This window comes from Strix aluco, chromosome 4, assembly GCF_031877795.1.
Source record: "Strix aluco isolate bStrAlu1 chromosome 4, bStrAlu1.hap1, whole genome shotgun sequence".
In the NCBI taxonomy this organism is placed as follows: domain Eukaryota; kingdom Metazoa; phylum Chordata; class Aves; order Strigiformes; family Strigidae; genus Strix; species Strix aluco.
In genome coordinates this window covers 16,840,836-17,109,449 of record NC_133934.1, presented here as the reverse complement: position 1 = coordinate 17,109,449, position 268,614 = coordinate 16,840,836, and the positions used below count along the sequence as shown (strand labels likewise).

The 268,614-nt window shown below is 39.8% G+C and overlaps 6 protein-coding genes and 2 long non-coding RNA genes across 27 annotated transcripts; 4 read left to right on the top strand and 4 right to left on the bottom strand.

Annotated features, from left to right (window-relative positions):
- Positions 1 to 16,493: 16,493 nt before the first annotated feature.
- FGFBP1 (fibroblast growth factor binding protein 1) lies at positions 16,494 to 18,642 on the top strand. The gene is made up of 2 exons (XM_074821370.1): positions 16,494 to 16,625; positions 17,896 to 18,642. The coding sequence occupies exon 2, from the start codon at positions 17,917 to 17,919 to the stop codon at positions 18,640 to 18,642; it is 726 nt and encodes a 241-aa protein (XP_074677471.1). The 5' UTR covers positions 16,494 to 16,625; positions 17,896 to 17,916.
- Positions 18,643 to 32,543: 13,901 nt separating this feature from the next.
- CD38 (CD38 molecule) lies at positions 32,544 to 65,258 on the bottom strand. Of its 4 annotated transcripts, none has more exons than XM_074822169.1 (9): positions 64,974 to 65,258; positions 49,613 to 49,742; positions 48,828 to 48,963; positions 47,961 to 48,043; positions 46,310 to 46,386; positions 45,490 to 45,582; positions 43,177 to 43,263; positions 41,139 to 41,258; positions 32,544 to 32,784 (listed from the first exon to the last, which is right to left on the bottom strand). In XM_074822169.1, exons 1-8 carry the CDS (start codon positions 65,210 to 65,212, stop codon positions 41,177 to 41,179), a joined length of 927 nt encoding a protein of 308 aa, XP_074678270.1. In that variant the 5' UTR covers positions 65,213 to 65,258; the 3' UTR covers positions 32,544 to 32,784; positions 41,139 to 41,176. The 4 variants fall into 4 exon arrangements, with proteins under 4 accessions (XP_074678270.1, XP_074678271.1, XP_074678272.1 ...); XM_074822170.1 differs by lacking the exon at positions 32,544 to 32,784 and adding an exon at positions 33,426 to 33,540; XM_074822171.1 differs by lacking the exon at positions 32,544 to 32,784 and adding an exon at positions 61,338 to 61,460 and having other exon boundaries at positions 39,063 to 41,258; positions 64,974 to 65,091.
- Positions 43,220 to 52,117, top strand: LOC141922648 (uncharacterized). The gene is made up of 4 exons (XR_012623039.1): positions 43,220 to 43,353; positions 45,782 to 45,961; positions 48,818 to 48,895; positions 52,098 to 52,117. It is a non-coding gene; the product is annotated as an uncharacterized LOC141922648 (long non-coding RNA).
- A 152-nt stretch (positions 65,259 to 65,410) lies between the features above and the next one.
- LOC141922646 (uncharacterized) lies at positions 65,411 to 98,030 on the top strand. Its single transcript, XR_012623038.1, has 5 exons — positions 65,411 to 65,788; positions 66,253 to 66,350; positions 91,086 to 91,381; positions 91,470 to 91,557; positions 97,851 to 98,030. It is a non-coding gene; the product is annotated as an uncharacterized LOC141922646 (long non-coding RNA).
- BST1 (bone marrow stromal cell antigen 1) lies at positions 82,765 to 99,950 on the bottom strand. 6 transcript variants are annotated; one of them, XM_074822162.1, is made up of 10 exons: positions 99,760 to 99,950; positions 98,628 to 98,741; positions 94,714 to 94,843; positions 93,493 to 93,628; positions 92,925 to 93,007; positions 92,240 to 92,316; positions 88,998 to 89,090; positions 87,730 to 87,816; positions 87,156 to 87,215; positions 82,765 to 84,037 (listed from the first exon to the last, which is right to left on the bottom strand). In XM_074822162.1, the coding sequence occupies exons 1-10, from the start codon at positions 99,801 to 99,803 to the stop codon at positions 83,923 to 83,925; spliced, it is 939 nt and encodes a 312-aa protein (XP_074678263.1). In that variant the 5' UTR covers positions 99,804 to 99,950; the 3' UTR covers positions 82,765 to 83,922. The 6 variants fall into 6 exon arrangements, with proteins under 6 accessions (XP_074678263.1, XP_074678266.1, XP_074678262.1 ...); XM_074822165.1 differs by lacking the exon at positions 99,760 to 99,950 and adding an exon at positions 84,968 to 85,033 and having other exon boundaries at positions 98,628 to 99,715; XM_074822161.1 differs by lacking the exon at positions 99,760 to 99,950 and having other exon boundaries at positions 98,628 to 99,716.
- Positions 99,951 to 102,855: 2,905 nt separating this feature from the next.
- FBXL5 (F-box and leucine rich repeat protein 5) lies at positions 102,856 to 138,826 on the top strand. Of its 3 annotated transcripts, XM_074822159.1 has the most exons (12): positions 102,856 to 103,008; positions 116,136 to 116,351; positions 118,112 to 118,207; positions 119,015 to 119,198; positions 121,498 to 121,680; positions 124,122 to 124,247; positions 125,173 to 125,321; positions 125,499 to 125,581; positions 127,284 to 128,006; positions 130,780 to 130,928; positions 136,778 to 136,914; positions 138,176 to 138,826. In XM_074822159.1, exons 1-11 carry the CDS (start codon positions 102,883 to 102,885, stop codon positions 136,879 to 136,881), a joined length of 2,139 nt encoding a protein of 712 aa, XP_074678260.1. In that variant the 5' UTR covers positions 102,856 to 102,882; the 3' UTR covers positions 136,882 to 136,914; positions 138,176 to 138,826. The 3 variants fall into 3 exon arrangements, with proteins under 3 accessions (XP_074678260.1, XP_074678261.1, XP_074678259.1); XM_074822160.1 differs by lacking the exon at positions 136,778 to 136,914; XM_074822158.1 differs by lacking the exons at positions 136,778 to 136,914; positions 138,176 to 138,826 and adding an exon at positions 133,031 to 133,179.
- A 1,718-nt stretch (positions 138,827 to 140,544) lies between these two features.
- On the bottom strand, positions 140,545 to 206,489 carry CC2D2A (coiled-coil and C2 domain containing 2A). 8 transcript variants are annotated; one of them, XM_074822149.1, is made up of 38 exons: positions 206,452 to 206,489; positions 204,750 to 204,810; positions 203,965 to 204,045; positions 203,611 to 203,710; positions 195,364 to 195,452; positions 194,749 to 194,850; positions 192,798 to 192,899; positions 191,802 to 191,978; positions 191,479 to 191,632; positions 189,967 to 190,103; positions 188,389 to 188,520; positions 186,280 to 186,489; positions 183,544 to 183,650; positions 180,481 to 180,621; positions 179,896 to 180,052; positions 177,646 to 177,881; positions 176,564 to 176,741; positions 175,264 to 175,420; positions 174,004 to 174,151; positions 171,620 to 171,758; positions 170,668 to 170,871; positions 164,408 to 164,500; positions 162,389 to 162,480; positions 160,489 to 160,656; positions 158,890 to 158,995; positions 156,378 to 156,487; positions 156,156 to 156,252; positions 154,777 to 154,875; positions 152,023 to 152,199; positions 149,397 to 149,417; positions 148,101 to 148,304; positions 147,777 to 147,866; positions 146,864 to 146,977; positions 144,859 to 144,993; positions 143,773 to 143,895; positions 143,103 to 143,161; positions 142,441 to 142,618; positions 140,545 to 141,389 (listed from the first exon to the last, which is right to left on the bottom strand). In XM_074822149.1, exons 1-38 carry the CDS (start codon positions 206,463 to 206,465, stop codon positions 141,201 to 141,203), a joined length of 4,881 nt encoding a protein of 1,626 aa, XP_074678250.1. In that variant the 5' UTR covers positions 206,466 to 206,489; the 3' UTR covers positions 140,545 to 141,200. The 8 variants fall into 8 exon arrangements, with proteins under 8 accessions (XP_074678250.1, XP_074678251.1, XP_074678253.1 ...); XM_074822153.1 differs by having other exon boundaries at positions 141,255 to 141,389; positions 142,364 to 142,618; XM_074822150.1 differs by lacking the exon at positions 149,397 to 149,417.
- An 8,048-nt stretch (positions 206,490 to 214,537) lies between these two features.
- On the bottom strand, positions 214,538 to 253,267 carry C1QTNF7 (C1q and TNF related 7). Of its 3 annotated transcripts, XM_074821368.1 has the most exons (5): positions 253,088 to 253,267; positions 249,278 to 249,337; positions 217,422 to 217,618; positions 216,272 to 216,517; positions 214,538 to 215,542 (listed from the first exon to the last, which is right to left on the bottom strand). In XM_074821368.1, exons 4-5 carry the CDS (start codon positions 216,507 to 216,509, stop codon positions 214,911 to 214,913), a joined length of 870 nt encoding a protein of 289 aa, XP_074677469.1. In that variant the 5' UTR covers positions 216,510 to 216,517; positions 217,422 to 217,618; positions 249,278 to 249,337; positions 253,088 to 253,267; the 3' UTR covers positions 214,538 to 214,910. The 3 variants fall into 3 exon arrangements, with proteins under 3 accessions (XP_074677469.1, XP_074677468.1, XP_074677470.1); XM_074821367.1 differs by lacking the exon at positions 249,278 to 249,337; XM_074821369.1 differs by lacking the exons at positions 249,278 to 249,337; positions 253,088 to 253,267 and adding an exon at positions 221,455 to 221,512.
- Positions 253,268 to 268,614: the final 15,347 nt, after the last annotated feature.

The following is a 268,614-nucleotide window of genomic DNA, read 5'->3' as shown; positions in this document are numbered from 1 at the left end:
AGGCAAAAATGTTTGTCTGGATTCCTGCAACCAGGGAGACCCCTGATATCCAGGCCTGCTGCTGCTAATTCAGTGCAATGTGAGGTGGTCCACCTGCCTCAAGATCCTCACATTTAGGTTCCCACAGAAGCATCATGAGTATTTGCTACTTTTACAGGGTAAGCCTCCAAGAAATGCAAAATGATGTGTTTGGAGTACCTGTGTATAAAAGGGTGTGTATTTAACACACACAGTTAAGATCCAAGAAAGACTGGAGCAAGACCAATGGAGAGCCACTGAAATGGTTGGGACTGGAGCACACTCCTGTGAGGAAGGGCCAAGGGAGCAGGTCTTGTTCAGCCTGGAAGAGGCTTTAGGAGGGACCTAATAGCGGCCCCCCCAGATAGGCATGAGGAGGCTATAGAGAATATGGAGCTAGGCTCTTCACTGACTTGTATGAGAGGAGAAAGAGAGATCATGGTCACAAATTGATACAAGTGAGGTTCTGACTTGGTGTAAGGAAAAACATTCACTGTAAGGAGCATAAACACAGGAGCAGGTTCCCCAAAGCAGCTCTGGAATCTCCATCTCTGGAGCTTTTCAAGACCAACTGGGCAAAGTTTAAGCAACATAGTCTGAATTCAGTGTCACCCTGCTCTGAGTACGAGGTTGGACTACAAACCTCCCAGGATGCCTTCTGGCCTGATGAATGATTCTATGATTTACAATGGAAACACATAAGAAAGCTTACAAGTTCTGGTTATTTAATACTGAGCGCCTCTGTTAACATTCGTGTCTCCTTTAAAGTGCAAAAAATGCTCTTGAATCAGTCATTCTAACTATATCAAATCAAAGGAGAGAAATTATTTTCTTAAGTATGTTCTGACGGTAGATCCCATCATTAAGTCGAATGCATCGTCTTGGATAACGTCATGTTCAGTGCCTCTGTCTGTTGGTGCATATTTTTGTTTAGCCTGATTTTCACAGCATAGAAAATCAACAAGAAATTCAGGTGTTAAGGAACACCAAATATCAGGTCTGTTTTCCTTAAAATCAAGTATCCAAAAATAAGAAAATTACCATTTGCAGTGTGCAGGTTATTTGTGTTAGACCAAACATGCCTCAATAATAATGTTGCTTAGTGTGCCTGTAAATCATGTCAACTATGCAGGAGTGCACTCTGCTGTTTTCTGAGAGAATTGTTTAGGTATGTTGTATGGTCATTCTTGCAAGGTTTGCAGTCTTACATTTTGCATTCTTGATTTTTCAATAGGTGTGGTAGTTGCTATGACATGGATTTTAGGGACAGAGATCTTCCACAAAAATAAGATGAAAAAGGAAAAACTAAAATTTCCCAAAGTTGCCCATTGCCATTCCTGCTTCTTTAGGAGCTTTGTGGTTGTCTGTTTCTTTTTTCTGTTTCTCTTGCTGTTGCTTTTCCCAATCTGCTTCTCTGAAGAGGAGTCAGATGCAGCAGGAGATTGCTTTTGGTTCTTTCTGCTTTTCCGCTTAGAAACAAGAGAATTGCTCTCATCAGACTTCACAGATCATTTTACAATGACAAAAGGTATGTGATATATATACAAAAACAGGAGTAAGAAAAAAAAAGTGGAAGAGATGCAGCCAGTATGATAACAAGACATTGGTGTTATCTCATGGACGTGTCATATCAGACATCCTGAGAATCTGTTTATTTCACTTTCATGTCATGTATACAAAGTTAACTGCATAATCGTTAGGCAGGAGGCCAGGTGCTGAATTTTCAGAGTAGCTATATTACAGTATGTACAGAGCAAGAAAAACATGAAGCCGAGGTCTGATGTGGAGCGGGAGTTCATGTTCCCCTCCCCGCCTCCCACTCCTCAGCAGGTTATAAAACTGTTTGCATAACCAGCTGCTTGCCATAGGCATCCATCCCGTGGTATGCTCCTGCTGCCTCCAGGCTTACAATGATTGTAGTCAGGCGGGGAAAACAAAAGTGTCCTTCTAGGTCTGCTGGCTGCAGATATAAAAACTGCTGTACCTCTGTTGCTACCACTGCCACCCATAAAAATTAATATGCAAATAGTGAAATTGCTTGCCCCTTTATTTGTTTTACCAGCATAACATGGTGTGTGAGGAGGCCCTCCCCACAAACGCAGCTGTAATAAAATTAAGACTTTGCCTAGAAACTAAAGAGGGCTAGAAAATTCCTGCTGAAGGAAACGGTGAGCAAAATTCAGGCTCTGAACTCTGACAGAGGGGCCTTGCCATTTCCTCTGCCAAAATGGCCTGGCAGGCAGGCAGGAGTGCTGCCCACTGTCCTGTCCTCCCCTCTTGCCCCCCCTTCAAGGCAGGCACAGGCCACATGGGTGGGTTCAGCAAGGTAATGAGGTGATCCCCCATCTTCTACACTCCAGAACTTTAACGTGGGAATCCACAAATTTGTGTTTGTAACTGGGAAAGATTACTTGATGCCTTCACAATAATGTGGGAGACCTGGTCAGTGTGGGAAGGTGACAGGAGGGAAGCGTGGAATAGGGTTTCCACATCTGTATGCACAACACATTACCTGCGACCATCATGGCTCTTTGGTGCAATGAAGCTGAAGCCCAAGTGTTTGAGCAGCACCTGGTTTTGCATGGGGAAAAAGTCGCATGGCCTCCATGAGGGTTGTCATCCGAGTGAGCTGCCTGTGGCCCAGGTGTGAGCAGGCTGTGCAGGCCCTGGGGGACTGCATGCTGTTGTGTTGTGGGGCCATGTTGCAGTGTTGGGGTTGGGTTATGGTTCTGGGGCCCTGAGCAGTGCTGAGGAAGGTGATTTGCTGGCAGATGTAGGCATTTTGGCTGTTCTGCAGGGTCTGGCTGGGAGCAGCAGTGCTCAGGGGAAGTGTGACTGGCAGGACCCTGCTGCAGGTCAGAGGCCAGAGCAGCAGAGACTCCAATGCCTTTGAAGTCATGTTGGTGAAGATGTTCCAAGACCCGTCATTAAAACCTGTCCATAGAAATCCACATTGCGTCTGCCAGAAAGGCAGGCTACACCAGGATGACAGGAGATATTTTTCACAATATGCCAGAGAAGAAGAGGCAAGAGCCATTGAGTAGCACCAACAAGGAACACCATCTGTATCCATCAGCTTCCCCTCCCTTCTTGGGTCTGTAATCTTTTACATAGTTGGAATCAATTCAATAGCCTTTGGTTTTGCTTCATACTGATCGCATGGCATCTGGACATCTTGGCTCAGGGTGAGTCAACAACTGAAAGAAATCAGAAACACTGTTTTCCTTCAGCTTAGGGAACTATAAAACTTTTTATAGAACACTACATATTTCACCTCAGCAGCAGCAGTGTCCTTTGGCAGGAACATACTTCATTTGAAGTACAGTAGATGAACCACAGTGATATGGTGGAACTTTTTTTTTCTTCCTCACTATTAATCATTTTTTTTGTGGAGGACTGCGTCATAAGTGTTTCTGACTTGGAAAGAACCCAGGATCCAAAATTAAATATTACTTTAAATTCTTACCACCAGACAAATTATTCTTCTGCGTATATCATGGTCCTTTTTAAACATCTACATATTAGTTGAACTCAAATAGCAAAGAGCAGTATATGACTACTTTTCAGCTCCAGCATAATTTACATGAGCAAAGAAAATATAGTGTCAAGGACTAGAAAGTAGTGTAGAAAACTGACTGCCTTCAGCATCTGTGAGAAGACAGGCATGTTGTAAATATCTGAGAAAAAGGAAGAAATCCATCTGAAAAGGAAATCCTCAGGTAATTAATTTTCTGTGTCTTCATCATGTCTGTTTTCTCCTGCCTTATCTAAAAGTTATTCAAAACAAAAATAATTGTTGCTATTTAAAGAGACATATAACAATGTAAGTGCTGGTGTGCTTTCTACAGTAGCTTTAAGTGCATCACTTGTCTGCCCGTAGACCTGGAAAGGAAAACTGAATACAACAGAATGCTGAACTCAGCTAGAAGTTGCTCAGTTGTAGAAATTGTTTAAAGTTGTAATACACTTTATTTCCACATTGCCTTCTATTTGTACATTTCAGGATGTTTACAAAAAAAGAAATATAAAGGTAACTTTCTTGCATTTCTGACACAGACAAGTATCAGCCACTTTTAAAAGGTTAGGAAACAGAGACATGTAAGGGAGCCTCTGACATCAAATGTTTCAACAGAAGCTAGTATGTATTTAGATACAGAAGCTAGGCATGTATTTAAGCAGAAACAAAAATTTAACACGTTTATAATTCTACTAGATGAGCACACACATGGGAATGAAGTCTATCCCTCACATGGCCCAGCTTTGGACCTTGAACACGCAGTGAGTGCTCTCACACAGAGCCAGCCTGGTACACAGTTTTACTGTGGCTGTAATCAGTAGGTTGTGTGTATAGATACAATAATGAAATTCTACACTGTAAACTCCATCTCTTTCTCAGGTCTTGCTGCTTACAATTTTATCTGCAGGCATATCTGTTTGTCCACATCTCATCAGTTCTTGCAACCATAAATCTGCCATGCTGCAAAGTGCAGATTAAATATATAGTGTCCCCAGTGAATAGAGACCTGCCTATGTGTGGCAGTAGGTAGTCAAATCTAAATCTCCCATCTGAATGCAACAGTGTTTCTCTGGTCTAGTCTGGTCTGGTCTACTCTTTGGCTCTTTCTGTTCTTTACTTCAAATACAATGAATCAGAGAAGGGAGAAAGAGCTGGTAAGGAGAGGAACAAAAATAGTGTTTAAAACCTAGCCTGTCTTTTTATATTAAAAAAAGCTCCGTTCAGATAGTAAGCAACTGGTGTGGGGTAGCTGCAGTAAGAGAGTACATACTGATGTGTTAATGGGAAAGGGCCCTTGAGGATGCCAAGATTTCACTGATTATTGCAAAACTACAAGGTGAGAAGACAGCAATGAAAAACGTTGCTCTTGCCCTTTGTAGTCCTTCTATTTTATGCCATCCTTAAAATAAATTATAGTTTTGAAATTATTTTGTGAGATCATTTCATAAATTTTGCTCATCTTGCAAAATCTCTGTTCTTTCAGAGCAGAAGCTGTCCAAATGTTATTATTTTTCTTCTTGATTTCAGCCTAATGCTGAAGTGAAAGAAGTCTGTCTGGTATGCCCCATCTCACTCCCTACCATAGTGGTGGGGCAGCTGTGGAGTCCTTTTGTGCTGTAGACAACACTTCAGTCAGCAGCTTATCCTAGTTCAGAGCAGCTTTGGGCTTTTAGTGGTGTTGAAACGAGGAAGGACTAAGGTTTATTTGCTGAGCTCAACTATACTTCAAAAAGCTATAAAATGCTGTTCTCAGAAGGAATTGGCTAGCTCCATTTATTTTAAGATCTGAGGTCAAAACCTGACCAAAGCTAACAGAAAGAATCCCACAACTGTCCCTACCTATTCTGAGGCCTGGCTTAAGGAAACACTTTACAAAAGCATCAGGACAGAATGCTTTACCATGTGTGAGATGTACTCTTGTGCTAATCAATACTGGGTGTGAGTTCAGACGATTGGACATTTATTAAAAGGATGGTTTGCACACCAAATCTAGCAGCACCTAAGTCTCTTCTTTCCGTATTTTCTTCCATTTCTTATTCAACCTCAAACCTTCAATCAAAACTGTTAAAATAAATTTTTTTTGGAAGTTACAGGCATACATCAGGTATCTTTGTGATGACTGAAAGCTATCTGAACAACCTTTGAGAACATGGGCCGTTTCCAGTTCAGCTGTGAGAACAGGCAGGGGAGACACTGTCTCTCTTCATACCACCTTTGTTCCTCCTGGAGGGGTGCAAGGGGATGGTGAGTGCCACCGCCTACTCTCCAAAATTCCTGCAGAGTATAAGGTGGTTCTCTTTTCTTATCTTTTCCATTTTCCCCAAGCCTAATGCTTATTAGTGTTTAATGAAGCAATTTGCACAGTGTCATTGTCAACACGCAGGTAATATGTATGAAAGAATTGTTTTAAATATTGCATTAAATAATCTAGGATTCCATTCCTGAAGGCTGTGGACAGGAGGTGTGGGAAGTGGTTATGGGAAGGCTGTTCTTTGCTAAATACAGCCTTCAGCCCTGTTCCCAACCAGCAGGTTAGTTAGCCAGGATTTAGGTCCTCTTTACCAACATAAAGGAGAAAATCCCCAAATTCTCTGATAGCATGAAGTAGGACATAGATCTGAGATTCCTATACAGGTACACAGGGACAAGTAGAATTAAACATGAGTAAAAAGTTAGTTTGTGTAATTCATGTGATAACAGAGGAAAAAGGGTAATTTAGACTAGAATTGGAATTGTAAGGCTGCAGCATTAGCAGTGGCATTTTGATGTATGGAATTACTGCACTGCTTTTCAACTGTTTTCAGAAAATGTGTTTCTGTCTGGGCTGAATAATTCTTAAAAATGTCCTGAATATTTAGAATACTGCTAGTCCTCTGCAAACCCATTAAACAAAGGTATTAGTACCTAGTGTTTAGGATTATAAATTTGTGTGTTAATGATCTCCACATGGAGGAGCTGTAGAGTTAGAAATGATCCAAGAAAAAACACCAAGTTTTGAAAGAATATAGTCAGAGACATCGTATCTTCTCTAGGTTAACTGAGCAAAACCCAAATCTATCATAAATGCTGAGGGATGCATGTCCTTTCAGCTTTTGCTAACCAATTTGCACTAGAACTTGGAAAGATGGGTCAAGAAACCTTTTTCTTTGTTAATGGCTTCTATTCACTATATACCCAAATATGCTGATCTCAGTAAAATGAAAATGGCAGATAAGATTTGTTCATTCCCTTTGTCCTTTCTCTGTGCCTTCAGAGACTTATGCCAGATGAAAATGCTGAGAGCTACCACCTCACATAGTAGGTGTGAAACACAGACCTTTATAGTCATTCTTCTGACTTGCTGAGCTTTCAGCAGGACTTCAAAGAGGCCCTTTGGATGTGAGCTCTTGAGCCTTACAGCCCAAGTGCATTTAAAGGATGCTTATACTATGTTTCAAGGATAACCCAAAGATTATGGAGGATAAACTTTATGGCTAATCCTGTCAGTGCATAGGTCAGGCTATGGTGGCTGACATGGCTTGTGGAGGCATAGCTTGTGAGATCACGTTTTCCATGTAGCTGAAATAGTTTCTTCAAATGTAGTAATCTAAATCAGCAAAGGAGTTGTCACAACTGTGAGTGTACCTTGTTGTGTTTGCTGTGATAACTGTTGTGGTTTAGAGGCATGGAGCTGAGGTGGTATCAGTATAGCTTTAGCCATCAGTATTTTTAGCAAAGGGGAAGTTGTGCACATGGACTGAACTCTCTGTTGGTTTCTTTCCAACTGGAATCTGCTGAAATAAAAATTTCTGTTAGCTATTTGTAGAATTGAAGTCTCTGTGGTGGGTTGACCCCAGACAGCAATGCAGTACCCACCAGACACTCGATCCCACTCCCCAGTGGGATGGAGGAGAGAATCAGAAGAGCAAAAGAGAAAAAAATGTGGGTTGAGATAAAGACAGCTTAATAAGTGAAGGGAAGAGGGGAAAAAAATGCCAAGTGATGCAAAGACATTCACTCTACACCTCTCACAAGCAGGCTGATGCCCAGCCAGTCTCCAAGCAACAGCTACTCCAGAAAGACTATCCCCAGTTTTATTGCTGCGTGCAATGTCATATGGTGTGGAATATCTCTTAGGTCCCTCTGGTCAGCTGGGGTCAGCTGTCCTGGCTGCGTCCCTTCCCAGTCTCTTGCCCAGCCCCAGCCTACTTGCTGGAGAGGGAGCAGAGTGAGAAACAGAGAAGGCCTTGATGCTGTTTAGCAATAGCTAAAACATCGGTGTGTTATTACCACTGTTCTAGTCACAAATTTAAAACACAGCACCATATGGGCTGCTATAAAAACATTAATTCCATCCCAGCCAGACTCAGCACAGTCTCCTACGCCATAAAGTCCCTGGTTTTCCATTCCTGGTTTCCTTTTTCTGGAACAATATCTTGGTTCCTGTTTCAATTTTCCTGCTATATTTAAAAAGTGTACTTGAAATGAATTTTTATTCCATAGCAAGTGCTAGAAACATCTTACTGCGCTTGGAACCAGTGCTAAAAACCACAAAATTACCAGGCACTGATAAACTCTTAAGAGGTTACGCAATATACTTTCTTAGTCAAGGTAGATCCATCTATTCTCTCTCCGCACACATATATGCACCCCATATTTCAACAAATATACAAATAAACCCACTAATATTAATGAACTATAATGGGAGAAAAACTTTCAATGCTTATTATATTATATATACATTTGTGTATATGTACACATCTATACTTTGTTGGTACAGCTTCATCTATTTACAGAACAGCTTTTAAGCTTTATGGAAACGATCCTGAGAACGGACAAAGACCAGAATTATCACTGATATCAAAAATGGACTTTTGGAAGTTCGTCTATTCTTACCAGGATTGCATTAGAGAAAAACGAGAAAGGAAATCTAAGTTGCTTTGATTGCTTAAAGTAAAAAGTAGAAAAGATAATTGCTGCATCTTCCTTGAAAAAAAATACTGTTGATTATATCAGTTCAGATCAGATGTGGTTTACAGAAGCCTCAAAAATGTGGTCAGCAGCTAGGAAGGAATGTCTTTCTAATATACCACTTCCTGGACCATACACACTCTGTCTTCAACTCCATTCATGTTCATCCTGTATCACTCTGCAACCACAACAAGGTGTGGAAGAATTTCACCACTGATCTAGTCAGTATTTGAAATGTTCATAACCCTCAGCTGATCTTGGCTCCCTTCACCTATGTAGGATCAATTAAAATTTTTGCTACCTGTAAAGGAAGTAATTAAATGGAGACCACTGTGTATACCTCAGAAAAAAAAACTAGAACAAATGCTGAAGTAATTTAAAATTCCCACTAAGAAAAAAATCTTACCTTTATGAAAAGGTGGATTACACCTAGAAGAGGGCTGAATGTCATCTTACTCTTGTCTGCCTGTAGTAACTCTACCAGTATTGCCTTAATGCAAAGAATTTTCAGCTATTCATCTGAACAAGCATATGGGGAATATTTTACTGCAATGCTTTAATGAGAGATCAGGCATTCATGACAGCTGAATGAATTTTTTGGTTGAAGCTTTAGGCTCAGTGCTTATGGTAAACAGCACTACCCATAAGACAGTCCCTTGTGTTCTAGTGATACGTGTCTGATGATTTCATGTAATGTGTCAAATTCTTCCTTCTCACAGATATGCATGACTTGCCATTACCCTGGGTAGACTCCAGTCTAATGGCAGGCAGTAATTTACAATGGCACCTTTTTATTATTTTACTCATATTATTCTTCTGTAAGAGAGCAATCCTTTGTCTGATTGTATTTCTGAAGCTTTTCTGGTCAGACAGACAGGCTCTTGCATTGCTCTAAGCTATGAAAGTCTTAGCAGACTAAGATGGCAATTAGTCAATAGTTGTTTCCCCTGACTGCCAAAAGAACTTGAGCATACCCTGAATATAGTGAATCTATGTTAATAAATCAAGCAGCCAGCCTGCTCAAATAAAACCACAGGACAATGAAATGATTGTGCTTGGAGAATCTTTAGCTGTGATTGAGATAGAGAAGTGATAACTTCCATTAGAGCCAAAATTAAATGATAATATGTAAAATTCAGATTTTGAGGTTAATTTCTTCCTGATATAGGAAAAATCAGTATGAAATACACATTACAGTATGGTATTCTTCTATTTTACCTGATTTTTCTTCCAAGATTGTGTTGGGTTTTTTTAATAAAATATAGCCTTTGTATTCTGTGGAAGCTAAATCCTAAAGAAGAAAAAAAACCCGACTTTTTTGTATCTATCAAATCCCATCTCTTCTTTGGTGACCCTGTAGCATTATCAGATGCAAACATGCAGGGACCAAAATCTTAGGATCTGCTTAGACTGGGATATGTTTTCCACCAACTGTTGTATAGTAACAATCATCTTTATTATGGTATCAGCATTTAACATCCTGTATAGAAGAGGATAATCATGTTTAGTTAGCAATGGCAATTATTTATACTTGTCTTTGAATTGTTTCAAAATCAAGGCAAACTTTCTTTAAGGTTGGTTCAACATACTTTCACAATAAAATTAAGGGAGAGGAGGCATCTCAAATTTTCCTATCCTCATTTGAATTCAGACGGTCTCCTCTTGCCAAGGCAAAACACTCTGTAAACTCCATTTGGCACGGAAGTTTTCTGTCTGCTGTTATACATGTGGTCCACAGTATTATCTAATGAAAGAAGAGGGATTTCCTCGTCATTTCAGAAACATTCCTAATGGTCATGCTCCATCACTGGCTTGGATCTCCTTGGGTTAATTAAAACCACTTATATTTTTCCGAAAACACTGCTGTCCTTGCCTGCCAAGATAAAGCACTGCTCTGCAGGTCTGAAAACACATCCTCCTTTTCTGACTGCATGTGAGAGTGTGTTCAATAAGCAGCTAGCTAATAGGTGAACAACTGCTGACTGCCAGGTATGAGCTGGGAGCCAACAGGGTTAGACCTCTGCTAAAGAGAAACTACACCTTGGCAGTAATGAATTTCAGGATATTTTAACCAAAATATTGCCAACATAATGAAACAAGTAAATGAAGAATAACACTGCAAGTAAAAACTATGGAATTCATAGATGAGGAAGGTAATCAGTAGTATTAGGGCTATAAATGATGGATAAAATGAGTAAGCTGTTAGATTCACTCATAGATAACCACTGTATGAAGGAGAAATGTTCACTTAATTTACTAGTGTTTTAGGAATTTAGTTCTTAAAGGAAATGTCTGAGCATCTGCAAATGGGAACCTCAGCATGAACTGAAGTTTGCTATAAAACAACCTTACCGTTTAGTCTTGTAAGGTGCTCTTCTTTTTTTAGCTTATTACAGTAGTCGTACAGTTTCTGTTATTCTGTGATTAACTTGAAGTTATCACTTGTTTGTTTCTTGCTTATTTGGGTTTCATGATACCGATTTTCACTTGGGTACTGTTCTGCCAAATCCAGTTGTCAGTTTTGGCCAGTTTGTGAAACAACTGAACGCTGGTAAAGACTCAATGAAGAGATAATCTGGTGCCTTTTATTCATATTTATTTAACTAACATCAATTTAACTCCAGGTCAGAAATAACTGAAAATTTTTGTTAACTGATGACTTTTCTTCAACCTCCTTTCAAATAATTATGCCTCCACCTCTCGGTGCACCAAAACCATCACCACATTTTAAATTAACTAGCCTCTTCCAGAGAAATTCCAGAAGGCTATGGAATATTCTTCTGAAGTGTTGGGCATGGGCAGAGATACAGAAAAGCTGGTATTGGTGCCACTGCCCATGTGACAACTTTTTTGTTGCTATGTAAAAGGGCTTCAGCATTAGGGCTGTTGGCTTACTGTCTTTTGTAAATACTAGATTCACAGAATTAAAAAGGAAATAAAGTTACGAGTTACTTGCCGGAAGCTTATTTATCCAGGGGTGGAAGTGAGGTGCCAGAGAACAACCCACTGGCACAGTAAAAATGGTATTGCACTTGGAGGTAGGGGTATGACTGCCATATTTGTTAATGCACTTAGTCTTTTTTTAATGCACTTAGTCTTTCAGCAGGTATTTTCAGCAACATGGTGTACATCTACAGCCTGTACATGATTATATTTCATTAGTAAACAGTACATGAGCAGGCTAGTCTGTTTTAATTATAGTAAGAATTGCATATAAATAATGTGTGTACCTATACACTGAAAATGTCTGATTTACATACATTCATGGTATTTATTTACTTGTAGGGAACACCTGGAATGCTAGTCACATTAAAAACAAACAAAAGAAACTCCACAACCTCCTGCCTCTGAAAGTAAATGCATCTTAACATCATCCATTTATTTGGGCTGGTAATTTTTAAAGGAACTCTAGATGTAGAGTGCTTAATGTCATTCTTTCTTCAGGTCTTGCAGAAATATATGTTCACCTCTCATATATATGTAAAAGTAAAAAGTGACTTTATAATACACATGCCTGATCCTGTTCTTTTAACAAAGTGCAAGCTCACTCTAGAGAGCTGCTGTGAGGTACAGTGTGCCAGTGACACAGTTTCCAAGGAAGCCTGTGTACAGACTGTTTAAGCTAAAAGGAGTATTGTGACAGAAGGATTGATTCTACACATGTCCCTAGAGTTCTGTTAAAATCAAGTCCACCTTTTATATCTTTGGAATCTTACCTGATGCAGTGAGTCACTCTTCATCGGCAGGCTTGCTTGACTGCTGCAGACCAGTACTCACAGAGATTAATTTGAAATGTAAGCAGCTGTTCACTGCTGCAGGATCTGTTTCAATTCACTCTGCCTAAGCATTTGCACGGAGAACAACATCCTGATGTCTACACGTATGACTGACAGATAGCTGGTATTCTTATATGGAGCCATACTTGTAGGTGGTCAAGGGAATTCATTGATCATTTACTATTTGAAATTTAAATTAACTTTTCACTGTTTATATATAAAATTAACTTCTTATTCTGTGGGGAAAAAAAACTATAAATGAACAGGAGCCTCACAATGTCACATAGATGACACCACAAGCAAACTCCAGTTTGCAAATAATGCACCAATGCAACTAATAGCTCAATTGATAATAATTTCCTATATAAATATATATATATTTGAGGATAATGTATAAGCAGCAATAAGGACTAACTTAGAAAATACTTCACTTCTTCCACATCAATGAATCATAGTTAGGAATAGGGATGAAACCTCTTCCTCTCTTTGCTTGAACAGCAGAAAGACACCAGCTAGATTTAATTATAACTAATGAAAATTTTAAATGCTGATTAACTGTCTCAAGTTTCAGTCAAAAGGCACCAGGAATATGTCTGTATTAAGACTTTCAATACAAAACTCACATTGGGATTTGGGCATCCATGTTTGTAATTCTCAGTGATTGCTTTTATTTGCTAGTGTTGCCAATGTTTTCTGTGCCTTTCTATTTTAATAACTAAACAGCTCCCCATAAATTTGGGTCTTGCCATAGGTTGCATGGATTGAATTGTATTTCAATTACTAGTCTGCATTTTTTGCTCTGCGGCAAAATGGTCTGCAGTTTACAAGCAAACAGAGTTTAAGCTCAGCAGAGGGCAAGACCAAGGTCTCTTTTCAAATGTACATGACAGAAGAAAAATCCAACTTTCTTCAAAATCATATTACAAACAAGTTTTTGCAGCAATTTTTTGTTGGCAATGAAGTGCTAATCAAGCACTTAAGAAATGAAGGTTCTACTTTAATTTTGTGTACTTTCTTTTCAAGATGAAAGTTGAAGAAAACAAATGTTCTGATCATCTGATAAAGCAGCTCCCAGCAGGATTATTGGGGTACAGTATGAATATGCACTATATGCCCCGGTAGGTAAAAGGCATCCATAAAACATCAGTTCATGTCTAATTAAAACAAACCAAAAATATATTCTGGGGGCATATCAATAAAACTGCAAGGTATTCAGGCCAGCCTCCATAGACTAAGAATATATTTTATGCACCTAAGTAGGTAAATCTTGGTTTACTGGAATTTTGAAATCATCTAAGCAGGTTAGGCAAGAGGTTCAGCTGAGTCAAGACAGATCATCTCAAAGATGTAATTGCCTGTATCAGCAAGCACTCAACTGCAGAATTCTCTACAGAAGTTTCTGCATACTAAAGATGGGAAGAGCTAATATGTGTCCAGTCTGCCACGACCTCAGGGAGGGAATATTGAAGCAGCAGAAGGGCAAATCTTCCCTTGTGCAGCCTTTTCTCTCCCTGTCTCCCCTGTTTTTATGAAGCAGGAAGACTACACTGAAATGGTCCATCGACAATGGGACAGCTGAACCGAGACTGATATTGAAACCTATTTTGCAAAGCAAAGCTGTCAAAATAGGCAATTTTGGAAGTGATGAATGGCTGAGGGCTTAATTATTTTCAATCCGTTGTGATTAGTTTCACCAGTAAATGGTATCTTTTAGACACCAACAAGAAAATCATTGCAACATCATTACAAGAATAGTCCCTTTCCAGGTGAAGAACATCTGGCATCTCCTAGTGAATATCTCTGCAAAAGTCTGTGGGACAGGAACATTTAGTTCCTTACTGCAAACCTTGTTCTTGGTGCTGTTACCTGTGGTTCCTTACATATTTTGTAACCTTCCTCTCTTCCCTATTTGTCGACCTTTGTCAGCCACAGTAGGGATGTGTGTGTTAGTGGCTTGGTGGGGGGGGGTTTTGGTGATATGCCTGAACCAACCCCCTGATCTGTCACAAAAAAAATCCATCTATATGGAATCATAGAATCACTGAATGATTTGAGTTGGAAGAGACCTTAAATATCATCTAGTTCCAACACCCCTGCCATGGGCAGGGACACCTTCCACTAGACCAGGTTGCTCAAAGCCCCATCCAGCCTGGCCTTGAACACTGCCAGGGAGGGGGCAGACACAGCTTCTCTGGGCAACCTGTTCCAGTGCCTCACCACCCTCACAGTGAAGAATTTCTTCCTTATATCTAAATCTACCCTCTTTCAGTTTAAAACCATTACCCCTCATCCTATCCCTACACTCCCTGATCAAGAGTCCCTCCCCATCTTTCCTGTAGCCCCCTTTAAGTACTGGAAGGCTGCTATAAGGTCTCCCCAGAGCCTTCTCTTCTCCAGGCTGAACAACCCCAACTGTCTCAGACTGTCCTCATAAGGGAGGTGCTTCAACCCCATGATCATCTTCATGGCCCTCCTCTGGACTCACTTGAGCAGGTCCATGTTCTTCTTATGTTGGGGGCCCCCAGAGGTGAACACAGCACTCCAGGTGGGGTCTCATGAGAACAGAGTAGAGGGGGAGAATCACCTCCCTCGACCTGCTGGCCACATTATAGTATGCTTACACAATGTAATGGGGCATGATAAAAACCATATCTGAATTCATGCCAGAACCTGAGGTAATATAGCCACTTTGGCTCGAAGCTGTCCTCAAAGTAATTAGCCCTGATGAGAGGCTCATTAGCTAGGGCACATAGCCACACGAATGCAGCTGCACAGTTTTGAGGATCCCTGCTACATAGTAATACTCCAGATGATACTGTGCCTGCTATGTGGTGTTAGTTTAGGATTCCTGAGCAAGAGAGTCCCTTCCTTACTTAACTCTTACATTATCCTTGTCCTCTGATTCCCATACACCCTGACACACTGTTAAACATTTTCTGATCCCTGAGCCAGTGCTAACCACAAATCTTTCACACTTAGTGGACTGTTGCAAATGGTTTCATACTAATTCATGCCAATCAAAGGCGCACAAGGCAGATCTAATGGCTCAACTTGATCAGAAAGCATTAAAGGTAGCTGGAACATACATAGATTAGGAGACAGTCCTGACACGCAGATCAGACCCTTAGTATTTCAAGTAAATGAATCCCATTCCCTGCATGTCTGTCATGTACTCATTGCAGAATTACAGTTTTTCTTCCTTTTTTGGCTTCTGATTTTACAGAAAGTTAACAGTCTCCTCATTGGCAAACCAGTTCAGACAATGCCTTGCCAATAGCTTTGTCCCTTTGTCTCATTCCATTTATATCTGATGGGAAAGAGACAAAGAGGAAGACCTGCCTATATCTTACACCAGTTTTTACTTTCATCTCTTCTTGCATCCCACCTTTTATTCTTGTATTTCCCAAGCATATAACAAATGTCCCACTTATATTTCTCCAGTAAAAACACCTGAAGCAACTGAGCTACAAAGGTACTAACTGCTCTATCCATTCTTTAAGGGGTACCTATTCCCAGCTCTGAATGCATTTTTATATGTCTAATGCTTGTTCTTTCACTGTCATTATCTTTTTCAGGTTAATATGCATTAGACATGGTCCCATAATGAAAACTCATGATGTAACCCACTTCTTTACGTACACAGAAGCTGGCAGAGAGGGAGGAGCATAGATCAGTGCTGTGCAATTGATCTCAGCTCTTACAGAGTCCATAGAGTCACTAATTCTGAGGGTGTTTGAATTTGTTTCTGAACTTTGTGCTTATGACCATCTCACCATAATGAACACTGTCCTTAATGCAGAATAATGATTTATTTTGATTTTTAAATGTTCTCCAATACATTTTTGTGACAGGAGGTAACAAAATGCTCAAAAGGTAACTTTGAAATGCTTTGTGGAATGCTTTTCATTTCACAAGGAATCACTGAACACTACTACCCAAATTCTGCTGAACACAATGGTAGTGCAACTTGTTGAGGGTATTTCAGGATACATCCCTCAATGGATGGGAAAAGCTCTTTTAGAGAAGCTCATGATCTAATCAAGTTCTTATCGTTGTTCGTGAAGAGGGAAGGACTTGGCTAAAGTAACATCTAATTTACACAAACACACCTTGTCACCCCACCATAGCTGTGGGGTTTTTTGTGCCAAGAATGAGAACTGGCACTTTTCCAAGGAGGTGTGTCAGAGGTAAACGAACAGGGCACTGAAGTATCCTATTGTCTTTTAAGTCTTGCTGGAGACCTGAAGGTGTGTCTCTGCCTTTATAAATACCACGCTGCTTTTACAACTAGCTCTAATTCTTTTGAAAGAGAGGAGTTGCATCAGGAGGTGCCTTTGGATATCTCCAAGCCCTGTGCAAGGTATGTCTTTTAGTTGTCTTACTTTTGCACTGTTACACTTGCAACAGGTTACTGTCACACCATTATTCATTCTAATGTTATTAGTTGATGTATTTGCAACAGAACTGTAAATACTATATGATGTTCTGTAAAGAGGGTTTTATGGAATGAAAATCTCTGTGTATAGTATAAGGCACGAAGCAAGTCAAGTAAGAACTATGTAGAAGTAGGACCTGCTCACATCTGCTGCTACCTATGTATTCTAGATTCTAAATTTAGGTAACTAGAGATATTTGCAGATAGTTGAGTGTTGAAATAGGTTCCTTATTAACGTGCCTACACATGAATTTCTGCTTTCTAACACAGAAATTTGGCTACAGAAATGGCTATAATGGAAACATCAGAAAAATACATTTAAGGATTTAACCAATTAAATGGCAGATTTAAACCCTCTACTATTACAGTATGCTCTGATCCTGAAGGTTACTTCATAAAGAGAAGCACCTACAGAAATAAATGTGCTCTGTGCTGATGCAGGGATCAGCTTGATAATTTGTCCCTTGAATTTGGCAGCTTTAGACACAGCCCAGTACACTGCAGGTGTCTTCAAAAGCAAAAAGATAGTTCTGTTTGTTTAGCAGTCAAGGCAGCAAAGAATGCATCAATAGTTACTTTTTGGTATCTGGAAAGACTATTATCATTATTTTTTTCAATAGAAAACTGAAATACTGGCATAACCAGTGAATTAAGACAATTTCAGGATGCCTAAGAAATAATTTTGCTCAGCTTGAACCAAATGGTTTCCTTTCTGTCTGGCATATTTTTGAAGAATAGCCAGAGGTTGGAGTCAAAATCACTTATGTGCCATTTACAAAATGGGAGATCGTGGGAGCAACAGCTGCTTTATATATTATAACTTAAGATTGATAAATCCCAGGTTCAAATTCCTTCTCTGACTGCAGAAGAGATTTTTAATTAAAGTAACTCACTCACTGGGCAGCACCACGACTTGGGAGTGACTCTTGTGTTCCACATTGCACAGATAATTAAGTCATTGGATCAGAAGGACTTACTCCATAGCCATCTACAGTTCTCAAGGATAATACATAATGGTTCTAGATTAGTAGATTCTATTATTCACACAAAGGACAGAAGATTTTGCTGTTAACATCATTTTAATAGGTACCAAAGAGCGGTGCAATACCATGTCTAAAATACTGCAATTGTCAAATGGAGTCCAGCATTGAGTGAAAATGTTTTTATGTTTTTGGTTTTTCTCTTTGTTTTGAAAGCAGATAACAAGCAAAACAGAGACCATGAGAATCAAAAGCTTTGGACTTCTCTGTATGTTGATTCTGGTCTCCCAGATGCTACTAGCCAACTGTGAAAGACAAGGAAAGGAAAGAAAAAAGGGAAGACAAGGCATAGAAGACAAGGGGAAAAAAAATGACCAAACTGAATCTAACCAAGAAAATCAAAACCGGCAGAAGTCAAAAGGAGGCAAAGCATCTCCAAAAGGCAAGTTTAAAACCAAAGAAAATGCTGAGTGTACCTGGGCAGTGACTGAAATGAATGCTGCTACTGTGCACGTAGAGTGCAAGCATGGTGACAGAGAGTTCTGGTGTGAGTTCTCTGGAGACCCTTCCACCTGTCCACAGTATGCAGAAAACCAGAAATCCTACTGGAAACAAGTCTCCCGATCCCTAAAGAAGCAGAAGCAGATCTGTCAAGACCCCAAAAGTGTCCTAAAATCTAAAGTATGTAGGAAAGGCCCACGAAGTGCTCATCTCAAGTTGACTGGCTCAAGCCTACTAACATCAGTGGGTCCTGCAAAAGGTAACACAACTCATCATGCAAAAGAAGTTGTTCAGACTCCAGCAGCTGCCTCTGTGACCAAAAAAAAGCTAGAACACAGTCCTCAAGACTGTGTTGAAGACATAGATTATATTGATCAGAAAAAGGTGGCTGAGGAATACTGTCCAGAAAGCTTGCTTTCTTTCTGCAATTTTTTTATCACAATGGTGCAAGACAAAAAATGCTGAGGAAGTGTTTCTAAAGCTCTGTATCATGAAAGTCCAGTCTCATCTAAGTTACTGCAAACTATTCCAGGTTTTATTCTCATGTTATATAGTGTATATAAGAAAAAAAGGCATTTATTTTTCTGATTTTGTATATACACAGAGAGTACACTTGACATAGTTGAAGATGGTACAGATTTTATTTGCACTTAGATTGCTACACAGGTGTTACCAAAGGATGTTATGTACTCTACACAGAAGTATGTAAGTAGTCTCCTTGCCCCTCTTTGAGCTGTGCTAGCCAAAGTGATGAATTCAGTGCTGTGCACTTCTTGGTTATGTACAATACTTTTGACCTAAAAATTATTAAGAAAAATAAACTTCAAAATACACGCAAAATATTCTCTCTCTCTCTGTGTTTAACTAGATTTCTCTGTAAGTGCTAAGTCTTTGTCAAAGATTGCTATTTCACAGGATCTAAGTAAAGTGTTGCTTATTAGCAGTTCTAAAAATCTGCAGCTTTGCAGACTTCACCTTTCTCAGCCAGTGCAAGCAACATTTTGATAGGGAACTACATTATCATTAGTTTTTCATCATCATGATAATAAAGGGCAACAAGATTTTCAGATTTTTCCATAATTTTGCAAAGCTTCAGCTTTCCAATCTCATCAAATGATGTCAGAAAACTTTGCAAACTTCAATTTTTTCTTTTCTCCTGTAGTATGAAGCATGTTATACTCATCTTCTGGCAGGTAAACAGAGACACAGAGATAAAATGACTTATGCAAGTTCATACATAGGCCCAGGTCTGGGGCCCTTACTCAAGCAGCTAAAGCACTTGTGCTCAACACTGCCTGTATGTTCTTTTGAGGTTCCATTTTCTGTTATCGTTATGTATGGATAACACTAATAAATACTTTCCTATGCATTAGACTTCATCTGTATTTTAAAAAAAAGGAAATCCAAACCCTACAAGAATAGAGATTTTAGAAAATGTAAAGCTAAATAATGACAACTGAGCTTTGTTACTATTTGAAACTCCCGCTGGAAGAAATGTAATATACAAGTTACACTTTCTGGTGGCACATGGTTGGGAAGGATGGTCTCCTACTACAGTAGTCCACTTGGGGAAACTTGAACTTTCATGAAATACAATTTTCCTGAACGTTTCTAGAAAATTAAGATAATATTTCTGGGTTTTGGGAGAATATAGGCAGTTCCCTTCTAAAATTATCTCACTACTAGAGTATTTGAGAAAATATTTGTAATATGTTATGAGTAACTCGCCTCCTGCAACTTTCCTCTTTTCCTTCATTGTCATATATACTCACGTTTTCATTAAATGAGCATGTCTGGGGAGGGCATGTTAATGCTGCTGTGTCTTGTTGCTACAGCAATAAAGGCCATTGCCATTATTTAGTATCTACTACTTTCTTTGCAATGAAGAATTAACTTAGCAAAAATACTTAAATTTAGGTGGAAGTCCTCAATAAGGGAGGAAAGTGCTACTAACCACACAAATTTTTTTTTTGCATGTTAGTAGGAATCAAGACTTCTTACACGGGGTTGAAAAATTATTTTGGCAGAGTTGGGAAGAAGGCACAGTATCAGCTCCAGCATTAGCCACAGTATTTCAAAGAGGACAGTATTCTGGAGACTCTCATAAGCACTTCATATGATAGTCAGTTACATTTTTTTGCTACTTACAACATTGCAATCTCTATGTGACTAATACATTGAATGTAGGATGCTGCTATTAGTCAGGTAAACTGTTTTTGAGAAGGATTTATCTGTATTTTACCAAGTCTAAATAGCAAAAAAAGAAGCATGTTCTTCTTACTGAAGTTCCAGCCTCTGCATGCTCTGTGGAAATACTAGGTATTACCAGACTGTGCAGGATAAATTCTGTTAGACTGATGCCCACGGCAAAGCAAGCTTCCAGTAAAAAGGGGCATCAGTACTAACTCTTATGGAGGCTGGAAGATCCCATCATTCTGGTGCCCAGCAGGGTGGAAAACTAGCTACCAGATCCTTATTATTAAGGTAGATATGTAAGTATTGAAAGTGCAGGTGAGTTCCAGCTGCTAGACACTTTGTGTGTTGGCCTACACCACTTCACATTAGCAGATAGTTGAGATAAGAAAGTCAAAAGATGCAGAGGAAGGATTAGGAGTACACATTTGGCTCAAGCAATCATACACTCTAGCAATTAATTATGAATATCTAATCCAGTATACCTGTATAATAGTCCCAAATTACAACCAGAGCACTGGGCAGGCTTGGGTTAAGAGGCTCAATTGCTCCAGATGTTTTGGAAAATGTCCAATCCTAACTACCCTTAGCTGCTGTTACCTGCACAAGTACTACAGTACGTACTTTGTTGCCTGAAGCGTGACCCACCTGGCTCTGAGTTGCCAGGAGGCACTGCTCTCCGGGTGGCAGCAGGCCAGCCAGGCACACCGAGTTTGCAGTGACATATCCCAGAGCAAATTCCAGCTCGGGATTCCAGAGCTGTGAGTTACATCTCCATGTGCAGGACTGTCAGCACCTGGACCCACGTGTGGGAGCAGCACGCTCCTCTCCAGGGATGCATTACATTTCTGATGCTTCATCTTCTTGTTTTTTTTCAGGACTGACTTTTATCTTCACATGTGGCTCTTTGCAGGAGGAAAGCAATGCTCAATCTCAGTTCCTGGGTGCATTTCACCTATGATGCATGCAGTTGTGCCAGTATTCTACAAGGACAGTTTGGAGCATCGGGAGAAAAAGGATATCTCCATGCAGCCTTTTTCCTTGGAAGGTGCGCTAATGTGGGAGTGCAGATCTCAAAATTGTCCCAAAGGATGAGATTTTTAACGTCCATAGATACATAGCTCTGGCTGCTCTTCAGAAGGGCACATTTCAGAATAGCAGGGTCTGAGGAAAATATATCTGGAGTTTAACTTCATGAACAGCCTTTTCCATAATTGCACAGACCACAGGTCTACGGCTAAGTGCATCTAAGTTCTCATTGCACTTACCAAGCCTTGTGTTTCAGTCCTACATCTACAAAGCAATCACCTGACAGCAATTACATAAAAGTTGCTTTCTGCTGGGCATTTACAGAGCCAGTTAGGTCAGTATAACTTTGATGCTTCTGTAGTCAAGCTGGTTAGGATAACTAACACATTTCCTGGCATTCTTCATCTTAGGATCTGTGGTCATTATGAAAAAGTGCACAGCTGAGCTCTATTCTGTGCCTCTCTTCCCCAGGTGTGCCGGTTGTCATTGTGTCAGAATTTCATGTTTGAATAACTTGGAATAATGGTGGTAGTGACTTTTCTAACACCTTCTATAGTAGGTCATGTAGGAACACAGTGAAGGAAAACAATGAACGGATTTGTCTGTGCAGTCCAAGTCCTCTGTCCTACCATTCTGAAAACATAAGGATCTCTGCTTTAACATCAACCTGAGTTATGGAAAATCAGCTCCATTTTACACTTGGGGAAATGAGATATAGGAAAACTGGATGATGTTGACAGTCATGGGGAGAAAATCAGTGGCTGAATCAGGAACAAAACACAGGTCTTCAGAGTTCCAGTGCTCCCCTTCACATGCCTCATGATTAGATCATTCTGCACAAGGACTACATGTATTTGTTCTTGAAAACATCCAGCTAACTTTTAGGTATTTTAAAATTATTAGGACTATCTTTGGGAAAAAGTAGCTTACTTTCTAGGCAATATAGTTTGTTTCTCCAGACAACCCTGGATATTACAATTTGAGTATTTACTTGGAAAGAAGGATAGGGCTTTTGAAGATAGGAAACTCATTCTAGCTTCAGAGATAAAGAAGTTTCAGGGAGTTTCCCTGCTCTCACAATATGGAATACTTATACATTTGGTAACTGCTTCAGACTATGGATGATCTTTTTAGATGGATCCAACCCCCACATACTCCCACAAATTCTCAAACTCTCACCAAGCTTTGGAGAGTCAAAAAATTAATTTTTTTTTAAAAAGGGGAGAGAAAAATTTGAAAGTAAAAGTTTTTCCAAAGTTATCTCCTAATATATGACAGTCTTATCTAGAAAATTTTAGATGTATCCTTACAATCACTAGGAAACGGGGAGTCATTGTTAATGCCCAGCAAATAGCTCTGGCAATGCAGTACTACTTAAGAATCTGTAAAATTTCAGCTCCTTTAACTTTAAAGTTTTTATTCTTTTATTATTTTCTGCAGTGTATTTCCTACTCACTTTCACACACAATTTCATTTGAATGACTTTCCGTTCCTTTACAACCTTCTTTATTCATTTACCACTTCGGCGACAGTACACATTACATATCTAATCTCCTATGTTGCATGACTACTTGTAGGAGAATAGAACGGAGTGACTCAACCTTCCTGCTTCCAGGAGAGCCCTACCCTCCTCTTCCCCTGAGGGGGCCAATGAGTACCTAGCGCCTGATATCACCTCACCTCAATTTGACCAACCATAGCAGAGACTGAGTGTTCAGACAAGACACATTTTACACAGCCGTGCTCAATCCATGTAGACATAGCTGAACCTAGATAATAAATTCCACTCCCTTTTCCACCTTTACCTTATTTTTCCTTTCTGATACCGCCCTGAGCAAGGCAGCTCAATACTTGTTGGTAGCTGCTGCACCTCACCCATGCCTCTGCCTGGTTTTCATTCCATTTCAATACATTATATTGTTTGTTCCTCTAGGCTATTTCCAAGAGTGATACCACTTTGATTAGCATGCTTGGGAATTGATCAAATGGAAAAATCCAGCTTCAAGGATGGGAAGTTCAGCAGGTTCCAGCCTGCAGAGGTTACTCGCAATCTTGTCACTAGGGTGGTACCATCCCATCCCTGGCTGGAGCTTGCATGGCTCCTGTCTTTTAGCACCATAAATAGTATAACAAATCTCAAGACCGCTGTAGGTATTCCTGTGTTCTAACATCTTTGAGCTTCTTTCTGCTCCCTCCCTTGAAAGAGCAGGGGAACTTTAAAACCCAGCTGCAGTCATCACCTCTCTTCAAAGAGCGAGAGAGGAGAAAGAAGGAGAGTGCAAGAATCCTAGTAGGATCCTAGAGTTATCAGACACTGAACACCTAGAGTTTTCGAAAGGATATCCAGGTGCCTCACTTGCTGCTTCCATTGGCATTACTACCGTGAGATAACATAGGGTCACACATAAAGAGAGGGGACTGGACGTGTCACAAAGCTTTTTACCTGTTTGTAAAGCTACTACTAGCAGAAAAGGATGTGCTAGGGCCCAGCTTATCTCTTTAACAAGGATTCATGTAACAGGTTTCTCCAGAAACCTACTCCTATCCATGTAAAGTGCGTGTTTTATTCAACTACTAGAACTTCTTCCAAAGTTGCTTATTGATCCCACTAGAAATAGGTGTTTTAATACAAAGAAGTGATAATGAGTAGGTGGAAGAACTGTGAAGACTTCCCATTAAGTTGTTGCTCTATGGCTGCCTCAGTCACTGATTGTTCCAGGCCCCATGTAGAAATGATAGACTCTAATTAACCTGAAGCTCCCAGTGGACCATGGAAGTCTCACACTGATTTCCAGGCAACAAACAGACACATCAAAGAGACTTTATTATATAATGAGAGCCTGCAACATGTTGAAAACTGTCTGTGAGTGTGCGCATATAAGCACTCTGTGGTGCTTTGTGCATGCCAAGGAAAAGGAGAATTGTTCCAGTCAGCCAGAATGCTTGATGTTAAGATGAATCTGAAAATTCAGAAATTACAATATTATCTGTAACAGGAATGTATTCTATGCTTCTGTAATATGTGCACTAATTATATGTAATGAGTATGCTTAGATAATGGAATGCTACTTAAATAATATGAGTCACCTTTACATCTGTTGCCTGAAGGTGATGTGGTTTCTAGAATCACTTTAGGGGTGGTGTGATTCCCTGGAAAATCTTGGACTGCTTTTGGGCTATTCCACAGCAGCTGAATCTCTACAGATGTACGTGCCATGGCAGCTCTGTTCCTACTCCTTGTTCCACAGGGCTCTCCAAAGGATGGCTGCAGTTCTTCCCTGCAGTGCAAGCTTCCAGGGAATTTTGTGTCTTGTCTCTTATGAATGCAGGTATGAACATGGTCTTTGGTCTGTATGTGTGGCAGCCTATAGACCTTGGTCTCCTATAGGAAGGACTCCAGTTAAATGTTGATTTCAGAGACTCTATATTCCTCACTTACATGTGCAAATGACACAGAAGTGAGCTAAAGAGGTCAGTTTGTGGAGAGAGAAAAGTTGGAACAAAAGGGATGCTGGTTTGTGTGAGATTTCAGATGACTTGTCTTTGAAAAATCCTCACGCAAAGCATTAGGGGCTGCATGCGCTGCTGCGGATGGAATGTTTAGGTTAACAACACTCCACTTGGGTTAACAATCAGGTTGCTGGTAGTACAGGGTCGTTAAAGCTCCCAGGTTATTATCACTGTAAGAGTGAAGATGTTAGCTGATGGTGTCCTGGCCAATGTCCAGCCAGATAATGACACTCTGCTGCCTGAACTCTTCTTAAAATTTCAATCAAACACAGCTTTCTTCACCACCTTAAACTGCTTTGTGCTCTGAACACTAACACTTAGATGTGTCTGATTTTACTTAGGCAGGGGACTGGGAGGATATTTACTGAAGTCCCCCCACGCCTGAAGGAGGACCAGTTGTTAAGGTAATTTCCAACTGTTACTTACACATAAAGCAAAAGGAAAATCAAAAGTGAGGGTGTAAAAACAAAAGCAGGAAAACTGCTGTTTTCAGAGAGGTAATGTTCACAGTTGGAATCAAAGTCTTCTTATCCAGTGTTTTCATCTTGAATGTCCTTGTGCTTGATATTTCTTTTATACTACAACCCACAGAATCCTATGAAAATGTGAGTATCTTTCAAATAAAGGAATAGTCCAGCCCTGCCAATATGAGTAAGGCTTAAAAATACAGAGAAGTCCACATCAGCAGTTCAAAAGCCAAATGCCAAATATGAAGACCCCCTTACTTATTACTCCCTTAAAAATTGCATTCTAACTTAATCTCATAAGGGTGACCCATGACTTTTAAGTGCTTTGAATTGGTAAAATGGAGGAAGAGGTTCCTGGCAATGGAATGGGAGCAGTACTAATAGAAATTACATTTGTAAAGTTGACTTATTTTTTCAAACAATAGAAAATGTATGTGTAAAAAGAAATGCTAAGAAATGATCACACAAGATTCTGTAGGTGTGATGCTTAGTGATGAATAAAAATATAATTTACAGAAAACAGAGACTGGTGATGTATGTCTACTTCAGTGTATTTTATTCAGAGTATAGGGGAGGCTCGTAAAAAAATAATTCTATCCCCATAAGTAAAAGACTTTGAAGAAGAGTGTGTGTTGCTATATTATGCAGAGGAAAAAAAAAAAGAGGAAAGACCTTGTTTTAACGTACAATGATTTTACAGCCAAAAGTAAAACAAAGCTGTCATGGTATTAAAAAGACTTCTCAGAATCTGAGTATGTAGTTTTTCCTCATCCAGCTGGAGTATGTTTCCAAACGAAGTTCCAGTGGAGTTTCCCTTTTCAAAAGCTAGCAATGTTTAGCTAGATGCCACTGCTATCATATGCAATATTTCTTGCTTGACATTATGAACCTACCCCTTATCTTCAGGTGGATATTCAAGTACTAAGTTGTTTTATAGTCCTTTGTGGCAATTAAAGAACAGAAGAAGACACATAAACCAGGATCACTCCAGAAGAACATCACACAAATCTATGTCGCCTTAGTCTCTAAGAAGAACAGAAGAAGTATCAGTCAGGGGCATATGGGAAAAAAAACCCAAACCAGAATTATATTAGAGCAGGTTTAGTGAGGCTTGGTGAGTCATTACAAGCTCCTGGACTGACAGGTGTTTGTTGGCTTTTTGAGCCCTTTCCCTTAAAAGCTGTAGGCATTGCTCTTTTTCCTTTTTTTTTTTTTTTTTTTTTTGTACCTAGTACTGCAGATCTGAGGTCACCTTAATGCCTGAATTTAGGATTTTATTAGGACCTGATGATACTGGATCATGCCTGCACAGCTCATTTGAATTTTCCCCATGCTTGCTCCTGTAGACAGTTCTGGCAAGAGTATAGCTAACATTTCTATTAGTATATTGGCTTCAGTTTTTAGAAGCAGTGCAAGATTTACTTAGAGATGAAAATTAGCTCATCTTCCTACAGACCACCAATCTTCATACCACCTTTCCTATCTCTTAAAACTAAAACTTGAATTTGGCTTCTCGTTTGCATCTGAAAACTTTGTATTTTCCTTGAGAGGCCCAGTGTTCTCCTCTGGGAGGGCCACCCATTTACAAAGAACACCATGGTTTTCAGGGACATATGTTTATTCAATACTAATGAAGTTCCTCTGGACTTACATAAGTACTACTCAGAAGTAAATCTGTCTAATAGCCTATCATTAGGATTAATTTTATTCTTTGAAATAGCTACTGTAAATTACTATTGACCAGTAAGCCAGAGGTGGTCAAATAATTAACTGCTTTCAAATAGGATTAATTGAATAACTGAAAACAGGACTAAAGAAGAAAGTAGCAAAGGCACAAAAAATCACTGTCAACAGCTCTGCCTTTCCACACTCTTTTTTAATGCAAAGAAGCGTTATATCTTTTAGGCTTCTTCATGAATAAAAGACACAACCGATGCATGAGTTCAGCAAACACTCCAGTCAATATGACCCCTAAGTCAATATGACCACAATATGACTACACTAAGTCCGGTAGATGAGAACTCATCCTCTGTGTAGACACAAAAATTCTTAGAATCCTAGAATGGTTTGGGTTCAAGGGACCTTAAAGATCATCTAGTTCCAACCCCCCCTGCCATGGGCAGGGACACCTTCCACTAGACCAGGTTGCTCAAAGCCCCGTCCAGCCTGGCCTTGAACACTGCCAGGGAGGGGGAATCCACAACTTCTCTGGGCAACCTGTTACCATGTCTCATCACCCTCACAGTGAAGAATTTCTTCCTTTTATCTACCCTCTTTCAGTTTAAAACCATTACCCCTCATCCTATTCCTACACTCCCTGATCAAGAGTCCCTCCCCATCTTTCCTGTAGCCCTCTTTAAGTACTGGAAGGCCACTATAAGGTCTCCCCAGAGCCTTCTCTTCCTCAGGCTGAACAACCCCAACTATCTCAGACTGTCCTCATAAGGGAGGTGCTTCAGCCCCATGATCATCTTCACGGCCTCTTCTGGATCTCCTCGAGCAGGTCCATGTACTTCTTATCCTGAGGGCCCCAGAGATGGACACAGTACTGCAGGTGGTGTCACATGAGAGCAGAGATTAGCAACATCCAGTAATCAGTGTAGAAGTTAGTGTACTGAGGTATACAGGGAGAGAAAATAACAGGTTAATTTATTTCTTGCTAGCAACCTTTGACTCTTACAAGTGCAACAGTTTAGATGCATTTATGTGTGTATGCAAGGCTGCATGTACTTGAAGATAGATTCAGAGAGAAAAAAAATCACACAATTTAAAGATTTACAGTCACACTTCTCATTAAAGTTATATGCCAGAAGTCTTTTATTGAGTAGATAGCTCTTTCTTGTTTTCATAGTTGCAGAGTTCAGAAAGTAGAATTCATGTTCTTGGGCAGAGCTGGTCAATGAATGGTTACATGCATGTTACTGAAATTATTTCAGTTTTACAAACAGGGGAACGGAGGTAGAAGACTAAAACAGCTAAGACTATATCACAGAATCACAGAATCATCTAGGTTGGAAAAGACCTTGTAGATCATCCAGTCCAACCATTAACCTAACACTGACAGTACCCAACTACACCATATCCCTAAGCGCTATGTCAACATAGTGGTAGAATCTGTAGGCTAAATCTGTTCCTAGTTTAAGCGCATGCAAGTTCTGGACTTACATTAAATATTAATTTTGTTTCAGAATTTGCAGATTGACTGTTCATTTCTTTGAGTCACCATAGTATCGCACTTGGGAACATCATGATGCCAAGTGATCTGGATCTAGCAATTTCACTGCAACTTCTGATTAGTCTGTCTGAATGTAACAGCACCCTCCTTGTAAATCCTTAATGACTCCCACCAGCACCTACACTGTCCAAGAGCTCAAAATGTTAACACTTGTATCAGCTCAGTTCCTCCAGAAACTGGAACTGTTTATCTGGGTGTATGGCTGAACATAAGCAATACAGACAATTATGAAGTGGGAATCCAACCAGTTCCTAGTTTCTGGAAGAACTGGTATGTAGTGCGGAGCCAGACTATAAACTTAATCAAACTTCCCTGTAAAAATTATCAGTCTAGTGGAAAATCTATTCACTAAATCAACCAAATAGCTTTAATGTACAAGCAAAAGAAATCAATTTAGAATTTTGGGCATCTTAAAAACATTTTTATTAGATTATATAACCAGTCATGTGAACAGAAATGTATGGAAAAAAACAACTTAAAATTATATGCTCACATAAACTATATAAATTATGTAAAATAGTTGCATGCCTAAAAAGATCCAGGCATATTTATTCTGGCTGGTATTATGGCTATGACATCCAGTTATCATGGAGTGTTATTCCCACTCCTGGGCTGGTTGCTCCTGATTTTGGTTGATGATGGGAAGTTCTTAAGTGTGCCACTCCCTTGTAGCCCAGAGCTCACACTGATTGTTGATAGTGAGCAATAGTCTCATCCAGTGGCTGCTATCATGTCACAATATCCTTCCTAATTTAAGTACAGAAACAGACTTCACTGTTTGTAGTAACACTTGAAATGTTTGTTTTCTTTAGGCATGTTCCCACTAGTTTAAATGTTCTCATTACTGCAACCAACTATGATGAGTTACTGCTCATCACAGTCACCTCAGATTTCATCTACCAATTGCAGGCATGCAAGAGACTACAACATATCTGCTGTTTGCTAGGAACGCCTTGTCACGGATGCAGTGATGCACTTCACTCATAAAAGTAGCAATATGTTTATTGATATGCAACAGCAATTTAACAAAGTTTGATAGTAAATGTGAGAGCGGTTTAACGAGATTCGATGGCAAGGTTCACTTGATATTTACTACATAGAGGACAGGGTCAGCTAAAACTGTCAAGAAGACCCTCCTGTTGAGTCACGAGGTTCAGAAAGGGCCTCCTTACATCCTAAACTCCTTCTCAGAGAGGAGTCTAGGTGTGGCTGGATCCACTCCTAGTCCCAGACTTGATCACCAGTTTATGTCTAAACAATTATATATGTGCACAATCAATCCTTTGTATCAGGATTTCAAAGTTCAGCACGCTATTAATCATTTACCAAGAATTTGTAGCAGCAAGGAATCTCTCAACCTTGAGGAGTAACCTCAAGAAGCGTCCCTATTCAAGGGGAGATCGTGGCATGCAGCCTGCTGCCATGCAGCAGAGCTCAGTGGGCCCCAGGGTGTCCACTGCTTATGCAGTAAGAGAATTGACTTAGAGTCATATTTGCATACCAGAAAGACATCTGGCTCACTGCTCCAGACAGCCCTTGGCTACCATGTTGCCATCTGTTCCCCAAAGTCCAGAGTGAGCTGGATGCAGCCGTCACAACCCCCAGTAGTGGTTATGGCTTAAGTGGGGGTGGGGGGCAGGGGGAGCACACCACCACACCCCTTTGAGAGTAGACAATCTTATGGTCCTATTTTCTCTCCTGTATTTGGGGTGATAAGTGTTTCCAAATGCTTCTGGTCCTCAGAAGTCAATCAATAGGGTCTAAAACTTCACCTCTGAACTCTGAATAAGAAAATATTTTTTCATGGAATCAGCAATCTTTGGATTTGATCCATCAGCTGATGAGTTAGAAGTAGCTGAATTATGCTTCAGAGCTCTGATGGAAAATACGTAGTGCTCCTTCTACTGTGTGCCATTTCTTCATATGGTACTAAATCACCAAACCCACATACTGCTGGTGCATAGGAAACAACATATAATGGGCTCAATCTGAGCGGTGCACTGGAGTGCGGACCATTCAGGGGCTGCAGGGGCTCTAGGCTGGCGGTGTAAAAGAAACTCCTTTGAAAATCATCTTAGAAAACCAATTATCAGTGCTCTTCTTTTACCAAGTTGATTTATTGCACGTTGGATATACATCTGTCTGGCAATGAGCAGCACATATGAACAAAGCTTTCTTTGCTCTTTCCAGAAACCAGCTTGCTTCACTGAGATTTGTAGAGACCTCCCACTGAGGTGCTAGTATGCAGTGAAGTCTGTCTGATGAGGGCATTATTACTGGTGAGCCGCCAGGTAAGCTCCAGCTTGGAAAAAGTGTTTGAAAAATACCGTTTTTCACCCACAAGGAAATTCATGTGCCTCTTTTGTGGTCAGCATCTTAAAATCTATGAGTAATGGATGCAGCAAATGAAGCAAGCTGGCAATCCTGGCCATCACTGTGTGCAGACTTTTAAAATGCACATGCAGTGACTTCAATTTTCTGCACATTTCAAAAAGTTTCATGTCTTCTACATCCACATTTAAATCACTCAAACCTCTATGTTGCACTAAAGAAATATCTTCCCTGGCCCTACCATTGAGTTAAACTTCAGACTATGCTGACAGCTGAGCAGGTCTGCAATATCCATCCTACCTTAGAGACAAAACACCATGCTCCAAGGAAGCTCCCAGAGATGGAGGTGAATCCCTTTTATATGGCTTGTAGTTGAACTTGGCTTATGCTTGCCACTGTAAGGAATAGAATCATAGAACCATAGAATCACAGAATCATAGAATGATTTGGGCTGGAAGGGACCTTAAACATCATCTGGTTCCAACCCCCCTGCCATGGGCAGGGACACCTTCCACTAGACCAGGTTGCTCAAAGCCCCGTCCAGCCTGGCCTTGAACACTGACAGGGAGGGGGCAGACACAGCTTCTCTGGGCAACCTGTTTCAGTGCCTCACCACCCTCACAGTAAAGAATTTCTTCCTTATATCTAATCTAAAGATGCCAAATCCAAAGGATTAATGTCTGTAAATTGAATTTTTTGTGAGATGCAGGCATTTCAGAGCCATAGAAGTGTGCTATTGTCCAAGTTGCTATAGGTCGTAGATTGAGTTTCTGTTATTCCTGTGCTATTTCCACAAAAGACTTACCCAAAACACATGAAATAACCCCATGACTTAAAAGCAGCATTTTGTCCACAGAACCTGCTGATGTTGATCCTGTCTGCAGAAAATTAAAAAGTTACACCTGAAGCTGACAAGTCAAAATCCAACATTACTCACCCTTTACTTGCTTAGTACTACTGCCAGAAAATTGCCAGTAGTATTTTCAGGAAAAGAACCTTTACCTGGGGCTATCTTGTGAATTTTACAGGCAGGAACATCCCAAGAAACACCATTTTCTATAGGGAAGAGTTTGTACTGTTTCAGTTGGTAACAAAAGCTGTAGTTTTGTTGAGACCTGTGTTGAGATACTATATCCATGTCAGGGAAAACTGTAATTACACTCATACAAGTTCTTTACATCTTGATTATGCTTTTCTGTTATCATAATTACTAATACATGCATATTACCCATAAATCTGTAATATTTCATTCAAGCACTGAATTTGGATTTAAAGTCCCTGCATCTGCCAGTATGCTGAGCATCACAAAAATGTGGGTGTTTGCTGGGTGCTAAATAGGAAAGCAGTCAGAGAAGCTAGCTAATCCACTCTCTTCTGACTGCAGTTAACGGCTGCAGCATGCTCAGTGACACCTTCCAGAGATTGCATACTTTTTTCCAAGCATTAACCTTTTTTAAGGCTTATGTATTCTTAGGGGTAACCAAAAATCCCAACAATCACACCAGGAATTAAAATTCACCACTACCAGTGATACATCATATTTCTTCACGCCTCTTCCAGCTTTTTATTTCTGGGAAATGTTGAGTCTCTGGTGACAGAGTTCCTATCCAGCCCCTGGGGGATTTTTTCTGCAGCAGTTCCTGTTTGCCCTTCCTCAGGTCTGAGATGCTCGAACAGGCTCAGGTAATCGCTGATACTCTCCTTCTCTGGGTAGTCTTCCACTGCCAGCACTGCTCTTCGAAATGGTGTCCATCTCAAGTTGTGGTGCACCATGGACCAGGCTGTAGCATAGTCACTACATCAAGGGTGCTGTGGCCGGACTGTTTCTAGTTGGACTCAGAACTGGGGATGAAGAAGCATAAAGGGCTGGTTCCATCTTCAGTAACGATTAACTGGAATATCCCTGTCAATACTAAACAGACTTTTTAACTGAATTCAGGTAATAATAATAATGATGACATTCTTATCTCTGACTAGGGATGTTTTGCAACAGACTTTACTGTGGGTTTATGGACTAGTACGTTCCTATCAGCTCACAGGACAGCCCAGACACTTTCTACTTTTGCTGCCATTAATATTTAGTGCAACTCACCTGCTGCTGAAAACAGTACAGAAGGAGATATATAAATAATTTCCTACCCATTTTTAATTTACTACATCAAGCTTTATCATGCCAAGACTTGGCCAAAGTAACCTTTCCTGAACATATTGAACATAATGTCAATGAAAAGAGTGGCAGTTTTAGAAATACAGAATGGTGTATTTCTGCTGTGGGAGTGTATAATTTTTGACATCATAATTAAAAAGCAATTACTTTTGCACTGACACAATTTGTCATGCTGTAAATCCCCAGCTCAAAATCAGTCATCTCCCAATAAATTATCTATGTGCCACTTACTTTAAGGTAATATTGTGAGACTGAACACAAACAATCCACACCAAAAGGACACAGAATATTAAGTGATTTTGCTCCTCTTTCAAATGTCAATCATCTCTTTTTGACTTCAATGTTCAGTTTTATCCCACAGCCCACATACTTGTGCTTTCCATCTAGTTTACTTATGGGCATCTCTGTTTTCCTGGAGGACTGAGTAGCAACTAGGCATAAACAGGAAAAATGAATAGAATTATGGTCAGATGAAACATATGTGGCATTTGAGCAGGGTTAGGGAGTTAAAGAGGACTATACAGCATAAGCAGGTCTACAGCTATGTTTCCATGATTTTCTGTGCATTAATTTAGTGTTTAGATTAGGAAAGAACTCAGACATTGGTAAAGAGGTGTTTAACATGCAGGATTGTTGTTTTTCTCTCGGTAAATTGAGATAGTGATATGTTGATGCTGGTGAGATCTTTTTGGTTTTCAGGAAAGCTGGTAAGTAAAGCTTGAAACACATCATTTGTATTTACTGCTATGTAGAAATTCCTTTTCTCAAGAAAGTTGGAGTGGCAAAATGTTTGAATTAGAAAAGAAAAATCAACTTGTTATAGTTCTGTTAAGCTAGAATGTTTGGGCTAATAATTAATGTGAAAGGTCATTTTGTAATCAATTAGCCATGGTAGAATAATAAGAAATTATTCTGGTGTAAGTTTGAAAAAAAAATCTTGCCTACTCTAATGTGTTAATTGATGTCATGATGTTATGTTATGAAAAAAAAATGTGTGAAATAGATTAAATGAAAGCTATACTTGAAAGAGAGGTTCCCTGAAATTTCCCTGCAGCTGAGTATTTTGACCACAACCACTTCTGCTGGTTAGACTAACAAACGAGTTGGTTTTCAGCAGTAGAGAATCTGCCTCTCGACTTTACTCCAACAAACCTGTGAGTACTTTCTGTAATCATTTTACTATGACTTATCAGTGATAAACACAATACAAGCAGGGACTGAAATTCAGTGTAGCTCTGTCAGTCTCATCCAATAGTCAACATGCCATGGCGGATATAAGATGTCTCTTTGCACTACAGGAATAATAAAGAATGGGAGAGGGTGAAGTAAAAAGTCACAGATTCTAGCAAGTGTATCACCCTGAAATGTTTACAAAACTTGATCTCTTTAATTCACCAAAAAAAGAGAGTGAGAAGTGCCTGGATTAAGAATTCCTTTCAGGAAAAGCTGCCCTTCCCCACATCAGAAAAGATCTGTAGCACAGGATACAAGAAGAAGTTGCTAGAACCTGAATATAGGCAAAGTACAATGGTGCTGAGTAATTACTGGAACAACCTACAACGGGAAGAGTGGATGCTTCATCACCTCATTTTACCAGAGAGTGTGAGGCTAGTGCCTCTCTGCAAAGGGTGCATTAGCTTAAAGCACAATTTGAAGACTAGAGGCATGATATAGGATGAAACTGAACAGCTGTAGTATCCATACCATCAGCTTAGATGTTATGATAACCCTCGTGATCTTACAATTTTAAAATATCAGTTTATCATTCCTCCCATTCAGGCAGGAAATCTCAAATCTGAAGAGTAAATTGTTTGCCCTAGAAATGAATCCCTATCTACATAATGCATTCAATACAGTTACAGCTCAAAGAAAAATGTAGTTGATTAATGAAAAAAAAATTCAAGCATCCCAGGACTTGCTTAAACTTATCAAGCCGTATGTTATTATTTCACTTCTTCATGTGAAACAGCCCCACATATCATATATCAGAAGTGTCTGATATTACTCATGAAATTTATGAGCCTCTGATAAAAATTTGTGGGAACTGCCACCGTCTTCCTGCTTCCTATTTTTAGTAATATTTTTAGTGTAAGGAATGAGCTATTATCTGTATTAATATTTTGTTTATTTATATAATTTATTTCTGTCTAGACCCCTTCTTAGTCTTTTCTTAATGTTTTCCTGCTGTAAACCAAACACATGGCCACATACTGATGTTGAAAATCTGACTTCAGGGGAAGTTAAGCTGGCTCCTTCTGGTCACCTAATGTATGTAGCATATTATAGCACAAAAATATGGCTCTGCATAGGGCTCATCCTCAAGAAGTTTGTTGTCTATCCCAATGCAGCTCTAACAGACTGTTCAATGAATTATACATCCCCTCTGTGTCCGACCCAGACAGAATGTAATTTTGCTAATGTTCTCAGACAGGAGACCTTTTGCTCAAGCTCCTAAGGTTCAGACCTCGGCTGCAGAAGTCCCAGGTCTAATTGCAATGCAGTGCTATTGATTTGATTAGTATTTCGAGTAGCAATGGAAAAAAGGTTTTCCCTGGAGTTTGTCCCAGTCCTGTGCAAGCCATTTAGCATAACTCCTATATTAACTAATTTCTGGATTTTCAATTTCAGTAAGAGAAAAAAAGATTTAAGCTACACTTTAAGCTATTTAAAGTGTAACTATAATTTACACCTCTTGCATTTTTACTCCATTAGACAATAGGAAAGAAATGGTAAGATTTTTGCCATGGTGGCATCAGGCAATTTTGGCTATGCTTCTGTAACTAAATTGGCAAAAAAAAATTGTAAGTACAGCATGTGCACAAAAAGAAAACCTTAAAGCAAGCAAACGTGGTTTCAGTCTGGAAAATGGAAGCAGTCAACAGAAAACAACATATGAAATAGAGGCAGCAGATTAATAACAGCTTTTTTTTTTTTTCTTTAGTACAATGCTAGATTTTCTAACTGACTGCATTGGATATGTTTGAAAGACGGCATTATTACCCAGTCAGTTCCTGAAACAGCTAGCAAGTTTTAGAACTGTGGCTTTACATACTCAGAAAATGGATTGTGAAATTTCGATTCTTAAATGTTTTGCAAAAACCTTTCATCTCTTCTACGTAAGAGGATGTTTAGATGTCATTTTCTGTTTAGGAATATTTCTCACAAGGAAACATTTTATGGTTGGCATTTATTTTATGCAACTTTAGCCACCTGGAAGCTGATTTTATAAATTTGAGCTAATAATCTAGGCAACTTTCATAGTCAGTGGAGAGAGATAAGAAGCTTCTGCTGGAGTGCACATCACCCCTACTGTCTTACCCCCACCAGTGCAGAGTGGGATAACCACTTCCAGGAGGTGCCTGATTTGTCCCTTTGACTATAGAGAAAGTCTGTAAAATCAGGTGACTACTCTTAAATGATCTAAAATCTAAAGTATTTAGTATGGATTTTAACCCTCTCCACTCCACTCTCCCTCAATGCACACCCAAATGCCAGCAGTGAAATGAATCAGGGTTAAAGTAGCTGTATTGCTGTGAAATGTGCTGGTGTGAAGCAGATGCTGCTGTATGTCCTTCTTGGGCATTTCTGATTTGGGGAAGCAGTGCCCCAGGAGAAAGGAAGATCTGCGAGCAGGCAGCTGCCCCCTCCCACTGCACAAAGCAGTGATGAAAATAAACATGTGGTTTGAAGCAAAATACTCCCATTGATTGGCTTTTTTTTTTTTTTTTTCCCAGCTAGATATAATCTCTTTTTACTCCAAGCAGGGGAAAAAATATTATCCCAGACCATTTGCCTGTCCTGGTTCATCAGGAGTTTCATGAAACATTTCTTGTTGGCAGAACAGAGGGATGATGCTGCTACAAGATAAAGGAGCAAACTGAAAAGGCTGCATGGGGACTGCTTAAGCCTGCACAGCTCTCTGTGGCTTAGTCAAATGCTGAATCCAGCCCTTTGATTTTAAGGACGGGCAGATGGAGTGTACTCCATGGTCATAGGTATGTAGGCAGTATGGTTGTCATAGCTAAATCTTTTATATATCTTTTTCTTCTGCTACTGCAGCTCCTGTTGTATTTACTGCAGTTTTGCTTCTGTCATTCAGCTACACTATTTTTTATCTTTTCACCAGCCTTCATGTTTTACATGCAAAGTGTTTTCTTTCAAACTATTTAATAGGAAGGATCAGCCTCTTGATGAGGACATGAATTGTTGTCTTAAGCCTGTAAATGATGTTGTTATTAAGAGAGAGGTTCTGAGATGCAGCCTATTCACGGGGTTTCCTACCTCAAGGTTTGATCTCATTTTTCTACTCTTTCTACTGAGCTCTTTTATGTAAGATGGTGTCTGAGGGTCACTGTTTTGAGTATCAGAGAGTCTTCCCAGGTACACGGAGGAAGAGTAGCCCAAATCAAACGCAAATCAAGCAAGGGGAAACTTCTGCCTCTGACTGACTGCAGTGCTGCAGCTACGTCGGGTCCCATCCAAAACCACTCCCCTATTGCCAATGTCCAGGGGAATGCAGATCCATTGCGCTATATGCTGCCAATACGCATATAAAAAAAATCAACACCACCCCCACCCCCCACCCCCGACTTTCTCCATAAATTGTTACAGGCACTGCACTAAGAATTTTGGACTCCAAAAAAAATCAGCATAATAACTTAAAAAAGAAGCTTTAAAAGAAAAAAAAAATGCTGAGGGTAAGGTTTATTGCCATTGACACGTTTAAACCTTTATTTCCAGTTTTCAGTTTCTTCTCTAGACTCATGAGACTTGTTATTTTAAATGGAGGCCTGTAGTCACAGTTACTAATTTCACCTATGTCCATACACATAAGCAATGGAGAGAGCTAGTGGTCCCTGATGGGTGACTGCAGGGAGATTCCAGAGGCGTACGGCCCTAAGTGGAGTTCAGGCCATTTGCACCCCATCCTAGTGAGCCTTCTGACCTTAGGAGAGGCTGACACAAGGCCAAACAATGGCTAGCAAGGAGAACAAATCAATCTGTATTTCATTTCCTAATCTCAAAAGGAAGTTTAATAAGTATAGGTTCTTGTCAGGTTAAGTACATCAAAGACAGCAGGAGAAGCAATGCTGTGGTAATAGGGTCATAGAAGTAGCCTTCAAAGTGCTGTGTGGTTCTGGGAGTGCATAACATTGATATCACCTTATCACACAATAATTCAGATTCCTCTCAGGTTTCTGGGCAGTGCTCCTTGGCAGTGCTTGCCTGGGGCACAAGCTAGCCATTTATCTTGGAACAAGTTGTGACAGAGGTTAGCTTCATCAGATTTAAAGCGTATTTTCAAAACCCAATATGTTTCAAACTATATAAAGAAACATTTCTTTCATGTAGTGGAAAAAACACAGATTATTTTTCCTTTTATTTAGTTTTCTAAATTCAGGGCACTTTGTATTGTTTTGGGAGGTTTTCTGGTTTATAAATTTTCAGCAGAGCAATAGGATTTGGAATTATACTTGTGTGGTAGAGCATGTCTGCATGGCATTTCAAATGTGCATATCATGGATAAAATGCTTGCTGGAAATGAGCTCACTCATGTTCTGCTATGTATGTCATCTGAGCAGCACAGACTTGAGTGTGTGTTAGTGGGCCAGATGTACACCTATAGTGCATCTGTACTAATAAATAAAGTGGGCCAACGTTAATGCTCCCTCCTTAAGGGCAAGCAGCAGGACACAGTAGATGACACCAAGCTCTGTGGGCCTTGGGAGTGGTACTGGGGAAAGGGGCTGAGTTTTATCCAGAGAGTGGGATAGCTACACTGCTTAGGCTGACTCTTCTCCCTTTGCAAATGCTAATAAGAGGAAAAGCAAATGAGCCATTAGTGTCCTGCACCCTCTTCCCAATACATCCACCTGCAAATCCACAAAATTTGTAGCCCCCCTTGGCAGTGGAATAAACAGTCAGAAAGAAACCAGGCAATCACAAGTTCAAATTATTTCCCTAACATTAATTGTGTTTATTGCCAAGTTTCCCTGTAAAGATGTGTCATTTTACATACCTTTAAAAGACTTTTTGCTAGGACAACATTCATGCCAACCACCTGTGTTACAAAGCTGTCATTTACACCAGCACAGTTGCCTGTATTAAGTGTGCACCTCAGCTTTCAAAAACACAGATTTGCTTCTTAACATTTTACTATATAACCACCAATAAGAACAGTCATCTTTCTTAACTAATATGGCTGAGAACAACATATATATATGGATGTCTGTGTTCAAGGTGAAGACACAGGACGTTTCACTTCTAGCGACCTACAAACACAATGACTTCTCTGTATAAGATGAAGAGCAAGGTAGCGAGAATACAGTCTGGGGAGGATGTGCACTGTGGCCTTTGTCTGTTTTCCTGGGTGGGTATATGGAGAGTTTCATATGTTGAATGAATTTCTGAGTTATTTTTAGCAAGTGTCTTATTTTCATGTTCAGTGTGAAGTTAAGTAGAATGTCAATCTGAATTAACAGTATTTGCTATCAGCAATTTTATTATGGATCTCGATTTTACAGACAACTTTTATATTAAAACAGAAGAGGTACAAAAGTGAGCATGAAGACAAAGTCTTGACCTATAGTCAGAAATAACCTATTTGAAAGTATTCGTATGTGCCTGCATTGATGCATCTAAGTAGTTACATAACAGAGTGCAAATAAAAATACATTTCACTTAATGTAAATATTATGGGCAAGGTCTTGGATGTGATCCAGCTATGCTCAGTGCAGACCTGTGTATTACAGAGAAAAGGTTTATCTAGAGGTGCTTGAAATTACACCAGCTTGTGTAGTTCCTTAAAGATCATTTGCACTCTGGGTAGTCACTAAAACATACACCATTTTAACCTTCTGCCTGTGGGATCATGGAAACCTTGGTCTGCCTAATAAATTGGCAATTGCTGGTTACACTGGCAACGCCTAGGAGTATATCTGTAGCAAAGCCTGCTCTGTTCTCTTAGTGTCAGTGGCACTGCACAAAGGCATTACAGCCGCAGCCACAAGTTGGCCTCAGATCTTTGTTTTGTTGTAAACACTGCACTTGACTACACATATGAGACCGGCAAAATAGAAATCAAAGGAAATCATGAAATGTGCTGTTATGGTGTACTATGGCATGTCCATGCTTGTGAATTATACACCCACTGCAAGACATCACCTTTCACCTCAGAAACTGAGGTTAAGAGAGACTCCTTATTGTGGCAACCTTTTGATGTTTGTCCCTGTTCCAGTGAATGGCCAAGCTGTGGCCTGAGGGACCTTTTATGGAAGTTGGAAGGCTTATGCTTACTGCTATATTAAGAATAAAATGTAATTTGAACTGCAGCGGTGTTTCCAGTAGGATTTTAACGGGGTTGTCTGAGTCAGTCTTGCTATGTTCTCTCCCCAGCTACACACTCAACACATTCTGACAGATGCTGGCAACCCTCTGATCTGTTTCTGGTCTTTTCTTGGCTCAGCTCAGCCATTTCCCCACCAGTCACTCACTGTGATGCCCATTAAAAGGTGCCTCTTCCATCGCTTGCTTTACCTGCTCAGAGGTGCCACAGTCCCTGGGGGAAACATCATTTATATCACGTGTCACTGGGCAATGTTCCCCTCTGGGGGACATTGCACTGGGATGCAGGGAGAGCGTAGGATGCTCCAGTCACTTCCCATCTGGCCTTCCAGTGGGGAGCAAGCCAAGCACTGATCCCGGCAAGTTCCACCTCTGCTGGAAAGTCTCTTTCTTCTCTGCGCATGCCCCAGGGAATCCCTGCTCTGGGGCTCAGGGCACAAGGGGAGCTCTACAGGAGGGAGAAAACCAGGGCAAAGCATTTGCCCTCAATCACTGAACACGCCCCCGGCCCCTCTGAAATAGCATGTCTGTGTGTGTGTGTACAGTAATCACACCTAAAAGTATCATCTCCTGCTATTTGGCTGTTAGTATTACAGCAAGGATTTCTGGTTATGGACTCTGTACACACCACGCTACTATTTATCACTCTAAGCTATGTAGCCACATCTTTTCCAGCTTTACACACAAATAATGAAAGTCTTCTGCAGTGTGGAGGACTCCGTTTCATGGAGCTGCTGTGGTGTTGGTGCAAAGTCTGCAGTCTGTGTGGTCAGGGTTATGCACACACTGAAGGAGCTGAACTGGCCTGTGATAAGACACAAAACCAAGCAAATATTTAGTAACCATTTTTCAAGTACAACAGAATAACTCCACATTATTAAATGCAACATGAAAGTCAAAGTACATGTTACGTCTGTGCTTATCAAATGGATGTCTTTTCTTGGGATAATTTTTTTTAGATGTTGCCACAGAAAGATAACTTTGGTGTTTGTTTATAGGGGTTAGGGACAAGAGCAACTGAGTAAAAAATAAAGTAGGGTGTGAACTCACAGCATGTCAGTTGCACAATTATTAACAGAAATAATTATGAAAAAGAAGTAAGATCTCTTTCACAGACTATGGAGTTGCTGCTGTGCTGTGAGTTCACCATCTTGCTTACTCAGTGGTAACGCCTACTGCTACAATGTAAAGCTGTTGCTAACAATGTCAGATATGATTAGATTTTTTGCTAGAAGTATATCCAGTTAATCTTTTTTTTTAGTTACTTCTGGAAGACACTGCTGACATGGACAAAAGCAAGAGAGAATTATCAGCATCAATTGCTACGCAGCATGAAAAGCTCAGCTGGCATGGACCCACACGGTTCTGTGTGCAATGACTTCAGGGGAATAAAGCTAACTTATATGGTCTGTTCTGAAGAGTTTTACTGCATGTGTAAATTGCTTGGTTTATTATTGCTCTTTATATAAAATAGTAAAATTAATTGTCTGTGTTGCTCTACACAGTTGCTTATGTATGTGTTAGTTGAGCTCTGACAAAAAGCCCTGGTTATTCTATCTTAAGAAGTGAGTTGTGAGCCACAGCAAGTACTGTGTCTACAACTCTTCATCTGTTACAGGTTTCTCCTTGTGCTGAGCCACAAGGGATCTAAGCTACTACATATTTCCCCTTCCTCCCTGGCCCCTTAGCTTATTTCATCATATCTGAAATAAACTCTACCTACTTACAAGTCCTGGAAGTATTGATTAGAGGCCATGTTTACCCAAAGAGAGAGGATCACAATTTGGTAGATTTATGCACCACACCAGCATTAATTTTTTCACAATGTGCAGAGCACCCACTAATTAGGTTCAGCAATACCTAAACAGGAATACTTTGCTCTGCCTTCTTCAAAATTAAAGTCCTATCACCAGATAAAGCACTTGTCTCCTTTGCAGACCAACTTTTCCTTATTTAAAACTAATGTCACAAACTCAGTAGTTTATAGAAATGTTTACTTTGGAAATGTTCTTATCCAAGTATGAGTTTTTCACTCTGAAAAGCTGTTCCAGACAGAGAAGATGTGAGTAATATTGAACCTTTGCTGCTTTTCTAATGTCACTAAAAGAACACTTTTGCTCTCTGTGAAGGTCTCCCACACAGAGGGATAAAGGGTCTCAGGCTTCTGTATCTCCACAGCAGGCAGATAAGAGATTTCAGGCAAGTCAGAACTTGGGGTGCTGTTTCCCAGACTCCTGTTTTCTCTCTTGACACTGATGAATTATAGTAATTAATAATGCTTATCATGTCTCATGTCTCACTCTCTGACAAAGTAGCTGGACAGAAAGTAAGCTTAAACTATAGCAAAGGAAGTAAAGATCATCCTTGATATACTGCGTTATCTGCATGCAGCAGGGAGGAAAGCTGCCTATTTGATTCTGATGAGTAGGTGAAAGCCCAGTCAGATTAAAATCTATTGAAGGAGGCTGGATTGCTCCTTCCCTGAAGACAACCGAACATGCCCAAAGGCAAGTGCAGGGCAGAGAGCAAGCCCAACACTCAGCCAACATGAGGTCTGCAGTGCGAGTGGAAGCCCCTGAGAATCACACAGCCATGTTGGAGGGATGTGACGGCAATAAGTGGGGAGTCTGCTCTAGCTTGCTGTAAATGTACATTAAGTCACAAGGGAGATGCAGTATTAGTTTTATGTTAGCAAGTTGTCACCAATAAGAGCAGGTAATTACCTGTAATTGTCTTCACAGGCGATCTTAAAGTTTCTCTGTTCTAGGATGCTTGTTAACCTCCTTATGGAATGGCCTGAGCAGGATTCACTGGAGAGAAAAGTCTTTTGTTACTTGTGTTCCTTGTGTGTACAAGAAGCTCAGCTAAATTCCACACTATGTCACTTTGCTTCATTTCAGGTAAGATTCTTTAAAAACTTGTTTGATAATGTGCTGTAAAGTTCATTGAGTTTGGGGAGTTTTGGCTACCATTGGGCCTTTACTGGTAGAAACTATGTGATATTTGGCTGTGCATCTTACACAAGAACTTTGTGCAGAAAGCTATCTCCATTTCATTCACAGTTCAATGTGCTCTAGAACTGCTCCAAAGCTGCTGGTGGCCTCCATCCACAGGAGCATGATACAAGGCTCATTCAAATCTGTGGAAGGATGAAGGGATCAAATCCTCTGTGTGATGAGAAAGGGCCAGTCAGGAAAATCAGCAGCTAAGTCCCAGGTAGGACATAAGACAGGAGGAAGCACATAGAAAACATGGGAGGAATCAGGCTATGAGCACCTCCTATCTATTTGACTCAGTCCATGGCTGCTGCTAGTGTGTTTTGACAAGGGGCTGATTCAACCACTTTTCCACTTGTAGGAGTCCTAACCTGTATATTTCTTTTCCATCCAGCTAATGGTTTCATGAAGCATGTATCAATGTCATACCTTTGAGATCTTTATCTCTGTGTTTAATTTGCTTTAAATAGCCCAAGGGGCCCCAAAGCTGTAGTGGAAGATTGACAAATGTCAGACACAGACAGAGTCACTGCAAAAGACTTGTTACCTCAGGATAAAAATCATCCCCTAGTCCTGAGCATAGGACACACATCAGGGCAATAATACAATACTAGGGCAAATCCAGTTCCTAACATGTGGCATTAGTTGAAAGCAGAGCCAGGTCTTCTTTGTTCACTAGACTTGCCAGATGTTATCAGTGATTCGACATGGAATACAAATCAGAAGATAAGAGGAATACATATTATTGGAGCTACCCTCCCTCTTTCTCCTTGGAAGTAATTAGAAAATAAAAAGGAAAGTGCTGTGAACTTGGCACAGGAGGAGGAGGTGTCAGGAAGGCTGGCAGGGCACTGGGTTGTTGAAGCTGTTGAGGAGGAACATGATGGCTTTTCTAATGTTGGGAAATCATGGGAGAAAGGCTCAAGTGCCATGTCTGGGGCGTCATCTTCTTCAGCAAACCTCTATGCAACGGGCCACAAGAGTATGTCTGGCATGCTGACCACAGGATAGATGCATGTCTGTGAGCTGCTGTGATAGATACGCCAGCTTGTGTGGCAAAGAGAAACTTCTGGGTGCTGGGGCTAGGGGAGGGGTTGCAACACTGGAGCTGGTACTGTGTCAGACAGTGAGGCTGTCTGAGCAAGGGTCTCTGCTGGGTCCACACTCATTCCTGAGTTGCACTGCATCATCACTGCCTGCTTCCTGACCCACAGCATCAAAGCTGCTGCCTCTCTCAGGAATGGGAGAAACCGTGGCAGTGCATTATAACCATGTGAACCACAGAACTGGCTCTGAATATAGGGGTCAAAGGCACTGAGCCTCATGCTCAGTGCTTGAAATGTGATAGACCTGCAAATTAATCTGATCAGGACAAAAAAGGTCACTCAGAAAGGCTCAGATGTGATTTGAGGTCACTGTTCTGGTATCAGTAATTCCATGGTAAGTGTTTAAACTACAGATTTGTTATTAAGCATCACAGAATCATTTAGGGTGGAAGGGACTGCTTGAGATCATCTAGTCCAACCGATATCAGCTAGAGCCGGCTGCCCAGGTCCCAGCTGGGTTTTGAGTATGTTCACAGATGGCAACTTCACAACCTTCCTGGGTAACCTGTTTCAGCATTTAAATTATTTTATCAAAAATGGTTCTGCTCAGCATAATTATACTGTTCCTGTGGACAAACATATTTTCCAGCTGTTCACGCTTGCAAACATAGCTGGCTTGGTGACTTCAGTGCTGCACCTGTAATAAAGGTCTGTAGAGCTCAGTGAGGTTGGAAGGACTTTAAAGGTCATGGGACCTCTTGAAAGCAAGGAAAATGTCATTGTGACTTAGCTATAACTGTTCAGCGGTTCCTACGAAAAATACTAAAGAAAGCAACAGTAAAAATGTTATTCTTTCCAGTAAAGTAAGCAGCTAGGAAGAGTGAATGTAGAGCAGGTTTAAGACAGTGTCACTGTTAGACAGTCACTCGTCAGAACTGAGCTGCGCCGTCTGCCTTCTACACACTGCTCGTCATTTTGTACCAGCGTGACTTACGTTTGAGGTCCACCGATGTCATGCATAAGCCAAATGTGTACTGCAGAGACTTTATTTGGATTTAGGTTAAAGATCTCGATACTTCCAAAGATGCTGTAAGAATGGGACATGAAAAAGCAAAACATTCTTAGTTATCTGAGAAAGACATACAGAGTATGTTCCCCAAATACTAGTGTGTATTACTGCTGCTGTTATTCTCTGTGAAAGAACATTATTTTGCCAATGGATTTTCATAGAATATTTAATTGCCTTATGGTAAAATATTTTCTCCCAATTCTTATTTCACTTTCAGGAGAATTTCTGAAACTGTCTGCAGACTGAAACAAACAGAAACTTTTCCATCTTTAGTGCCTTTTCTCCTGTTTGGTTTATTGGCTATTGATTTGGTTTGGTGCAAGGGAAATTAACATGGCTGTTCCCCTGACCAGCACCTTCATCTTTCAATATTGTTCAAGACTGCACTTCCAATCAGGTAACCCAAGAAAGCCAAAGTCTGGAGGGGTAAAATCCGGTCAGCTCCATGAACAGTTAGAAATGTGTCATTCATATGTAATGAATAAATAAACTGTAATAATAAAGTTACTTTGTGCAATAAGAGCATACTGGACACCCCACTCACGTGCCCTTTGAAGGATTTCAATTACAGTCACTGTATAGAAGGAGTTAAGTGAATCAGTTCTACAACAGCCAGTGGTTTAGATCCCTGTATGAGTTTACCAAAATCCATTCTGGATTGAGTCCCCCATTCAGGGACTCACTGGCAAAGACACCAGCATGCAGGCCCCACAGAAACATGGCTAGTAGCATGCTGAGTAAATACCTGCTGCTTCTGAAAGCTCCAGCTTCTACTGATCCATTGAGCATCACTTGAACCACACCACATGCTGCTTCCGCAAACTGAACAAAACAAATGGACATTATACTCTGACACTACCTGCAGTGCCGTGTCAGACTCTAGGCTAGTAGAAATCACTGCAACTTCTTTGATGTCATCAGAATTGCTTTATACAAGTAGAGGATCTGGCCAGTATTTTTGCAGAACAAAAAAAAGCCTCTAAAAGCTATGGCAAAACTGTGATAAAGCTGTATGAATAGGCAGTCTGAGGTTGCATGGGACTGGTATAAACTTTGCTGTCACTGCTGTTTTCAGTTTTTATAGGGCTTTCCAGGGCCCCAGCAGCTGCACCTGTCTGATGGGGCTGTAGTAACTTGGAATAATCCTCAGCCTGCCTTAACTCAGGCAGTGAGGACGAGCCAGAACAGAGGTACCACTAGTTTAAGGACACGCAAACCATCATATATTCATTACCTTGTGACTCATGCTCCATGTTATTTTGTGGCTTGGGATTTTTTTCCCCAGTGCTTTTGGTAAAACTCATCACCGAGTTTTGTTTGATTTGATTTTTAAATTACTGGATCATGTAATCACTGCTCTTTTATTCTTTAAAACTCATGTCCAAATATTTAAAGACTACTAGGGTTACAACATAAAGTACCCACTCTAAATATATAATCCACTAGTAAGACAAAGAATTCTTAAAAAGCTTAACACAGGTGACTACTTATCAAATCTTCCAAGTCCTCTTACATCTAAACAATGTGGCTCAAACTCAGATCTCAAAGAGCTGTGAAGTTGCAGGAAAGTTTCATTATGTGTAATGTAATAAGCATGAGTTTTAGTAGATCTTAAATTTATTTGGACTAAAAACCCTGCAGTCAAGCAGGCCTGACTCTGTATGGTGGTTTATCCCTCCCAGACTCTGGATCTGAGGGGATTAATGAGAACATAGAAACTGTTTTGAGCTTGGAAAATTTATGTAGTCTAATTTACCTACAAAACAATTTTTTCTACAGTGAGTAGACTTTTTCTTACATACATGAGAGCTGAATCATAAGGAATGCTTGTTTTCCACCTGGGCAGCCATCTACTAATAGTCCTACCAAGGGTGAAGTCTTGAGAAACATGTAAAATTAAACTGATACAGGAGAGCAGATTTTTTGCTGGCAGTTTTTTTCTTCAGGTTTATGCTGGGAAGGTGCAAGGGGATTCTCATCTGCTTGGAAAATTTCTGTGCCAATTTGGGCACTGCTTTCAACGTTAACATGCTAAAATGCATTTTATTTCAGCAATTTCGGTCCTGTGATTTAATTTAGGTGGCAATTCTTGTTATTGTAAACATTAATTGCAAACCTCCAGCTGTTTGCCAAGTGTTGTTCTAGACACTGGCACACAGGGTCTACAAAGAAGAACGCCCAAACTAGAGTGACATTAAATTTTGTACATAAAATATGGGACCTTGGAAACAAATTTCCAATGCTGTGATTTTTAGCACCCAAAGCTAAAAAAGTTCATGTGAACTTTTACTATTCCATGTTTTAAATCCAATCTGCAAACTCACGTTTTTGGAAGTGTCAGGAACCTAGTGCCTTTCAACATGCTTGGATTTGGGGAGATTTATTCTAGATCTTACCATCTTGGATGCCATTTTCCAGAATACAGAGCTAGGGTTGCTCTCACATTCACTTCGTTTTGGACAAGATTCATAGTTGATTCCTGAGAAGAAATACATTTATAGAATAGCTAAGATTAGAGTGAATGTTGTTGCAATGTTTATACAGCTTTGAGAGCTGATTAACAATGGCAAAAAGATTTGCCCCCTACCAAAGCAAAGAGGGCTACATGAGAAAAGGGCTCTAAGAGGAAAAGGAATTTGCATGTGTTCAAAGGTCTTCCTGTTTGCTCACACATGCTTCAGGGAGGTCGCTGCAGGCCCTGTATGCAAATAATTCTCAGCAAACTGAGAAGGGAAAACATGTAGTCCTAAATGTGAGAAACAGGTTGGCTCTTGACAAATACTGTCTGATTGCATTGAAAGATTAAACTTTGCCTAACATTTTCAGTGATTCCTGTCCAGTTTAGAGCCTTAAGCACCCAGGAGCCATGCGGGCAGGGTAACCCCAGGGTACCTACATGCTGCCCCTGCAACTTTGACTGGCCTATGGCCAGGATCTTTTTGAATGGCATTCTTGTTTTGCAGTTTGTCCCACAGGACGGGAAGAAAGCGAGTAATCTAGATAAAGAGGGCTAGGTGTGACCATTAGTCCAAGCAGCATTTTCGTGTTTTAGTAACAGCCAAAGTTGTGTTTTTTAAATTAACCTGAGAACTATTATTTTCAGTCTTCCATAACATGGGAGAGAAATACAGTTAAGGTTTTAAACAAAATTACAAGAAAAGAATATCTGAAAAGGATTGTGTTTAGGTCTAGATATACAAGAGAAAAGAATAATCTGGAATTCCAGTATTCATACTTGTTTTGCAAAAAATAGGATTTATTACCTGGGGCAGAGGGGTCTCCACACCATGAAACCCTATCAGCCATATAACCCAACAAGGTGTCCTCCAAGGTAAGGAAATTTTGATTGGATTTTGTATATCGATGAGCGAGGTCACTTGTCTTGCTCCAAAACAGTGACTGTGAAATAAGGTACAATGTCTAATAAGTGATACTTATACTAGAGCTGGTCAGGAAATTTTCCTGGAGAAAAACCAAAAGCTTTCATGATAATGAAGGAGTTTTAGTTTTTATTGAAATGTTGCAAGTTCACATTAATGGGTCTGCCCACCTTATTTCTGCAGCCCACACTCCCATTTCCAAAATCTTTTAGGGTGATTATTTTTTGTGGAAATGGACATGTTTAGCCTGAAAATAATTTTGGAAGAAAGGTTTTGACTAGTTCTCATAGAATATATACCTAATTTGTTGTATGCTTTTGAACTGCACGTGGAAGAGCAGCTTTTTGGAAGCAGTGTCCCTCTAACAGCATGACAGCATACTCCTTACAAAGACCCGTATGCTCAGGGAACAGGGACATCTCTGTCACTTCACCAGGATGGCCCTGCTACTGAGGTTTGAGGCAAACCTTACGCAGGGATGATTTCCAGTGATAGAGAATGAACAGGGTTACTGGGGTCCAAAGGTGATAACTGCAGGACTATACTCCTCATCAACCTACACATCCTCATAATCGTTACGGACAAGATCCCATCACTCAGAGCACTGCACAGACATGCCATCCCACAACAGTCCTACTTAAGCAGCCCACCATACATTGTGCTGTTACCTTGTTACAGGGTATAGGATGACTCGCTAACTCCATTAAAGGCTGATAATCTTCTGATGTAATATTGCAGGGATTCTTGTAAATGAACGCATGTTTTAATGATTCCCATATTTTTAGGCAATCCTTATCTCTGCCAAAAGATTAAAACATAGTTAATTAGTGTTTATGAGTATTTATGACTGTGAAAGGATCTCCTTCTGTTATGGTCAAACACTATGGATCAGATTTTAAAGGAGTTCTAACTATGCACAGGCACCAAAATATATTATCCATTACAAAAGCAGAGTATCTTCAGCAAATTAAGTATAAACTGAGGAACGAGCGGTTCTAAAACGTCTTTCTCTCTCTCCTGCATTTTAAATTATGGATTATTGCAATATTTAAATGTCCTTTGGTTTTGTCCCTTAAAAAGAGCAGTACTAATATCACATAACCAGAAGATCAGATTTCTTGATTATTCATATCAAATCATGAGAAGCAAATGTGCCAGGCTATAGCTTGTACATTTTAAAAGTATGGCTGAAGGATACTGCCTCCTCGGGTACAGTGAGACAAAAATATTCCCATGTGTCTCCCTGCAGAGTGTTTGACCCTACAGAAATAATATCTGTAATTTTATCTAAAACAGAAGCAGGGGTCTGGCTGGTTTGGGCCTGATATTATTTTCATTTATACACTAATTTGCAACCACTGACTTTCCTGGAGCCACAGCTGATTTGCACATGTACAACCAAGATCCAGATCAGGTGCTTCATCTCCAGTTTTTCAGTCTCCTTCTGATCCTCCATCCGTTACAAGTTCTGGCCCTTTTGTTCTCACTGACATGAGTCAGAGGAATTCCACTAAATTTACATGGGGAGAACTGCTACATGCCGTGACACAACCCTATCTATCACCTCAGCCTACACTTGTTTCTTAAGATGCTGCTTTGACAGCCTATGAAGTAAAGCACCTCTCTGCTGACAGAAGCAGGGCTCCTTCCCTACTACCAAGAGGAAATCTGTTGCACAGTGCGGGCAAGCAATTGTATCTCTGTACTGGAGTAGTGCCACACTCCCTTCCTGAGACTGCAGCATACAGTAACATTTGGGATGGCTCAGGACAATTGCTTTCTTGTACTTGAGGTAATGAATGAAAACTTTGCAGTAAGATAATTTGTTAATTATTGTCTGTCTATCATGTGTTGTCAAGGCTGTCTCCCATGAGTGCACTTCCCTTCCTCTTCATGCTCCCATAGTTTCAGGCCCACATGGAAAGCCTGCCTCTCTCATTACAGCAGTGACAGTAACTCAGCGATTCTGCATCCTTCTCTTCCCTGTTTTTATGTAAATTTAAAACCCTGACTGCATTATCCTGCTGTCTGCATGTCTGAATGGAGCTATTCTGACTGTCTTTGACTCATCCACTCTTTCTTCACTGTTTGCAATCATCTCCCAGTGTATTCCCACTAAAAGCTGTTTGAACAATGGACTTTATCTTGTGTGAAGAAACTAATACCTTCAGAGCACTATAAAAATAGCACTGATCAATTAGTATGTGACACAGCTGCAGCCTTTGTTACCAGTTGGTAGTCAGGTAACATGTAGGATGTGGAATTTGATTAGTCTTAAAAATAGTCCTAGAGGGATTAAGAAAACCAGTAGTAATTCATTGAAGATATCCAAACATTTTCAAGTTAATCTTCCCTACAGTTGTGTGATCTCATTCCTACTACTGAACTTGATCATGATTTCTACTGAGTGCCCATTTGAGCATCAGGGGGGCAAATTGGAACACAGAGAGTTGAGCTGTTTGTATTATGTGGGCCATGTCTAAACTGCGGGACCCAGAACCACTCGTCAGCTCCTGGCTGTTTCCTCACTGTCTGGACATGGACTCTCTTCCTTCCCTTCCTAAGCCTTACGGAAAATAAACATCACACAAAGAGCAGGCCAGACTCTGTCTGTGTTCAGAAGGAAGCGACAGCTCTGACAGCACTACGTACCAGAAGGAATGCCTCTATCAGACACACTGCAGGGGCTTGGGCCAGTATCATACTGGGAAGGACCAGGCAATCCACAGCAAGATGTCCCTGGCCTTCCTTTCCTTGTGCCTTTATTTATGCAGTGACAAATCTAACTTAGCATTACATATGATATTGATTACTGGGAGGTCACACCACCAAGGTGGTTACCACAGCAGGTTTCCATGCCTCAGCTTCTTCCAGTCCTCCTCTGTGAAGGGTCTATGGTGGGTATGTCCTCATCTCCCACTCTTGGGGCAGCCAAGTGCATTGCACTGCAGAGCTCTATCTGGGCTGCCGATATCCCACAGCCTGACCTTGATGATTTAAAATGAGCTGGGTATTGCCACTGTACAGTGTTGTCTGAAATGCAGATGGAGCCTGGGGGCAGGGACAAGGCCGGTCAGCCTGGCAGGTCTCTGGCCATATGGCCAACTGGGGCAGTTCTGGTCGCATGCTGAATCTCATTTCTTACCATGCCAGTCTGTTACAGGGGCAGCCCCAGCTGTGTTAGAGACTGCACCTCTTGTTTACGTAAAACAAATTTACCTCCAGGTAAGTAAAGACTTATAACAATGGCAATTTTTTACTGGGCTATTGTCTTTTACCCAGGAGCCTAAATGTACTTTCAGTTACAGTCACTGTGGAAATAAGAAGCCAAACTGCAGATGCTCTAGGGAGCACAGTCATCGTTTTGCTGTTGCACTGTCACGTCAGGGAGTATTCATGTTTTACTTAGCAGAATTTAACTTGGGTGTATTAAATTTTCTCCTGGAGGAGCCTGACTCTGGCTGCAAACCGTGTAAGTAACACACAGAGACCATCCTCCCAGCTTTGGTACTTCATTTAGGGGTTGCGAAGTTGTAAATACCTCTCCCTGCCACACAGGATTACATGGCCACACTGAATGAGCCAAGAGAGAGGGCTCCTGCTGATTAAGGGGTGACATTACAGAACAGGCAGCTGTCCCTTTTGCTTTGCACAGTCAACAGTATCATAAAGAGAATTTGTAGGGCTTGGCTCCAAGCACTGGTACATCTCACAGACATTCATATGGCTCACACTTCCTAATCTGTCAAATGATTTGTCCTCCTGGCAGGACTTTTTTTTTTTTTAAGTTACTTTTGAAATCTGTTATATGTACAGTGTTAACAGCCACAGGTGACAGCTGGTTACCTGGTCATTTATCCTTTCATATTGCAAAGTTTTTAAGCTTGGTCTCAGAAGACAAAATATTTTTCAAGGAATCATAAGAAAAACCTGGGGTTTTATTTCCAAAGCAGAAGGGGAAGTGGTAGACACAGTACAAAGCATTTCTGCTGCTGCACTCAAGTCATAGCCATGAGAAGCACAAACCAACAACTACCCATGTGATTCATGATCCTGCCAAGACAGCTTGCTGAGTCACAAATTCAAAGCATCAGTTTTCTAGTATTTCAACACATCAAGCACAGTACTTGATGATGTGCGTGGATGTGTCATATCTGAGGGAAGAGTCTTCATCCATAGTTCCGACAGAGCTCAGCAAAACTATATGTTTAATGTCATAGAAGTGGTAGGGCTTAGCCTTCAAATGGGGGAAGCTCTTCTACAGCTGGTAACTGGTGTGATACTTTTAGCTGTACCACACAGAAGAATGATAAGGCACAAAGATGGGCTTTTATAGAAACTAAGTAATTTCAGCATTGTTTTCAAAATCAAAATACAGATCTTCAGTGTAAAAAAAGTACATACAAAAGATAAACAATATTTCATTTTTGCTATCCTCACCTATCAACATGTATATTTTTACAACTGAATAAAAATAATTCACTGATTTGACATTGGAAAGCTGTTTCTCTGATATGAAATATAGGTTTTGCCTCATATCTCAAAGAAATTACCAGTCACATAGAACTGTGATTTTGGTTGATATATGAAAAAATAAGCAGTGAGAAGACTTCAGGATTTGTTAATCCCAGCTCCAGGAAGATATGCCACTCTTTCCAGCCTCACTGTGAGGTAGACGCTATCAGTAAAGTTTCATCTGTCCCTTTTTCTAGCACAGTAAGAAAATATTTGTCTAGTATGCATCATTTAACTCCCACTGAGCGGATGTAAGGACAGAGACCTGCTGTAGTTATGGACCTCCTGAAAACAATATGAGAAGTTTGTTGGCATTTGGTATACTAAAAATTCCAGCAAGAACAGTTACAGGTTGAAACAAGCACATCTGCCTTGCCAAAAAATGCCTGAGAAACAAACTGTCCTCTTAAGGCTACTCCCAAGTTCTCATTGGGAAGTTCTCAGTCACAAAATGGGCTCATTTCATTTTCTTTCTTGGTTTACAAAAGAAAGGAAGAGTGTGAAAGAGATCACCAGTCTACCAGTTAATTAAATTTGTCTAATTCAGATACAGAAGTCCATGGTGAATATGCTTATGTACCACACTGCTGCAGGGCTTGTGTGCTCTCTTTCTCTTGTTTTTGTTTATATGTTTTGGGTTGCATATTAATTCTGCATTGTATCTGCAAATATAATATCTTTATGCATAATGGATTTCTTCCTTTGAGGCTAACTTTGCTTATGCTGAAATATTTTATTCTACTACAGAATCTGAAATATTTAATCCAAATCCAGTGACGTGTAAAAGAAATATACCCTAATTTTACGTTTAATTTTTTTTTTTTTTTTTAATGACTAGAGTTTGGGAAATGCTGGTAAATGTGAAATAATACCTAACAGACTTGGAAGGAACACTGTGAAACCTGCTGTAAACTCAAGAACTGAACCTGCAACTCTTTCTCTGGAAAATAAGGATTGCAGAACTTGCCTTATGCACTTTTGGAGACAGAGACTGTATCCTGCACTCAGTATAGCATCGAATAAGGACTGGGATACATTAAAATTACATTTCTTTATTAAATCCGAATGTTATATATACTGCAAAGCATATCCTGCATTTGTCCTTACATTTGGGTAGAAGTTGCATTTTCCAATGAATTTGAGTATTTCTATCCATTTACCTTTTATATGAATATCACATTAATCTATCAAACAGAAGTTGGGGCCAAGAATATTTCCATTAGCAGCTATCCTAGCAGCCAAACTTTAATGTGCATATTAGAAAAATGGATAGCTTCTGCATTATTATCTCTTGCATGTCAGTACACTGGTCTGGCTAACCTTGAAAGAGTATCCTTTCACTTAAAGGAATGGGATGGCATTGAGTTACATGGGAAATCACTATTAATATAGATATTTTTTTTTCTTTACTTAGTAATTTTATTTTTTTTCTTTAACTGGACATGACAGAGCAAATTTATCCCCAATTGAAATCAATTTAATTGGTATAATATCAAGGATATTATTATGGTCCCTGCTAATTTCAGTTACATCATGAACAATATCTTGCTTTCAGTTCAGCACTGGACTGACATTGGATACTAAAAACACCTTAAGAAGGGCAGTGTTTCCTTGGGCTGTGTTGCCTCTGTTTTTTTATTAAAAACTTTGAGAGACATGCTTCAAGTATGGGACCCATTTAAAATTTACAAGTGAAAAATTACTTCTAGGTTTTAATCTGGTAAACTCAATCAACTCTGTCCATATTGTTCAAATCACTCTACCAGGCAGAGACACTTGTCTGGTGAGACATGGTCTCCCCTGCAATCAACAGCAGCTTTTCCAAGGTCCTGAGATTTCTTTTTAAAACATGACAGTGTGTTCAGGCCACACTGAGATTTTAATTGTGGCTCTGTGGTAAGGGTCTGAAGTTAGAGCTGGAAACAGTCCCCCGAGCCCCCTATGTAACTGGCCTTTGCAGGGATCAAATCTCACCAGCAGTTGCAACTTAAATGAAAATCCTTCTCATTTGCTACCAAATTGCTAGCCAAAACACTAATGCAGATATGCACATAAGCACTCAGAAATCTGGCTCTTTAAAAAGTCAGTGAGAAGTTTGTGGTTATAACAAAGTTCCTTAAAGGCATAAGACCAGTTCACACTGCTGGGAGTCTAAGGCATCATCTTCACGTTTCAGAAGGAGGATGCATATCAAAGGATCTAAATGGTGTAGCAATATTTCTGTATCCAACAGACCCATCTTTGCCTGTGTGTCAGTTCATCTGCCTCTTTTAGGTAAATTGTGATGGCTGTAGACAGTGGTGCAATTTATACATCCAGATTCAATTTGTTTTTTCATGTGAGCTATGTCTTTATGTTGTCAAAAATTGTGCAATGAACCATAACCTTTATGCCTATGTAATCCAGAAACATTTTGCTACCTTTTTTGCCCTAAATATTTTTGTTTTTTCTTCTGCTGTCCCTTCCCTTCTTCCAGCCTTGCTGTATCTCACTGCTGCTTTGGAGCAACTTTTCTGGAGCCGCTGCCAAGCCCAGCCCAGGCAGCTGTGGTTGCACTTCTCTGAAGTCAACTTGAGCAGCAGGTGCGAGGAGCTAAATGCAAGGAGCACACTGCCATCACGCGGGAGAAGGGATTTCTCAGGAGCAGCAGCCGAGGTCACCCCCAAAGGCGCACGGTTCTTCACGCTGGGTGATGGCCCGACCCATCTCCAGGCCACTGAGTCAGAAAATGGGTATGTTCATACAACGGATCAGCTTCATTCCTATTATTCTCGGACCTAAAATCTCCCATCAGTTATCTTTGTGCTAAAATCAGTCAAATGTGAATTAAGAGAGGTCAGCCAATATGCTGTCATCACTGAGGATTTGAGGACACTATTGTCTGCTGCTTTTAGCATTAGGATAATAGAGGGGAAAAATTACCAAGGGAAAGGATGAAGGAAAAAAATAATGGAAGAGCTGTCAATCTCAGTGTCTTCAGTGCACTAATCTCTCACTACCCACTTAGTTTAATGATTATAAAGTATCTGACAGTGTAACATTTATGGTAACTTTTTTCCAACGTGAGAATGACATACTTCTTTTTTTTTTTTTTTTTTTTTTTTTTCAGCTTGATTTTGTAAGTATTGCTCTCTGTTAATTAAATAGTTCAAAAGCCAGTAAAGAAAGCATCAGTGGAACTGACTGAGGATAGACACAGAGATTCAAAACTCTGCCTCAGAAAAAAATTGCTTCTGGAAAGGTTGCCTGTAGGCAGAGCAATTAAATTCCTCACAGCACAGGTGGGGACTCTGGAGGTCTGGAAAAAGAAGTACAAGCTAAGATTTCTGCTGGGTGCACCTCAGGGCTGTATGTTCGTGTACAAGGAGTGACCTGGAACAAATGATAGCTTCACATCACGCCGATCCTTCACCTCGGCAGGAATGAGAAGGTTTTAAGGGCAGGCATACTTGTGGCTTTGGTTTATAGCTTCTAGAGTATTTTATGTGAGTTGGGAATTGGGCTCCAGGACAACATTATGCGTTATCACCCCTCTGGGAAGGGTTGAGCCAAGAGGTGGCAGCTGCAAACCAGTGAAGAGTTCATCTACATAAGCAGACTTTCTTTGCTGGCTGGATTTCAGATTTCTTGGGTGAAAAAACAAGCTGCTTAAGCAGATGGTGTTTTCAGCGATGCTCTATAAGTGGGACACAGCCTCTAGAAGGTCAGAAGTCTCACCTGGCTTGCATTTTGACAGAGGGTCATAGTTGCTCTACAGTTTAAGCTTCCAAGTAAGGATCATGTCTTGAACAGATATAGAGGGAACAAATTTAAGCTGGCATCTTACCCCTTGATTAGAAAGTATATTTTCAGTATTGTTTTATTTTTAATATTAAACTTGGAAAAACACTTCTGTAAGAATGATCTAAATAGAAGTATGTTATAGCAGGGAGACACTCAATGGCTTAATACAGCTGCAGATGTTTTTTTTCTCATAACGTGAATTTGCAGTACACTGGGTTTTTTAATAGAGTTAAAACTGTTGGGATGTGGCATAAATGCAGTAAGTCAGGAGAAGTCCCTGCTTCAAGGGTAGCATGTGTCAGGAGGACAAGGACAAGGGAACAGATCGGAGATTTAGTATGACTGTGAGTGAGCCTCTTGCTAACACCTTATTTTGATGTCATCTCCTGGGAAGATAGACTACATCTTTAGCATCTGTTTTTACCCTTGGACACTTGAGGGAGATTTTCATTTGACCCTAGAGGGAAAAAGGATCTATTCCTCCTATCATTATGGATAAGCAAAGTTACATTTCCCCGTGGTGCTCTGAAGCGTTAAACAGTTCTCAAGTTTTAACTGTACCTTAGCAATGATAGTTGAACAATATCACCTCTGAGCATGGCTGTTTTCACTGGCATCTCTACAGACGTTACAGGAAAACTGAAGCAAGAAGAGGTGGGAAGAAACAGGATTCCCCCTTTCAGCAACAACAAGCTCTTAGATTGGCTCATACAAACATTTAATAACTTCAGTCCTAGGATGGTGCTATAATTTAGACAGCCACCAGCCATTGCTCTGTATAGTCAATTCTATAAAACCAATAAACAAGAGAAAAGGCAAAGAACAGACAGCTAACTGACTGTGCATGACTAAATAGCAGCACAAAGTTGCAGTAGAAAATTGAGTTGAACAGTGTTTCATCAACAAATACTTTCAATTAATGTGTAGAAGGCCAGTACAGACAGAATGATATTCTCTCTGGTATCTGGGATTAAAACCAAAGGAGACTTTAACTGCAACATTAATGTTAGCCATGGATAAAAGACAATACGTCTTTTGACATCTCCCCCTTAAATTCACAGGACAGTCTCAGACTTTGGGTTGCTGTTGACAGCCTGGGAGGGTAAATTTTCTGCGAAGAACTAAGTATAAGCTTTGCACAGAATTGGATAGCCTTTCACAGTCTAGCATTGACTTTTATACTCCAGAAGAGCAGAAATGAATATGTTAGCAATTAATTATCTCAAGAACAAATAAATTATAACTACCCACTGCCATATGAACTTGTCTCTTGCTAAAGAGCAAATTATTTCTTTCTAATGAGCTGTCTCTAGAAAGCGATGACTATAAAACCCCAATGGAGCCCAGAATAGTTATGGAAACTAGCCTTAAACAGCACAAGGACCTATTTGAAGGACCAGCTATTAGAACCGGTAGTCCTACCTCTACATCCTAAAGTTCTAATAACTATCTGTTGGTGCCTCCTAAATGTTATATTCCAGTCCCCTGTTAAAGATCAGTAGAGCATATGTCATTGGACGTGTACCTTTGAGAAAGACTCCAACAATAGTTAATGCTTATAATGATTATAGCATAGTTACCAAGAAATTACAGGAACAGACAGTAACTTATATACAAGTTAGGGAAAAACAATTGTAAGAAAAGATCTTGATTAAAGGTCAGAAGAAATGAAAACCAGAACTATGCATGTTTCCTATATCAAAGGCTAACACAGAAAAGGTATTAAAGTCAGCACACTGACACATGAAATAGGGAGGGAAGTACTAAGAGTGTACATTGAAGCATTGTAACAAATGTTCTGACCAGCATTTTAATAAGCAGTGTATTATTATGATGATACAATGCCCTTGTTAATACCAAGAGACAACCCAAAAGTAGGAACAGATATCAACACCATTGCCACTACATAGAAGCCAAAAAGTTTCTGCATCACCATTTGTCCCAGTTACCCAGTTATCTAGCTACCCAATGGACCTCTTAGAATTTTAAAAGCATTTTCTAAGATATGGAAGAATAGAAAGACACCTCTGGATATTGTTTAGTCCAACCTCCAGCTCAGAGGATGTTGCTGAGGGCCACATCCAGACAGATTCTGAGTATCTCCAAAGATAGGGCCACCACAATCTCTATGGGCAACCTGTTCCACTCTTTGATCACCCTCACAGTAACAAAAGGTGTTTTTTTCTTATGTTTAAATGGAATTTCCTGTATTTTAATCAGTGCCCATTGCCTTTTGTCCTGCAACGGAATAGCACTGAGAAAAGCTGGCTCCCCCTTCTTTTCTCCCCCCTAAGATCCCCCTGAGCCTTCTTTTCTCCAGGCTGAACAGTACCAGCTCTCTCAGCTTCTCCCTGCATGTCAGAAACTTCAGTCACCTTTGTGACCCCTCACCAGATGTGCTCCAAGTATGTCCATGACTCCCTTGTACCGGGAGCCCAGAACTGGACCCAGGATTTCAGACATGTCTCACCAGTGCTGAGTAGAGGGGAAGGATCACCTCTAGGTGAAGGAGGTAGAAGGAGCCAACACTCCTCCTTGTGCAGCCCAAGTTACTGTTGGCCTTTGCTGCAAGGGCACATTGGTGGCTCATGTTCAGTTTGTTCACCAGCACCCGATGACTTTTTCCACAGATAGATTGCGAAGATAAAGCAGTTTGTTTGCTCTGGAATCACAAGAGATGGTGTAACAATTCCATTTTTAGAATCCAATTTTAGAAAGTGTATTTTAAAAAAAAAAAAAAAAAAGCTAAATCCTTTGCAGTTTGATGTATATTCGATCAAGAAGCTTTAGCATTGTGCAGTGCACTCTAATAGGGGTGCTAATGCATTATGACTTGGTAGTAACACCACACGCTTCAGAAGACTGTGATTCAGTAAAAGTTTCTCTTATGTAAGGATTTTTTCCTCATGAAAACACAAATCTCAGATAGGTTTGCATATAACATCATGGTTATATAAAATAAAGCTAAGTTTTTTGTGACACCAATTCAAATCATGACTGTTGTTTAGTGCTATGCTTGATGTGAAAGTGTTAACAATCAGTGAACAAACACAGGGAAATTAAATTAAAAATGCCTAGCAAAGCATGAAGGCAAAATGCAAAAGTAAGCATACAACAACAAACCCCAGATTTCTTTCTGGAAGAAATTACGCTGCAAGTGCAATAGCATCTCACACAAAATCATGGTTCCATATGTTCTTTTTGACAATACATATCTCCATCTCCACAGGCTGTAAAGGAATTGAAAGACAAAATGCATTCATGATCATGAAGTCAGGAGACAAAGCCCTCCTGAACATGCACCAACTTTTCCTAAATTTAATGGAACTACAGACTGTTAAAATTTGTTATAAGAGGAATTTGCCACTAACTACAGAAACATTAGTTGCTCCAATTGTATTTAAGGGGGAAATCTATGTTTCATGTCCACACAACACTGCATGAAAAATATATTGAAGTTCTATGCTTTGCATCTTCATTACTGGGTTTTTGTACTACTTAGACACATTAGGATTGCTGGGCCTGGGAGTCACATATGTTACTGAAGTGGCTCCCTGTCTGCATCCTTGGTGCTCTCTGCCTGGCAGAGGTTAGACAAAAAATAGTCTGGTTTGGCTTCAGCCATTTTTAAATAGTAGGTCCTTGCAAGCTTGGCTTAGCTTGGGTGAATCAGAGACCAAGAAGTGACTGCATATCTGAGGAGGGAGTAGCCATTATCTGGGAATGAAAAATCTCTTGAGCTGCAAGTGTAAGACAAGTTTATCTCTAGATTGAAAAAAAAAGCATTGTTTGTGTTTTGGGGATCAGTGACTACAACCTTTTAGACAATGTGTCTTCCCCCCTCCTTCCCTAGGTCACAAAGTGCTGCTCATATCTGACCTCAGCCTGCCAATTCAAACGCGGTGAAGAGGAAAACTAAACCAGCTAACTTTGTATCAACAAGTTTCATGCTACATCTGCTACTACCTGTTCTCTCCCAGTGGGCATCAAGGTGCAAAACCATCATAAACACCATCCTCTGAGCAATGGGTAAGTTATTGGGTCACCACAACTGGTCTTGACCAGCATTGCTCTTCTGAATGATCTGGCACTGACCTGGCCCTGCACAAGCCTGGTTGGTGCTGCTGAGCGTGCAGGTCTGTGCACCCCATCGCGCTGCCCTCCTCGGATTATACCAGCGAGAAATTCTTGTAAACGTAAATTTGCATTGTGTGAGACCTGGAGAATGAGAATTGCAAGTGTTTTGTTAGCCACAAGAGGGAGTCCGTATTACTGGGAAAGGAGACGAAGTAATTTGAGGTCGAATCCTTCCTTCAGACCAAACTGCCTTTGGCCTTTATTCAGACAAAACTACAATACATACCAATGGCCATGGTTGATGAGGAAGGGATTTTCTGCAAGACTAGTGAAAACAGAACTTTCAGCTTTTGTTAATCTTGGAAAAAAAAAAAAAAAAAGAAGACTGTTGAGCTGTGACAAACTATTGCTTTAGCTCTGTCTTCTGGCAGCAGCCAGTATTTCCCAGGGAAGCCAAAAAGAAACACTGCTCTTTAATGTGTGTATCTAGATGTGCAGCTGTGTGTGCAGGAAACGAAACCACTAAAGTCTGCTGCTATGCCATCTGCATCTTTCCCTAAAAATGAGGCTAATATTGCAAATGTATTATTTGAAGCATTTGGTATTCCCTGTTTGTTTCTCCTGAACTTTTTCACAACAGTTCTACGCAGGAAGACTAACTGAAGAAACTGTATGGGTACAAATGATAAAAGTCATCCAGCCAGCAGCAAAAATAAAACCAAAGATTGTATTGTATGCATGCAGTTAAACGAAATTTTACAAAATTAAACAAAAGTTAATTGTAAGAGTGTAAACCAAAAAGTTTTGTTTACAAAGTTAAACAAAAAGCAGGTGCTTTATACAGTACCTGAGAATTGTTCTTTAGTGAGCAAGTTCAATACAGCACCTGAATGTTTTGATCATTTTGGATAATAAGCGAATCAACAAGAGAAAATCTGATTGCATGAAGTGCTTACAAAACTCTAATGCAGACAGCAGCAGTCTTTCCAGTGGCCTCATTGGGTTTGGTTTCAGCCCACAGTTCGTATCAGAAAAGAGTGTGACCAGAGCGTGCTGGCTGTGCTCGGTGTCCAAGGCAGTGGTAAGATGAGGGAGAGTACAAGGAGGTATCCTCTAGAACTAAAGCAGTCGTGATGGTCAAGGTGTACATTAGCATGTCTGTGGCCTTCTCACATGATTTATAAATGCAGTTGCAAAAACAGACCTACATGGGGGCTGTAGATTTCTGGCTCCTGTTAAATCCATCTGTGATATCTAGAAACATTGTAAAGTCCATATTCATATGTCAACAATCCTCCTTTTTTCCCGAAACTGCCAGCTATTCCTTTTGAAATATGGCAGTCCAAAATGTAGTAAATAGCCACACTCACTAACTACTGCAGTGGATAGATTGCCATTTTCAAAAAAAAAAAAAAAAAAAAAAAAAAGAAAATATTGTCAAAGATGGAACTCAGTGGCTCTGATAGAAAAAAGTAAAAATATAAGGAAATGTCCATGAGTTTACTACAAGCAGAGTTTTTTAAACAAATGCACATGTCAGTGTAAAATTCAAAGGGCAAGAACAGACTATGCACAAATCTATGAGGCAATTAGAAGATTTCTAACACAGGCAGCAAGGTTCTCATGATGGGAGTACTGGCAACAAAAGTCCTAACTGAATACAGGACACAGCTTGCTCAACTCATAAACCTGCCCGAGTTTCTGCAGTTCCCTGTTCCTACTCCTTTTCTTTGATTAAGTGCACCAAAGATCTCACTCAACTGAAGATCCAAGGCCTACATTAATGATGAGAGAGCGCGGGATGAAAGATACGGGTCTCTGATGTGTCCTAAAGGTACCCGCTTCATTACCAGAAAGTGCCAGGGACAGAAGCGGTTGGTTACACAAACTGCACTGAGCTCAGCAGGATCAGAAAAGAGGAATCTCAGATTGAGATTCCCAGAAAAACACCTACATTTAATTCTCTGTTCAGGAACCTCCTGAACATTTCAAGTGTACATAAATGAGCATATTTTTCCTTTTTCAGTGATCTCTCTGTCTCGGATAAATTTGTCTCTTAAATAAAATAAAACAAAAAAGGGTCCTACTATACAGAAGTCATTTCACCTGAAAGAGAGCTCACAGCCATGAAACTATTAAACACTGTTGGGTTAAGAATAGCACAAAACGTTATGCCTTGTAAAAACAACATTTTTAGAAAGCTTATGATCATGGGTTCGTGATTTTTTAAAAAGTGTCTTTGAAAGAATTGCTGAAACAAACTATTCCAGGGTCTGATTCAGACTGTGTTGTGAATGCAAACATACGTGACATGGGCTGGAAACTTATTCACACAAGTATTTTTCACGTTTTCAGCACCTCAATTTGAATGAAACAAGCAAAACTAATAAAGGCTATTTGGCTTCAGAATTGTTTCAGATTCAAATATGCAATGTATACTTCTTTAATAAACTAATGTATGCTTTTAGAAACGTTCATGATTTTGCAAAAGCTTCAGGAGCTTTTTCATTTTATTTGCAAGAGAAACTCCCTTCCCTTCACTAAACCCACTTAGGTATTTAATGCAAAGCATGCACTTAAATCTCTGCACGCCCAGGCCATGATTTTCCACGTGCCCATTTCCCTTCAAATGCTGCAAATCAGTGTTTTCATACAGCACCGAACATCCGAGGCCACGAAAAGTCCAAATGCAAGCAAACCATGTACAGCTTTGTTCTCATCAGCTCCAGGTCATGAAAACAAGGTGGCAATTCCCTTTTTTAAGACGAAGACCGGGATGGTTCTGTCACCTGGCCGAGGTGCGGGGCAGCCCCACGGCGCTCAGCCCAGGGTGGCGGCGATCTCTGCCGGAGGGTGACTGAGGACACAAGGCAGGGTGGCTGGGTCACCCTGGCTGCTCTGGGTCCCGTCCTGAGGGGCTGGGTGGCCCAGATATTTGTAGGGGGGCCCGGGGCACTCCTTATTTCATACTCCATCTTTCCCTGCGGCAAAGGGGATCAGAGAATCCGTTCTCAGCCCTAAGACGCTAATGCAGGCCCAGGCCCAGGGAAGCCTGGTCTGAGTGGGCTGAGCTGGGCCGGCCGCTGGGGGAAGGTCTGGCCTGGGACTGCACTGCGGGCCACCTGTGCCCTCCGTGCCACTCACCACAAAGTCTTCCCACACGCTAAAAACATCTGGTTTGGATAACCCCAAGATACTTCTCAACGCTTTTCTAACATTTTTGTCCGCCCTATAAATATGTGCTGAACCTTTTTCCTCCCTCCTGTGTAGTTCTGGTTACGTGAATGCAGCGTCACACGTTACAGGATTTTTGGCAGATTGGCTTTATAGCGAATTACCTTCACCTCCACGTACTCAAACCTGTTAGAACCCAGCTTTTATTTTAGCCTGCTTTAAGGAAGTTGCAAAAATGCATTTATGATTGAGTTTTGAGCTAGGATTAGTATTACACCGGCTCTGCAGGTAGTTTCCTTACAAAGCCACCACCCGGGCACTGACAGTTGTCTGAGTTTGTACCTTTTGCTACACGACAGGGGTTTTACTCCCCTGATATCTCTCTGCCACTGCAAACCCAGTGGACACGGCCGGTGGAGGTGGGAGGCAGCTCCTCCGCCCCCTTTACACCCCTGGTGCACGACTGGGACGGCTACTCACCCCAGCTCAGGGTACCGCGCCATGACGTAGTTGTAGCATCTCCCCAGGATAACTTCTTGCAGATTCTTAGTGGTCCCTCTGTCCTTCCACTGCAGCATTTTCGGACTGACCTCCTGTTTGCCGTGCGTCAGGACAGAGGCCAGCACGACAGCGAGGAGGAGGGCGGCCAGCAGGACCACGACCCCCACCAGAAGGACGGTGCGCTGCCGCGTCCGGGCAGAGCCCTGCCGGAAAGGCATCCCGCGGGGGCCTGCGGGGGGCGGCGGCTGCTCTCCCCGCGCAGAGACAACCAGCTGCTAGCGTGTCACTGCGCGCCGCCCCCCCGCCCCCTGGGGCTCGTCCCGGCGGCGGGCCGGGAGGCCGGGCTGACACCCCCCCCCCTCCCCAGTTCATCCCGGCGGCGGGCCGGGAGGCCGGGCTGACACACCCCCCACACCCCCCGGTTGATGCCGGCGGCGGGCCGGGCTGATTTCCCCCGCCCCGGGGTCGCCGGCCGCCCGCCGCGGTGCCCCCGCGGGGCGGGGCAGGGCCGGGGGCCGGTGCCGCCAGTCCACGGCGGGCGGCCGCTTCCCCCCGGCCCCTGCCCAGCCGGCGAGGGCCAAGTCAGTCGTTTTTAAAGCCAAAGAGCGGCTTTCCGGGGCTCGACGCGGGAAGACGACAGCATGGCTACTGTTTGCCTTCTGTTCCTCGCTTTGCCATGACCTCCTCGAGTTGAACTTTGCGAAGTTATCAGCAGTAACTCACAATACTGGTAGAACTCCCGAAGCCTTTGTTCAAATAAAGGTCCCGTTGCAGTGACATGCTCCGCCTAATGTGTGAGTAAAAGCTGAATTAAAATGACCCTGGTCTGTTTTCTCTAAATTAATTTGTTTTTAAATGATTGGTGTTGAATCCAACTTTACCGAAGGCAATGATGAACTTTGCAGTAGTAATAAAAATACAGTTCATCAACACACAATGGGGTATTTTATTTTTCTCCCTTGCAAATAGGCTTGGATTAGTTGCCACATGAATTTCTAAGACTAGTGTGTAAACTGTGGGTGTTTGAGGTTGTGTGAAATCATCTAATGAGACACTAAGTGTTCTCTGCAAGAGGGAAGTTAGTTCCTTATTGTCCTCTCCAGATAGGGCAATTCTACTTCCTTAGTCAAAAGCCAACATAAAATAAGACTCAAATCTCAAAATCTAACAAAAGAAGCTATGCAATGTCAGAATAACGTTAACTATAAATTATTAATAATTTGTTAATAATTGCTTACCAAGCATCTGTCTTTAACAGATTGACTGCGAGAAGGTGCATTTGCGACACGTCTCAGTTAGGACTTGGCAGTTCTGAAAGACCTGAGAAATGCTGTGCTCTGACCAAAGCCTTCACTGGTAAGCAACACGTTATGCCCATAATCTGATTTTTTTGCGAGAAATGATGCAAACTTTGCGAGGGTTTTACTCAGAATTGAAGCCTCAGTTTTAGAGTGGCATAATCAGGCTGTCAGCCCTGAAGTGGTCGGGCAGTTGGACTAGATGATTGTTTCAGGTCATTTCCAATGGAAATATTCTGTATCTCTTCCTAACAGTGTCATCTCTACAGTGATAAGACATGAAGAGAGATAACAGTGTTCTCTGTTATCATCAGAAATAGCGTGGCCAGCAGGGACAGGGAAGTGATCTTGCCCCTGTACTCGGCACTGGTGAGGCCGCACCTTGATTCCTGTGTTCAGTTTTGGGCCCCTCACTACAAAAAGGACATTGAATTACTCGAGCGTGTCCAGAGAAGGGCAACGAAGCTGGTGAAAGGTCTGGAGCACATGTCGTACGAGGAGCGGCTGAGGGAACTGGGGTTGTTTAGTCTGGAGAAGAGGAGGCTGAGGGGAGACCTCATCGCCCTCTACAACTACCTGAAAGGAGGGTGCAGAGAGCTGGGGATGAGTCTCTTTAACCAAGTAATAAGTGATAGGACAAGAGGGAATGGCCTCAAGCTGCGCCAGGGGAGGTTTAGACTAGATATTAGGAAGTATTTCTTTACAGAACGGATTGTTAGGTGTTGGAATGGGCTGCCCGGGGAGGTGGTGGAGTCCCCATCCCTGGAGGTGTTTAACAGTCGGGTTGACATAGCGTTGAGGGATATGGTGTAGTTGGGAACTGTTAATGTTAGGCTAATGGTTGGACTAGATGATCTTCAAGGTCTTTTCCAACCTACATGATTCTGTGATTCTGTTCATGACACTGCTTGTGTTCCCCAGCGGTCCCCACTGCAGGTCCTGCAAAAAGCGCAGGAAGCTCTGTAGAAGACAATTCAGTAAGAATTAGCTGATAAAGGAAGTTTTCCCCCATAAAGCTTTCATAAGCATGCAGGTTTTGGCTTGCCAGGCTGAGATGATTGTTCTTTATTTGTTCCTTGTTTTCATCATCCTGTAAATATGAAGGCAAGGTATTTACTGCTGAACTTTGTGATCTTTTATTATACACAAGAGATATTATTGAATTTGGTTTATTTTTCTCTTAATGTTTGTTTGCATATGTTTTCAACTTGCTGTTCTTCAGTTTCATTAACTAAGCACATACCATGTTGGAAAAAAACCCAACAAGTTATCCTAAGCAGTTTATGCAGCAAAAAAGTTTATGCTTGCTCTGGGTATTGAAGATACCTTGAAGACAGGTCTAGGAGCCACTTTTAGAGTTGAACAATTGAATAGTTAATTGAAAAGTTTAATTAACTTTTTAAAACTTTTTTTTTTTTTTTTTAAATAACTTCTTAAAGACACTCTTCAGTAACCTGATGTGAGAAGAATTTTTTCTTCGGTTCACATGTGACATTGTCTCATTAAGAATAAATAAACAATGTGAGTGCAGACTCAGTGGCTCTGGAAAGGTGTCCTTGCTGCTGATTTTGTAACACCTCAGACTACATAAGGAATGTCCAAGAACAAGTAATTGTCAAGCCTCCTTTCAGCAAGCCTTGGCAGCCTAATCAATGAATAAATGGGACAAGCAGAGTTGAGGGGGCAGCAGCAAAGCCAGTAAAAGCACATACTCCCAGTGGTTCAGAAGACGGTAGGGAGTCTTTCCCAGTATGAATGTGAGCATGAACTCACTCCTTGCAAATGTTCTGGCCCAAGAGTGTTTCCACAAGGGTGTAAGTAAGATGATAATGGTGCCTTAGCCAAGGAGGGATGAAACAGTATTCCCTGAACGGGACAGTGGGAGGGGAGCACAGAAGAGATGAAATGAGGAAGGACAGAGGGAGGTGAAAAGCAGCGTGTTTTACAAGGGTCTTGTAGGGTCTTGTATCCCCTTCGGTCTGTGGAGTGAGCTGGATTTCACATCTTTCCTAAGCAGTTTTCCCAAGCAGACTACCTTAAACTGACTGACTTTATTCCACAGGAACCCTCAACAGGACCCTAAGGAAATCCAAATTTAGGATTTCCCCTGAGATTGCAGGGAAGCCTCATGGATCTGTATGCTTCTTGAACTGGTTTGCTAGTGGTTATTTTTACCCTCTATCAGGAAAATTATGGTTTTTAAAAGCACAGTGTCTCATAAACTGATAGCCAACCTTTGGAGCCCTCTGAGCTACATGAATTTCCAAGATGGCAATTCTAAACTAATCCTCCTCTTATCAGGTGTGTCAGCTCTTCTGCCAGCATTTACACTAAAACTTTGGGCAGGGTGATTAGAAAGTGGGTGTAAAAGTTGAGAAGATAGAAATAACTTCAGGCATATAATTGCCAGCCTCTGCTATGATACCATGTATTGCAGCAGGGGACTTCTATAAGAACGGACCTGTATTATGCATAATTTATCAGCTTGTGTGCATAATGCTAGGAGTATCATAAGAGAAAAGCCGACAGCTCCCACTGCTACCTGCAAGTTCTGCAGATGGTATTTTTGAGGCAGCAAGGTATAAAAGACCACCTCCCCAGCCATTCCCAAGATCTGATTGCCTAGAAGTTTGATTTATCCTTTTCTTTTTTACTATCTATCAAATGTAGATAGTTCTGGGACCCAAAACATGACTGAGGACACAAAAAATCCTTCACAGCAGAAATTTCTGGTAAAAGGTGGTGTGCAGCAGGTGGGACTGCACCTGTCCAAAACAAAAGTGACTGGCAAACATAGGTAAGAAAATATATTTAGTGCATCTTTTCAGTGCTTCTAGGAAACTCTGGAAATGTTTCTTGCTCAGTGAGTAAAAAGTTTGTTATTTTATGACTGTGTGGTTTGCTTGTGTCCTGGTCATTCTTCACTGGCCTCTGTTTCTCACCCAGGTGTGCTGTGTGCCCAGCAGTCTGGCAGAAACGGAAACAACGCCTCTGCCTTTAATGGAAGTGAGCTCAGTTATACTAGCAATTAATTTGTCCATATGATAGGAAAAAAGGCGGCTTCAAATGCTACACAGTTTGGGAGCCATAAAGACTCATTTTAAAGTAATGTCCAGATTACAACGATACCACAGTATTCACAGTGCCACTGATCACTCCCAGTCTTGTGGACACCTGTAATTACTGGCTGTCACTTCTCAGCAGAACTTATGAATGAGAGAATTTGGACTGAAAAAAGCAGAAGCTGTTATAATAATTAAAGAAATTATGTATTTCCTGGCTTTTGTTGGAATAGCAGTGACTCCCGTCTTCTCATTGCTTCCCAACTTCATAGGGTAAATGCTGTCATAACATTTAGAGAAGGTTTGAGATGAACACTGAAAACAAAATGATAAATGGGCTGGGATAAGACAACCAGCTAGTACAAAGTGACAGCTGTGAAGAGCTGTATGCCATCCAACCACACACAACAGCTACTGCGAAAAATGCATTTGTAACTCGGTGTCTGGGCATCCCATTCGGCTCTTCTTTCTTTCAACTCCTCTGCCTGCAACAACATGAGCTTTCCTGGAGAGCTGGGCTCTGGGCCAAGGGCATGAGCTCTTGCAGGATATGGGACAGTTATTTAACCTGTAAGTTGCTCTGTTTTCCTGGTGACAGCCCCCACTGCACCTACCCTAGAGCCATAGGCAGACAAAGAGTCCGACTGACAGACAACAGTGCTTTAACTGAGCCTGCACTGGTGGCCATCTAAAGGACATGAAAACATCCCATTTGTGTCTTCTGCAAAGCCATATCCAGTGCTGGGAACATGGACTGCCTTATGTTCCTCTTTATCAGATGAGCTGTCTGGAGACAGTCTGAGCACCAGCATTTCCATTTCCTTCCTGACCCCAAATCTTTTTTTCTCAGCTGGTCGCCGTTACCCAGTTGTCATCTAGTCTGCTTCATTGTTATTTGACACAAATTTCTACTCTGATTGCATTTTCTTCTCTTGTACATCTTTTAAGATTACTTCTAATGACAAAACACTTCATTATATGTTAAAATCTGAGTATTAGATAAGTAAGGAGGGTCAATCTCCTCAGAACAGGACAGTGTGGCTTCCATTCACAGAGATACGTATCCTATCTAGGCAGGACCCTCGTACCAATGAGGTGTAAATGTATGAGTAAAATAACAAGAACAGCAGTTCTGCAGCCCAGTCCACTAGAGTTTGGTTGAAATCGGCCAATAAATTCACAATTTTTTGGGAGGGCAAGGGCTGACAGATGTATGAATGGACAAGCAAACCAAGCGATTGATTGCATAGGTTTCCTTGCATCTGTAAACCAGGCTCAAGATAAATTATCATCCCACTTACAAGGGTGCAAATGACTCTGCAACATCAATGATGCAGAGTGCTGTGTTGTAAATAACAGTATACTGACATTGCTAACTGCAGGTGCAGTATAAAGTCTAGCTGGTTAACTCGGTAATTGACTTTCAGACCTTTGTCAGCTAATCTGATACTGCAATGCTTCATCATCTTTATTTTTTTAATATCTTCAGCATTTTCTCCATTCTTTGAAAGGATATCACATGCTTTTCTCTCTCTGCCTCGTTGCACACAGAAGTTGTTTGAAAGTTGATAAGCCTTTTTAGTTCTTCCTGTGCGGTTTGTATACAGAGAGCAGGGCTCTGCTGACATACAGCAACAATGCTGCCCTGCATCAAATCGCATGGCAAGTGTAGAGATGGACTTTGCTCAGGGTTTGGTTCATCTGTCTACAACTTTGGTCTGTTCCATTAAGTCACTGTCTTCTTCGAACCATGATTTAGTTTGTACCTGACCTATGTCTAGGTAGTTCATTGAAGCAATCACTAATGTAGATGTAAAACTGACTGCTGAGTTTAAAGATACATGGATCTGCATTTTCACCATTTTGTTTTAGACACTTGCAGCATTTCAAATGTATAAGATTTCAGTCCTGAACTCTTCTTCTAATTATCCTGAAAAATTGCAGAGAAATTAGTTGTGCACCAGTCCTCAAAAGCAGAAATGTGTATGTGTGTGTATGTGTGTGCGTGTGCATTTATTCACTGCTACCAAATTTTGTGTGAGGAGGTGCCCTGAACTAATTTGTTGGAAAAATTGGTAATGTCTTAATTGCTATCTGCCTCTGAGTCCCTAATGGACACTTCTGAACTTGTTGATACACCCATGTTTAAGCACCCAGGACTTTTCAGTCCAAATGGAAACATCATTAGATCTTAGGCATCCTTACATTTAAGAATTATAGGATAGAAAGTGGCATGAAATTGCTTTCTCAAGCCCAGATACCTATATTCCTCATAAAGTGACTTTGAGCTCTGTGGATGTTCTGAATATGGCCACCTTAATCTTATTTTTGCTGTAGGTAAGGATATCCTGATCAGTATTACCCTTCCCTAGGAAGGAGGAGAGGTGTGCAGAGAGACTGCCATTACCTGCTGCTGTACTGCAGAGGGACCATTGCCATTACCTGCTGCTGTACATGCTATCACTTAGGTAGGAGACATACCATGTCCCATCACTGTTATCGCTGCGTCTAGCTGTGGATGCGTGCACATCACTCCATGCTGATGGCATGTTTTCGGGTTAACCTCCCCTTGCAGCACGTAGGTTTGAAACTGCAAAGTCATCTGGGCTTCTTCAAACACAGGTCCTCCTCTGAGTGTTGCAGGCGAGAGCAGGCCCACCTGACTGCAGGGCAACAGGCGCAAACTGCTGGACCTGGAGTGAAGGAAATTATCCTGTAAAACGGCACCCACAAGTCATTATTTGCAGTTTTCCCACTACAGGCTGCTGGGGCTTTCCGTCTCTTTCATCTGTATCACGTGTAAGCAGCCTGTTTTTCCATGTGGAAGTTATTCATTTTGTTCCATGCGTTGCTGAGGGGTTTAGGTGGGGAAACGAGAGTGCTAGATCAGCCCGTGCTGACAAGCGCGATGCCTGTCGCCTCTCAATAACGCATTCTGCTCTCTCGACCGGAATGTACTATTTTTTTTCTATGCATTCTCACACATGAGGAGAGTGTGGGAGGACCAAATGTCACCACTATGCCTTGTGGTTGTTGGTGACCTTTTTATTACCCTACATGCACTCCTGGCTACATGTGGTGTGGCTGCTTCTCATCTCGAGACTTGTGTGGGAAGTGTATACGGAAAGAAAGAAAAAACAATACAGATAAAATCTAACAAATATGATAGCATTTCTGTTTTTTGTGTAAATAATGTGAAGAAGCACACGTACGAAGGGCTTAAAGCTGGACAGCATCCCGAGGCCAATGCACCAGTTTTGAACTGTAGAGCCAGAAAGACCCAGCACAGCAGCACATGAAAAGCCACATCTAAAACGAGAAGTTTTCATTTAAGACAAAGCTTTCCTGTACTTGCACAGGCTCATGCCAGTAATTTCTTCCCCCCCCCTCCCTCCCCCCGCCCTTTTGCCTCCCGTTTCTCAAATACAATACTTGTGTACTGTTGAAGGGCAGGGTGGAGTATGTCTTAAGGCGACCAGCACAAAGCTATTTCATTCCTGTGTGAGTCACTGGATGGTGTGGTCCATCTGTCTATCACCTGTCAGATCTGTAATTGTCAATAAGCTTAGACAGGTATGGGGCAGTGCCCAGTAGACCTGATTGGGTTGCTCAAGGGGATCCCCCCTCCACACTCCCAGCTGCTCTTGCCATCTTCCGCAGCTCTTTGCCTCAGCCCCACTTCTGTGGTTTGTCTTTGTCCAGGCAAAATCAACCTCCCAGGACAAATCAGTTCAATGCTCTGGTGCTGGGCACCAGCACTGACTGGGTTGTCTTTCAGTGACCTGGTGTAGTAGAGGAGTGGTGCTTCGCTGCGTCTTATTGGGCATGAATTGACCTAGTTGTCTCAAAGTCAGTGACCCATTTCTAGATGTTAATCAGCAGGATGGGGAATTTTAGGAATTTTATGATCAGAACAGGCAATTAGTCAGAAACTACTGCTTAGGAAATGTTGAAAAATGGCCTTATGAAGGAAAACAGATACAGAACTGTAGATGCACTCAGTTCTGTGCAATGGAAACATTTGTGACTGAATGACTGTGGCTTTTCTGGAGACCTGGTAGGTGTTACACCAGGGGACACTGAACATCAAAGGAGCCCAAGAGAGCAAGTTGATTCAAGGACAATTTCCTTAAAGCACAAGAGTGGTCTATCCTGATGGGCAGGCAGTTGAAGCTGTGGCAGGAGGCCCGCTTGGCCCCATCAGGAATTCCTGACCCAGCTTAAATGTTGGAAGAAAGTGTAGGGGGAAGGCAGAAGCAGGGATGGACTATCTGGGAGGAATGTAGCAGCATTGCTGAGACTGTTAAAATATGTGATAAAGCTCATCTGCACAGCTATAAAGGAGCTCAGGGAGACAATGGCAGGATGGGGAAACCAAATAATACCCTGCTTGGCTCCTCCCAGGCCCATCACAGGGGCCATCTTCCCATCAAAGGCCCATCTGCACATGCCCAGAGGAGCACTGGGGCACAAAGGCAGGCAAGAACCCGGATTAAGGACTCCTGAGGAGCAACCACCTTGTCTGGGTTACTCCAGGGCTGTCCCAGCAGAGCCTTAGCCCCACCACCCCGATGTGACACCCATCAACATGAGCACTGGGAGAAGCTCTCTGGATCACCTTTTGGACTAACTGGCTTGCTGCGTAGGGGTGGGATATACTGTGGGATGCAGGGGAAAAGAAGTCCATGATCACACAGGACTTATTATAGGATGTTTAGGAGCAGAAGCATGGGTGTGACAAAAGAGGGATTTAGGTAATTTGGGAAGAACAAGAGTGGTAAAATAGGGTAAGGGCATAAAAAGGTCAACTGTAGGTAAATAGCTGGCTGGTCAGTTCGCTTGACTGGCCATGCCCTGTGCCTGACCAGGGGAGTCTGTCCTGTCTTCTTCTTTGACTTCTTTCCAGCTCTTCCCTGGGTGATGGCTCTCCATTCTGTGTGTGTACAGCAATGGGTGTGAGTGCAGCAGTGGGTCAGACCATGGGTTGGAGGGCCTGTGTGTCCCTGGTGCCAGTGGCTGGAGTGAGTGTACATGTGTGAGTGACTGTGTGAGTGCTAGTGAAGATCAAGACGGATGAGCTGGTGAGCAGATGACATGACTTGGGAGCAAGGGTGTGAGTGGGTCTCTAAGGGCCAGCTCTGGCTGTGAGAGCACCTGGGTGTCTCTAAAGTCAAGAGCACAAGGTTGGGGTTAGCTATGGGATCAGGGAAGTCCTGGCTGGCTCTCTGCCTGTGACAGACATGCAGGGAAGAAATTAAGAAAGCCAAACCAGAACTGAAGTTAAAACTGGTGATGTGTGGAAGGGCACCAAGAGCAGCTTCCACAGGCACATCCACAGCAGGATGGACACCAAGGAAAAGATGGAGCTGCTACTCAATAGGGTATGTGACCTAGTCTCAAAGGACACTGGAAAAGCAGAAGTGACTCAAAGCCTTGACTTAGTCTTCACTGACTGTTACCGTAAATTTGGTCTCAAAAGAACCCTCTAAGACTTAGTTTGAAGTTTTTAGAAGGCAGGCATTCTTTATTGCAGTGCTGGATGCACGGGGGATCACTCCACCTATGTGCATGCCGAAAGACAAAAGTACACTTACTATATACAATAAAGGAAACGAATATTCATGTAATTTCTGAGAAGTACACACCTATTTCCAGAGGATCTAATGCATATGTTAATACATTGCACAAGTGTACTAAAATTTGGGGAAGGGTCTCTGAGGGGCTTCCATGGGGTTTTCAGTGGTCTGTGGTGGTCCCTAGTGGTTGTTGAAGAGGTGTCTCTTAGTGTCCTTTCCATGAACTCTGAGGTTTTTTTCATATATGGCATTGTCTTGGCTCATTGCTCTGTCTGTAAAGTTTCTCAGCTTTCTTATCTTTGACTACCACAGGTGTCCGCTGCTTTCTCTGCCCTCCCCAGGATGTATCCATCACAGTTGCAAAAATGATGTCCTTGGGTGCATTCTTGTCTGAGGCCCCTTACAGCAGTCAGCACCAACTGCTTGCAGACATCAGCTAGCAGGCATCATGGCAAGGTCTGTTCTCAGGCCTCCTAGGGTCTTTGCCCAGGTAGTAGTTTTGGGGAGAAAATTACTATCCATAGTAGAGACAAATTGAGTTATGGACCATTTAAGCACAACTTGTTGAATACAAGCCCATGTGTCCAGATGAGATGCATCTGAGGGTAGTAAGGAGAAGCTCTCTTACACCACTGCAAAGCTACTCTTGTCTTTGAGAGGTCCCTTCCAATGTATATGATTTTCTGAAGCTACTATTTTGTGATAACAATTTGCAGAATGCAGACAGCTCTCCATGCTTTCTAATGAATAACTAGTGGAACTAAAGAACTTTATCAGACAGGTCTCCAAAGATACTGGGATTTAGGGAATTGAAGACAGATGGAAATCTAGCTAATCTTTCCTTGAAGACAGTAGCTGAAATCGATTATGTATAAGAACAAATCTCCAGGTAGCTTAAGGTTGACTGTGAATGCAACATGCTGTGGAATATTATTTGTGCTGCCTAAATTAGAATTTTAAATATGCTTGGTAAAACATGTTAGCCATCAGGTTTTAAAATAAATGCACCCAGTATGATTGACTGCTAAAATTCCATGGTCAGCTAAAGATGTTATAAAAATAAAGCTGTCTTTCCAGTTATGCATTAGCATTATGAAATAAAAAAGGGGACAGTACTATACATGGCAGGCCCTTCCAGAAGGAAAACATTTAGTAATTGTCATTCTTGGAAAACTCACAGTATCATTGAACAGTGTAGATTGGAAGGGAGCTCTGCAGGTTATCTGGTTACCGCTTGCTCCAATCATGGCTAACTTCAAGGTTATATTAGGTTACTCCAGTGGAGTTTTGAAAACCTCCATGGATGGAGAATCCAGAACCTCTTTGGGCAGCCACTCTCACAGTGATTTTTTTTTTTAAAGTTTAATCAGAATTTCACTTGCTGACATTTTGACCATTGCCCCTAGTCTTTTCATTGTGCATCCCTGAAAAAGAATATGGCTCCATTTTTTCTACAATGCCCTCTAGTTAGGAGAAGAAAGTACCCTTTCTGGATCTTCTTTTGGAATATTTGTTGCTATAGCATACAGAAGTGTCTCATGGAGAGTCATGATGTTCAGGCTTTTACAACATCGTTTCCGACACTCATTCACCAGTAATTTCAAAAAGATTTTAAGAAATGCTTCCTCTTAGATTAATAATTTTGGAAGAAATACATGAGATTAAGGGAATCTGTGGTGAAGAGTTACAGTATGGCTGTGTTCAGGATCCATTCCTGTTCTTTTCTTCAAATGACTTCCATTAGGGATTTGGTAAAGCAGAAACAGTTGTGGACTCTTCAGCTCCTGTGAGTCCTTGAGTCCTAGAATACAATCTCTGTCTCACCCTCTTCTGTCCTTCCAAATGTCCTTACATTCAAATAAGAGATCACAATTGGAGAAATAAAGGAAGCAAAGTGTCTTTTCCTCTCATCAAACATTGTGCTTTAGTGTGGAGGAGAAATCTTTTATCAGTAAGTGCTGAACTTTCCTCATCAGGAAATTAGTTTTCCAAACCTTTCTGATTGTCTGGATAGGTAAGGTTTGTTTGTCTTTGTATGGTAATTATTCCTGTTTGCCTATTTTCCTGTCAAGTTCTTTCAGTAATGATTATTGGATGTTCTGAAAAGCTTTTTTAGTTGTTTATACGTTAATTTTTCTAAAAACCTTTCTGATCAGGAAACTCCTACCAAACACCGCATAGAAAACTAGCTCCAATCTTTTACATGTTATTGTTTCACAGCAGACTATGGAGATAGCGTAAGGGATGAGAGCTTTTCAGGACCCACCACAGAGTTTAAGATCCCTAAATTAGTGGCCTGCTTTTTCCATTAGCGTTGTGCTCTGCTGAAATGGCACTGGAATGACTAGATTTTAAGCTGCTTGTTTCTAGGACATGATTTATGGACAGTCAGAGTATTTCAGTAGGATCAAGTGTCTGGTGAGATACACTGACAAGAATATAGACATATCCTGAGCTTTCTCAGAAGTCATGGCATCTGTCCTTTAGCTCAGATGTTTCAAACTGTTCTGCAGTTTTGTCTGCCTTACAAATTAATATCATTATGGTGTTTGGGAACAGCTATTCCTTAATCATTCTCCGCACAGACACGCACAGTCTAGTTCCTTCCCTCTTGTCTGTCTGAATAGCACTTGCTTCTCTGCTTGTTGCTGTGCGAGCTCGCTTGTAGCCAGCTGGAGCCATGACAGCGCTGACTATGCTGTTCAGTGTGAGACAGGATAACAGACACTAATGACTGATTTTTTCTTTGTTTATCACAAACAAAGATCCCAAAGAGTCCAAAATGTTCTCCCTCTTTGGACCAAGCTTCTTCCTCCCATTTCTGTGCTTGTTTTCCTTGCTGGCTCTCTTGAGTGTCAGGCCATCTGCTCCTTCCCCTTCGCTTGGAGCTTGTACAGGTGCTTTCTAAGCTTTGCTGGTGCCTGAAGAATGTCCTGCTGCCACCAGTGCTGCTTTTTGCATTTTGCAGTTCCCAATTTCTTTCTCAGCCAAAGTGGCTGGTTTGTAATAAAATGAACTCATAGCTGGGGTTTGTACATTAGTTTTCTCACTGAGCATGGCAATGTGCCAAGAGATCCCTGACATACAAACACACTGCTGGTGTGGAAGGAGGTGGAGTGGAGACACAAGCTGTGGAGTGACTGCAGAACAGTTTCAGGAAGGAGGTTGCTTCATTCTTCTGTATCACAGAATCACAGAATCATTCAGGTTGGAAAAGACCCTTGGGATCATCAAGTCCAACCATCAGCCCTACTCTACAAAGTTCTCCCCTACACCGTATCCCCTAACATCACATCCAAACGACCCTTAAACACATCCAGGGATGGTGACTCCACCACCTCCCTGGGCAGCCTATTCCACTGCCTGACCACTCTTTCTGTGAAAAATTTTTACGTAATGTCCAGTCTAAACCTCCCCTGTTGCAGTTTAAAAATCACTTTCACCTTTTTTTGATATGCCTGCGTAGATGTTTCAGAAAATGATGTCCTAGACAAATTAAAACCCACACACATTCAAGGGTATAATGTTTAAAGCACTGATCTGCAGAGTGGAGGACCCACATTTCATGAATCATACATTAACATGAATCAGACTATGAATAAAATACTTTTTTTTTTTTTACTCAATGTGTTTAATTTATACAAAATGGAGCAGCTGCAATAAAAGAGTTTGCAAGAAAGTGAGAGCTATACCAAAGCTATAACCTAGCAGTGAGGGATCTTACCACGATTTCTGATGAGGTTGCTGTACTTTTTTTGTGCAAAACATTTTTCAAGGTTTAGTTTCAGTGCAGAGGTAAAGCACATGCAGTAACCTCATGGACTTTCATGAAACTGAGTGCTTGTTTTCTGGCTGGTACCAATTATTATGCTTCTCACACAGTCTGAAGGGAAATACCAAGCAGGCTCCCATCCCACTGAAGCAGCCAAGAAAACACAGTATGCTATGCAACCACAGGAGTGTGTGAATTGCAAAATTCTCCCAAAAGAACTATAGAGGGTAGATCTGTCACTTGGAAAGGATCCATGTGATGGTTCAAAGGTCAAATAACAAGAGACTCGAAAAACAAGATCTTTCCTGCTTGTCAGCTATGTAAAATATGCTTTTGTATAAAAGCATATAAATATTTGTCCAGGATTTGGTGCTGTGGCCTCCACATTTATTGGTTATTCTTGCTGTCCTTAACTTCTTTTTGCATGATACATGACACACACTTTTCTTGTCATCACTCCTTTTTCATATTATTCCAGCAGCTCTTTTTTTATTTAACCCCATGTTAATTGGCAGTGGTGACAGAAAATTCAGAATGAAAGCCCAGAGCGTTCATTCTGCTTAGTGGAAATACCAACTCTAGATTTTCTGGCATCTTACATTAAAAGAAAAGGAAAAGTAAGAATGAAACATATCACAGGCCAGCATGTCCTACAGTTGGGATCTGGGATTGCAAGATTTTGGTTGAATATTTATTTATGCTCATTTGCTTCTTCACTTGCTGCTCTTCAGAATGGCACAGTGTGACCTAGGAGCTTTTCCATGCCTGTACCCTGACTTAGCATATCAAATAGAATACCTGTCATTTTCTTAGCACTGTTCTCTTGACTTTACCCATTGCAAATGGGAAAAAAAGTCCTGCAGTTTGGTAATCCAGTGTTTGCCAAATTCTTGATGTATCATTCTAGTTTATGCCTGCAATACTTGCCATTCCTTGTTAATTATTTATCCAAGCACTCCTTAGCACCTGATATCAGACTGTATCAGGTGTAATCCCTAAGAGATGCCCAGGCAAACACAGTTATTGGATTAAAAAATGTTATTTATTTCTTAATTTTTGTAACTAATGGTATAACTCGAGTTACCCCAGATACACAGTTCTGGAGCATCCCCTCTGCCCGCACTTTGGGAACTTACCACACTGACTGCTTATATAGTGCAGAGGTATTCCTAGTCAAATGCTCACAAGTCAAGGACTAGTCACTTCAGTGCCTATTACTTAAAGGCAATGCGTATTATTAAATATAATTTCCTCCTTCATTTTCCTTCTATAAAACTTCCAACCTCATAATTTTCCACTCACACACTCTGCTAAAAATATGAGAGCTCAGGTTCACCTTTGCTGTGAGTGGCAGGAAAGAGAGGAGAAGGTAAGCAAAGAGAGTGTGGATACCCTGGCACAGTGTGAGGGTATGTATGTGCTGTGCTCCCAGGCTCAGTTTCCTGCACCCCTCTCCCTGCCAGCCTCCACTTGAACTGTGCTGCTGTAGTAAGGGAACATGGGTCTCCTCTGAGTTTGCCTTTGTAATTCACAGGGAACTATAGGAAATGAAATGCCTACAAATTATAAATAAAATCTGGCAGATTATGTTCTTCACTTCTTAAGTAAAATGGCGAGTAAATTTAGACTGGGCAGAAGCTGGAATTAGGAACAACCTGAAAATCAGAAAAACACGTGTGAAGTGCTTGACACACCCTAACATTTGCCTAAATTAAGATGCCATGCCTCCCCATACTAAGCCATTTTAAACCAAACATCTTGGCTCTGCTGAAAGCACTTTAACACTCTCTATTGTTGAAGTAGAATACATCAATCATTTCTAGCTAATCCAATTGAAAACTATTGAAAATTTAGCTTTCTTTGAACAAGAAGTATTACACAACTTCTTGAGGTTTCAGTTCAAGTTACACTACATTTGAGATTGCTGATTCAAAACACAGTCATGTCAGCTGAATATCACATCAAGGCCAATATGACAAAAATAAACACCAGCAGTATAAAAAGGACAGGGAGGTAAACAAGTCGTGCTTGCTTTATTCTCATAACTCCTTACTCCAGAGCACTTGAGAATTTGCATTTAAAAACAGACAGAACAGGTATGAGCAGATGTATATGTGTGCATGCACATACATGCTGAAAAAATGAATTATTCTGAATTAGAGTTCGTTTTTTTTCAGATGCAATGACTGGAACACAGGTAGCAGGAAAAAAAAAAGCTAGGTTAGCAGAAGGGGAGATTATTTCTATATATGAACGAAGAGGGTGACATAACTGAGTTCTTAAGTGGTCCACAAAATGGGCAAAGACAGGAAATACTACCTTAGTATCAGTGGCTTCCACAGGTCTGTCTGCAGAAATGCAGAGCATCTTGTACATGGTGCTTTCATTTGCCACGAGTAGTTGGATAGTAACAGATCTACACAGGACTATGGCATCCAACTGGATTCAAAATGAAGTGATATACATAATGTTTACATATGAAACATTTTGCCCCTTGAATTCAGGTCCAGAGACAGCTGTTTTTGCAGTACTGCTAGTATGAGTGATTGAAACATTCTGAATCCACATTTGAAGCACCCTGCTGAACATTGCCAGGCTTGCATGAGTAGAAGGGCAGATGCCTTTTAGACATGATGATTTCTCCAAATTTGACACAGCTGCTATACAGTCCATTGCTAATCAAAATTTACTGTGAGTTCAAGACAGGGCACAGGCATACCTAGCTGATTCTCACTGCATAAATTTAAAACATATGTGTAAATAGCACTAGTATATGTAGAAATAAAAGAGAGATATAAAGGATTCTCTTGCTCACAACTTTTTGTTCACTTCTCTCATTCCTTCCAGGAGTAACAAATTACCTTATTGTTTTTCACTTTGCTGACACTTTTTCTGCCCCTCTGCTTCCGAGATGCCAGTCACATTGTCCTTTCACACAGATTAAAACCATTATATTAAACTCAGAACAACTGATCCACACTCATCTTGAAATTTGCTGCCTTTAAGATCTCAGGAAGCCTATGTATCTAAAACTTTGCCTTTTTTTTTTTTTTTTTTTTCTCCGCAGCTATATTAGTTTGTTAGCTGAAAATCTTTACAGATCTTCCCAAGCTTTTCCAGCAAGTTTGAGACACTTTATTCAAAAGATATTGGAAAAACAATTGCTGTCTTTGCTACCAAGTTGAAGTAATGGGAAAAGAGGCAAGAACATTAGAAATAAGAAAACACTGCAAGAGGTTTCTGAATGTGTTGTTCTTGATATAAGGTTATGCAGTAAATAACCTCAAATTATTTGAATCGGATCTATCCTACTTTGCATTTTACTTTTTTTAAAACAGAATTATTTAGCGCTTCCTACAGTGTGTTTGGTATTATATGTAACTGACTGCGCTGCTGGAGTGGATTGCATCCAGAGGCTGGAAAGCTTTCATAGGCTGCAAAGCAGAACTTGGCCAGCTGGGATGCTTGGCTTGTGGATAGAAGTTGCTCAAGAGGCACATGGCTTGTTAATAGTATGAGGCTATTCTCTGAATCCCCCACACACTCTAATCTACAAGTCAGTGGGTAGGACAACACTAGACCAAATGATGGCTTGGACACCTCTTTGTGAGCCTCCTATGCACTATTGCTACAGCCTGCAGTCCACAATGTGTCATGGTGTGATCTGCTGCAGACAAATAGAAGACTGATCAAAATTGCTTGGGTTTAGTTATCTGAGATGTGCCTGTGTCGCAAACAGATACCTCTTATTATTCTGGCAGCTGCTGTTAAGGACAGCATCAAACAAGCAACAGAAATGAGGAGGATGTTGCAGGAACTAATCAAAGGACAAATGTTTCAGCATAGGTAGGGAACAATTTTGAGGTGTAATATAACAAAGGTCTGTAACTTCTGATTTCAGTACTTTTGCAAGTGTCTAAGACACAAAACCCCTTCAAGCTGGAGCCTAAATCCAGCTGTGACAGCGGCAAATGCAACTATGTGCGTAATATACAGGGATTTTCATTAACACCAAATTAAAGATTACAGGAAAGGAAGCTAGACAAATAAGCAACAACAACATATTTTAGATATTTTATCTTTCAAACATACAACATGGTATAGTTGTACCAGGGACTGAATGGATGTAAATCTACTATAGAGTCCTAAATCAGTTACACTGAGGTAACAGGAACATCCTATCCCAGTTTCCTGACAACCAGCTAATACAAACACAAATAATACAGAAGCTAACCGAGAATGTGCAACAGAATTCTACTTAAAGTTGTTTTCTAGAACAACTATTTTTTTCCAAAGATTTATATGTCATCTTGGTAGCTGGATGTCATGGTGGTTTAGAGGAGCATCTAGCTGGAACACTTAGATAATTCACAGAAGTAACTCAAGAGACCTTCAAGATGGCATCTGCTCTCAATATATTCTGAAGAATGCTAGCTGAGTTCACTGCAAGCAGACAGATGTCTGACTTGGCACGTTCTCATCTGAATTTGATATGCCATAAATCATATTATGGTGGTAAACCATCACATCATGGTGGAAAACCTGTGGAACTTTCCAGACCTGGTATTCCTGACCAGTGGCCAGGAAACAGCCAGCTGAGAAACAGCTCTGTGGATGATGAAGCAATAAAAAACTGTATGCAAGTATGCAAGCCAGAATCTTGCTGTACAATAGTTTCAATTAAGTTTGGCCTAAGTACTGGACCACTTATGAAAATGAGTTTAATTTTTCCATTTTATACTGTCTCACCTATTGTATCTTGTACCAGGTGAGCAATCTAAGCTCTCTCCCATTCAAATTCATATTTCCCTTCCCAAAAACGTGATAATCAGACACTTAGTTTCCAAGGCCAAGTGCTAGGACTGTTTTTACGAACAAGTAAGCTGTGTGGGAGATGTATGACAGGCAGAGTTTCACTTTTCTTTCTGAAATATGTGAACAGGAAGTATTATTCTCAGTTTAATTCTGGAGAATAAGGATAAGTGGAAATAGCAATGGATTTCTTGTATTCAAGAAGAGGAAATGAAAGGTGAGGCTTTCTAGCAGCAGTAGAATAATTTTTGAGACTAAGAGCAGCTGGTATCTTGACAGAAGTATGCAGGGTTTTAATATGCCAGTTTGCCAGTCCCAGAAGAAGGGTGAAATTGCAGTTAGAAATTCGTTGAAGCCAAAGTTATAGCCAGTTAAGGCAAACAGAGGATATAAATTCAGCTGATTAACTTAGTACACTAAAGCAAATCTGAACAAAAAGCCTACAAAAGAAACAAACATGAGCTTGTTCCAGCTGCCTCCTCTGTCTGAAGATACAGGTCCTCTTTGTGCTGCTGGTGCAGATCTGAAGAAAAGAAAACAAACAGGATGTTCACAGCAGAGAGCTGAGTTAGGATTCTTTTAAATATCAGGGGTTTGTTGCCAAGGGTGAAGTTTGCAGCTCAAGTGCTAAGCTAGAAGTTTCTTTATAAGAGCTTGCCACCACATTCCCTTTGGCTGTCATGATTTTATAAACAGGATATCTGTGCAAAGCCTGGGAATGCTCCTTTCTATCTTAATACCTGAACCTCCTTGTCTCTCCATATCCATTTACTGTCTCTGGCCTTATGCTTGAGATTGTATAGAGCTCTTCTAGTCAGCAGTGGTCCTAGAGATCTGTATTTTACACAGCACTTCATACAACAGTATCCAGATCCATTTCCAAATCTCCCCGACACTGCAATAATGCAAGTAATAAATACCGTTACTGATATGTTGCACCTGGCTTCCTTTCTGCTCATGTTTGTAAGCCATCTATGCCATCTAGTGGGTATTTTTTTACTTACAAGTTTTCTTTAAACGGGGTGTCAATTCAACAAGCCAAAGTTCAAATTTTGACTCAGCAGGAACATAGTTCAAGTCTGGAGAGGAGTTAAGGGGCACTATCACTATGCAAGAAGTCCCAAGGACATTACAGCACCTTCTAGGTCACAGCCTGACACAGCCCTCTCCTTTGGTATGTCAGTGTAACAGGAGTTTCAGTGACAAAACATGTCACTTCCAGAACTCTGATGTTTTTGGGCTCAGGACGTCATTCTCTGGAGGCTGAGAAGGCATCTATCAGTCTTATAACAGCAAATAGCCATTGCGAAAGGGGATGTAACAGAGCCTGCATGTGTAGTCTCACTATTTATTATGGAAGTATGAACACTGAATGTACACTGAGCACACGTGCTCTGCAAAGGAAACCTTTTCCTAACAGATATACGCTCTTAAGAGTGATACCACTACTGACCAAACTGTTCCCATGTCAGTTAATGGACCATCAGAGAGTGGGGATCCATCCACAGAGAAAACAGATCTAGAAGATAATCATCAAATAATTTATGTACATCTGCTTATGGCTCTTTCTGAAAGGGCAGCTAATTTCAATGGAGATGTTCTTTATTGCAGACAAGTAAGTGATTTGGGGAAGAGTGTAAGTATTCATTGGCTTGAAGTATTTTAGCTACTTAAATTTCAGGGAGAGGCAATGATAGTTAGCATTCGGATTGGGAAGCTCTGTCTTGATTAGGGATAGCGTAGATATGAAGTGAATCAAGGCTATTATATTGCCATGCATACAGGAGGGAATAGAAGGCTCAGGAAGGAAAGAAGCAAGGAAACTTTTCTTAAGGAGGATGATAACAGCTGAGTTGCTTAGTAGTTACCCCAGGAGAGTATGGGACTGGTGCTTAGAATATACTAGTGATTATGTTAAGCACCAACATGGATGGAAAGGAAGGGGTGGCTTCTCCCCTGCTTACATACTGCAAGCACTATGTGGTAATACTGGAGAACTGGTATGGTCATCCCTTAGGTGATCAAAAAAGACATTAATGGTTTCCAAAAGCCTTTTAATCCACATTCCCTCAGCTGAGGAATGCACCCACATCACAAAACTTTGAGGGAAATGGTTTAAAACCTGGGAGAAGAAAAAAAATCTGTTAAGAGTTCACAATTTTATATTTTTTGAAGTCCTGTAAAGTGCTTTTTTCTCCAGTTTGTTAATATTGTCACCACATTCACAGTTGTGATTTTGCATGGGACAACTGTATTTTTCTTTGACACATGAACAAAAGCCTTACCATTCACTGGCAGAACAAGGAAACCCTGTTTTAATCCACCACGCAAGTGGTACCGAGTAACAAACAAATGCCTTAACAGGCCGTGAAGCCTGTTCTATGATCTATGACCTAGAAGGAGTCTGGAGGTATCAGTGATATCTAAAATGCCAGTTTTCATCACGCATTTATAGGTTGGTGCTGGGATATAATTTGGCTATAAGAACAAATGGTGTTGCATGACGAGTAAAAGTTTTCGGTGACTAGCAGGAACAGAGAATACTCACTTTCTAAGGGTGTATTAAAAACTGAACATACGCTACAGAAAGTCATATACACCTCCTTTTCTGCACTGCATGAAGCACTACTGCCACACAACCAGAGACAGGCAAGCAGGAGTTGCATCTCTCTGCTGCCATAATCAGGGACAGCAAGTTAGGTTATTCATAGCAGAGGTTATTACTGCAGTACTAAACGGGTATTAACATACAAAAGATTTGCAGGTGCTTGAATAGGGCAGAAATGACAGTAGGAGGTAGGATGTGGCCAAATGTATGGATTATGCATAAAAATAATATAACTAGAGAACAACTTTTATGCATCTATGTATCCTGCAGCTTTCCAAACTGTGAGGAAGTTTTGATATTCATATGTTCAAGTACGTTATGTGTACCTATACTCGCAACAGCATATAGATTAAGAAACAGCCACAAGTGAAAACAGTTATCTTTACTGTAAATTCATTGAAATACATAATAAATTAAATTAAACCTCTTTATATAAGGAAGAAAAATACGGATAGGAAGGGAAACTATTAAAACCTAGTTTGGGACTGTTGCTTGCTAATTAAGAAAGTTGCATCTTGGATGTAATCTGCGTTCTCCACAGACAACCTACTGGCCCAAGGTAAATACATTAAAATATAGAAATTGGGTTTGCACACAAAATGGAAGATTAAAAAAAACTTCCTCAAAATTTGGAATTGAAAGTTCCAGTAGCTGCAGAAATGTCCTTTAGATCTGTTGCCATTTGGCCTACAATTACATTATTCAAGGAAGAATATTAATTAAAGCAGTTTCAAACTTGTAACAGATTTTGCATCAGAACACTGATATTTACAAACTTCATTCATACCATCAGTGGTACACAGTGTGATTATGTGATTGATGAGAACTAACAGGTACTGACAGACAATTGTGCACAATTTGTAGATAGAAACTGTTTACTCAATACACAGTAAGTAATAAATTCAAGAATACTGCATATTGCGTATGGGTGGTATATAACAGATGACAGAGGCGGAATCTCTTGAACTGTTGACTTCTGCATATTTATTTGGTTGTAATGACACCGAGGATGGATTGAACTTCTTTTACTTACGATGAAAGGGTACACTTAGAGTCATCAGGATAATCCAGGCAGAGTAAGAACATTACAGATCTGTAAAGATATAATTTTATTTAGCATTTTTCATCAGAAAACTAAGAAAAACAAATGAAAAAAACCCCAACTCAACAGTATTACCATGTCTAAAGCTTCTCTTCAATTATATTTATCTTACAATCTACTGTGAATAACTAGAACTGTGAATACTACTGTGAATAACTAGTAATTTTGCAGACATACAATAGCATTTTTAATTGTTGTTTAGATTTTCAATCCAAAGAAAGATTTTAAAGTGAAGTGGAATACCTGAGGCCATTTTCTGTTTCTGACATTGGGTAAATATGATGTTCCACTTAATTATACAATTCTACAATACAGTGTAGACTTCTGCTCAATTCACAGCTGAAAAATGCTAAGTCTGAAAAATGTGACATCACCTTTCCAACATATCAGTCTCTTACTGAAGGCACAACATTAATGGCACTTAAGTATTGGAAGTTAAGAAACCATTTAAAATAGATGAGGTGCTTCTGCAAATACACCATATTAATGAAGGATTTTCACTTACTTGTAATTATCAGTGCAGGTGACATCATAACCAAGGGTGTTCAGCCTGTTTTCTAATACCTTTACAGTATGAGTTCCACAGGAATCTCTGTGAGAAGGGATTTTAATATTACTGCAAGTCTTTTATTATCTCATTTCCTTTCACTGAACTTGATGGAATTAGTATAGTAAATCCTCATTACTTTGCTTCTTCTATATTCCTTAACACCTACAGAAAACTGGTGTACGTTGCTATTTATAATGCTTCAGTTGCTTACAGTTGTTTAACATTTTGTACTCAGTTTGCAGAGACTGGAAGATTGGCTTCAGCCAGTGTAGCACTTGCAGATTCTATTAACCAATAATCCCACCTTTAATATTTCACTAGATAAACAGAAAAAGAGCTAAATAATTTTGTAAAATAGTGTTTCCTTTGTAATATTCTTTGGAAGCTATTTAGGTGCTGCTAAAGTTGATGCTAGCTGTCTTTACAGAATAAGTTGGTTATAATAAATTAGAATTTTTCCTGTTGTTAGAAGCTTGTCCTCTCTCTTGAATATAGAACAACAGAAAAACACAAGGAGAGAGAAAAAACCAGAAACAATCTTAAATACAGCTTCTGTGTCTAGCACCGATTTTTTTAATTTGTGGTCCAATTAGCAAAAGAAAGTTTAGCATAGTACAGAACCTACTGAGACCTCTAAAACTTGCACCAACATCAAGTATGAAGGCCAGTGTTACTTACCCACTGGTCAGTAAATACTCGTGACTCTAAAGAAATCATATGGGGACCAAAAAAATCATTGTAAAAGGCAATTAATAAAAATACACAAATATTCCCATGCATCCATTAACTGAAAGATAAATTAACATTCAGTGTTTGTCTTAATTTTTCTTTGTAATAAGGGCAACTTGTGCAAAGGTGAGCTGTATGTTTTTTTCCAAAAGGGTAAGATTCTTTGATTTAAAGAGAAAGGCTGAGAAACACTAATCTGAACTATGCTTTGTAGACTCCACAGCACTATGGTCAAGTCATAGAATCACAGAATGGTTTGGGTTGGAAGGGACCTTTGAAGATTAGGACTCCAGACCTAATATTAGAAGTTATTTATATTTTGTCTAATTCTGGTGTTTCTATACTCTTTGGGAATGGCAGGGTGTGTTAGTGAGAGCATCTAAAATATTTTTAGTTTAATTGCTATGCAAATATAATCAAACAGAAAGCTAAGGTGAAATTCTAAAGACAGGTCCAAAAAGGAAAAATTTTTTTTTTTGGAAGATGTAACTTACATATCTGGTCCTTCAATATCATCCACAACCCAGATGACAATTTGTGAGATTTTGTCTTTCTGGAGATTAGGTATTTCATAATCTGCAAAAAAACTGATTCAAGAAACAAATTTTTAGAACTATAAAGGACATGAACAATAAACAATCTTTTTTCCCTTTGCATTAATGAAGGCTGTGATCCTTCTGGACGATATGGGCTTGCTCGATTTTACATTTGTATCTTCTGATTACAATCAGACTCAACACAGAGTAGCAAAAATCAAGATTCACATTCTGAATGTCCTCAAAGGTCAAAGGCATTTAATCAGGAGTTTTGTTTTCATATGCTTCATCTTAGAGGGGCTCAGCTGAAAAAAAGTTACAACTTAGAGGTGAACCAGAATGAACTGAACTTTAAAAAATGCAAAACCAAAACAAAAACCATTTTATACTTAGTAAAAAAAGAAAAAGTTCATTCTTGTAGTTATTGCTTTTAGACACAATACAATTTTGCTTTAAATAAAAAAATAACAACACATTTTTAGGTACAAAATCACAGCAACAGTAACATGAAGTATTTGTCTAGGATATATAAGACCATAAAAGAGAAACTTCTAGACATGTCCATCCCTAGCCTAGGGAATCTTCCACTTTATTGCTTTGTGTAAATTGACTTTGATCAGGATTTAAATAACAATTAAAACAAGATAATAAAATGCAACTAAATCATAGAATCATAGAATGATTTGGGTTGGAAGGGACCTTAAAGATCATCTAGTTCCAACCCCCCTGCCATGGGCAGGGACACCTTCCACTAGACCAGGTTGCCCAAAGCCCCGTCCAACCTGGCCTTGAACACTGCCAGGGAGGGGGCAGACACAGATTCTCTGGGCAACCTGTTCCAGTGTCTCACCACCCTCACAGTAAAGAATTTCTTCCTAATAGCTAATCTAAAGATGCCAAATACAAACGACTATTTTAATGTCTGTAAATTGAAATTTTTTGTGCGATGCAAGCATTTCAAAGCCACGGATTTCTAACCCTTCCAGCAAGAATTACTGTAATGATTTCCAAGCATTGCTGTTTTTTTCTTTTTTCCCCCTCAGAAAGCTTATAAGGGCTGTGTCCGCACCGAAAGCTTGGTCCAAGCCTAAGCCTATCATGGCTCTTCTTAAATGTCTACATCTGGGCTGCCATGTCTCTTAGCCACTTTAAATGGTCTGAGACCTCCCAGGCTAGAAGGGACAGTTGTCACCTCGTGGATGAGACCAGCAGTGGCAAAGTGACCTTTGCTCTGTCCTCCTGGTGCCTGCAGGCAAACTACTGGTGCTCTGGCATGGAAGCACAAGATGTGTGGTGGTTGTCAGTGTCTGTTGGCAGCCAGTCAAGACCTGTTCACGAAGTTAGAAAGTTAACTTAAACTTCTGGAGAAGTAGAACCTGAGGGGGTGGATACCAACAGTTGCCCTCTCTGGTCAACCCTGGTATGGCAGTGGCTAACCAGAGACCAGTAGCAGCAACAGCAGGTTTGCCTGCCTGTCCAAGGTATCCAAGCCTGTCTTAAACACATAGTGAAAATATAACCAAAAATAAAGATTCCAACTATTTTTAACTCATTTGCTCATTCATGCATATGTTATTGCCAGCAAAAATGCAGCTTCCTCCAAAATACAAAGGATCTTTAACTAGGGGAGTCATAAACTGTGAAGAAACAATGTACAAATGACTTCAGTAAACCAAGTTTTGAACCAACTAATATTATTAAAGAAGTCTGCCAACTACATTCATACTGTGTGAATGAGCAAAGTTATTTTGCAGTGAAGTGAGAAATACATCTTAACTGAAATGGTAACAGGTGACTTAATGATGATTTAAGTGTACGAACTGTAATGCATGATAAACTTTGGAAATGGTTTTGAAATGCTTGAAAACAGACCAGAGAGATGTTTAGGAAGACAGGTAGACCTCTCAGATTACCTTCTGCTACCAATTATCCAACTCTAAGTCTCTTTCAAACAACATCTCTTAAACAAATTCAGTCATAAATGGACCAGAAGATACACAGCAAAGAAAACAAATGGAGTAACTGGCTTTGTTTTTTTCTTGGCAGGCTGTGTTTCAGTGGTGGAGATTTCACCGGTCATGATACCTCCAGACCGGCAACCCAGGGAACTGATGGAATTAATTTATGTGTAAGAGGTTTCTGAAATAAGGAATCTCTAAATTAGCAGAAATAAGGAATCTGTTTGTAAAATAAGGAATCTATACTGGATTCCGGGCATTGACCTGCTGCCAGGTATTATCATCTGCAGAAGACTTGATCCCAGGTGACTACCTGGCCAACCCAAGGAGTCTTCCTGATTAGCTGAAAGCTGTGTACAGAGATGGACGTTTTGGGGGATGGAGGTAAGTAGGTAGTAGGTGTTTTGGAACAGATGATTCTTGTTTCTCTCCTATCTGGAGATAAAATTAACTTTTCAATTATCATTTTTAGTCCTCAGTGAGCACACAGGAGGAGGATCTGTTGTATGGGTTTTTAAAAGGTGTTTTTTTGATCTGCCTTGGACAGGACAGTTGCTGAGGTAAGGAAAGATGTATTTTTCATCAAAGGTAGGCAGTCACTACAGCCACATATTTAGTAAAAGATCTTAAGGGTGTACTTTTACAATAAATTTAAAATATATTCCTAGATGAACTTCTGCATAGTTGTACACTTGTAAATCAAGGAAGATACATCTGTCCTTAACATACAAGGGAATAAGGAGAAGAGGAAGCTAGTCCTTGCTATTATCATTCTCAACGAGCTTTTTAGTTTCTTAAAGCATAACGGATCTCAAACTAGCAGGACAAAGCACCTTCCCTATAGAACTTACCAAGTTTGCTCCTAGGCCTAACAGAGGCTACACTTGTAACCATGTCCTCTCCTTGAAGATGGCCCTGAACAAAAATTTTGTAATGCTCCTGTTTTTGAAGACATACACATTTTGCCACAGTATGTTGGCTGACTTGAAGGCTGCTTTCAAAGAGCATTTATCCTGCTTGCCACAGTGGTTTGTAAAATGCAGGATTGTTTCCATCCATTTCATGTTAATTCCTACAGCTGGGGACAATTACCAGTCATCCCCACAACTCAGCAGACTTTGATGCAACAGGCTCTTTCAGATATACTTCTCATGCTTTGTGTAGCAGAAGACCCAAACAACTGGTTGGCCCTTTTTTTGCAAACATCAGACCTGGTACACATAAGTAAGTCAGTTTTCTTACCCTGGCTGTGGATAAGCTCCTCCGACTGCAGAACCATTCAACAAGACATGTATTACTCCAGAACTGTGTTGCGCATACTGCAATACATAACAATTTTTTCTCAGAAATCTTACAGATTTGTCACATAACCTGGTATTGTATTGCAAGCAACAATGACCAAGGAAAGACTTTTACCAAGAAGAATATCAGAATTGTGAAAATAATACCAAACTAGCACCCTAGCAGGTCACTGCAGTAGAGAGGACAACTAAACAGCCAGTGTATTAATTCAATGGATTTTCTCACACTATTTTCTCACACCTATAAATAGTTTCTTCAGCATAGGAAGAAAGCATTTTGGCACTCTGTGTTGGGTTTGATATGTTTTATGCCTTGTTTCCACCAAGGCTGTCAAACATCACTTGGGACCTGTATTCAGGAGACAACTAGTGTGCTTATTGTGCTTAGTATATGCTTAATATACATTAACAAAGCTAACACAGAATTTGAACACATTATCTAGCTAAGGTGAAAGTTAGGTTCCTCTTGCTAAAACACTGTACCCAGTCTAAACCAGTGTATTTGTATCAGAGGAAATAATCTAGCACAGTTACAGACTTAAATCTGTTTTGATCTGGCGATGTTTTCCTGAACCACCCAGGACACACTCACTAATGTACGAAATCAGCACTAATGCACTATTTACAGTGATTGAAGCCATCCTCCAGAAAGATTCCACTGCGTTGTTTTCACACTCCTCTGTGGTAGGGCAGGATTCATAGTCCAGTCCTGTAGGAAAGCATGTGATTTTTGCTATTATGCTATTACATAATGACAGTAGGAAGTGACCTTAGAAAGCAATTAAATATATTTGCGCATTACTCACCGAACATACAAGATGGTCTGACATAACACTGAAAGCTGACAATTGTTATTTTCTTCTATCATTATCTATCCTTGCAGTTTACACAGTGACATTCTGTGGATTCAATAATTTGGCTGAAATGGCTCTAACTCTATACCTGGGATGCAGAAAGCTCCATGTTCAGAGGACTGAGAAGGAGGTTTATCTCTTGTGCAGTGCTGTTTAGATTTCACTGTGTGCTCCCCTGACTGGAACATTAAATATTCACACAAAACAGGAGAGAATGAGACAGTGAAGCTATCCCTGCTTTTTCATGTGGCAAGATCAAAATAAGCTCCTCCAAAACACAGCAGTGAGTCTCCATTATGGTTTTACAGACAGATGTTTAATATAGCACTCATCGTCTTACCAGTGCTGTTTGCCTGCCCACACCAGTTTAGAAAATCTCCAAGGAAGCCAAACAGAGTATCAGCCAGAGACATGTAGCGACGGCCTCTATCAGCAAAGCTGTTGACTAGCAGCTGATTATTTTCCCAGAAGAGAGACTATATAAAAAAAGGAAAAAAAAAAAAATAGAGAAGAAATGAACCATCACTTAGGTGTGGACACAATGAGATTATGGGGTGTTGAAAACAGTTTAAAACATGTTTTGGTATTTCTTTCAAAATCAAGCTAATAACCAGAAATGTTAGCTATCTCTTTAGAGGAACAAAGTTTTAGTTTTTTACAGTGGTGTAAATTCTGATCACTAGAGGCCTGAAGGGCATTCATACCATGATGGGAATGGACATAGATCTGTATTAAATATAGTTAGGCCTAGCTTTGCCTTCCTCAGCAGACAGGTTTAGGAAAAGGGAGAAAAAAAGGAAGATGGATATTTATAAGCCAGATATATCTTACCAGAATTCTCTCACACTGCTATTTGATTTATGGTGTGAAAAAAATCATACGTCTAGCTGTTATTTCTGTGGTTGCAAAACTCTTTCATGAATTAAGATATGTTGACAGGAGTATTTGTTGGTTTAGCTTGTATCATTTAGGGATAAGGAATAATTATGCTAGAGGAAAAACTGCTTTAAATCACAACCTTTTAGAGAAGGTCAAAGCACACATTCTAATGGAATACGAGGGTGCAAAGAGACATGTTTTTTGCACTTTCACTGTTCTCTGCAATTACCAGCACATCAAACCCTTACTGTTTTCTAGCATATAATGGTGTCCTATCTTACTTCTGCTTATGCTTAACATGTCATTGTGCTGAGACTTGGCTGTGAAGAGTGGAAGCAAAAGATGATAGCAGGTACAATTTTTGCAGGCAGAGCACCTAACTTGAGGAAAAGTAGAAGTGGAAATTCAGGGACTATGACAGAGCTCCTGGCACAGCAGGAAAAATGCGAGATCTTTGTACTATGAGAGTAGAGAAGTTGCTGAGAAGTTACCCCATAAAATAAATGCAGCCAAACACATTGCAAAATGCCAGCAAGCCTAAGCTTAGTTTGTAAACTACAGACAGGCCAAAAATAATGAATCATGAGTCAGCCACAGAATGACTCTTGGTCATTTTTGAACTGTATGATGGAAAATCTGCCGGATGTCACAGGACTGTTAATATAACATTAATAATCATTACCTTGTTAGGTGGAATTGGGTGCAATGACAGGCTGATGAATAATTCATAGTCCTTAGGTAGAATGCTGCAAGGATCCTTGTTAATAAATGCATTTTTAAAAGCTTCCCATATCTCGGAACAATTCTTTTCACTGTAATCATTGAAACAAACAAATAGCAGAATTGTTTTTTCAAAGCAGAGCAAGAAAGTAATTTGCTCCCAACTTCTTCAGATTCCCAAATTAAAACCCCTACAAGGGTAAGATAGAACACTGAAGTCAGGGTGGTACAAAACTTTCAACCCAGGAAAAGCATATAGATCTTGTCTTTTCCTGACTCCTAACAGCAGCCGAGTAGGAAGAAGTAGCAATGAAAATATTAGGATTTACAGTGTGGAATTAAAAATACATAGTAATTCAACAAAAATCTGAGAAGGTACAGTATACACAGTGAGTTTGCTATCCAGCACTGTAGAAATACTAAAGAAAACAGTTATTTTTGAAATTTTCCAGATTCAAAAAGCCTTTTCAGTTAAAGCATAGCTAAATGTGCAAGGCTACTGGAATGTAAAATTACTCCTAAAATGTTAAAATTCAAATGCAGGAGGAGTTACTAAAAAGTTTCGATGGTAGAATAACAGTTTTGACAGAGATGCCTTCTGTCTATATAGGCCCTAGGATTACGCAGCTTTACCTTGCTGGAATGAGTACAGTGACTGTGTGGGACATGTACTGTCATTGTGCAGTAGCTACAAGAACACTGTTAGGATTCAACATTTAAACTGCTTGTGAAGGGAGGCCTGAAATAAGATGCTAGGCTGTGCACTTCAACAGTTCCCTTCTGCCTGCTCTGCCTTGGGGACACTAATCTCCCATGGAAGGCCAGGCCAGGCCATCTAGGGACAGAAGTGTTTTATCTCTATATATTTGCAGGATCTCATCTGTCACAGCTCTGAGCCTGCCTGGAGTAATTAAAAAGGGAATTGCTACTTTCACCACTTTCCCATAGTACCTTCCCCACATACACTATGACAATGTCTATGGTGGAAACACTCTGCAGAACAGAATAATGTATTTTACGTGCATACAGCATTCCTAACGCAAACACCCGTAATTGCAAAGCTGTAGCTTGAACAACAGTAGTCCCAAGAAATAACCCAAAAATTACTATCAGAGTGTTTCACTCATTTAATGTCATCCACAGACAGTACGGTTTCTGCTGGTGCTTCTCCTTGTGAGACTCGTTAAGGAGCTGCTTTTCGATGCTGAATGTCACAGATACTTTAAAGTTAAAGGACCTTAGCTTAGTGATGAGCTAAGCAGCTCCCATGCAGGAAACAGACCACAGATTCTCTTACAGTAATCTCTGGTCATGCTTCCAACAACTATATAAAAAACCCCAATATATTTTAAACAAATATGGGATCCTGATATGAAAATCTTCAGTGATGCAGTATGACCCTTGATCAGCAGTTCTAATGTTTAAATAGCCTTACTTGATAAAAGGATTTGCACCCTATTCCTGATTCCAAGCTGTTAAACTTCAGCTTCTGACAACTGTATATACCTATGTCTCATTCTGCTAAAGAGCTGTCTACTGTAAGCACTCACTTATTCATGCTAGTGCTTGTAAATTACGATCAACTGAACTCTTAACATCTTCCTTGACAGTTGAATCCAGCAGTAATTTTCTGGTTAATTCACTTACTGCATTTTTTTTCTTCATGTCTTCTCATCCAGGTTTGAACAGCTTGTAAATCAAAAGGATTATTCCGCTCTTCCTCAAAATTTCTTAGCTGGCAAAAATACTTTTTGAAACTTCAGGGTGGGGAAGGACTGTTCCTTCTAATCTTAATAGACACTAATAAGTCATTTAGATGATTTAGTTCATACTAGTCAGTTAAAAAAAAATGTTTTCAAAACTTCCATTATATACTACCAATAAAGAAATATGGGGGAAATGCCCTACAGTAACACTTGTGTTACATAGCATACTCCTCCTAGAAAATTTCAAATATGATTTTCATTCAAATCTCTCACTTCTACATGATCATAACATTTTGTAACATGTTTCTTTTAACTGACATTTTGAATGTTCTGTTTTAATGTAAAGGAAAGTTTTTCTTGTGTTTCTATAAACACCTTTATGTTTTAACTATGTTGCACTGTAAAGACATGGTTTGCTAGCTTCTTTTCTGTTAGCAAAGTATTTTTAAAAAATTATTCTATTTGCATATAAATCCATAAGCAAAACCTATCCAGGTGGCTATGCCTCTGTAAAAGCTAGCCTGGGGGCAATTAAGAAACAGACAATGAACAGAAAGGGTTATAAATAATTAGAGTATCTGTTTTGCACCTGTGCAGTATGAAATTTCCATTTTGTTTAGATTACACGATTTGCTTATAGACCTAAGGGAAAGAGAAAAAACCACATAATACGAAATTAATGGTGCAGCTCTTCTTTCTATAATGCCATTTTGGCCCTTAATTCAGGAAAGCAGTCCTAATGTCCAGCCTGGCTTTATGCTCCTCTGAGTAAGAACAGTTCGATAAATGGGTTCAGACTTCCCAATTTTAAAATTATATTGTGAAAATGTCACAGGAATTAATTAGACTACAAAACTGTCATAAACATGAGACATATAAAAATACTTTCAAGAACACTGCATTTACATTTCTAAAAGCCCAAATCCGTTAACATTTCCACACTAACAATCCTTTATGTTGCTCCTTTTAGTGTATTCTTTATTGTTAGTCACGTCCTGCTTCAGATACGAATGAGGTGACATCTGTTAACTCCAACAGGAACTCAGCCTATACAGAGCCTACTGCAAGACCAGACTTCACATACCTACACAACAGTTAACTGACTTAAGTTTTTGTAGTCTGTATTACGTATAATATTGTAGGTGCATAGAAATCTACAGTTAAAGCTTATTGGCACCTTCCAGTGTGATGTGTTTATAAATCTGCCAAACTTGAAATGTTCAGCTGAAGTTTTAGTACTGTGTTAATGGCATTAAGATGATTTTTACTTTCATGGGGAACTTGAACCAAAACACTTCTGATAAAATAAGAACGTTATTAGGAAGAAACATGTTGGTTTGCCTTTGTTAAAAGCCATGAACCTGTTTTCAGTCCTGTATCTCCTGTTTTGCAGAAGGAACTGAACATGGGAGGTTGCGAGAAGGAGGTGATATTTACTGATATTATGCAACATAATCTAACCCTGTCTAAGACTATGATTCAGTGCTACAGGAACCCAGCCAGACCCCCTCTGCAGACACCTCTTCAAACTATCAGTAAAAATTTTAGTGGCAGAATAAAGGACTGAACTCCAGGAGACTATCCTTTAAGTTTTTTCCTTTTTACCAAAGACCAAACAATGTAAGGAAGACAGAAAAAGTGGTCATTTTAGTGTGTCATACCTCCAGTTCTGTGTAATTAACACAGACAATGAAAGATCATGGGTAATCATACTTCAGCAGTTGATTATCACTTGATTTTTCAGGTGGATGAGCTAAAGAGCGTCTTTCAGTACCACAGGACACCTATAAAGTGTGGTGCTCTCCTTCTTACATGACCTGACATACAAGGCACACAAAGTAATGCTGGTCTTCCCAGGAGCACTGTCAGATTTGGTACTTTAGAAACACCATCCCCACCATTTCTGTCTGGTGTTCTCCTTACAGAACACTGTGGCACAAGGAGGGGAGAAATGTGAAATAAAAAGTTGAAGGATTAAAAATCTTGCCTTAATTACACTACTTTTATTAGTATGACATCCATCAAAGCTCAATTTCTGTTGCCACATGGCTACAAGCATGTTGCCTTCAACAAGATCACTTTCACGGCTAGGAGCAAAACATCAGGCTTCTGATTAATAACCATTTTGTACAGAACATAAAAAAACAATCCAGAAACAAGCAAAACTTACCCAACAGCAGGATTCACAAGTCTAATATAGTCATAGCATCTTCCAATGACAATGCTTTCCAGGTTTAGTGTTGTACCTTCACCTTTCCATTTCCTCCCCTGCGCTTCTAATAAGCTGTTCATAAACAGAACAGAGACAAGTAACAAACAAAGGCTCTTCATCATGAATTCCTGACAACCCAAGTTCTTAAAAAAAAGAAAAAAAAAAAAAAGAGAGTTAAATGATACAATTTGGATGGAAACCTGGAGGCTTAACTAATATTTTCAATACTGGCTATAGCTCTGTACACAAAAGACGAAGTTAGACGGAAATCTGAACCTTTCTGGGGACTGTAAACTAACTGTTTCCTGGAACGATTGCAGCACAGGGATACATCACTTCCTCATGTCTTCACCACTTCAGAAAAAGGAGACTTTTAAGGTCATGATATTGCCACCTGGTGATATCTGGGAAGAATTACAGTATATTTCAGTAAAGGGATTTAAAAAACCCTTACCACTTCAGTATTTACAATGCCTTAGGTTCACTTAATACTCATTGCCTTGCTATACCTTCTTAAAACATCACAAGTGCTTACAAGCAACATGTTTTAAACCATTTTCTTTTCGTTTTAAAAGGGCTATACTTTTTGCACATATTTCTCGGCTGAAAAAAATGCTGAAATACACATCAAAGCCAAAAACATTTGAAATATGCAGGTAAAACAATGATTGCATAAATACCCAAATTCTCAGGTGATCTTGTAGCACATGCAGGGGTAACATTAGTCAGCTTTTTTCCATCTCTCCCCCGGATACTGACAGCAACATTTTGGTGCAATGATATGTGTTTTAAACTCTTCTTCATGAACAAAACCGCCTTGCAGGCAGGAATCAATCATAACGAGAACCAAAAGGATTAAGATGTACTTCCTGTGCACTAAAGAAATCTCTTCAACTTCTGTTTACTCTTATTCTCCCTCCAGCTTCTTTTCCCAAAGTACTTTTTTAGACTATTAAATGGCATCAATTAATCTAATCTTCAGTGTAAATATTCTGTGGTATATGCTGCTGCAAATACAATCACACTATTTTTTTCCCTTTTTAAAAAAAAATATTTTTTCAACCTTAGAGTAATTTGTTTATGGACTCACATTTCTGAGGAACATGATGGTTCTTTTTCTATTAAAGTCTCCATGCCTCAGTGAATACATACATCTTCATTATTTATGTACTTATTTGTATAGTGTCATGCTTACATTGATGCACTGGTACTCAGATGATGGATTTTGCTGAAGGCAAAATCTTGCTAATCATCAAGTAAATTGCTGATGATGGATTTCTCCTGTAAATGTGATAGAAAGATAACCAGTTGGTTTGTTACCTGCAGCAGAGTCTTCAGGAAAGCCAGATTTACCCAGAAAGGGATGTGCAATGTTGTGCTTGATATGGTGGAGATGCAGCAAATGCTGTACTTCAGTTACTTCTCTGATGCTTTTTCTTCCTATTTGTCTAATTAACCTGTCTGAAACATGGACATCCTGATAGGGCACCAGCACGTTAATCAAATGGTTTCAAGTCACTGCTTTGGGTTCAGGATTAGAGAGTGCAATAATCCATGGAAGTCAATGATTTTTTTTTTTTTTTATTATCAACTTTTCTGCAACCAGATTTTGCTCAGTAATTTCAGGGCTAGCAGAAACCAGAGGTATCACTGATGTGATCTTCTATATAGAACAGGGCAGAAATTATCACCAATTTTTGCATCAAGACTAAAACTTCTGCTTAAAATACACAGTACAAGTTGAGGACTCATCAACTTTGAGAAGAAAATGTGGGTGCTGCTCAGTTGTGTTCTCCGAACAAGAGACGACTTCTCCTAACATCCCAGAGGGAGTGGAAATGAGTCAAACAACTGGTGGGATCCCCATCTCACCCCCTACTGAGCTCCCTTTACTCACTAGCCACTTCTAGAAACAAAACATCAGGCCAGAAGGGCCTCTGATCTGACTCAGCACAGCCATTTTTAATTTATGTTCTTAGTTTTGATTTAAACACTTCACATGATGGCTAAACTAACACACCTCCAGGGAAATCGTGCCAATGGTTTGATAGCCTTGAGAGCCAAACCTTAGCTCTGGCCTGAACTTGTCTACTTTTAGCTTCCAGTCATTGGATCTCATGAAGTTTTTTCCTGTTACATGAATGAAGAGTCTACCCTTAAACTTGTCCATAAAAAATTCAATATTTTAGTCCCATTATCAGGCACTTTCTTTTGTAGTATTGTACTTCACTGTCAAGAAGTGGCTGCCCCTCTTGCCTCCCAAGCTCCGGGAATTCATGCTGGATGCACATCACTGTCCCTCGCTCTCTGCCCCTCTCTCCTAGAAGAGGTTATAGCCCATGAAGCAGACTCAGCAAAATTGGCAGGATATCTGCTCTGGAGATACTCTAGGTCACAAACTGAATATTAACTCTAACAACCATGAAATTTAGCATAGGTTTATATTACGAAGCCCTGGAAGATGAGGAACAGACATGTTCTCTCTTGTTATTTCCACCACATGGGAGTGGCAACTTCCAGCAGAAGAAAGGTGTAACAGGTGGGAACATTAATCTTCTATTATTATTCAGGCATGAATTGCTGGCAGAATAACCCCAATTCTGTACGACTTCATGCTTTAGGCGGGGAAATGTGACCTTGCAACTGCTCACATTAACAAGCTTCTCTGTAAGCAACGAACTTCACCAAACATTGTTTCTTGATGGTTTGTGTCTTCGGTGCACAATTTTACCTACAGCAGTAACCCAATGTCTCACCTGTTCCCCTGTATGCTATGATAGACCCTCCGTGCAAGAAATGCACAAGCCAAAAGCCAGAGTTGTGCTTATTAGCCAAGTAGTAAATGCAACCAGGTGCTTGGTGGCCAGCTGCGTAACACCTGTGCTTTGCCTTCCTCTTCTTCTCGCATGTGTAACTGCTTTTTTTCCCCAAAGTTGTATGAATTTAACCTTCCAAGATGCATACATATTTGCAAATATGATTAAGTAGGCCAGCATTTTCAAAAGTCCTTGAAGGTGGAAAGGATGAATGGAAGGGGAAACACCCAATACTGCAATTGCTTAAGCCTCATTTCCTTAAAGAGATAAAAAGATTATTGTGCACAGTGTGATCTAGATAACCCTCATAACGTGATCTCTCCTTCTCAATTCACTACTACTTTTACCAGCAATAATTTCTCATTTTATTTGCAAGCATTAGTACGTTGAGGAATACTGGACTAAAAACATGTGCTGGAAATACTTCTATTTAGAATTAATTGCTTACATCTATAAACTCGCTAGCTTTTAATCTATTTAATATCTGCAAGACAGATTTTGTACAGGAATAGTTTTCAGTCAGAAAGGCCTGCTGCATTTATTTCAAGTTTGACAATGCATTTCTGGGACATTTACTATTACTACACGTTGCCATGCTGGTTGGGAATTTTACTACACACTGCTATGTTGACTGACAGTTACACCTTTTGTCAAACTCATGTGTACTCTCAATTCTGTGAAGTGTTCCTACTTTTTTCAAAATGTTGCATGGACAGTTGAGTATCAAGCGCTGGCATTCCTGCTCTTTTTGTCTTGGATGTTGAACAAACGCAGCATTTAACTCTGCTTCTTTGGCACAGGTGCTGCAAAAAGTTGGGGGCAGATTCCCCGCAGCAGGCCAGTTTGGGACGCATCACACATCTTCTATCACCAACACCAGTTCATCAGCAGACACCCTCTTTATTCCTCACACGTTGTCATCTCCTCAGTTTATTTGGGTGAAGCGAGTTTTCCTGACTTTATGTAAATGCACGACGCGATTTTTAACTTCTTGCAATTTAATTAAAGGCATAAAACCTGCCGTGCCCCCGGCGTGCCAGGTTACCTGGTGGGCCTGCAGACCCGCTACCACGGGACAGCGGCCGTGCCCCGCGCACAGCCCGGGAGCCCGCCTGCGTCGGGAGCCGCTCCCGCAGCCCCGGTCAGCCCCGCGCTTTGCAGGCCTGGCCTCTGCGGGCTGCCCGCCGCGCACACCGGCGGAGCAGCCGCGCTGCGCCGGGGCCAGGCCGGGGCCAGGCGGGCGTCAGCCGGTCCCCGCCGCCACCGCCCGCTCCCCGCGAGAAGGGGGGTGGGGGGGCTGCGCATGCGCGCGGCGGGCCGGGCCGGGCAGCGGCGTTCGCGGGGCGGCCATGGTCACGTGGCGGCGGGGCGCTCTCCGCGGCGCATGCGCGCGGCGGATGTTGCCGCCGCCGTTAGCGCCGGGGCTCTATGGGGAGAACATGGCTCCTTTCCCCGAGGAGGTGGACGTCTTCTCGGCTCCGCACTGGCGGATGAAGCAGCTCGTGGGGCTCTACTGCGACAAGGTAGTGGAGGGGGGCGGCTTCTGCCCCGCTCCCCTGAGGCGGGAGGGAGGATTTCGGGAGTGCGCAGCTGTCAGCGCCTCGCCGCCCCGGCCCCGGCGGCAACTTCTCACCGCTGCTGCGGGGCTGCTGGGCGCTCCGGCCCTACCCGCCGCGGGCAGTGGGGCTGGTGGTGCCGCCTTCCCTGCCGCGCCCTACGCCCCGCTCGGCCCCTTCAGAGCTGGGCTGGGGCTCCCCTCGCTCCTGTTGCCCCGGCGGCTCTGCCGGCGGGGTGTCCCGCTCTCTTCAGCTCGGGGGAGCGGCGCTTCCCTGCGGGGACCACGCCTTCCTGCCGCCTTCCCTATTGCCGGGCCGCCGGGCAGGGGGGCGCCGGCGCTCACCCCCCCGGGCTTGCTGCCCCGGAGCTAGGGAGTGGGCGCCGGGGCGGGCTGCGGCGGAGCGGCCCCTCCCGTTACGGTGCGGGGCGGCGAGTGAGGCCCCGGGGGGCCCGTAGTACTGAGGGGGAAGGCAGGCGGCGAGGCCTGTCCATTTTTGTTAATTAAACGGTGCCGGGCGAGGCACCGGTGCTGTGCATAGTGCTCGCTAACAGTCTGCAAGCGGCTGTGTTTGCGTTTTTATGCGCAGCGTTTAATTGGCGAGTCGCTTAAAGATACCCTAGGTAGATTTTTTATTTTAAATATATATAATTTTACTCGTGGACAAAAGTAATTTTTATTCCTGCACCAGGGTAGTTAATAATCAAGGCTGATGTGTCACCTGAAAGGCAAACTTTGCTGCAGCAGCTCTGAGCGTGAGGGAAGGGTTTCAGGCAAATACTTCAAAGCCAGCACTCCTACTGAAAGAAGTAGTGCCTCCCATCTGTGGGCATAAATGGCTGTTTGGAGAACCAGACTGGCTCAAAGACATTTAAAGGGAGGGTGAAGTTACATGAGAGACAGTATAATAGCTTACTACTGCCAGCAGGATGGGGGAGTTCTAGCTTCCTTTGCCTGTTTTCCACATGCCACCTTGTAGCGTTCTGGGGCTCACCAGATCCCTTCGCATGAGCCTGTTCAATTTGCAAATTGGGTGAGGAAATGTGAGTTGTTTTTTGCTAGGTTAGCTAAGTGAACAGAGGGTCTGAGGGGAGGAGAAGGTGAGACCTGCCATAATTTCACTTTGCCTTTTATCTGTGAGTATGTTTGCAGTTAACTTTAATCTGTGACAGCATAAAAACTTGTGGTATCTTAGCAGAGTGGATTTTACATGAAGAGGAGCAAACACCTGGGACTCTTCTCCCCCCTGGCCCCCAGCAACAATGTTAGCGTATTGTTGACAGGTTTTGTTTGAACCTCCAGATACTGTAGTCATTTGGGTTTTGTTCCTAGAGAGGCATTTCTGTCACTTTTATTGAGCCTCCCACAAAGTTTTGAGCAAATTTACCATGACTTGATAAAAGTAAAACTGGCTGTGCCGGAGTGATTGGTTTTCCTAAATACTGGCAAATTTGATCAAAACTACCCGGTTTGCAATGAACGTAATTTCTCATTTTCTAAAAATTTTTATGCGGGATGCTTGCATCCTTTAACCCTGTTTCAGAACTTGGAGACTGTGCCTGGCCTATGACCTTTGTATTAGAGTAACGCTAGCTTTGCATCAGAAAAACCTCTGAACTGTGTTTGACTTTCCTTCTTGTGTGATTGAGATGCTGTAATTAGATAAGACTGTAGTTCTGCTTACATGGCAATTATAATCTGTAAAGCCATGCTCTTTATAAATTTATTTAGTCCTTAAGGGGTCTTTAATTTTGTGAATTACATATTACCTGCTGTTCCTCATGTTCCCTGTACACTGTAGTATAGTTGCTGTCTGTTAGTGGCTGAATTTAGTCAATTCCAGCAAATGGTGCAATGGGTGCATCTATGATTTGCTTTTCAGGGGAACAACGGTAATGTTACTGGTAGGTAAAGTGTGTAGGTACTTAAATAATCCTTTAGGCCAGAGAGACGCAGTTTATTTTGTTCTTTTGTGACTTGATATGAGACAGAACAGTGAATCAGACGTTTAAGAAGTTTGGTGCATTAGGAAAGTTCTACTTTTTAAACTGCTGCTAGCAGAGATCTCACTATATATTTGCTCCATTCTTAAGTGGCATTTTTACATGTGTTGTACGCAGTGGCCTGGACTTGGATAATAAGAATAAAATTTTGTTTTGTAACGAAACCCACGAAGTTATCAAATACGTTGCCTACTTTGATAAGTAGATTCTTTAAGTCCTCAGAGGATGTATCCCCCTGTAGGTAGTGGAGTGCTACCACAGGCAGTCTGTATAGTTAAAATGCTTTTTCTAATGCCTGACGTCATCTTTGCTGCAAATAGAGCAGATTCTGTTTTCCTATCTCTAGTGAACTGTTGTTTTCAGAAAGATCTTGTGCTGATTTGCAAATTGTAGCTGTGTCCTCCATCTTAGTTATCTGTTTTCTGGCCTAAGCAAACAGATTCCTCCTACTTCACCACATGGGTCACACTTTCTGTACCTCAGCGTACTTGTTGATTTTGTCAGGACTAAGCTGCCGTTCTGTAACAGTTTAAGCTGACTGCCGCTGTTAAGACTGCATGCCTTTCTTGCTCCCATCAGTGCTTGAAGTGACTCACAAAGGCTCTAAGCTGGCAGAAAACATTTTTTTTCTGAAGTGGGGTAGTTTTTCTGATGATGTAGTGCTTCCAGCGCTGATCAGATGAGTACTGGAGCCAATGCGAGGCAGAGGGTGGGACAGTGACAGCCAGCAACTAAATTGGCTTAAGCTACTGTGAAACCTCAACCTAATTACATCTATATGTTTTCCTGAAATCTGTTGTGCAAGACAGGACACTGCTTGTGTTGAGTAGAGTAGATGTGTTTTGGATGTGTTATTCTTCAATCTTTTTTTTTTTTTAAACAGCAGCATACTTGCTTTGTGCTTCTCTGTAATCCCATGCTTCTCTGAGGACTGATACTCAAATTTCCTTTCATATTTGTCATTAGACTTCTGTCCAGTATGTAGAAGTATGCATTTGTCCAAGTCAGCATGTCGATGTCTGGTAGAGACTATTTCTGTTGTTGCATTACAGTCTCGTGTTTCCCACACTCGAGAACGTGCCAGTCGTGTATTACCAGCTTTCCTGCTTTCCCAGCTGTGCCTGAAAGTACCATATCTGTCATGAGGCAGCAGAGATTTCAACTGGTCATGTATTGAAAATCCACAAAATTATGGTTTGGCTGGAAACGTTGGTAGCAATGGCTTGAGAGCACTATAGCAAGTGCTTGAGCTATGCTGTGATTTCCTGTAGACTCTATTAGTTTGCTGTAAGGCAAAACAGTATCAAAAACCTTAGAGAAATCATGATCTGTAGCTTCTATCGTCTTCCTCTTAAGTAATTTGGTTATCTTATCAAAAGGAAATCAGATTCTTTTTTCTAAACAAATCTGTGCTGGCCGGTTGTTACCTCATTAGCTTCAAGATCAGGGCTACTCAAGTAGCAGACTGGTCTAGATACACACTGGGATTAAATTTTGGCTGGGCCTTGCCCAGAGACAAGATACCTGGTGTTACTCTATGGGATTTCAAACTTCCTGCTGTCTTATGGAGCTACTGCAGCCAAAGAATGTTTTCAGAGCTACGAGTTATAGAATTACCCAGCAAATTTAGGCTGCTTTAGGAAAAGAAATAGGAAAAATAGTCATGCTCTAAATGCTGTAATGCAGTTATTGGTGATTGATGACTTGTTCTCATGTTTTTCTGCCTGCCTCTCAAAACTAGCATAAGACTTCATACTGTGACCAGATCTGACAACTAGCTGCTGCTGGAAGGGTTAATTGTTGATATCCTCTGTGCTTGTCTGGCCCCTTGATGAACAGCTAGTTCATCTAGTGCACTGAAGCGAAAGGTTATTCAGTAAAACTGGCTCACTAAGAGGTCAAACAAGCTCCAGAACCAGGTTGACAGTATGGGAGGAAGGAACAGGACTAACTATTGCAGAAGTAAACACCTGCTTTAATAGCTCAGCTTTATTGTGAAACCTTTGGGTGTTTGATCAAAAACATCTAAGGTCTTTCTTCTGTTTGCCTGACTTCAGTCTTCTGTGATCTCACCTTTCTACAAAAGATCTCTGCAGTTATTTCTCATGATTCAGTAATTACTTTGGCTAGTTCTTCCAGGAAATTCAAATCAATGTTGTCATGTTCTGCTGACTTGAATGCATTGAACTTGTATAAATATTTAACTAGTATTTTTCTTTTCTAGCCTACACTTCGGACTCCTTGTTAAAAATTAATTGCCATAAATATTTCTCCTAATTAATTTCCTTATGAAGATTTGAGCAAAGACATTTAATTGTGCTGTTGTCATCTCTGCCTTTCCTGTTAAATAGCTGACTTAAAGTATCTCTTTTCTTCTTTTATCTAAGTGTATATATAGATTTTTTTTGCTGGTTTTCTGTGTCCTCTGTCCTCCTTATTTGAAGTCTAAATGCTGTTCTGTTCTTCTTACCTGCAGTGATAAGTTCTTGGTTATTTTCATAGGTTTCTTTTCAAAACTTCCGTATAGCTAAAAAGTTCCTCTCTTTATTTCCTAATAATGGTTTCTTCTGATAACTTGCATTTCTCTCTAACCTTTCTATTTCAGTAGCCTTCTATTGCGCTTCAGTTGTTTCTCTTCCTTGCAAGCTTTAGCCTCTGCTGAAGGGAATTGTTTTCATGTGTTAAATTTGTGATGTGCTTACAATAAAGGATATTGCAGATAAACCATTTTAGGAGTGAAAAATACTCTTGAATTAAGTTGAATTGATGTTGTAAACCATTGGGCAGGGAGTTATATGACCACATTATTACACTCCAGGGTCCAGTCCAGTCCAGGGGGACTGAAATCTGAAAAACTAGACAAATTACCAACGTTCTGACTTTCTATTTCAAAGTTGAGTATTTTTTGCTTGACGTCCTTGAGAACAGAAAATGACTATTCCATGAAGATAAGTCTCCATTTTTAATCAACAAATGCGGATAAAGCTTTTGTTCTACTTTTGAAATGCCTTTTAAGAATTCTAGTATGCTGCCATTCATTTTCCACTGCTGCTTCAAATATGTGTGTGTTGATTTAGAAATTCATAGTATTTGGTTATTACCAATTAACATTCTGTAGCATTGAGCACTTGCCTTCACCTATGTTTAGAATTAATAAACAGCTACTTAGGATGCTTAGTGTTAATAAGTCTGCAAATGATGGGCTACACTATCATTGCAGGCAGAAGATGGAAGGAAATTTAACCTCCTCATTAGCATCCAGAGATAGGTGAGCAATTTGCTGTCCATGCCTCTGACTCATCAGAGACTCTACCAGTCATCTTTCCATCTTAGCTTCTGGATGCTGAATAGTTGAGTAACTTCTTGCTATACCTATTGGGAAATGACAGCATTGAATTAATTTTTCCTGCAGAAGAATATTTTGAAGATGAATCTTGAAGTGACAGTGTGTTTTAAATATCTTCATTTTAAATAAAGTGTCAAACAAGGTCTGAAATGGGGGACAATAGTGATAAAACATGTTTGGAATTTAAGTGAGGCTCTTCAGACCTGCATAGCAGTTTCGCTCCTTTTTTCAGGACACTTTTAGCTCTTGTTGCCTCTTCAAACCTTCTTGCCATTTCTTTATTTTTTTGTCTAGCAAAACACCTGTTTTTTCTTACCTATAAGATGCTTTGCCCTTTTATCTCTTTTGCCTTCATAAGAAAAACCTGAGGGTATTTTCGTACATCAGACACAGTAGCAGGGTTTTTTCCCAAGTGATTGCTTAGCATCTGTTTTTGCCCTCAAATTGTAGGAAAAAAGTTTTTGTTCACCCTTCGCATGTTGCTCTGATATTTTGTCCTCTCTTCCGGCCTGCTCTGTTTAACCCACCTCTGTCCTTCTCTGCTTTAAGCAACAACAGTTTATTCTCCTACTCTCTGGCACAAAAAAGCTAGACTGTAATTAGTATGTTCATCCAGGTTTTATGCAGCTATCCTAGGATATGCTTTAACTGATTAAATAGAGTATAAGTTGTAATTCTTGAGAGACTTGGCTTTTTGTTTGTTTTTGCAGTTAGTGCCCAAGACCGATTAAGCTGGAGGGGTGAATTTTTCTAGTGCCCACCTTACATTGTGTTAGGAAATTCCAGTGTGACTGGTGAAGAGGGGCAAAGGCATTTTTGCTGTTTGCAGTTCGAGTGTTACTGCTGTGGGAGAGTGGAGAGGAGCCTTGAGGCTGCTGTTGTTTTACTCTTGGGACTTTAGATATGTCCTGACAGAAGGCCAGATGGACAGGTCTTAGCAGGAGCCTATCTCTATGAGGATATAAGACAGGAAAGAAGTAGTCTGTGGCACCTAGAACGCATATGAGAAATGCTGTGACACAGGTACCTTAACAGCAGCATTGCAAGTGTTCATCATGCTGTCATTTGATGCCCCTGCACTTCATATCCTTATTAGATTTTTCTTTATTTTTTTTTTTTTTGGTTCATCTCTGCGGACCTGGTGACAGCCTGTGTCCCTTCATCCCTGGTAGACTTCTGGAAACCCCATGGTGGAGGAGGCTTAGCTGATTTTATCACTGCTTCCCAATCTGTGCTTTCTGCTACAGTCTCCAAGGGGTTCTGACACTTGTAGCAATTGCATCACTGAAAATCTTGGTGCAGTCAGTCCTGTATTGTTATTTGTCTCTTTGTGAAAAGGCGTTTGTGATTCAAAAAGTGATCTATAGGTGTTCATTAGACAAAATTGACTGTGTATATAGTGCAAGAGAGTGATATGAAAGACCCCAATAAAAATACAGCCATTTGCTTCTACCTCCACTGTGCTCTTGGCATTTATCAGCTTGACTTTAGCCTTTCAAAATATAGAGAGTACAAGGTTTTACCTGCCCTGTTCCCTGTGCTCTTTGAAACAGACTTATTTTGTCTGCCCTAATATTTGAGTTAATATAGTGTTTGTTGTTTGGGTTTTGTTTTTTTATTTTTGAAAGGCTAATTTCAAGGTTTTAGTTAAGCTGCAAAACAATTGATGAGATTACATAGAGGACAGGATTATATAGAGAAGACCACAGACAGATGGGTGTTTGAAACTTTTGGCTTCCTTGAGTTCTGTCAGATCCTGTCCTGCTTGCTTGTGTTACTAATTATTATTATTTTGGGTTGACCCATAGCCAAGAAAAGCACCCAGGTTAGAAAAACTGTATTACAGCTCGATCTTGAAGTAGTTTAATTCTCTTACTGATCACCTTATATGCCTCTACATAAAGATAAACCAAGGAGCAGGTGACACTGAGAGGACAGTCATCCTTTTTGCTGGGCTGTCTTGGCACTGTAGTTCTTTCTTGGGGACTGTGTAAACTGAACTTGTGGATTCCTGCGCAAGACATTGAATGTAATTGGGTGTCACTGCAGGCTGTCTGTCAGACTAGCATGCTGACTAGGTGAAAGATGAACCCACTAAAAAGGCACAACTTCTTATTGGATCAGTACACTGAATGGGTTCATCTTGCAGCTGCGTAATTGCTAGAGCATCTTCCAGGGAAGCAGGAGGAATGTACAGCTGGAAGCAGGGGCAAGGCTGCCGCTTCTGCGTGCTTCCTCCTCCATCCCCACCCCCTAATTTATGGCAGATTCAGTATAACATGAAACCACATGCTCTTGGTGTTGACACAGGCACACCTTGTTATGGTCTTTGCCCCTCCATTTTCTTGCTCATAAAATTGAGATAGTATCTCTGCAGAGTCAAAGTTCCTGTCCTCTGAATTTCGGTGCTGTTGCATATGCGAAGCGATAATACCTAAAAATGTAAGAGTGAAAAGTTGTAACTAGTAATGCCATGCTGTTTTTTCTTTTTTCCTGGTGCTATTCTATTCTAAAAATGTAGGTCTTTTTAATCAAAGTGATCGACAGCTCCATAGTGAAAAAGATTTTACTTTTTTTTTTTCTAAAATGAGTTTTAAATCTGAGTTAACTAGTGGTAGAAATCTAGACTGCATTGATCATCAGGAATACTATATCTTTATTTCGCCTCCAGTGACAATCAGCTGCTTGTATATTCTTAACAAGCATAGTGGTTGCACATGGAAAGCAGAATATATAGGAATGACCTATCAAATGTTACTTGTGATGATACATGAAAAGGAAGAAACATTGCCTTCAATTTTTTTTTTAGATTCCAGACTGAATTTTTAGGGTTGTTCAGAAGTTACAAGTGCTGATGGGGGAACCCTCATTTGAAATAAAGCAGTTTGTGAAGTTGTAGCCACTTTTAACTTCTTTAACCTTGAACAATTATTCCATTTTGAATTTGTGAAATATTTGGGCAGCGTGGAAAAAACATTTTTCTTCCTTTTCCTGTGCCCTTCCCTCATATTTTTGTTGTTTTCCAGCTTGTAGTTGGGAGTAGAGAGATATTTGTAGCTGGGAAAGTTAGCACACAGCATAGACTTTTCTTACTGCGGTGCTTGTCTGATAAGAGCAGCGTACTTCTTTATTCCTACTTGCTACTTTCTACTTGCCAGTTAATAGTATGCTTGGATATTTTTAAGGAAGAAGAAAACCTTTGCACTCATTAAATGTATTTTTGGCATAAATATTATTTCATTACTGTTTTCTGGAAAATTAATTTTCTTCTTATTCTAGGCAGACATTTTTCCATATTGGCACATATGTGAAACCCTTCCAGAAACCAAGTAGTACTGTGTTTTATTTGGTGATTTAATTAGCAGGTTTGAGCTTTCTTATTTATTTGTAACATTTTGGGTAGAAATAATCTTTTTGTCTGACAAAGTTTAGGTTTTTTTCTTGAAAGAACTAAGAGGAGATACAAGAGTTGCATGTAGATTTACCTTCGGTTGAGCAGTGTAAATGTGAAGCACTGTATAAATAGCAATTACTGTTTATCTTGCTGGTATTATCATCTTGTTCTTGAAGCACAGAAATGAAATAATAGCTTACAGTAAGGAAGGATGTTTGTTTGCTACATCTCTGTACCATCTTGACCATATTAATGGCTGTGTTGTAGTCCAGAGGAGTTGGGCACTCACCTGATTGAGTATATGATTGAGCTACAAAGATTTTGCAAGCATAGCTATTCTTTAATTGTGTAATTTGAGGTTTAAAAAATATGTCGATCAAGTGATTTCTTAACTCAGAGTTACTGTTTTTTTCCTGCAAAGGAAGGATGGAATCTTACTGATCCTGAATCAACTGCAGAAAACTTCTAAGATGCTTCTTAATAATCCTAATCCTAGTTTACACATTGCTTCAACTGTGATGAAAAATCAATATTTCTGATTTTTATTTCAGTCTTGATTTTAAGTATTGTATACTGCAGCCCTCCTAAATCGACCAGCTAAGTACAAAGAACTTTAGAGGAAAACAGCAGTCTTAGGTTAGCATGACTATCTCCTTGTCATGCTGTTACTTGGAATAGATTTGGTACATTTTGTGACCTCATGCTTTGCTTCACTGCTGGCACCACAGTGGCCCTTGGATATCTGATGTGCCTTCGCTCGTTTACATGAAATTAAGTTGATGTGTTGTGGGGTTTTTTGGTGTCTTTTTAATAAGGGTTTAATAAATAAAGTTAATACTGAATTAACAGCTCCTGGCTACTTTTAGAGTATGCCTGCATCAGCCCAAGGTCTATGACTTGTTTCAGGCAGAATTTGCAATGTGATTGACTGTCCATTTGGCTTGTTGCTTAGGCTGCTTGGATTATGCATAATTCTTAAATTTCATGAGACTTCAGGAAGGCACCAGGACCATTTCTCTAGTGGTACCACTCCTCAATTAGAGTTTGCATTCCAAACACAAAACCGGTAGTGTTACTTAAAATTGTTTAAGTGTAATGTCTTCAAAAGTCCGGAAGGCTCCCAGGTATCTATAACACATGTGGCTGTGATAATCGGTTTAGTATGGTGTGTTGTAAGGCTGCTCAGGGATCACACATGCACTGTGCTTTATATTTTTGACAAGTCAGCAAATATCCTTAATACGATCCATTTCCTCCCCCTTGCCATTCTCCTGAGATTCTCTGAGTTTAGGGTCTGGTGTTTTTCTTTTTGTACTACTAAACTCCTGCACTGGTTTTCCTTGTGCAGAGCTGGTGAAAAGTGGACCTTGGAGTGGAGCAGCTGCTGTCTGTTAATAGTCTTGGTCCCCTGTCATAAGACTTCATCAGTCCTGGTAATGAAATTACAGATCTGACCAAGTGACTTTGTTGCTAGGCTACCTGTCCTCTGAAAAGCCAGTTTTCCTCAGCTTCGTCTGACCTTTTTAATGTACCGATTGCTGATTCAAGTACAATCATTAAACTTCAATATCCTCTCCATAGTTCCTAATCTCTTGGATATCTGCTGGAAGCCTCAGTAACAGAGGTGAATATGCAAGTGTTTCATGTTGCCGTGGCTTCTATAACAATACGTTTATAACAGGAATTCTTAAATTGCATGCACAAAGGGATTCTTTATTTTCCAGATTTGTGGATGATAATAGATAGATTCAACAGAAGTTTTGAGTTAGGAGGATGAGAAGATGCTATTTTATATCAGAAGCAATTTTGTGATTTTTTTTTTTTTTTAACCCGACAGCAAAATACAATAGTTTTGTCTAACCTTCCTGTTACACACTTCAGCAACCTTGTTTATGTTTTTACGTCAGTCAAAATGCCAAGCATTTGGGAGCAAATGGGATTCTTGGGGGAAAAGGGTCTTTGGGGACTGACTTCGGGTATTGTGGATCTTTATTGGTAGAATGGGCAATTTTGAGACAGTCCTTGATGAAGAAAAATGAAGCCAAACTTCACTGTTGTAGAGGTCTGGATCTTAAATGGTCAGAGGCGAGGAGGCTGTCCTGAAGAGGTATTTCTGCATCCATCTCCTGTGTGTGTTCAGACTTCGGTTTTGCAATGTGGAAAGTCTGGCCTTTAGTCTCATCTAGTACTACTGCTCTGTATATTGCATTCTCTGAGCTTAGCATAGGATAGAAATGGTTTTTGGAGCCAAGATCTTTCCCCATTTGTTGTAAGTACGTACCGATGCATGCCTCATCCTAACGCAGTGCATCACAAACAGGAATTTTTTCTGACCTGTCAGTAGTTGGTCTAATACTGGAAAAAACCCCAAAACCTTTAACTTTTCCCGATTTTTCTGTCTCTGTTGAGGCTAAGTAAATTTGTTTTTTCCATAAAACGGTCGTTTTGCTCATATGTACAGCATGTAACGTACTGTATGCACAGCTGAGTTGGAGTTGCATAAGTACTTGGCAGATGTCCAGTGTGTTTCGGTTGCATTGCTAGTGCATTGCCAGGAAGTGGCAATGCAATGTCAGAATGAATAAGTACATTTGGGTTTTTTTAAATGATAGAAGTTTTAGATATCTCTATTTATGGTTGGTTTTGATGTATGTAAGTATTACATATGAACATATGTCTCAGATTCCCATTTCTAGTAAAACCTTTAGATTCCAGAATCTTTGTAAACTAAACCACTTCTGAATATTACAGTGGCTTGTTTTCTGAATTAGATTAAAATGTTTTTATTTTTAGAATGCTTGCTGTTGTATACTGCTGTAGGCTATAACTGTTGAAGCTGCGTGTGGAATAAAACATAAGAATGGAAAAAAATACTGGGTTTCGACATTTACCAAAGAAAAATCCAGTTTTATAACGTGTTGTTGCTAACTGCGACTGGATTCATGTAAAAATGACACTACCGTGTTACCTCAAACTTTGTGCTGTCTTGATTTGTTGGTTCTTGGTCCACTGTAAACCTTTTGAAACAGCTAGTATAGTTTGTATCCACTTGGTAGGACTCAGGGTACCTTATGGATAATATGTCCCTAAAGGTAGGCTCAAGGGCCTATGGAAGTGGCTTCCCAGTATGGATTAAAATGTAGATCTGGGAAAGTGGGTAAGCCTTTCACTTACCTGCGAGCTGGGGAGATTGCATTGATTTCTACCAGGAAATCTTTCTACATTTGTTTATTTCAGTGTTTCACAAGATTGGTTAATGTTGCTTAAACACAACTTTGATTTTACTGGCTTCTTAAAGCTAATGGTATAACTCCATTGTTCTCTCAAGGATGATCTTCCTTTAAAAAGTGATCATACTACTTTCCTGTTTTCTTAAACTCTGTTCATTCCTGTGGAATGAGACAGTTGCCTTTAGAATTCGTCTGATTAAACATAATGCACTTTTCTTTACAATATGCATTATTGCATATATTATGATTTGTTAAACTTCCGTAGTTATCATTAGTTCTTTGCAATATTTCTAAAACTTACAGCTGCTTTTTTCCTTCAGAGCCTGGGATGGGAAATGCAGTTACATAGTTGTCACTAGAAATAAGGGAATTGTGCAGTTAAATCTCTTAGTTTACTTAAACCTCATTCACAAGGCACAACACTGTAGTAAAACTGCTTGGTTAACTTATTTTGGGGAGTTAACAGAATTTGAGTGTGAATGGCTTAATGTTTTGATGATCCGTAAGAGGAAACATATACGTGAAGTGACCATGAGTAATGAGTTTTTGGAAGTTTTAAAACAAGCTTGAGGTTTTTGTGTAGAATTTGTGTCAGTTGTTGTTAACAAAAATCAAATGGCAAGTTCAATCATGAAGGTGAAAATAGTTACAAATTCTGTGAAAAATTTCAAAAGTCATATTAATAGGGCTGTTATGTGTTTGTTAATCTGTAGTATTCAAATGCCAATATTAATCGTGCCCACTTCTGGAAGAAATTGTATTAAATTATATTTTAATGCACTAATTAGATAAATTACTGGAAAGCTGCTGTTCAAATAGAAGACTAGTTTGTGTATTCCTAGGTATGCACTTGAATTCTGATATTTTTTTAATCTATTGCGCTTGAAGATTGAAATTAAAAGCATTCATTACTCTAGTTTTTGATGTCTTTGAAGTGAGTCACTCAAATTGCAATTTCAAATTTTATTTTTGCCAGTTTTCTGTATAAAACTGAAGGTTTTCAGCTTTTACATTATAAGTAATGTGAGCAATAAATAACCGGAGCTAATACCTGTTCTAAGGATTTAACTTGACCTTGACATGATTTTCATTGATTTTTTTATGAGCTTTTCTTTCTTCTAGCTTTCCAAGACCAACTTCTCCAATAACAATGATTTTCGGGCTCTTCTGCAATCTCTTTATGCCACATTCAAGGAATTTAAAATGCATGAGCAGATTGAAAATGAGTGTATCATTGGTTTACTTCAGCAACGTAGCCGGACAGTGTACAATGTGCACTCGGACAACAAACTCTCAGAGATGCTTAGCCTCTTTGAGAAAGGGTTAAAGAATGTAAAGGTAAGTAGACTATAAGAAGGACTTGTGTCGAAGGAAAACATGCTGTGATTATTTTACCTCAACTTTTCTTAATATTCTTTACAAATAAACCAAAGAGGAAGAAGAAACATTTGTGGTTTCTTCTTACAGTAGTGAAAACTTTCCAGTCCAAACCAAATTCTTTTGCCATTCATCACAGTTACTAAATTTCTAGTAAAAATTCTGTAGAGGAGTGTATGTTGTGACAGAAGTCCATCACTGCATAATCGGAGGTGTTTTGGAGAGGCAACATGGAAGTTTCACATACAAAGACTGCTTTCTGCTAACTGGTCGAAACTGTTCCCGAATATAGAAAGAATGATTTTTATTAATTTGTTAGGAAACCAAGTATCTTTTTTTGTGGCACATAGCACTGTATTATTGTCACAAATGGAGATGATTACAGGACTTAAAGGCATTGTTTTATTCTGTTAGTGAGTCATGTACTCCTTCCAGTAATAGGTTGCTCAGTAATGCTGTTAATGTTTCAGTCCTCAAGAAACTCTAAATGGTATTTCTCCAGCTGGCTTTTTCACAACTTAAAGTTGTTAAATTCTTCTCCACTAGAATCCTACTTGAATTCTGTGCCTTTCCTCTGGGGTACCCAACTCAACTCCCCCTTCTGCAATCTTAAGAACTACAGTCTCCAGTAATAATTTGACATCCCATATTACATATTTAGTTCATATTTTCAGTAAGAAAAATACTAAACAAGCAGTTGATTGATTCCATTTTATTGTCCAAGGTTGGTTTTGACCTGGGAATCCTGAAAATAATTATTTTCCCAGTGCATATCAAACCTTAAAATTTGTGTTGTTTCCATTAATGAATTGGAAAATGAAGGAAGGTGAAGGAGAGGGGATATTTAATGCTTGGCTTTGTGTTATACCTTCTCTGATAGGATGCTAGTGTTATTCTGTTGCTTGACTACTTAAGTGTGGAAAAACATATTTCTCTCGCTCTCCTAAGACACGTTAACTGTTTAACTTTTTTTGAGAGTCTAGCTAGTTTAATTTAGACTGATGACTTAAGCTTTTTTCTGTAATAGGGTTTCTTGATGTTGTAGAATTTTGAAAAGAAAAACTTACAACATTTACTGTAAGAGCTATGAGGAACTTCAATATGTTGCAATTACTAGGCAGACCAGCTTATTAGTGTCACAGAGAACAAGCTGACATTGATAGATGAGGTTGGTCTAACTTTAATATTTAAAAGTCAGTTACATCTTTATTTAAGAGTTCTTTCTATTTCCAAAGTAAATATCTATAGAGCATGGCTGACTGTAAATTCTGATTATAATTTGGAAGGTGGAATTCTAGAATAACTAATGAAAAATGTACGCTGTTAAAAAATGAAGTGGAACTGCTGTATCCTAGAATAATTCTTAGGCAAAACATGCAAACACATTAGTGTGTTGCTACTTTGACCTTTGGGTGAGACTGTGGATCGGCAGACTTCAGTCTTTGCTCCAAAGTAAAAATATGATTAGACAAGTGAACTCATATCTGTTAATGTCAGGCAGGAAAGGAATACTTTGTTCTGCCTAGTAACAGGCCAGTACAGACTATCAACTTGTCCTGAAACTTTGTAAGTGAACACATTCTTACCATGAAATAGAGCAAACATGCTGCATGCATGGGGAAACATAATGGGCTTTACTGTGAAACACTGGTTTATTTAAGTTCAATCCTTGAATGAATGGACAAGATTAGGTAATAGTTAAATCTTTGATTTCTTCTCAGAATGAATACGAACAGCTAAACTATGCAAAACAGCTGAAGGAGAGGTTGGAAGCCTTTACCAGGGATTTCCTTCCTCATATGAAAGAGGAAGAGGAGGTAGGTAAAAATTTTCCTTAAATATTAAGCTGATCTTCCTTGGGGTTTGGAATGACTGAATAGAGACAAAGGGCTTAGAGGTTCAGTTTTTTTCACAATTCTCTGTTTTTATTACTGTGCCAATTTGCATTCGGGACTGTGCTGTCATTGTTCTATTCTCTGACTGCAACGTCACACATTCTGAAACAGTGAATATATTGAAAATTTGATTAAATTCTGGCCCTTTAAAAAAATTGATAGCAAAAGTCCACTGGGGCTGGAGTTTGTTTGCAGCAGGTAGTTATTTAAGGGGATGTCTAGCAAAACTTAAAGGAAAAAGAGAAGTCCTGTAAACCAGTGCTTCATGACTCAAACTGACACTCCCAAACAGCCTCTGACCTATATATGAAATGTAGACTAGTACTGCCAGTCTGGTGATTTATGGGTATCTGAAAACTGGGAAGCATCTTCTGGAGAGAGGAAATCTTCCGAAGTCTGTCCGAGAGGAATACTTTCTCATGTTTTCTTCCTTGCCACTTTGCCTTCTGTGTGAGTACCTCGATAAGTTACAAGTTTAAGCAACTTTAATCACTTCCCTTTTCTTTTGGGGAAAACAGTTAAACAGCTTGCCTGAGATCATGCAGTGATCCATTGGCAAGCAGAGTGTTGGAACTGAAAACTTCCATGGTCCTGTCCTTAGATTCACTTAATGTATGACATGCTTTACTTGGAGATAATTTGAAACAGGCAATTCTGTGTTGGTAGGTCCATGTAGCATTGGCTATCTGTCTGCACTGGACTTTTTTTTCCCTTTTTCCTTTGCTTTAGGTTTTTCAGCCAATGTTGATGGAATACTTTACTTACGAAGAATTGAAAGATATTAAGAAGAAAGTAATTGCACAGCACTGCTCACAGAAGGAGGCTGCAGAGTTCAGGGGTCTTAGTAAGTGGAATCAAGCAGAAGAGCTTCAGAAAGTCTTCAAGTATTCTGTGGATGAGAAGGCAGATCAAGGTGAAACATCTAATTAAAGTTAAAGTAATTTTCAAACTGCAATTTTAATCTAAAAAGCCTTAGCAGTGACATACCTAAAGTTACATATGAGCAGATACAATAGTTCTTATAAAATGGGAATTTTTTCAAATGAATTTTGACACTTCAGGAACCTCTACTGTTTGATACAGGCGGCTTGGCAGGTTGTAAAGTAGATAGTACTTAACTGTTTACTTGTTTTCAGCCTTCTTCCTCTCCCTTCCCTCTCATGGTAATATTTGATATAATAGACAGAAATGATAATTTCTAATTTCATACTTCCATTGAAATTATATTTTCTATTTGCAGACGCTGCATTTAATTCTTGGTTTTCAGGACCGCTTTGTAAGCTTTTCTGTCAATGGTTTAATAACACAGAATAATTAGCTAACTGACAGTATTTCCGATTGAAAAGCAACTCACCTTCACCAGCTCCACTGTCTAACTTCCTGGGCCTCTCAGGAATCAGAAAGGAAGAAAACTCTGTGTGTAGAGTAATTGCAGGGGAATGAATCTGTGAAGCATGCGAGTATGTCAGATGAAACATGCATTCTGAAAGTGGATATTTAATTTGTGTTTGTCTGTGACTACCTTTCCTGATGAAACTTAGAATAAATGAATAACTACTAGGTTAGCACTTTAGGCTTATTTTATGATTGCTGAAGCAGCCCAAGTTGTCTGTGTTTACAGTTTCCACTCTTAACTAACAAAGAAGAGTTGATGCTTCAAAGAAAGGGAATTCATGTGCCAAAAGTGTAATACTGGGGTGTGAAACTGCTAAGTAGAACAAGCCCTCATGAACTGACTTTGTGTGTTGATAAGATGTGGTGGTCTCATTAGAAAAACTTGAAAAACTACTCTGTAATCAGTTTTTTTTTTTTGGAACTTCTCTGAACTACCGAACCGGTCATTTTCTGCCCTCCAGGTGAAGCCTTCAGAAAAGATCATGGTCCATGGTGTGAAATACTATTGAGTCTGAACAGATGAATGTGACAGAAGTAGCATAATGGCATTACTTGCTGTTAAGTCTAGCTGGAATAGCAGTTTTGGGACAGTAGTAATTCTGCAATGGTTGTGTTCTGGACTTTAGGGAGAGGCAAAAATGGAAGAAAATAACACAGCTTGCAGTCCTCTGCAGTTTTATCTGCATTTTAGTGTGAAATTCTCTGTAGTTTACCTGCAGCGACTTGCCAGGTATATGAATAAATATATTGATTCATCAAGTGAAATTGTATTTAATTATATTTTTTTTTAAAGTAGCAATACATTATCACAGGGTAAAGTTATGCTCACTTTTGAAACTTCTTTGCAAAAAGAAACCTGATGCTCGTCTTGCTGTAAAGTCTTACGTACTTTGTGTGCTAAATTTAAAAATAAAATAATTTTGGAAATAATACTAATTTGGGAAACCTGCTATTTCTAAGGACTCCTGAAAACTATTTTAGAAAATTTTTTTTCTCAAGTAAATTGTCCTTAAAGCATCAGAAATTCTCTTAAAACAACAAAAAACCCCACTACCCAAAGCACTAAATTTGTTATTTTATGCAGTTCGCAGCTCTCTTTGTACTATGGCGATACAGGAGAGCTATTAGAGATGGTTCCTACTGCTGTCTGTTGAAGTATTAATTACAATGGCCAAATTTTAGTCTCTAACCTAATATTTACTGTTACTTTACAACTTGAATGGTTTGTCACCCCTCAGAAGTTAAAATTGTTTCTGTGCTACAGTTAAAGCTCCAAATAAAGTATGAGACAGCTGCAAAGAGTTAAGCATGGACTTCTTGCTGTGTCCCAGTCAAGAGGTTGAGCGCTGTCAGTGAGAGTGGTCCCAGCTGGTAGATTCTGTGTCCTAGTACTGTTTCCTGGGAATGTGGCAAAGCAGGTATATATATCATCTATGACAGAAGACATTTTAAAAAAGCATTTGATTTATAGCAGATACTGCTTTCATCTTGCTGTGGTTGAGTAGCAGCAGTTTACTTTTGTCCAGGGCCTTAATGGACCCTAGGGGGGTCAGGATTGGAAAAAACTAGCCAGTTGAGAAAATGGCCAATAAAAAACTGAGCTGATTTTTTTTTTTTTGTTTTGTTTTTTGTTTAAGGTGTTATTACAGTGAAAGCTTTTTAAAGCCAAAGTGATACCTATTTTTTCAACTCTTGCCAAACAATTGTTTAAAACTTTTTCAGACACTTTTTTCGTTGCCCTAGTCAAAATGTGAGTTCCACTACTATTTAAAGTTATGAGTCTCTGCTTCACTTAACACACACTTTCTGTATTTCAGAAGCTGAAGTAACAGGGCACACCACAAATATTACTAATCTTCCTCCTGAAGTAATGCTGACCATTTTCAGTTACCTTAACCCCCAAGAGTTATGTCAGTGTAGTCAAGTAAGCACTGAATGGTCACAATTGGCTAAAACTGGATCTCTCTGGAAACACCTTTACCCTGTTCGCTGGGCCAGAGGTAAGTTAAATTTAATTTTTCCTTTGAAAGTCTGTCAATTATCAGAATTTCTGAGTCTATAAAAGAGAACTTTTTAGTATAGGCTGCCATGTATGATGAACCTGACAGCTGAGCATGCTGGAAGCTTCTAGCAAAGATAGTGCCCTGGAACTTGGTTAAATGTTAAAAATCCCCAAAACATACTTCCATCTTGTAGAATTAAGAAACTAAAAGTTGTTTTGGTTGTAACTCATGAGTAGCTCTTGTATACAAAACTGTTGATGAGTTTTACTGAGGTTTGTTTGCTTGTATGAACGCTAACATGTATATTCACTAATACATGTTAACTATGATTTAAGAATCTAAGGTGTTTTGAAGTATAAATGCTGCTGTTACATCTGTATCAGTAAAATTTTTATTTCACTAGGTTACTAGGTAGAAAGAAAATACATAACTGCAGAATGGAAGTTTGAAACAAATGGAATTCTAAGATTTCCTCACAATCTGTTCTTTTATATAAAAACTTCAAAGAAAACTGTATGAATGTTAGTTTTAGTATTGATTCTTTAGATATATTACTTCAATAACTTGTACTGCAGTAAGGACTAAGTGGTTTTTTATAACTTCTGTTCCTCAAACTCTCCTGTTAATTAGAATTTCCTATTGAGAAGTGTAACCTTTGCAAAGTACCAGTTCAAATAGACAAAATACTCTGTATTCCAGTGGGGCCAGTTACAAGTCATCAGAGTATATTTGTAGGTTTAAATACTTCAACTTGTATTTGTTCATATTTATGTGAGTATTAAACAATCACTGGAGTATGACATTGCAGGCTTCACAATTGCTGCCATGTTGGTGTAGTTGAATAAAAAGACAATCCATGCTGTTTAATAAGCTGTATTGTATGTGTCTTTAAGACTTAAGAGAGAAAGCTAACAATATATAACTTATATTCTGAGATACAGACAAGCTGAAAACTTCTTTCTGGCCAGACCTTTATGGCTTCTAAAATATGTACAAGGCAGAGAGAAGTTATATGGCTTTTGGGTCTGAATTAATTTTTTTGGTTGGATAAATATTACTGAAAATAATAGTTTGGTCCCTGAGCTGCAAAAGACTGAATGGAGAGGAGAGGTTTCAGAGTTCAAATTGTTAAATTTTCATCTAAAACCTAGTTGTCTCCATAAATCAGTGCTACGCAAAAAAGGTAATTGGCAGCTGCTTAAAATGTCTTATTCCTAAACCTGGTTTTGGCACAACAGGAAGCTAGTGTCATGATGTACTGTCTATACTGCTATAGTTGTCTGTGCAGAAGTACTCTAACCTGGGTAGAAGCTTCTCAAATGGGATTTACTGCCAGAGGGGAAAAAAAAGAATATAAAACTACAGGCTTAGTTAAAAATTTAACCTTTTGGGTTTTTTTCTTCTAATACAGAGAGGGCTTCTGACACTCTTTATGCGTTATAAAGATGGGTTAGAGAATGAGAAATGTTACCGAAACATTTTGCTTCGCAGTTGGTTGACAGTCAGTTAGGATTTCATTGTCGCTGTGTTGCTCCTAAAAGAAACCTTGTTCCTTTAGATACCATTCAACAGGGGTTGCTGTTGCTTTGGGGGTGGTAGGATCCCTCCGCAGTGAGAGGGTAGAATAAGGTGTTTGTTTTAAGCACTGAAGGAGGCAGTAGACCTGCTTATAGAGAGCCCAGCACTACCAATATACCCAAACTAAAAGTAAATGAATGCCTGTGCAGTAACCCTCAGGGAGAGCGGGTGCCCTACCAACTCAAACAGTGGAGCTGTTGCTGATACTCATGTTCATCCAGATGTTCTGAAAAATGATTATCTATTGATTTGAGTCGTACGTATGTTATAATTGAATATTGTATAGCTGTTTTAAGTAGGCTACTTCTGGAACTTGGATTTCTTGATCCAGGAGTTGTCACGTGCAGTGACTGAAAACAGGCCAACAAAATACATCCCAGTTGACTGTATATTTGTGAGATTCCAGAGTAAAATGGAAATGTCTTAAACCAAGTGTTATACTAAAAGTTGATGGTTAATTTATCTACTTAAAGAACTACTGAGATTACTGAAAGAACTTCAGCACCTATATGGTCCAAATATTCCATAATAGTTTCTGGGTTTTTTGCACTCATATTGGTCCCTACTAAGAAAATAAGGACAACAGGCATGTCTCAGAATAACATAATAGGCTATGAGTTCTGTAACAGTGCTGAAACTGTTACAGGAATCTTGTGAAGCTTTAAAATACAGATCAAACAAGAATTATGTCAAGGTTCAGTCAGACCTTAGTTGAGATGAATGCAGAACTCCATATATAACTTCAGGTCAGGTCACAGTATACTGAGAAGTTAACATTGCTATTTTCTGCAGTGATGAGAAGCTTGTCTTAACTTTTTTTGCCTTTCCTTCTTTTTTGGGGGTGTGTGTGGGGTGAATAGGTGATTGGTATAGTGGTCCTGCGGCAGATCTTGAGATGGAACCTGATGAGGAATGGGTGAAAAACAGAAAAGATGAAAGTCGTGCTTTCCAGGAATGGGATGAAGATGCTGACATAGATGAATCTGGTAGGTAAATTCTGATTGTGGTGATTCCCACACCCCCCCCCCCCAAGATGACACAGTTATAAGAAATAAATGTATCAAATGGAATATTTTCTGTAAAATTGGTTTAAAATCCAGTTTTTATCATAGTTGATATGAGTACATTAAAATAATGACAAATGCAATAATACTTATTTTCTGTCTAGATTAAATGGTTACTAAGCCAAGTAGACTTACACAGTAAAAAAGAACTTGGGATGTTTTGTCTAGCAACCACTTAAGGTTCCTGAAAGGATTGCTCTTTTTTCTCATCTTCATGTCATCCTGACTCCCAGCTGGGTGAGAAAAAAAAAATAAGGAAATGGAGGGTGAGGAGGGGGAGAAGCAGGCAGCTGGTTTTAATGAGGTGAATTAATTCTTCTAGGAGAGATGAACAAACATGAGTGCAGGTAGAATAAGAGTTACAGGGATGTGTCGAGTTAGGAAGGAGGTAAAAGCTAGATTTCATCTCTTCAGGAAGTTTGGATGAATCATCTTTCATCCTAATGCTTTCTACGTTAATTTAAAATTTGTCTTAAGCTGTTATATCACAAGATACGAAACATCCTTTGAGATAGTATTTCAATATATAAAGCAAGTTTGTGGAAACAGCTGCCCCAGACAGCCCTGAGCAGCACATAATATGTAGTAGATATTTTGCAAAGTCCTTTAGTGATAATTTTCTGTTAAGACTCTTACCGTTTTTACTTGCTATTGGAGTTAAACTCTTCAGCACCGTCAGAAAGACAAGCAGGTATTTTTTAAAGATGAGGCTTAAGTAGGTACTTCCCGAAACTTGGGCCTTCTTAAGCTTTCTTTAGCTTCCTGATTACTTGTTTGGAGTTCATATTGTCATCTTACATCAAATGACTCAATATTTTAAATCTTTCTCTTCGGTTTTATTTTGCAGAAGAAGCAGCTGGAGATTCACTTGCCATTAATATAGCACAAATGGAAAAACGTTTACTTCATGGCTTAATTCATAATGTCCTCCCGCATGTAGGCTCCTCAGTGAAGACATTAGTATTGGCCTACAGTTCTGCAGTGTCTAGCAAAATGGTATGTAATTTGAAACTGGCATTTAATAATTGTAGCTATGCAGCCTCTAATTAATAACTGATGTGCTTGAGATTAAAACACTTGGGTAGTGAAAATGAGTTGCAATTCAAGGAAATGTCAATTCATATGTTGTCTGGCTTGTGTCTTTACTGATTTTCCTTCCCTTTCCTTTTCCAGGTTAGACAGATCTTGGAGCTTTGCCCCAACTTGGAATATTTGGATCTCACTCAAACTGATATTTCAGACTCTGCATTTGAAAGGTTAGTTAACTGTTGTTTCCTTTAAAAAAAAAAATCCAGCTTTTTGAGGGGGAAAGTATTTAAACATGTCTTAGTCCATTGCCAATGAAGAGAGAAATCACATTCAGGATTTGCACATAACTGAGAACTAAACCAGAGTTAACAAATCGCTGAGGCATGTAACTTTGTTAATGTCCATTTAAAATGCTCTGTCTTCACTATTGGATATGTATTACCTATCAATCTGTAGCTATTCTTAACAATAATTGTGTTTTGTTCTAGTATTAACAACTTGAAATTGTCCATAGATTATTGTGGAGTCACTCAGTTATGGTAGTTCTCTTGGTCCAGTGTAGTTGATAGGGTCTGGAATACTGCTGTTGAAGACACTGATCAAATGGTAGGCAAAGCTCTAAGGTTTAGGTGTAGTAACTGTGGATTCCTGAGTTTTACTGAAGCCTGCAGAAATTTCATTGATGTCAGTAGGATGGTGCATGAATGCAGAGCCTGCACCAATAGGTTTTATTGTGATACTGAAACTCAATGACTATTTCAGGGTTCAGTACTTCTATCATATAGTGCTCTCAAGTTTTGTGTGTTAACAACACAGAAAATTTTACCAGCATGGATGCTAGTAAAAACACTCTGCAACTTGTGCAAGAAGTTTTAGTTGAAATAAAGCCTTTATGAAATTTATGTGGCTCAGAAATGAATCTTTGTGAGCTTTTGTCAATCTCTAGTGAAACTAATACTATTTGCTGCTCCTCATCTGTCTATATTTCCAACACCCCAATTTGTAACTCAGAAAATTAGTTTGGCTTGCTGTAAATATGAGTAATCTCTTACAGCAAGTAAATGATAGTTGCCTTTACCTATCCATAGTTAGCATTTCCTTAAATCAGCTATACACTTTCATAGCTAGTAATACAACAATATTACTGTAGATCAGATTTCTATTGCAGTTGAAAAAGATAAGGCTGAATGTTATGTTAGTATGAAAGAGTCTGATTTCATTACTGTCTCTAATTCTAATCACTTTTATGGAATAATTAATACTGTATGCAGAAATGTATTTCAGGAATCCAGCTATTCTTTGACAGAAATGGGAAATGACAGGAGGATATATGATCTAGGTACACTGATATTTCAATATGTGTAAACAGACAAGCTTGAGAAACTCAAATACTAGAAATTGCAACTATTAAAATACTTTGAACTGAATATTACATCTCGGGTGTATTTGGGGGGGTGGATGGGCAAAATTTGCTAGTTCAGTAAGTTTTTTCAGCCTTCTGAGAAGTTAACTGATGTCTGGTAACTTAGATGGCTCTTGTCAACTGCATTATACACAGCAGAAGCTGCTTATTGAAACTGTCACGTATATGGTGTTTGCAGCCTGATCTACTGTTTAAAAAATTTTTCAATGTATGGCAAGTTTGGACTCTGTTTAAGTTTTGGTGTATGAAAGAAATACAGGTTGTTAACTGATTCATGATTTATTTCACGTTTCTTTAGACATAACTTTTCTAGGCATATTTGCAGCACTTGGAGTATCAAGTCTAACCTGTCTGGGGTCTTTAAATATTCTGTGAATTAATATAAGTATCTTGTGAAATGTTCTTTTGTATATTTAGCCTTAATACCTGTTTCTGAACAAAAAACCAACAAAAAACCCCCAAACCCAACCAACCAAGTAATTTTTTTTTTTCCCCACTGATTTCAGTTGGTCTTCGATTGGTTATTGTCAAAATCTACGCCACCTTGATCTGTCTGGATGTGAAAAAATCACAGATGTGGCTATAGAGAGGATTTCCAGAGCACTAGGTATCATATCAACTCACCATACCAGAGGTGTTCTGAAAAGCTGCAGAAACAGGAATGCTAAGACTTTGTGGAAAAACAGAGAGATTACTCTGCAGTCCAGCAGGAAGTATAATTGTTTGCGTGAAATCAACAATGAAAACCTCATTGAGGGAGGAGCTAGTGAACAGCATTGGACTAAACCTGATGGCTCGGAAGACTTCAATTCTGCTTATGTGTGGATGCTAGATGCAGATGATTTAGCTGACATTGAAGATGCTGCGGAGTGGAGACACAGAAACGTTGAAGGATTTTGTCTCATGGAACCAACATCCCATATTAATTGTTCTGCTTCATGCTACAATAGAGACATTTATGGATTAAGGACTAGAGGGTGGCAGCAGCACTGTGCTTCAACTGACTTGATTTACTGCGGTCACTCATTTTGTTGTGCTGGGACAGCACTAAGAACTATTCGAGCACTTCCAGAGTCCTCTGCACTGTGTAAAAAACCAAGAAGGACTAAGCAGTCAGAGAAAAAAGACTCTGCAGACTCTGGGAGTGAAAAAACAGATGAAGAGACTGCACGAGTTCTTCAGTTTCTCAGTCTGTCTGGATGTTACCAGATCACAGATCGTGCTCTCAGGTGAGGAGACATTTTTGAGGTATTTTGGTGCAGTACATTTTTTCTGATTTTTATTTGTTGGGACATTCTGGGGTGAATTTCCCTCGTTTCAGTAGAAACGTTTTTATTGAAGAAACTCTGGTAAGTCTTTTCATCTTAAAATATTTATAGTACCAGACTTGAAAACTTTCTCCAGCTTTTCCTTTGGGGATTTAAAAAAAACCCCAAACCTTTTAGATGTATCCTCTGAAGTCAAGTATTTTTGTGAGTGTGTTGTTCTAGGCAGTATTTATGCTTTTAGATTTGATCTTTAGTGATTTCTTGTTAGGAAACTATTGATTCACCAATTCTTTCATTATGCCTGTCAGTAGGCTTGTTACTCCCAGTTTTATAAAGTTTCATCTTATTTAGCCTGTCTGGATAATGACATAATTTATGGACAGGCTGAATCAATGGGCCAAGGCCAACTGTATGAGGTTCAACAGCGCTAAGCGCCAGGTCCTGCACTTGGGTCACAACAACCCCATGCAACACTACAGGCTTGGGGAAGAGTGGCTGGAAGGCTGCCTGGTGGAACAGGACCTGGTGTCTTGGTCAACAGCCAGCTGGACTTGAGCCAGCAGTGTGCCCAGGTGGCCAAGAAGGCCAATGGCATCCTGGCTTGTATCAGAAATAGCGTGGCCAGCAGGACTAGGGAAGGGATCATCCTCCTGTACTCGGCACTGGTGAGGCTGCACCTCAAATACTGTGTTCAGTTTGGGCCCTTCATGACACGAAAGACATGAAAGGTCTAGAGCACGAGTCTTAATGAGGAATGGCTGAGGGAACTGAGGTTGTTTTAGTCTGGAGGAGGCTGAGGGGAGATCTTATTGCTCTCTACAGCTACCTGAAAGGAGGTTGTAGTGAGGTGGGTGTTGGTCTCATCTCCCAATTAACAAGTGATAGGGTGAGACGAAATGGCCATAAATTGTGCCAGGGGAGGTTTAGATTAGATATTAGGAAAAATTTCTTTCCTGGAAGGGTTATCAAGCATTGGAACAGGCTGCCCGGGGAAGTGGTTGAGTCACCATCCTTGGAGGTGTTCAGAAGACATGTAGATGTGGCACTTAATGACAAGGTTTAGTGGTGGACTTAACAGTGTTAGGTTCATGGTTGAGGATCTTAAGGGTCTTTTCCAACCTAAATGATTCTGTGTTAATTTTGTATGTGTAGAACATCATGTTAAATAAGACTTCATGTAACAGTTAAAGGAGGAGAAAAAATAGTTGACTTGAACATTGAGATGGCTTCAAGAGTTACAAACTTTCCCATGTGTCATAATATTTGCCACTGATTTTGCATTGTGTCAGAAAAATGTAGTTATTGCTTCATAATGAAAATGGGATAAGGCTGAAGTACTTGCAGCCACGTGCTCGGGTGTGCTGTGGCGCTTAGGGCTGTTGGAGTGGGGAGAGCTCATGCCTACCTGTGATGTATGCTGTAGTCAACTGAAAAAGTGTGAGGCACTGCTGGCATTGATTTGTCTCTTCATCCCCATTTGATCTTCAGAAGTACCAGCTATTCAGATGTCTCCCATAGTGGTGGTTCTGACACACACTCTTTTCACTCACCAGTGTAAGCCTTGATCAGACTAAGCTTCAGATAGCTGTGTTTTGTGATTGAGCTTGTTGCTGTTCAAGTGTTAGAGTGGACTGGTACTGCTGAGTTTCATTACGTGCTGATTAGGTGTGTAGTTTGCATGTTACTGGTCTGGGTTTTTTTCATGACTTGGTAATCTAGGACCAAAGAGAGATTTGGTCATTGAGTCATGGGAAGGGTTTAGTTGTGGTGTTAGTTTCCCATTGGTGCTTTTTGGATAAAAGACAGTATTTAAAAGCTGAGAGTGTGCTGCAACAAGTGCTTCTTGCACTCACCAAAAATAGTTTGAGTCCCTGAGGAAAGAAAATAAAACCTCCTAATAAGAAACACTTGCCAGTTCATTTCATAGCAGAGTTGTTAACTGATAGCTGGTTTTGTGGTCAATAGTTCTGCCTGCTGACAGGAGAAAGTTGTAGTGATGCTCTGAAGGCATTTTCAGTTACATGTTCTGGTTTGAATCTGTAGCTTGATGATTCAAGTTCGGTGTTTTTTTCAGGTGGGTGAGCTTGTCTGTGATTGAACTTGGGCTAGCTGCCCTATGAGCTCTCAGAGAAGCAAGCACACTAACACGGAGTGATTGCTCAGGTGTGATACATCCATGAGGCTGTTGCATCAGCAGCCAAACTCTCTTGCACTCAGAGGAAAAATAGAGAATTCTACTTGAATAAAAACATGGTGTGTTGGCAGAGAGAGGCTCTCCTGTCAGTCCTAGGAAGATACAAGTCTGGATTCCAAAATAATTTTAACCAAAAAAAAAAAAAAAGAAGGTAGTCAAACTTGGGAGTGTCATGTTTTTGGGGTGGGTTGAGGAATATACATCACCTTGAAAGAGTTGCCAAAATCAGTGGTGTTTTGGAGAAGAATGTCTTGGTAGCTCTTTGAAATACTTGGTCATCTCTGGAGTCATTCATAACAAAGTGATTTACCATTTACGTCTGTCAGAAGGAATTGTTAGTTTCTGTAGAAATGGGTTCATTTTTCAGGTCTGTTATGCAGCTTCAGGGGTGATCCCCTTTATAGGGTATGAAACTGCCAGATTTAAAACTACATGATTTATTAGAGGTATGTTTTTTGTTACAAGAGACAATTAAGCCTGTGACAAGACAACACAGTCTAGTGTTCAGGCTCTTAACACCTCTCTTCTGTCTGTTAACAGGGCATTGACTCTGGGAGGAGGACTGCCACATTTGGAACACCTTAACCTCTCGGGTTGTCTCACTGTAACTGGTGCAGGCCTGCAGGATTTAGTTTCTGCATGCCCTTCTCTAAATGATGAACACTTTTACTACTGTGACAACATTAACGGTAATGTCTTTTTATGAAGATTGATGCTTTTCTGGGGAGCGATGTTTGGTATAAGGACACTTTAAAACAAAACATAAAGAACTATCAAAACTCCACTTTTTTTTCTTGACTGTGTAGCACCGAGTTTCACAGATTAATTATGAAATGACAATTGTTAAGTCAGTTCTTCCTCATTTGTTCTTCTGGGTTTTTTTTTTTTTTTTCACACTAGTACAGTTCTGTGTTACCTGTAGTCCATGTATCTCATCGTTGAGTTTAGCATAAGTAATAGGGGCAAGAAAGTAAGTCTCCATATAGCTAATACATACTTACCTTCTACATATCTTCCCTGTAAACCATGCAGTTGTATGTTTTCTTTATGGTCATAACTTCAGAGGATTCTTTAGATTGGTACCAAAGCGGTGATTTTTATGAAAGGAATGACTTGTATTTTGCCCTGCAAACCTACCATATTGCAGTAGTTTTGGATTAGGATATTTTTGATCCTACCATCATGTGTCTTTATGGAAAATGTAATTTAGTTTTTTTGGTTTTGCTTGAGTCAGTAAGTTAGGGATGGATCTAAGCTGGAGAAGTATCTGGATAAATGCATAAAATACGTCTGTGGTGGTGCAAGTCTTTTCAGTGTTTACCACACTGGAATTCAGTCTATTATGTTTAGCACAGTAAGCATTCATAGCATTAGAGATGGGAACCATGGTGTGACTTGTATTCTATGTGTGAATTTAAAACAGGTAAGTGCAATAGAAGGGAAGGGAAAAGGAGGCTAATAACTGAGTTCACAGGATTATAAGAGCTTATTGTGTGTAAAACAAAATTATATTCCCTGGTAGTTCATGGTGTTCAGCTCAATAATTTGCATCTATATTGAGATGCAGCCACAGTGGGGGTAGAGGATGCCAGAGCTTTGGTACTGCAAATAAATCTCTACTGACATTTGGGTATTCAATCCATTGAAATTGGTATAAGATGATGCACTTGGATTGGATCCTAATATTAGAAGTGAAAGTATTAAATCATATTTTTCTTCCATAACTTTTGCACTTCCTCATGCACTTTTTTGACACTACTGTTTTTTTCAAGATGCTTGCTTTTTGTTACTTGCTTCCATTCCATCCAGACTACAGCTTTTAATCTTCTAGCATTTCAACCTAAAAATTTTAAGGTTCCTTTTTTAAAAATTCTTCGCTGACTTTCTTTCCTGCATTATGTTGAGTTTAAAGATGTCGTCAGAGACCAGTTAAAAGCCTTTTTCTTTTACATCTGATTCCTTGCTATTTTTCCTCTGTTTTCGCTTCTGTCAGTAATACCAGATTTGATGTTCTGGTTTGTCTTCAGACATTTGTTTCTCCCCTTGTCCCTAAAATACATTGTGTCGTCTTAGCATTAGTTTACAAAGCCAGAATCTCTTGTGTGAATCCACCACTTTAAAGCTTGGCTGTTCTGTAATATCCTCAAGAAATTATTTATATTTACTCTGTAAAGTTGTCCTGATCCTCTTCCTGTTTATTTCTTTCCTTTTACTGCCTGCTGGAGCTGTGAGCCTATAAGCTCTGCTTGGTTCTGTAAAGCATCTTGCATGCCTTTGGATGGACAGCTACTCCTGTAGAGAGAAATCAACAGGAGAGTGAGGCTGTAATGGTCTGACTTCTCACATCTGTTGAGAAATAATAGCATCTCAGAAGGTTGTGGCTGTCTTCTTCCTATCAAAGGAAGTTGATAAAAACTTAAAGGGATGTCCTAAGCAAAATTATGAAATGGAAAATAACCTTTTATAACTGAATCCCCTGCAGTTTTATCTGGGTACTGTTCTTTGTATTTTCACTCAGACTTCATTGTGATAGGGGTGTTCAGTGTGAAACTAATGCTTTATTCCACTCTGTGGGCAGCAGGATTTCTGAAAGAGCTTGAACTATTTCTATATCATTTGGTATTTCTAAAGTAACTGTAGGGAAAGTTGATAGCTTTTTCATTTAAATCAATACGTATCTGAAGCTGTTTGTTTCTTTGCACATATATAGATTGTATTATTAACTGCTGCACTAAGATTACTGATCTGTAAGCATGTAGAGAATAATTTCATCATTTTCTTTGCCCACCAGCTTATCAGGGATTGTTTTCGGGGAAGGAGATATGTTCTGGGATCATGTTGGAAAAACCCGTCAGTCTTGCAGAACAAAAAATGGAGCCAACAGCATGGAATTTAGCCATCTTTGAATAATAAAGATACCACTTTGTCGTCTGTTGATAATTAAGGGCTTTACTTTTCACCTACAGCCTGTTTTCATTTTTTTTTTCTATAAACACTGAGCCTAATAGGGGCCCTTACACACAGCTTCATTGGGTTTTCTTTGTGGAGGGCTTGCTGGACTTGTTTAGTAGGCATGTTTGTTTCCAATTTTTGGATTTTCATTGCAATGCTGGTCTAACCATAGTTGCTTTACCTTTTTAGTAGACTAAAACTGAAGAGGTAGAGCAGCTGTGGTTAGACAGACTCAGTTCACAGACTGCTGTTGCACAGCAGTAATATGATGCAGTTTTTATGAGCAGAGACCATGAATTTGTGCACACTCCCAAATTTATTTTCAGTTTGTTTACTGTTAGTATGACTTCAATTCTTGGTTTGCATACTAATGTTTAGGATCTCTACCTATGTTTTGCTTAACACTGGAGACTTGGAGTTAGTGCTCAGCTGCAGCTGAAATCAAATCTGTCAGTATACACCCCTTCTAATTGATGATCTTGTTCAACATCTAAAACTTTTGGTTGTAGAGCACACTGAACTCTGAGAAGAATTCAATGTTTGAGTTGCTTCTTGCCACTTAGATGTTTAGCTGTTTTGTCCAGTTGTGTTCAATCTCCTTACTGTATTCTCAGTTTTAAAGCCTGGAGTGCTGTCAGCTTCAGGCTTAGGAAAATGGGGCTCCTTAATCTCTGCAGCAGTACCTCTTTGCAGCCTTTAGGTGTGATTCTGTTTCTAGAGGTTTTTTAATGTAGTCCTCAGGTGCTGTAATTAAAGAAGTAGGACATTAATGAAATAAAGTTCTGGTGATTCTGATGATTCACTATTTTCTTCTGGGATTTAGAAATTAATTGGTCATAGTTTGATCTGTCTTCCAGATCAAACTATTTTTTTTCCTTTTTTTTGTCTCCCTCCTTTTTTTTTTTTTTTTTTTTATTTTCCTAGATGGGTCAGGGATTCATCTTGCTGTAGACCACATGAATGTTTCTGCTGCCACAGGCGAGAGCTAGAACAAGTGGCCAGAGGGGTGGTGGCAGACAGTTGTCCTGTCTAGAGTGGTTCTTTCACCATGGTCTTGGTCTGCGTTGTCATGTATTCTTGGTGAAATGTCTAACTTCTGTCTAGGAAATTTTGACTAATTTTTGTTTCACTGGTACGTGTAACAAAATGAGTAATCAAATAGCTATGCTCCTTTCTTACATTGCAAGACATGTTTATATGTATTTTATTTTAAAACACTGAGGGCAGTTCACGATGACTAAACAGACATCTCTTCTGGGTCATCTGAAGCATCTGAGTAATCAGACGTGCATGTAAAGAACATTACAATAATCCCGTTTAGAGGTAACTAAACAAGTAACATAGACTGGCAGGTTAGATGAGAATCTGATTAACTTTGCGTTCCCAGGTGAAACAGCCTAAAACACATATAAGTTAGGCACTTCATTACTAGCACTTGTTAAGTCTGAAAGTGATTCCAGCCCCACTATAAGATCTGAAATGGCCGTCTCACTGGACAATATAAAAGGGTTTGTATACAGTTACCATATTGCTTAACGTGATGCATTGGTGAGGTGAGATGAATTTGGAGACCTTGTGTATAGAGTCCAAAGGAAACAGGAGAGAGTGGTTTTTGGCAAGATTAAAGAGGCCATTTGAACTTCGAGATAATTTGAAAACAAAGTCCAGTCCAAATGAGGCGAGTAGCAAAGACTGGGAAGATCAGAGATTAGGAAGCCAAAGGTCAGCTGTAGTAAATAAAGCTAGGGAAACAAAACCAGTCTCTGTGGCTATCAAAAGCAAAGGCATTTGAATTTAGCTATCTGTATCAAATGTAAAAAGCGCAAGCTAAGGCGGGCTAGGGCATTTATAGAGGAGATAAATGACCTGTGGTGGAAGAGATCAGTTGACATGTCAAAACATAAATGAAGTCAGTCATAACGAAATAGTCTTACTATTAAAACAACCAGTAGTGACGCTACCTTGTTGTAATAAGAGCATAAAATACCCTCCAAATTATGGGAATTGCCTGTATATGCTAAGAAAGAATACAGGGTGGCAGATTTCAGGAGATGTGATTTCAACCCTGAATATTTCATTTTATCAGAGGCTATAAAAGGAAAGCTGGTGATGGTATGAGGATTGGACACGGGCCAAGAAATGCAGCATAGGAAGAAGGGTGAATTTTCAATATGATATGGTTAATGTAATTTGTAATTCATTGCCTAATAAATTAGGAAATGAACCTAAAAACTTTTCAGATGATGCAGTTTACTTAGAAGTTTCTAAATTTTTGAGATTTTTAAGTTGCTATAAGACTGGTTTAAATTTAAAAACTGAAAGCTAATTAAAGGATAGGAAGAAAGGGCAGGGCTTAATGGTCACTGTTCAGGATGGACTGGAATCTGGGAGGTGACATCTCTCTCCCTATTCCACCCCCCTGCAAGAGCTCTGTGCTGTGATCAGTCTTACTCAGCATTTCCATTGCTGTTGGGGTCTAAGAAATGCACATGGTAATTTCCAAGTTTTGAGTGGTACTGAGCTGCCTCAAGTAACAATACTGGTGCTGAAGACTTCCAGAAGAACTTCTTATGAGCTTGAATACAGCTGTATGTATGGTTATGTGTTTGGGTGGTTGGGAATAATCAAACTGTGCATGAAACTGAATTCAGAGCTGGCAGTTGCAGTGTGGAGACAAATGATTTCAGAGCGCTGTTGGTGCCAATTCTGAGATGTTTCCTGTTTGCAGCAGCAGCCAAAAAAGCCACCAATGTTATGCATCATCAGGGTGTTGAGAACAAGATAGAGGGTGTTGCTGCATGGTCCTGGAAGCCTTGGGGCACTTCCATGTTGAGTACTGCATGCGGTTTTGGTCTCCCCATCTTGAGGAGTGCATGTAATGAAGTTACAGAAGGTACAGAAGAGGTCTGCTAAAAAGAGTTAGGGAACTGAGCAGCTGTCTTGCAAGGAGACACTCAAAAGGCTGGAGTCTGGGAATGAGAAGGCTGAAAGGGAGATGACTCTTTACAGAACTGGGAAAGTGGTAGGTGAGGTGAATGTACAACAGTGACTCTCCAAATTCTGCAGCATTAGACTTCAGTGACAGTAGATCAAGTGGGTAGGTGATTGATTTAAAGCAGATGCACAATGTAGTGAACTTCTAGAACTTGGTCCTGTGGGAAATTGTGTAAGCAGTTAGTATCAGCAGGTTTAAAAAGCGGTTAAACAAATGCATGCACAACTGAGCCATAAACAAATACTAAAGGGAATGGGTTTTAATGTTGATGTTGCTAATACAGCAGTTAGGGATGCTGGGAAGACATAGAAGGTATGCACAATAGGCTTGTATAGTCTCCCTAGATAACACTTGCTGTTGCCAGTGATGAAGGCAGGGTTAGATGGGACCATCGGTCAGACCTAGAAGGGCAGTTTTTATGTTCCAGTTATGAGCATGAGGAAGAACACTCTTAAAATGAGCAAGAAGAGGATGGAAAACAATATTGAAGTATAGTGAGTATTCCCTTGGGATGTGGTTCTGTATGTTTTGTTAACAAGCATTTTATGAGAAATGTGGAAGTTGCTTCAAAATTACTGATGTGCTGCTTAGCTGTGGCAGTGATGAGGAGGGTCAGCTACGACTTGGAAAAAAGCTGCTGCACAGAACATGTTCTGCTAAACCAGCTATTCAGAAGCACCGAGTCTTCTTTTTAAAGGATTTATGAAGAAGCTTTCAAACTCTAGCTCGTAAGTGACTTGGAGGATTAAAATTGAGTTCAGGTGAATAGAAAGTTCTGAAAAGGAAAATGAGTTTACTGAGAAACGAAAAGTTTACTAATTTGCATACTGTAACCATTGTCCTTCATTCTAGCTTCAGGTTTGTTTTATTCAGTCTCATGCATATTAACTTAATTACCTTGTAGAATATTGCCCATCGGTGTGTGGCACGAAGCAGAAAGCTGACTTCCAGACACCAGGTTCTTGGAAATTAATTGAATTATGACTTTAAATTACTGTTCAAGGGGAAAAAACAAGCCAGACGTAGCATGGTGCCCTAGTTCATTACATGATTTTGCTAGTCTTTTCTAAATGTATTAAAACCACCTTAAATATTATTTGATTTGTCTCAAATACAATGGGGGGGAAATTTGGGTTGTCCTGGTTAGGTCTTTACCAGCTTGTTTTAGTTAACTCATCAACCCACTTCCAATTTATGTTGGGTGCCAGAGTTCAGCCAACCTGAATGTAAATGTTTGTGTGTCTGAAGCAGGCATATGGCTGCAGGAAGTAAAATCCTGTATTAATAAATGTAATAGTTTCTTATCTCATGATCACTTTTAACATTTCAAATTAAAGGGGTAACAGTAAGCGAAGGTAAGTGGAGGTGGGTAGAATTACAGTGCTGGTTTGTACTGTCTGTACTCACTTTTTCTTTTTGAATGGCTAGTTTTTACCCTTCTGGCTTCTGATAACTGCAGTGATACTAAAGGTGATTTTAGTTTTTGAATTTCCAGTCAGAGTACGTGAGGTCTAGCCAACCATGAAGTGTTCATGGAGGGGGGGAAAAAAAAACCTTCCATGCTAAAAAACTGTCTATTATAGTACAAATAGCTTTGGAGATTATGGTTTCTTTTGGTAATGGCATGAAGTCATCATCTGAATTTGAAAAATGGAAATATGCATTGTGAAAATATACCTCAATTCTGAAAGCTAGCTGGGAGAGCTTGCTTAAACTTGCTCATTTAGTGTTGCTCATCGTACAGCTGTATCATTTTAAATGTGTTATCTTCATGGGACTAAGCTATCGGAGCAAAAATCTCTTGAAAAATAACTGATCCAGTTGAAGTTTTTATATTGGGATAGTACTGGCAATGTTTCAGACTTCACAATGCTGAATGAAGTTTAGTGTATCAAAAAGGAGACATTTTCTGAATTACCGGGCTATGAGAATTCTGAATCTGAATAAATGGCCTTTTCTTCTTTTCACATTTGTTCTGTTTTTGTGCAGGTCCTCATGCTGAAACCGCCAGTGGATGCCAGAATTTGCAGTGTGGTTTTCGGGCCTGCTGCCGCTCTGGCGAATGACCGCTGACTTCTGATCTTTCAGTCTACTTCATTTAGCTGAGCAGGCTTCCTTTCATGCACTTTACTTACAGTTTGCATCTTGTGTTAACAATCCTTGGAGTGAGATTTGTTATACTAGGCTGACCCTGCCCACAACTTCAAAATCTTAATTATGAGTGTACTGTACAGTGTTGTAACAATCTCACAATCTCATTTGGTTTGAAGGGTGTTGGGTTTTGTTTTACTTAATTTGGGGAAGATGGGAAAACACTCAGATTTTCTTTTTTTTTGGCCACTTTCTTCCAAGTTTGGCACTTAAATATACTTTACTGGATTATTTTGTGTTAAGTGAATGGTTTTTTTTATTTTGAATCCATAAGTACAGTATAAAGCTCTGCAGAGAATTTGAAATGTATTGTTTGCATTTGGGTAACAGTTATACATCTTTAGGAGCCTTGTTTCTTCCCCTTTCCTCTCATCCTCAAGTCATTCTTTATATTGCAAAATTAGGGAAATTCCCACCTTCCTTTTGCATTTGGTTTTGTATTTGGGCTTGAAAGACATACTCAAATAAAACATTCCCACCAATAAAAAATTGATGTAGCAGTTGAATATGTATGCTTTTAAGGTGTAATATCCAGGTGCACTGCACCAGTAGGCTGCAGAGATTGGGTGGGTGGGTGGGTGTTGTGGTGGTTGCAGAGCTGTGAACCTTGCAGTGTGTGTGGGGTTTGTCATGTTTTTTTCTTCTCATGACTGTGTTAAGATGCATTTTTGAAACAGCCTCCAAGGAAGTCAGTTTTCATTAATATGAAATCCATGGAAGACAACAATACATTTTCTGCATTGCTTTGATTTTTAAGAAGACTGCTCGCTGAACAGTAGACTAACAGGGAGGGAGAGAATCCATTGTTGGGCTGAGTGAGACCTGTGCTAGGAAGAGAGATGAGTAATGTATGAGTAGTGCCCAAGTGTGTGGGTCAGGCAGTATGGGGAAGAGCCCATTGCAAGAGGAAGCGAGTACTGTAGCCCATGTTAAGTTGCCAACTTTAATGGCCCCTGCTCATGAGTGGCATAGTTGCAGGGTGTTTCTCTCTCAGGCAGAGCTAGGGGTAGGTGGCAGCCTTTGTAGAAAGCAGACAGGTTTTTTCCCCCCATTCTGCCTAATTCTGAAGGTTGACAATATGTCAGGCTAGTAATTTTTGCCTGTTTTACTAATTGGATAAATTCTTCTGAGTAGTATTTATTTAGGACAGCAGTCATGGTGACAGATGTAGCTTTCAAGATTCTTGGTGTCTGGAAAGTCAGCTTGCAGGCATGGCTGGAGATTACAATAAACAGCAGGTTTTGATACTGTCTTACTCCCACTAATACTGGAGTAGTAAGGTGAGAAAAATACTAATGCATGTAGTGTTGGTGCAGAGTTGGCTGTTCATGGTTAACAGCTGAATGTGGGCTGGAGGCAGAATGTGCAGTGCTCAGTTAGAAGCCTACAGAAGAGGGATAAAAGGATATTCCATTATTCCAGCAACTGTTGCTTCAATTAAGCTGCATTAAATTTACTTTGGTGCCCAAAGGTTAGAGTAGATCCATGGCCATTTGTGCAATGCTCACTGAGACAAGGTGAGAGTAGTAACAGGGTACATGGTGGCTTTCTTGCATCTGTCCTTGTTCTAGAACTCTTGTTTCTGAGGCTGGGAAGGGGCAGCTAGAGGTCCTTCTCCTTGCTGCTAGGTGCTGTTTTCTGTGCAGATTGGTAGAAACAGTTGAGGACTAAATCACAGCTGCACAAAATTCTGTCCACTTACTTACATGTGTTTCTTCTTCACCCTTCTCTGAAGGGGAATTGGACTAAACTCAGGAGAAGGCATCAGTGTTGTTCAGCAAAGCATCATGTGATGACATGCAAACAAACTCCTTTCTGGGGGAAGCTTATAGAGGGGAGCCTGTGGCAGCAACCCCAGGCTCTAAACCAAAGACTTTAGTGTCCAGTATTTATTAGATAGACTGAATCTAGTTTGGAGTTAAGCTCAAGAACAACCTTAAATTTGATATATTCTGATGAACATTCTTCCTAAGCTCAACCTACCATCATTTTCACTGGGAAGAGTTTGATTAGCAAGATTACTGCAGGAAAAGGGTATCTATCAGTATTAACAGTTAACACCACTATTTACATACTAATAAGTGAATCTGATTTTTGGTAAACTATTCTTTTGATAATCTTTACTAGGGTAACTTGCAGATAAGGATTTCAGACTCCAAAGTAATTTAATCACATTCTTGTATAAAATGAATGAACTTCCACTTAGGTTTTGGTATAAATATTTATTAAATACTTGTCACAACTTCTAAAGAAAATGTCATCCTACACACTTCTAAAGGGTGCTGGCATATACAGACACTAAGTATGAAGCAGCCTCTTAAAAACTGAAGTATGGCCTTCACTGATGGCTCTTTGGTGCATAAAATTTATTCATGGCTAAACAGTCCTCATCTTCATTCGGGAACTTGGGTACTGGAAAAGTGTAACTATTTGTATTTGCCAGTGTCTTCCAAGAGGAAGAAGGTCTGTAGATTGAATAAGACTGATGACCTAAAAACTTAGTCTTCAAGGCATGATTCCAGGAACCAAGTTTCATCTGAAAACAAGGTGGCTAAACTTGACCATGCCACCATACGTGGGCATATGTAGTGCTTTTAAGAGTTGATCTCCCCCTGGGAGCGATAAAATACTGCATAAAAATCACCTATTGGTACTGGAATTTTAAGCTGTCAGTCTCTCAGCACTAATAAGTAGTATCTTCAGTGGTGGTAGGGTGAATAAAGCTCATGTGTTTGCAGCTACTAAAAACCAGGTTCTCATTCAATTTTTAAAATACTTGGGATAGCTCAAATCAATAGTGTGAGAAATCTGTGTGTTTGCCCCTATGTAAGAAAATGTCTTGAGGTATTCTGACTGGTCTGTACTACCTATTTCGAACAAGTGAAGCAACATAAATCCATACAGAGAGAACATTTTGGGGATAAGCATGAATATACACAGCTAGAGCAAATTCAACATTGAAAACATCAATGGTATGAACTCCTGTGCTGTGTACAGCTTCTATTAAAGGTCTCACTTCAGAAAATGGCATATGAATAGGAAATCCAGAGACCTGGGAGAAGGAAAGAAGAAAAAACATGTAAGATGAAAAGGTAAAGGCACCTGAATAAATACATCATTTTAAAAATCTGTTTTACTGTGCATGTAAATTTATCTTTTCTAGTGCTGGCCTGAGGAGATGCAATAAAAAAGCCTATTTTGTATTTCAGTACCACCTCCCTATTTCATATACTCCAGGCAAGCTTTTGACATTTTTTCTCTTTAGTCTGGCTTAAGTTTCAAGTGAAGATGTTTAGAAACCCACTAGAATAAAGTTATATTAATGAACACATAATGGCATAACTTCACTGCTTTTCTGCCTCTTAATTGTTTTTAATTCATTGTGTTCTGGGGATTTGCAGTGGCAAATGTCTCCTGCCCATACGACATCTCAGGTCCAACAGAAACTGAAACCTCAACTCATTTTGAAAAGTGCCATAGTTGTGTGCAGTACTGTCACCACATGTCTTTTACATGAAAAGCAGAAGGACCTAACCTTCAGAACAGCCTGGAGGAAGAATGCATGGGTGCAGCTGCAGTGGATATTTAGGTAAATTTTACCCTGTCTTTAAAGAGTGGAGCAAAGAGTAGAAAACTGAAGTAAAGCATGTTGTGTGGGCTTCTGCACCTGTAAGTAAACTCTGTGCAGTGCTACTTCGCTCCAGTGCCAGGTTCTTACTGAGCAGACTTGAGAGCTAATGCACTGATCAACCCATAAGCATCCAGTGCCAGTGGAGTGAGGGCACTTGTATTTACATATTGGACGTAGCGACTGTTGTGGTACAGCATAATACAAGAACAGTGCAGCCAATTTATCTTTACGTTCTTATCTTTACTTTCAATGGAAAGTTTATGTTCAACATCTACAAGTGAAATAAAATAGATCATCGCTCCTTCACTCTCTAAATATTACACTGGTTTTAGTATAAAAGCTCTTGTGAGTTTTGGTGGTAGAGGAAATAAAGAGCCTAGGAGGCTCTCCTGTACCTCAGAGTAGTGATACTGAATCCTAGGGATTTAGATTTCTAGTTTTATGCGCAAGCCATACATGTCCACAACTGTACCCTGTAATCTCCTAGCTGTTTTTGCAGCTCTGCCTGATGGTCATCTTCTACATCTTTGCCTTGGTTTTGTTCCAGAAGCGGCAAAAAGTTACGTAGGGTAGAGGTACAGTATCTGTTCCAACGAGTTAGGTGCCTTGGTCTCCATTCCATAATCTTATCTTTTAATATTTTTTCAATCCTGCAATAAAACAGACATCATTATTACAATTCTAGTATTTAGTGGACATCTAAATTGATGTCCCTTGACACATTTAGTACAGATTATGGGGAACACAAGTGACCTCTGTTAAATTTACTGCCACATAAAAGCACAGAAAAGCAATGCCAACATAGCTATACACTGCCTGCATGTTCAGTAACAGAATGGGAGGCCAGGGGCTTAGAACCCTTTCTAGTTTACACCATGTCCTCTCATCTCTCTACAGCATTTTGCTTATTAGGAAACTGCATAGCAATAATGAATCAGTTCTTTCTATGTGGCAATCTCTATTATCAAGAGAGAAAAAAGCCCCTGTGAACTACAGCTTCTGTTTTTTTATGGTTTGGGTTTTTTTTTTTTTAGGCCACTCTCGACTCAGCATTCAAAGCACGTTTTTAGGACCTATGTATAAGTATGCTCCAGTGATCAGCACTGATAGCATTTGTTTTGGAGGTAGAATTACCTGCCCTGTAGTTCCACTGCAGCAGCCTTGTCTGAATGCTGGTAAACTAATTCTTCAGGCTACCAATAAATAAAACAAATATTAATATGTGCGATCTCTTCTTCATAAAACAGTGTAACTTCAGTAGTTAACTACCTTGGTGGTACTCACATGAGTTCACAATTATGCTAAATAATCTATTGTTTATTTATTTATTGAAACATGGTAAAAACTTTAATGTTTGCATTTTTTCCAGTGAACTTCAATTGCTTATACCTTTGACAAACTGTAGAGAAATTCCTGTTTGTTTAGTAAGGATGTGTGTACAGCTTGAAGTAATGCCTTCCTAGCTATAAGATAAAAGTTGACATTTTCTTTACAATACCAAGCTACTACTTTAGATATGTTTGTGTTAAAGATTTGTCCCATTTTCTTCACTGTTGTCCTGAGATCTTACATGGACAGTTAGAGGACAACAGCTGTGCATTCATTCTGTATAAAACCAAATACTTTGCAGTATTCCTGCTTTCATTTTTTTTAAGGAGTGCCTGGGAAAATCCTTTTAAAACCCAATGCTATTGCATAAATACACTTAACCACAGAATTCCAAAGAACTTGGGCAGTGCTTCTTTATACTAAGTCTGTGATCTCTCAAACCCTCAAATAGAGTTGGTGATAGATCCATTAATACCTGAACGCTGCAGAGACCAGGGTAGGGCAAGCTTCTTGAAAAGAAAGACTTCCAAAGTTTTGGTTTGCTGATATCAAAATTTATCCTTACTGGGGAATCATATTCTTGCATATTAAACCAAATCTACAAGAAAACAAGTTTAACTTTGAGAATCTAATAGTAGCTATGGATTGTGGCAATAAAATACTATATAATCTTGACCCTCTACAGCAATTACCAGTCTTAGTTCATATGAAACAAGACAATCTTGTACAGTCACAGCTGATGAGCAAGTTCTGCATTCTCACATCAAAAGGGATGGTGCTGGTCTGTCATGTCTCATGCTTCTGAGTACGAGCAGAATTACTGTCTGCAGTTGGCAACTCTTCCTGCTGAATCTTTCTCTCCAGGATTTCCTTTTTCAACACCTCATCTATTGTGCACCATGGCAGTTTCTATGCTTTCAGAAACTTTCTGCCTTTACTATCACTTCAGCATCACATGGTGTTGGGGTACAGTATACTCTCCCCCTGCTGCTACCGCTTAGAGGGTTTCCAGCCACACAGTGAATAATATATTGTGAACAGGCACTAATATTACTTGTATTTTATAGCAAATAAACAGGAGCACTTGATGCCAGTCAGAAAATCAATACAGTTTTTGTGCCCTGTAGTGCTACCTCTGTGTTTTGCACACTGAACCATTCAGAGCCGTGCTCACCATTATGTATGCAGCTCAAGTGACTCCTTTCAATATGATTTATTTTTAATTTTTCAGTTACATTTCACCTGCAAACTATTAGCTTTGCTGAATTACTACTCAGCTAAGCAGTGGTAAACTTAGGCCATCCAAGTTGGGAAATATGTAAGTAAAACCTGTTAATGAAAATTATATGAATGGATGTCATGATCCACCTAAATGCTAATTAAAAAAATCTTATTTTAAGTATTTAAAGTAGCTGAAAAACCTCCTTAAGACTGAGTAAAATCACTAATAACATGACAGCATAAATATAGTTACACTGATGAACAAAGGATGCTTAAGGTCAAGAAAACAAGTTATCAACTCTTACAGGTATAGAAATGTGACAAGACTGGGTACACTTACATTATCACAGCTGATCAGACAGTACACATTTTGTAAGGGGCAGAAAGTATCGTACTGCCCATAAAAACATCCAGTACTGGGATTCCAAATTACATACTGACTTTGTTCCAAAGTTAATACATATGCAGTTGATCCCTAGGAAGAAAAAAAAGCATGAGAAAGATATTTTAAAATTGGCTTCAAAGATAATATGCTTTATATTGTTTGGAATATTAAATTTTTACTTTTGAGATTAATAGTACTTTTTGGGGCAATCTGGTTGGAAGAATTTACAGGTTCATTACAATTCAACCAACTAACACTTACAGAATAATGTGTTCTCTGTCTCTTACGTGGCAGAGAAATGTTAGACATATGCAGCCCTGAGCCATTCTTAAAATACAGATTCTAAAAGTTGTCTCGGTTCAGCTACAAACTGATGTGAAATTCTATATACAGGTAGTGCCCCAAGTGTCATCCACAGGCAATCTCTGTGTTGAACAACTGCCACATAGGCAGCATGCTTTGTGTCCCATCCATCAGCCTTCCCTCATACAGCCACATAAAGAATTTCCCAGCTCTCTTTTTGTATTCTCTATCAGGAATCCCTAAACTGCTCTTCTATTTTCTTGTTATTATCTCCCACATTTTCCAAGTACCTCGAAACACCTGGAATAATCCCCCTCCTTACAGCATGCATAAGCTAAATGCTTTATTAAGGACTACCATCTCCATCAGATTTGGACTGGAAGGAGTACCTGGTCCTGCTGCTGCAGTATCAGGGAATGCGCTAAAGAAACTAGTCTTGACAGGAATTTTTACCAAAATTCTGCTCAGCAAAACTTTCACATGTGCTCGCTAATTTGAGATACTAATGGTGGAAATCTGCATTATAAACAGCCTTACCACAGAATCACAGAATGGTTTGGGTTGGAAGGGACCTTAAAGATCATCTAGTTCCAACCCCCCTGCCATGGGCAGGGACACCTTCCACTAGACCAGGTTGCTCAAAGCCCCGTCCAGCCTGGCCTTGAACACTGCCAGGGAGGGGGCAGCCACAGCTTCTCTGGGCAACCTGTTCCAGTGCCTCACCACCCTCACAGTGAAGAATTTCTTCCTTATATCTAAATCTACCCTCTTTCAGTTTAAAACCATTACCCCTCATCCTATCCCTACACTCCCTGATCAAGAGTCCCTCCCCATCTTTCCTGTAGCCCCCTTTAAGTACTGGAAGGCTGCTATAAGGTCTCTCCCTCTTCTTCAGGTTGAACAACCCCAACTCTCTCAGCCTGGTTACTTGGACATCTGAGTGGTTCTCTGCAAACAAATGCAACTCCTAAGGGACAAAAGAATCTAAATGTTTTAGTTCTTAGCCACTCTAAGCCAGACTGCTGCCAGACTGGGCTCACAGCACTGACAGGGTGCACAGCAGTCCAAGGCAAAGCAGAGGGCCTAACCTGCCTGCATTACAGAAGGCAGATGAAGATTGACTTGTCAAGCCTGAACAAATCTTATCATTACTCTTGCTGCAGCTTTGGCATCAGCTGGAGAGAGAATCAAGGGACATGTATGTACCGGTAAGAATCCCTGGCAAGCCCCTAACCCTCTCCTGCCAGCTCTCAACCTTTACCCAATCCCACCCAAACTCTGTCCCAGTCTGTGTGTTCATGGCAGACGCTGTGAATGGACTGTCTGCATTACTTTGGTCCTGGACACACCATTTATACAAGCTTTATACAAGTCTAATCAAGGTTTACAGATGCTTGGTAGTGTACTATGAGGACAACAGCTACTACCAGATTAAGTGTGGAAACATGCATGCAGGAAAAAAAAAAAACCCAGACAATATTTATACTAAGATATATTTTCAACTTTTTTTTTCATCTCTAAAAATAATTAGTTCTAGCAGCACCAAAGTGTAGATAACTTCCTGGAAAAAACAGCAAGAAACAATTCTATCCATTGGTGGGAACTAAATAGTTAAGTTAAAAGTTAATATTCCAACCAAATGAAAAAATCCTCTTACCTCAGGAATAGCATTTCCAATGATAAGCCAGGCTTTTTTCCCCATACCAAGAAAATAATTACACAAGAGCACGGCATGCTCCTCCTCATCTCCCGCCAGAAGATAAAGAAATTGCTAAAAAAAAAAATCTTTCTTTGCAGTTATCAATTGTGTTTTCAATTTCCATCATTTAATAATATTTCTTAACACTTCTGAAGCAAAATAGTCCCCCTCCGATCTTTGCAACTGATCTTTATTGTTTATTGGGCATTGCTTCAGCATGCAGGATGAAGAGTGAATGCTGAGAAAATCCACGATGCAGATCTGAGACACTACCACAAGAACCAGGGTCTTTGTCTTTTGAGTTATTCTGAATTTTGTAGAAAATTTCTGAGATGGTAAAAAATCATCTATGAGTAACTTAGTGTCTGCTGTTACTCTACAGATGACAGTATTTGTTTGTATGTGACAGAGAAGGCTAAATATCCCCTTATTACTGACATTACATTCAATGTGTTTTCTGTAGTTCCTTGGAACTACAATGATCAATTTCCAGTCTAGTTGTAAAGTCTCCATCAGTCAGCATCCTTTCACTTGTGCATAACTAGCCATTTTGGATTGTTTTATAACTGAACAAAACCAGCAAAAGCTTAAAGCCCTAAGCAGTCTTAGGGTCAATCAATTGCAACCTATCAAAGATAAAATTTTGGCTCGTATCAGGATGAGCAACTTTCGTCAAGCTTTGGTCCTCATTCTTTGAAATAAATGGCTCATAAATAAAAATACTTTTTACAACAATAGAATCACAGAATAATTTAGGTCTGAAAGAACCTCAGGAACTCATCTGGTACAATCTCCCCTCAAAAGCAGGGGCTGCTAGGATGTTACATCACATTCAAGAGGATAAAGGACTCCTGTTTAATGCATTGCTTACATCTGATGTACTCCATAAATCACAAATTCCAGCAAATGACACACTATCTGGCAAAAAAGGAATCAAAGCAACATATCGAGCCACCAATTCCTGCAAGAAAACAAAACAGAGCAAGTCACCTCTTCAATTCACGATGTGGAGATCTAACAATTGTATTATTATTTATAATTGTATTATTTGCATCTCTAGTGTTTTCTTTACAAAAAGCATCACAAAAAGGCAGACAGATAAAAACATTATATGCCTATGTGCATGTGCACATGTGAACACACACATTCCGAAAACTATATCCCAGAAACTTCACTATCTTTTCTAAGTACTTACTGCTGCTGTTTGAGAACTATTTGGGACGGCATCAAGAAGCTCCTGTGGTGGATTCAGAGGTTTGATATATCTGGTAATAAAAACTGTTTTCCCATTGAGGTCAATTACAGTTGTTAGGCACTGGCGGCTTGGAAACTTTGATGTACACTCAGCCTCATACTTTTCTGCTGCCTGGAGCAGCTTCTCATCTTCTTGGGTATCAAACTTCAAAAGACAGTAGAATTTATACAAAAATAGTTTTATTTATAGTTTGGGTTCAAGTCTTTACTATATTCAGCCTTATTTCACCATTTACAGGAGCATAAAAAAGAGTGTAAATAATAGCATTTTGAACTTTCCTTGTAGTATATACTTTGCCTCCCAGACCTAAGAAAGGTCAAGGTAATGGAAAAACGGGCAGTTTGTATTTACTTATGAATGTGCATAAAGACCTGTACCTATAAACTGGCTTTATTAAAGCACTGAAAAACATAGTGAAAGTTACAGCCAAGTAAAACTGCAAGGGATGAGTATGTAACACCACATTAATTCAAAAGTAAACAATTATGGTTAGAGGTCCTAATCCTACATGCTACTCACATAACACTCTATTAAAACCACAACTGCGGTAATGCACAAAATCCCAGTAATTTTTGTATAAATAATACTGCGACAACCCTGCGCAATGCCCAAATATTTGCAGAGAAGATACAAGTAATTTTCAGATGAATCCTTATAATTCAGACTTGTCCTAAAATTTTCATGCCTTTAGATGAGATTTTCCAGAAGCAAATCTAGGAGTCAAAAGCACATATTAATTATGTAACTATGACAATTATTTGCTCATATGTCACCTATGATGTCATTTTTTAAAGGTATTAGGATCAGTCAAAAGAGGTTTTTTTTCATCTGCTTAGAGTCCCTTGTACATTTCTAGTGGTGCTGAGAATTAAAGCTCATCCTTCATAATGTTTTTGTTCAAAATAAACTGCTTTTTGTCATTTGTTGCCCTTCTCAGACTAACCAGAGATGGAACAGCTGCACAGTGCCCTGTAGCTAGACCTCCAAGTCAGCAGAGAAGACACACAGTGGTGATTCTTCTCAAGCATAATTAACAGCTGAAACCTATAGCCTCTGGCACTTAGTAAGTTTAAATGTAGTAATTCACTGCAAATATTACGGACAAATAAACAACTACTACCTCAGAGTCAAGTAACACAAAGTGCAAAAAGACTGATGAATGGCACAAAACCAAGCTTAATCTTGAACAGGGAACAACAGGAATCTCTCAACTGATCTAATTTATTAATACTGTACCTTTTTAAGCATTTCATTCATCTATATGGAGATTCAGGAAGGACAGCAGGAAAGAGAAAAAATAGGTAAAGAAAAAAATGGTATCGTAAAATTAAACTAAAATTAAGCTTGGTATCCTAAATCAGTACACAAGGATTTCAAATGACTTTATTACAACAGGAATGGCTAGGAATAGGAAAAAAGGACAGCAAAAAATTAGTTTTTGTCATTTTATGCCAAACACTTTCTTTAATAAGTGTATGTGTTACATCTGGGGAGTTGCAGCACAGAATTGTAACTTCCAGTCACAGAATACAAGCGCATGTCACTTTAGTAGTGTTTTTATGTACAGATTTCATTAGATACATACCACCTAAAATAGAACAGTCTCTTAATGAATTTGGTCCTGCTTTACTTAGTTTCCTCTAACATGACATTATATTTTCTTGTTTTCTATTTATATTGCTTTGAAAAAAATGGATTATTTGAAAATCCTGTACCATGTTTGCTAAAGACATAATTTGGTTTGGTTTAATATCCATCCATCTGCTGCTAAGTAAAATTTTTATAAGATTTAGAAAAATCTCTAATGCAAAGAGTGAACAAAAATCTGGCAAAACTCCCACTGATTTATTAATCACAACTGTTTTTTTCCACTGATCTTCACATTTTAGAAAACAGATCTTCTGTACCAATAGTTTTCCTGCCTCAGCAACATTTTCCTTATTCCTGGTTTTACTTTCAATGCGCTTTAGTGACAATGCATACTTTCTGGTACAATTTAGCTGTCATGGAATCATAGAACAGCCCAGGTTGGAAGGGACCTCGAAAGACCACCTGGTCCAACCTTTTGTGGGAAAGGGAGCCTAGATCAGATTACCTAGCACCCTGTCCAACCGCATCTTGAAAACCTCCAGTGATGGGGACTCTACAGTGTCCCTGGGGAGGTTGTTCCAGTGAATGATTGTTCTCACTGTAAAAAATTTTTCTTATATCAAGATAAATCCTCTCCTGGTGCAACTTGTATCCATTACCCCTTGTCTTCAGTGTGGCTCTTTGTGAGGAGAAGCTTTGACATGTAGTATTTCTTGCTACTTAGAACAGGCTTCATTTCCTGTGTTGTGATTTACTGTGCTATGATTCTTTGCTGCATCTTCAGAATGGAAGGTACTTCAGCCTCTTTCTAGTTCTTTATGTCTGAGTTGTGGTAAGGGGCAGTTTGCTCCTACTGTCATATTTGAAATGACTGTGAATTTATGTCAGAAAGATCTATGACTAATAAAATATGCTGGTTTTTCCCTCTGAAGTGTTCAAATCAGTTCTAAATATAGCTACCAAACCACACTATTTTACTAAACATTAATACAATACATAACGTTTTGGTAACTACACATCAGATTGCATCTATGCAAGAAATTCTGAACATCTGCTCATTATTTAAAGAGGTCAAGGTTTGCAACATGTAGTCCATAGTATTTTGCAATAATCTCGCATCTTATTTGAATTTCTATTATTTTGCTTTTGAAACAGTACTGGAGACAGGTCTTTCTATAAACAGAGATCTGTTTCCTTACAAATTCAGTACATTTTTTTCCCAGAAACTAATTACTGTATGTGTAGATTAAGACTATGAAACTCTTGAGTAAGGTCTCATCTATTAAAGGTGATTCAAGGCTGTTAAGTTCATATTTATGGCTTTGAGTTCTAGTAATAGTCTTACCAGTCAAACTAAATAACCTTAAAAGGCATCCATGAATACACTTTATTAATTTTCTTTATTTTCAACAGTACTAAATTGCAAACAAAGTATGGCATGAGAGCAAGAAAACAGGACTGAATAGTTTCCAAGACTACAATTTAACAGAAAAAGGGTTTTTAGAATGTACCATACAATTTTATATTTATTCTGAAAAAGAAATTATGTAACAATAGACCTTTCCCTCCAGTTCCTGTTTACCTCTTATAAACGACCAGTGTAGCACTGAATTGGAAAAAAATGAACTGCTGCTGTTTGTGCATGAAAAACATACATGCTTGCTGAATGGATCTCAAAGTCATTGTATCTTACATAAAATAGCAAGCGGTGTATGCATTTTAGCTACATATTGTTGTTGTTAGGGTAAAGCATTTCTGGTTTCGTAAAATAACTGAAAAAATAACAGCTGCCGTTTAGAAATAATTATCTTCAAGATCTGGAGGCATGCATGAGTCCATTAATAATAAGTCCTGTATTTGAATAGTATAAACACAGAAGCAAGAAAATACTATGTTTGCACCTGCCACCTCCTTTTTGTCCACTGTTCACAAATACTCACATGAATACTTTATTGTTTACAGAAGCAAATGGGAAAATTATGTGCTCACAGATAATGAATGTAAATTTGCTTTCTATTAACACTGGACCTAGATACCTGGTGGAAGTTATTTCTTACCCATTAAGTGTCCATCTAACTTAATAGTGCATCCAACTAAATTGAACTGAGCTAAAAAATCTGAAGCAGAACATTCAGAATTTGTATTAATGTCCTTCTGTACTTGAATACAAGTAGTGTATCCTTGACACTAAGTGTACCTACTTATATGCATCTCAAGAAGTGCACCACTGGAAACAAAAACCAAGAATATGATGAATTACTGATTTAGTTACCTTCTCTCTGACTGACTCTCCAGGAATGAGCTGTGGTTCAATGGTAATAAACAGCGTTATATATGAGCCCTCACTCAGATTTCGCACAGAATCATAACCTCTCTCAATTCCCAGGTTCTTTTCTTTGCTGTAGCCAAGGAGGACAGGAGGAATATCCACCTTAAATGTACCATCAATCTACAACATATACAGAGGAAAAACATCTCATTAAAAGGAAAAAAGCAAAACTTCCATCTCAAATACATTTGCTATTTGTATTAAAATATTTTATTCCTTTGATTTCTTCATTACTCTGAATTACAAAACAATAAATTGAGAGAATATAACATATATACTGGTTAATGGTGGGGAAAACATGAAACATCTCATTGTTAAATGTATTAATTATAACTGGATGTCAGCCTCTCTTGCACGTTATGGACACTAATAACGTAATGGAAATCATACACACTAGTTCTTAGAGAAAGAGTGCGAGCCTTTCACTGTTTTCCTTTCAACCAGCAATCTCCACATAGCACTGTTTACCTGGAAAAATGACAAAATGGCAAAAATACAGGTTGCAGGACTATGCTTCTGAAGGCAGCATCACACCAACAGGCCTTTGCCTATGTTTGAGTGATGTGGGAATGATGCTCCAGCATCTCACTGATGGACACCTTCCATGCAGAAGCTTCTGATGCTCCTTGGGTACAGTTGGAACTAGGCCCATTCAGCCAGCTTCCCCATGGAAGAGTGCTCTGAGAGACTCACCAGCTGTTTGCACCTCCGTCTGCCACCACAAGCAGAAGACAAGGCCTTTCTGAAAGGTCGTGTCAGACAAGAGGTGGCATGACCCACGCTTGCTCAGGCAAATCTCGACAGTGGAAGTACATAGCTTTAAGAGAAAAGCAAGAAGATTCACATCCTGATTTGGGCAAAATTCACATGACTGCCATCAGGAAGGATATCTTCAGTGGATGTGGAAGATGGACAGATGACTTCCTGGGATGGCTCATCAAACATTTAAGAACAAAATTAAGTTTTGATGAGGAGAGAACTAACTAAATCACTCAGAATTTCTGCTGCAGTATAGTAGAAGAGGATGAAGAGATGCTTCATTTGCTACTGAAATTTAATTGCTAGATGCACCTTGACATAACCACTGTCAGGCTTTTTCAAATTCAGTAAGAAATCCTGTTCAAATGAGATGCTGGGAAGATCTATGCAGGCACTCACACTATACTTAGGGAATCACCTCCTCAAAGAGAATCAGGAGTGCATCTAACAGGAATTCAGGACCTACTCTGGTTCTACAACAGAAAGACTGATACACAAACAAGAAGTATGAAGAGCAGAGGTTGACATCAGTATTGGTAATCCTCAAAGATAGATTACAGGCTCTGCCCTTCACGACAGGTAAACAGTCTGTTAAAACGTCTAAGTCTGCCCATTAAGTCTCTCAGGACTGTACGGACACACTTGGGTGAATTTCATGCATTTAGCATGGAACATTTCCCTAAAAAGAGTAAAAGTAAAGGATCTTGTTCCTTCTTGTTTGTTGACCTATAACAATAGTGGTCACATTACATGACGTTGTCTGCATAGGTTGGCCAAAAACTCATGAAAAGAAGGCTAGATCTTCTTACTACTTGCATCTTCTTTTAAGTCAGTGAAAGCTTCATTCTATAGGGCACCACAACCCTCAAACACCTGAATTCATTGACTAATGTCCCAAGTTGAAGATAGCATATTATTAACGATCTAGCAGAAGCAAATGGACTGACACTGGTTAGACATACACTGTCCAAAATTTCTCAGCAATGAAAAGAATCCCATGCTTTCTTGAATCCCATAACAATTATGTTCTGTTATGACTTGCAAATGGAGAGCCCAAGAAAATCACTTTGAACTCCAAGCACCGCACTTCAATTAAATGACAATCGTATAGATTTATCCTCCACCCAAAGAATCCAAGAGGCTTACAGTATGTCTTAAAGTCCATAAGGTTCTGAGAAGTGCCTTATAGTCAGAGAAGAACAAATTAATGTGTCATTAGGTATACGACTGATGTCAGAATTTAAGAAACTTTTGTGATATGATGACTTGATCTACATGTGAAAGCAACTGCCCTGCAGAAAAAGAGTCCTACAGCAAGATTACAATATGATAGGACTATTGATGTGAAAAATTAGTTTCCTTAACCTACGTCCAAGATGGGTGGCTGGACAGAAAAATGCCTTTCCCCTATGAAGAACTGCACGTTTTACTACTAATCCCGTGACTAACTGCTGATATCTCTTGAAAAGTTCTAAAAATGGAGGAAAGAAGGGATTAGGAGAGGTAAAAGTGAAAACTTGATTCATGAAAAGTGTGAAAAAAGCAGTTTGCAGATCAAATTTCCTATCACCTAGACAGGTGATATTCCTTTTACTAGTTCACCTATCTAGGATGTGCAATACCAGAAATCTCAAAAGCCACTGACAAAACTACCTAAAGAATTTGCACTTTTTAACCTCATTACTGAAGGAAGCCAGGGTGCATTGTCAGTGTAGAAGTAAGTTTGTTTATCTCTTCTCCCTTCAGAATGTTGAACTTACTGACAAATACTCACCAACTTTTACAAAAAACAGTGGTTTCAAACACATTTTCAAACAATTCCATAAAAATGAACTAACAAGTACAGATAATATCATTAAATCTGACATTCCATTACCAGCCGCTTTCTAGTCTGCAAAATGTATTTTAAGAGATTTCCTCCAAGTTATTGACACTTACCCTCGCTTGAAAATATATGGTAGTAAATGGCATCTTAACACATCCCAGCCAGTGTCTCTCAACACGAGTGCGGATTCCACTTCCTCTTTCAAGATCATCCTATTAAAAAGTTGCCCAACTTAACACTTTGTAAGACAGCTTTATTTCCTTTAATTCAATCACCAATTTAATCAAGGCATTAATAAAAATTCTGTATTGTTTTAATAACTTACTATAAATATCAGTTCAATTGCTAGTATGGCAATGATTATTCTGCATGCCTTTCAAGCATGCCAAATGCTGAACAAATACAAGAACATCATGGTCCATGATATAATGTGCTTGCACTTCAGAGTTCAAGTCCTGTATAACCTGTGATGGAGAACTCAAAAGTCTGACAAGGAGTCCACAAGAGTCTTCTCAGACAATGTAAATTAAGCTCTGGTCTTCTAATGAAATATTTTACTAGTATTTAAAAGAAGCTTTTTCAAGGTAAAACTATATGAAAATCTAACTAAACCCTGTGGAATCGAAGCATTGTTTTCATGTGTATTGCCTATCAGGGGTTTCCAAATCTAATATGATCAGCCTACAAGTTACTTGAAAAAAAAAAAAAATTCTCTAAAGGCTAGAGTGACATCTGAGTTTCAAGACTGTTATCTTTCTTCCTTCTGTTTCATCAAATACCATTTCATTTTTGAGGACAGAATTCTGTTCTCAGTGAAATATGTTCATTATTTATTTTTGGGTTATATTTTCAAGAATGTTGAGTACTGTTATTTTTGTGCATGCTGAATTGACTGGGAAAGCTTTCACTGGTTTTAACAGGGGAAGGAGTTATGCCAACACTGAGAGCTTACAAAAATTTCTTGTAACTAGTACTTGCAATTTTTATCTCGTTCCAAAAAATTAATACATACAACCAAAAGTTTTTCACCAAACAGCTTGCAAAACAGGATGAGACAGAGCATAAAAAGATAGTTAATAAAAAAATACCATAACTGGGATCATTCATCTGGAATTTAGTAAAAAATTCTGAGTAAGATTAAGAAGAACAGAATTCAGATTATAATTCATATGTTGCCTCTCAATTTTAGTATCTCCAATTTCAGTATCTCCAATTTCATTAAATATCAGTAAAACAGATTACATACACATGTTCAACTCTAGCAGCAGATTACGTAGTACAAGCTTAATTTGTACAAGGGTTAACACTGAAAATATTGATCCGTCTATCAATATTGAAGTATTGTCTACATATAAAATCATAAGGAATGACAAACTAGTGAAAAAAGAGACACAGGAGTGTGAAAGCTATTACACTGAAAAGTCTTACTCTGTCAACTTCAAAAAGCTCACAATATTCTGTAATGTACACTGTTCTTCCATTATGGACTCACCTCTACAGCATCATGAAGTACTTCATCAAAAACATTAATGAAGACTTCATCCTTCACTGACTGCAAACTGTGGGTGCTGTAGTCACCATTAGGAGCTCTGAGAAGGTTAAACCAAAAAAGTGATTTGAACAGAAAAGAACAAAACATGATAATTTGAATAAATTTACATTCTGAAATTAAATTATTATTACTCAGAAATAATTTGGTTTAATTTTGCCATACCTAAATGGAAGCTCAAGTTCCTCATTCCAGTTGGGGTTTGGACCCTCTGCTGTTGTTGTTCGGCAGACTGTTCGCTGAAAAGAAACTTCTACAAAGGGACGGACTAAAACCTATAAATAGAGATCAAAACAAAGGAAACAGACCTCTATAAAAAATTCATCAGAACATATTAAATTACACATTTTCATGTATTTAGGAAAATAAACGTATACTTTGTGGAGATCAGGCTGGTCTGGCCCAGATAAAACTTTTAATACACCTTAAATATTGCACTTCCCAGGCTTCTACGCATTTATGAAACTTTAAAAAATATTTTATATGTTAGCATTTCCAAAAGATTCAGCATACTTGACATATTTATATACACCAGCAAAACCACATTTTCTCCTGAGACTAGGAAAGCTACTGGCTATCTAATCAAAGACAGTAACTGAAACAGAATGTGTGATTCAGACACCAGTAGAAAAAAGTGCACTTGTATCTTCTTATCTGTAATCCAAGAAGCCTACTGCTCCAATCCTGATTGTCTCTGAAACTGGCTCCTATTACAGATAAGCAACTTCCACTAGACACAACAAACCCCTAATGTGATTAAAAATGACTTAATGGAGCATTTCCTTAACATTCAAATGCATATGGCAGAACCTTTTCTACATTTCAAAGAGCTATAATTTTGAAGGAAAATAGTAAGATATTCGTAAGAATGGCTGTGCTGGTTTAGGCTAAGAGTGCACTGGGCCCAAAATTCAGGCTGTGAAAATGGCCATCAGCAGACACATACAGAACAGAGCAGACATATATGATATTTTCTCTTATTACTCTTCCAGGCTTTAAGTGTTTTCAGATGAAGGACTTTCCCAAGACTATAACAATTTTTCTATTTAGTAATTCCCAGTGGATCACTCTTCCAAGTACATGTCAATACGCACTTCAATGCAAGCAAACCTCTTTAGTCAACAATACATGTAAACAACTTCTCTAGGCACCTGCTAACTGCTGCATGAAGAATCACAACCTTCTGTTTGTGTTGAAGATAAATCCTAACAGCTTCATTTGATGATCCCTCACCCTTGTAGTGAAACAGCCAGTAAACAGTCAATCCCTATCCACAGTCTCCGTATTACATATGATTTTGTGCCTCTCTACCATATTCCTCCTCCCCTACTCGCAGTTACTGCTCTTCTGGCTGAAAAGCCCTACCATTTTTCACTGTACAGTAGCCATTCTGTATTTCTGACATCCTTACTGCCCTTCTCTGAACCTTCTGCAGCTTTACTATCTTTTTGGCAATCAAGGAGTGGGCAAGCCAACCTCACTAATAAGGTATCACAGAATCATCTTGGTTGGAAAAGACCTTGAAGATCATCCAGTCCAACCATTAACCTAACACTGACCGTTCCCAACTACACCATATCCCTAAGCGCTATGTCAACCCTACTCTTCAACATGTCCAGGGATGGGGACTCACCACTGCCCTAGGCAGCCCATTCCAACGCCTAACAACCCATTCTGTAAAGAAATGCTTCCTAATATCCAGTCTAAACCTTCCCTGGTGCAACTTGAGGCCATTACCTCTTGTTCTATTGCTTGTTGCTCTGTTAAAGAGACACATCCCCATCTCTCTGCAACCTCCTTTCAGATAGTTGTAGAGGATGATGAGGTCTCCCCTCAGCCTCCTCTTCTCCAGACTAAACAACCCCCGTTCCCTCAGCCGCTCCTCGTACGACATGTGCTCCAGACCCTTCACCAGCTTCGTTGCCCTTCTCTGGACACGCTCGAGTCATTCAATGTCCTTTTTGTAGTGAGGGGCCCAAAACTGAACACAGTAATCGAGGTGCAGCCTCACCAGTGCCGAGTACAGGGGTAAGATCCCTTCCCTGTCCCTGCTGGCCATGCTATTTCTGATACGAAGCCAGGATGCCATTGGCCTTCTTGGCCACCTGGGCACACTGCTGGCTCATGTTCAGCCGGCTGTCAATCAACACCCCCAGGTCCCTCTCTGACTGGCAGCTCTCCAGCCACTCCTCCCCAAGCCTGTAGCGCTGCTGGGGGTTGTTGTGGCCCAAGTGCAGCACCCGGCATTTGGCCTTATTGAAACTCCTACAGTTGGCCTCAGCCCATCGCTCCAGCCTGTCCAGGTCTCTCTGCAGAGCCTCCCTACCCTCGAGCAGATCAACACTCCCACCCAGCTTGGCGTCATCTGCAAACTTACTGAGGGTGCACTCGATCCCCTCGTCTAGATCATCAATAAAGATGTTAAACAGGAGTGGCCCCAAAACCGAGCCCTGGGGGACACCACTCGTGACCGGCCACCAACTGGATTTAACTCCGTTCACCACAACTCTTTGGGCCCGGCCATTCAATCAATTTTTTACCCAGCAAAGCATTTGCCCATCGAAGCCATGAGCAGCCAGTTTCACCAGGAGTACCTTTCTGATGGTGAATGTTACTGTCTGTGGAAAAGAGGAATGCTCACAATTTCACATAAGAAAATGTTAGTTTTGTAGTATACCTGGTTGAATGCCCAATCTGGGCTATCAGTTGCGCTCTGAGCTGATGGAGAGGCTGCAAACATCTCATTAAAGGACCTTGAAGATTTTGATGGTTGATGAAGTTTGCTACAAGAGGAAATGGACAACAACAAGAAGAAAAGACGAAGAACACATTACAAAATATGAATCCCTCACACTCTGTATTAGCCATACAGAATTATGGAAATAGTTCTGGTATTTTTATGGTATGACTTGAACCTTATAAAGATAGTTATTCGATCAAATAACACAAAAAGAATGCCAGTAGGGGTAATGACTGTATAGCTTTTGTAAGCCTCATTGCAAAAGAGTGCTTTGTGTCTGGAGGCTCTCTTTTCTGAAGAGCTTATCAACCCCAGACTCTTTTTTTTTTTTTTTTTTGCCTCCTCCTGTACCATCTCCATGAGCTACAGGTTTTTCAGTTTAAGGAGATGAATCCCCACAGAATTCATAAACAGTGTAGACTTCATGGTATCCAGGCAAGGCCTCTATGACAAAATTAAATCCATATGAATGTTACACAATCAGCAAACCATGAGTGAAATAAATGTTAATACGTTTATTTTTATAGTGCTTCTGCATAACTTTTTTCGTAATAACACCACAGTAGAGATTATAAAAGAATAACTATTCATGGAGAAAGCAGCTCAAAATAAGATATCATATAATGCAAAAAGACTGGGAGGGGTTTTATTTATTTTTGTAATACTGATAATGAATTGAAATTTTCATCTTTTCCTTCCTGTCAACATGTTTCTAATATGAATTACTTTTCTCAATATGAACTTATTTATAGAAATCCAGCAGAACCTTTATTATAGTAAAGAGATAAAACAGCAGAAGATGCTAAATTCTGTATGCACAGTAATTGGTCAGCTTTAAAACACCTCTGAGTTAAATGCAAGGTGTAATCATTTTGGGAGAGAGTGAGAACACTGCACTAATACATTGCTTCTGGAACTGAACCAGTGTTCAGAACTCAGTATCTCTACATGACACAGCATCATGCAGTACAGGCACTGCCTTAATGCACCTCTGAAGGTAAGGGTCACCTTTAAAATTAGTCAGAGCCAAATTAGGCCCAGTCCATTAACTTAAATGAATAGTTCACGAAGATGACCAACATGCTACACTCAGGAGGCAGATATAGTATCCCACAATGAAGAACTGAATTTTTTTAATACTTATTTTTGGTATTTAATGAAAATATTATGAACTAAAATTGCCCTGAGTATAATTAGCAAGCTTGCTTAAGGTATAATTCATCTGATATTACCAGAGTTATAAAGTTGTCAAAGCTGTAAGTTATCTTCCAGTTTTTTCCTCAAGCAGATGAATACAGTTTTTGGTAAAACATTTATTGAATTTAGCAATTATTGATAAATGTTCATATTATTCTACAAACTTACAAACCAGCAGTTCTTTATCATTATTAATAAAAAGATAAATGTATGTATGTTTTTATCATGAGGATGAAAACAACATGAATGGCTGAATTTCAACATTAGTTGCTTCAGCCGTCCTCAAAACAGCTGCAACCAGAAAATGAATCTGTACTGGAAACAGGCATTTAAACATACCTCAGCACTGGTTTTCTCACTGGAATATCGTAAGCTCTAACAACGTTCACTAACAGTTTTATGTCTCCATCTGATAAATTCTGTGCTGTGACCTTCTTCCTTTCTTTTCTTCTTGGCTTTAATGGTCGTTTTGGCTCTGCCAGTTTAAAGAGGCCAAGTCCCAAAATACTAATAATCATAAAACACGTATTTAGTCATTTTTGCATAGAATCCAGCATGCTAGTGTTTCCATGAAACACATGCAAATTATGCACTAACAGAAAAAGAAAATATACGCTCCTGTTAGTGCCATACAAAACTCTATGAAATGTCAAAATGTTTTAATTGTTTAGTATGACACAGTCCAGTTCTGTCTTATATTTCAAAAATCATAACTTAAATGTGCAAAAAAGTGTTTTTTTTTCCCAAAACTAGGTAAGATACAAGTAAGACAATTACACAGCTTCAAGACAGATCTAAACTACAGTGTTATAAACAAGGTATCTAGCAGATGACAACCACCACTATGGAATAGGCGAAAAAATCTAATTACACAGCTATGTACAACAAACAATAGGCTATAGAAGGGAAGCAGAATGAATATGCCACAACATACCCTGGACCCTCAGAACTTATAACCCAAGGCAAAGCAGAACCAAAGGAAAAAAAAACAAACAGGAAAAAGAATAAAAAGCAGATGTATGTTTTTACACATCATTGATATTAACTGCAGACATTCCAAAATCTGCTTTAAAAACTGATAGCCAATGGCATTATTTCCTTATATTTCCATAATAAAAAAATCACAGTAATTACTGTTAAAATAATACAAACCCATGAGTTACTGAAATATCTCACTAAGTAGATGCTTTAAACAAATCATGGTGTATTTTAAATTCACTAACCATATAAGTTAGCAAATAGAATCCAATATGAATTAGTCATCATTATAAGAAACGAAGCATTTGATTTTAAACAACTCCAAAAGCTGATTATCATCTCATTCAGATTTTTCCATTCTGTGATGTGAAAACACAAACTAAAGAATAGGATGAACTCTTTTGTAAGAGAGCAAGTCTCTGTATTTCCAGCAGATGGGACTGTTAGGTTTATACTGCTGACTGAAAAAGCTTTGTCTGTACTTTAAGGGTGTCATGTTCATAGCAAACACAAGCAACTTCTACATAAAAGAAAAAATAACTATCTTTCACAACTTGTTTACTTACACACATTTTAAGGGAGCAACGTTAATTAAGAGTCATCTATGCTGTGATGACTGATAAGTGTCAAAATCAACAAGCATGGGATTTGGAACAAAAATTCAAAGAAAGTGCTTAAGTAATAAAACAAAAAATAATCTTAAAAGAAAAAAGAAGTACTTTCCAAACCCAGTAACATTTCTGAAAGTAAATGACATCCAGCATATGACATTTAGCAACAGCAAACAGAAATACACAAGTAAAATAAAGAAAAATTACTGTTAAAAAAATTTATTGCACATTATTTGCAGGGCATTTGCACTGACTCTGAGTAAGCATCACCTATAGAACCAGCAGTAGTGTTACTACCTCTGATGCTTGTCTGATATTTGGAAATCGTTCAATCTGGCACCAGCTAGGGCTATGGTCAGCTTATCAGATCACAGCCAGATGCATTATATCCTCCTAAATCTTATTTACATGCTGTCACATTACTTCTGCCAAAACCAGACTTTTTCTTAAAAAAGTTTTTATGCATTTTGAGTATCAATACACTGTCTGTACTGGCGGAGGTGTACATAGTGACTGGAAGTTTATATATTATATTAAACACAAAATTGCATCAGTCTGCCACATCAATACACTTTGCAAAAAAAGATCAGAGACAGAGATGGTTTTACATTAATTATTTTGGTTTAAAACAAATTAGATAGCTCCCTCACCCCAGACTGGGAATCTCCTCTTCATTGACAAGGTCAGAGAGAAGGAAATGGTGTTTTGCTATGAGGAAACGGTTTATTACTGATTCTCGAACCTGTGAATGGGGAGGGAGAAGAGACAAAAGTATACTTTTAATCCAAATCCATTGCAAATATTTGCATTCTGCCTATTAAAAACAAAATATCCAAATATATCTTATTTATTTTTTCGCACTTCTAAAAGAGTCACTGTCCAAGGAAAATTTTCTTTCCACCAGGTATTTCTTTAGAACATACCATAAGCTCATTTTACAAATACAGTAATTCTCTAGAAACATACCGGCTAGCCAGATATAGGAACATATGAAAGCATATAATCAGAAAATGAAGTCTTACAGCTCATCCTCAGAATCAATCACAACAATAAACAACACTAACGGATATCTCTTTTCCACGTCTAAATGCAGTTGCAGAAAAGGCTGTAGAGAAATCTATATGGTATTGGTTATGGGGAATAAAAGCAATACTTTGTACTGCAGGCAGTCAGTGAAACTCATATTACAAACACTATGATTTCAAATAAATGTTTAAAATCCTTAGTTCCTTTCATTTCTATGCTGAGATCATAGACTGAAGCACTGAGATGAGTCTTCCCTCTTCTCCCAACAACTATGTGGAAGCAGACTGACAGAGTATTTATTGCCTTTCTCCTTTTTTCCTACCACTAATGCTAGTAATGCCCTTATATACTGTGTTATTACAAGATCAGTTGCAGAACAGCAATAGCAAACAATTTTCTGCAATACATCTCCCTTTGTTACTTTAAAGTTTTTATTTAAGATATTATTATTATACCTTTGTGTTGAAGTGACAGGTGTATAAAGATCACATTTCAGAGTGAACTGAATTTCAGTTCTGATGTGAGCAATCTAATTTTCAAGCACATCTGACAATTTATAAATGTAAAATATGCAAATATTATTTTAAAAAAGGCTACTTGTATTTAATCTAAGAGTGACAAATAAAGGTACCATAATGTATGTTACTCTGTACTCTATACTATTATTCAGTGTGCTGCATAAACCATATGTTTGAGTACACATTTAAATACCATGCAAAACATACAGGGCTGACACAGACATGACAGCTTTGTTAAAAATAATTTTTTTATATTATCATACTGAATCTGGGCTTTGGCACTTGCCTGGGAGATTTAAGTACTCTTCATTGTCTATAATTCTTTAACAAACCATTCTTTCTAACAGACCATTTGTTTTGTCCTGCATCAAATCAATCTTATCAGCATATTACATGTTTTGCTGGCCAGCTAGGATGTGATACACTTTTTGATATTTCCACTACTGGTAAGAAACTGGTAGCCATGTTTTGTATTTGCTATTTTGCCAAAATAATCTGAAATTTCAAACTTCTCTTGGTTATATAACCAATGTTTTCCTGTAATTCCCTAAGGATTAAACAGAGTATCATCCTAACAGAATGAACAAACTAGAAAAATAAATTAAATCAAGATAAGGGGGAGAAAATGGTACTCTAATACCACACAAAGGTAATGTGATGGAAGATACACCCTCTGCCTTAGGCTACAGGACAAGACACTGTGTACTGCATTAAATAATTCCTAACAGTGGTTAGGGCCACTGTCACGGAGATAATTAAATCCTTTGCATCACAGCTTGCTATAAGGAGAATAGGGAAGAAAGGGAAATCAGTGAATACCTGGGACACAACAGTACAAATCTCTGGGACACTGAAGCAAAATAGAATTTACAGAACACTAGAAAAATCCGTAACGGCTGGTCATTTTGTATATTGCATCTTTCTCAATAATATCAAATGAGTCATACACAAACCTCCACTTGTTCAATTTGACCAGTTTCAGGCCTAACTTGGAATTTTACAGGTGTCTGTAGGTCACGTTTAAACATAAATCAGCTTTTAGTATGCCTGGAAATGAAGCATCCAAGTATAGAAGCAACATATGGCCTAGGGAAATACAGTGGATCCATATTTTTTGCAGCTTACCTTCTGTAGGTAGTTGGCAACAACTGCTCTGTGTGCATCTAGGTAATTTTTGCTGTCAATCACATCCCTCTCCTTCAGTCTCTTCTCATAGTCCTAAAGATATTTACTAGAGTTTGTGATTCAATATATATTCAGTGCTTTATTACATACAAGAAAAATGGTAAATATTTCATTAATATTCATGTATGGATCACAGTAAACCAAAACAGATGTCAGAGGTTTACAAAGCTATTTTTAATGCTAATGTATACAGCAATAGTATTGCTAAACTTCCATGAAGAGACAAGAATTCCATTGTTACAAGATTCATGTGGTTTAAATTACTATGAATAACTTGAAGACTTCCCTCTCTTCTCCTAAAGCTGAGCTTTGACCTGCTGCTGTAAACTGAAATTCCATTTGAACTGGAAATGGCTTCTCTTACTGCAGCTGCAATAGGGATAATCCTTCATAAACAGAAGTGATGCAGTATTCATGGAAGATGACCTGAAATCTGAACTGTGTTTTAATACACATAACCAGTTTTCATAGTGTCTGATACTGGAAGAAACTCTGCTTGTAGGGGAGTTAGTTGAGAAACAATTATTAAGCTATTTTTAAGTTATATTCAAGAAATAGATTTAATAGCATAATAAAAACATTCATTTGTACACTGTGAAAAAGTGAAAGCTCTTTAAGCAGTCAGAGTGTGAAGATTTTGCTTTGCCTGAGGCTTCATAAAAGAGTCTGTAGCCTAATCGAGGTGCTGAGATGAATACTGGTTTCCACCACAAGAAAAGATTTATGAGAAGCGCTTGGTTCTTGGAGAGAAGTCTGTTGATGGAGTATTTCTCAGGGTTGTGGTTACTATTCTGGTGGACTACAATGAAAGCTGTACTGACAGATGCAACTTTTACTCACAAGTTTAGGAAAGCGTCTCATAAATTAGGAAGAGGCTAGAGCTGACACTCAGCTTCTAAGCAAAACACAGAGCCTACTAGTCCAGGGGTCTCCCAGGACCTGCAGCTTAATGGCAAATCAGGTTGGCTTTAGAACCACAGCTAGTTATGTAAAAGCTACTCAGTAAAATTAATCTTCAGGTCATTTTGCTACTGTTGTTACTTTGTGACTAAAATGGTATTGATAACACACCAGTGTTTTGACTATTGTTGGGAAGTGCTTGCACACTGTCAACACTCTCTTTTTCCACCCTTCCCCGAGCAAGTAGGTTGGGGGTGCACAAGAAGTTGGGAGGGGACACAACAAGAACAGTGAACTCAAAATGATCACAGGGATATTCCATGCCATATAATGTCATGATCAGCAGTACAATGGAAAGGGATGGGATTTTGGGGAAAGTAGTCATTGCTCAGGGACTGGCTAGAGATCAGTCTACAAGTGGGAGGTGGCAAGTGCCTTTACATCACTTGGTTTTTGTTTTTGCTTTCTTCTTCCTCTTTCTTTCACTTATAAAACTGTATCAACCCATGAGTTTTCTTGCTTTTGCTCCACCTATTCTCTCCCCTGTCCAGGGTGGGAGGGAGAGGGGAAATGAACAAGCGTCTGTGTGATACTTATCTGCCTACCACAGTTAACCAACAGCAGGAAACTTCCACTATCAGATTTAGATAGGACTACAGAGTTTATCATTTAGGAATAGAGATAGGATATAGAATCATAGAATGGTTTAAGTTGGAAGGGACCTTAAAGAACATCTAGTTCCAACCCCCCTGCCATGGGCAGGGACACCTTCCACTAGACCAGGTTCCTCAAAGCCCCGTCCAACCTGGCCTTGAACACTGCCAGGGAGGGGGCAGCCACAGCTTCTCTGGGCAACCTGTTCCCTCCTGATGTCCTCCTAATACCTAACGTAAATATACTCTCTTTCAGTTTAAAACCATTACCCCTCACCCTATAACTACATTCCCTGACCAAGAGTCCCTCCCCATCTTTCCTATAGACCCCCTTCAAGTACTGGAAGGCTACTAAAACATCTCCCTGGAGCCTTCTCTTCTCCAGGCTGAACAACCCCAAGTTTCTCAGACTGCCCTCATAAGGGAGGTGCTCCAGCCCCATGATCATCTTCATGGCCCTCCTCTGGACTCACTCCAACAGGTCCATGTTCTTATGTTGGAGGACCCAGAGCTGAACACAGTACTCCAGGTGGGGTCTCAGGAGAGTGGAATAGAGGGGGAGAATCACCTCCCTCGACCTGCTGACCACACTGCTCTTAACGCAACCTAGGACACGGTTGGCTTTCTGGGCTGCAAGTGCATTTTGCTGGGTCATAGTCAGTTTTCCATCCACTACTACTCTGAAGTCCTTCTCCTCAGGGCTGCTCTCAATCCACTCATCGCCCAGATTGTATTTGTGCTTGGGATTTCCTCAACCCATGTGCAAGACCTTGCACTTGGCCTTGTTGAACTTCATGAGGTTTGCACAGGCCCACCTCTCAAGCCTGTCCAGGTCCCTCCGGATGGCACATCCCTTCCCTCCAGCGTGTCCACCACACCACACAGCTTGGGGTCATTGGTGAACTCACTGAGGGTGCACTCAATCCCACTGTCCATGTCATCAACAAAGATGTTAAACAGCGCTGGTCCCAGTACTGACCCCTGAGGAATGTCACTCATCACTGCTCTTCACTTGGACATTGAGCCGTTGACTGCAACTCTTTCAGTGCGACCATCCAGCCAGTTCCTTATCCACCAAGTGGACCATCTGTCAAATCCACGTCTCTCCAATTTAGAGACAACAATGTCATGCGAGACAGTGTCAAATGCTTTGCACAAGTCCAGGTAGATGACATCAGTTGCTTTTCCTTTATCCACCAATGTTGTAACCCCATCACAGAAGGCCACCAAATTTGTCAGGCATGATTTGCCCTTAGTGAAGCCATGCTGGCTGTCAATCACCTCTTTATTTTCCATGTGCCCTAGCATAGTTTCCAGGAGGATCTGCTCCATGATCTTGCCAGGTAGAGATGAGACTCACTGGCCTGTAGTTCCCCAGGTCTTCTTTATTTCCCTTTTTAAAAATGGGTGCTATGTTTCCCCTTTTCCAGTCAGCGGGAACTTCACCAGACTGCCATGACTTCTCAAATATGATGGATAGTGGCTTAGCCACTTTATCTGTCAGTTCCCTCAAGACCCACGGATGCATCCCATAGACTTGTGCACCTTCAGGTTCCTTAGATGGTCTCAAACATGATCTTCTCTTACAGTGTGCAGTTCTTCATTCTCCCAGTCCCTGCCTTTGCCTTCTGCATCTTGCTGGTGAAGACTTGCGCTTGCCGGTGAAGACTGAGGCAAAAGAGTCATTGAGTACTTCAGCCTCCTCCACATCCTAGGTAACCAGGTCTCCTGTTTCCTTCTGGAGACAGCCCACATTTTCCCTAGTCTTCCTTTTATCACTGACAAGCCTACAGAAGCTCTTCTTGTTGCCTTTGATATCCCTGGCCAGATTTAATTCTAACAGGGCTTTGGCCTTCCTAACCTGATTCCTGGCTCCTCAGGCAGTTTCTCTGTATTCCTCCCAGGCTCTATGTCCTTGCCTCCACTCTCTGTAGGTTGAAATAGATTGAAAATATCACCACTGTCAACAAGTAGAATGCAGTTATTCCTGGCTGGGACAACTTGAGGAAATACGGTTTTGAATGGACTGCTTGTTGGGTTGAAAACAGGATGCACAACTGAGCTCTAACAGTAAGATCAATAGCTCAGTGTCCAGCTGGCATCCTCTAACTAGCAAAAAGTACCCCTGGCATTGATTATAGGGCCAATATTACTCAGTATCTTCACCAGTGACCTGGATGAGGAGACACAATACACTGTCAGCAATTTAGCCAACAATACTTGATTAGGAAGAGCAGTTAATATAAGTCACTGTATTCATCACGATGAACCACAATTTAAAGGACTCTTGATAATTGAAGACTATGACAACTGAAGTCTCAATGAAGAAAAGGCAAAATTCTTTATTGAGAGTGGAGTAACTCCTGTGGTGGCACAGACTGGAAAGCAACCAGCAGAATGACAACCATATTGAAAAAAAATCTGGGGGTTTAATGGCAACCAACAATGTGTTCTCTTGGCAAAAGGCAAGCCACAGGCTACATTAGGAGTATCATGGCCTACAGACAAAGGGAAACTACTAGCTCCTCCAACCTGGCACTTATGAGGGCATACCTGAAATATCATGTCCAGCTGCAGGCTGCCAGTTCAAGAAGCATGTGGAGAAACTGGACTACTAAGACAGTCAGAGGCCTAGAGTATATGACCTACAAGAAGAGGTCAGAATCTTAGAATAATGTAGGTTGGAAGAAACTTTTGGTGGTCATCTGGTCCAAACACTCACTCAAAGCAGGAACAACTCCAATCAGGATGCTTAAGGCCTTTGCCAGTTGAATTTTCAGTATCTCTAGAGATGGCAGTTCTACAAACTTGCTGGACAACGTGTTCTGGAATTTGATTACATTCTTTGTGAAAAATGTTTTCATTACATCTAACTCGAATTTCTCTGGAAGTGTCTATCATCGTCTTGCCTCTAAGGTAAGTCTTGCTCTGTTTTCTCTACACTATCTGCTGCCACCATCTCACTAGGTACCTGAAGGACACAATAAGATAGCCCCTTAGGCTTGCCTGCTCAGGCCAAACCAAACTCAGGCCTTTCAGCCTCTGCTCGTACATCATGTGCTTCAGACCTGTAGATATTCTGGTAGCTCTCTGCTGGACTTGCTCCAGTATTTCAGTGTCTTTCTTGCACTGGACAAAGTGTTCAACTTAATTAATCTGGCGAGGAAGAGATTAATGAGCAATTCAGGATCTGCCCACAACTATCTGAGGGGCAGTTACAAAGGAGAGAGTGCCAAACTCATCTCTGTAGTTCCAGACAATATAACAAGGGAAAACAGCCATTAAATACAACTTGGAAGACTCAGGTTGGACATGATTTTTTTTTTTTTTATATAATCACTGGAAGCATAGTGCAGCGCTGGAACAGGTTATCCAGAAAGGCGGTGGAATCTCCCTTTCAGGACATGGCTAGACAAATACACAGCTGACCTCATCTAGTGCTGGCAACAGTCCCGCCACTTCAGTGGAAAGTAGGACTAGATTACCTCCAGACAGTATTTTCCAAACAGTATTTCCACGATTCCATGAATTTTCAGACTTCTTTGACAAAGAGCTAGTAAACCAACTAGGAACGATATCACTTTAAACTTAGTTTTGAAGATCATGTCATATAAAATGAACTTGGAATGGATGATCATGGGTTTATCCAATTTACCCTTAATGGAAAAACCAAATAAAACAATTCTTAAACTATGGTTTTCAATTTTGAATGGTAACTTGAAATGAACACAGTTAGTCCGTAAAATCACCTGGATCAGAAATGTATATCAAAGATGTGGCACATCTTTAAATAAAAGATACAAAACTAATCTAAAATTTAAAAAGGAAAAATATTTATTGGAAAGAGCTAGACATGACTGAATTAATAAATATCTTTTAAAAAAAGATATAATCCAAAAGAAATGGAAAAAGGGCATTTTTCAAAGAAATTTATGTAAGAAGTAGGGATAAAGCAGGAGTTGCCAGAATCTGAGATGATTCTGATCCTGCTAAGGCAATGAACACACTAAAATGATCCTTAGCTACATGAATTGCTAAAGAACAAAAGAATGTGTGACTTAACAGTAATAATGGAGTTGAGATTAAAAATAATTGAAGTATGACCCAAATAAAAAATGCACACATTGCATTTCAGTAAGGTAATTAACAGACAGGCAAGGACAGGGTAAACTAATTGGAACAATGTACTAAACCAGAAATAACTGCAACATAGGCTGTAAGTAAAACATAAAAAGGTTTTAGTTCTCATTAGAGTCATTGCTTCCAGCAGTCTCCACAGAAAAGGCTCAAAAGTTAATAAGCCTAAACCTGAATTATATCTGCATTTTCTTTCTATATTTAAAATCACTTTTTTTAAAAAAAAAAGTCTCTTGCCTTTAAAAAAACCCACTCTTAGAACATTTGTGTCTACAGCAGTTGCTGTGTTTTATTTTTCTCCTTCTACAGTATAGCTGTGGAAAAATGGCCTTGGAATGAAGCTATGTTAGTTAGATTAAAGTAACACTAGAAAATACTAAAGGAATAAAATTCTGATTTTTTGCATGTCAGCATAGCTGTACATACTTTAAAGGGACCAGTTGACTCAATTGCAAGTTAAATATTATTAGCATTAAAACTAGAAGAGAAGTATCTTGAATAACATTCTACCTGGAAGATTTTCTCACTGATTTCTCGTTCATGCAGAGGGACTTGCTTATAGTTTCGGAACTCTGCCACCTCCCCACTTCTGAGCTGCAAGAGTCGGAATCTCTTTGATCTATTAAATTCCTCATCGGAAACAAAATTAAATTCTTGCTGCAACTGTTCCAATCTGAAGAAATCAGGAATGTGTGCCTCTCCACTTGTAGCCACCTAAATTAGTCAAAAAATTATTAACATTTTCATACAAAGTGACACATCTATAAAATAACTTTTGTAAGTCTTACATGTATATTGCAAAGATGTTCATTTTAAGCAAAAGCAATTGACATGGATCAAACTGAGACTGAAACACTAAGTGTTTTAAAGTAGGTTTTTGTTGAGCAAAGTATATGAGATTATACATTTAAGAACACAAAACATTAAATAGTAGGAAAACTATAACATAGCAGAGTAACCTATGAAACTGTACTGTAAAGACAATTCATTTACACAACTTCAGCTATATAAATAGCTCCTCAATTTGAGGTTTAGAAAAGCCCCAACTTCTACAACACACTAGATCTCTTTGTGCAATTGTCATTAATGAGCAACGTCCTATTTAATACCATACAAGTACACTGGGAATACCCCTTCACTTTAAGGAAACAACAGACTCAAAATCTGCATTTTTTATAAATTAATCAGTTTGTGTATTTCCATATACCTATTTTTCACCACTAGAGTACTACTGAACAGATTAATAAATCATACTCATTAATAAATCATTAACCTACTTCTAAATGGATTAATAAATCATATTTTTAATAGACATTTTGCTTCTTAACACTCACACAAGTACATCCATCACAAATTCAAGTGCTACTGCCTCCCTGGCATGCATGCACATTGCCTGAGAAGGTACTGGTGACTAGGTGTTTCATAGGTCCGTTAGCCCTACAGCTCTGAAAAAGCCACTTACCATGACCAGCTGCATCAGAGCTGCATTGTTTGGGTCATTTGGATCAAGTTTTGCTTCTGCTGCCCACTTAGCTAGTTTCTTCATGTCAGTTAAGCCCGATGTGCCAATGGATGCAATAGCGTCTATATTTTTTAAAGCACTAAAAAGACAGAATTGACAGAACTTATACCTAAACCACATATGATTTAGCAATATAAAAAAAGTTTTTAAAACAATTGTAGAAAAACCCTAAAAAGCTCCCCACAAGCTGAATAGTAAATTCCACTATGCAATTCTTAGTTGTAGCTATGCAACTGAGGGAATTGCAAAGGAAAGTAAAGGGGAAATATGAAGGAACTTGCGGAAGAGAACTTTTATACAAGGTAGTAAGGCGCTTATTGACACATTTATAATACACCTACACTATTCCATGTTGCTGATTACTAGGAAGTAAGATAATAAATTGCTTTACAGCATGAAAGTTAACATAAACATTTGACAATCCATACTGAAAAGAACTTCTCAGGTGTACAGTCCTTGCCTGCGCTATGTCTTCAATCCTGTCTTTGACCTGTCTTCTGGATGGCTCTTTCAACCTGCATTGTAAGCCTGGGTCTCTGCCTCCTTCCCTGCTTTTTCTAGATAGACCCTGGGGCCCAATTCATCCCCTCGCCATGTCTGGGCCTGCTGCCAGCACCCTGCTCTGCCTGTCACGTCCAGCTCCTGTAAGACTGTATGCTGGCTGGCGAGGACACTGCCTGTGCTGGCAGCCTTCTCCCTTGTGGTGCAGTCCTGCTTTTAGTCCTTCCTGACACTATGAGTCCCAGCTCCACTCCTTATCCTTTGGATGCTCCTGCTCACTTTCTTGTATTTGCAGTAGACAAGGAAGTATGACAGGGAGTCTGGAGGCCATTTGTACACTGACTTGCTGGCCAGGCTTCTGGCATCTTCTCACAAATGCCACCCCAGAAGCCCCACCACTAACAAAACTTTGCCACACAAACCCAATACAGCAGGACATGGGTGTTATTAGCCAAAATACCACAGAAGGTGGATGTTGCCCCTTCTCTTGTTAGGGGCGCTAATTTGAGTCTTTGTTCTCCACTTAGCTGGATATTTTCAAGAAACCTTTAAGAACTCATGGATCTTTCTCGCACTTGGTTAGAATCAGCCAAATATCCAGCAGTTACTGGAGCAGCAGATAAAGCGGTAACATCAAGGTTGTATCTTTAAGCACCAGTCTTGAACAAATACACACTGAATCACAATTGTGCTGAAAAGCTAATGGACAGCAAAAACTAACTTTAGGCATGAAAATCCTGTCTCCGACGTTCACAACAGACAATGGAAAGTCACAGAGGGCTGTTCATCTCTAGAGGGTGATTCAGAGAGTGTTTTACAGCTAACTTCCTTCTGAAATTCCCCATTTTTCCATTTACTATAGCGATTAGTCTCCCGAGTTTAAAGTTAGCCTTTGGGAATGCACCCTTATGTTTTAATCTCATGATATTCTAGTCTCATTGAAATCAGCAGGTTACTCATAAGATGATCAGCAAATTAACAGCTGCAGCTTGGGTCAAAAATAGTAACAGTGATTTGGATGCCAATGTCTAGCCTCTAAGTTAATAAAAATCTGACAGAATCTAATCAGCTGGAAGAGGTACTTGCTCAGTGTTAGTAAGTATGGGGAAACTCTTAAGGCTTTACAGTGAAGTTACCTGAGAACATTACAAAAGCAGACTTTATGTATCACCTCCTTGACTTTATTGAAATTATATAAAAGCAACAAAATGGACAAATAATCTACAATATCCAACTTGCAGCCACAGGGCAAATTAGATTGTTCTGAATGGAATAATATACTAATTTCTGCAGGTCAACAGGCTTCTGATGGAAAAAAATAATGAAAGAGTATTATCTTGGAACGATCCAACAGATGAGAATTTTTCACTGATTAATTCACTAACAGTGTCAAGCCCCCATACTAACTTCTACTGCTTCCACAGTGTAATTTTTATCATTAATTACAGAAAAGGCATTTAAAGCACATGTCCCAGTAGCCTCCCCAAATTCACTTCGGCTAAGAAAGAGCTGGAGCTTCTGTTCTTAGTGGAATTACAGGAAAGTTCCTTGCCAATATATATTTATCTCTTCTATTAGAAAATTATAAAAGTGAATTAATCACCTTGAGTGTAACTTTAATATTGTCTAGAAACAATATACTAAAAGATACAATTTCTAACTAAAATCATTTTTCCAAAAATGCGTACCGTAAGATATCTGCAGAGGGTTACGGTGCAAAGTAAAATACTTCAACTTAAGGAAAAAGATTATGAAAGTCTATTTTTAAAAAATACTAGTATAATCAGTTTCCCATGAATCACTGAAAATTCATATCATATTACCTTGGAATTCCTGTGTTTTGCTGAGATACTGGAGGAATTAAGGGGATTCCTTTTTCTCCAACTGCCCAAGAGACACTATTGGATACTTTCCCAGAGGTCATTAAAGTCATTTTGTTGCTACCATCAGCTTCAAATGAAAAGGATGCACCTATCAAGGGGGGCAAAACCCAAAGTAGTATATTTATGCATTAAAACACAATGTCTAAACATTTTTAATAATACTTGCTGAAAACAAGTAGTCAAATAACCCGTGCCTTTATATAAATGGTGTAATGTGAAACAACTTGATGATGCTGCATGTTGTGGGGAAGGACTCTGCTCTACAAAAGGAGTGAAAGATTCTATTCTACCTACAGAAAGGCTTTCCATGTGGGTTGGAAGGAAAGGCTATGCCTTGAAAACTATGCAAAAGGGTTTTTTTTCCTTCACAGATGCACACTATTTAATATTTCTGGTAGTTTTCAGATTCAGTATACTGTTATTAATGAAACAGACATTCAGAGCCAAAAGAATTATGCATGACTGAAAAAGCTTTGTGATACACAATTGTATATAGTTATCACTGTCAATGTCATTTACACACACGTTTGTTGTAATGATTTTTTACATTTCTTTCCTGCACAGTTTTTTACCTATTCTTCTGCTCTAGCTTGACTTCTATTTCATATATGCCAAATTTATGCAAGTCAAAGTCATCTTGTAATGCTGTTCAAACTTACTACACAAACTTGAAAGTTCCATATGCTACCATGTACTATTCTTGTTTCCCCTTTTCCTATCTCTCCCTTGTTTTACCTTTCTGAAGTTGCAGGGATAAAATGTGTTACAGCACATCAACAAAGCAAATAGGATGACAAAAAATTACATTGCATATACACTTACACAGCCAGTTCTTCAGTGGTTTAAAACATTAAAATCACTGGAGCTATACTGATTAATACCATCTGCTTGCTCTGCAGTGTCATAGGCCTGATTACTTAAATACTAAAAAACCCCAAACACCTCCTATAGCTGGTAGAGCTCCACTAACACTACAAGCCAAATAATAAACACACACATTTTTATTATATACATCTTAAAATTAGTAAGAGACAAAAATTCCACAGCAAACTTCAATAATAAGAATCATGACTATTTTATAAGATTCAGATACAGAAGCTGTAAATGCTCTTAACAGAACTTACTCTGAAACTTAAACCAGCCTATTACTGCTACATGGTTTCAGCAAAATGAGAAACACTGAATTGAGATAGTCCCTACCACTCCCAACTCCTTCATGGTCCAATGTCACACGCTGATTGCTGCTGAACTCTATTTCTTCCATAGGAGCACTGCCTGTCAGAATTGTAGTCTCAGGAACAGGTATGAACACTTCAGCCAACAAGGTGGTACTGCTCATACCCATTGTTTCATATATCTAGAAGAAAACATAGTGACAGACATAGTAAAAAATGTACACATGTATTCATGAGAAGTTGAAAACATATTGTGGGGTATTTGGACAAAAGGTTTTACTGTGACTTAAGCATGAAATAATTAAGTTAATTGTATTAATTTACTTTCTAAAATACCCAATTAGCAGACATTTCAGCTACCAGCAGCTAACTTGGTCTGAATTCTTCTTACAAGTATATCCTCTTCACTTTTCTAATGCACCTGAGAATAGTATGACAAACTCTAGGCTTTAAAGGGCATCACTGTACAATATATAAGTGCTTGTGACAGTCACTGGCATCAGGTGAACATGCCAGAGGGATTCTGCCTCACTAATTCACCCTGCCTTTTGTGGTAAGGGAAAGGCACAGTCCCTGTTCTGGCAGTACTGCAGGCATAGAACGATGTAAGTGATTTCTCCATTCAGATATTTTTAATCCAAGATGATATTCCTTCTCCCTTTCAATTTGTGTGTTACATAAATGGAGCAGGCAAGAGGTATACACCTTCCTCTGAACTACCAGTGGTAAGTTATGCAACAGAAAAAGGTCACTGAACAGAAGTAGGATCTTGACTAAAAATACATTGTATTGGCTCTGAAAATTATTCATGTGACTCATTAATTCATATGTGGAATGGTGCTGGTAGTTTGACTTAACTGCACTGTTGATCAAGTCAAGTGCCGTGATGGACATTACTAGCAATTAATTTTTTTCTTATCCCCCTCCAGCAAACATTATGACGACTCTACTGTGTGGACAATAATGTTTTAAGATGACCATTTTGGCAAGTTTATCTGCAACATAAATCACTTTTTCTAAAATTAAGAGGCTGCTCTACTAACATATTTAATCACATGTCCTAATTATTTAATTTCCCCCATGCAGCCCATAGTGATTTTTAAAAATATATATATATAAAAGCACAAGCATCAAAAACGTAGCAGCAAAGTTAAAAGTTTGTGACTGGAGAAGCAAGGAAAGGTTATAAGATTGATGATTTAAAATGGGTCTTTCACAGGTTTTTCAGTCTTTGCAATGCTACCATAGACCAAAATACAAGCATTACAGGAGTAATTACATTTCAATAATCTTTTCAAAAGTTACTATGAGAAATCATTATCTACCTGTAGTTTCAAACTTTCTGGCCAATTAAATATTTGTAAATTGAAAATCTGCCCAAAGTGAACTCTGAAATCTGAACTTATTGGTCGGGTAACAGTCCTTGATACTTCTTTCGAGTTGAAAAGGACTTTTATAAATGCGGAGCGTTTCTTCACATCTTCTCGTCGCAAAACTTCTGCTCTGTAAATATGTCAAACAAGCTGTCATATAATTTTTAATAACATTTTTATTCTTTGGTTATTTTTGATGAGAATGTGATTCCTCAAGGGGAAACAGGAGTCACTAGATAAAGACGGTATTCTAAAAATGTCACTACACAGGAATGACTTTAAAACTATCATTTACAATTGTTTTATCTTCTCATGAATATAAAATGATTTAAAAATGAACAGGTCAAATTTCAGATACACTAAAGCCACCTCCATATAAAAGGAGTTATTTAGGGAAACATTCCCTTCTACTCCCTTCCTCCAAAGCACAATAAATGATAACAAATTGAGTTAATGTTTTGAAGTTTTTAGTCATTGGAAGTAGAACAGCCACGCAATATTCCTCAATGAGGCTATTTGCTGAACAAGTATGAAACAAAGCAGTTTTTAAATAACTAAAATCTGTTAGATGTATGTTAAATTGCATGCGTAGATATGGAAAGTAACACAAACAAGTAAATTTACTTATTTTATCCAGTGAAATCTCTGGTTTACTATGCGATTTCTTTATTTTTCCTTTGTCGACTATAGCACAGACCTGGCGTAAAGGACAGTGAGAGTGGTACTGCCAGAAGTGACCTAGACTCTAGACTGAAAACAACTTCTTTATATATACACCACTGTCCTATGCAGATGTTCAAGGAACATAAAAAGGTTCAAAGGTAGTGTGTAGACACGCATTCTCCAAGCCCACTATATACAAGGTTACATGTGACTTGAAAACGAATATTTATCTCGGCTTCAGAAGCAGAAGTTTTATCACTAGGCTAAACAGAATGCTGAGCACATGCTTCTGAAGTTGTACAGTCAATTAATTAATAAATAACAGCACAAAACCATGAACAAAGTAATTTGCACACCAACATTTATCTTACCGAGGGCACAGCTCAGTCGGAGTTATGCTTCCTGACAGGACTAGTTCAGGAATTAGAGCAGGCACTCCGGGTTTCCTTCTGCAGTTTTCAGCTTTTTCTCTTACCTGCTGCTCTATTTCCAGGCTACTGACCATTTTAGGTGGGATGGGTTTTACACGTTCCTCACCAGGATCACAATCCTCTACTGATTCTTCTTCTTCATGAATGCCTTTTTTCTTCTTTTTCTTCTTGGACTTCTGCATATAAAAATAATAATGTTCTTCTTGAACTTGTTTCAATCAGTAGAGTTTTCTTCTCTTGATTCACAAGTGATAAACATGTATGAGAAATGACTGTATAATTTTAAAATCACCACACAAAAAATAAGACTTCTCTCATTCCATAGTACTACTTCAGATTCAGAATTCAGCAGTGCATTCCATTCATACGCTTCAAAAACATAATCCGTTTCAAACAAAACATTTATTTAACCTTCCCAACCATCTTACAAAGCAAACATGTTTCTTGAACATTCTGGCTAGCAGCTTCTCATTTAGCCTGAGCTACCACATGCATTCTGTTAGGATTGAAGGAAGGTTACTCAACCAGTAGACACAGTTCTTTGAGATACATTATCTGCATACACATTGACAAAGTGAATGCACATGTGCCACAAACTTTGGAGCACTAGCTTTTTAGCTTAGCAGTATCTTTAGCATGAGCAGAATGATCCCCTCCCTTCCTCTATGACAAACAGAAGAATAAACAGACAACCGCATCCCTTTCAGCATCTTCTAAACTGCACAACTCCAGTGTTATGTGCATATTCAGCTGTAAACAACTGCAAGCAAGTTCCTCCTTCCACAGACTTACAGATTACTTGGAAGTACAGCTTGCTTGGAAGCACCAGCCACTTTATTATTTAAGAGACGATAAGCAAAAGAGAGGGAGGTGAGGAAAGCAAACAGTTTCTCCTCACTAACTGAAGTATTTAGCCAAACAATTTGTTCACATATTTTATGAATAAATATTGTTTCTTTCTTGGCCTAATTTTATGTTACCCTTTTTATTCTTGTATTTGCTTTTAAATTTATCTAGTCTCTTCTACCTTTAGTGTCTTTCTCAGATTTATGTGATCTGTGATAGTAAGACACCACCAGCAGTGATCAACAGAAAAAGCACTTTGAGTAAAATAAAGTAAGGCACTTCTGGGCATGAAAGAAAGGTCTGTGTACTACATTTCACTCTAAAAGGAAAGAACCACAGTCATCTCAGTCTCAAGACAGTTTGCAACTAACACAATAAAAAGATGCTGAGACAGCTTTGGCTGGAACCACTCCCATGGTATTTGTGAATGCATAAGTGTCTAGAGGTAGAGGAACAGCTCCTGTTAGGATCAATGCTCAAGACTATCTGCCTTCACTTTAAAGGTTTACATTTATTCATCTTACCCCACAAGTGAATTGACACAGTACTAATGAGTCATGTGCCCACTTGTGTTCTGCTAACAGGAATTTCCAATACCTGCAGATCAGCTTCCCCTGCACTAGATTCTTGAAAACAGTGTTTGAAGCATTTCCTTAATTTTGCTTTGGTATCCAAAAAAAGTGTTCAAACTGGGCAGTAATTATATTCAAGTATAATCACCACTACCCTGAGGCATCCAGTACACTGCCACATAACTATGAAAGCAAATCTGATTTTGCTGGCACTGCCACAGGCTATTTCAAAGAACATCCTGTTGCAGTGTATCGTTTTAGCTCCTGTATTGTCAACATTCCCTTGAAGCACAACTGACAACTTAACTACAGTACAGATTATTAGCAATAAAGCTTTTCAGAGGTAAAAGGCTAGTATATTAACTGAATTTTTCAGTTTTGGGACATTCCTGACCATAAATTTACACGAGATGACATCAACTGCTGTTCATTAGAAACACACGCACACAAAATTAATTCATGTTCTTTGTTTGCAAGAAGGACGTGAACTTAATGGGAATGCTGCAAAACTATTAAATTTAAAGAAAGAACTGCTGAAGTACTGAAAAATCAACAGGAAGATGACAATGCTCCATAAAAACCTAGCAAATTTTGATTTTTTTAATTAACAATTTACTAACAAATTCTAAGACAGAATGCATGCAAACACATTACAAAATTTATGCATAACTATCCTGAAATTGGTATTTTTTTTTTGGTATTAGAAGGACAAATTTTCAAACACATTTAGTAATAATTTTATTTTTTGTGAAACTGAATGATTTAAACAAACCTGTATCTTCTTCCAGGATTTCCACTCTTGTAGCTCAGTTTTATACTCCTCCATTTTCTTTTCATATTCTTCCATACATTCTTCTAGCAATTCATTTATCTCAGCCTGAATTTCTGCTTCATATGCTTTTTCATCTAATTTCTGATCAACCTCTTCCCTTCAAAACAACAGTTACCAACACATTATATAAATTAACATAAGGGCTCCAATTAAGTCTATAATATATAACATATATACTTCTCCATGAATTAATTTCATGATACCAAAAGTGTGTTCTATTTAAAAATAATAGCATAGATAGTTTAGGAGTTGATAGCAGATAGTTACTATCCAGAACGAATACAATTACTTTTTGTTTATTCATTAGCTTATAGAAATTTCTTTCTTACAGTAATTACTTGTAATTTTAACCTTCCTTCCTCCCCAAACTCAAAAAGAATAGAGTCAGGCTCAACCAGTGCCAGACACTATTCAAATTCTTACTTCTGCACCCTTTGTATCAGAATTGTAATTTCCCAAATTGATTAATTTTATTAAAACTCCACTGCTGGCAAATGAAATACAAAAAGTGTTATCAAAACATACTTCCTCAAATAAAGTTTCATGGGTGTGTTAGTAAACTTCTGAAAGTCACGGAGGGATTTAATTTGTTTCCAAACTTTTATAATGGTCTTAAGCAACATTCTGTCTTTTTCTTGTTCAGCATCACGAAGTCTTCTGGTTTGCCTGGAAATATATATATACATGTGCACAAAATCAATCAGAATTGTATAACTCAGAGGAACAATAGAATGAAAACTTGCGATACCAAAAGCCAAGTGATGTGGGTTTCAATTTGATTGATGATGGCTGCAGTGGTTTAAATCCAAGAAGCATAAACCCCAGACTCAAAGATGGCAGGATTTGATTTCCTTCTGTACTCTAGTCTCTTGCATTTTGGACAATCTGACTTCAATTACAGTTCATTCTCTAGAGATTTCAAAGTTTTCTGAAAGGCTTATTACAGCTGTACATCATTAAAAACATTTTAAAGTCAATTCATGTAAACAACAGCCCAGGAAACCTAATCTGCTGCTATGAAGTAATGCTTATTACAATCATACATTACAAAATATGTTTTAAACCTAACATGCTTCTAACTCCAGTAAAAGGGACTTGCAGAGATGAAGTAATGTGGTAATGTATGAAGTAATGCAAGTCTTCTGACAGCCCTACAAGATTCTTAACACAAACAAAATTAACAGGGCTTTTTTTTCCCCCCAGAATTGGTGTTTCACATTTCCATTCTCTAATCTGTTCGTAAAAGAGCTATTCATTAGCACTTTAATGACCAACACACACTTCTGATGTAAATGTCTATGCAGCACAAGCACAGACTGTTTCTAGTACTATCCTGGTTAGCTAAACATGTCTAGTAAAAATAATGTGATTTTAAAAGAAAAAAAAAAAAGATGTAAACTAACACATTACTACTTGTATTCAAAGAATGTGGAAGACAGGAAGGCTGAGTTAAAGCTGAGAGAAGAAATACATCATACATTATTTAAAAGCATAAGCAAATTTAGTAAAAAACAATAAACAAAGAAGAAATATAGACTTTCCAGAGAGCAATATGAGTAACTTCTCCACTTCATTAGCTAGCAGTTTAAATATTACTTATCCATACAGCTTAACAACCTTTTCTTCTTTGTCTACCAGATGAAGCTAGAAGATGAAGCTTAAAGACATGAGGAACATATAGGTCAGTAATTACAGTTATCTAATGTATTCAATTTGGAAGCAGAACCTTTCAGTAGAGAATCATGTCTGCTAAAATACATCAGTCAGATGAGCCTGAAACCTGCGATCCGCAGCATACTTTGGCTTCATCCTCAGCAAACGAGGACAGTAGGGCTGAAATTGCTAATTTGCAAAAGTTTTCTGTATTCAGATGACATTTCTTCCTCAAACCGATGGAAAACTACAGCTCTGATCTTCAGACAGCAAAGAGTACACATCAGTTATGTTATTGGAGGGTGGAGGAAACAATTAGATTATTTTCCATGCTACACTCTCTTTATATTCGTAATTTCTCATGAGTGTACTACAGTGACCATCAGGGAAATGCAGTATTAAAAAGAGAGACAAGGCAGGTCAGATGTTTTTACCAACATATGTGGTCCAAGTCAGTATTAAACACCATGACAGTAAAAATTCCTGAGCCCATCTGAGCCTCATATGTGTAACAGCTTCCAACAACAGAGCTGTAGCCAGAAAGAATTACAGATATGAAAAGCCCTAGAATAATCCCAGCCAAACTCATCTCCCATTACTTATGGAACACTGATCTCACTGATTTCAGCTAGTTTCTCCTGATTCATAATAGCGTGACACTAAACTAAAGGACTCAAGACCTAGAAAAACACTTAAGATACCCAGAAGGAATATTCTATCTAATCAGAATTAACCATCAAGCAAGACTCAGGGTTGGTGCCAAAATCCAAGAATCTTACTCCCACAGAAAACTTTCTCATTACTATTCTCATGCTTTCCTTGGTGAGAGCTCCTGTCTCCAAGGTACTGTATGGTAACTGCAAACCTCCTGCTACTAGTCCTCTAGCAGATGTGTTAAGAAAATATTAATAAAAGCTGCTCCCTTCAATGGAAGGAAGACTTTGTCCTTCAGTATAAAATAATACATTATAGATTTCTATACGTCCTGCACAGATACCAATGTATTACAAGTCAGCGTACTTGAAGGATGAAAATCTGAAGCAGCAATTCGCAAACTAAGAATAACGAGTGGATGTGTAAGTGTAAGCAGATGTAGACTTCAAGGCTGAAAGTAGAATTGTTATACAAAAAATTTGATTTTTAAAAAATATTGTATTATCATGTGACCCATTACATCAGTCTAAACTTCTGTTTATTTAAATGAATACATTATTGCCTACTTTCAGATTGTGAAAAACTTTCAGATTTTTATTAAGTAATCTACTAGTTAAAAGGCTGTTCAGCATGGATCTCCAAAATAACTTAATTTTTATCATACTGCTTACACTTACAGCTCACTACTGTCCACCTGCCAAAAATAATACTAATTTTCACTAGCAAGCCAAAAACTGTAATATATTTTTACTACCCAGTTACTGTCCAAGAACAATAACTGTAATCTTGTAAACCAAAATTCTACCATTTTATGTATATTAACCCACTGGCAAAAACATGGACAGAAATACCTAAGAATGGGAAGTGAATCAAGAACACTTGTATAATGAGGAAGAAGATGGAAAAAACTAGGGGTTTTGTCATTTCAAAAAATTACATCGCTTGCACTGTTGTGAGAGCTTCATGCATACAGCTGATGTCTACTGACACCTTATTTTAATTAAATTTTAATTGTGCAAAACACAACAATAAATAGTTACTAATGAATAAAAGGTAATCAAATCAGACCAGTTCTGAATCAAGATTTCAGCCTAAGCTATATTTTCTTTGTCATTTTTTTTACTCAACTTATCAGTAAGAACCCTTAAGCCCTCAAAATTCTTACAGAGCTATTTACAGCAGAATTTAGAAGCCTGACATGAATCATATTTTGTACCAGCATGGAAAGGAAAAAAGGAACACAGTTTTAAAAACATAATGATTTAATGAATCCATACCTACCTGATCTCAATTTTGTATTCAGGTATGCTCTGTTGTGCCACAGGTCTAGGAACACCATCACCACCACTGTCTATACTATATTGCACAGCATTCCTCAAAGCGTGCAGCTTAAACGAACAAACAAGCAATTAACAGATGGTTTGACATTTATGAGGCAGTGTAATGCACCTTGACATGAAAGTTAGTTACTACATAAGAGAAAACTGAGTTGTCTTCATTCTGTATTTACAGGGTTCTGGCATGTCTGCGAGGTGCTGATTCTTGAAGATGAAATTCTAGTTAGAATCCCTGAATGCATGAGGGAGATTTACTCACTTTGATCACTGTGACAGATCTAAACAAGGGCAATAGATTGATCTAAGGATTATTCTGAAGGCTCAGGCATCAAAGGGGTGGAGTGGGGAAAGCCAAAAAACCCACTTTCTATTAAAGGGATTTTTAGGTGTAGGAAGAGCCACAAAAGGTAACCCCAATAAACAACAAAAATGAGTGGATTGTGGTTTTGATGAATGCCTCACAGAAGCTGGGCACCTTGCAACATAGCATTTAAGCATAACATATTGCATGTAACAACTGGAAGAAGAGAAGATCTAAGGATAAGACAAAAGTGGGAACAATGGTACAATTCAAATGCACTTTTGAAGCCATACTGTCAAGACAAGAGAGCACCCCTTCAACTAGGATTTGAAGATAGGCATCAAATGATTACATGGAAGATGGACACCTACTTTAGGATAATGTGAAAATATACATGGCTGTGAAGATAAGAGAATGAAAAGGACTGGCTAGGAGAAGAGAGAAAAATAACAAACAGCAGTAGGATAGGAACTAAAATTTTAGTTATTATGTTGCTGTAGATCTCCTTAAGAATAGTACTGAATGTGAAACCAGAATGGCTAATAGCGCTGCAGGAGCCGAAAGCAACTATATCCAAAGTAGAAGCAACGAAATTACAAATATAGGAACAAAGATTTATTTTTTTTTTTTAAACACATCAAACTGGAGAAACAATATAATTGGAGAGCAGGAAGCATACAGCTGAGAACATACATGGGCAACCACAAAATGAAACTCACTGATATAAAAAAGATGTTGAAAAACATTTTGAAATAAAGAATAACTGAACACATGGGAAGCTGCTAGTACCATCTGGGGCACAGAGGATGTTTTATAAAAGACGACAGAAAGTGCAGTTTCTTTAGCCTGTCAAAATGAGGACTGAAAGGTGATATATTTTAAGATATAAAGAGCAAGCATCAGAACTGGCTAAGGAGAGTCCACTGGGACATGGTGGGGAGGGAGAGGAAAAGACAGGAAGAGTTTAGGCTTAAAACCAATTTGGCTGCAACCATCTGGCCATTAAATAATGACTGTTACAGAAGCAGAATGGTGGCTAAAATACCTAATTGTTAAATTTCATTTATGAAAAATATATTATGCAGTTGCCTAAAATACTGGCAAAGTATTGTGGAAACACTCAGGAAATCCCTTCCACACACAGGTTCCTGCAATGCAGGCACAGAGAACCCAAATGTCCTATTTCACTGTTTCATGGACAACTAAAGCCAATCCTTCAAAAGTGAGGAGAGAACAAAGTATACCAAAGAATTATTCTGAGGCACTATATGAAATATTTGTCCAGCATTAGAACTATAATGTAATGCTTTATACCAAACTTCAGAAGTATCTGTACAGCACCTACTGACCCTCATTACACTACCATAAAAATGACCTTGCATACAATTATTATTTTTCCCCTTATAATAGCCCTTTAAGGTAGAAAACTGCCATCACCTTTAATTTATGGAAATCTGAATTTATATGTACTCAATAATCAAACTAATTTTTAACAGACCAGCCCTACTACATAGAGCTATGTCATATCACAATATTTACCTCACATTTCTAAAGAACTGTTATCCTTTCAGACTTCAAAAGCATTTTAGAATGTTTCAAAAATATCCTTGTGTGCCCTGATGATATTAGAATTGTACTAACAATGCCTAATGTTCACGTACAAATTTACACCACAGAAGACCCCTACCATTACTTCCAATGTACAGATGGAGGAAGAAGGATGGTACGCAGAGGGTAAGCAGCCCAGCCAAGGTCATCCACCAAGTCAGCAATGGAGCCAGGAACAGAAGAGTCTACATTTGGCCTAGGGTTTTGCCATGTCACAAGAGTGACACAATAGATGTGACAACAGTATGCATTTAAAACACAGCATCTGTGACAGATATACCTGGAAATGGGTCATCAACTTTTGCAGAATTTGGCGAAATTAAACTGCTTCCTTTTACTTTTAATCAACAACTGAAACTAAACTTCAGTAACTTCCCTCCATCCTTGAATAATGTCTTTTGCTGTCTGCCTGTCAGAGGTGCTGTATGCAATCCTGTAAAGTCTTATCTGTCATTCACTGGAAAACATTTTGGATACTCTAAGGAATACTATGTAAATGTTATTGTATTCTAACAATTATATTCCCTCTACCTCAGAACCTGCATAGAGTTCATTTTAAATAGAAGATCAAAGAAATTAGTAATCTTAAAAATGCAGTTCTGCACTGAACACACAGCAACCTAGGTGAAACAGCTTTTCACCTTCTGACAAAATGCCACTCATTCCATACAATTAGAACTTCATCACTCTACTCTGAAGAAACAAATTCAGTTTTTACCTTAAACTGTCACGTCATTATCTCAATAACCTATGACAATGGAATAGAAATACCTTGTCTGTGAGAAGTTTGGTAAGATTCTTCTGTTTTCTTGCTAAATACTGATCATATAACTGAGCCAGTTTAGCTGCTAACACATGCTCACGGCTAAAACAGGGATGATGGGTGAATATCAGTCCAGAAATATCAATATCCAATTGAAACGGCCCCTGAAAATCTCCAGGTCCAACAAGATACTGATTGGCAGCTGTCATTTTTATTGCCTGAAAGAAAAAAAAAAAAAAGATGGATTGACAAGCCCTGCAAAACTATCTTGAGAAGAGATTTTGTGATAGAAAGTGACCCATTTAGCACTGCCTACAACTAACTACAGAGTCTTAAACTGTAAAAGGATTCTGCAGTAACCTCTTTGCTTTATTGACAAGTGGGTGGCATAAAACCACCACAGGTATTCTACACAACAGAATTTTAATAGCCCATATGGGCTGAAATAAGAAATCATCTGCCTGTGCTGCAGGTTTTGCTGAGCAATGAAGACAATGACACTGAAAAGCCTGCTAGTTCTCTTTTTACCTGTTTATTTGGTATCGCCTTATTTCATCTTAGAACTGAGCTCTAAGATAAACAGTCCAGCTCTCAGAGAGCAGCTGTCCTTGTAGACCATTTGGATTGTGTAGAAAAGGAAATATGTTATTTGTTTCTCCATTCTAACACCAGGGAAATTCACACCAACAAAGCCTTCAGCAACAAAGCTTAGAGAGTCTCATTCAACTTGCTGCAACTGAAGGCCAATCATGGCTTATATCCTCAGGTTACTGAAATCAGAAGAGAATTAGCAGTGCTTCTTGCTTAAGTACTGCTTCTGCCCTCTTAGAATTCTTCAGAAGAGATTCATCAGAGATATTCTGGTACTATAAAATATGAAGTTGTTAGTTACGTAGTGTTCGTTGCAGTCCCTTTGTAAGAACTGGAAAAAGGAGGATTGAGAGGGGAATTCAGCTGTTGCACAGCTCTTTTACAGGACTGGTACAAATGGTCATGAAACACACTTAAGTCCACCTGATCCTTCCACATTCAGTTTCTCATCAAAATGTTTAATGTGCCACAATCTGTCATAAAAATGACAACTTTGAATTCCTCATGTTTTAACTGTACTTCTGGCCATAAAGGACCCTTAAGCTTAATATCTTACTTGCAACAGTGATTTGGGTATTTACATGTTACTATTCATGTAAACATGGTGTTCTTGAACATAAGCTCTCTTGGCCTATCTTTACTAAGATCTAAGCAGCAACCTCTTTTCCTTTATGCAGAAACACTCTACAGAGACCTGTAGATCTCATCCTGAGAATTGCATATTTGTAACCAGCATCAATTAAAGGGCAACATTCAAATCTGTATCAACAGCAGCAGACAGAAACATTTGTGTATCCCAAAAGAGCAATCTACTTTAAAGTCTACAAAGTGACAGTTTTTCCAAGGGGGTAATAGAGTGCTAACAGGCAGAACAATTAAAGCTTGCTTAAAGCTTGCTGAATGGTTTTAATTGAAACTTATTTTGATTTGTACTGACTGCACACCGCAACTGCTGTTTGCCAGGGTAGGTATTCTGTGGTTCAAGGAAAAACAAAAAAACCAAAAAAAATCTGAACTAATGAAACATAAGTCAAAATTAGTAGCTTTCTACATGAGTGAACTGCATGTAAAGACTTATTTTGGAGGAATTTCATCACCGTAAATAACTACCACGCATATGCCCTTAAATTATTTCTCTCAAGCTGCAAAGAGCACCTCTGTCTGATTACCAAGTCTGTCTACCAGCTCCTACCACAAGGAGTTTTATAGATACACTAATATAGAAACTACCCTACTTCAGCATGAGAATATCCAAGGGTGCCTCACAGAGACCTTAGTGACTCACAGACTTGAAGCAGTTTGTCATGGACTGTCACTTCACTATTTTAACCAGTACTACTACTCTTCATCCTTTTGTATGCATTATTTTTTACAGAAAAATACAGGTGGAATATACTAGAAGAAGTAGAGCACACTGTGGAACCCCAAAATGCTGTCAGTACTCATAGTTCTTAGCGCAAAACCCTTTGGCTCACCAGGGTTTCTGATACAGAAGAACTGGAATATTCAGTCTCAGTCTGCCTTACCTTTCTATACACTGTTTCAAGTTCTGGTGCAATGCCTTCTTCCAATGAGAATACTGGAGGCCTAGTAGAAGACTGTTTAATTGGATTAGGCAATGCTAAGATTTTGCCATCGTCACCAAACCACTCTTTCCCCTGCAAATAAAAACATAATTTTATATTGTTTCTTACTTTATACAGAAATAACTTGCAAAATTATAATTCTTATGAAAAACAATTATGGAATAAGAGGTGACTGTGAATTGTTTGTGACTGAATTAACCAAAACTTTTCTAAGACACCAAAATTAAACCTTCAAATATATTACGGGTAAGTTTTGAAATCGAAAGACCAAGAGCTTGCTCAAACTTTAAAACCAGATTTTTTTCCTTCAACATTCAGTGTTACAGATTTGAAAGAAAAGAATAAAAAAATCAATCCATCACTTATTTAAATGTTGTTTTCTTAAACCACTAAAATTGAAAGAATTATGTTTTACACAAGAGCTAAATGGCAGCTCAGAGAGATCATTCATCAAAGCATCTCTCAACTTCTAGTCTACAACCTGAACTAATTAAACAGCACCTATGAAAGCAGATGAGGCAAGTATCTTACACACCAACTGCTACCCATGGCTTCACATGTTAAACATTGTCCTAATTCATCCCTGCTCTCATGACCTGGATTCAAGAATAGCTTAAACTAGTGCAGCTGCTGAAAGACGCTGGCCTGCCCTCTTACTCCCACACCTGGTTAAAGCTGACCCTAGAACCCACCATTGATATAGTAACACAGTGAAGTAAACCAGAAAACTAACCGGGTTAAAGGTGGCCAGTTAAAAATTTTAGATCCAAATATTCCCAATGTGATTCACAAAAGTACCTTTGCTAGCTCACGAAGAATTCATAGAATCATAACAAAATATAAAGCGCAACTGCTGTACAGTAGCTTTAAATCTATACTAAATCATACACGCTGTACTGTGTACAGGAGGATAATACAGCAGGATAAAATATATCCAAGTCAACTTCATGGGTGTTTCCATAAGCCATTCTTAAAAATCTAAAACGATTCTAAAACCTCTCCAGATAATCTATACCAATATTTAATTACCCTTACAGTCTGATCGGTAAATTTCTTTGTATTATCTTCAGTGGACACAGGAAACAGCCATTCCATATCGTTTTCTTTTGCTATGTTCTTCTTGTAAATAGTAACAACAGTGCCTAGTTATTGCACAAGTCTTTATACATACCACTAGCTCACAGCATTTTATAAAAAGAGTAAATTATAATTAGCCCTGTTGTAGTGGCAACTAAACCTTGGCACAGACAAGCGAAGTGATTTGTTCCCCAGCAGGCTATGAGCAGAGCCAGGAAAAGACACCAGTTTTCTAAGACTCAGTCTGGTGCTCTGATTATTGTGATACACTAAAAACATACTCCTACAAAAATCCACATTTCCTGTCATCTGATACTGCTAAAAATTTTGAAAATGAAAGCCCCATATTACCATGACCATCTACCTACTTAACTATAACAAAGTAAAATACTATAAAGAAAGAGTTTTAAAAAGACAACTAAGAAGGTAGTGGTGACTTACTTGCTCCTGTCTAAGTATTCTGTTTTCTAAAATATTTTGATTAGACTGTGATACAAAGGGCCTTTCTCCTGTGTAAAGACCCTCATCCTCAAGGTACCTAGGCTGCATGTTTCCAGGCATCTTCTCAGAAGTGGGCACTAATGAGAAATTAAATAGAAAAGCATGTAAAATATAACCGTAGTTCTAGTTTATTAATTCTTTAAGAGCTTATTGGCATAAAAAGCGAATGGCACTGCATATTAAGCTTGCTGTCAGAAATATTTTCCTAACTAGGAAAAAAGAAATAAATATATAACCAAAACAGGTTCTTTTCTTAATCAGGCCAGATCCACAGTTTAAACCTATCATAAAAGTGTCACGAATCTTCTAAACAGATAACATTTCCTCACCACAAAATACTTCAAATAACTTAGTGAAGTTTAGTTTTAATAGTTGCTTGTATAACAGTGTAAAGCCCTTTAGCAGCAACAACTGACTAGACAAACATATCTAAGCCTTTCCCATATAAAGTGAAACTTTAACTAAGACTAATCTGAACTACTATTAACAGTTTGCTTAAACTACTCTCATACAAAATACAGAACATGCGTAAAAAGTCATGTTAGCGCAGTAACAGCAGATGGAATTCTTTAAAGCCTGCCTGCAGGATTATTTCACCGGTGTGTATGGGCTCAGTATTTTTCAAAGAGCAATCTCAAAACACGGAGACACTATACTGAGGGTTACAATAAAAGTTATCCCCTAAATCAGAACACAATGGACCACTAAGTTACAAGACATGAAAAACCAGAGGCACCCAATGTCAAACATTTTGACATCATATTGCAAGCTGTGCCGATACCATTTTGGTACAGAACAAAGAGAGACTCATTTCTGTTTCTTCCAGTTCAAATACTAAATAGCAAATGATATTATAAAGCAATTTTTTAGGACTTAGCAGTTCTATGGGAGTAAGGTAAAAAGGTCAGAGACATGACTGATGTTGACGAACCGTTTTCAATTCACAAAATCAGACTTTGGGAAGAGGGCCCCTTGAATCACTTACTTACATGACTCTTGAAAAACATGCCACATGGAAAAAATCGCAGATGTTGGCAAGTGAATAAATGGTGTAAGTTATAATGTACAGTGCATGAGCCACCCTTAGTACCTAAATGTGTGTACCCGGTAACCTCCTGCATATGTTAAATAATGTAATAGCTAAACTCCAGTGAAAGAGGGGCCAGCCATCTTACATTTACTATAGACAGCACTAAGGTAATCACTCCAGAACAACTGACGTGCCCTGAGTTCACTTGCTAGTATACCAGCTGGTGACCTGCTGAGGTGGGTGTGTTCCTAGTTAATCCATTTTGTCAGACCTTGTCAAACTTGACTGGATGATCAGTGTCAGAACCACAATTAAATCTCTCTCTACTGCCAGAGACAGTCTGATACAAGATTTTTCAGCAGATCAAAGTGTGCCATGCTATGCAAAATCCAGGACAAAATAGATAAGCACAATCTTCATACCTGCTAGCATGCTGGGAGTGAAGAGAAATTCTTTTTCCTTTTTCAGTTGCTCAGAGTAGCTTTCACAATCAGCAGGTTTCATTACTAGAAAATCTTCAGCTGTCTGTCCTATAATGAATAAATCATCACCTTTAACTAGGCATACATCTTCATCCTATAGTTTAAGAGTAAACACCTGTTAGTCTATTTCTTAAAATGGAGATATTTAGAAAGTACAGTTTCAGAATTTTTAAGGAAACAAAAGTTGCCATTTTGTATTAGATGATTAGAATTAATTCAAGAAGTCTGAATAAATATATGAACATTTATTCTATAGCTCACACCGTTTCATCCTCCTCTTGTTCATCCTCATGGGTTTCTACACAGTCTTCTTCTGTCTCCTCTTCTTCATTTAATTCGTTCCTTTTCCTGGATCCAGCCTTTATACTCTCTGGTTCAGGATCAAAATTGAAGGTAAAGAAATTATATGCTTCTTCAGCGGAAGGAAAATCATTCTGGAACTAAGAAAAGAAGACAAAGATACTTTAATATGACATTTATAAGAAATTTAGGGCAAGTGAAGATATTTTTCCATTAGTAATAGCAGTAACACGTATAAACACTTGTCACAGGATGATTATTTTATATCAAACAGAACTCACCCAAATGCTGAAGCTGACTGAAATTTTTAAATGATACATGAAAGTTTCTCTATTGCTATACTATTATTTCATTAAATATTTCTTGTAATGTGTTATTAAAAAAAGTTACCTGTTTAATTTTTAACCAGCTTATTGTTTTAAATATAAACAATTTACAAACGAGAAATTCCAAAATTTAAATTCTGACTATGCAGATATCCAGGTGAATGATAGAAGAGAAATTTCTAATGGTATTTTGCCTCTGAAGCACCCAGGCCTCTTTAGTGTTACAATGAACCCTCTAATAAAAGAATTAACAGTAGCATTTTATGGCTAATAAACATCAATATCCTAATCTGTAAACTGCTTTAACTGTCAATTGGTGGCATTCAAGAAAAAGAATTTAAACAGAAGAAACATTTTTCCTCCAAGATCCAGTAACTGTATCCAGATGGATTTACCTGATTTTTTTCTTTTTTTTAAATCAAATGACCCAAAGGCATTCTTATATTTGATGAAGGTTCCCTTTTTATACTTCAAATGCTGGTATATATTGTTTGTGAATTTTTAAATTAAATAAAACCCTCTCCACTGCTTAAGACTGAATTCTGTCTGCTTCTTCAAACAGAATCATGAAGCCATATAAAGTTTAAATGAAATTAATATCAGTTATTGAAGCGAAGGAATTTTAGTACTTACTGTTGACTTTTGCTTAAGCTTTTTTACAGAATCACGAAACTTTATTTTTGATGGTAAGTGGGATTTATCCTCTCGCATCTTCCCAAATTTATCCTTATCAGACTGCATAAAAATATATGCATGAGTTGTAGCATATTTACTGAGCAATTAAAAAAAAGACAAATAGGTGAATACAAAGATTAGATATTGCATTTTCACAGAAAAAAATAACAAAAAAGAAACACAGTCATTGTAACAATTATACTGATTTTATTTATTTTAAAAGGGTACATCTAATTATTACTTAACTCCTTTCTCCTTTGGGTTAAGAAATAGACTGCAGAGTATCAAGAAATGGTTCATTCCATAAATGTTGTCTTACTTTCTTCCCTGCTGATGAGATCATTGTTTCTGCACTCCCAAACATAAGCAACCACATGCTAATCTCCGCAAGGGGGAGAAATGGGGTAGCAATGTGAAATCTTCCTATCTGCACAGACAGCACAAGCCAGCCAGCAGCAGCAAGGGTGCTGCTGACAGACACTGCTGACCAGGGAAGGGAATCAAGGAGCTAAGGCCAGCTTCTCATATAGCTCCTGCTGCAATCAGAAAAAAACCTATTTGGTATTATCCAAAAAATGTGGTGTCATTGCTTGGGTGATTAAATACAGACTTGATTATTTGCTTTGTTCTCTCTCAAACAATTATGCATAGCCTACTCTAAAACTCCAGGGGTGATACTCTTCCATCTTTTCAAGAAAGGAGGTAGCATGGTTATCCATTTCCAGTTTTCTGAAGCCTTATCTGTCTCTACACACAGATCACTGTAAACATCACTGGTTCTGAGGTTGCTTCACCAAGTTCACTTAAGTGCTTCAAAGTGACTTTCATCAGGTTCAGCCAACATAAACACATCTAACATTCTATCTGTTTTTCCTCCTTGTGGCCTGAATTCCTGAATTCAAGGAAGACATTTCTCAAGTTTACAGCTGTTCAACCTAAACTTCAAACTAATAATACCAAAAAGAAAATCTCAAACCCTGGCAATCTGATGGCCACTTAACAACAGAACAGTACTTCATATGTGTGTGAGTAAATACAGGAAACAAAACCAACACATGGAAGGTTTCAGATATACTTTATATAGAACTAGTAACCAACTTTAATAAGGGTATCACTTCCACATTTTCCTAATACAAACGTATTAAAAAAATACTACTTAACTGAAAGCTATGACAATTACTTTTTTATAAGAAAAACACTGCCAAAAACCTCCCCACAACCTACATGAATAGTTAATTCTCCCATAGACAAGCAATTCAGTCAGGCTAATTCATATTGTTTGGAATTCCAGATAAAAACGTTACTGCTACATGCTGTTATTTCCTGGGCACACACACTCTCTGGAACACATTTTCTACAGGCAAGCAATCTCTTTGTGAGTTCTGAAGAATATCTGGGCACAAGTTCTGCACAGGCATAGCCTTTGTTATTTTTTTTAGTACAAAATTCATTTTTTAACAAAGAACATGCTTATACTAAAAAAGACTGAATATAAAATAGTAAGAAGGAAAAGAAATAAAGTACAATGACATAAAGCTAATATCCAGCCTTTAGCAATTACTCTGTGCAAATTTATATAAAGCTATTAATACAGTGGTCCTTTCCGTTACAGTAACTTTTAAATAGTTCAAGGCATCTTAAGCAACAGAAGTCATGAACCTGTAAATGACAGCAGTTTCACATGATGTCTATACTACAATGAAAGCAAATTATTATTGTTAAATATGTACATTAAAAGCAATAATCAGAAACATTCCTTCCTGGTTACTAATTCAAACAATAGCATAATTTTTATCCCATTAAAATAAATTAAATTGATCTTCAAGACTATGTGTAGTCTTTGATTTATTTCATGTTTCACATTCACTTTCTTATTATCAGAATAGCAAGACAGATTGCACCTTCTTACCTCTTTATCCAATCTGACTTCTGTTTTCCGTTCTCTGATGCTTTTTAAATGCCTTGGTCGTGGACTGGGGTCTTCTTGCAATAAAGTAATTTCTGCTTTTGACTAAGCAAACAAAAAAATGGTTAGCTGTAATAGAAATATAATAAGACCAAAGCTACAATAATTCCCAGGAACTCAACAATTTATGCATGTTTGTGTTAGGGACAGAATCTTTCATCTATATAATCAGCTTAAGTGATTTTACGGACCTAGATGTTAATACCCCTTATTAAACTGCACGGTAAACTTACAAGGAAATCTATTGATTTCAAAATAGGGTAAGAAATTTTTTGACAAAAACACAGAAGGATCTTGTAATGATTGTATAATTTTGAATTATAGAACAATGATAACATATATTATTACAAACAAATTAAATAAAAACTTTAGAAAAAAATACAGCAATAGAAATGCACTGGAAAATAAGTGTACTGATGAATTGAGTATTATTTTGGCATTAAAAATAAAAAAGCAGATATCCCAATTCAGATTCACATGGCACTAAGCAAGCAAAATGAAGTGGGTAGTACTTATAAGACTAAAGTCAACCAAACAGGACTTCTGAAGGATTCTCACCCTTGCTGCTTTGAGTTTCTCTCTCATTCGCTCCCTAACAGAAGATTCTGCAAAGCCTGTCCTCGATGTAGAAGGAACAGGTGGCAATTCTGAAACAGAGAAAACAGGGTAACATGTTTAAATTAAGTATTTTCTGAAAGAAACTTAAAATTATGTAAAATAAAACCATACATACCATATGGAGTCCCATGTTCCAACAGAAAGAATTTGCATGAGAAAATGTGAAGGAATGAAACATTTTTTGGAATTCAGACCTTATAGACTATCACTTAAATGCTTTTAACTGCGATGGATCTACCTTTCGTTATATACTATGAACTACCTGAAGTAAAGTATATACACACATTTTCCTATTAAAAACACATAAAGAATTACCTGGCATTTTATAAACTGTTAGTCAGAGCTGCCTAGATCTAATTTTGCATGGTGATGGGCTCTAAAGCCTGATACAGGTGTGATTGCAACAGTAAAGAATTTACAGACTTGTCCCCTTTTTCAGCCTAAAGCTACCTGGTTTTTGTAGTGACAAAATATTAATTTCACCAGCAGTGGTTTAGTGCTGTAGCTCTAGTACAACCAAGAGAGTAAGATGTATTTTACCCTGTCCCATGTATGACTGACTGCATCACCAAGTAACTTCACACACAAGCTACTCTCAGCTCTACTTGTGCCACCCCTCTGGAATCAGCAGACCACCTCCTCCAAGCTCAAGAGCAGTCCGTCCCCACGCTCAGGAAGTCAAGCAAGACCCACAGGAGGCTGCATGGATGAACTAACTCAACTCACGCATGAAAAGAAAACTTACAAGAGATGTAAACAGGGAATAGCATGACACTGTCTGACCATGCAGGGAGGGGCTTAGGAAAGCCAGAGTCCACCCAGACTTGAATCTGGCTATGGATGTGACGGCCAACAAGGTGGGATATTACAGGTGTATTAGCAGCAAAAGTAAGACCAGGGAAAATGGTTACTGGCTGCTGAATGGGGCAGGGGACCAGGTGACAGGAGACACAGAAAAGACCCAGGTAATCAGTGCTTTCTTCATCTCAGTTTCTACCACCATCAGGAACACCAGGCTCTGGAGAGCAGAGGCAAAGCCTGGAGCAGCAAGAAGTCACCCTCAGTAGAGAAAGACCAAGGAAGGCCATATTTAAACAAACTGAGCATACGCAAATCCATGGGTCCTAATGGGATGCTTCCGTGAGTGCCAAGGAAGCTGGTCAATGTCACCTCAAGGTCACTCTCAATTATCTTTAAAAGATCATGGCGATGATCAAGGGAGGTTCCTGAGGACTGGAAGTGAGCAAGGAAGATTCCCCCTTCGTGGAGGGGAATCTGGGGAACTACAGGCTGGTTAGCCTCATCTTGATCCCCAAGAAGGTGCTGGAGCAAATAAATAATCCTGGAAATCATTGCCAAATATGTTAAATACAAGATGAAAACTGGAAGTCATCAGCATGGATTTATGATAGGGAAAAACTTCTACCTGACCACAGAGACAACTTTCTATGAGGAGATAACTGGGTTAGCGGATGAAGAGAAAGCAGTGGATGTTGTTTATCAGTTTCCTGTAACACCCTTATAGAGAAACTGATGAAATATGGACTACATAAGTAGGTGGACTGAAAATTGGATGAATTGTTGGGCTCAAAGGGTTCTAATCGGTAGTGTTAAGTCCAGCTGGAGACCATTACTAGAGCTGTACCCCTAGGGTTGATTTCAAAAAACCAAACAAATCCCACAACCCACCCTCCAACTCCAAGAACTCATCAAAACTCAAGTATTCTCTGTTGATCCTGTGAAACATATAAATCTGAGTTTTAAATCTGTGGCATATATTTAGATTTTTTGATAGATAGTAAATACCAGGTGTGGACACTGACTTGGGTAATCATGTGATTATGAAAAAGAAGAATTACTGTTTGTTGCAGCCTTTGAATTGCTGCTCCCAAAAAGCCCAGGCTTTTCTTCCATAATTAAAGCTGAATGCGAACATGTCTTTGACAACCAAACTTATCAGGGCCTCCTTTTCCTTGAAGGACTGACAGCATTCCTCCTCCTTATCTTCCACATACCAAATCCTCTTAGATTATGATTTCTTTAGGTAGAGTCAGTAAATATTAGTAGGGTGACTCTATACCGTACTGTATTCCCCGATACCTAAATAAAAAGTATTAATAATTATCCAGTTGTTTACAGAGAAGCTATGCTCTTGGGGTCAGAAATACTAAGGAGTGGATACCTACAACCTATCCACTCATATAAACACAAACGAAAAACATTTTAAATGTACAATATAAATGAGATTATATGTGTAAGCAAATGGCAACACTTCCAGCAGCTTTATGTATTAAACACAATTATGGTTGTCTTCTGCACGGTGTTTTGAGAAGGTACCCACCTCCCTCTCTTGGACTGTACCACCACTGAAGAAGAGACACGGTTATCCTCTTTACAGAAGTCTCCAGAATATTTTTAGCTGAAAACACAGTTTTATATACCTAACAGCTTGGAAAGTCATCACTTAAGTTTTTTTCTTTTTGAGAGACCTAACTCATTTCTTCATTAGCAGAACTGATTCTAGCTACATAATTGTCTTCCCAGCTGCACAGACCTCTTCAGTCTCACTGGAGCCCTGGAGTTCACCTGGAAATTCTCAGGACCTTACTGAAACTTTACCTTTGACTGATATATGCAGTGTTAACTTTTTAAAGAGAAATGCTTTATATTCCTTCTTATATGCGGAATCCTCAGATCTTATTTTTTTCTCCTGAACTTTTGTAACTAGTTTTTATTTTCAGAAGGAGCTCCATCATTCCCACACAACACAGTGGCCCTTTTACTAGATCAACTCTAAGATGATTATCAGAAGAAAACTGTAGTTCTTTTTGCACATGTGCTTTGTGGTGCATGGCTTTTTTTTTTTTCCTTAATTTTTAATCTGTGAACACATGGCATTCTAGGTAAAGAAGTTTTTCTAGTTATCTCCACTTATAGAATTGTATTACTTGTCAGTTCTTCAAGCCAAACACTGATTTGTTCTTTGCCCTTACGAAAGAATGTTGTTTGCCAACGTCCAAGTAAAGGGTGATTTCAGGTTTATATAAGGCGTTAAATTAATGAAAAGGAGATAAAAGAGTAAAGGGTAAGGGCTTAGGAGTGATAATGTCACACAACATATATCACATTATGGCTTATTCAATACTATTCCAAGAGCTTTACTGGCAGTGGAAAAATACTGTCTGTTGAATATACAACTTAAACATTTAAAGACTACCTACTATACCAAAGTGCAATCTAATTTCTAGGATGACCTTAGTTCACTGTCACTTAGAAAGAAAAATACATTAAGATAAACCCCGCTAATACTGATTCTACTCAGAAACACCAAAAGATTTGGGACAATCCTAATCTTTTCAAATTGCACAATTTACTGCCTGTATTTTTAAGAAGCAGCATTCATTGTGTTTGGAAACTTTCAAAAGAAAGAACAAGGCACAAAGTGAATATCACTAGCATGAGACACATAAGAGAAAAGCAAGCATCCCACAACCAATTCCTTACTGAGAGGAATACTAGAGACAGAAATAAGGAAGTACTCAGTAGAGACACTAAGAGATGACACACAGAGAAGCCTATCTGCATTTTGTCTTTTCTAACAAGGAATGCATTATGAGTAAGAACAGGGTAAGAATTAATGACAAAACAGAGAACAAGATCTAGATAAATATCAATCAGACCGAGCTAATTAAAAGCCGTCATTGCAGGGTATCCAATAATGAACTGGCTGCAGCAAAAACAGAACCATCAGTGATTCTGAGAAGCGATGAAGAACAGGCAAAATCTCAGGCAAGTGTCTTTAAGAAATGGGAGTGAGCTGCAGAAGCACACACAAGTCAGTCTAACTTCAACTCTACAAAAAAGACTCGGCCTATTTGTAAATATTTAAAAGACAGTAAAGTAATAAGCAACAGATAGTAAAACAATGAGCAACAGAAGGCCTAGATTAGACAAGATCAAGACCTATCAAGCCAATTTAATGTTCAACATATTTCCTACCCATTCTTGCAAGTAACAGAAACAGCATACATCTCAACTTTTGAGCCTGCCTTATAGAAGGCATCTCTCAGTAGGAAATATTTTGATGAAATGACAGGGGGAAGGGGACACGTTCAAGTCACTGGAAAAATCACATTTTAAAAGATAAGCAAGTAACAGTTAATAAATTCAAACCCCATATTGAATAGGTATTTTCAGGGTCTGCCTCAATCTAATGTCTTTTAAAACATTTATTAATGGTTTGAATGATGGAATAATGTCCATCTGTGTATAAAACACGTAGACAAGAACTGTCAGAAGTCACATTTGTTCAAGACAGACTTTGAAGAGTTGTTGCAATAGAGAAAAAACTTCAGTATCTTTTACAACTTCAAGCCCACAAGAGACTGCAGCACACAAAAAAGCTCTATGCGTCTGCTGGAGATGGAAATGATGGACTTGAATTGCAATAAGGAAAGTGGTTACACACTGAAAAAGCTTTTTAACTTTTGGGGTATTCTAGCATTGTAATTATGACCCCTAAACAGTTATGGAACCCTCACTGGTGCAAGCTTCTAAGTTTAAAAAAAACCAAACCCAAACCAACAAAAAATCAACTAAAAAATCTCCACGAAAACCAGGTATCAAGACCTAAATAGAGTTGAAATTACTTAAAGGGAGAAGTTAGTCTAAAGGTACCTTTTGATTTGCCTTCTGTGACTTTTTTTTACCATTGTATTCTGCTCAGTGTCTAAAAACATACTCTTATTTCATTGGAGGAAATGCTTCAGTTCAATTCCATTCTGATAAATAAAAACTAGAAAGCAACAGATTAGAATCTGCTTTCGATCTTCTGAAATACTTGACAATTGCTTGTAAACACTCCCAGACAAGCCAGGTTGAACAGCATAAACACACAAAATTAGGGCAGAAACAATCTGCCACTACTTTAACCGCTTCTTAAAGCATCAGAACTCATGCTCTGTATGCAGAATTCTTTATGAATTAATCAGTTCCTTTCGCAACAGGGGAATTATTCTTTCCATACATAATGAAAAACATTTTAAGGCTTTAGTAGTTGCAATAAAATTAATTCAGTGTATCAATTATTGTGGGATCCTGTGGTTCCTTGAAAAAAGGACCACATAAAAAATTGTTACTTTATTTCTCTGTACACATACTCTTTTTCTGCTTATGTGAAGTGGCTCTACAGCCAACTAATTTGTGCTTAACTTCAAAAGACATTTTTGAAGTGAAAGAATAAGACTGATATCCATGAGAGCATTACTTCGCAGGATCACCACTACAAGCCTGTATCAAAAAATTTCACACCACGTTTTACATTGGAAGTGTCATCATTCTACAATGGTTCCATATTTTACTTTAGACAGATCTAAAAAACTTGCTGGATAGTCAAACTGAAATTAAGTCAAACTTAGAACCTGAAAATGTCATCTAATAAGTTTCTCCCTTGATTTCACCTGCACTCAGAGGAGCCCAAACACGCTCAATCTCTGTGTGACTTCAAAGCTCTCTACACTGACGCACACCCTGAATCACTGCAAGTGTCTCAACACCAATCCTGAATCTGAACAGGATGCAGAAACTAGGCACGAGGGAAAAAAGACAGAGGGACATGCTGTGACCAAGCATCAGTTACCTGAAAGAAAATACGGAATGTTAACTTCCAGCATAAGTCCTGGAAACACTTTTATATTTTTCATGGATACAATCACTGCATAAATGGTAAGACACTCTAGAAACAACCAAGTAAGTAACAAATTCAAAAAACCCAACAATGAAGAAAAAGATTTTGTAACACTGTAGCTGTCCTGGCTTTACAAGGGAATAACTATCAGACATGGGCTTTTCCTTTAAAGCAATTCTTCTTTTGCAAATCTTATTTATTAGTCTGACTAGTGGACTGACATATAGCCAAGTCTTTCTATTTAAGGAAGGTATATAGGCATCTAGGCACACACATAATTAAATTATAGTAAAATAAATTTCTGCAAACAGACTGCATTAAAAAAATAGTAAAGACTGACTGAACACTTTAAAGACTAATAGTGATAAACAGAGACTATGATGAATACTAAGTGAAAAAATAGTTGATGGGTATGTTTCCAAATAAGTTTGCCATAGCAGTATGAGAATGAGAAAGTGATTATACCATGCTAGCATAAAATAAACCAAGTATTTGAAGGACATCACAAACTGATAATTCCAGAAACATTACCTAACTGGTGTTAAAATATAGTTCCCTTTTCATAAAAAGGGGGGGGGGGGTGTGTGTGTATACTTTTAGCACCAGAAATTTAACATAAACAATGAACAAATGTGGGTAATGTATTATCACAGGTACCAAAGCAAAACCCAAACAAGATGGTAAAAAGCCTATGTAATATTTTTCAGTGGCACCTGGAAAATGGGTGTGTGTGTTGTTACATTTTAGTTTTTAAATGGTTAGTTATCACTTGGCAAGACAGTGATAAGCAGAAATTAATATACAGATAATCAGCCTAGTAAAGGCAGTGAAGAAATTAAAAGAAATCTACTTTTACCTTATGAGTGAGCAACACAATAGGAAACGTCAGGGTCAGCCTATTCAAAAGCTTAATATACCAAGGATGAAAATTTACATTATTTATAAATCTGTCAGACTGAATTCCAGGGGAAAAAAAAATTGAAATAAGTGTTGGGTAGATGCATGAAGACTTTAGCTCAAGGTACAGTCTCTCTCAGAATTTAAGAGGTAATTTTGAAAAATGAATCAGAAGCATAAATTATACTGCCATTAAGTAAACCAATCATACAGACTATTCAGCATACCACATGGAGTACTTCTCACTCAATCATACAAAATTAGCAGAATTACAGAACTTCAGAATCAGGAACAAGTAACAAAGTAAAATACTTAAGAAAACAAAACAATTATCACATAAGGAAACTAATGGCTAGCTTTCTTCTCGGAGTACTGCTGTGCTGTTTTTTATTCTTGGAAAATGAGTTTCTGTAAAAGAAAACAACCATCGCTAGAGGGTGTCTCTTGATTTCCCCACGCAATCAATTCTGAAAACTGTTTGGACTCCATCTGTCAACAGTGCATCACTTCCTAGCACAAGCTGGCACAGTGAGACTCAAAAATCATTCAAAAGAAAAGTACACAGACTGTGAAAGAGCTGGAAACGTCGCTAAATTGTAGATATCTGTAACAAATATCATATTTTGCTACAATGAGTTTAAGGACAATACATACACTTTATTTGATAAACCTCGGTATTGATGAAAAACTAAGCATGTTTATACTTTGCTGGATTTTGGTTTTATTGACTTTTTAATACTGTTCTTAATTAGCTCTTTTATGCATCCTATTTATGTAAGCCCATAAAAACTACGCCGTAAGATTCACAACATTAATGTTGTCCTAAGTATTTAACAGGAATATTGGAGAGATTCTGCCAAAGAAATTGAAGGTTGCTTTTCAAGTACCAACAACTTCTATTCTCTCCAAGCCTGCAATCATTCACTTCTAACAGCTTCGCACTGCATCACTCTCTTGCACTCTCCTACTTTGTGAGTAAATAGAGCATTTCACATGTGACACAAACCAGCCCATCAATCAATCCATGCGCCATCATAAGCATGAATGACACTTCAAGCACAAAATATGAGGTTCACATTCAAATATGTAAATACCGCATGTCTACACTAACACCTCTGAAAAACGTTGTGTATTTTATGTAAGGCCATTCCACAGTCTACTCATACTTAAATACGGTAGCAGCATGTCTTTCCAGTCCGGCGCTCTGACTTTGCGCATGACGCTCCAAGCTGACTTGGCACACGACAGACACCCCTCCATCCCTGCCCTAATCCTGCGACTAAAACCGAGCTTAAGGAAGCTCCTCAAGGGCAAGCGTAACCCGCGCGCACCACGCGCCTCCCCTCCCACGCGGACCCGGCAGCAACTTTCCTGCCTATGAGCCGGCGGCAAACCCAAGGCGTTAAGGCTTAACCCAGCACCACCCCCGAGCCAGGGCACGCCGCCCCGCAGGCTCCGGGACACCCTCGGTGAGGGCGGCCGGTGGGGGGTGCCGGAGCCGCCGCCGCCGCCCATGCCACGTGCAGCGCGCCCCGCCCCGGCCCGCCCCGCCGCTGGGCGGGCAGTCAGTCAGTCCGTCAATCCGTCAGTCACTCGTCACTCACCGCGCGGTGCCGGAGCGGCAGCGCCGGCCGGGCCGGTCGCCATGCTGGCGCGGCTCCTTCCCTCCGCCCGCCGCTCGGGGGGACCGACAGCCTCCGGCAGCTGCAGGGGAGCAGAAAGGGCGAGGGACAGCGCATGAGCGAGAGGAGCCGGGACAGGCCGAGAAGCGAGCGCGGCGCCTGCCCCCGCCGCTGCTGGGACCCCGACCCGGAGGGGGCGTGGGCCCGCGCGTGCGCGCCGCCGGTTGCCGGCGCTGTGTGCGCATGCGCGGTGGCAGCCCGCGGAGGGCTGCCCTGAGGCGGCCGCCCGGCCTGGGAGTGGGGTGGGGAGCGGGTCGCGGAATTGAGGATGCTCACCGTTTTCTTTCTCCTGTGCCTGCGAGTTGTCAGGGTCCTCCTCAGCCTTTCCACCTGGGCAGCGTTCTCGTCCGGGAACTCCTTTCACAGAGAGAGAGCTGTGCTGTGGGGTAGGGGCTGGCCTTGTCCCCAGACCCGCGGAAATAATCTCTCGTCTATCAAAATACCCGATTTAAGCAGTTTTCTCCGGATCTATATGTTCCACTGATGCCATTGGCAGGCTACAGTCCTGAAACTGGCTGAAGTTATCACATACTTCTCTTTGTTAGCAAGATTAGAGCCTACTGACAGCTCTAAAGCATCTTGCCTTTATCTTTACGGTTTATTTCCTCATACCACAAAGGGGTTTGGGTTTTTTTTCCCCTTCTGACGTTTTGTTGACATAGCACCAGGCGCAGTTTAAACATGATCACTTCAAAAGTATTTCTAGTGATGAGAAAACAGGGTAGCTGTTTTTGCAACCTACTCAAGACTAAATATATTTACCCAATAATTTGAAGATAATTTCATGTGCTATATGTTGGATCAATATGAAATAGAGTAAAAGACAAACATTAAAGGCGCCTATTTAACAGCATGTTTTCTATGGTTGAAATGTATTTGCACAGAAATGAATAATTATGCAAACCTGCATTAACTAGAATGGTACTAACTGATCTAGGGTTAGCCAGAGTTTACAAGATACTCTTATTTCACTTTTTGCAGTCACATATATAAAAGATTCCTATTACTCTCAGTGAAAAGTGATCCCACACCATTTTTGTCTCAACTAACTGGACACTAACCTCCATGATTATCATCTGTGATTCTTCACTGTGGTTCATCTGGTTGGTGGCTGACACCTGCCTGTCACAAGCAACACAGGAATTAATCATAAGAGATAGGCTTTAATATGTGCATAATGAGCATGAGATACATTCCGTGTAACCTTTGCACCCTGAACACTCAGATGACATACCATTTAACATACAGCCTTAATACTTTAAAAACGCCATGGTTTTTTTTAGAACAGAATGATTAAAAAATATATGCATGCATTTATTTAAGCAGTCCATATAATAGTGAATAATGTGGGCCTGTACATGCTGTATGAACACTCTTGTTACATTTTTTTTTAATGAACAATCCACCTACAGTCCACAAAGCGAGCTGCAAGATCCAGATCACCGAGACATCTTCAGTTCCTTTTTTCCTCCACTTCCAGCATTGGGCTTGGTAAGGGTTTCAGTTTTACCAAACCTGGAACCCACCAAATCACTTCAGCTTTGTTTACACTAGAAAGTTGCTGTATTTGGTTACAAACATTTAGGAGATTTTAAAATTTATATCTGTACAACTCAGTTCATTGCTCCCATTATTACAGATTCCTGTCCTGCTTTACCTTTCACTGTCAGGAAAACAACCTCAGCTGTATTTGTTCCCCATGCAAAGCTTGTGCCAACGTGTCTGCACCAAGTGCAAAACCTGAGTGCCAATGTACTGAGCTAACAGATGATAACTCGCAACATCATAATTTATTCTGCATTTCAAAATCCCCATGAAACAACTCATGGAAGTAAAATGTGTGGCCTTTTTCCGTACCTGGCTAAATCTCTTCTAGCAAGAGGGCTGAGGCCTGCACAGGTCATCCGTTGTTTCCCCATCACTTCATTGTACTGGGTATATACAGGCTCATGCATACTCACCTCAGAAAGTGCTTCAAGCCCAGACTAGAATATGAAGAGTGATCTTTATATTCCTCTTTATCTTAGGAGACGCCTAATAAAAAAGCACAAGCAGCCAAGGAGGAGCAGTGTGGTTATCTCGTGCCTGAGGCTTAGCCCTTACCAGCTACTAGCCCCAAGGATTTTCAGGTTTCTAAATAAGCCTCAACTAGCACAGGGAGCTGAACTTGTCCTAAACAAGTAGTTTTCTTAGACAAATATGACTACCTCCCATACCTGTGTTTGCCTCAGCACCAGGTGATGTACCCAAAAATGGCAACATTTCCTTGCTGCAGGCAATGTTCACCAAATACCCTCTTCATGGCTCAAAATATATAGCACTGCAAGAAGTAGCCACATTTTTATTGCTTGGCACATAAACGTCTTTTTCATATCAAGCTTTACATATCAAATTTAGTCTTTCCTAAAGGCACATGTAAATGGAGAACACTGGCAACAAAGCAGAAGGGCCTTATGGCCTCTTTCTTTAACAATTTGCTAGCATTTCTTGAAGTTAAGTACTATAGCAGGCACATTAAAATGTAATAAATTGGATGCAAGAACTATAAAGCTCTCCATTAGCTCAGAGGCAGTTTCCAAAGTACTTAAAACAACAAGAATGCAGTGAAGTTTCTCTCATTCCTCTTTAAAATAAAATAACTACATCAAAAGTAACTAGAAAATAATTTTGAGGATTTTGGATTCTTAAATCTGTCTCCTTCATGAAAACACACAGGATGCAGTGATATTGAAACAAATCTAAAGGAAAATGTTTGTTTCCTACCTGGGTTTTCTCATACAGCAGCTTTCCGAGTACAGACAAGAACCAAGCACAACACTCCCCCTAGCAACAAAGTCTCAGCTTTGCTTTTTAAAGAGAAAGAGTCAGATTCTCCTCCTTAAGACACTAAAACAGTTCCGGAAGACTTCTTTTTTGTAAACAATTTCTTCTACAGTAAAAGGGAAAGTCATGAATAAAGTATGGGGAAGATGAAGTGACTGCAGCTCCTTCAGGCAGTAACGCATTTCAGTTACTGCAGTGACTTGAAAAAAAAAAAATCCATAGTATATTTTTACAGGACCAAGGATAGTTATTTCAGACCGAAATACAATAAAGATAGTCACTCCTCCTAACTTTAAGTACCTAACTTGGCTAAATTATCTGATTTAATTTCTGTGTACTTCTTCTGTAAGTAGAGGAGAGGCACAGACTCTTCTTGAGACATGTAAAATTGAGAGCAGTGATTCCTGAATATCAATCATTTGCAGAAGAGCCTGTCTCATTCTATTGATTAAAGGGAGATATTAAACCTCTAATTCAGGCTATATGCCAACATTCCAGCAAGTAAATTTTTTTTTTAGATTAATTTCACTCTGAAAAAAATCCCTGACATTAGTCATGTAGGAATAAATCCTTGAAGAGGACGGTTAGTAGCCAGTTGTTTTTCAAGTGCTGTCTCTGTTTTCCAGTGCCTTAAAGTACTCCAAGTATTAACCAAAGCTGTATCAGGAGGACAATGATGCATTATTCTTTACAAATCAGCATAGGCCTCAGCAAACTTCAGCATGTCATTTTGGGGAAAAGAATGGGAAATATAGCAGAGTTCAAAAAGGTATAATCTCTCAGCAGCTGTAATTTGCAAACAGGCTTTTTGCCACACCAGGAATAAAAAATGTATTAGTACATACTCTGAGTCTGGAGAAGGCAGATCCTGAAACCAAAGTAAGAAGTAAAACAAATCATAGCTTTATAGAGTAATGAATGTACTTTAATACTTCTGTAGCAGAAAAAATAAGGATATGAAGGCTTCATTAAGGTTGCTTTAGAGCCCGCTTAAAGGTAAATACAATCCTTAAGCCCTGGTTAGAGAAGCAGTGGAGGGATGGGTTATCTGCTAGTTAAATGCTCACAACCAGCTTATGTAGATACTAGGAATGGCAGAAGTATCGGCGCTATCAGAAACATGGATTGTCTTATATACAGTTCCTAATTTTTATAGGTACAAAGGGATTTATAGTTTTCCTATCAGGTACGGAGGGGGGTCTTTTCTGCTGCATTGAATTCTTAACAAAGTAATTTCTTATGTTAACATTTGTATTAGTATCTTTAGTACAACCAGAACAAACAATATTGCTGATACTAAATGGAGTTGTTATTAGACCTATTTATAGTCGTCTTTATATAAACAGTCCCTATAACATCTGAAGGTCTGTTACTGCAAAGTTTTAGTAGCTGGAATCACATGAAAGGAGATGGCTAAATTGTTTCCCGTTTCTGAATACTGCTGCAAGAAGGAGATCATGGGAAGAAGTAAACAGTCACAGTAGATAAAAAGATTGGGAGTATGCATTTTTAATTGCTAAAAGAGGAACTACCACAGCTAGAAGACAACTGACATGACAATAGCTTTCAAGAATGGGAAAGAGATGTAATCAGAAGGCAGGTTTCTTAGGGTAACATATATGATACACAATCTGTTATCTGCTAAGTCTCACCGTACATGGGACTGTGGCAAGATGCAGTGGGTGAACCTTTGTACAGAGTTTTGGCACGGACTCAGGTTCAACATCTTGTTTTGCTAATATGTATGTGTCCCAACAATTTATTCCAGTCTCAGAAACAGTTGTACAAACAGTTTAAATGATGGACAAATATGAACAGCATTATGTAAGGAACATTACTATAATACCCTAAAGAAGCAGTGGGGGACCTTTGCTTAACAGGATGGAAAGCTGCTTAAAAACACATGTCAGTACAATGACTCTACTCACAGGAGACATACAGAATTCAAACCACGTATGTTTCCTGGGGTGGAGAACAACTCATTTATCTTGGTCAGCATTACAAAAACAAAGGCAAGCCCAATGTCATTGATTACACTGGGCAGCAGATTTAGTGCTCCAAATAAGATGATGTGAGCTGTTAGATCTGCCACTGTCACACTTAGGCATAAATTGTTGATGGCTTTTAGCAGAGGCAAGGTAGATGGCAGCTTGTAGTGACCACACTGCAGGCTGCCCCAGGAACGAGCAGGCTAAGGGATAACAGACCCCAAGTTCAGCGTTAAAACCATTTTAAAATGAATAGTGGACAATTAATGATAGAGTTTATTCTCAGGGTTTGAGGATAATGTAAGTTTTGGAACGCCATATACTCCTCTTTTTACCTGCCTAGAAACAAAGCCAGAACATGTAAAAACAAATTAAAACAGAAGCGAAACTGCAAATCTTACAAGCCATGTACAACACTTACAGAATACGAGTACATGTTGCTGTGTTTATAGAATAGGAATTTCAAGTACTATGTGCAACTCTACAGCGATCCCAGTTTCAGGGAGGTTACAAATGAGGAAGAAAAAATTCTGATCATCTTGATTATTTTAAACTGATCACACCTTGCTCCAACATGACAGAAATCGCAAATAAAATTTCCTGAAATTTTATGTCACATGTGGTTTAGAAATCTGTGTTCACGTCCCAGAACATCTGACAGAGTGTGGGTGAACGCAGGTGGTGTGTGAAAGGGACATCAGCATCCGTGGTAGGCAAGTTTTCAGATGATTGAAGAGATTGTTCTTCAACTCAAAAATTTTAAATCCTTTCCACTGTCTTCCGAGCCTAGGAATAACACTTTGTTGAAAGCACAGAAAGAAAAGGGACTGCTGGTATATTTTCTTCATACAATTCACCCATTTCCAGAAATCCCATCTGCTTCTTGCTAAAAATTCATTTTAGAGCCTGCTGAGAATCATAGTTAATTTGTTTTTCAAGAATTCAGTATTTTTTGTCCCTTTATTAGCATGAAATAAAAAAGGCTATTCTTTCACAGAGATGATTTTACAAATATTGTGTTATGCTTTGTATTTTGTTTAGGATTTTGACGGGTGCTTTAAAGTTGAAAAGAAATAAATTTATATTTTTTTTGTATAGGTAGAAACACTCCAGGATACATTTAAGTTTTCCACACCTAAAATTAAATATCCTTAAAAATGTCAATTTTTTGTATATACTTAAGCATGTTGAATTTGGAGGTATGAGAGGATTATCTGGCCCACCTTAATATACTGTAAAATTTTCTGGAGGACAGCCAAGTTACTGCAGTTGAAGTCCTAGGAGGAACTTGAGCAATACTTTACAAAAGGTTTGACAAGAGGTCACTTCCATCATTATAAGGGTACTTCTATGTTCTCATCAATCCACATCTTCTGTCTAATTGTGAGACATATAAATTGCCAAATTAAATTATGCTGATTTTTCCACTTAGTGGATTGTTCTCTAAGAGCAGACATCTTACTTAACTTTTGCCATCTCAGAGTTAAAGGCTAACCTAAGTTAGTCATGTAGATACAGGTTAGATACTCCCGATTCCTCCGTTCTTAAAGTAGGTGTCTAATACAGTGTCATCCAAACAGAGATTTACCTCACCTGTTTCTTTACACTGATGACAGGAGAGCTAACAACTAATGTAGCCTAGGCAATGATCTTTGAACTTTTAGAGATTAAAGTCAGATAAGATAAATTTTGTACTAATACTTGCTGCTGCAGGAACAATCCGCATAGAGGAAAAATCTCCTTACACTTCTTCCAGCAGATAGCTGCTGGATTGTACTAAAATAATTATACTCAGAATTGAGGGATATAAGCCAAATGCCAAATAATCCAAGGCACTTTTTCTTTGTATATATTTACTATTAAAAGATATATGTATAATGTGTCTATTTAATTTTTCTTTTGCTTTAGGTAGTAACTTTGATGAATTGATCTGATGTATGCAGCTAGGACAAAACCAAGTATCAGAATCTGAGAATTTCGTGAGAGTACTTGGCAATGTCTTCCTGCTGATGTGAGGAAGAATCATGCCTCTGAAATTCAGAAATACTGACATAACCTCAGTTTGGAGTGTTGACGTAAGGAGTTAACAGGGAAGTGAATGTAACCTATAAATGCTCTCTGAGCTGAAGTCTAAATGGTTTATACCGAAAGAAATAAATTGCTTCTTGAAAGCAATGTATTACTCATTGAGAAAGGTTGTGGTATATTGCTTTCTCAACTCTATTTTTCTCCTGTTTACTCTCATGTATTATTTCTTGGATGGGATTCATCACCTACTGAAATACATTTATAAAGTAAGCTACATTTCCACATAAAACTGAAGTTCCTACTGGCCAAATTGCCTAGTACAGCATCAGTATAGTTATCCTATGAATTTCCTGCCAATGGATAAATTAAACCAATTAGTGAAAAGTAAATTATTCAGTGAATCTCTTAGTGAATGAATATGAACTGAACATAGTGGGTGACCTGTGGAAGGTAAATAAAAATAAAGTATTATATGAACTGCATCAACTAATGAAACATACTTGGTAGGGAACAAAATAAGCTGCTTGTCAGTTTGTATATTTTTACCTATCCCAAAAGTACATATATGGTGTTAGGTAGATTTAAAAAGATTTGAAGAATGTATATAATGTTCTCAGTACTGATATCCCTTAGTAACTATTTTCTCTGCATCGTCTGATCATTGTAAAAAAAAATTTAGGACCAATTGCTGCTGAAAAAAATATATAACAGCCTAAATTATATGGACATGAATACCATAGGGAAGAAAGTGAAGGTATTTATTCAAAGTAACATACTCATATCAATTTGAAGATGGACTTTAATGGTTAATTAGTCATCTAGGTTAAAAATGTTCAGCAGTGAAACACATGACTGACTTCTTCCTTGACGTCACTCTACCAAGTATAAAGTCTGAAAGAGTAAAAAATTGTGGGGAGCTATTTTGTTTCAAATAGCTTTATTTTACATATGTATATTTACATATGTATATCCCTAGTAAATATATATATATATTTTACCTATGAATCTCAGGAACACTAATCTTCTAGATATTGTTTGAAGGTTTCCTGGTGGTCTCAGGTTTGTATGAGTTCTTGCAGCCTCAATCAGGAAGCCCGAAAGCTGGTGCTGCAGCAAAGACATGCTTCCTCCTGGGGGTTTCTCCTGGTGATACTAATTTCTCTCTGCTGACTGTAGTCAAAGGCTAGTTGACTAACTTGATCTGGATGCCTAGTTTTATACGGCACTATGGTATGTTTAGAATGACATATATATTGTGTGGAAATCTGATTAATTTCAAATTTAATCCCAAAGAGATTTTGCTCTTTGTTATCCTACATCTTGAAACCAAACCAGACCAGACAAGATATTTTCTATATAAATTCAAATTTAGACAGAGGAATACCGCTAATGAAATATCATATCATTAAAGTTGATCTATTTTCAAGTAAAATAACAATAGGAATGATTTACTTTAGGATAACATCTTGAGATCCTGAATGAGGGCAAGGACACATGCTACTTGTATACATATGTTGTCCATACATGTAGTAAAAAGATTCTTCCTGCCAAGACCTATAGGAATAATTCAACAGAATTACTTATTTTTAACAGTTCATGCCAAAATATTAAACTGTTCAGATAAGTACAGAATCCAAATGGGAAAACTTAGGGAAGCTAAAATTACTTTTCTATGATTGTACAAACATAAATCTAAAATTATTAAGTAAAGGGAAGGAATAACTCTTGGTTTACTTATTCCCATAATGTGATTTTCAACATAGGTGTGGTTAAAATATCTCTTATATTTCATTCATTTTTACAAGATTATTACATGGAACCAGATTGCTTTTAGTTAGGATTGCAACCAGGAAAATTTCACTATAAAGCCCTATTTTTCCTCTCTTCAATTGTGAAAAAATAGTTCTGTCTGAAAATTTCCATTTTTATAACTACCAAATATGTTTCTGTAGAGTCTGAAGAAAATTGGTCATACTCTTTTCTTAAATTTGGCTTTACAGATTTTCTAATTCTAATAAAAATTGACTTGTTATCTCAACAAACTTTCTATTGATTCAAATGTTGTAAACCTATTTCCATATTTTTTTAAACAAAAAAAAATAAATTTAAATTAAATACTTCTATTAGTTGCTTTTGCCACATAATGCATGTTATAGGTGCAATCCTGCATCTATTGAATTACGCTTCCTGGAAGTCATGGGCCTGATATGATTGTCTGTTCTGTCCTGTGGAATTTCAGTGCAGACAGCACTGAGCAATGCTGACAGTCTTTGTGCCTTGTGTAGGCTTTCATTAATAATGTCAATCATTATTGTAGATGACGATTGGGCTGTATTTTGCACTCATATTGTGCTTAATTTGCAGATGTATAAACGATTGTACAGCACATGATAAACTGAATCTGTAAGTGTTCTCTTCCATATTTTTCACAGGAAGCAGCCCTCGTATAACAGTAATAAATTAGATGTCTAGTTAGAAATATAATCCACTTCTGTCTTCTACCACACATCTCTCACTGTCAGATAAAATAAGGGTTGTGCAGGCATTGCCAGTTTGATTTGTGGACAGGACTTTGCACCTGTTCACTGCATAAAGCACCTATCATGTACTCAAAGACATGTATGTTAATGTATGGGGAAATGAGGTCACAGATACAGGGTGCATAGATTAATGTTCCATACATAACTTTAGTGCTCATTTTGCAGTCTCAGCAGTATTTTTGTGTAATTTTCTTTGGTTGTAATTTACACAGAAAAAACCCAGAAATTTCCCTCTTCCTTGGTCATAAATAAAGTGGGATCAGGAGCTGTGCAACACAGACCACTACCATTTGAAAGAATCTGAATAAGTCTTAGAAATAGCAGGTTTCTGTAAATCTGGGATGAATAAAATAACATTGTAAATTCTTGGAAAGTAAGAGCACCCGGTCAAAGATAGCCAGTCTTGACTTAAAGGTGTTGACTGCTGGAGAACCCATGATGTTCCTAGGTACTTTTACAATGATTGATTACAACCACTGGTAAAATGGGTTTCTCATTTCCAGTGGGAATTGATAGTTTCTCATCGGTGGACCTTGCTGTATTCCTGTCTGATAGAAGAAAGTGCCAGCTACTACCAGAAATTTTATCTCCAGATGGGTACTTGCAGACTGTTATCAAATCACCTCTTAACCTCATTGACAAGAAAAATAAATTGACCTTGTTACATCTCGTGTGTAATCCGCATGGGTAGAACGACAACCATTTTTTTTTTCTATTTTCAAGTAAGTTTTTGAAACATTGACGGAAGTAGCAGGTTCAAAAGTACTCTTTACTCCTACTTGTAATTCGATTTATCATACATCCAAAGGGCTGTAGCAACAGCCTACTCTGATGACTCATATTTAGCTGGTTATCCATGAGGTCCTGTGTACCTGTTACAAGTTCACTGATTTCCTGAATGCAGTTTTTAAACTTGTGTGTGACCTACATTTATATCATTGCATTTGGCCATATAAGTAAGTCTGTTTTAACGATGTGACTCGGTTTGTTCCATATAATTTATTCTTATTACTGGTTATTGTTCTATCAGTTTTTTGGCATCCATAATTTTCTTCAGCAAAAAGTTTATATTTTCTTCCACATTTCTCATAAAGATATGAATAACATTGAAATAATAGCAAACCCACTTGGAATTACACTGAAAATACCCACATTGAATACTGATTGTCTATCTCCAAGTTTTCAGGACTCTCAGGTTCTAATTATTTTATGTTTAATACCTTCGTTCTGTTTGATGGTAAGTGTCATTGGGCAGTCCTCAGCTAGTACAAAACTTCATGTATTTATTAGGAGGTTATTTAATTATGAATATAATTTGTTGGTGTAAATATCAGATGGCACTGTCCCTGTGACCTGTTCAGCTGCATCCTGAAGCAGACATTCCTGTTTTATTCCTCTCCTTTTTCAAAATCAGTTTTCTCTGTTTTTAATGTATTTCCTGTCTTAAAATGACCAAAGATCATATTGCTGTCAATTGTTCAATTTTACTTTAATGTCATATACAAAATATCCATTCTACATTGCAATTTAATATATTTTATATAAAATCCAATGTACAGCATCTTAAATTTGTTTAAATAGTATTATAAACATAACTTTCAGGAGGAGTCAGTCCTGGAGTGATACAGTCTTTTGTTAGTTATAGTTCCTTTTGATATCCCTGCTGTTTGGTAAAAAATCCAGCTTAGATTCTAGAAGGATCCTTAGGAGCTCAGATTTGGTTCCTATCAAAGCAAAAATAAACTCCCAGATTATTTTTTTTTCAAATTTACTCCCCCTGCACAGCTAGATAAGATTCTGTGCTGGGGGTGTCCAGTTTGAATGTCGTTTGACATCATTTGCTTCAGAGCTCATCTTCATCTGATAAAGCATCAAGGTAATCTGTATCAACGTATAAGAGAAATCCAGAAAACAAACTGTCTGCCCACGTTGGATCAGAAAAGAGACCATTTTGGTCAGTGTAGAAGATCTCAAGCCATACTTCATCTTCTGGCTGAAGGTAGATCACTGTGGATCCAGAAGCTACATCATGGTTGCCTGTGTTCGCATCAAATGTCTTTATCCGGTACTTCCCATTGTGAACCAGCCCAATCGCAAGATGCTTGTTTGCTAAGGTAATATCATAAGAAAAATAATAAATCCCTGGGATGGCACAAATAAACTTCCCTGTGGAAGGGTTGTAATGCTCCCCCTCATTGAAGAGGACTTTATTGAATACAATTGGTAATCTTTCCTCTGGGTAGCTGGTGGTGATGCCAACAGAAAAGGCCGATTTCAGCACTATCTTTCCACACTTACAGACCCCTGGTGCACCTGGCTCTCCTCGGTCTCCTTTATCTCCCTTAGGTCCAGGTGGTCCAGCTGGACCTACTTCACCTTTGGCACCAGTCAATCCTCCAGGTCCTTTTTTACCAGACTGACCTTGGTCTCCTTTCTCTCCAGCTGGTCCTAATGGCCCAGTCTTTCCTCTTAAACCTTCAAAAACATTTTAAGTTAGTTAATCGTTGCACATATCATCTCAGTAAATGATTGTGTGGACTACTGTGTGTGCCTGAACAAACAAGAAAAACATGATCAGAATTTCAAAATACTTCAAAAATACTTTCAAAATCTTCTAGTAAGTTTACGAAAGCAACGGCAGGTTGGAACAGAGAAGAGGGCTCCACCGCCCAGGGGTCCTTTGTTTCTATATTCCTACTTTTGTTCATATGTCTTGATTACACATTGAAGAATTTTATTTGTAATCAGTCCATTGCTGACTGAACTATGGGCACTGCTGATGGTAAGGACAGCAGCGTGGCTGCCTATAGAATGATACTTGTGCACTAAATATCTCCTACTATTTGAGCATTTTTAGTGTGTACCTCAATACCTGCTAATCTTTTATTCCTGGCTAATGGCACAGATAAGACTGTTTACTTGACACCACACATACTTCATTTTTCCCAAACTTTTTCTTAGCATCTATGCACAGGAAGGGTATGCATTTACATTTATTTACACAGATTTCAGTATATGCATATTAGACATATCTAAAACAGATCTGCATATTTTCTTACTCTCACTATGTATACATGCATCACACTTAAACCACACAGGCTCATACACACATTCATCATATATATATATATAAAAAAAAACCAGTGACGATGAAAGGTCTTACTTTGTTGTACTACTGTGTTAGGTTACACAAATATTCAATACCTGCACTCCCTTTTTCACCTTTTTCTCCCTTCCTGCCATCTCTACCATCTCTTCCTGGAAGACCAATGCGTCCGTGTGGCCCCGGGGATCCGCCGGCTCCAGGGGGACCCACAGGGCCTGGCAAGCCAGGGATGCTACAGATGTATCTGGTGTAGTAATTTTCTCCTTTGAACTGGCTTTGAAGAGGTTGTTCACTTGTGTAGATGGCAAAACTTGTAACGTAAAGCAACACAAACATCCTTGGATCTGGAAAAAACACATCCAAATAAGACTATGCATATTATGGCATTCTAGTCACATGCAGATGGCTCTGAATATGCTAATAAGTGTGACACTGCAGTGCATTATGCACAGGTACACGTGCACAGATCAACCTGGGATTTCTGCATTACCAGAATCCATGTAGCAGACAAGGAGGAAAGTCTGTCAGGTGGGACATTTTTCTGGCCACTGTGTATGTTACTGTATGTCTTTCAAGTAGCCTGTAGACTGACACAGAAGAACTGGTGAATACCAGCTTTTTTGGACCAAATTTTGACACGTTAAAAAAAGAATCTAGATTTTTCAATGCTAAGTCCTTTGCTTGCATAGTTTATTTTGTCTTTGGGACCTCCATAAGCTTTACACAGAAAACCCCTCTTGCTGGAGGGAGTTATATTTGTGCTAGGAGGATGTGCCCGCAGGAGCAGTCTCTTCTAGTGAGGACAAAGCTTACAGTTTCATTTCATTTTGAAATTTGCCCTTATGGTTCCAAATGAATCTCCAACCTGAATAACCGCAGCAGAAACTTGCTGAGCCTGCAGAAAGGATACCAGTAAACGAGCTACAGCTTCAGTGCCTGGTTGGAAACCCTGATGACTGCAGCACAAATAACCGCTTCACCCTAATCGGTCAGGTCGAATGAGGCAGCTGCCCTGTGGGAACGGCTGGAGTGTGAGTGAGCTGCTAACAGGTTGGGTTTTTTTAAGCCTGACTTGGACTGTGGTACGAAATGAACTGTGTTGCAGTATCTTGCAAGAAAATTGTTTAAAGCTTTGTATATAGTATTTGGGTGTTTTCACAAACAACTGAATGTAAATTGGATTTCTCTGTTCCACTATATACTGGGACACTAAAGAAAAAACACTGTACAAACAGTAACATGCAGTACCTGATGTACAAAGGTGTCTTAAATTAGTGTTGCATTAACAGAGTCAGTCGTGAGTCAGGGGAGATTTTGCAAGTCAAACTGTTTTTTCTAGTTCCCTTGCTGACTTCTCAGAAGTCTTGTGTGGGGTTTTTTGTTGAAGTTGTCCATTCCTTCAGAGCTAATTTACGGCATTCAAGGAAATCAGAATCCACTGGTTTCTGTGGGGAGAAAAAGAAGAAATGCAGTGGAGGATTCAGAAAAATATCTATGTGAAATACCATCTACCATTTTTTACAGTGAAACTCAGATTCATTCTCAAACTCAGAGTTAAAGAAGTTGCAAAGTGAATTAATCTAAAAATTGTTGTTCCCATTCCCTTTTCTGTAATACTGATTGGCATTGTCTGATTGATTAAAAAACCCAAACCGTTACATTTATTTGCAGTTCATGATATTTCTACGGCTATAGGGCATGGTCAAATCTATTCGGCTGGGAAAAGACCAGCATATACACATACACAGTCTTTATGAAGATTTTTTTCTGTTTCACAGAATAGAAAATTAGAAACTGTCTTGTATCAATGGCAGTGCAGAAACAAGCATGAAAATATTGTAGTTGGAGAGAAATATGCAATGCTCCAAAATTTTCTTCAGTGATGTACATTCTGCTTTTCATATTAAGCATCTTGTATCAAATTGGCAGAAACCAAACTATTAATTTTGCTGTCATTTGATAAAGCCTTACAGTACAGTCAGGCACAACAGCCTCCAAGAGTGGATTAACATATGAATGCTTAATATTACCGCAGAGCAGCAAATGATAAATCCAAGGCAGTAGTTAGCTACAAGTACAAACTTCACAGCGACGTCTGTTCTGATGTACTACTGAGTGTACCCAAATAAAGCTCGTGGGCTTTCATGGGACTTAAATCAGGGACAACAAAGCTCTCTGAAGAGAAGAACAGCTTTAAGCACTTGGCCAGGAGGGAGCAGCTTGGAAGGTGCTCATGCCTGGGACTGCATATGCATTTTACACAAAGCTGATGGATAAGAAGCAGACACGACCTAAGGATCAAGGACTGGAACAAAAACTGCCCTTTGCCAGATGGAAGTCTGAATCAGTAGGCTGGATTGTTCCCACACTGTGTTGCATGTAAGCCAAGAAAAAACAACCTCAACAACTGCTGGTTTTGCCTATGTCCAGGATCTTTTACAAATCAGAGTAAGAGCCTTCACACAGTTGTTCCGGTCACTGGCTGGCCAGTAATTTACTGATGCATGAAGCTGTCTCCAGCTCCCAGACCTCCCCTGCTGTTCTTCCCATGTGCCTACAGGAAATTAATTAGTCTGGGACATGTGTTTCTGCTAAGGCCATGGGAAAAAGGTCATTTGGGGAAGGTGAGAGGAATGTGGTTGTTGAGATAGGGATGTGCCTTAGATGATTGGGGCATTGCGCTTGGAGAACCAGTTTGGGAAGGAGAAGGCATAGAGGGGAATATGTGGAGCTTTCAGCTATGGGTTGGGGGTCTTAAGGTGTGATGGGGTTGTGAAGCAGAATGGTGGGACAGCAGGAAGGGGAACAGAGCTGGGATTGGGAGGAAGTGGTGATAATGGTGATGACATTTACAGTCTTGAATTTAGGCTTGGGGGGAATACAGAAGGCTGCTTGCAACAGTGGTACCCAACAAATGACATTTGGGACACCATGCATTAGGCCACAAAATCAGGACTTTCCTTGTCCTTTCTCTTTAGACTCTTGCATTTCTTCCTGCATAATGCTCCAGTTTTAAAAGGAGGGGTTGAAGGTGCTTCTCTTTGTTATTGCAGCAGTCCTTTGAAAAGTGTGAATCTCCTCAGACCCAGGAAGGATGTACAGCACTGAACCCATGCCCCCTGCTTCCTGGTGAGTGCTCTAGAAGGGAAATTGTAATGTTAAAGGTGAATGATAACATATGGCCATGCTTTTGAAATTTTAGGCTGAATTAGGAGGCCAAAATCAGAGATTTCAGTTCACATGGGCTTATAAAGTTAGAGGGTGGAATAGACCTCCCAGATCACTTTCTCAGAAATCATCTATGTTGCAGTGAAATATTTGATCACAGAGAGTTAACTGGTAGGCAGAATGTAAGTCATAAATTACACTTTGTTCCTGGCTTCTGGTTGTCCTTTTCAAAGACATAAACTTTTGTCCATAAACTGTGGCAGGAAACAATGTCATTTATATATGCCAAATAATTTTTCTTCAGGGAAAAACAACATTTGAGGAGTTCATTCTTTTTTCCAAATACTGAAAGCCAGAAGAAGCACATGGTATTCTTGTTCACAACAATAACAGTCATCTTCATTAAAACCATCACCAAAAATAATAGCAAGAATTATATGAATACAGCATTAGAATAACGTTATTCCAAGTTTAGAAAATGTCATTTCAAGAGGTTCCAAATCCACTAGGTAGAGCAAGAGTGCACACCAAGGCATTCACTGGAAGACGATGGACATGCTGATCTGTTCTAATGTGCAGTGATTTCTGGAACAGCTTTTCTAAGTGAGGGTGGCAGATTGATTTGTTCTGTCACTGTTCAGATTGCATAAGCAGCATAATCACTGCCCTTGTGCATAAACTCAAAAGGTCATCTGATTCATTTGATATTAGAAAAATATTAAAAGTGTATTCTGGACCTAATAACTTGTGGCAGTCTGTTAAGATGACAGATCTAAAGAAACAATAGAAGCATCAAAAGAAGCATGGCCAGTAGGTTGAGGGAGGTAATTCTGCCCTTCTGCTGTGGTGAGACCCCACCTGGAGTACTGTGTCCAGCTGAGTCAGTACAGGAAAGACATGGACCTCCTTGAGTGGCTCTAGAGGAGGGCCACAACGATGATCAGAGGGATGGAGCACCTATCCTATGAGTACAGGCTGAGAGAGTTGGGACTGTTCAGCCTGAAAAGAGAAGGCTCTGGGGAGACATTATTGCAGCCTTTCAGTACTTAAAGGGGTCTTATAAGAATATGGGGACAGACTTTTTAGTGGGGTCTGTTGCAACAGGACAAGGGGTGGTGGTTTTAAACTAAAAGAAGGTAGATTCAAACTAGATATAAGGAAGACATTGTTTATATTTTTATATTTAGATATAAGGAAGACAATGAGGGTGGTGAAACATCGAAACAGGTTGCCCAGAGATGTTGTAAATGCTCCATCCCTGGAAACATTCAAGGTCAGGTTGGATGGAGCTCTGAGCAACCTGATCTAGTTGAGGATGTCCCTGCTCATTGAACAGGGGGTTGGATGACCTTTAAAGGTCCTTTCCAACCTGAACTATTCTATAATTCTATGATTTACCCTGAGAAGATATTCTGTACGTTACATTCCCATTGAAGCTAGGTGCTAGACAGAAAGTATTTAACATCAAGCCACCACCACTGACCTTTCTACAGAGCCTCAGAAACAGTGGCTTGCAGTTTAGCACGCCACACTCTGCAGTTTCTTTGCACTGCTTGATTTTTATGTTATTTAAAATATGTCTTAATTATGGATTTTTTTTCCAGGTATTTTACATTGATCATTCACCTTCAGCTGGGCACAGATTTATGCATCTTCCAGCTTGTTTTGTGTTATGGGGCACTATACTGGACTTCCAGAGCTCCACCCATAAGACCATGCCTTACGCTAAGGAATCAAGACCACAGTTGGCCACCACCACACTCCTTGGGTTAGCTACACAATCAAGCAATCTTCACATGGCTTTACATTGTCTTCCCTTGTGTAAGAAGGGGAGAGTGACCTGACACTTTTTGAGCAGTCTGAACTTTTGATTCCCAGTACCAGAATGGCTGATGGTGCCCAAAGGGATCAATCAGCCAGTGGGAAGGAACATTAGCTAAGTATTTCTGAGAAAACAATCCTTAAAGGCCTTATTAGCAATGCTGACATTTAACAGTCTCACTCACTTAAGTTTGCACTCAGTCACGTTTGAACAGTCTCCTTCATAACTACATCGAATGCAGTCAGATTCTTCAACCACAACGCAAGCATTCATGAAAAATAGAGCACTTACTTATAATCAGGACCAGAAGTTCAATGTGTTTGATTTTCAAAACATCAAAGGAGTGGGAGTCATTTTATTTCTCAGCGTCTGACTTGAAACATAGTCTCTCTGGTTGCAGCCATTCCCATTATTTGGAAGGTTGTTTTTACTAAAAATGCCGTAAAAGATGGTCAAGGCATGTATCAGTGAGATAGTCTGACTCAGCTTGGGGGAATTTTAACATGAGGGCTGGCAGGCAAAGCAGTTTCACTGCCAGCTGTACCAGAACACACAAATAAATGAAACCTGACAGAATTTGTCTTGACAGAGAGCCGAGAAGCTAGGCCAGTTGCTTACACTTGGCAATTAACATGGAGACAATAATATGTTTGCTTTCAATGTAGTGAAAAACGGCCAGGACTTAACACTGTAAGACTCAGGATACAAGTGTCCCTACAGCTTGGGTAGGGGCTTCTTTAAAAGGTTTTCTTTATTTTCTTAAAATAAAAAAGAGTCAGGAGCCATAAATCACAAGCGGTCTTCAGGGATGACCTGCAGTTTGCAGGGTTAGTTATGAATCTGAACTGGAGTTAAGCATGTGGAAGCATGTAGGCATCTAAAAATGTGGATAGATGCCTAGAGTAGTGTGCTGATCTCCCATGGAGTGCCTTTCAGTTCAGGCAGGCTTCCTCTTCTTGGTTCCTACCCAGCCCTTGCCAGGAGAATTTCCATCTCCTATCTTAGATCATTCTGCTTTACCAACCTTGCAATGATAGAAGAGAAATGGAGAACAGACTGGGAAAACCATTTTGGATGGCATGGCAAGAAGAAAAATAGAGGGTGCAAAAAGATGATGTCAGACTGCAAGGCACATGAGGACAAACAAGAACAAAAGTCATAGATTATTGACACAAGCGATAAGGGACAGACTTCCACTGCTTTGTGCTCACTTGTGTTCACACCTGGGCTCTGTGAGCAAATGTCCATAAAGAGCTCCCACCATGAGAGCAATCCCTTTGCACAGGGGTAAATGATGGGAACCAGTCAGCAAAGTGAGCTTGCGACACACACAGCAAGAACAACTTTAGGAACTTCACTGGATTTCTGCCTGAATATGTTCTAGTCCCTGGGCATGGCTTAATTCTCATCCCCTCAAGGCAAATGTCATTTATTAGATCACAGGCACCTCTGAAGATGGATTCTCCTTCACCCAGTTGCTCCCTTGGTGACATCATATTGTACCAAAGAACAGTATTCACCATTTAAAAAGAGAATCATGCAGAGAAGAAAGCTTCCAGACCCTGAAAGGGACACTACTTCCCCAGCACAGTTTTATTCTGGAAGTTCATCAAATGATATCACCCAGGCACGGTGCCTTTCTGGGAACCCTGCAGAAAAGTAGACATCCAGCCAGGGACTACATTCTACATCAAATTAGACAAAGACCAAAGGAGCAATTTAAATGCTTGGGCAGGACTAAGATGGTTGATTTCCCCTGAAGCACGTTGGGGAAGGCTCCCATAAACTTCTCTGCCAGAGAAGCAGTGGGGGCTGTGACCTGGGTCAGGGAGCAGCCGTGGTCAGCTGAGTGGCAACCTCTCGTCCCTGTTATGTACATGGAAGAGGACATCTGTTTGGGGCTTGAGACAAGTAAATTTTTTCACACTGCAAACAGTCATGGTTAGCAATACTTTTAAGAGTACAAAGGGTCTCTCTGCACTGCTGTAGCAACACAGCAAGCCATTAGATTTTCCAAGAGGGGAACTGGAAATTTTGTCTACATGGGCAAATCCCCAACTAGATATGACTTACTAAACACCATGGTCCCTTCAATCCAGGTGATAATGTAAACAGTTCTTAACATACTGGGGAGTGCAAAGGTTAAAGTATAAAGGATATAAAGGATGAAATACAAATTTTCTAACTTCAAAACCTGGATAAGTATGCATGTCTGACAAGACTGTGGAGGACTAATTAGTTTTTATTTATATGACACTTAGAAGATGTAAGGCATTGTAAAAGCCCTATAATATGAATTTAATTATCTTAAACCACTCTGAATTTTATTGCTGAGAGTTTATATGTTGCAGCATAAAATCAGGAACTTCTGAAGTGCTCCATGACAGCCGAGCTGTACTCCCAGGAATGGCAGAATTGCACAACAGAGCTCAGATATTACCAATCCTGAAAAAAACTCACTGCAGCTCCCAGGTTCCTGCTTGAGAACCTTCAAAAGATAACTGCATTATTGTGTCTTAGAAGATCAGCATTCTGGAATTAAATATTCCTGGGTAAAAAATAAGTGTGGTGTGTGTTGGGTTTGTGTGTGTGGTGGAGGTTTTTGATAGCAGGGGAGGGGGCTACAGTGGTGGCCCCTGTGAGAAGCTTCTTGAAGCTCCCTTGGCTCCAAGTTGGATCTGCCTCTGGCCAAGGCTGAGACGATTAGTGATGGTGGCTGTGCCTCTGTGACAACATATTAAGAAGGGGAACCTGAGAGGAAAGGGAGTTGTGAGGGAGGTACCTATACAAACATGGAGGTCAGTGGAAGAAAGAAGGAGGGGGTGGGGGGAGATGTGGTGGAGCAGATGCCCCCCTGCAGCCTGTGGAGGACCCCACACCTGAGCAGGTGGCTGTGCCTGAAGAAGGGGGACTCTGAGGGAAGCCCATGCTGGGGCAATTCACTGCTGGAAGGATTGTAGCCCACAGGAGGAACCCACACTGGAGCAGTTTGTGAAGAGCTGCAGCCTGTGGGAAGGACCCACATTGGAGTTCTTGGTGGACTGACTCCCATGAGAGGGAACCCCACTCTGGAGCAGGGGAAGAGTATGAGGAGTACTTCCTCTGAGGAGGAAGGAGCTGCAGAAACAACAGGTGATGAACTGACTGCAACCCCCATCCCCTGCCCTCCTGCGCCGCTGGAGGGAAGGTGGGAGAAAAATTGGGAGCGAAGCTGAGGCCGGGGAAGAAGGGGAGAGGTGGGAGGAAGGTGTTTTTAAGATGTGGTTTTATTTCTTATTGTCCTGTTCTGTTTGATTGGTAAATTAAGTGTTGGTGGTGGTGTTGTTCAAATGAAATTGATGTTCTTTTTCTTCCCCAATCGAATCTGTCTTTTGTCCATGACCATAATGGGCGACTCATCCCTTCCTGTCATTATCTTAATTCCCAAGCCTTTTGTTTTATTTTCTCCTTCCTATCCCTGAGGGCGAAGGAGTGAGAAAGTGGCTCAGTTTCCCTCTGGGCTCAAACCATGACATGGTGCTAAGAACTTCAGGCTGAATTTACAAAAGTTCCTGTAAGTTCCAACTTCTACATATGACTTTCACACATAGAAAAGGCATCACGGGGGTAATTGGGTACCTAAATCCAAATTAATGAGCCATAAAACCTGTGACATACCACCTAGAGCGTGAAAGCATGAGAGAGTGCCTTAGCCTAGAGTTTCTGAAAAGGGTCTCTTCAGGCACATCCACAGGAACAGTGTTGTGCAACAGAGGTACTCAGGACAGCAACATGAGACCCAGGCTGTGCACACCTCACATGGCTCAATGCCCAAAAAGCCTGTAGCCACGCAAATACTGTTACCTTTCTTGCAGGACTATATGCACAGTGCACTGCACTATCCACTGCCCAGAGTTAGCTGCAAGGTCTCCATCTTCTGACCCTTGGTGCACTGTTGGCATGTTCAGGAGCACCAAAGAAAGGCTCAACATGAAACCAAAGAGACAAAATTAAGGGGGAGGTTGTGGCTGTTGTTCTGGTTTTGGCTGGGATAGAGTTAATTTTCTTCATAGTAGCTAGTATGAGACTATGTTTTGGATTTGTGCTTAAAAGAGTGTTGATAATACAGAGATATTTTAGGTACTGCTGAGCAGTGCTTGCACAGAGTCAAGGCCTTTTCTGCTTCTCACCCCACCAGCGAGTAGGCTGGGGGTGCACAAGAAGCTGGGAGAGGACAGCTGGGACAGGTGACCCCAACTGACCAAAGGGATATTCCATACCATAGGGTGTCATGCTCTGCATATAAACCTGGGGGAAGAAAAAGGAAGTTGGGGACATTTGGAGTGATGGCATTTATGTTCCCAAGTAACTGTTATGTGTGAGGGAGCCCTGTTTTCCTGGAGATGGCTGAGCACCTGCCTGCTGATGTGAAGTAGTGAATGAATTCCTTGTTTTGCTTTGCTTGCATACGTGGCTTTTGCTTTACCTGTTAAACTGTCTTTATCTCAATCCACGAGTTTTCTCACTTTTAATCTTCCGATTCTCTCCCCTATCCTGATGTGAGGGGAGTGAGTGAACGGCTGTGTGGGGCTTAGTTGCTGGCTGCGGTTAAACCATGACAGCTGTGAAGCTGAATCTCACAGAGGTGTGAGTCTTAGGAGGCAGTGTATGATTGGCACAAATGATAAATGCATTTAAAAGCTTAAGCCTTACTGTAAATCAGTGGGGCTTGGATTTCTGAAAGCCTAAAGCATTTTGAAAATGGCACGAGCTTTGAAGCCTCACATGCTTTCAAAATGCCACCCACGTTAACGTATGTCCTGGGATGGCCAGGCTCTCACATCAACCCCGGTGGTCTCCTCCATGCTGATGCTTTAACTTGTCAGTACAGGAGATAAAAATCTGGTCTCAAAATCAGCATAATTTCCTGACTGTGGCTGTTCTAAGAAAAATCCTGTTCTTGTGGCGTGTGTCTACCTCAAAGCTATTACTTCAACAGTATTACTTCTATATTTATACTGGAATAGAAAAGGGAGAATTTGGCCTTGTTTAGTCACATGTGTGATTGTTATGCGTAATGTCAGATTCAGGAGATCGGAGCCAGGAAGATATAAAAATAGAATGAAATTTATGTAATGTCTGCTTTTGGGTAATAGCACATTTTAAAAGTATGTTTCTTCCTGATTAAATCAAACCTTTAAGTAACAACTTGATTTTCACTGAGGTTGACCTCTTTGTAATACTGAAGGACATGCACATTAGAAAGACACCTCTAAAGAGTTTGAAGCTGTAAAATAAAATTCCATTTAAATTCTATGTGCTATGGTATCTTCTTACTGAAACAAAGACTTGTGTTTCCACAGAAGTGCGGAAGGGGCAGTGCATCCTGCCTCCCATCAGGCTTCACAGGAACACCAGCTCCACCCAAGCCCACTTCCTGGCAACCCTGTTGGTACCCAGCAAGCACTCACACAGGACCTGCATTTCTCATTGATAGGCCTGATGTTCTACAACTTCACATCTTGTCAAGGTTTTTGTGTCAGGCAAGGGCTGGCTGCTTCCTGGGGCTGGGCGTGGTGGATCTCCCTATGGGGTAGCAGAGCGGGGTCTCACCAGCCAAAGCCTGTCCCATCACCCCAGCAGGTACCAGGGCAGCCTGGAGGCAGCCATGGCCACCCCCAGCATCCAAGGCCAGACCAGAATATCAGCCTCTGGGTGGGGGTTGGCTGGGCTGAAATGGGGTCCTGGACCATGGACAGGGTGGTGGAACGCCCCAGGACAGGCTGGCAGGGACAGTCAGGGATGTCAGTGACCTCATGGCTCTGACAGTTTGTAGTTATTCAAAGAGGAAAAGAGCATTGTGACCCGATCTGGCAGCATAAGTCTACTCTATGCATATGGAAATAACAATTTTCAGCACAAGAGTGTTTAATTCCATATGGATCCTTATCCCTCTCCCCACTGCAACATTTACTGCACCACATAGCCAATTTGTGTCCTTCAGGGTTTGCTCTTGCTTTCATCAGTCTCCTGGTGAGAACCATTTCTATGGCGGACTGTTTGTATTTGCAGGGTCTCAGTCTCAGTTGTTGGGGTTTTTTTAATACATAAACTGTTAGGTATTGTGAAGATGTAAGTGTCAAGCTTGCTTATTTGAAGAAATGTTTTTAGAACACATTGAGAAATCTAAAATCTATTATAAGAGCTTTTTCTTATTGAAGTAACACTGACACTAATCTTTTTTCCTCTGTATTTCTGACTTGGACTTTTCAGGCAGGCAGCTTTAAATCTGCAAGAAAAAAGCTTATGAAGGAAAAAAAATATCTCATTTATTTGTTTTCTAATTTGTACAAACCTCGAAAATGAAAAACTCATGTTGTTGTATAGAGCTCTGGAGAGTCTATCAATCTGTTTTGCTAACTACTACAGCCTACTATATATGCTAACAAATCTTTAAAAATAATTTAACAGGCATAAGATGGAGAGGAGAGGAGGGGAGAGGAGAGGAGAGGAGAGGAGAGGAGAGGAGAGGAGAGGAGAGGAGAGGAGAGGAGAGGAGAGGAGAGGAGAGGAGAGGAGAGGAGAGGAGAGGAGAGGAGAGGAGAGGAGAGGAGAGGAGAGGAGAGGAGAGGAGAGGAGAGGAGAGGAGAGGAGAGGAGAGGAGAGCTTTGTCTTTTTTTGTTTGACACAAATTCATCTGACAAATTTGTCTGACACAAATTCGCTTAGAAGAATGACGGTTTTTCCTGTGATATGATAACTTCAATTCGATACACATAATCATTTGCTAGCCTGATTCTTTACGTACTGAAATCAAATGCAAATCTCTTTCTTATTAGTGGTGTTTGATCAGATTCACAGAGAGGAAGAAAGAAAACACAGCACAGAATTTTCTTTCAGGGGATCTGATTTTTGTTCCTGGATCAGAAACTTCTATTCCATGGCAATTATTTATTCTTACGTGTTTCTGTTTCTTCATCAGTAAAACAAAAACGTCAATAATATCAGATAATATTACTCTGCTGATGTAAAAGCAGGTTATTTCAAAAGCACTTTTCAGATTCTGCTTTTTTTAAGTAATTGTGAACTGCTATTTCATATTTCAAATCAGTTCTCTCATGGGACATTAAAATGGATGAAGTCAGCATAATTCCTGCAGTTTTTTCTGTACGGTGCAGATGAGGTTTAGCATCTGATAACTGGTCATTTCTGACTTTGTAACAGAACATCAGCCATATTCCTGCTTATCATTAAGAACAAAATTGAGCCTCATGTAGTTGGGCATAGCTCTATTGAAACCACTTGCCTTGTATTTATATCTGGCCTTGAAGGTGTTTTCTCACTTAAATTCTTGCAACAATAATTTGACTGTTTTTTTAAATCTGTCCTGTCTGGGAAGTGTTTGTTTCCTTGGGTTCCTCCAGGGAATAGAAGAAGCTGCAGCTGCCAGTCAACTTGATACTCTTCAGTAGGAAAATCTGACTTTCCTTACCCACTGGTAAGGAGTGGGCTTTATCTTGACTTTGTTCTGTATGTGTGTGATGCTTCAGGGTGATCTCAGCAGGGTCTTCATGGGACATAAGTGGGCATTCCTGGGTGGTCTGAAGGTCACAGAGTGTTTAGCAACCAATTTAATTTCATTTTCACTTTAATTTGCCCTGATCTCAGCCTGCTAACAAGTTCCACCTAACCTTGAATCACGAGCTGTTAGAGTCACACTAGGAGTTCCCCAATATAGCTGGTCTTCCCCACATTGATTAGGATGCCACTGTGCAGCAAATAGCACAGATGGAGACATCTTACCCAAATGCAGCATGCTGAGGGTAGTCCATGTAGCCAGTAAATGTACATTTGGATGGACCCTGGATTGCCCAGGCACAGCACCAGAGGGGTTCCTCTGGGGAAGGAGTAAACAGCACACACAGGTAGCACAGAGTCATATCCACAGATGACAAAGTCTTGGGGTGCACCTGCAGTGCAAACATGGCCCAAGGTAGTGGTATGTATTAGGCTATGCCAAAGTATGCATATTTCTTAAAAAGAAAAAGGGTTTATAGATAACCCTCTTTGTAATTCCATAATCAGTGAATATGACTTTGCCTTATTATAGTATCTGGAGTTTTTCTCAGGCTTTTTGTTCAAGTATCTGCTGATATAATTTACAATGATGACAATAAACACAGTGTTATTTTACAGTTGCAACTCCATGGCAGCTGTCTGCCATGAGCCTTTTTGCATTTTAAGCAGAAACCTTGATTTAAATTTATTTCTTAAGAAATTCTGGCTAGTCTAAGACAAACAGTATGCTAGAAACACTTCTAATGATCTGTCCCCCAGAGATTTCCTTACATAATTGTTAATACAAATAACACATATAAAAAAAGAGGAGTCATGCAAGGCTTAGAGCATATTAACTTCAAGTTTCCATCAGGGTAAATGGTTTTTCTATTTCCACTTTAATGGAAACCTACAGAGATTCAGAATGTATTGACTTGCAAATAAAGTTGAAAATACATAAAACATGGAGAAGCTTTCTCTTGCCTTGGTTAAAATGACCTTTCCTTTCAGTGATAAAACTATTTAAGTTTTATGGCATGGAATCAAGATATAAAAGTGAAAAAATTCTTATAATTTAAAGTCTCTCAGATCAGTTCAGGCAGTTGTTTTTCCCTCAGCCAGGGCATAATTTTATCGCAGACAAGTGTGTGTGTGTGCGTGCGCGCGCATGCATACACATATACATCTGTACTTTTACCAGCCAAATGGGTCTTGTTCTCACTTAGCTTTTCTTCAAGGCCCTGGAGTGTGGTGGATGCATTTTATGTCTAAGATATTATTAAAGATTTTTTTTTCTATTTGACTTTGACTGATGGAGTTAATTTTCTTGAATACAGATCTATTCTCTGATGGCCTGAATTAACGATGTACTTAGATTTGTTTCTAGCTGATAAACAGTAAGCTGGCATGTAATAAACTGTTTTGTTGTTCTTATCTTTGTGATAGGTATCTTCATTGGGCACTGCAGAAAGTTCTGTTTTGCTATTTGTGATTTTGTTTATTGCTTAAAATGCACATTATGTCTTGAACAGGATAATTGCAATTGAAAACTCTCCTATGCTCAAACGTCATGTCTTTCCTGCTTAGAATTCTCTTCTTTCTGTGAGATGCTATGATTTCTTACAAGGCTTCTGGTTTTCCTCTGCCTTTGGGAAAGTTTAAATGTATGTATGTGCATATATATATGTACATACACTGTAACGTTAAAAACCAAGATTTATAAATTTATCAGCTCATGGGAGGGAATAACAAAACACTTTATTTGGAGACAATTTTACTGGCAAAACTTCTGTCTTTAGTTTCTATCTATTCAGCTTATTTTGTTAATGCATGAAACTAGATCTCTGCAGAAGTTCATAAGCCACTGCTGTTCCTTCTCCATAAAATTAATTGGTGTCCCAGTTTGTTCTCTTGGGACAATTATGAAGTCATCCATAACAGTCATTTCATTATGTCTCTGTTTTGGGATTAGTGTTACATACGAATGACTCTGGTAACTATGATCAAAAGCCTTCTAGCCCTGTACCCTCAGTCCCTGGCAGTGCCCTGTAGCAGGCTCTTCTGCTCTTCCCAAGGATGTGGGAAGCTTGCAGCGATGCTTGATGGGAGGTTATCTTCCTGCTTCCAGTGCTCTGCAGCTGAGGTCTTCTGAACTGGAGATATTTTCTGAGTCTTTGCTTTGTGTCAGCCTTGCTGGACTCTTATCTGTAAACTTGGAAAGAGTTTAAACTCGCTTTTCACAACATTCCTCATTGGTAAATTTATTGGATTAATTATGCACAGAACACATTTGTCTCCCTTAAACCTTTTTGTCTCCCTTAATATTTTTAACTGATATTTTAGTTTGGTTTCATTTGCATTATAAGAGACAGTGATTGATCTGCTCCTCAGTATGTTATCTTTCTCAGAAAAGCAGTAATTTTAGAACTCTTATGATTGCCACAAATATTTTTTGTTGAATATTTTTAATTTACAATTAAAATTCTAGTGTTCATGTAGTCCACTAAATTGTAAGAGCCATCTTTTCTTTTCCTCTGGTGTATCAACATTAGTAAGCAAGATTCTGAACAACACACAAGAGCAGCTTTCATGTTATGTTCCCAGATCAGTGTAAACCCATCATCTCTAGCAAAAATGTAGTACAACTGCAGAAGTACGACTGCAAAAAAAATGCAGCTGCCTCAGAATGTGTTATCTGGTCTCTGTCAAAGATGTATAACATGGGACAGAATCTCCCCACTGTAGTGATCATCGTTCTGCTACACTTAAAAGGCAAGAAAAGTAGTAAAAAGTAAATATAATGTTTTTCAGGAGACATTTGTGGCTCCTATAGAAAGAAAAAAACCCCTTTGAATTCATCAAAGCTGCATAAACTCTCACGTGTTTCCTACAGACAGCTGAAAGGACAGTATTCCAGATACTCTATAAAATACTGCTTTCATTGGCACACTTTTAACAAAACAATCATGGTTTCTTAATACAGATGTGTCTCATTATTATTCAAAATCAAGTCTGTTTATTTATCTGTTTTAACCACAGAATGTCAGGTTATACAGACTCTTGCTTTGCTTTCCATGAGCAGCCAGCTGAATGCAGTGGTGTCACTGGTGACTGCATGTCCTCACAGCCACAATGCTGACTAGGTGACAGGGTGATGACATTTGCCATTCCCTGTTGGGGCAACTCTCCTCCTCCGTCTCTTCCTCCTTCTCCTCCTCCTCCTGCGCCTGCCATCACAGAGCTCCCTTCTCCTTGCTGGGCTCCTGACGCTGCTCTTCTCCCAGCATCAGGAGCCCAAAGGTTGAAATCTGTCCTGCTCCCAACAGGCATATGGGGAAAAGACCCTTTTTTTCCTTTGTTCCCTGCCTATTGGGATGCAGATTCCTCTGGGTTTTCTCTTTAATTGCCAGACACTGAGGCTGGAGATGAGGAGGAAGAGGAGATGCAGCAGCATGCGAAGCCCAGGGGCACCCAGGATCATCCTGCTGTATGTCCCCCCAGATTGCCAGCATGTCCACACAGGACTGAGAGGAAGATCTGCCTGTCTGGAGAGCAGTGTGGTGGCAGGGAGGTGGCAGTGTGAAGGCTTGTCCCCCTAGCATGATGCTACAGCTGGCTGAGTTGAAAGATGACTGGGAAAAGTCCTTAAATGGAAATCTCAGATGTGGAACTTGTTTTTCCTGCCAGAAGTCTGGCCAAAGTAGACTATTTGTTGTAGTGAATGTTCAAGCTGTGGTGAGCCCAGATATCATAATCACTTCTTTCTGTTTGAGGTCTGTCTTCAAACCACGACAGGGATGCAGTATGCCAACAGTTACAGAAGAAGGACCTGCTGGAAGGCCACAGGGTGTAGGGTATACCCTGACCGCCCATGCACTGCTGCTGCCCTCCTCTCATTTGTGGACTTTTGAAGACTAGTCCTCTCTTTCAAACCCCAGAAGCAGAGATGTTGTGCAGGTGGTACCACGTGTGCAGAAGTAATTGCAGCCCAAACAGCCTCCATTCCAGAGACCTTCAACTATAGAGAAAAGGCAGTAATGACTCACCACCTATTAGCAAATGTTGTGGGTTTGGCAAAAACAAGGATCCCATTAAGCAAAGAGGTTGTTCTGTTGCAGAGTTTCATCTGTAAGCTTCTTTTTTCTATCATTTTTGAAACCTCTCCTGTTCCCGCCCTGTTGGCAGGTGTCACAGTAAGGCCTGGGGAGAGCCAGGCTGTCTGCAACTCTTTCTGTGCCCAAAAGCTCAAAGACTTGGAGGTAGATGGGCAGCTGAGATCTGCTGCGTGTAGTGAGCACATGGAAACGATGCTGCTGCTGTTTCCAAATGACAAATAGTTGGTAGCTCCTGGGTTTTGCACAACTTTGTTTTGATATGTCTGAAGAAAAAACGTAGCCAGAGAATAAAGCAAGAGGTCATGCAAGTCTCTCTGTGATAGCGAAAGGGGAGTTTGTGCTCTTGCCTGGAGAAACATCTGCTTTCCAAGAGCAGGCAGGGGACAGGCTCATCTGAAGAGCAGCAGGACATGGTTGAGGCTCCTCAGCCTTCTCACCTGCAACAGCAGCTAAAACCCACAGCGGGGAGAGGCCAGCAGGAAGAGGCCAGATGGAGGCTTTGTTCAATGTCCCTCTTGCCCATGAACTTGTACCACTTCCCAGAAAAAGCAGGCAGCTCAGGAACCCTGATGTCTCCCTGTCTGCCTATGTACATTCCTGTTTACCATCCTGGTCTAGTCCGAATACCAGGAAAAGGCCAAGGGAACATGAAGTCTAATCTGACCATTTGATGAGTTACCAATACTATTCTCTCCATAAAAACAACAGAAATTTTGTGAAGGGCATCTGTTCCCTTCTGCTCATTGCTTGCCCCTTGCTGTGGCCTGTCTGTGTAGGATAAAGCAGCTCCAGCGTATCAGGGGGTTTTAATGCTCATGGACTTTTCTCATCCTTCTGATTTACAGCAGACTAAAGCTTGTAAACCTTTGACTCCTGTTTACGAATAGATAGCCTGAAAAACATTAGCAAACATGAACAGTACTCTCCCTGAAAATCCCATTTTAAACACAGATTTCTAAAGACCAATTTTATCTCTACCATCTGTAACTAGTTAAAATTCCAATTGTTTTTCTTAAAAAGGATTTTAACAATGGATAATAAGCATGAGGTAGATTAAAAGTAATTTAAATTGTAGGTTTTTATTAAGAGTTTAGAAGAAAATCTATTAGAGACCTGGGTTATCTGCAGCCTCCAAATGGTGCTGAAAAAATGATGGTGCTCTCAGTTGTCATAGATGATTTTTTTCTTTCAAGCTGAATGATATATTTTTCTAACATTTATGCAAAAACTTACACTGGTTTATCTTCAGAAAATTTAGTGAAATAAATGCCAGATCCTCAGTGGATGCCTTAATTGATCTAGAATCAACCAATTTATTTTTATTTGGCCTAAGATGAAAAAAGGAGTTATATAAACTAAGGATATAGTCAGGCTATATAAACTAAGGATATAGTGAGGCTCTTGCTGCAGAAATGTGTGTACCAATTTAAAATGTAACTATCCCTCTGCAGTTTGTAACTGCTGTTCTGCTGGGGCTCACTTCATTTGTAGATTAGCCACTTCCATAGGCTGTTTAACCCATTTGACACTGCGTTAAATCATATGGGGAGCATTTGCATGCTTTGCTATCCAGTACCCTTGTGCAGGGGAACATAAGAGCCAGATGGGTAAGGGAAGGGTTCCGAGGTAGTAAATGGCTGACCAAGGCACAGTGCAGTGTAAACCATTCCTACACTTATTGGACCCACTGAAATCAGCTGTTTCAGCTGAGACACTGGGCTTTGCACAGCTGCAGGCACACGTTCCTCCCACTGCCCTTTCGGTGGCTGTGGCCACCTTGGGCAGGAGATCTCAGCAGGTAGAAACTTTGTAAAGCACCAGGATTCACCTGAAGTATTTGTCAAAAGTTTAAGATGCTAGTGTGGCTGATACATCCTCCTTTCCTTCTGGTCACTTTGCAACTGGGGCAGGTGAAAACAATTTTTATCCATCGTCGTTGTTTGCTAGGTGAATGGGAGCCAAAGCGCTGAAAGTGTCCAGATGGGTGCTTGCGCTGGTCTAATTAAATCAGTTTTGAAACATATCTTTAGGCTGTGGACAGATGTTCATTTTGTAGAAAGCTGTGCCAGACAAAGATTACAAGCCATACCGCTGGAGGTTATTGCCCTTGCAGGTCTGCTGGCACAGCCGTCCCAGATCCTCTTCAGCTTAAACAGGGTGCAGACATGCATTTCCGGTGGTGATGGCTGGAGACGTCACCACCTGCTTGCCCATGCTGGCCTCCTTGGCACAGCACCAGCTCTTCTGAGTGCTCCGTGCATCTCCTGGGCTCTTTCAGTCAAAATGAACCAGTTGGGCCTGTACAGTGGTAATAAGAGAGTTCTTGTTTGCTCTGGTTCATTGTGTCTGACAAGGAGTGGGGAGACCTAACAGGCTAGGGGACAGTGGGAGCACAGGGGACAAGCTTGGACACAGCTGGATCTGGAGGAGGCAATCTGTTTGCAGCTCTCCTGTGCTGGGGTGGGAGCAGAAACCTGTCCTGCTGCTGAAGTCATGAGGGGTGACCTGTGGGTGAGGAGTTTTGGAGAGTGTCAGGGGACTCAACTGCTTTGGGCTGCTCACTTACCATTGGCATTGGCTTGAGCTAGGGCTGTTGGGGTTGATGAAGGATTGTCAGAGACTGTCCAATCTAAACAAGGAAGCTTTTCTCATCAAGCTGCGGTATTTTTACCAAATGTGTTAATGTGTGTACAGACAAAGTATGACACAATGTTGACCAAGTCGGGTAAATTGCTAGCCTTACTTGGCCAAAACTATCTTAGCAGATGGCATTAAACTTTCTGTGTAACACTAGGATCAACTGTGACAAACTAATGTGGTTTTTGTGTCTTAAACACTATCTGCATTAGGAACTAGCATATTCATTCTCATGACAATTCTCAGTTAAAAGGTATTAGCTTAAAAGCACCCTAAATGCCTTACAAAAACATCTGTGTAGTTACTGAGCTGACCTGTTTTCAAGCATGCCAAATTTATGGGTTCTTCTCATTGTTCAACAGTTGCTTATTATTAAAGAAGGCAGGCAGTGCTGTTTCCACTGAAAAGTTGGAAAAATGTCACTATTGCTGATGGTGCTGTCTGGCTTCCCCTAACTCTCCAAGCCAGTTTTTAATTAAGCATACGTAATGCAGTCCTTCCTTACTGCCCTTGCAGAGTATTTCTTTTGATTGCACTTTTAAAGCTCATAGTTACATGCAGAAATCAGTCCCTATCTGTGTTTTTTGAGAAGTGAATAAAAAAGGTGGCTGAATATAACACCAGATCCCAGTCCTATCCCCAAGGTCCTGCCTGTGCATTGCTTGTCCTCCGTGCAGGGACAAGGTGGTCAGCCTGGCAGGAGCAGCCAGCTCTGGTCTCCAAGGCACCCGGTTGTGTCCATCTCCTCAGGAAACAAATGACTAATCTTCTGTGTCTAAAAGCTACTATTATTTATCGGTTGTTTCATCAGTCCCCACAGTTTCCTTCACATGCTCCAAGCAGTGAAGAAAGCGTGTTGTCTATTCCATAGGAACATGGCATTTATGTAAGTTGGGAGTGCTCCTGAGAATATCCATTTACTTAACTCTGTTTTCAAGCCACTTCCTACTGCAGCTTTCCAGAGTTTTAGCAGCACAGCTCGCAGCCATCCAAGTGAAAGACTGGCAACAGGAGGAGCAAAAGAAAAAGAGGCACAAGCAGCCCTAATCAGGGCAGGGATCATCAGAGCAGGAACTAGATTTGCTGTGGCAGCTTTGCTGGGTGGCACACTGGGTTTGAGCTTGGCATTTGATTTTCTGTGACCACTAGATGGCATAAAAAATGCTGTTGTAGGCATCAGCTTGGTCCTGAAAAATTCCTAAGTATCGGGGTCATGCTGCAGTTAAAGGGGATTCTTACATTGCTTTTAATCAAAGGCATATTTTAATGTTTCTCTTAGATGGAAATTGAGTGGAAACTAACCTTAGCAGCAAAATGCAGCTTCAAATAGCAAGCACTCCTGAAGTCAGTGCCATTCTCAAGTGGAGGATGACACAGCAGAAGATGAGGGGAAGGGAGGTTGCTCTGCTAATTGCATTACAGGACCAGATGCTAAGAAAAATCATCAGTTCTCATCTTGGTCCTGATAATGGTTCTCTTTGTAACTTTTGGCAAATCACATAATCTGCTTCATTTCTCTATTTCTTTATGAAGGGCAACGATTTCCTGCCTTGCAGTGGTGTTGGAGGAGTTAATTAATACTCATAAAGCACAAATGGAGAGAAGAAAAATACTAATGACTCCTGAAACCTACTTGTAAGGAAGGTCTCTCCTAGTCTGTCTATCCTGCACCATCCAGCTATGGCTGTGCCACTGTGATGGTTATAATAAGATGATAGAGTATGGATAAATTTAAAACATACTGAAAAAAAGGTTGCTGAAAACTTCTAAAAGAAAGTAAAACCACTGAAAGAAATGGACTAACATTTTTTTGTTCCATTGGTAGTATAATTAATTATGGAAATTTCATGGGGAGTGAAAACAGCCCGCCTGCTGCTCTCTGAAACCCGTCTGAGTTAAAGAAACAGCCTGATGGATGGTGGTTTGCGTGGCCTGACCCCCACCCGCAGTCCAGCTTCCCTCCAGCTGAGGGCAACTTTCAGTTCAAATCTGAAGCTTTGGTGCAGTCTCTGGTTCGGTTGCTTATTTGTAATTAAAACTGCTAGTTACTCGGAGTGCTTTGCAGCTGCTGCGAAAGGTAATGTCTCTTGTACATCTGCAGGATCAAGATCTTTGGTGATTTTATCACTAAAATATGCAATCTGATTACAATGGCTTCTGATATTGCCAGACCAGAAACAAAGACATTTCTGAACACTATTAGGAGCTAAGTGAAAAGGATAGAGAATTCATTGCAAATCATTAGTGACTGGGAAAATCTCGCCACAGCAATTGGTATGACTGCTGTGGTCACGAGATGACGTATTTCTTTTTACTCTTCCCTTTATTGAGTGCAGTGGATATGAATACCCTAAGGAGAGCCAGAGGATTTTACAGGGTATACCAGGAACTACTTTTCATCATTTAGAAAGAAAGGGTTTAAAGGTTCAGATAAGGACAGTACTGAAAAAAGAGAATTTGGCATGATGTCCCTGAGAAAACAATATTGCAACAATGAACAATGATATTCAAGCACACTTTATACGCTGATTTCACTGCCAATGAAAAGAGACTGACTGTATGTCTTCCCATAATCACAGAGGGTATTTATGGCATAAACGTAAATTTTGGTTTATCTGAAACTGAGTTTTATCAGCTGTCCTTTAGCAAGCTGAAGAATCAGACTGTGAATGAGAAAGACATGAGAACTGTCAGACCAAAACACACCCAACAAAACAAATGATTACTGATTGGCCTTGAGGAAAACTGAGAAAAACAATTTTCATAACAAAAATAAGACACTGAAGTGCTGTAAATGCAGTGCCAAACTGATTTCCAAGAGTATCGGCTTTGTTTTTCCAGTGATAAATTTAGTTTTTCTGCTTGTCCCCACTGCACATTTTAGTGATGATATTGGAGACTTTTCAATTTCCATTTAAGATTTTAAACAACAAATAAAGTAATCTTGGCAGCCTGTGTGAGAGCTAATGCGGTAGATAGAAGATGCGTAGAAAATGGTTTATACAAGGGCTGAGTTCAGGTTCAACTACTCTCTCTAAAACCATACAGCGGCCAGGTGACAGCAAGCACTGTGTAACCTCAGGAGCATCCAGGAGTTCTTCACATGAACCAGAAATTCAGTGAGATATTTTATTGGCTTGTTCTCTTGTTCGCTATGCCTGTGGTGCCCCTGTGCCTGGGTCTCGCTGGCTGCAATGCATTACCCTCTGTAGAGGAGAGGCCATATGGCAGCACCTGTTCCCTATAGCGACGTGCCTGCTGTGTGCGTGCAGGATGAGCAGACCCAGCATGTGCTGTAAAACCTGCAAACCCAAGCAAGGCCAGCCCTGCTGTGTTCATACACCAGGTGAGTGGTGAGAAGGCCTTTGAGTCTTCTGTAGGAGCCTGCTGTGATAGAGAACATGGGGCAGGAGGAAGGCAATGAGCAAGAACAGACTGGTGTTGCCCCAAGGGCTATTGCCGGGCCCCTCCAGCAGCAGGCTGTAAGCCAGGCTGATGCGGGTGTGCTGCTGTTTATTTATCCCTAGTGCTGAATATGCTGCTATGGAAAAAAGTCTCTTGGGTTCCAGCTTTGGATGCTAGCATTATAAACATAATCCTTTGGGACCCATGACTTGTCCACCCTCATAGCCAGGGCTTGCCCATGTTCACTGAGCAACTACAATGCTGTCCTCCTGGCCAGAGACTGTGTGAGACAGAGTTACCCATCATGGCAACTTGCAGAAAGTGTTTTATGACCCTGAAAATGAACAATTTATATAAGAAATACAGTGATATGCCTAGCAACAGTACTAACTTTTAGCCCTTAGCTTCATTTTGTTCCAAATAAGTAGCCTTCTGATACTGTTTTTTTCTGGGTACTGAAATCTTGGTATGTTGTTACTCCTTCAAATGGATCAGTACGAATCTCAAACCATAATAAAGCAATAGCAAATTAGAGATGATTTTAGTTTCAAAACAAAAAAAAAAAAAACCAAACCCCAAGCTGAGATTGAAAGTTGGAAAATTAAATGAAAGAGAAAAACACCATAAAGAAATACAAGAATTTGACAAATAGCTAATAGACTTAAGAGATTCCCTTATTCTTACTGTTCAGGGAATTTACTTATTTTCCCCATGTAGAACATGCACAATACCTTATTTAGTAATATTTCAAGAAGCTTTTTTAGCATCTGGCATTGAGTGTAATTGTTGCAATGCTCTGGCAGCATGCTACACTGTAAAGCTAAAACATTAGCATGCCATGGAGATGAAAATAAATGGAGAAGGCTCTGGAAATTTTCACTGCAAGGTGCAGCCTCTGTTACCTCCAGCTCCATGGAGGACTCCTGCTCTAATGTCATTCTTCTGCTTTCTACTCCTCTGACTGAAAGCACAGGCATTTTTTCCCTCCTTCTCATTTATTTTTGGTGAAAGGGTTGTCAACTTCAAGTACGTTGCACATATTACAACACATCACTACGTGGGAGTAGAGATGTGAATCAAGTCAGACATGTGCACTGGGTTTATAGGATTATGCAAGCTATAAGCAGAGAAGCTGACCTCGATCAGGCGTGCAGTATTTTCTGAAGCATCTTTAATGGCATGAGTAGATTTAGACAGAGCCTAATAATAGACCTAGAACATTTTTCTATTTGAGTTTGCTACAAATGTTGCTATGCAACTGATCTTTAAGTAAAACAGTTTTCATTAACAGTTGTTAAATACTGCTCTGAATGGTATTAACAAGGTCAATTCAGAGATCAAATAATTATTATCAACATTTCTTATAACAGGCTAAAATTTTGTGGACATCCTTTTCATAAAGGAGATAAAATAAATTTTGATTCATGACATAATTGTTGGATGTTATGTATTCTTATTATTTCAAAACTCTACATGGAATATTTCCAAACATAGTAGTGGATTCTGGAGTTAAAAAGACAAGACTAAGAAATCTAAGCTGACAACAAAATACTACGACAAATAAAATGAGAAGTGCCAAATACTTCACAAAGTTCACTAAAGACTTTGCAATTGCTGTTCATTTTTATGGCCAAGGTGCTCAGCAACTATGGCAACAATAGCAGAAGACCAAGAGAGGGTAGAAGTAGCGAAGATCCTCAAGAAATAACATTATTATTGGACTCTTAAGCATCCAGATAGGTTTTAACACACTGCATGTATTGTCCATGTCCACTGGGATGTGATGTAAAATCAGTGGACTAAATTACGTTCTCACTGGCACTGGTGTAAATCCAGAGTAAGTCACTGGACTACATCATGGTTATTTCTAGTTTTCCAATTAGTAACCAAATAGAAATTGGTCCAATGTTCCTCAACTCTCTCTTCCACTCCCTCATGTAGGAACTACTCATAAATAAATCAATGAGAATATCATGCTGACTGCATGTTCTCCACTTGTTAATAGGAGGAAAAATAACACCACAATGTTTTTTTCCATATGCCTTCTTAATAGACCACTTCTCAGTATAAGAATTTCAAAGTACTGCCAACCTCGAGGATCCTGTATTCTAAGAAAAATCAACCTGGTGGGTCTGGGGAGCAGAGGAAGCATAAATGTGAAATCAGGAGCCACCTGCCACCCAAAGGAACACCTGGGGATGGGGGAAGTGACATGAGAGTATCTGATCATAGTCAGATGGAAAGTAAGGAAGGTGACAGAGAAAGAGGTGAAATGAGCGGAAACTCCCACTGGAGGCTTCACCACCGGGAACTGAGGTAAACAAAGATTTCAGTGGCAGAAATGGGAACTGCTGTTGTTCACAAATACAAAGGCCAACTCTTATCCTGGCCAATACAGGATAAAAACCCAGAGTGGCTGCCTGCCTGGGAGTGCTGTTGTCCAACTCACACCTTACTGCACTTTAGTCTGACACTGCATACAGAGTGAACGGGCTGGGGAGTGCTAAACTCTCCTTCTACTCCAGCAACTAAACACTCAGGAACTTGATGTACAGGCTGTACAGGCTGTACAGCCTCCATGGCACAGACTCACCATTGACCTGATATGTAAGTGGACATGCAGTGGTGTCTAGGAAGAGTATGGTGGGTAAGACACACAGGAGAAAAAGCATTTTGTCCTCAGTCTTCAAAAAATGATGCTACAGCACCGTCCAGAGGTGAATCAGGCCCTACAGAAATGGCATAACCAAACAGCTGCAGGCAGACATGGACCTTTGTGACTTCATTAGCACAGATCTGCTCCACCTTCAGCAACAGTTCGGCCATGGCAAAGTGAGGGCACTGTTAAAGCCCAGACCTGGTAGAAGGGCTTTGCATTCCTAAATGATTGAATCAAAAAGCAGATCATAAACCCCATAGGCAACACGCCTTGCATGAGGTTTATTTTTACTCTGTGAATACAAGTGCAGGAATGTCCTGTACCGATTCCAGAAGGGTTAACGCTTTCATGCCTCACAGCCTGGCCAGGCGGGACACCCAGTGCCGCAGGTACAAGCTGTATCCTCATTTTCCTTACACCTCAGTGGCCGAAACAGCTGTGTCCTCCCTGCCTTTCTCAGCTCACCATTCCTTTGGGGGCTTCTTGAATTATAGCTCCCACACGTCTTGCTTCTCCTCCCCCTTCCTTGTCCTGTTCCAAGAAACCCTCACAAATGCCAGCCAACAGAAGTGTTTAGTCTTATTTCTCCAGCTGCAGCTTAGCTGGCATACCTCCGAAAGGGGCAAGTAAAAGATGCATGGTATAGTTGGTAATATATGGTAATGTTGCTAATGCCAGCCGTTGTGCTGTCTTTGTAAACCTGGCTCCCTGGTTTAAAAGTAATGCCAGACTGAGAAGGAAGTTCCTTCAATACCAGTTCTGAGACGTGGCTGGAACAACACGTAGAAGAAGATGCTCTGCCATATCATAAGGGGAAATGCTGCTCCCGTCTCCCTTCCAAACTGGTGACACCACTGCAAGAAGCAAGGGCAGGAGGGGATTGCAGCCAGGCTGGCAGGGACCAAGGTGCTCAAATCCACTGTGGTTGAGACCTGTTGCCGCTGAGCTCACAGCACCGACCGGGTTCCCCAGCCTGCTGCTAGCAGGCCCGTGTGAGACCAGATGGACAATTTCTTCTTCCGAACCTTGACAAATCAACACTGTTCTGTTCACCGTTTGGTTTTTCACTTGTGGAAGTGTTGCCTTGCGTTACTTTAATAAGAGAGAGGCACTTGGTCAGAACAGAGCTAAGCAGTTAACAGAAACACGAGAAACCACTCATACTGACAAAAGGCATTGCAGGCAGCTGCCTGCTTATGTGCTTCCTGGAAGAATTCAGAGAAAGTGGAAAACATTAGTAAAAAAAAAAATTGTTTTCTATAATCTGTTTTTAGCTGATCTTCTAAAAAATGTCCTTTTTAACCAAGACTCTAAGGTCCTACTACTGAGCAACCACAGTCACTTCTAATGCAGCTTTAAAAATTTTTGGAAGATGGTAAGATAGGCCATGTTATGTTTCATCCTGGGTTTTGGTATATTCCTTTCTGACGGAAAAACTGAGAGGCCAGTACTGGAAAACTTCTTAAGTGATATGACTTCTCCAAAGTCTGTTGTCACAGCTTTCATTTTTTTTCCAGTCAACACCACTTTGGCAAATGAGCAGATTAAGACAAGTCCTTGTGCTGTGTAGACTTCCACATTGCGTCTCCATCCCATATGGGGTTCTTTTCTCCAAAATATTCCAATTTTCTTTCTGAAATAATTTTTGCAGCTCCAGCCTAGGCAGGGACTTTGAACAACTTCCATTTGAAGAGACAAGACAGTTAAAATGCAGAAGAAAATAAGTGTTTGCTCAAGAACCAGGACAAAGACCAAAACGGCTTACTCAAGGGCACGGAGGATCTTTCCAGCAATGAAAGGCTTAAACCTAGGTACCCACTCTGTAGCTTTACCGTAAAAATATTCCTTTGTCCAGAGAAGCAATAAAGCACCACAACTATGAACTCATCATAACTTCAGTTTAATTTTTAAATGGATTACTTTTAAAGGAAAAATACCCACATAAGTATCTTCTTCAACACCTCACTACCCATGGGCTCTGTTTCCCTCTCATATGTAAGTGAGAATTAACATTTCTGTAGTTCTAATGAGAGCCCATTACTTAGTGGCATAACCCTATCTCAGCCACCACCACAGATCTATACCAAGCACAGCAAATTTATTCATTAGATTTATCCTATGTTTATTAACAGCCCAGCTCAGAAGAAGAGTCAGTGACAAAAACCATCTGGAATAAACATAATGGAAAACAAACAACGTAATATATTCCGTCACTCCAGCCTAATTACACTGTTTGGTGCAAACACTATCAATCCAAGTGACAATTTACAAGCTGAATTCTTATTAAAGGGAAAAATGAGCTGTGCGGGGGAGCACAAATCAAAGTAACTAATCAACACAGACAACACATTCAGGGATTTAAGAGCCAAGGTACGGTAGTCTTTTATTCCTCCTTGTTTTCAATTTGGGAGGCCTGCTGTGATGTTGCAGTACATTATACATTATATCTACTTATGCAACATTGGGGATAAGCATGTCTCTGGCTGTTGTCTTATTTTTCACCAGCTACAGCCTGTGACTTTTAGGTTTAAACACTTTTCTTGTCCTATCATTTAAGCTGAGAGCAAGGTACACTGTCCCATGCACCAGTTTTCTTTTAGGGCAACTCTTCTCTTTTAGGATATAGTGAAAGCTTGGAATCAAGGAGAAAAATAGAAAAGGTTAGAGTTAGCTAAAAGCAATGCCAATTTGATCTAAAACAAGTTCTTATTGAGTGAATTGGTTCAGCAAGAGAAAAAGGAAAAAGATCTCTCCCTCCCATGCAAGCATCTGAACAACACATGGCTGCTGTCCATGAACTGTTTCAGCTTGGAAGCTGGAACTGACTCATTAGATGCATCTGGTGTCCCCAGGGAAGCAAGAGAAAACACTGGCAGCAATGAAGAAAAGATGGTAGAAGCCATCTGAAGCAGAAATTAGCCAACCATCCTGTCTGCATTAGAGCATGAACTTCAAGAACAGCATTAGGCACCTGCATGAAAGCTGAGCCCTAAAAGACATAGCAAAGTGATACAGTGCTACAGTGTGTAACACACTGTCAGTTTAGGGAAAATACAGCCATAATCTGGAAAACACCACCTCAGGCCAACAGTGAAAAACTTAAGACCTCATTACAACAAGGGGTAACAAGCTAGCATTACAGTGAAATCAATATGAACAAATACACACACAGTCCTGACCACAGAATTGTGGTCATAACTTCCATAAATGTTAGCAAAATACAATTTATATAACTCTACACTGAAAAATTCCCTGTTAGTGAGCAGATGCGGGAGGAGTTTTTTTAACTCTTTCCATGGGAATAAAACCAGAGTGAAAAAGGGCTACACTGAGGGGGACAAAGATGTCAAAAGACCCACATGTCACTTTATCTGCCATAAGGAGGGAGATCACCAGTCACCAGTCACCACCACCCCATGTGCAGAAGTGCTTCTCTGGACCTTCATGTTCCTTCCTTGCCTGCAAGGAGCCAGGGTCCTTTCACACTCTGGAATTGGCCATGTAGCTCAGAACCACAGAATCACAGAATCATCAAGGTTGGAAAAGACCTTGTAGATCATCCAGTCCAACCATTAACCTAACACTGACCGTTCCCAACTACACCATATCCCTAAGCGCTATGTCTCTTAAACACCTCCAGGGATGGGGACTCCACCACCTCCCTGGGCAGCCCATTCCAAGGCCTAACAACCCGTTCTGTAAAGAAATGCTTCCTAATATCCAGTCTAAACCTTCCCTGGTGCAACTTGAGGCCATTACTTCTTGTCCTATCACTTGTTACTTCATTAAAGAGACTCATCCCCAGCTCTCTGCAACCTCCTTTCAGGGAGTTGTAGAGGGCGATGAGGTCTCCCCTCAGCCTCCTCTTCTTCAGACTAAACAACCCCAGTTCCCTCAGCCGCTCCTCGTACGACATGTGCTCCAGACCCTTCACCAGCTTCGTTGCCCTTCTTTGGACACGCTCGAGTAATTCAATGTCCTTTTTGTAGTGAGGGGCCCAAAACTGAACACAGGAATCGAGGTGCAGCCTCACCAGTGCCGAGTACAGGGGTAAGATCCCTTCCCTGTCCCTGCTGGCCACGCTATTTCTGATACAAGCCAGGATGCCATTGGCCTTCATGGCCACCTGGGCACACTGCTGGCTCATGTTCAGCCGGCTGTCAATCAACACCCCCAGGTCCCTCTCTGACTGGCAGCTCTCCAGCCACTCCTCCCCAAGCCTGTAGCGCTGCTGGGGGTTGTTGTGGCCCAAGTTCAGCACCTGGCATTCGGCCTCATTGAAACTCCCACAGTTGGCCTTAGCCCATCGCTCCAGCCTGTCCAGGTCTCTCTGCAGAGCCTCCCTACCCTCGAGCCGATCAACACTCCCACCCAACTTGGTGTCATCTGCAAACTTACTGAGGGTGCACTCAATCCCCTCATCTAGATCATCAATAAAGATGTTAAACAGGAGTGGCCCCAAAACTGAGCCCTGGGGGACACCACTCATGACCGGCCGCCAACCGGATTTAACTCCATTCACCACAACTCCTTGGGCCCGGCCATCCAGCCAGTTTTTTACCCAGAAAAGCGTGTGCCCATCCAAGCCTCGAGCAGCCAGTTTCACCAGGAGAATGCTGTGGGAAATGATGTCAAAGGCCTTACTAAAGTCAAGGTAAACAACATCCACAGCCTTTCCCTCATGCAATAAGCAGGCCACCCTGTCGTAGAAGGAGATCGGGTTTGTCAAGCAGGACCTGCCTTTCATAAACCCATGCTGACTGGGCCTGACCATCTGGTTGTCCCGCATGTGTTGTGTGATGGTACTCAGGATGAGCTGCTCCATCAGCTTCCCAGGCACTGACATCAAGCTGACAGGCCTGTAATTTCCAGGATCATCCTTCCGACCCTTCTTATACATGGGCATCACATTGGCCAATTTCCAATCTGTTGGGACCTCCCCAGTCAGCCAGGACTGCTGGTAAATGATGGAAAGCGGCTTGGCGAGCACCCCAGCCAGCTCCTTCAGCACCCTCAGGTGTATCCCATCTGGTCCCATAGACTTGTGTGTGTCTATGTGATGCAGCAGGTCACTGACTATCTCCTCCTGGAATGCAGGGGGGTCGTTCTCCCAGTCTCTGTCTTCTGGCTGAGGAGGCTGGCTTCCCTCAATACAACTAGTCTTGCTATTAAAGACTGAGGCAAAGAAGGCATTAAAAGGCATCAAAGACCTTCTATCATGAGATTGTCTTGGGAACAGCATTCATCTTATGAGAAGGCATTTCATATTTCTCCCTGAACTGTTTTTTTCTGGAACAGGGTCTAGCGCTCTGTTTCAGTAGGCCCTGAAACATAGCTTTTTCTCAACCATAACATAGGCTGATTCTCAACAAGAAGGCTGATGATGAACAAGCTTTTGTCATAGCTCATGTGTATGAAAAATGTCTAAAACTCTGTTTCTGCACCTGCTGTTTTGAGAAAGAAATAATAAGTGTGACATCCTTTTCTCCTTGAAGAGGTGATGTAATAGATGTGGCCACAGCGGGATGTTTCTTCATTTAAGAGGCAGGGTACAAAGTTAGAGAAATACACCCCTGAGAATTTTGAAATTTCAGTGATTTATAAAAGCCAAAAATTTTATTGCCAGCTAACTGTGGATCCATCTCTCCGGAGCCTTATTGCATCATCTGTATTAGCATGCAAATCAAGATGACATAGCTGTTGCTGACTAATTTCAAGTGTGATATTCACAGCATAGATGCACTATTGGCATGGTCTTTGGCAACACCTTCATCCAAGCATCTCTGCATGCTGTCTGTATGAAGCTATCATTCTTTTCAGCCAGGAAGATGAACATGAGGATGACTCTTTCCCTCATGTGCTGAGTCCATGCCTATTCTTAGAACCAGTGTATTTAAGTCACCTGTCAAACCCCACAGGCCTTGTGTTCATTTTTGTCTCTCTTTTTGGCCTTAAATACTTTGATTCAAGCAGGAACCTCAAAAAGTTGTTTTTTCTCTGATTCCCACCTGAGCTATGGGAATTTAAATAATGTTCAAAAGCAGGTATAAATAAAAGAAGGATGACTCCCCATTTATAGATTACAAAAATCTAGGAGTATGTGGTGTCTGTAAATAATTATAATTATAAAATACCTTAATTTTCAGTTTATATGGATTCTTAACCTCTTGTTCTATGACTGTTTCTGCTCAGTCTGACTAGGGAATCTGAATACTTTCCTTCCTGAACAATGAATGGCCATGACTACAGAGCATTTTCCTTAAGGAGCAGGACATAGCTGCCATGGTATGATCAACCCAACATGGTCACATAGTGTCTAAATCTTCAGCTTTGTAACTGGGAATTATTCTGCCTGTTTGGGATGCTCAGATACTTGTGTTTTTGCTTTCTTGAACCTTGAAGATTTTTTGTAATCCTCCAGGATTGCCTAGTCTGGATTTTTTCCTCTGAGTGAGGAGATTCAGGGGACATGCTAATGACACTGTGCAGGTAGATGGGAGGTTGTTCATGCACTGAGGCAGTGATCAGGGTGTGCTGACAGTGCCCTTGCTGTTGCAACCATGTGATGCTGAATGTGTTTCCCCGTTGCCGCAAAAAACCCTAAACAGTCTCAACGCTTTCTTTTGACTCCCTACACTGTCACCTTTTCCCACATGTTCCACCAAAGGCTTTCAGTGCTGTGAAGGATCTGAACTATGGAAAACTGCCAAAGTCAATCTGTGGTGAACACTGAATTTTTTCTCAGTGTTATGAAGGACCTCACAGAGACAAGGCAGCTGAGATAATGAGCTATCTCAGTGAACTATCTATCAACAGCCCTTCAAGACAGAAATTACTTGCTAGATCATCAGCTGATAAACCAAAAAGGAGATGAAGTTTAGAGAAAGAATTGTTTTAAGTACCACATAGTCTGCTTCACAGTTATTTTAGAAAAATCTGGATGCAGATGTTACATGAACATAATTGCAGATTTCAGGAAGCATCTTAAAAGCCACAGAGGAAACCTAAAAAATGTAACAGAAATAATTCCCTCTGGAATATGAACACAAGCAGATTCTGCTTCCCCGCCCCCCCCCCCCCCCCCCCTTTAAGATATCAATTATGTTAATTATTTCAGTGAACTTCAGAAATGGGCAGTCACTGAAAGATAGGTTGCATTACCTAACAGCTATTGATAGCTAAGGATGACAATATCTGTTCCAGCAGGTTCATTTTCCTACAGGCCAAAAGGCCATGTTCCCATTGCATCCCTTCATTGCAGCAGCTTGCTTAGAGCCACTTCCAGACTAGCTTTCCGTCTGCAAACCAATATGCTGCTGCACTGCTTCCTTGCCTCCCAAGAGCTTTTCCGTTACAGGAACCCCAATTATGGTAACCGGTCTCAGCTCTCCATACTGGCCACCTCTGAACGTTTTGTTACTTATGGTCCTTTGCAGTCAGTTTTGCTGATTGCTTTGTACAACATTTAGGTTGAGAGCTTTCTGGCAGGTTTGAAGGGTTTGTTTCTGCTTCTGACCCTATGGGAAGACTACAGGCACACAGCAGCACATTAAGGATTAAAAAATATTTTCTTTCCCTCTTTACAAAGAACCTGTTTATTTATGAGTCGCCATGGATGGACACATATTTCCAGAATTCAGGAAAACTACCTTCACTTCTCTGTATCTTCACAGACTTCTAGTATGATCTCAATTCAACAGTCTTGCCTCAGTCCTCACATCTGTAAGCCCAAGAGGTGGTATTCAGAGAAATAAATACATACGTGCTGAAGTGATGCACCAGACCAGTAATGGATAGTAGGGCTCCACAGAGAGAGACAGATCTTGAGAGAGAAAAACAAGAGAAGTCTGGCACATATCAGAGTGTAATCTCTTTATATCACTGCAAGAATTTATTTAGGAGAGCCTCTCTCTGAGTTACATTGCTGTCAGGTAGCAGAGTACCACCTGCAGTTTTTGAAGTATTTGAACATTTGCAGCCTTTAAACAATTAGAATTGTCAGAAAGTAAGACAGCCCATCAATCAGAAGTTTTCACAACTTCTCATTTGTATGTAGATTTCTAAACCTTACGATGTCAAATAATAGACTATAAAATAGAACCCTTCAACAATTTCCTTTTTTTTTTTTTGCTTTTCTTTTAAATGCTACAGTGTTGGAAACAGAAGAGATCTTAAAACTTTCAAAGTGGAACTGAAGGAACTGCTGCCTTTGGTGAAACTAATGGTTCTGCAGTCCACTGGTAATGACCAGTCCCAGAAGTCATCAGGGTGAGGAAACCACCAGGAAAGGTGGTAGTCAAGGCAGTAATTAAAGCAGCTTTTAGCCTTGGGCAACAGACTACAACAGTCAGCAGCCCGCATGCTTTGTTATACGGGAATTAGCCACTGAAGTCCAAACAGTGGAGAGTTTGGCCCACCAGCTATGCTGGGGCATGCCGTCCCCATCAGGCCCTTTCTCCATCCCAAGGCTTCTCTTCTCCAGCAAGGCTGAACACCAGCCACAGTGCTGTGGAGTAAAGAGGGACTGATTTAAGGTGCAAAAATAGGAAAACCAGTATTCTGGGACAGCCTGGCATTAGGTGTTACTGTATCTTGAAGAAGTGAGAAAGGAAAAGGTTCCCAGGGGGGATGGAGAGAGAGGAAGGAAGGGAGGGAAAGAGCACATCCTACATCACCACTGAGCTAGGACCACCACTAGGACCCCTCCAGCACCACGAACCCTTCAACAGCCCTGTTCCTTCTCAAGGTGGAGGTAAAAACTCTGAAGCTTGGTTGAAATGAGGCATTTCTCTTCTTTCAAGTCAGGCTGGTGCCTTGTGTAAGCACTGAGTCCATGCAATAACATATCTTATATCATTATAATTAACAAAGCCTTTGACAATCTGTGCCATAATCCATTCTTAAGATCAACTAACTCAAATTTAAACAGTTCACATGTCACAGGCTGTCTTAAGAGATTTCTTTAAAAAACAAACTCTTCAAGTCTGAAAGTCGGGTGGAGAGGGAGAAAAGAACTATAATTTTTAGAGCAGTAAATGAATATCCAATAGCAAAACATTTGGATGAAATCTGTTTATCTGGCTGCTTCTCCTTGAAAGAAAACGAGAGTTATCTTCTTATTTTCAATTTATTCTTTCCATTTGTGTTCCCAAATCTATTCCTGGTCTAAGATCTTACTTAGATTCTCCGCTCATCAAATTTCATAGCTGTACCTCCTTAAAAATGAAATTTTAGAATAAGAAAGATCAAAAGATTTTTTTTCTCAGTTACATCCACAGGCACTGCATTATTTCCTCTGGGAAGTTCTGCAAGAGGAAGATTTCAGCCTGCTCGCAGTATACATTAGTGTGAGAATGCAATTCACAACCAGAGCAGCTCCTTTGACTATTTTAGTTGCTTGTTTACTTTGACTGAGCTCACATCAGACTAGTGCATTTTGTTGGTTTGTAACTTGAAAACACAAGTTGAGTAATGGGGTGAAAATATCTCACAACAAATAATCCTGAAAAACATGTGGTTTATTGGTTTGAAAGCTAGGAGGTGACATCAAGCATTCAGACATGGATACTCTTCATTTAATGCATCAGTTCTGCATAGTAAGACAGAGTACATTCCTTCCCATAAAATATACACAACAAAGTATTTAAAGATGTTCAGATTCAAAGACATAACCATCTGCTTATCACAGACATCTGTTGCTTCAAAGCAAAGGACTATATGAAAGGTTCAGAAAGCTTTAGAGCTCAAAAGATGCATTTGCCAAGAGACTAATGGAACACATGAATATACATAAATTCCAAAAATATAACAACTGCTGTTTTCTCCCTGGAGTGCAGTTACACCCGCTAGGTGTGTGAGAGTTCAGTTGCAAAGAAGAAAAAGTTACCTCAGCTCTTACCCATCTCTGTACTGAAAATTAAACTTTTTGTCATTCTTCAAACACTCTTGAAAAGCAACATCTTCCTCCATCAGCAGAGGAATCTGACTTTCACACCAATCCCCTACATCTCTGAATCGCTCCTGCCAATGCACCTTCAAAATGTGGTTGTTTTCTCTCTGCAAACTTCTTTCTACAAAGCCTTTCTCCATTCTTGCTCAGGGAGGTGACACCCCAGCTTCACTGGGAGCAGCATGCTGCAGCTCCACAGCTCTGCATGTCTATTAATTTCCTTGATATTTTGGTACCCAGGTCTGACTGCCTGGCTGAAGTCAACAAGGGCCTTCCCATCGACTTCAGTGAACCGTGAGCATCTCCCTTAATGGGTGGTGCCCCTTTCCCCATGTGGCTCTTGCATTGCCATGGAAATGAAGGTCTACAGGAGGGCTGGGAGAGGTAGTAAGCTCTTTGGGGCAGTGTCTGTGTTCCTCTGAGCCCCTGATGAAAGAGGTGATTGCGGTGGTGTATCTACAAAAAATAAAGTTGGTGTTTCCCTGTGGGTATGTGTCAGATCTCCACTGTGAGAGTTGGAGGGCAGGGTTTGCACCTTTCAGACATGTGGGTCTGGAGGGAAGGACCTGCTAAAAGTCACTGGGAAATGGGAAAAAGTGTGAGCCAAATAGAAGGTGCAAAGTCAGAGGGATTAGGTGCTTTTGGAAAGGCTGCACGGAATGCAAGGGGGCTAGAGACTCTCCACACAGGAAGATACTGGGAACCATGAGTGCATGAAATTTGTGTCTCAGATTAATAACACATGTACCTGGCCAATGGAGCTAATTGAGCTTCCTGGCACAACACCCAGTTTCCATTCATTTATCACCCTATCTGCATATGGGCAGCCGTCAAAAGGGCAGGGAGGACCTCACAGACAAGAAGAGAAATTTGGGATTTCAATGCCTGTCTGTCAGGCCTGTTGATGCCAATACATACATGAACTGCATAGACAACAGGGAAATATTTCATGACCTTAAATTACATTGTGAAGCCCAGAGAAAATTGATCCATCCCCTGCAATAAACTCCAAATAACCATGCAGAAAGTGGTTAACTTAAATATGACCATGAACATCAAGATACATTTATGAAGTAATAAAAATATTTCTTTTGTCATTTAATGTTCCTCTTAGTCACATAATCTGTGACCTCTTAAACCTCACTATAAAGCATATAGAAATCCCACAAGACTGCAAGTTTAACATGGGGGTTACACACCACTTTTGGGTTCACTGATGTTGCTTTATAAACTACCCATCTGCTCTTTGGTTTCCTTTGCACAGGTTTTGCATTTTCCTGCCAGTTTCCCATTGTCCTTGAAATCAGAGTAACAAGAAATTGAAGAAATCGAGAGGTCTCTGTGCTGATCACAGAGAACAGAAATGGTCAGCGATCAGAAAAGCAAACAGTCTGCCTGAACTGTGTACAGATTCTGCTCCTTATGCTACTCGCAAGCAAAACATTTCTAGAAAGGTAAGTTATTTATTTATTGTGCCAACATACACACACTATTCAAAGCAACAGCAAGATAACGACATTACTAGTATTAGGAAATTAATCTCAAATTTAGATTATCTCAGAGTTTTTATGATGCAAGAGAATATACGAAGTTTGCTTCAGCGAAGTAAAGCCCTTTACTTACATGGCTTGCAAGAGCTTCCAGCAGCTGAAGTCTCTGAATTGCAGTGCATGCAGATATTGTGCTTTGCTGAAAGCCCCCTAACTTGGGCACTGGAGACAGCACATAACTCACTGGTGCTTTAGATTTATAAATAATTTCCTTTAAAAATACTCACATGTTTTTTTATCAGTGGTGCACACTGACAGTAGACTGCAAAGCAGAAAGCCTGTCTGGTGATATGAGGAAAGAGTTCCCTCTCAGCTGAATCCAAAAAAAAAAAAAAAAAAGGAGTCCTTGACCTCAACAACTAGAATAAATCTGCTCTATCTGTTGGCTCTTTTCTGAATGCATACTTGAGCAGTAACATAAGAGTGAGCGATCGGAGCGCAGAAACTGTGGCATGTCATGCTCTGTACCGGTAGGGTATGTGAGCAATGCTTCTAGCACAGGCACAGCAAAATGAAACACAATGTCTGTTTTCAGCTTTTATTTTGTTCACATATTTTAAAAATAAAGATGACAGGCTTCTCTATTTCAATTCACAGCTCCCAAGTGGTAGCGCTCTCAGCTCTGTCCCCTCTGCTGAGATTCCTTGTGTTCCAGATGAGGTTACTGCTGACTTTCTATTTCAATTCTTGATTTTTCTGAGAATCTCTGTATCTCAGCCAGGAAATGTAACCCAGACTTAAGTTTAGCATTTTGGACATCATAAATGCAATGAATCGCCTGCAAGCAAAATGAGGTTTTTTCAGATTTTTTTTTTCTCCTTCAAAGGATCTGTTTACTTCTTTTTTTTCTCTCTTTCCTTTGGTCTATTTAAACTTATTAAACTTCAGAAAAACGATCATAGCTTTTGGAGCAAGCCCTCAGTAGAACAAACAGTGAGACAAATATGAAAAGCAAGATAATGATGTAGCTTAAAATAGTCAAATGTAGGGTTTCAACAAAAAAAATGTTCCCTGCTCCATTGTAAAATTATATTTACAAGAATAAAGACATCATTTTAAGCATAGTCATTCAATTCCCAGACAATGAGGACACAGGTTTTATGGAGAGGATTGAAAAAAACCCCATATTTTAGGCATAATAAAAGGAGTAGCAAAGAGATAAGAAAGAAAGAAAATGGAAGTCCTCATTCATTCCATTGTATTGAGTTGCAAAAGAGGGAAAAAGGGAAACAAACTTACAGTGTAAAATCAAACTTTAATATATTGTAAATGCAATATTTCTGGCTTTATGAAACATAAAGAAAAAAAAAGCCATCAAAACTTTTAATAATAATTTTCAGATTAAGGAAATAATAGTTTTTAATGAAGAATGATCAAATGATCTCTTTTGTCCAGTGTGTTATTCCCCTTGTATGACACTGGACTTGAAAAATCCCCTACACATTTTATATGTGTGTTATCAAGGTTTTTCTTGAACCTCAGACTTGGGTTCAGTTTTTGTTGCTGCTTCTTTTTTTTTTTTTCAACTTTATTAAGACACTAAAACACATGTACAACTTCAGAGTTGTTTTTTGGTAATTCAATTGTCTCTCCCAGTTGTAGCTGACTAGTAGCAGTGATATATTGCATTGAATGAGAGAAGTCTCAGTTTCAATTTAGTTTCCATTTATATCCACTTCCTTTGTCAAATACTGAAACTCCAAGTCTACAATAAAAAAACTCTTTTCAGCTCTTCCTGCTGTTTCCCCTTCTCTTTCTCCACTAACGTTTTCAAAATATGAGGCACTATCAAACCATATATGTGTATCTTGAATTTCAAAGTACTGACATTGATTTTTTTTTTCTAAATTAAAATTCGTGTTTGAAAGCTGTTGCTTTAAAACTAGTGTGGGTGCAAGTATTGTTCTTCAGACACCAAAACTCTTTTTCTCCGCAGTGGCCTGAAGTCTCATACCTAGGGCTTATTTCCATAGGTTGCCATGCAGAGGTGACCCTGTTGTCACCTGCTGTGATAGACCTCTTCCCTCTCTGCTAAGCCATCAGCAAGCACATGTTTTCTCCCTCTCTCCCAGTTCAACTTTTCTATTTTTAGAAAATAGCTGGGATTTTTGACTTTTAGTCTTGTTTTATGATGCAGAGGCCTTGTGACCTGGTTTGTAGGAACAAGGCTTGGCACACAGGACTACTCACACACGCCCAGATTTCAGACAGCAGCCCCATGAGTGGGGCATACCAGGATCCCATCCAGCTTTATGTCTGTAATTACAAGAGGCTAAACTTCAAAAACTCCTTGGGACCTATTACCTGCTTCTTTGTGAAGTGTTTTGAGGAAAGCAGAATATATACCTAACTTCTGAGAAGCAAATCTTGTTGTTTTCAGTACGGACATCTGAAACACACCACTAATTTGAGCGCCAGCTCATTACCCCCAGGTGTGACTCTGTTTCTGCTCCTGGCTTTCCCCTGAGGAAGTAACAAGCCACGGGGCAGGGCACTTGCAGCTCCCTGTGCATGGACGGTGTCATCTGTCCCCCAGCCCATTTCAGCCACAACACAGGTGTGTAAGCACTGCAAGCCTTGGGGCACTGCGTTTTACTGTGGCCACATACAGTTGTGCCTCACAACTGGAGACAGCGTTAGTCTCTGAAAATATCATCTGCTTTACTGAGTATTGTGTATGTATTCACAGACTTTTATATAGGAGTTAACAGTTCATAAACTAAGGGTCATGGTTACAGTTGCAGTTGTGTATGTGAAGGTGGAATCTTGGCCAGGACCCCAGAAGCTATAACACAAACAGAAATGTATGAGACTTGTTGGGTGGATTGTATGTCATAATGTACTACATCAAAAACTTAAAATTTTTTTTCTTTCTTTCCCCCCCCCCGGTAGTAGTGTAGACCCTTATATGTAAATTAAAGTCTTATGTTTCTCATTTATCTTTCAAACACCCCTCAGAAGATTGGTTGGGATGTGCTGTCTGCAGGCTGGGAGTGCTGCCCTGCTGACATGATGCTGTATGGTTACACCTGAGACCCTGAGAACGTAGGTCCCCATGTCTGATCTGACACAGTCCATTAAACTACCTTTATCAGACTTTGTTTTGAAATTGCCTGATTTTACACACAGCTTTAAAAAATTTGGGCGTCACAGGGATATACAACCCAGAAATACATCCCAGAAGTTGTTATTTCCAATGGCAGCTCACAAGGCTTTTAGAAAGCCCACACTTAGTTACTTAGTGAGAGATCCAACATACACAGGGTCAATAGGAACCACAAGGCTCATTTTCACTATTGCATGCAAAGGCTGGGGCAGAAGAACTGAAACACTGATTCAGTAGCAATGTAAAATGACATGGCATGAACTAGAGGGCTCTTTCCCCTAGATGGTAAACTTTGTTTACCTTTAGGTTGTCATCTGGAAATAAAACATTGTCTCTGCAGAGGTACAGTGCTACCTAGGGGAACTTACACTGTTTCTAGGATCAGGGGCCACTTTTGGTGTAGGCATTGAGCTGCCCTGTCCATCATGACCTGGTCTGTCCCTGATGGAGGCAAGCTGTCTCCTGCAGGGCTGCCTTGGGGATGTGCACCACAGTCTCCAGTGCTCCAAGAGAATGTATTTGCAGAGGTGCAGCATTAGAACAGAATAACAGGAGTAATTTCAGTTGGAAGGGACCTTTGGAGTTCATCTCATTCAACATCTGCTCAAAGCAGGTCTAATCAGCTGGCAGCTGTCTCTGCAGTATGTGCCATGATGACTTTATTATTCAGGGTTTTCCACTCCATACAGCACACCTGACCTCCATTACCCCCAAGAGCAAGGAGACAACTCAATGATTATGATTTTGCATCCCCTATCCCAGCTAATTACAAACTCTTGGTTATTTCAATATTTGATAATTCAATCATTTGATTATACTTATCTGGCATGGAAGCCAAAAAATAATATCTCCTTTTACAGATGTGGATCCAGGCCACAAAGATGACATTATTTGCCAGAAATCACATAGTCTGTGTGGAGTAAGAAATTGAAATGTCATCTCTCAGGGCTGACATCCTACCTGTTGTCAGGTCTCTGTGTATTCCTGCTATTAGTAGGTATTCGTTATTAATAACCACCCTGCTATTACAGATCATTTTTTGAGGCAAGGGGCAAAATAACACAGCACTTGTGAGATGCCAGCTATGTAATGAGTTCCAGTGCTGAAGCTGAAAGTGGGGGAAAAAATTAAAAAGTGCTAATGCTGCTCCTATACATGTGGTGGGCAGCTGTACTAGGGATCATCAAATGAATGATTCTCCTTAAAACACAGCCCTTCTGACAATCTGGAATGGGATTCAAAAGTAAAAGTAGTAAAAGCTGGTTTTGGAAACCAGGAAAGGCTCCCGTGATCTCCACTGCTGTCAGTAAGAATTCATATTGTAATGATCAAAAACTATATGAAGGTGAGTATTGCTGTAACTTGTTTAAATTGCAGGCCTGGAAAAACATACTTAAGACATCTGGAATCAATTTTTGTTTTGAAATTCAATTCATACATAAGGAGGGCTTGGGAAGAACTGAAAGACAAGACACTCTTGTCTTGAAAGACAAGAACAAAATGAAAATGTTAAACAAGTGGCTCATATACATGGCCCTCACACTTCGATCTCACATTCAGCGTTTGGTGAGCAATACTGTTTTATACATGGTCCCACCAATATATATATATGTATAAATAAATGACATGTAGCTAGAAAATGATATATTACTTTTGAGAAAAACAAAAAGAATATAGCATGGGTCACAGATCTGTGTTAGACTTGTTCTGCTTCCTGGAGTGATACAGTTAAGCTTCTTTGCAACCCATGTGTGGATATCCCATACTGCCAACTTCTGGCCTGGGCACTGTGCTGCATACCTGCTCAGATTTGCCAAACCAGCTGGATTAGGACTGTGGCAATATCACTTCGGGTGAGATGCTAATGGCAGTTATTCATGTGGTCTCAGCTAGTATAGGGACTAGTGAACAATGGGCAAGAACTCAGGAGCTGCAAATTGCTGTTGATGCTTCAAATGGCACATTAAAAAAGGAAGAACTCTGACTTTTAAATTGTAATTTATTTTAATTCTAATGTGTCATTAATATGTAAAAACCAAATCTCCTTTTTAAACCTGTAGTGTGTAATATCTTGTTCATATAACTTTCAGTCTTGAAATCTGAATGGTCAGATCTTGAGCTGATATAAAACAGTACTGATACACTGATTGCAAAGGCAGCATAATTAGTTTACACCAGCTGAAGTTCTGGCTCAAAAATGTGCAGAAGCATATATATTCCTTTTCTGGTCATGTGGGTGCCGCTGGAAGGTGACTCAAGACCTGACAGCTACCATGGCTCTATATTCACATCAAATCTTATCCTTAGGCCTTTTACCATACCCCATGGGGACTGAACATTTGTTTTTGAATGCTTCACTGAGCTATATAATTTAGGAACATCAACACCACATACCATTAAAACCCATCAGAAGCAAATCCCACACTCAGATACAAATGTCCTGAGCTTGCACTTGAGGAGCTGCGTGATCTTCCATTTGAGGGTCAGAAAGGATTTTTTAATAAACTGCTTGCCTCTTAGAGATCAGGCAAAATGGATGAAGCCTGGAGATGCTTTAAGGCAAGGACATTCTCTCTCTTCCATTGCTGGGTGTATCTTAGCCAAAAGCAAAACCCATTGCAACTGCTGCTACTTCATCAGAGGTAGAAAGGCAAAATAAACTCCCTTGGAATTAGAAAGCATGCTTTCTATCAGTAGCTTGTGTCACTTTCCCATCAAAAAACTGCTGCTCATGAACCTTTAACATGATGGTAAAACAGGATGTTTAATCTTTTGATAGCTTAAGAAAATGGTCCTTTTTGCAACAGATCAAATCTCCCATAAGTTAAATGTGTAGCCCTTTCTCCTCTACAACCTTGGAAAAAACAGTCAGAAACACAAATCAGTGCCCCCAAATATCATGTACAAGATATACCTGGAAATTTGAGACAGCTTTCCTCCTTCAAATTCATCAGTCTTTTCATCAGGTCTGGAGTGAGCTTGAGGCTATTTCAGACCAAGCTACTGAAAACATCAAGGAAAAAATGTTCTTTTCTCACAATCAGCTGCAACCAGTCTCCTTCCTGCAAGTACAAGGCTTTCTGACACAAGGGTATCTCTGACCATCCCTCACGGGCACAGAATGAGGGAAGGCACCTCTTTAACTAGGTAGAGAAGAATCCACTTACACTGTATATCACCATTTGAAGTGCAGCCCTGTTTGCAAGAAGTAAAGAACTACATCACTGGTGCAAACTAATTTAAGGGCATATGGTTTCTTCATTTGGGAAAAGGCTTCAAAACTGAGAAGCAGCTTGCAGCTTTGCAGAATAAACTGGTGCTGGTGCTCTCATTGTAACTTGGTACTGCTTAAGTCATACAGGCTTGTCTGGATTGAGTTAAAAAAAGTGGAGTTTTTTTGTTTAGTCCAAAAATAGAATTTCTTCAGCTCTGTTCAAGCTCAATGTTGTTCCAGTCATCTTCAGTTTTCTTCTCAAACACACTGTTTTCCCAGATCTCTTTATGGATATCATGTATGGGAGGGGCAGGAGTGTAGTAGCTGGAGCAGAGCACTGACAGCTCCAATTCCTGCTCATAGTGCTGCTGTTGACTCTAATTCTGCTTTCCTTCTGTTATTCTTCTGTTCTTCTATTCTCCTTCTCACTCTTTCCTTTAGCCTACCTGACATTTGGGCTTGATGAGAAGTTCCTTGCAATCCCAGTACATTGTCTAATCCTACCATTTATTAGAAATAATGAAGGAGAAGGATTTCCTGACTGCTCCGGCCCTGGGAAATGCTGCTCACAGTGGAAGAGACTTCTGAGGAGAGGAGCACTGGTCATCGCAACAGCATCTCACAGCCTTATCACTATTCTAGCGTAAGGCTTAATTTCCAGTGACCCCAGCAGAAAGTTGCATATGAGGCTATTCTGCATTTTCTTACAGCCTACTCGGTGCAATTAAACCTGAAACCCCAAATTTCTAAAATCAGCATGGTATGACAAGGCTGCAGTACGTGCACCCACATGCCTGGGGCTGCAGGGGCTTATTCTTGTGTGTGAGAGATCCAGGGGGGACAGCCTGTGTCATTGGGTCCCTTTCTGCAGCAGGGGCACCAGCATATGAGGAATGAGGAGCACTGCAGAGTCTACCAGGAGACGACACCTAATTAAATCCTATTTTTAAAGGTGTAGTTGAAGGAATTGGCACACCTGTCCATTTCCTATGTAACAGGGCTAGGTTTAGCACAGCAATTTGCAGATCGAGTTCAGTATTCTTTCTGTTTTACCTCTTAGGTAATAAACCCATAAACCCCCGGGGTTCAAGTAACACTGTGCTAACGAACCCTGCCTCCCTCTCTCTGCCTCCCTAAGCACCATATTCCCGGCTGCACAGTGACCCACAGCATCTGGGAACAGCCCCACTGAGCCCTGGTGTCCCCAGCTTGGTGCCCCAGGGTGGGGATCCACAGGCTGCTGAGGCCCTGCACAAGGACCCTCCTGTTCCCACAGCAGATACTTTCTGTTTTGTGGATGCCCAGGCACTCTGACCAGCCTCCCGCTGGTAGGGGTTGTCTTTTTCCCATCACCTTTCACAGACACGCAAGACCCAGAGACCTCTGGTGGCAGCTCCCAATTTCTGCCCTTCTGCAGAACTGGGCTGGCGTTGCTGCCGTGTCTCCAGGAGATATTAAGATTTTTTTAAGGCTACTGCATTGCTGTTACTTCAGTGCTGCCTGTGCATGGCAGACGTGCTGTGGCTAGGTGCCAAGCTGCCTGGGGAAGAGACTTTTTTAATGAATAATAGCGCAAGCTGTAAGCAGTAGGAACTGGTGGTCTGAAGTAAGTGTCAGCAGCAGTATGGTACGTATATTGTTTGTGTGCTGGATGGCTCAATGTATATGCATATCCTGAAATACAGATGCTCTAAGGTTAGGTGTGGCCTCCAGCACTGACACAACATAGGTAAACACAATAATTTTCTCAGTCTTATCTGAAATGGGTTTGGACTTGGGCTCATTCTTATCAACACCTTCAGCCACTTTGTTGAGCGAGGTGAATACGGTCTCTGTGAAAACTTTTGGCACAGTCCTACCTGGGGTTTTGAGCATGGCCTTGTCTGAGCACCGCGCGGAGCTCCAGACCTCGCTCTCAGGCAGCCAGGGGTGGAATAACGTCTTCAAAAGCAAGAAGGCGTGTGTTGGATCTGCTGCTGAGGCCTGCCTTTGGCACCTCTACAACGGCGGGCTGCAACATCTATTACATATAAATAATGCTCTGAAGGCCTAAATAGATAAATATTTGAGTTGTTGATGAAAGGAAGCAGTGCCAGCCACTTTTGGCCAATAGAACAGGAATGTGTCCCACTGCTTCAGGTTGAAAAGGTTTTGGATGTTTAGGGCTTGCAAAAATTAGAGGGAGGAAGAGCTGGTAACTATGTGACACATGTTTGCTTAATTCATGGACAAATTAACCTTAATTATCCAATTTATAAATCAGCTTTAAGTGGAAGGGCCCCTCCTCACCCCCCACTGCTGCATATTTGGGGGATTAAGTTGTTTGTTTTTAGTGATAAATTAGAAACATCTGCTTCCGCTGACACACTGGAAAGGAGGCACATACAGCAAAGCGGCTGGCCGGGCTGCTCTGACACTGGGGGGATTTGGTACCAGGGCATGGTCCTGCCCACCTATGGTAATGGGATCTGAAAGGATCAGGCCCTCTCCCCTCTGCACAGGGGCTCGGTGGGGCAGGGGAGATGCACGGGTACTCCTGGGCTTGCTCGGGATGGTTTCTGGGGAGCTTGGAGCAGTGGTGAGCATCTCCAGCAGCGTGCACTTGGCAGAGCCTTCCTTTTAAGGGTGTTTTGGCAGTTCTGTGCAAGTGAAACTGTTTCTGCTATGGGATCATCAAGTCTTAATGTCAAGGAATCCAAACCTTGTGCCAGAGTCACTGCAGAGGTTGCTCAAGCACAAGCAATGATGGCAGTAAGCAGCCCAGCCACCCCTTCTGATGAAGAAAATGGTGCTGAGGGAAGGGAGATATTTTACAACCCTGGTGTATCCCTGCAGAGGTGATACAACTTCACAATTGCTGAGGCAGGTTGGAAATAGCCAAGAGACACACCACATCAGAGCACTTCACGTGGGCTTTCACCTCATGCAGGAGGTACGAAAACAACCCTCCTGGCTACAAGCCATTATCTGCGGGAGTGGAAAGCTGGGTCTAAATCCTGCCAGATGCAGCAATCCAAATATGCCCTGGCCATCCACGGAGCTACGCACACGATGGATGTGATCTGCGCATCCTCTTACGGCATCCCCTGAAGGGAACTGCGAGGATTGTTTTGACTTCAGTGTGGCCTGGATCTCACTGTAGGGTTTTAGTACATGCCCGATTGGGCTGCACAAACAGATGTTTTACACACATCAGTCAGATATTTTTTTTCAGCTTTTGGCAATCAAAACTCTCAGACAGCAGCCCTGATCTGCAAGAACAGAGCATGTTTGCAGAAAGGGAGAAACCTAGATGCTGGGTGATTTCTAACAGCTCCTGTTCCAAAGATGCCCTCTTTTTCTGCCTGGATATTTTCTCCAGGTGAGTTTGAGGATTATGTACTTTTAACCAAGATTTTCCAATAATCTATCAGATCTGTAGCAAGAAACCCCAGGCAGGTTCAGTGCATGCTGTCAGACTAGCTGTACAGTACAGGTCTTACAAGTTGGACACCTCCTGGTAGTGCAGGAGATACTGTTTAGGTGTAACGCAGTGTAAAGTACATGTATTTCTGTCTGAGAAATTCCACGTGCAGAAATTTTAAATCGCAGTTCTGCCTGAAGCAGGCTACAAAATCAGGACTGAGGGGCATGGCCTGTCACTGTGCAGGGAGTCATCCTAGGCATTCCTGAAGAGGAAACTCTCAATTCTCCTTGAAAAGCTGAAGGCAATCTCCAACGCAGCCTCCAAAACCCCATTCCAATGTAAAGCAGCATAGTCTAGCTGTAAAGCTTAAAATACAGTGAAATGCATCTTCTTCTCTAGAGAAACCAAAAAATACAGGGTGCACACCCGTGGAACTGGGTGTGCAGCAGAGCCTGTCTGAGACCTGGGGACCAGGCCTGGGCGGAGATGACCTGCTCTGTCTGAGGGTGCAGGAGGGAGGGGAGAGGTAGCAGAACAACCTATTTCACAGTTAGCCAGGACGACTGACCCTGCTTGTCCTGCATAAGCTGTTTCCTTCTGCCTGACTGCTGGTGTTACTTGATCTTTGCATTCCCATGGGGGACATTTGGATACATGATGAAGTTGATGATGATGAAGTTGAATCAGGAAAAGGAACTTTTTTTTTCCCAAGCTGGGGAGAGAAGTGAAAATTCTCTTCTTCCAGGAGAGGCGCAGGAGATGTGACCTAGATCCCAGGCCTTTATGCTAACTGCTTTTCTGAAGTGTAGACCGTCCTGTTCCCACCCCCAAAATCACTACCTCTCTCTGGAGTAATTTCTCGCTGCCCCACCTCAAAGCTAGTGCTCAGAGATCATCTGCAGACATGTATCGCCACTTTCTAACAGGAATGTCTGCACTGAATAACAGAAACAGTAACTCAAGAGAGGCCAAAGCAGCCTTGGTCTTCATCCAACCACTGGGAAATCAGGTCTCAGGAAGATGGAGAGTGCCTTCCCACATTATTGGAGCAGGGGTTACAGTATGGCCCATCAACTGCCATCACTTCTGGGAGGAACAGCTGCCAGTAGGGCCCCCCTAGAAGCCCCCTGTGAGGGGTAGTAAAGGGGGACCCCATGGGTAAACACACAGACATGCCAGGAAAATGGAAGGGCTATGAGAAGGAGGATACCAGATTGGTAATTTACAGGAGAAAAAGGGTAACGGAACTGAAGAGAAGTTGAAGAGAAGTAAAGATGTGTGGGACTGGGAGGGTTGCTAATACAGGGGCTGTTCTTGGGTTTTGGGACCAAAAAAGGACAGGCTCTGGAAGATAATTTTCAGAGCACATCCATGCAGAGCTGGAGCTCATAAAGACTCAAAGGAGCCAATTGCTCTGTAAAAAAAATACCAACATGATGTCTAGAATAAGCAATGGGTGCAAAGAGTAACCTAGGTGTTTCTCTGCTAAGTCCCAAAAGATCCACTTCCACTGTTTAATGACAGTGAAAAAGGACTGGAAACAGCAGTCTGGCGTGTGTTGGGGAGGTGGGCTCAATCCCCAGGTGCACTGAAATGCAGCAGACCGGCGCTATGCAGGGCTATCGAGGCTGGCGTAACATCAAGTTTTTATAGACTGCTGAAAAGGGAAAAGACTTTTGGTCCTGAGTCGTAACTGCTAGTGAGAATAGCAGATGCGTGTTCCAGCACAAGGAATGTTTCCCTCCAAGAAAAGGGAGAGTTTTCCTGGACAAATCCAGAAAAAGTTCAGACCTTTTTTTTTTTTCCAAAGGGTAAGAAAAAAGGGAGGTTCCTCTTTCAGCAGCCCACAGATCAGATCCCCCTGTGCTGCAGTGATGGGACTCCCACACTGGCCTGGACCCAGCCACGAGGCCCATTGGGCCAACAGAAAGAGGTGGAGCGAGCAGGCTCGACACACACCTCTTCAGCTCTGCCCTTCAAGCCCTCCTTGTTTTTATAGCATCGTCACTCCCTGTTTTTATTGCACATTTTTTAAACTACATTTCGGGTCCCGCCTCCATTATTAATACCCTCTCCACTCTCATTTTTTCCTGAAAGAAAGTTTATTGAAAGAACGTAGCAAAAAGTGAGAGAAATAAAACAGAGCACATGAATTACAATACATCCGAAAAAACTCCATTCCCTTACTGAACATTTCCCTTCCTTCCCCAGCTTTAACCTCAGACTCTTGCCAGATGTTCCTGTTTGTTGCAGGGTGTCTGATTTTGGGTTTGGGGTCTCTCCAAAGGGGGAGGAGACAGCATAAACTTAAAATAGGGTGGGTGGCCTGATGGCATCCAAACACAGTCAACTGTATCCATTAAATCTTGTTTGAGATTTGGCCTCCACTTCTGTAGACTGCACCCCGTTCGGGTCTGAGAGACGCGATACACAGATGAGGAAGACAAATCCAGTAGATAGACTGAAGATGAGCCAATACGTTTAAGCCAGCACAACATATGGACTCTCACATCTCTCAGCCTAGGGAAGATTGCTCCCCACAGATTTCTTCTAGGTTTGCCCAGACTATGTGAAACATCCCAGCCAGTGAGACTTTTCCCCTCGTTCCCTCTGGATTATTTTATAACCATATACCTCTCGCTGCCAGGATCTTTTTCTCATAATGCACTTTTAAAATGGTCCCCATTATCGTCTGTGATAAGAATTGGTTTTATACTAAACAGTTCTGCCCTTCCCAGTGCTACACTTTACAGAAATGTGTAGACTGTGTGATCATATGCCCCTATTCCAAGGTTTAGTGAAACCGTAAAATATCTTTGAAGACGTGAGTCAGGTCCTCTGCAGTTCTGCCTTCGTTGCTTTAAGCTTTCCCATCTGCATCCAACATCAGGTGAGGCTTGAGGCTAGACACTCAGGAACGAATTCACACTGCTTTTCCGAAATGAAAATTAAATCCTAATTTTTGAAGAACCTGAACAATTTATTTCAGTATTGAGAAATTGGAGTAATCTGGATTTCTTCTTCAGCCCAACAGAGAAACTACCCTACTGATCTGCACCTCTTACTTTAGAGAGTCTGTGAGCAGAAATTGATACATTTTGCTGACAGCTGCAGCCTGATGCCTGTAACTAGAATGTAAATCTGGCCAGTAATTATCTCACTTGCAGCGTTTATTTTCTGAGTATGATCACAAAGACAAGTCTGCAAAGCCTCTAGATTTCTCTGCCAAGGCAATCACATAATTGCTTTGCTGCCCTCTCAACTAACAAAGAATCCACTTCAGCAGATAAAATGGAGTTTGACCTGTCTTGTCTCTGTGACAAGCAACCTCTAGGAATCAGAAACATTGGGTTTTTTTCATTTACATGTATAAAAGTTTGCAGCCTTAGGATTTTCACTCCCCTGTGAGGTTAAGTTCTTCTGGTCAATCTAAATTGTCATTTTATCATCTGCAGTGTGTCTCTTTGGTAACATGGATGTTATTTGATCATGCAATGACAGTATGCGTAATGTTGCAATAGCATCTGTTTAAGGACTATGGAAATTAGGTTTACCAGTGCATGGGACAGACCCGTGAATGGACGGAGAATTAAGGATATGTCAGCTCTATCGCAGTGGGACAGAAGATCTTCTCCTTCAGGCACTCAAGCCCAGCCCTCAGGACACTGCTCATATGTGGATTTCCATCTACCTTCTCACCTTGCCACTGTGACTGAACCATAGATAAGTGCAACAGTGAAGTGTGGAGGTGACAGAGGGGTTGAAATAATATCAACACTATGGTCTTTATTTGCATCACTCCCTGCTATTGCTGCTGAGCCAGAAGCAATTCCTGTGACTGAGATACTCAGTTTCAGAAGCCATCCTGTCTCCTGTGTCATTAAGCAATATGGAGCAGGACCAGACTTCACCACCATTACTCTCAATTGCCCATCAGATCAGTGGGGTATTGTGGAGGAAGGACAAGGAATAGGCAACCACTAAGAGAGAGGAATATGCTTCCCAGTCCCCACACCATGTAGTCCTCACCCAGGTAACACGTGTCCCTAGCTCTATCTCTCCAGAGCTCAGCAAGGATGGTGATGGTGGCCTTCCCACTCATCACAAAACTTAACCCAGGGGCAGCTTCAGAGGGAACCAGGTTTTCAGAATTTCCTCCGTGGCACTGGGCAGGCATATCAGCTCCTCCACTTTCAGTTTTGCTTTTCTGCATCCTTTCCGCTGCCCTCTCTGCTCCATATTTCTCTACTCTTAAATGCATTTCTTAGGCAAAGCATGGCCCATGGGGACACAAAATCAGGGCGACTGACAGCCTTGCCTTCCCACCAGGGAAAATCTGCTCCAGTATCACAGGTGAAGTTGCCCAAGTCAGGGAAAACAGGAGACAGGCACTATAGGAAGAAGGGATTTTCTGCCTCTTTAATGCAGCATGCTATACAACATGATAATTGTGTGATTTCTGAAGCAGGTTGCTGTTAGCAGATTTCCATAGCTTGCACAGCTCCAAGGGCTGTGGGTAATGCTGCACTCACACCCATATTTTCCTAAAACTTCAGCCTGAAATCTTCATAATTTCCTTGAAAATGACTGGGATAGAGTAATTAGCCACCATTGTGAGTATCAGGTTTTGGGCAGCTGGCGTGCAGGCAAGCCTTGCCTCACCCTTGCCTGGATAATGGTAACCAGAGACTCAGGGGAAAAAAGGGAGCAAGAAACCACTAATCCACTTACACTCTCACCTACCCAGACCAAGGTTTTGTTTAATCACTTATGCTCAGCATTTAATTTATATTTAACAACACAGATTCTCCCCTCTGTCTGCACATAGGTACAAAGTATACTGCTGGTAGCAGTGGAAGCACAAAAAGTTAAATGACCTTGAAAAAACCCAACCAAACAGAAGAAACACCCCAACAAAATAACAAATGGATATATTTGTTAGAGTTTAATAAGTTAAATGCAGGAGCTTAACTTTGCAAGATCACAACCCTAAAGCAAAAATGATTTATTTGGTATTTACAGATTTTTTTTTTTTCAAAACAAGTTTCTATGAAACCATAGCAACAAAGGTTAAAGTGAAGGTTTGGAATGATGTTGGAATCATTCACGAGGGAAAAAACCAATAATCTCTGTTTCGGGTTGATGGAATGTAAGATTAAAGCTAAACAGAGAAAAATATTTCAGAAGGTTTTAGGCAATTGAATCACCCTAAACCCTGTGAAAGGTAGACATTTAAAACCATTTTTTTTCCAGAAAATTGTGTCCTTGATTTTTAAAAAAACCTGTCGGGTAACTTTCTGACAGGAATGTTATGTGCATAAATGTCCAAGTTTATTACTCTTCTCTTATAAGACAAGACACATAAACAGATTTCACTGGAAGCCCTACCACAGTCATTTTCTAATGGAATCACACATATCCCAGCAAAAATCTGCATTTCTCTGAAAGGTCTCTCTATTGTGATTCCTTCTTCTAATGCATTTCAGGGAAGTCAGAATAGGAAAGTAGAATCAGTTACAACTTACCTTCACGCTCGAGTAGATGACCTCGGATTTTTCAGGGAAAGCAACGTGCTCCTTTTGGGTAGTGTAAGAGTTGTAAATTCAAGCCAACAGGTAATTGTTGGTGATTCAAAATCCTTTGAAACAAATTTAAATGCAGAGATGACAAATAATGCGCTTCGTGAAAACTTATTTGAAGCTTGATGCTCTTGTATTGAGTTTTGTAACTGTCTGTCTCAGCTAAATAAGCTCCCACTCCTTTCCTTGGCCACTTGCCAACTTTTCTAATTTAAAGCAACTGTGAGCTTGCTGTAAAAGTCCTGCTGGAAGGAGCTCAATGTATACCATGGAGCAAGCGTGTGCTCTGGACTGA

Excerpts from the sequence above, each read along its gene's own strand:
- FGFBP1 (XM_074821370.1), top strand. The coding sequence starts at position 17,917 with ATGAGAATCAAAAGCTTTGGACTTCTCTGTATGTTGATTCTGGTCTCC.
- CD38 (XM_074822169.1), bottom strand. The coding sequence starts at position 65,212 with ATGCCTTTCCGGCAGGGCTCTGCCCGGACGCGGCAGCGCACCGTCCTT. Across the intron at positions 49,743-64,973 it reads GCGCGGTACCCTGAGCTGGG|AGATAAGGATTGCCTAAAAA; the intron begins GTGAGTAGCCGT and ends ATCTTTTGGCAG. Across the intron at positions 41,259-43,176 it reads GCCTGTGAAGACAATTACAG|GCCAGTTCAGCTCCTTCAGT; the intron begins GTAATTACCTGC and ends GTCTTATCACAG.
- BST1 (XM_074822161.1), bottom strand. The coding sequence starts at position 98,791 with ATGATGAAGAGCCTTTGTTTGTTACTTGTCTCTGTTCTGTTTATGAAC. Across the intron at positions 87,817-88,997 it reads GATATTGAAGGACCAGATAT|AGATTCCTGTGGAACTCATA; the intron begins GTAAGTTACATC and ends CCCTTCTCACAG. Across the intron at positions 87,216-87,729 it reads ACCTGCACTGATAATTACAA|ATCTGTAATGTTCTTACTCT; the intron begins GTAAGTGAAAAT and ends ATATCTTTACAG.
- FBXL5 (XM_074822158.1), top strand. The coding sequence starts at position 102,883 with ATGTTGCCGCCGCCGTTAGCGCCGGGGCTCTATGGGGAGAACATGGCT. Across the intron at positions 124,248-125,172 it reads TGCTGACATAGATGAATCTG|AAGAAGCAGCTGGAGATTCA; the intron begins GTAGGTAAATTC and ends TTTATTTTGCAG. Across the intron at positions 130,929-133,030 it reads CTACTGTGACAACATTAACG|CTTATCAGGGATTGTTTTCG; the intron begins GTAATGTCTTTT and ends TTTGCCCACCAG.
- CC2D2A (XM_074822149.1), bottom strand. Across the intron at positions 191,633-191,801 it reads AACAAGAGGAGGATGAAACG|GATGAAGATGTATGCCTAGT; the intron begins GTGTGAGCTATA and ends CTTAAACTATAG. Across the intron at positions 174,152-175,263 it reads CCATGAAGGAGTTGGGAGTG|GTGCATCCTTTTCATTTGAA; the intron begins GTAGGGACTATC and ends CCCCCTTGATAG.
- C1QTNF7 (XM_074821368.1), bottom strand. The coding sequence starts at position 216,509 with ATGTTTGTGTTGCTTTACGTTACAAGTTTTGCCATCTACACAAGTGAA. Across the intron at positions 215,543-216,271 it reads AGGTGAAAAAGGGAGTGCAG|GTTTAAGAGGAAAGACTGGG; the intron begins GTATTGAATATT and ends ATGTTTTTGAAG.